General features: G+C 36.4%; 2 protein-coding genes and 130 non-coding genes across 132 annotated transcripts; all 132 read left to right on the top strand.

The window, feature by feature from the left end:
• The first annotated feature begins 9,215 nt into the window (after window positions 1-9,215).
• Window positions 9,216-9,289, top strand: TRNAT-CGU (transfer RNA threonine (anticodon CGU)). The gene has a single exon. It is a non-coding gene; the product is annotated as a tRNA-Thr (tRNA).
• A 1,522-nt stretch (window positions 9,290-10,811) lies between these two features.
• TRNAT-CGU (transfer RNA threonine (anticodon CGU)) lies at window positions 10,812-10,885 on the top strand. Its single transcript has one exon. It is a non-coding gene; the product is annotated as a tRNA-Thr (tRNA).
• Window positions 10,886-12,383: 1,498 nt separating this feature from the next.
• TRNAT-CGU (transfer RNA threonine (anticodon CGU)) lies at window positions 12,384-12,457 on the top strand. Its single transcript has one exon. It is a non-coding gene; the product is annotated as a tRNA-Thr (tRNA).
• A 2,320-nt stretch (window positions 12,458-14,777) lies between these two features.
• Window positions 14,778-14,851, top strand: TRNAM-CAU (transfer RNA methionine (anticodon CAU)). Its single transcript has one exon. It is a non-coding gene; the product is annotated as a tRNA-Met (tRNA).
• A 716-nt stretch (window positions 14,852-15,567) lies between these two features.
• Window positions 15,568-15,641, top strand: TRNAT-CGU (transfer RNA threonine (anticodon CGU)). The gene has a single exon. It is a non-coding gene; the product is annotated as a tRNA-Thr (tRNA).
• Window positions 15,642-21,454: 5,813 nt separating this feature from the next.
• TRNAT-CGU (transfer RNA threonine (anticodon CGU)) lies at window positions 21,455-21,528 on the top strand. The gene has a single exon. It is a non-coding gene; the product is annotated as a tRNA-Thr (tRNA).
• Window positions 21,529-28,625: 7,097 nt separating this feature from the next.
• Window positions 28,626-28,699, top strand: TRNAT-CGU (transfer RNA threonine (anticodon CGU)). The gene has a single exon. It is a non-coding gene; the product is annotated as a tRNA-Thr (tRNA).
• Window positions 28,700-31,815: 3,116 nt separating this feature from the next.
• On the top strand, window positions 31,816-31,889 carry TRNAT-CGU (transfer RNA threonine (anticodon CGU)). The gene has a single exon. It is a non-coding gene; the product is annotated as a tRNA-Thr (tRNA).
• Window positions 31,890-37,395: 5,506 nt separating this feature from the next.
• TRNAT-CGU (transfer RNA threonine (anticodon CGU)) lies at window positions 37,396-37,469 on the top strand. Its single transcript has one exon. It is a non-coding gene; the product is annotated as a tRNA-Thr (tRNA).
• A 9,371-nt stretch (window positions 37,470-46,840) lies between these two features.
• On the top strand, window positions 46,841-46,914 carry TRNAT-CGU (transfer RNA threonine (anticodon CGU)). The gene has a single exon. It is a non-coding gene; the product is annotated as a tRNA-Thr (tRNA).
• Window positions 46,915-48,433: 1,519 nt separating this feature from the next.
• On the top strand, window positions 48,434-48,507 carry TRNAT-CGU (transfer RNA threonine (anticodon CGU)). Its single transcript has one exon. It is a non-coding gene; the product is annotated as a tRNA-Thr (tRNA).
• A 1,408-nt stretch (window positions 48,508-49,915) lies between these two features.
• On the top strand, window positions 49,916-49,989 carry TRNAT-CGU (transfer RNA threonine (anticodon CGU)). Its single transcript has one exon. It is a non-coding gene; the product is annotated as a tRNA-Thr (tRNA).
• Window positions 49,990-50,715: 726 nt separating this feature from the next.
• Window positions 50,716-50,789, top strand: TRNAT-UGU (transfer RNA threonine (anticodon UGU)). Its single transcript has one exon. It is a non-coding gene; the product is annotated as a tRNA-Thr (tRNA).
• A 727-nt stretch (window positions 50,790-51,516) lies between these two features.
• TRNAT-UGU (transfer RNA threonine (anticodon UGU)) lies at window positions 51,517-51,590 on the top strand. The gene has a single exon. It is a non-coding gene; the product is annotated as a tRNA-Thr (tRNA).
• A 1,408-nt stretch (window positions 51,591-52,998) lies between these two features.
• Window positions 52,999-53,072, top strand: TRNAT-CGU (transfer RNA threonine (anticodon CGU)). The gene has a single exon. It is a non-coding gene; the product is annotated as a tRNA-Thr (tRNA).
• A 726-nt stretch (window positions 53,073-53,798) lies between these two features.
• On the top strand, window positions 53,799-53,872 carry TRNAT-UGU (transfer RNA threonine (anticodon UGU)). Its single transcript has one exon. It is a non-coding gene; the product is annotated as a tRNA-Thr (tRNA).
• A 727-nt stretch (window positions 53,873-54,599) lies between these two features.
• On the top strand, window positions 54,600-54,673 carry TRNAT-UGU (transfer RNA threonine (anticodon UGU)). The gene has a single exon. It is a non-coding gene; the product is annotated as a tRNA-Thr (tRNA).
• Window positions 54,674-56,081: 1,408 nt separating this feature from the next.
• TRNAT-CGU (transfer RNA threonine (anticodon CGU)) lies at window positions 56,082-56,155 on the top strand. The gene has a single exon. It is a non-coding gene; the product is annotated as a tRNA-Thr (tRNA).
• Window positions 56,156-56,881: 726 nt separating this feature from the next.
• On the top strand, window positions 56,882-56,955 carry TRNAT-UGU (transfer RNA threonine (anticodon UGU)). Its single transcript has one exon. It is a non-coding gene; the product is annotated as a tRNA-Thr (tRNA).
• A 727-nt stretch (window positions 56,956-57,682) lies between these two features.
• On the top strand, window positions 57,683-57,756 carry TRNAT-UGU (transfer RNA threonine (anticodon UGU)). The gene has a single exon. It is a non-coding gene; the product is annotated as a tRNA-Thr (tRNA).
• Window positions 57,757-58,501: 745 nt separating this feature from the next.
• TRNAT-CGU (transfer RNA threonine (anticodon CGU)) lies at window positions 58,502-58,575 on the top strand. Its single transcript has one exon. It is a non-coding gene; the product is annotated as a tRNA-Thr (tRNA).
• A 1,526-nt stretch (window positions 58,576-60,101) lies between these two features.
• TRNAT-CGU (transfer RNA threonine (anticodon CGU)) lies at window positions 60,102-60,175 on the top strand. Its single transcript has one exon. It is a non-coding gene; the product is annotated as a tRNA-Thr (tRNA).
• A 1,526-nt stretch (window positions 60,176-61,701) lies between these two features.
• TRNAT-CGU (transfer RNA threonine (anticodon CGU)) lies at window positions 61,702-61,775 on the top strand. The gene has a single exon. It is a non-coding gene; the product is annotated as a tRNA-Thr (tRNA).
• A 725-nt stretch (window positions 61,776-62,500) lies between these two features.
• Window positions 62,501-62,574, top strand: TRNAT-UGU (transfer RNA threonine (anticodon UGU)). The gene has a single exon. It is a non-coding gene; the product is annotated as a tRNA-Thr (tRNA).
• Window positions 62,575-63,301: 727 nt separating this feature from the next.
• On the top strand, window positions 63,302-63,375 carry TRNAS-UGA (transfer RNA serine (anticodon UGA)). Its single transcript has one exon. It is a non-coding gene; the product is annotated as a tRNA-Ser (tRNA).
• A 725-nt stretch (window positions 63,376-64,100) lies between these two features.
• Window positions 64,101-64,174, top strand: TRNAT-CGU (transfer RNA threonine (anticodon CGU)). The gene has a single exon. It is a non-coding gene; the product is annotated as a tRNA-Thr (tRNA).
• Window positions 64,175-65,700: 1,526 nt separating this feature from the next.
• TRNAT-CGU (transfer RNA threonine (anticodon CGU)) lies at window positions 65,701-65,774 on the top strand. Its single transcript has one exon. It is a non-coding gene; the product is annotated as a tRNA-Thr (tRNA).
• A 5,516-nt stretch (window positions 65,775-71,290) lies between these two features.
• Window positions 71,291-71,364, top strand: TRNAT-UGU (transfer RNA threonine (anticodon UGU)). Its single transcript has one exon. It is a non-coding gene; the product is annotated as a tRNA-Thr (tRNA).
• Window positions 71,365-74,501: 3,137 nt separating this feature from the next.
• On the top strand, window positions 74,502-74,575 carry TRNAT-UGU (transfer RNA threonine (anticodon UGU)). The gene has a single exon. It is a non-coding gene; the product is annotated as a tRNA-Thr (tRNA).
• Window positions 74,576-75,304: 729 nt separating this feature from the next.
• TRNAT-UGU (transfer RNA threonine (anticodon UGU)) lies at window positions 75,305-75,378 on the top strand. Its single transcript has one exon. It is a non-coding gene; the product is annotated as a tRNA-Thr (tRNA).
• A 13,251-nt stretch (window positions 75,379-88,629) lies between these two features.
• TRNAT-UGU (transfer RNA threonine (anticodon UGU)) lies at window positions 88,630-88,703 on the top strand. Its single transcript has one exon. It is a non-coding gene; the product is annotated as a tRNA-Thr (tRNA).
• Window positions 88,704-90,920: 2,217 nt separating this feature from the next.
• TRNAT-UGU (transfer RNA threonine (anticodon UGU)) lies at window positions 90,921-90,994 on the top strand. The gene has a single exon. It is a non-coding gene; the product is annotated as a tRNA-Thr (tRNA).
• Window positions 90,995-91,722: 728 nt separating this feature from the next.
• Window positions 91,723-91,796, top strand: TRNAT-UGU (transfer RNA threonine (anticodon UGU)). The gene has a single exon. It is a non-coding gene; the product is annotated as a tRNA-Thr (tRNA).
• A 728-nt stretch (window positions 91,797-92,524) lies between these two features.
• On the top strand, window positions 92,525-92,598 carry TRNAT-UGU (transfer RNA threonine (anticodon UGU)). The gene has a single exon. It is a non-coding gene; the product is annotated as a tRNA-Thr (tRNA).
• A 1,528-nt stretch (window positions 92,599-94,126) lies between these two features.
• TRNAT-UGU (transfer RNA threonine (anticodon UGU)) lies at window positions 94,127-94,200 on the top strand. Its single transcript has one exon. It is a non-coding gene; the product is annotated as a tRNA-Thr (tRNA).
• Window positions 94,201-96,824: 2,624 nt separating this feature from the next.
• TRNAT-UGU (transfer RNA threonine (anticodon UGU)) lies at window positions 96,825-96,898 on the top strand. The gene has a single exon. It is a non-coding gene; the product is annotated as a tRNA-Thr (tRNA).
• A 728-nt stretch (window positions 96,899-97,626) lies between these two features.
• TRNAT-UGU (transfer RNA threonine (anticodon UGU)) lies at window positions 97,627-97,700 on the top strand. Its single transcript has one exon. It is a non-coding gene; the product is annotated as a tRNA-Thr (tRNA).
• A 728-nt stretch (window positions 97,701-98,428) lies between these two features.
• On the top strand, window positions 98,429-98,502 carry TRNAT-UGU (transfer RNA threonine (anticodon UGU)). Its single transcript has one exon. It is a non-coding gene; the product is annotated as a tRNA-Thr (tRNA).
• Window positions 98,503-100,719: 2,217 nt separating this feature from the next.
• Window positions 100,720-100,793, top strand: TRNAT-UGU (transfer RNA threonine (anticodon UGU)). The gene has a single exon. It is a non-coding gene; the product is annotated as a tRNA-Thr (tRNA).
• A 2,331-nt stretch (window positions 100,794-103,124) lies between these two features.
• TRNAT-UGU (transfer RNA threonine (anticodon UGU)) lies at window positions 103,125-103,198 on the top strand. Its single transcript has one exon. It is a non-coding gene; the product is annotated as a tRNA-Thr (tRNA).
• A 3,867-nt stretch (window positions 103,199-107,065) lies between these two features.
• Window positions 107,066-107,139, top strand: TRNAT-UGU (transfer RNA threonine (anticodon UGU)). Its single transcript has one exon. It is a non-coding gene; the product is annotated as a tRNA-Thr (tRNA).
• Window positions 107,140-107,867: 728 nt separating this feature from the next.
• TRNAT-UGU (transfer RNA threonine (anticodon UGU)) lies at window positions 107,868-107,941 on the top strand. Its single transcript has one exon. It is a non-coding gene; the product is annotated as a tRNA-Thr (tRNA).
• A 2,623-nt stretch (window positions 107,942-110,564) lies between these two features.
• Window positions 110,565-110,638, top strand: TRNAT-UGU (transfer RNA threonine (anticodon UGU)). The gene has a single exon. It is a non-coding gene; the product is annotated as a tRNA-Thr (tRNA).
• Window positions 110,639-111,366: 728 nt separating this feature from the next.
• TRNAT-UGU (transfer RNA threonine (anticodon UGU)) lies at window positions 111,367-111,440 on the top strand. Its single transcript has one exon. It is a non-coding gene; the product is annotated as a tRNA-Thr (tRNA).
• Window positions 111,441-113,267: 1,827 nt separating this feature from the next.
• On the top strand, window positions 113,268-113,341 carry TRNAT-UGU (transfer RNA threonine (anticodon UGU)). The gene has a single exon. It is a non-coding gene; the product is annotated as a tRNA-Thr (tRNA).
• A 1,003-nt stretch (window positions 113,342-114,344) lies between these two features.
• On the top strand, window positions 114,345-116,841 carry LOC141067694 (uncharacterized). Its single transcript, XM_073558089.1, has 2 exons — window positions 114,345-114,439; window positions 114,933-116,841. The coding sequence occupies exon 2, from the start codon at window positions 114,945-114,947 to the stop codon at window positions 116,016-116,018; it is 1,074 nt and encodes a 357-aa protein (XP_073414190.1). The 5' UTR covers window positions 114,345-114,439; window positions 114,933-114,944; the 3' UTR covers window positions 116,019-116,841.
• A 5,282-nt stretch (window positions 116,842-122,123) lies between these two features.
• Window positions 122,124-122,197, top strand: TRNAT-UGU (transfer RNA threonine (anticodon UGU)). The gene has a single exon. It is a non-coding gene; the product is annotated as a tRNA-Thr (tRNA).
• A 1,024-nt stretch (window positions 122,198-123,221) lies between these two features.
• Window positions 123,222-123,295, top strand: TRNAT-UGU (transfer RNA threonine (anticodon UGU)). The gene has a single exon. It is a non-coding gene; the product is annotated as a tRNA-Thr (tRNA).
• A 1,825-nt stretch (window positions 123,296-125,120) lies between these two features.
• Window positions 125,121-125,194, top strand: TRNAT-UGU (transfer RNA threonine (anticodon UGU)). Its single transcript has one exon. It is a non-coding gene; the product is annotated as a tRNA-Thr (tRNA).
• An 11,300-nt stretch (window positions 125,195-136,494) lies between these two features.
• On the top strand, window positions 136,495-136,568 carry TRNAT-UGU (transfer RNA threonine (anticodon UGU)). Its single transcript has one exon. It is a non-coding gene; the product is annotated as a tRNA-Thr (tRNA).
• Window positions 136,569-138,393: 1,825 nt separating this feature from the next.
• On the top strand, window positions 138,394-138,467 carry TRNAT-UGU (transfer RNA threonine (anticodon UGU)). Its single transcript has one exon. It is a non-coding gene; the product is annotated as a tRNA-Thr (tRNA).
• Window positions 138,468-139,470: 1,003 nt separating this feature from the next.
• Window positions 139,471-142,796, top strand: LOC141067693 (uncharacterized). The gene is made up of 2 exons (XM_073558088.1): window positions 139,471-139,565; window positions 140,059-142,796. The coding sequence occupies exon 2, from the start codon at window positions 140,071-140,073 to the stop codon at window positions 141,142-141,144; it is 1,074 nt and encodes a 357-aa protein (XP_073414189.1). The 5' UTR covers window positions 139,471-139,565; window positions 140,059-140,070; the 3' UTR covers window positions 141,145-142,796.
• A 3,430-nt stretch (window positions 142,797-146,226) lies between these two features.
• TRNAT-UGU (transfer RNA threonine (anticodon UGU)) lies at window positions 146,227-146,300 on the top strand. The gene has a single exon. It is a non-coding gene; the product is annotated as a tRNA-Thr (tRNA).
• A 728-nt stretch (window positions 146,301-147,028) lies between these two features.
• TRNAT-UGU (transfer RNA threonine (anticodon UGU)) lies at window positions 147,029-147,102 on the top strand. The gene has a single exon. It is a non-coding gene; the product is annotated as a tRNA-Thr (tRNA).
• A 2,515-nt stretch (window positions 147,103-149,617) lies between these two features.
• TRNAT-UGU (transfer RNA threonine (anticodon UGU)) lies at window positions 149,618-149,691 on the top strand. The gene has a single exon. It is a non-coding gene; the product is annotated as a tRNA-Thr (tRNA).
• Window positions 149,692-150,419: 728 nt separating this feature from the next.
• On the top strand, window positions 150,420-150,493 carry TRNAT-UGU (transfer RNA threonine (anticodon UGU)). Its single transcript has one exon. It is a non-coding gene; the product is annotated as a tRNA-Thr (tRNA).
• A 728-nt stretch (window positions 150,494-151,221) lies between these two features.
• Window positions 151,222-151,295, top strand: TRNAT-UGU (transfer RNA threonine (anticodon UGU)). Its single transcript has one exon. It is a non-coding gene; the product is annotated as a tRNA-Thr (tRNA).
• Window positions 151,296-158,003: 6,708 nt separating this feature from the next.
• On the top strand, window positions 158,004-158,077 carry TRNAT-UGU (transfer RNA threonine (anticodon UGU)). The gene has a single exon. It is a non-coding gene; the product is annotated as a tRNA-Thr (tRNA).
• Window positions 158,078-158,805: 728 nt separating this feature from the next.
• On the top strand, window positions 158,806-158,879 carry TRNAT-UGU (transfer RNA threonine (anticodon UGU)). The gene has a single exon. It is a non-coding gene; the product is annotated as a tRNA-Thr (tRNA).
• Window positions 158,880-159,607: 728 nt separating this feature from the next.
• TRNAT-UGU (transfer RNA threonine (anticodon UGU)) lies at window positions 159,608-159,681 on the top strand. Its single transcript has one exon. It is a non-coding gene; the product is annotated as a tRNA-Thr (tRNA).
• Window positions 159,682-163,293: 3,612 nt separating this feature from the next.
• Window positions 163,294-163,367, top strand: TRNAT-UGU (transfer RNA threonine (anticodon UGU)). The gene has a single exon. It is a non-coding gene; the product is annotated as a tRNA-Thr (tRNA).
• Window positions 163,368-168,584: 5,217 nt separating this feature from the next.
• Window positions 168,585-168,658, top strand: TRNAT-UGU (transfer RNA threonine (anticodon UGU)). The gene has a single exon. It is a non-coding gene; the product is annotated as a tRNA-Thr (tRNA).
• A 2,557-nt stretch (window positions 168,659-171,215) lies between these two features.
• Window positions 171,216-171,289, top strand: TRNAT-UGU (transfer RNA threonine (anticodon UGU)). The gene has a single exon. It is a non-coding gene; the product is annotated as a tRNA-Thr (tRNA).
• A 727-nt stretch (window positions 171,290-172,016) lies between these two features.
• TRNAT-UGU (transfer RNA threonine (anticodon UGU)) lies at window positions 172,017-172,090 on the top strand. The gene has a single exon. It is a non-coding gene; the product is annotated as a tRNA-Thr (tRNA).
• Window positions 172,091-172,816: 726 nt separating this feature from the next.
• On the top strand, window positions 172,817-172,890 carry TRNAT-UGU (transfer RNA threonine (anticodon UGU)). Its single transcript has one exon. It is a non-coding gene; the product is annotated as a tRNA-Thr (tRNA).
• Window positions 172,891-175,218: 2,328 nt separating this feature from the next.
• Window positions 175,219-175,292, top strand: TRNAT-UGU (transfer RNA threonine (anticodon UGU)). Its single transcript has one exon. It is a non-coding gene; the product is annotated as a tRNA-Thr (tRNA).
• A 728-nt stretch (window positions 175,293-176,020) lies between these two features.
• TRNAT-UGU (transfer RNA threonine (anticodon UGU)) lies at window positions 176,021-176,094 on the top strand. Its single transcript has one exon. It is a non-coding gene; the product is annotated as a tRNA-Thr (tRNA).
• A 728-nt stretch (window positions 176,095-176,822) lies between these two features.
• TRNAT-UGU (transfer RNA threonine (anticodon UGU)) lies at window positions 176,823-176,896 on the top strand. The gene has a single exon. It is a non-coding gene; the product is annotated as a tRNA-Thr (tRNA).
• Window positions 176,897-180,030: 3,134 nt separating this feature from the next.
• TRNAT-UGU (transfer RNA threonine (anticodon UGU)) lies at window positions 180,031-180,104 on the top strand. The gene has a single exon. It is a non-coding gene; the product is annotated as a tRNA-Thr (tRNA).
• Window positions 180,105-180,832: 728 nt separating this feature from the next.
• TRNAT-UGU (transfer RNA threonine (anticodon UGU)) lies at window positions 180,833-180,906 on the top strand. Its single transcript has one exon. It is a non-coding gene; the product is annotated as a tRNA-Thr (tRNA).
• Window positions 180,907-182,436: 1,530 nt separating this feature from the next.
• On the top strand, window positions 182,437-182,510 carry TRNAT-UGU (transfer RNA threonine (anticodon UGU)). Its single transcript has one exon. It is a non-coding gene; the product is annotated as a tRNA-Thr (tRNA).
• A 2,445-nt stretch (window positions 182,511-184,955) lies between these two features.
• Window positions 184,956-185,029, top strand: TRNAT-UGU (transfer RNA threonine (anticodon UGU)). The gene has a single exon. It is a non-coding gene; the product is annotated as a tRNA-Thr (tRNA).
• Window positions 185,030-185,755: 726 nt separating this feature from the next.
• Window positions 185,756-185,829, top strand: TRNAT-UGU (transfer RNA threonine (anticodon UGU)). Its single transcript has one exon. It is a non-coding gene; the product is annotated as a tRNA-Thr (tRNA).
• Window positions 185,830-186,556: 727 nt separating this feature from the next.
• TRNAT-UGU (transfer RNA threonine (anticodon UGU)) lies at window positions 186,557-186,630 on the top strand. Its single transcript has one exon. It is a non-coding gene; the product is annotated as a tRNA-Thr (tRNA).
• A 726-nt stretch (window positions 186,631-187,356) lies between these two features.
• On the top strand, window positions 187,357-187,430 carry TRNAT-UGU (transfer RNA threonine (anticodon UGU)). The gene has a single exon. It is a non-coding gene; the product is annotated as a tRNA-Thr (tRNA).
• Window positions 187,431-188,959: 1,529 nt separating this feature from the next.
• On the top strand, window positions 188,960-189,033 carry TRNAT-UGU (transfer RNA threonine (anticodon UGU)). Its single transcript has one exon. It is a non-coding gene; the product is annotated as a tRNA-Thr (tRNA).
• Window positions 189,034-190,558: 1,525 nt separating this feature from the next.
• TRNAT-UGU (transfer RNA threonine (anticodon UGU)) lies at window positions 190,559-190,632 on the top strand. The gene has a single exon. It is a non-coding gene; the product is annotated as a tRNA-Thr (tRNA).
• Window positions 190,633-191,360: 728 nt separating this feature from the next.
• On the top strand, window positions 191,361-191,434 carry TRNAT-UGU (transfer RNA threonine (anticodon UGU)). The gene has a single exon. It is a non-coding gene; the product is annotated as a tRNA-Thr (tRNA).
• A 728-nt stretch (window positions 191,435-192,162) lies between these two features.
• TRNAT-UGU (transfer RNA threonine (anticodon UGU)) lies at window positions 192,163-192,236 on the top strand. Its single transcript has one exon. It is a non-coding gene; the product is annotated as a tRNA-Thr (tRNA).
• Window positions 192,237-192,964: 728 nt separating this feature from the next.
• Window positions 192,965-193,038, top strand: TRNAT-UGU (transfer RNA threonine (anticodon UGU)). The gene has a single exon. It is a non-coding gene; the product is annotated as a tRNA-Thr (tRNA).
• A 725-nt stretch (window positions 193,039-193,763) lies between these two features.
• On the top strand, window positions 193,764-193,837 carry TRNAT-UGU (transfer RNA threonine (anticodon UGU)). Its single transcript has one exon. It is a non-coding gene; the product is annotated as a tRNA-Thr (tRNA).
• Window positions 193,838-194,564: 727 nt separating this feature from the next.
• Window positions 194,565-194,638, top strand: TRNAT-UGU (transfer RNA threonine (anticodon UGU)). Its single transcript has one exon. It is a non-coding gene; the product is annotated as a tRNA-Thr (tRNA).
• Window positions 194,639-196,535: 1,897 nt separating this feature from the next.
• Window positions 196,536-196,609, top strand: TRNAT-UGU (transfer RNA threonine (anticodon UGU)). Its single transcript has one exon. It is a non-coding gene; the product is annotated as a tRNA-Thr (tRNA).
• Window positions 196,610-197,337: 728 nt separating this feature from the next.
• On the top strand, window positions 197,338-197,411 carry TRNAT-UGU (transfer RNA threonine (anticodon UGU)). The gene has a single exon. It is a non-coding gene; the product is annotated as a tRNA-Thr (tRNA).
• Window positions 197,412-198,139: 728 nt separating this feature from the next.
• Window positions 198,140-198,213, top strand: TRNAT-UGU (transfer RNA threonine (anticodon UGU)). Its single transcript has one exon. It is a non-coding gene; the product is annotated as a tRNA-Thr (tRNA).
• A 725-nt stretch (window positions 198,214-198,938) lies between these two features.
• TRNAT-UGU (transfer RNA threonine (anticodon UGU)) lies at window positions 198,939-199,012 on the top strand. Its single transcript has one exon. It is a non-coding gene; the product is annotated as a tRNA-Thr (tRNA).
• A 727-nt stretch (window positions 199,013-199,739) lies between these two features.
• Window positions 199,740-199,813, top strand: TRNAT-UGU (transfer RNA threonine (anticodon UGU)). Its single transcript has one exon. It is a non-coding gene; the product is annotated as a tRNA-Thr (tRNA).
• A 1,897-nt stretch (window positions 199,814-201,710) lies between these two features.
• On the top strand, window positions 201,711-201,784 carry TRNAT-UGU (transfer RNA threonine (anticodon UGU)). The gene has a single exon. It is a non-coding gene; the product is annotated as a tRNA-Thr (tRNA).
• Window positions 201,785-202,512: 728 nt separating this feature from the next.
• Window positions 202,513-202,586, top strand: TRNAT-UGU (transfer RNA threonine (anticodon UGU)). The gene has a single exon. It is a non-coding gene; the product is annotated as a tRNA-Thr (tRNA).
• Window positions 202,587-203,312: 726 nt separating this feature from the next.
• Window positions 203,313-203,386, top strand: TRNAT-UGU (transfer RNA threonine (anticodon UGU)). Its single transcript has one exon. It is a non-coding gene; the product is annotated as a tRNA-Thr (tRNA).
• A 727-nt stretch (window positions 203,387-204,113) lies between these two features.
• TRNAT-UGU (transfer RNA threonine (anticodon UGU)) lies at window positions 204,114-204,187 on the top strand. The gene has a single exon. It is a non-coding gene; the product is annotated as a tRNA-Thr (tRNA).
• A 1,527-nt stretch (window positions 204,188-205,714) lies between these two features.
• Window positions 205,715-205,788, top strand: TRNAT-UGU (transfer RNA threonine (anticodon UGU)). Its single transcript has one exon. It is a non-coding gene; the product is annotated as a tRNA-Thr (tRNA).
• A 1,714-nt stretch (window positions 205,789-207,502) lies between these two features.
• On the top strand, window positions 207,503-207,576 carry TRNAT-UGU (transfer RNA threonine (anticodon UGU)). Its single transcript has one exon. It is a non-coding gene; the product is annotated as a tRNA-Thr (tRNA).
• Window positions 207,577-208,304: 728 nt separating this feature from the next.
• Window positions 208,305-208,378, top strand: TRNAT-UGU (transfer RNA threonine (anticodon UGU)). Its single transcript has one exon. It is a non-coding gene; the product is annotated as a tRNA-Thr (tRNA).
• Window positions 208,379-209,903: 1,525 nt separating this feature from the next.
• TRNAT-UGU (transfer RNA threonine (anticodon UGU)) lies at window positions 209,904-209,977 on the top strand. The gene has a single exon. It is a non-coding gene; the product is annotated as a tRNA-Thr (tRNA).
• A 728-nt stretch (window positions 209,978-210,705) lies between these two features.
• Window positions 210,706-210,779, top strand: TRNAT-UGU (transfer RNA threonine (anticodon UGU)). The gene has a single exon. It is a non-coding gene; the product is annotated as a tRNA-Thr (tRNA).
• Window positions 210,780-211,507: 728 nt separating this feature from the next.
• TRNAT-UGU (transfer RNA threonine (anticodon UGU)) lies at window positions 211,508-211,581 on the top strand. Its single transcript has one exon. It is a non-coding gene; the product is annotated as a tRNA-Thr (tRNA).
• A 728-nt stretch (window positions 211,582-212,309) lies between these two features.
• TRNAT-UGU (transfer RNA threonine (anticodon UGU)) lies at window positions 212,310-212,383 on the top strand. The gene has a single exon. It is a non-coding gene; the product is annotated as a tRNA-Thr (tRNA).
• A 727-nt stretch (window positions 212,384-213,110) lies between these two features.
• Window positions 213,111-213,184, top strand: TRNAT-UGU (transfer RNA threonine (anticodon UGU)). The gene has a single exon. It is a non-coding gene; the product is annotated as a tRNA-Thr (tRNA).
• A 1,527-nt stretch (window positions 213,185-214,711) lies between these two features.
• Window positions 214,712-214,785, top strand: TRNAT-UGU (transfer RNA threonine (anticodon UGU)). Its single transcript has one exon. It is a non-coding gene; the product is annotated as a tRNA-Thr (tRNA).
• Window positions 214,786-215,511: 726 nt separating this feature from the next.
• Window positions 215,512-215,585, top strand: TRNAT-UGU (transfer RNA threonine (anticodon UGU)). The gene has a single exon. It is a non-coding gene; the product is annotated as a tRNA-Thr (tRNA).
• A 1,530-nt stretch (window positions 215,586-217,115) lies between these two features.
• On the top strand, window positions 217,116-217,189 carry TRNAT-UGU (transfer RNA threonine (anticodon UGU)). Its single transcript has one exon. It is a non-coding gene; the product is annotated as a tRNA-Thr (tRNA).
• Window positions 217,190-217,915: 726 nt separating this feature from the next.
• On the top strand, window positions 217,916-217,989 carry TRNAT-UGU (transfer RNA threonine (anticodon UGU)). The gene has a single exon. It is a non-coding gene; the product is annotated as a tRNA-Thr (tRNA).
• Window positions 217,990-219,519: 1,530 nt separating this feature from the next.
• Window positions 219,520-219,593, top strand: TRNAT-UGU (transfer RNA threonine (anticodon UGU)). Its single transcript has one exon. It is a non-coding gene; the product is annotated as a tRNA-Thr (tRNA).
• Window positions 219,594-220,319: 726 nt separating this feature from the next.
• TRNAT-UGU (transfer RNA threonine (anticodon UGU)) lies at window positions 220,320-220,393 on the top strand. The gene has a single exon. It is a non-coding gene; the product is annotated as a tRNA-Thr (tRNA).
• Window positions 220,394-221,121: 728 nt separating this feature from the next.
• Window positions 221,122-221,195, top strand: TRNAT-UGU (transfer RNA threonine (anticodon UGU)). The gene has a single exon. It is a non-coding gene; the product is annotated as a tRNA-Thr (tRNA).
• Window positions 221,196-221,921: 726 nt separating this feature from the next.
• TRNAT-UGU (transfer RNA threonine (anticodon UGU)) lies at window positions 221,922-221,995 on the top strand. Its single transcript has one exon. It is a non-coding gene; the product is annotated as a tRNA-Thr (tRNA).
• Window positions 221,996-224,323: 2,328 nt separating this feature from the next.
• Window positions 224,324-224,397, top strand: TRNAT-UGU (transfer RNA threonine (anticodon UGU)). The gene has a single exon. It is a non-coding gene; the product is annotated as a tRNA-Thr (tRNA).
• A 728-nt stretch (window positions 224,398-225,125) lies between these two features.
• Window positions 225,126-225,199, top strand: TRNAT-UGU (transfer RNA threonine (anticodon UGU)). The gene has a single exon. It is a non-coding gene; the product is annotated as a tRNA-Thr (tRNA).
• Window positions 225,200-225,927: 728 nt separating this feature from the next.
• On the top strand, window positions 225,928-226,001 carry TRNAT-UGU (transfer RNA threonine (anticodon UGU)). Its single transcript has one exon. It is a non-coding gene; the product is annotated as a tRNA-Thr (tRNA).
• A 728-nt stretch (window positions 226,002-226,729) lies between these two features.
• On the top strand, window positions 226,730-226,803 carry TRNAT-UGU (transfer RNA threonine (anticodon UGU)). Its single transcript has one exon. It is a non-coding gene; the product is annotated as a tRNA-Thr (tRNA).
• Window positions 226,804-228,329: 1,526 nt separating this feature from the next.
• TRNAT-UGU (transfer RNA threonine (anticodon UGU)) lies at window positions 228,330-228,403 on the top strand. Its single transcript has one exon. It is a non-coding gene; the product is annotated as a tRNA-Thr (tRNA).
• Window positions 228,404-229,931: 1,528 nt separating this feature from the next.
• On the top strand, window positions 229,932-230,005 carry TRNAT-UGU (transfer RNA threonine (anticodon UGU)). Its single transcript has one exon. It is a non-coding gene; the product is annotated as a tRNA-Thr (tRNA).
• A 728-nt stretch (window positions 230,006-230,733) lies between these two features.
• Window positions 230,734-230,807, top strand: TRNAT-UGU (transfer RNA threonine (anticodon UGU)). The gene has a single exon. It is a non-coding gene; the product is annotated as a tRNA-Thr (tRNA).
• Window positions 230,808-231,535: 728 nt separating this feature from the next.
• On the top strand, window positions 231,536-231,609 carry TRNAT-UGU (transfer RNA threonine (anticodon UGU)). The gene has a single exon. It is a non-coding gene; the product is annotated as a tRNA-Thr (tRNA).
• A 728-nt stretch (window positions 231,610-232,337) lies between these two features.
• TRNAT-UGU (transfer RNA threonine (anticodon UGU)) lies at window positions 232,338-232,411 on the top strand. Its single transcript has one exon. It is a non-coding gene; the product is annotated as a tRNA-Thr (tRNA).
• Window positions 232,412-233,947: 1,536 nt separating this feature from the next.
• TRNAT-UGU (transfer RNA threonine (anticodon UGU)) lies at window positions 233,948-234,021 on the top strand. Its single transcript has one exon. It is a non-coding gene; the product is annotated as a tRNA-Thr (tRNA).
• A 726-nt stretch (window positions 234,022-234,747) lies between these two features.
• Window positions 234,748-234,821, top strand: TRNAT-UGU (transfer RNA threonine (anticodon UGU)). The gene has a single exon. It is a non-coding gene; the product is annotated as a tRNA-Thr (tRNA).
• A 726-nt stretch (window positions 234,822-235,547) lies between these two features.
• TRNAT-UGU (transfer RNA threonine (anticodon UGU)) lies at window positions 235,548-235,621 on the top strand. Its single transcript has one exon. It is a non-coding gene; the product is annotated as a tRNA-Thr (tRNA).
• A 1,530-nt stretch (window positions 235,622-237,151) lies between these two features.
• On the top strand, window positions 237,152-237,225 carry TRNAT-UGU (transfer RNA threonine (anticodon UGU)). Its single transcript has one exon. It is a non-coding gene; the product is annotated as a tRNA-Thr (tRNA).
• Window positions 237,226-238,751: 1,526 nt separating this feature from the next.
• Window positions 238,752-238,825, top strand: TRNAT-UGU (transfer RNA threonine (anticodon UGU)). The gene has a single exon. It is a non-coding gene; the product is annotated as a tRNA-Thr (tRNA).
• A 2,328-nt stretch (window positions 238,826-241,153) lies between these two features.
• Window positions 241,154-241,227, top strand: TRNAT-UGU (transfer RNA threonine (anticodon UGU)). The gene has a single exon. It is a non-coding gene; the product is annotated as a tRNA-Thr (tRNA).
• A 1,621-nt stretch (window positions 241,228-242,848) lies between these two features.
• TRNAT-UGU (transfer RNA threonine (anticodon UGU)) lies at window positions 242,849-242,922 on the top strand. The gene has a single exon. It is a non-coding gene; the product is annotated as a tRNA-Thr (tRNA).
• A 726-nt stretch (window positions 242,923-243,648) lies between these two features.
• On the top strand, window positions 243,649-243,722 carry TRNAT-UGU (transfer RNA threonine (anticodon UGU)). The gene has a single exon. It is a non-coding gene; the product is annotated as a tRNA-Thr (tRNA).
• Window positions 243,723-246,850: 3,128 nt separating this feature from the next.
• TRNAT-UGU (transfer RNA threonine (anticodon UGU)) lies at window positions 246,851-246,924 on the top strand. The gene has a single exon. It is a non-coding gene; the product is annotated as a tRNA-Thr (tRNA).
• A 1,621-nt stretch (window positions 246,925-248,545) lies between these two features.
• TRNAT-UGU (transfer RNA threonine (anticodon UGU)) lies at window positions 248,546-248,619 on the top strand. Its single transcript has one exon. It is a non-coding gene; the product is annotated as a tRNA-Thr (tRNA).
• A 726-nt stretch (window positions 248,620-249,345) lies between these two features.
• On the top strand, window positions 249,346-249,419 carry TRNAT-UGU (transfer RNA threonine (anticodon UGU)). The gene has a single exon. It is a non-coding gene; the product is annotated as a tRNA-Thr (tRNA).
• A 726-nt stretch (window positions 249,420-250,145) lies between these two features.
• On the top strand, window positions 250,146-250,219 carry TRNAT-UGU (transfer RNA threonine (anticodon UGU)). The gene has a single exon. It is a non-coding gene; the product is annotated as a tRNA-Thr (tRNA).
• A 6,455-nt stretch (window positions 250,220-256,674) lies between these two features.
• TRNAT-UGU (transfer RNA threonine (anticodon UGU)) lies at window positions 256,675-256,748 on the top strand. The gene has a single exon. It is a non-coding gene; the product is annotated as a tRNA-Thr (tRNA).
• A 1,529-nt stretch (window positions 256,749-258,277) lies between these two features.
• TRNAT-UGU (transfer RNA threonine (anticodon UGU)) lies at window positions 258,278-258,351 on the top strand. Its single transcript has one exon. It is a non-coding gene; the product is annotated as a tRNA-Thr (tRNA).
• A 726-nt stretch (window positions 258,352-259,077) lies between these two features.
• TRNAT-UGU (transfer RNA threonine (anticodon UGU)) lies at window positions 259,078-259,151 on the top strand. Its single transcript has one exon. It is a non-coding gene; the product is annotated as a tRNA-Thr (tRNA).
• A 1,990-nt stretch (window positions 259,152-261,141) lies between these two features.
• TRNAT-UGU (transfer RNA threonine (anticodon UGU)) lies at window positions 261,142-261,215 on the top strand. The gene has a single exon. It is a non-coding gene; the product is annotated as a tRNA-Thr (tRNA).
• Window positions 261,216-274,969: the final 13,754 nt, after the last annotated feature.

The following is a 274,969-nucleotide window of genomic DNA, read 5'->3' as shown; positions in this document are numbered from 1 at the left end:
CTGCTACATCCATCTTGTAAACCCCTCCTAACCCCACACAAAGTACACACACGACTCTGCTACATCCACCTTGTAAAACACCTCCTGACCCCACACAAGTACACGCACGGCTCTGCTACATCCACCTTGTAAACCCCTCCTAACCCCACACAAAGTCCACAAACGGCACTGCTACATCCACCTTGTAAAACACCTCCTCCTGACCCCACACAAGTACACACACGGCTCTGCTACATCCACCTTGTAAACCCCTCCTGACCCCACACAAGTACACACACGGCTCTGCTACATCCACCTTGTAAAACACCTCCTGACCCACACAAGTACACACACGGCTCTGCTACATCCACCTTGTAAAACACCTCCTCCTGACCCCACACAAGTACACACACGGCTCTGCTACATCCACCTTGTAAACCCCTCCTGACCCCACACAAGTACGCACACGGCTCTGCTACATCCACCTTGTAAAACCCCTCCTCCTGACCCCACACAAGTAAACACACGGCTCTGCTACATCCACCTTGTAAACACCTCCTGACCCCACACAAGTACACACATGGCTCTGCTACATCCATGTTGTAAAACCCCTCCTGACCCCACACAAGTACACACACGGCTCTGCTACATCCACCTTGTAAAACACCTCCTGACCCCACACAAGTGCACGCACGGGTCTGCTACATCCACCTTGTTAACACCTACCGACCCCACACAAGTACACACATGGCTCTGCTACATCCAAATTGTAAAACCCCTCTTGACCCCACACAAGTACACACACGGCTATGCTACATCCACCTTGTAAAACACCTCCTGACCCCACACAAGTACACGAACGGGTCTGCTACATCCACCTTGTAAAACACCTCCTCCTGACCCCATACAAGTACACACACGGCTCTGCTACATCCACCTTGAAAACCCCTCCTGACCCCACACAAGTACACACGCGGCTCTGCTGCATCCACCTTGTAAAACACCTCCTCCTGACCCCACACAAGTACACACACGGCTCTGCTACATCCACCTTGAAAAACCCCTCCTGACCCCACACAAGTACACACACGGCTCTGATTCATCCACCTTGTAAAACACCTCCTGACCCCACACAAGTACACACACTGCTCTGCTACATCCACCATGTAAAACCACTTCTGACCCAACACAAGTACACACACGGCTCTGCTACATCCACCTTGTTAAACCCCTCCTGACCCCACACAAATACACACGGCACTGCTACATCCACCTTGTATGCAGTACCACGCTATGACCTACCCAGTCGCCACTTCTTCTCTCGCAAAGCCATCCCAGCCCTCCACCATCATGTGAAAGACCGCATTGTCCATGCACTCAAGCAGTCAGTGAGTGGAAAGGTGCACCTCACAACTGATGCATGGTCCAGTCGGCATGGCCAGGGCCATTACGTGTCCATCACTGCGCACTGGGTTAATGTGGTGGATGCAGGGTCCACAGGGGACAGCGGTGGTGGGACAGTGCTGCCTAGCCCACGGTATAGGAAACAGTTGGCTGTAGGCGTTCGACCCTCCTCCTCCTCCTCCTCCTCCAGAAGCGAAAGCTCGTCCACAGAGCGCAGTCGTACGAGCACTCCATCTGCAGCTGCCACTGTTGCACACGATGTGTCCCCCTATCGAGCAGCTAGTGGAAAGTGTCAGCAGGCTGTGCTGCAGATGATGTGTTTGGGCGACAGACACACCGCCGAGGTGCTGGCCGAGTACTTGAAGCGACAAACTGAGTCATGGCTGGGCAGTGTACATCTTGAGGCAGGCAAGGTAGTTAGTGATAACGGCCGTAATTTTGTGGCAGCCATAGCCCTTTCAAAACTCAGCCACATACCTTGCTTGGCTCACACCTTGAACCTGGTGGTGCAGTGCTTCCTCAAAAATTATCCGGAGTTAACAGCCCTGCTCCAGAAGGTGCGAAGACTGTGCGCGCACATCTGCCGGTCGCCTGTACACTCCGTTCGTATGCAGAAGCTGCAGCGATTGCTCCACCTTCCCAACCACCGCCTCATTATCGACATTGCAACATGTGGATGATCTAACCTTCATTAAAATGAACCACGCATGGGATTCCAAGGATTTTGTCCCACCTTCCCCTGATGACACATAGGGTGACAGAAAAATGGCTTGCTTTGGTCCACCTCTTCCTGGTACTTCACCTATTTCGCCTTTTGCATCAGCTGAATGTCCAACATCAACATATGCCACTTTCTAAAACTCCCTAACTGTGCTGCTTCCCCCCCCATGGCCGGGGTCACCACCTAGCGCACGACACCGTGCGAGTGCCGTTGCCCTGGACAGGTGGGTAGGCCGACTCTTGGGCGCGGGCACTGGCACAGGGTCCCTCATAGTGCAATCAAGTGTCTCTGACGGTGGTGGTGCACACCCGCCGTCAGACACACCGCTGTACTATGAGGGGCCCAGTGCCAGTACCGACGCCCACGAGTGGGCCCCCCTTGCTTGGGCAGGGCCCCAGCATTTGCAATCTTTACCTCTCCCTGCTCCTCCGCTGTGTAATCTGGGCCGTCAAATCCATACTGTGCCTGACACCGTCTGAGCCTGCCTCCTGAGACATATATTTTGAATGTGTACGCTATCCATACATGTTATCCGGGGATACGGTACCCTTTCTAACCTTTGTGCAATCACGTGCAATCCATACTGGGCCTAACACCGTCTGAGCCTGCCTCCTGAGACATATATTTTGAATGTGTACGCTATCCATACATGTTATCCGGGGATACGGTACCCTTTCTAACCTTTGTGCAATCACGTGCAATCCATACTGGGCCTAACACCGTCTGAGCCTGCCTCCTGAGACATATATTTTGAATGTGTACGCTATCCATACATGTTTTCCGGGGATACGGTACCCTTTCTAACCTTTGTGCAATCACGTGCAATCCATACTGTGCCTGACACCGTCTGAGCCTGCCTCCTGAGACATATATTTTGAATGTGTACGCTATCCATACATGTTATCCAGGGATACGGTACCCTTTCTAACCTTTGTGCAATCACGTGCAATCCATACTGGGCCTGACACCGTCTGAGCCTGCCTCCTGAGACATATATTTTGAATGTCTACGCTATCCATACATGTTATCCAGGGATACAGTACCCTTTCTAACCTTTGTGCAATCACGTGCAATCCATACTGGGCCTAACACCCTCTGAGCCTGCCTCCTGAGACATATATTTGAATGTGTATGCTATCCATACATGTTATCCGGGGATACGGTACCCTTTCTAACCTTTGTACAATCACGTGCAATCCATACTGGGCCTAACACCGTCTGAGCCTGCCTCCTGAGACATATATTTTGAATGTGTACGCTATCCATACATGTTATCCGGGGATACGGTACCCTTTCTAACCTTTGTGCAATCACGTGCAATCCATACTGTGCCTGACACCGTCTGAGTCTGCCTCCTGAGACATATATTTTGAATGTGTACGCTATCCATACATGTTATCCAGGGATACGGTACCCTTTCTAACCTTTGTGCAATCACGTGCAATCCATACTGGGCCTGACACCATCTGAGCCTGCCTCCTGAGACATATATTTTGAATGTGTACGCTATCCATACATGTTATCCAGGGATACGGTACCCTTTCTAACCTTTGTGCAATCACGTGCAATCCATACTGGGCGTGAGAATGGCTGGCGAGCTGTTAAGCAAGCTACAGCACCTGTCCAGACAAGTACAGGGATTCCCTAGCGAGGAGACTTATTTGATTGTTTTCAATGTTGGGACAGCAATTTTTGGGGAGCACTATACTCTGGAGAATGATAGATGGGGCCCACCATACACTGGAACATTCCAAAGGTGGACATCAGACACTGGAGCAGCATTTACAGGGCCCATTATACACTAGAGCATTAGAAATGGGGCCCATTATGTTTGGAGCATTATTTGGGCCCATAAGACAGTGGAGCTTCATCCATGGGGACCAACATATACTGTAGCATTATGTGGAGCTCATCATATACTGTTTCAAACATTATATGGGACCAATGATTCTGTATGGAGAAATAGATGGGCCTCGTCATGAGATGTAAAAAGTGAGGTATTTTTCATTGTACTATACCGCTATTTATCTGCCGTATCGGAGCATGATGAGTTGTGGTATGTGCTAAAGGGGCGCTCTTTCGCCCAGGGCACATGAAAACCTGCAGCCAGCCCTCCCCCCCACAACTTTAGCCAAATAACCCCCATTTTTCAGTGCGTAACTTGTATTATGAAGTTAATTAAGGTTGACAAGCTTAAGTAAGAAGAATTGATGCTTTTGGCATTCAAATGGGCACTGTAGGTGTGTTTCCTGTCCTCCTCTCACTGCCGACTTTTATTCCCCATTGACTTACATTGGGTTTCGTGTTTCGGGACGACCCCGACTTTTCCCTATAATCGGACGATCTTGCTCGACCCGACTTTTGGAAAAGTCGGGTTTCACGAAACGAAACGCGACCCTAAAAAACCAAAAGTCGCTCAACTCTACTGCTGACATTCGAAATCAAGATTTTCTGTTTACTAAACAGGCTCTTTGACCAACTTGGCTAAATCACGAAAAGATGTGATATATTGGAAAGACTGCTTAGAGAGTCACATGCGGAAAGTCGAGACATTTCAAAATAAAATCCATTGGTTAAGTTGTCAAGCTTGAAGCAATCTTACTTCCTTTTCAGCATTTAGATGAGATTCTTAATCTCACAATTGCACTTTTGGCAATGTGGGCGTTCAAACCCAGTGTACGCGGATGAGAGACTGAGTACTTTCTTGACCTACTCATAGTGTCTGGGAGGGTGAGCTGGACTTGAGAGCTGCATATGGTGGAAGTAGCGGTGGACAGGGCGGACTGAGAGAGGGTTGATGATGGTGATGGAGTTGGTGTTCTTTCTGATGGCCTAGAATCAGTCTTTCGTTGATATAACAGTGGGATTCCCTGACTGCTGTGGTCTTGCAACACCTCAACATTTGCTGCTGTGCTAACCGGTGGGCTTACAGTGGGGGAAACAATGTAGCGTTGCTGACTACCTTCGTTGTGATCAGTTGCACATGTGGCACTTGAGGTTTGGTGTTGTGTCCACGCTTGCAAGTGCATGCTGGTTAAATGTCTAAGCATGCAACTGGTATTCAAATTTTTCAGATTTTTCCCTCGGCTAAAGGTCTTTGCGCACTTCTTACAGATAACCTTGGCCTGATCATGAGGATTTTGTTCAAAAAAGTGCCACACTGCACTCTTCCTACTTTGGCAGACATTTTGCGGACTAGCACGCTGTGATCTTTTGACCCTCTGGACAAGCTGTCCAGCAACTCTTTTGATGTTTGGAACCTGTCTTTGGAGTGCTCCGGGCCTGCCAGATAACAGCTGTTGCGATGTCGATGTCTGCTGTGGATGCTCCTCATCTGAGCTATTGGAAGCAGCACCCTCTTCCCCCAATGGATGCCAATCTGGGTCAACAACTGGGTCATCCATCACCTCCTCTTCTATGTCATGTGCACCTTTCTCTGTGTCACCGTGTATGGTGGTATAGTGTGCGGGAAGGGGCACCTGAGTCTCATCAGGGTCAAAATCTGGCTCTGTACACTGCGAGGACAATGTAGTGCTCTGAGTGAATGTACCAGCAGAATCATCCATCAGCGGCTGTGCATCAGTGCACTCCATGTCAGATTCATCTTGGCCTGGGTAATTCACCATTTCACTTGATAATCCAGGCATGGTATGTGAAAACAGCTCCATGGAGTAATCAGTAGTATGGCCTGCGTCATCCTTCAATCTTGGTTGGGGTGAAGGACACAAGGAAAGGTGTGGTTCATGAACATGAGCCTCCAATGACGACTCAGTGCTTTTACTTTTTACAACTGAAGAAGAGGAGGCGATAGAGCTGGAGGCTGAGTCAGCAATGTAAGACAAAACTTTTTCCTGATGCTCTGCCTTTAAAAGCGGTTTGCCAACTCCTAGAAAGCTAAGCGTTCGAGGCCTTATGTAGCCAGACGATGACGCAGGGTCAGCACCTCCTGCATTCGGTCCGATTTTGCTCTTGCCACTACCATCAGATCCACCACCAACACCATCATTACCAGCTGCCAACCCCCGCCCAATTCCACGGCCTCTTCCACCAGCCTTCCTCATTTTTGGTAGAAATGTAGACAAAATCCAACAAACTATATAGTAATGTAAAACAAGGTACAAGGTGTCTATAGGACAGGGGAGATTTAGAATTTCTGCACACACTTGTGGACAGTGGACACTTTTGGATTGTGTGAGGCCCACTGATATCTGAGCGCTATGTGACAGGCTCGATGGCACAGCTGCCTGTGACCAAAGTGACGAGAGGATAATGGAGATTTTGAATCTCTGCGCACACTTTTGGACACTGGACACTTGTGGATTGTGTGAGGCCCACTGATATCTGAGCGCTATGTGACAGGCTCGATGGCACAGCTGCCTGTGACCAAAGTGACGAGAGGATAATGGAGATTTTGAATCTCTGTGCACACTTTTGGACACTGGACACTTGTGGATTGTGTGAGGCCCACTGATATCTGAGCGCTATGTGACAGGCTCGATGGCACAGCTGCCTGTGACCAAAGTGACGAGAGGATAATGGAGATTTTGAATCTCTGCGCACACTTTTGGACACTGGACACTTGTGGATTGTGTGAGACCCACTGATATCTGAGCGCTATGTGACACGCTCGATGGCACAGCTGCCTGTGACCAAAGTGACGAGAGGATAATGGAGATTTTGAATCTCTGCGCACACTTTTGGACACTGGACACTTGTGGATTGTGTGAGGCCCACTGATATCTGAGCGCTATGTGACACGCTCAATGGCACATCTGTGACCAAAGTGACGAGAGGATAATGGAGATTTTGAATCTCTGCGCACACTTTTGGACACTGGACACTTGTGGATTGTGTGAGGCCCACTGATATCTGAGCGCTATGTGACACGCTCGATGGCACAGCTGCCTGTGACCAAAGTGACGAGAGGATAATGGAGATTTTGAATCTCTGTGCACACTTTTGGACACTGGACACTTGTGGATTGTGTGAGGCCCACTGATATCTGAGCGCTATGTGACACGCTCGATGGCACAGCTGCCTGTGACCAAAGTGACGAGAGGATAATGGAGATTTTGAATCTCTGCGCACACTTTTGGACACTGGACACTTGTGGATTGTGTGAGGCCCACTGATATCTGAGCGCTGTGTGACATGCTCGATGGCACAGCTGCCTGTGACCAAAGTGACGAGAGGATAATGGAGATTTTGAATCTCTGCGCACACTTTTGGACACTGGACACTTGTGGATTGTGTGAGACCCACTGATATCTGAGCGCTATGTGACACGCTCGATGGCACAGCTGCCTGTGACCAAAGTGACGAGAGGATAATGGAGATTTTGAATCTCTGCGCACACTTTTGGACACTGGACACTTGTGGATTGTGTGAGGCCCACTGATATCTGAGCGCTATGTGACAAGCTCAATGGCACAGCTGTGACCAAAGTGACGAGAGGATAATGGAGATTTTGAATCTCTGCGCACACTTTTGGACAATGGACACTTGTGGATTGTGTGAGGCCCACTGATATCTGAGCGCTATGTGACACGCTCGATGGCACAGCTGCCTGTGACCAAAGTGACGAGAGGATAATGGAGATTTTGAATCTCTGTGCACACTTTTGGACACTGGACACTTGTGGATTCTGTGAGGCCCACTGATATCTGAGCGCTATGTGACACGCTCGATGGCACAGCTGCCTGTGACCAAAGTGACGAGAGGATAATGGAGATTTTGAATCTCTGCGCACACTTTTGGACACTGGACACTTGTGGATTGTGTGAGGCCCACTGATATCTGAGCGCTATGTGACATGCTCGATGGCACAGCTGCCTGTGACCAAAGTGACGAGAGGATAATGGAGATTTTGAATCTCTGCGCACACTTTTGGACACTGGACACTTGTGGATTGTGTGAGGCCCACTGATATCTGAGCGCTATGTGACACGCTCGATGGCACAGCTGCCTGTGACCAAAGTGACAAGAGGATAATGGAGATTTTGAATCTCTGCGCACACTTTTGGACACTGGACACTTGTGGATTGTGTGAGGCCCACTGATATCTGAGCGGTATGTGACAGGCTCGATGGCACAGCTGTGACAAAAGTGACTAGAGGATAAGGGAGATTGGATTGCTTTTAAAAAAGCAGTTTGCGGAGCAGTGGGTAAACAGCAATGCCAGCGTGTCAGGAAGCCTTAAAAGGCAGCCCAACAACCAACACCACTGATACACCACAATATAGCCTCCCCTTGCACTGCACACACAGTGACTTGTGTGTTGTGCAGGCCAAATCGCTAGCAGCAGAAGCAGTTTTTTTGTCTTCTTCCCTGCCTAACGCTCTCCCTACAAAATCAGCAGCAACCTCTCCCTATACTAAGATCGGCAGAAGTAAGATGGCGGTCGGCGTGCACGCCCTTTTATACCCCCTGTGACGCCCACCAAAGCAAGCCAATCACTTGCTTGCCCTTCTGAAAGATGGTGGTGACCCGTGCCTAGGTCATCACGTTGCCCACAGTGTCCGTGGATCCTGATTGGCTGAAAAAGAGCGCAAAACAAACTTTTGAAACGCGACTTTGGCGCGTAAGTCGCCGACCTCGTGGCCGACCTCATCCTAGGGTCGGGTTTCGTTTCATGAAACCCGACTTTGCCAAAAGTCGGCGACTTTTGAATTTTTCCGACCCGTTTCGCTCAACTCTAGTCAGCAGTGCTTTCCCTTCTTCATGTCAGTTTGGGGCTGTTAGCCGAAAAAGAGGACTTTCACTTTTGTTTGACATCAATCATGTCTTTCCCAAAGCCCTAATAAAGTGCAATTGAGAGAAAAAAACTTTCTGCTTTTGAAATGCTCTAAAAGGAATTAGATGAAATAAGTTTCTTTAGAGAATATAGGATGGCTTCAATCATTACAAATTAAAACCAGTGGAATTTAAGTAAAAAAAAATTTGCTTTTGAAATGCTCTAAAAGGAATTAGATGAAATAACTTTCTTTAGAGAATATAGGATGGGATCAAGCATTACAAATTAAAACCAGTGGAATTACTCATTAGATGCTACAAATTTTCATAGCAGTTTTCTGAAAAAGCAGAATAATAAATATTCACATATGGAACATGTGGTGCTGTGGCTTAGTTGGTTAAAGCGCCTGGCTCGTAAACAGGAGATCCTGAGTTCAACTCTCAGCAGTACCTTGTTTTCATCTTCTCAAGAATAAGCTTCCTATCTTAAAGCAGGTGTTTTACCTGTGTGCAAACTCAAATTTGCCATTGTTCCAGCCCTACTGATAGTGCAATTGTGAGATTAAGTATCTCATCTAAATGCTGAAAAGGAAGTAAGACTGCTTCAAGATTGACAACTTAACCAATGGATTTTATTTTGAAATGCCTCCACTTTCCGCATCTGACTCTCTAAGCAGTCTTTCCAATATATCACATCTTTTTGTGATTTAGCCAAGTTGGTCAAAGAGCCTGTTTAGTAAACAGAAAATCTTGATTTCGAATGTCAGCAGTGCTTTCCTTTCTTCATGTCAGTTTGGGGCTGTTAGCCGAAAAAGAGGACTTTCACTTTTGTTTGACATCAAACATGTCTTTCCCAAAGCCCTAATAAAGTGCAATTGAGAGAAAAAAACTTTCTGCTTTTGAAATGCTCTAAAAGGAATTAGATGAAATAAGTTTCTTTAGAGAATATAGGATGGCTTCAAGCATTCCAAATTAAAACCAGTGGAATTTGAGTGAAAAAAAAATTTTCTTTTGAAATGCTCTAAAAGGAATTAGATGAAATAACTTTCTTTAGAGAATATAGGATGGGCTCAAGCATTACAAATTAAAACCAGTGGAATTACACATTAGATGCTACAAATTTTCATAGCAGTTTTCTGAAAAAGCAGAATAATAAATATTGACATATGGATCATGTGGTGCTGTGGCTTAGTAGGTTAAAGCGCCTGGGTCGTAATCAGGAGATCTTGAGTTCAACTCTCAGCAGTACCTTGTTTTCATCTTCTCAAGAATAAGCTTCCTATCTTAAAGCAGGTGTTTTACCTGTGTGCAAACTCAAATTTGCCATTGTTCCAGCCCTACTGATAGTGCAATTGTGAGATTAAGTATCTCATCTAAATGCTGAAAAGGAAGTAAGACTGCTTCAAGATTGACAACTTAAACAATGGATTTTATTATGAAATGCCTCCACTTTCCGCATCTGACTCTCTAAGCAGTCTTTCCAATATATCACATCTTTTTGTGATTTAGCCAAGTTGGTCAAAGAGCCTGTTTAGTAAACAGAAAATCTTGATTTCGAATGTCAGCAGTGCTTTCCTTTCTTCATGTCAGTTTGGGGCTGTTAGCTGAAAAAGAGGACTTTCACTTTTGTTTGACATCAAACATGTCTTTCCCAAAGCCCTAATAAAGTGCAATTGAGAGAAAAAAAACTTTCTCCTTTTGAAATGCTCTAAAAGGAATTAGATGAAATAAGTTTCTTTAGAGAATATAGGATGGCTTCAATCATTACAAATTAAAACCAGTGGAATTTAAGTAAAAAAAAATTTGCTTTTGAAATGCTCTAAAAGGAATTAGATGAAATAACTTTCTTTAGAGAATATAGGATGGGCTCAAGCATTACAAATTAAAACCAGTGGAATTACACATTAGATGTTGCAAATTTTCTTAGCAGTTTTCTGAAAAAGCAGAATAATAAATATTCACATAGGGAGCATGTGGTGCTGTGGCTTAGTTGGTTAAAGCTCCTGTCTCGTAAACAGGAGATCCTGAGTTCAACTCTCAGCAGTACCTTGTTTTCATCTTCTCAAGAATAAGCTTCCTATCTTAAAGCAGGTGTTTTACCTGTGTGCAAACTCAAATTTGCCATTGTTCCAGCCCTACTGATAGTGCAATTGTGAGATTAAGTATCTCATCTAAATGCTGAAAAGGAAGTAATATTGCTTCAAACTTAACCAATGGATTTTATTTTGAAATGCCTCCACTTTCCGCATCTGACTCTCTAAGCAGTCTTTCCAATATATCACATCTTTTTGTGATTTAGCCAAGTTGGTCAAAGAGCCTGTTTAGTAAACAGAAAATCTTGATTTCGAATGTCATCAGTGCTTTCCTTTCTTCATGTCAGTTTGGGGCTGTTAGCCGAAAAAGAGGACTTTCACTTTTGTTTGACATCAAACATGTCTTTCCCAAAGCCCTAATAAAGTGCAATTGAGAGAAAAAACTTTCTGCTTTTGAAATGCTCTAAAAGGAATTAGATGAAATAAGTTTCTTTAGAGAATATAGGATGGCTTCAAGCATTCCAAATTAAAACCAGTGGAATTTGAGTGAAAAAAAAAATTTGCTTTTGAAATGCTCTAAAAGGAATTAGATGAAATAACTTTCTTTAGAGAATATAGGATGGGCTCAAGCATTACAAATTAAAACCAGTGGAATTACACATTAGATGCTACAAATTTTCATAGCAGTTTTCTGAAAAAGCAGAATAATAAATATTGACATATGCATCATGTGGTGCTTTGGCTTAGTAGGTTAAAGCGCCTGGCTCGTAATCAGGAGATCTTGAGTTCAACTCTCAGCAGTACCTTGTTTTCATCTTCTCAAGAATAAGCTTCCTATCTTAAAGCAGGTGTTTTACCTCTGTGCAATCACCAGCCCTACTGATAGTGCAATTGTGAGATTAAGAATCTCATCTAAATGCTGAAAAGGAATTAAGACTGCTTCAAGCTTGACAATTTAACCAATGGATTATATTTTGAAATGCCTCCACTTTCTGCATCTGACTCTCTAAGCAGTCTTTCCAATATATCACATCTTTTTGTGATGTAGACAAGTTGGTCAAAGAGCCTGTTTAGTAAACAGAAAATCTTGATTTCGAATGTCAGCAGTGCTTTCCTTTCTTCATGTCAGTTTGGGGCTGTTAGCCGAAAAAGAGGACTTTCACTTTTGTTTGATATCAAACATGTCTTTCCCAAAGCCCTAATAAAGTGCAATTGAGAGAAAAAAACTTTCTGCTTTTGAAATGCTCTAAAAGGAATTAGATGAAATAAGTTTCTTTAGAGAATATAGGATGGCTTCACGCATTCCAAATTAAAACCAGTGGAATTTGAGTGAAAAAAAAATTTGCTTTTGAAATGCTCTAAAAGGAATTAGATGAAATAACTTTCTTTAGAGAATATAGGATGGGCTCAAGCATTACAAATTAAAACCAGTGGAATTACACATTAGATGCTACAAATTTTCATAGCAGTTTTCTGAAAAAGCAGAATAGTAAATATTGACATATGGATCATGTGGTGCTGTGGCTTAGTTGGTTAAAGCGCCTGGCTCGTAATCAGGAGATCTTGAGTTCAACTCTCAGCAGTACCTTGTTTTCATCTTCTCAAGAATAAGCTTCCTATCTTAAAGCAGGTGTTTTACCTGTGTGCAAACTCAAATTTGCCATTGTTCCAGCCCTACTGATAGTGCAATTGTGAGATTAAGTATCTCATCTAAATGCTGAAAAGGAAGTAAGACTGCTTCAAGATTGACAACTTAACCAATGGATTTTATTTTGAAATGCCTCCACTTTCCGCATCTGACTCTCTAAGCAGTCTTTCCAATATATCACATATTTTTATGATTTAGCCAAGTTGGTCAAAGAGCCTGTTTAGTAAACAGAAAATCTTGATTTCGAATGTCAGCAGTGCTTTCCTTTCTTCATGTCAGTTTGGGGCTGTTAGCTGAAAAAGAGGACTTTCACTTTTGTTTGACATCAAACATGTCTTTCCCAAAGCCCTAATAAAGTGCAATTGAGAGAAAAAAAACTTTCTGCTTCTGAAATGCTCTAAAAGGAATTAGATGAAATAAGTTTCTTTAGAGAATATAGGATGACTTCAATCATTACAAATTAAAACCAGTGGAATTTAAGTAAAAAAAACATTTGCTTTTGAAATGCTCTAAAAGGAATTAGATGAAATAACTTTCTTTAGAGAATATAGGATGGGCTCAAGCATTACAAATTAAAACCAGTGGAATTACACATTAGATGCTACAAATTTTCATTGCAGTTTTCTGAAAAAGCAGAATAAGAAATATTCACATATGGATCATGTGGTGCTGTGGCTTAGTTGGTTAAAGCGCCTGGCTCGTAAACGGGAGATCTTGAGTTCAACTCTCAGCAGTACCTTTTTTTCATCTTCCCAAGAATAAGCTTCCTATCTTAAAGCAGGTGTTTTACCTGTGTGCAAACTCAAATTTGCCATTGTACCAGCCCTACTGATAGTGCAATTGTGAGATTAAGAATCTCATCTAAATGCTGAAAAGGAATTAAGACTGCTTCAAGCTTGACAATTTAACCAATGGATTTTATTTTGAAATGCCTCCACTTTCTGCATCTGACTCTCTAAGCAGTCTTTCCAATATATCACATCTTTTTGTGTTTTAGCCAAGCTGGTCAAAGAGCCTGTTTAGTAAACAGAAAATCTTGATTTCGAATGTCAGCAGTGCTTTCCATTCTTCATGTCAGTTTGGGGCTGTTAGCTGAAAAAGAGGACTTTCACTTTTGTTTGACATCAAACATGTCTTTCCCAAAGCCCTAATAAAGTGCAATTGAGAGAAAAAAAACTTTCTGCTTTTGAAATGCTCTAAAAGGAATTAGATGAAATAAGTTTCTTTAGAGAATATAGGATGGCTTCAATCATTACAAATTAAAACCAGTGGAATTTAAGTAAAAAAAAATTTGCTTTTGAAATGCTCTAAAAGGAATTAGATGAAATAACTTTCTTTAGAGAATATAGGATGGGCTCAAGCATTACAAATTAAAACCAGTGGAATTACACATTAGATGCTACAAATTTTCATAGCAGTTTTCTGAAAAAGCAGAATAATAAATAATCACAAATGGATCATGTGGTGCTGTGGCTTAGTTGGTTAAAGCACCTGGCTCATAAACAGGAGATCTAGAGTTCAACTCTCAGCAGTACCTTGTTTTCATCTTCTCAAGAATAAGCTTCCTATCTTAAAGCAGGTGTTTTACCTGTGTGCAAACTCAAATTTGCCATTGTACCAGCCCTACTGAAAGTGCAATTGTGAGATTAAGTATCTCATCTAAATGCTGAAAAGGAAGTAAGACTGCTTCAAGATTGACAACTTAAACAATGGATTTTATTTTGAAATGCCTCCACTTTCCGCATCTGACTCTCTAAGCAGTCTTTCCAATATATCACATCTTTTTGTGATTTAGCCAAGTTGGTCAAAGAGCCTGTTTAGTAAACAGAAAATCTTGATTTCGAATGTCAGCAGTGCTTTCCTTTCTTCATGTCAGTTTGGGGCTGTTAGCCGAAAAAGAGGACTTTCACTTTTGTTTGACATCAAACATGTCTTTCCCAAAGCCCTAATAAAGTGCAATTGAGAGAAAAAAACTTTCTGCTTTTGAAATGCTCTAAAAGGAATTAGATGAAATAAGTTTCTTTAGAGAATATAGGATGGCTTCAATCATTACAAATTAAAACCAGTGGAATTTAAGTAAAAAAAAAATTGCTTTTGAAATGCTCTAAAAGGAATTAGATGAAATAACTTTCTTTAGAGAATATAGGATGGGCTCAAGCATTACAAATTAAAACCAGTGGAATTACACATTAGATGTTGCAAATTTTCTTAGCAGTTTTCTGAAAAAGCAGAATAATAAATATTCACATATGGAGCATGTGGTGCTGTGGCTTAGTTGGTTAAAGCTCCTGTCTCATAAACAGGAGATCCTGAGTTCAACTCTCAGCAGTACCTTGTTTTCATCTTCTCAAGAATAAGCTTCCTATCTTAAAGCAGGTGTTTTACCTGTGTGCAAACTCAAATTTGCGATTGTTCCATCCCTACTGATAGTGCAATTGTGAGATTAAGTATCTCATCTAAATGCTGAAAAGGAAGTAATATTGCTTCAAACTTAACCAATGGATTTTATTTTGAAATGCCTCCACTTTCCGCATCTGACTCTCTAAGCAGTCTTTCCAATATATCACATCTTTTTGTGATTTAGCCAAGTTGGTCAAAGAGCCTGTTTAGTAAACAGAAAATCTTGATTTCGAATGTCAGCAGTGCTTTCCTTTCTTCATGTCAGTTTGGGGCTGTTAGCTGAAAAAGAGGACTTTCACTTTTGTTTGACATCAAACATGTCTTTCCCAAAGCCCTAATAAAGTGCAATTGAGAGAAAAAAAACTTTCTCCTTTTGAAATGCTCTAAAAGGAATTAGATGAAATAAGTTTCTTTAGAGAATATAGGATGGCTTCAATCATTACAAATTAAAACCAGTGGAATTTAAGTAAAAAAAAATTTGCTTTTGAAATGCTCTAAAAGGAATTAGATGAAATAACTTTCTTTAGAGAATATAGGATGGGCTCAAGCATTACAAATTAAAACCAGTGGAATTACACATTAGATGTTGCAAATTTTCTTAGCAGTTTTCTGAAAAAGCAGAATAATAAATATTCACATAGGGAGCATGTGGTGCTGTGGCTTAGTTGGTTAAAGCTCCTGTTTCGTAAACAGGAGATCCTGAGTTCAACTCTCAGCAGTACCTTGTTTTCATCTTCTCAAGAATAAGCTTCCTATCTTAAAGCATGTGTTTTACCTGTGTGCAAACTCAAATTTGCCATTGTTCCAGCCCTACTGATAGTGCAATTGTGAGATTAAGTATCTCATCTAAATGCTGAAAAGGAAGTAATATTGCTTCAAACTTAACCAATGGATTTTATTTTGAAATGCCTCCACTTTCCGCATCTGACTCTCTAAGCAGTCTTTCCAATATATCACATCTTTTTGTGATTTAGCCAAGTTGGTCAAAGAGCCTGTTTAGTAAACAGAAAATCTTGATTTCGAATGTCAGCAGTGCTTTCCTTTCTTCATGTCAGTTTGGGGCTGTTAGCCGAAAAAGAGGACTTTCACTTTTGTTTGACATCAAACATGTCTTTCCCAAAGCCCTAATAAAGTGCAATTGAGAGAAAAAACTTTCTGCTTTTGAAATGCTCTAAAAGGAATTAGATGAAATAAGTTTCTTTAGAGAATATAGGATGGCTTCAAGCATTCCAAATTAAAACCAGTGGAATTTGAGTGAAAAAAAAAATGTGCTTTTGAAATGCTCTAAAAGGAATTAGATGAAATAACTTTCTTTAGAGAATATAGGATGGCTTCAATCATTACAAATTAAAACCAGTGGAATTTAAGTAAAAAAAACATTTGCTTTTGAAATGCTCTAAAAGGAATTAGATGAAATAACTTTCTTTAGAGAATATAGGATGGGCTCAAGCATTACAAATTAAAACCAGTGGAATTACACATTAGATGCTACAAATTTTCATAGCAGTTTTCTGAAAAAGCAGAATAATAAATAATCACAAATGGATCATGTGGTGCTGTGGCTTAGTTGGTTAAAGCACCTGGCTCGTAAACAGGAGATCTAGAGTTCAACTCTCAGCAGTACCTTGTTTTCAGCTTCTCAAGAATAAGCTTCCTATCTTAAAGCAGGTGTTTTACCTGTGTGCAAACTCAAATTTGCCATTGTACCAGCCCTACTGATAGTGCAATTGTGAGATTAAGTATCTCATCTAAATGCTGAAAAGGAAGTAATATTGCTTCAAACTTAACCAATGGATTTTATTTTGAAATGCCTCCACTTTCCGCATCTGACTCTCTAAGCAGTCTTTCCAATATATCACATCTTTTTGTGATTTAGCCAAGTTGGTCAAAGAGCCTGTTTAGTAAACAGAAAATCTTGATTTCGAATGTCAGCAGTGCTTTCCTTTCTTCATGTCAGTTTGGGGCTGTTAGCCGAAAAAGAGGACTTTCACTTTTGTTTGACATCAAACATGTCTTTCCCAAAGCCCTAATAAAGTGCAATTGAGAGAAAAAACTTTCTGCTTTTGAAATGCTCTAAAAGGAATTAGATGAAATAAGTTTCTTTAGAGAATATAGGATGGCTTCAAGCATTCCAAATTAAAACCAGTGGAATTTGAGTGAAAAAAAAAATGTGCTTTTGAAATGCTCTAAAAGGAATTAGATGAAATAACTTTCTTTAGAGAATATAGGATGGCTTCAATCATTACAAATTAAAACCAGTGGAATTTAAGTAAAAAAAACATTTGCTTTTGAAATGCTCTAAAAGGAATTAGATGAAATAACTTTCTTTAGAGAATATAGGATGGGCTCAAGCATTACAAATTAAAACCAGTGGAATTACACATTAGATGCTACAAATTTTCATAGCAGTTTTCTGAAAAAGCAGAATAATAAATAATCACAAATGGATCATGTGGTGCTGTGGCTTAGTTGGTTAAAGCACCTGGCTCGTAAACAGGAGATCTAGAGTTCAACTCTCAGCAGTACCTTGTTTTCAGCTTCTCAAGAATAAGCTTCCTATCTTAAAGCAGGTGTTTTACCTGTGTGCAAACTCAAATTTGCCATTGTACCAGCCCTACTGATAGTGCAATTGTGAGATTAAGTATCTCATCTAAATGCTGAAAAGGAAGTAAGACTGCTTCAAGATTGACAACTTAAACAATGGATTTTATTTTGAAATGCCTCCACTTTCCGCATCTGACTCTCTAAGCAGTCTTTCCAATATATCACATCTTTTTGTGATTTAGCCAAGTTGGTCAAAGAGCCTGTTTAGTAAACAGAAAATCTTGATTTCGAATGTCAGCAGTGCTTTCCTTTCTTCATGTCAGTTTGGGGCTGTTAGCCGAAAAAGAGGACTTTCACTTTTGTTTGACATCAAACATGTCTTTCCCAAAGCCCTAATAAAGTGCAATTGAGAGAAAAAAACTTTCTGCTTTTGAAATGCTCTAAAAGGAATTAGATGAAATAAGTTTCTTTAGAGAATATAGGATGGCTTCAATCATTACAAATTAAAACCAGTGGAATTTAAGTAAAAAAAAAATTGCTTTTGAAATGCTCTAAAAGGAATTAGATGAAATAACTTTCTTTAGAGAATATAGGATGGGCTCAAGCATTACAAATTAAAACCAGTGGAATTACACATTAGATGTTGCAAATTTTCTTAGCAGTTTTCTGAAAAAGCAGAATAATAAATATTCACATATGGAGCATGTGGTGCTGTGGCTTAGTTGGTTAAAGCTCCTGTCTCATAAACAAGAGATCCTGAGTTCAACTCTCAGCAGTACCTTGTTTTCATCTTCTCAAGAATAAGCTTCCTATCTTAAAGCAGGTGTTTTACCTGTGTGCAAACTCAAATTTGCGATTGTTCCATCCCTACTGATAGTGCAATTGTGAGATTAAGTATCTCATCTAAATGCTGAAAAGGAAGTAATATTGCTTCAAACTTAACCAATGGATTTTATTTTGAAATGCCTCCACTTTCCGCATCTGACTCTCTAAGCAGTCTTTCCAATATATCACATCTTTTGTGATTTAGCCAAGTTGGTCAAAGAGCCTGTTTAGTAAACAGAAAATCTTGATTTCGAATGTCAGCAGTGCTTTCCTTTCTTCATGTCAGTTTGGGGCTGTTAGCTGAAAAAGAGGACTTTCACTTTTGTTTGACATCAAACATGTCTTTCCCAAAGCCCTAATAAAGTGCAATTGAGAGAAAAAACTTTCTGCTTTTGAAATGCTCTAAAAGGAATTAGATGAAATAAGTTTCTTTAGAGAATATAGGATGGCTTCAAGCATTCCAAATTAAAACCAGTGGAATTTGAGTGAAAAAAAAAATGTGCTTTTGAAATGCTCTAAAAGGAATTAGATGAAATAACTTTCTTTAGAGAATATAGGATGGCTTCAATCATTACAAATTAAAACCAGTGGAATTTAAGTAAAAAAAACATTTGCTTTTGAAATGCTCTAAAAGGAATTAGATGAAATAACTTTCTTTAGAGAATATAGGATGGGCTCAAGCATTACAAATTAAAACCAGTGGAATTACACATTAGATGCTACAAATTTTCATAGCAGTTTTCTGAAAAAACAGAATAATAAATATTCACATATGGATCATGTGGTGCTGTGGCTTAGTTGGTTAAAGCGTCTGGCTCGTAAACGGGAGATCTTGAGTTCAACTCTCAGCAGTACCTTTTTTTCATCTTCTCAAGAATAAGCTTCCTATCTTAAAGCAGGTGTTTTACCTGTGTGCAAACTCAAATTTGCCATTGTACCAGCCCTACTGATAGTGCAATTGTGAGATTAAGAATCTCATCTAAATGCTGAAAAGGAATTAAGACTGCTTCAAGCTTGACAATTTAACCAATGGATTTTATTTTGAAATGCCTCCACTTTCTGCATCTGACTCTCTAAGCAGTCTTTCCAATATATCACATCTTTTTGTGTTTTAGCCAAGTTGGTCAAAGAGCCTGTTTAGTAAACAGAAAATCTTGATTTCGAATGTCAGCAGTGCTTTCCTTTCTTCATGTCAGTTTGGGGCTGTTAGCCGAAAAAGAGGACTTTCACTTTTGTTTGACATCAAACATGTCTTTCCCAAAGCCCTAATAAAGTGCAATTGAGAGAAAAAAACTTTCTGCTTTTGAAATGCTCTAAAAGGAATTAGATGAAATAAGTTTCTTTAGAGAATATAGGATGGCTTCAATCATTACAAATTAAAACCAGTGGAATTTAAGTAAAAAAAAAATTGCTTTTGAAATGCTCTAAAAGGAATTAGATGAAATAACTTTCTTTAGAGAATATAGGATGGGCTCAAGCATTACAAATTAAAACCAGTGGAATTACACATTAGATGTTGCAAATTTTCTTAGCAGTTTTCTGAAAAAGCAGAATAATAAATATTCACATATGGAGCATGTGGTGCTGTGGCTTAGTTGGTTAAAGCTCCTGTCTCATAAACAGTAGATCCTGAGTTCAACTCTCAGCAGTACCTTGTTTTCATCTTCTCAAGAATAAGCTTCCTATCTTAAAGCAGGTGTTTTACCTGTGTGCAAACTCAAATTTGCGATTGTTCCAGCCCTACTGATAGTGCAATTGTGAGATTAAGTATCTCATCTAAATGCTGAAAAGGAAGTAATATTGCTTCAAACTTAACCAATGGATTTTATTTTGAAATGCCTCCACTTTCCGCATCTGACTCTCTAAGCAGTCTTTCCAATATATCACATCTTTTTGTGATTTAGCCAAGTTGGTCAAAGAGCCTGTTTAGTAAACAGAAAATCTTGATTTCGAATGTCAGCAGTGCTTTCCTTTCTTCATGTCAGTTTGGGGCTGTTAGCTGAAAAAGAGGACTTTCACTTTTGTTTGACATCAAACATGTCTTTCCCAAAGCCCTAATAAAGTGCAATTGAGAGAAAAAAAACTTTCTGCTTTTGAAATGCTCTAAAAGGAATTAGATGAAATAAGTTTCTTTAGAGAATATAGGATGGCTTCAATCATTACAAATTAAAACCAGTGGAATTTAAGTAAAAAATAATTTGCTTTTGAAATGCTCTAAAAGGAATTAGATGAAATAACTTTCTTTAGAGAATATAGGATGGGCTCAAGCATTACAAATTAAATCCAGTGGAATTACACATTAGATGCTACAAATTTTCATAGCAGTTTTCTGAAAAAGCAGAATAGTAAATATTGACATATGGATCATGTGGTGCTGTGGCTTAGTTGGTTAAAGCGCTTGGCTCGTAAACAGGAGATCTTGAGTTCAACTCTCAGCAGTACCTTGTTTTCATCTTCTCAAGAATAAGCTTCCTATCTTAAAGCGGGTGTTTTACCTGTGTGCAAACTCAAATTTGCCATTGTACCTGCCCTACTGATAGTGCAATTGTGAGATTAAGAATCTCATCTAAATGCTGAAAAGGAAGTAAGACTGCTTCAAGATTGACAACCTAACCAATGGATTTTATTTTGAAATGCCTCCACTTTCCGCAACTGACTCTCTAAGCAGTCTTTCCAATATATCACATCTTTTTGTGATTTAGCCAAGTTGGTCAAAGAGCCTGTTTAGTAAACAGAAAATCTTGATTTCGAATGTCAGCAGTGCTTTCCTTTCTTCATGTCAGTTTGGGGCTGTTAGCTGAAAAAGAGGACTTTCACTTTTGTTTGACATCAAACATGTCTTTCCCAAAGCCCTAATAAAGTGCAATTGAGAGAAAAAAAACTTTCTCCTTTTGAAATGCTCTAAAAGGAATTAGATGAAATAAGTTTCTTTAGAGAATATAGGATGGCTTCAATCATTACAAATTAAAACCAGTGGAATTTAAGTAAAAAAAAATTTGCTTTTGAAATGCTCTAAAAGGAATTAGATGAAATAACTTTCTTTAGAGAATATAGGATGGGCTCAAGCATTACAAATTAAAACCAGTGGAATTACACATTAGATGTTGCAAATTTTCTTAGCAGTTTTCTGAAAAAGCAGAATAATAAATATTCACATAGGGAGCATGTGGTGCTGTGGCTTAGTTGGTTAAAACTCCTGTCTCGTAAACAGGAGATCCTGAGTTCAACTCTCAGCAGTACCTTGTTTTCATCTTCTCAAGAATAAGCTTCCTATCTTAAAGCAGGTGTTTTACCTGTGTGCAAACTCAAATTTGCCATTGTTCCAGCCCTACTGATAGTGCAATTGTGAGATTAAGTATCTCATCTAAATGCTGAAAAGGAAGTAATATTGCTTCAAACTTAACCAATGGATTTTATTTTGAAATGCCTCCACTTTCCGCATCTGACTCTCTAAGCAGTCTTTCCAATATATCACATCTTTTTGTGATTTAGCCAAGTTGGTCAAAGAGCTTGTTTAGTAAACAGAAAATCTTGATTTCGAATGTCAGCAGTGCTTTCCTTTCTTCATGTCAGTTTGGGGCTGTTAGCCGAAAAAGAGGACTTTCACTTTTGTTTGACATCAAACATGTCTTTCCCAAAGCCCTAATAAAGTGCAATTGAGAGAAAAAAAACTTTCTGCTTTTGAAATGCTCTAAAAGGAATTAGATGAAATAAGTTTCTTTAGAGAATATAGGATGGCTTCAATCATTACAAATTAAAACCAGTGGAATTTAAGTAAAAAAAAATTTGCTTTTGAAATGCTCTAAAAGGAATTAGATGAAATAACTTTCTTTAGAGAATATAGGATGGGCTCAAGCATTACAAATTAAAACCAGTGGAATTACACATTAGATGCTACAAATTTTCATAGCAGTTTTCTGAAAAAGCAGAATAGTAAATATTGACATATGGATCATGTGGTGCTGTGGCTTAGTTGGTTAAAGCGCTTGGCTCGTAAACAGGAGATCTTGAGTTCAACTCTCAGCAGTACCTTGTTTTCATCTTCTCAAGAATAAGCTTCCTATCTTAAAGCGGGTGTTTTACCTGTGTGCAAACTCAAATTTGCCATTGTACCTGCCCTACTGATAGTGCAATTGTGAGATTAAGAATCTCATCTAAATGCTGAAAAGGAAGTAAGACTGCTTCAAGATTGACAACCTAACCAATGGATTTTATTTTGAAATGCCTCCACTTTCCGCATCTGACTCTCTAAGCAGTCTTTCCAATATATCACATCTTTTTGTGATTTAGCCAAGTTGGTCAAAGAGCCTGTTTAGTAAACAGAAAATCTTGATTTCGAATGTCAGCAGTGCTTTCCTTTCTTCATGTCAGTTTGGGGCTGTTAGCTGAAAAAGAGGACTTTCACTTTTGTTTGACATCAAACATGTCTTTCCCAAAGCCCTAATAAAGTGCAATTGAGAGAAAAAAAACTTTCTGCTTTTGAAATGCTCTAAAAGGAATTAGATGAAATAAGTTTCTTTAGAGAATATAGGATGGCTTCAATCATTACAAATTAAAACCAGTGGAATTTAAGTAAAAAAAAATTTGCTTTTGAAATGCTCTAAAAGGAATTAGATGAAATAACTTTCTTTAGAGAATATAGGATGGGCTCAAGCATTACAAATGAAAACCAGTGGAATTACACATTAGATGCTACAAATTTTCATAGCAGTTTTCTGAAAAAGCAGAATAGTAAATATTGACATATGGATCATGTGGTGCTGTGGCTTAGTTGGTTAAAGCGCTTGGCTCGTAAACAGGAGATCTTGAGTTCAACTCTCAGCAGTACCTTGTTTTCATCTTCTCAAGAATAAGCTTCCTATCTTAAAGCGGGTGTTTTACCTGTGTGCAAACTCAAATTTGCCATTGTACCTGCCCTACTGATAGTGCAATTGTGAGATTAAGAATCTCATCTAAATGCTGAAAAGGATTTAAGACTGCTTCAAGCTTGACAATTTAACCAATGGATTTTATTTTGAAATGCCTCCACTTTCCGCACCTTACTCTCTAAGCAGTCTTTCCAATATATCACATCTTTTTGTGATTTAGCCAAGTTGGTCAAAGAGCCTGTTTAGTAAACAGAAAATCTTGATTTCGAATGTCAGCAGTGCTTTCCTTTCTTCATGTCAGTTTGGGGCTGTTAGCTGAAAAAGAGGACTTTCACTTTTGTTTGACATCAAACATGTCTTTCCCAAAGCCCTAATAAAGTGCAATTGAGAGAAAAAAAACTTTCTGCTTTTGAAATGCTCTAAAAGGAATTAGATGAAATAAGTTTCTTTAGAGAATATAGGATGGCTTCAATCATTACAAATTAAAACCAGTGGAATTTAAGTAAAAAAAAATTTGCTTTTGAAATGCTCTAAAAGGAATTAGATGAAATAACTTTCGTTAGAGAATATAGGATGGGCTCAAGCATTACAAATTAAAACCAGTGGAATTACACATTAGATGCTACAAATTTTCATAGCAGTTTTCTGAAAAAGCAGAATAGTAAATATTGACATATGGATCATGTTGTGCTGTGGCTTAGTTGGTTAAAGCGCTTGGCTCGTAAACAGGAGATCTTGAGTTCAGCTCTCAGCAGTACCTTGTTTTCATCTTCTCAAGAATAAGCTTCCTATCTTAAAGCGGGTGTTTTACCTGTGTGCAAACTCAAATTTGCCATTGTACCTGCCCTACTGATAGTGCAATTGTGAGATTAAGAATCTCATCTAAATGCTGAAAAGGAATTAAGACTGCTTCAAGCTTGACAATTTAACCAATGGATTTTATTTTGAAATGCCTCCACTTTCCGCATCTGACTCTCTAAGCAGTCTTTCCAATATATCACATCTTTTTGTGATTTAGCCAAGTTGGTCAAAGAGCCTGTTTAGTAAACAGAAAATCTTGATTTCGAATGTCAGCAGTGCTTTCCTTTCTTCATGTCAGTTTGGGGCTGTTAGCCGAAAAAGAGGACTTTCACTTTTGTTTGACATCAAACATGTCTTTCCCAAAGCCCTAATAAAGTGCAATTGAGAGAAAAAAAACTTTCTGCTTTTGAAATGCTCTAAAAGGAATTAGATGAAATAAGTTTCTTTAGAGAATATAGGATGGCTTCAATCATTACAAATTAAAACCAGTGGAATTTAAGTAAAAAAAAATTTGCTTTTGAAATGCTCTAAAAGGAATTAGATGAAATAACTTTCGTTAGAGAATATAGGATGGGCTCAAGCATTACAAATTAAAACCAGTGGAATTACACATTAGATGCTACAAATTTTCATAGCAGTTTTCTGAAAAAGCAGAATAGTAAATATTGACATATGGATCATGTTGTGCTGTGGCTTAGTTGGTTAAAGCGCTTGGCTCGTAAACAGGAGATCTTGAGTTCAACTCTCAGCAGTACCTTGTTTTCATCTTCTCAAGAATAAGCTTCCTATCTTAAAGCGGGTGTTTTACCTGTGTGCAAACTCAAATTTGCCATTGTACCTGCCCTACTGATAGTGCAATTGTGAGATTAAGAATCTCATCTAAATGCTGAAAAGGAATTAAGACTGCTTCAAGCTTGACAATTTAACCAATGGATTTTATTTTGAAATGCCTCCACTTTCCGCATCTGACTCTCTAAGCAGTCTTTCCAATATATCACATCTTTTTGTGATTTAGCCAAGTTGGTCAAAGAGCCTGTTTAGTAAACAGAAAATCTTGATTTCGAATGTCAGCAGTGCTTTCCTTTCTTCATGTCAGTTTGGGGCTGTTAGCCGAAAAAGAGGACTTTCACTTTTGTTTGACATCAAACATGTCTTTCCCAAAGCCCTAATAAAGTGCAATTGAGAGAAAAAAACTTTCTGCTTTTGAAATGCTCTAAAAGGAATTAGATGAAATAAGTTTCTTTAGAGAATATAGGATGGCTTCAATCATTACAAATTAAAACCAGTGGAATTTAAGTAAAAAAAAATTTGCTTTTGAAATGCTCTAAAAGGAATTAGATGAAATAACTTTCTTTAGAGAATATAGGATGGGCTCAAGCATTACAAATTAAAACCAGTGGAATTACACATTAGATGCTACAAATTTTCATAGCAGTTTTCTGAAAAAGCAGAATAATAAATATTCACATATGGATCATGTGGTGCTGTGGCTTAGTTGGTTAAAGCACCTGGCTCGTAAACAGGAGATCTAGAGTTCAACTCTCAGCAGTACCTTGTTTTCATCTTCTCAAGAATAAGCTTCCTATCTTAAAGCAGGTGTTTTACCTGTGTGCAAACTCAAATTTGCCATTGTACCTGCCCTACTGATAGTGCAATTGTGAGATTAAGAATCTCATCTAAATGCTGAAAAGGAATTAAGACTGCTTCAAGCTTGACAATTTAACCAATGGATTTTATTTTGAAATGCCTCCACTTTCCGCATCTGACTCTCTAAGCAGTCTTTCCAATATATCACATCTTTTTGTGATTTAGCCAAGTTGGTCAAAGAGCCTGTTTAGTAAACAGAAAATCTTGATTTCGAATGTCAGCAGTGCTTTCCTTTCTTCATGTCAGTTTGGGGCTGTTAGCCGAAAAAGAGGACTTTCACTTTTGTTTGACATCAAACATGTCTTTCCCAAAGCCCTAATAAAGTGCAATTGAGAGAAAAAAACTTTCTGCTTTTGAAATGCTCTAAAAGGAATTAGATGAAATAAGTTTCTTTAGAGAATATAGGATGGCTTCAATCATTACAAATTAAAACCAGTGGAATTTAAGTAAAAAAAAATTTGCTTTTGAAATGCTCTAAAAGGAATTAGATGAAATAACTTTCTTTAGAGAATATAGGATGGGCTCAAGCATTACAAATTAAAACCAGTGGAATTACACATTAGATGCTACAAATTTTCATAGCAGTTTTCTGAAAAAGCAGAATAATAAATATTCACATATGGATCATGTGGTGCTGTGGCTTAGTTGGTTAAAGCACCTGGCTCGTAAACAGGAGATCTAGAGTTCAACTCTCAGCAGTACCTTGTTTTCATCTTCTCAAGAATAAGCTTCCTATCTTAAAGCAGGTGTTTTACCTGTGTGCAAACTCAAATTTGCCATTGTTCCAGCCCTACTGATAGTGCAATTGTGAGGTTAAGTATCTCATCTAAATGCTGAAAAGGAAGTAAGACTGCTTCAAGATTGACAACTTAACCAATGGATTTTATTTTGAAATGCCTCCACTTTCCGCATCTGACTCTCTAAGCAGTCTTTCCAATATATCACATCTTTTTGTGATTTAGCCAAGTTGGTCAAAGAGCCTGTTTAGTAAACAGAAAATCTTGATTTCGAATGTCAGCAGTGCTTTCCTTTCTTCATGTCAGTTGGGGCTGTTAGCCGAAAAAGAGGACTTTCACTTTTGTTTGACATCAAACATGTCTTTCCCAAAGCCCTAATAAAGTGCAATTGAGAGAAAAAAACTTTCTGCTTTTGAAATGCTCTAAAAGGAATTAGATGAAATAAGTTTCTTTAGAGAATATAGGATGGCTTCAAGCATTCCAAATTAAAACCAGTGGAATTTGAGTGAAAAAAAAAATTTGCTTTTGAAATGCTCTAAAAGGATTTAGATGAAATAACTTTCTTTAGAGAATATAGGATGGGCTCAAGCATTACAAATTAAAACCAGTGGAATTACACATTAGATGCTACAAATTTTCATAGCAGTTTTCTGAAAAAGCAGAATAGTAAATATTGACATATGGATCATGTGGTGCTGTGGCTTAGTTTGTTAAAGCGCTTGGCTCGTAAACAGGAGATCTTGAGTTCAACTCTCAGCAGTACCTTGTTTTCATCTTCTCAAGAATAAGCTTCCTATCTTAAAGCGGGTGTTTTACCTGTGTGCAAACTCAAATTTGCCATTGTACCTGCCCTACTGATAGTGCAATTGTGAGATTAAGAATCTCATCTAAATGCTGAAAAGGAATTAAGACTGCTTCAAGCTTGACAATTTAACCAATGGATTTTATTTTGAAATGCCTCCACTTTCCGCATCTGACTCTCTAAGCAGTCTTTCCAATATATCACATCTTTTTGTGATTTAGCCAAGTTGGTCAAAGAGCCTGTTTAGTAAACAGAAAATCTTGATTTCGAATGTCAGCAGTGCTTTCCTTTCTTCATGTCAGTTTGGGGCTGTTAGCCGAAAAAGAGGACTTTCACTTTTGTTTGACATCAAACATGTCTTTCCCAAAGCCCTAATAAAGTGCAATTGAGAGAAAAAAACTTTCTGCTTTTGAAATGCTCTAAAAGGAATTAGATGAAATAAGTTTCTTTAGAGAATATAGGATGGCTTCAATCATTACAAATTAAAACCAGTGGAATTTAAGTAAAAAAAAATTTGCTTTTGAAATGCTCTAAAAGGAATTAGATGAAATAACTTTCTTTAGAGAATATAGGATGGGCTCAAGCATTACAAATTAAAACCAGTGGAATTACACATTAGATGCTACAAATTTTCATAGCAGTTTTCTGAAAAAGCAGAATAATAAATATTCACATATGGATCATGTGGTGCTGTGGCTTAGTTGGTTAAAGCACCTGGCTCGTAAACAGGAGATCTAGAGTTCAACTCTCAGCAGTACCTTGTTTTCATCTTCTCAAGAATAAGCTTCCTATCTTAAAGCAGGTGTTTTACCTGTGTGCAAACTCAAATTTGCCATTGTTCCAGCCCTACTGATAGTGCAATTGTGAGATTAAGAATCTCATCTAAATGCTGAAAAGGAAGTAAGACTGCTTCAAGATTGACAACTTAACCAATGGATTTTATTTTGAAATGCCTCCACTTTCCGCATCTGACTCTCTAAGCAGTCTTTCCAATATATCACATCTTTTTGTGATTTAGCCAAGTTGGTCAAAGAGCCTGTTTAGTAAACAGAAAATCTTGATTTCGAATGTCAGCAGTGCTTTCCTTTCTTCATGTCAGTTGGGGCTGTTAGCCAAAAAAGAGGACTTTCACTTTTGTTTGACATCAAACATGTCTTTCCCAAAGCCCTAATAAAGTGCAATTGAGAGAAAAAAACTTTCTGCTTTTGAAATGCTCTAAAAGGAATTAGATGAAATAAGTTTCTTTAGAGAATATAGGATGGCTTCAAGCATTCCAAATTAAAACCAGTGGAATTTGAGTGAAAAAAAAAATTTGCTTTTGAAATGCTCTAAAAGGATTTAGATGAAATAACTTTCTTTAGAGAATATAGGATGGGCTCAAGCATTACAAATTAAAACCAGTGGAATTACACATTAGATGCTACAAATTTTCATAGCAGTTTTCTGAAAAAGCAGAATAGTAAATATTGACATATGGATCATGTGGTGCTGTGGCTTAGTTGGTTAAAGCGCCTGTGTCGTAATCAGGAGATCTTGAGTTCAACTCTCAGCAGTACCTTGTTTTCATCTTCTCAAGAATAAGCTTCCTATCTTAAAGGAGGTGTTTTACCTGTGTGCAAACTCAAATTTGCCATTGTTCCAGCCCTACTGATAGTGCAATTGTGAGATTAAGAATCTCATCTAAATGCTGAAAAGGAAGTAAGACTGCTTCAAGATTGACAATTTAACCAATGGATTTTATTTTGAAATGCCTCCACTTTCCGCATCTGACTCTCTAAGCAGTCTTTCCAATATATCACATCTTTTTGTGATTTAGCCAAGTTGGTCAAAGAGCCTGTTTAGTAAACAGAAAATCTTGATTTCGAATGTCAGCAGTGCTTTCCTTTCTTCATGTCAGTTTGGGGCTGTTAGCCGAAAAAGAGGACTTTCACTTTTGTTTGACATCAAACATGTCTTTCCCAAAGCCCTAATAAAGTGCAATTGAGAGAAAAAAACTTTCTGCTTTTGAAATGCTCTAAAAGGAATTAGATGAAATAAGTTTCTTTAGAGAATATAGGATGGCTTCAATCATTACAAATTAAAACCAGTGGAATTTAAGTAAAAAAAAATTTGCTTTTGAAATGCTCTAAAAGGAATTAGATGAAATAACTTTCTTTAGAGAATATAGGATGGGCTCAAGCATTACAAATTAAAACCAGTGGAATTACACATTAGATGCTACAAATTTTCATAGCAGTTTTCTGAAAAAGCAGAATAATAAATATTCACATATGGATCATGTGGTGCTGTGGCTTAGTTGGTTAAAGCACCTGGCTCGTAAACAGGAGATCTAGAGTTCAACTCTCAGCAGTACCTTGTTTTCATCTTCTCAAGAATAAGCTTCCTATCTTAAAGCAGGTGTTTTACCTGTGTGCAAACTCAAATTTGCCATTGTTCCAGCCCTACTGATAGTGCAATTGTGAGGTTAAGTATCTCATCTAAATGCTGAAAAGGAAGTAAGACTGCTTCAAGATTGACAACTTAACCAATGGATTTTATTTTGAAATGCCTCCACTTTCCGCATCTGACTCTCTAAGCAGTCTTTCCAATATATCACATCTTTTTGTGATTTAGCCAAGTTGGTCAAAGAGCCTGTTTAGTAAACAGAAAATCTTGATTTCGAATGTCAGCAGTGCTTTCCTTTCTTCATGTCAGTTGGGGCTGTTAGCCGAAAAAGAGGACTTTCACTTTTGTTTGACATCAAACATGTCTTTCCCAAAGCCCTAATAAAGTGCAATTGAGAGAAAAAAACTTTCTGCTTTTGAAATGCTCTAAAAGGAATTAGATGAAATAAGTTTCTTTAGAGAATATAGGATGGCTTCAAGCATTCCAAATTAAAACCAGTGGAATTTGAGTGAAAAAAAAAATTTGCTTTTGAAATGCTCTAAAAGGATTTAGATGAAATAACTTTCTTTAGAGAATATAGGATGGGCTCAAGCATTACAAATTAAAACCAGTGGAATTACACATTAGATGCTACAAATTTTCATAGCAGTTTTCTGAAAAAGCAGAATAGTAAATATTGACATATGGATCATGTGGTGCTGTGGCTTAGTTTGTTAAAGCGCTTGGCTCGTAAACAGGAGATCTTGAGTTCAACTCTCAGCAGTACCTTGTTTTCATCTTCTCAAGAATAAGCTTCCTATCTTAAAGCGGGTGTTTTACCTGTGTGCAAACTCAAATTTGCCATTGTACCTGCCCTACTGATAGTGCAATTGTGAGATTAAGAATCTCATCTAAATGCTGAAAAGGAATTAAGACTGCTTCAAGCTTGACAATTTAACCAATGGATTTTATTTTGAAATGCCTCCACTTTCCGCATCTGACTCTCTAAGCAGTCTTTCCAATATATCACATCTTTTTGTGATTTAGCCAAGTTGGTCAAAGAGCCTGTTTAGTAAACAGAAAATCTTGATTTCGAATGTCAGCAGTGCTTTCCTTTCTTCATGTCAGTTTGGGGCTGTTAGCCGAAAAAGAGGACTTTCACTTTTGTTTGACATCAAACATGTCTTTCCCAAAGCCCTAATAAAGTGCAATTGAGAGAAAAAAACTTTCTGCTTTTGAAATGCTCTAAAAGGAATTAGATGAAATAAGTTTCTTTAGAGAATATAGGATGGCTTCAATCATTACAAATTAAAACCAGTGGAATTTAAGTAAAAAAAAATTTGCTTTTGAAATGCTCTAAAAGGAATTAGATGAAATAACTTTCTTTAGAGAATATAGGATGGGCTCAAGCATTACAAATTAAAACCAGTGGAATTACACATTAGATGCTACAAATTTTCATAGCAGTTTTCTGAAAAAGCAGAATAATAAATATTCACATATGGATCATGTGGTGCTGTGGCTTAGTTGGTTAAAGCACCTGGCTCGTAAACAGGAGATCTAGAGTTCAACTCTCAGCAGTACCTTGTTTTCATCTTCTCAAGAATAAGCTTCCTATCTTAAAGCAGGTGTTTTACCTGTGTGCAAACTCAAATTTGCCATTGTTCCAGCCCTACTGATAGTGCAATTGTGAGATTAAGAATCTCATCTAAATGCTGAAAAGGAAGTAAGACTGCTTCAAGATTGACAACTTAACCAATGGATTTTATTTTGAAATGCCTCCACTTTCCGCATCTGACTCTCTAAGCAGTCTTTCCAATATATCACATCTTTTTGTGATTTAGCCAAGTTGGTCAAAGAGCCTGTTTAGTAAACAGAAAATCTTGATTTCGAATGTCAGCAGTGCTTTCCTTTCTTCATGTCAGTTGGGGCTGTTAGCCAAAAAAGAGGACTTTCACTTTTGTTTGACATCAAACATGTCTTTCCCAAAGCCCTAATAAAGTGCAATTGAGAGAAAAAAACTTTCTGCTTTTGAAATGCTCTAAAAGGAATTAGATGAAATAAGTTTCTTTAGAGAATATAGGATGGCTTCAAGCATTCCAAATTAAAACCAGTGGAATTTGAGTGAAAAAAAAAATTTGCTTTTGAAATGCTCTAAAAGGATTTAGATGAAATAACTTTCTTTAGAGAATATAGGATGGGCTCAAGCATTACAAATTAAAACCAGTGGAATTACACATTAGATGCTACAAATTTTCATAGCAGTTTTCTGAAAAAGCAGAATAGTAAATATTGACATATGGATCATGTGGTGCTGTGGCTTAGTTGGTTAAAGCGCCTGTGTCGTAATCAGGAGATCTTGAGTTCAACTCTCAGCAGTACCTTGTTTTCATCTTCTCAAGAATAAGCTTCCTATCTTAAAGGAGGTGTTTTACCTGTGTGCAAACTCAAATTTGCCATTGTTCCAGCCCTACTGATAGTGCAATTGTGAGATTAAGAATCTCATCTAAATGCTGAAAAGGAAGTAAGACTGCTTCAAGATTGACAACTTAACCAATGGATTTTATTTTGAAATGCCTCCACTTTCCGCATCTGACTCTCTAAGCAGTCTTTCCAATATATCACATCTTTTTGTGATTTAGCCAAGTTGGTCAAAGAGCCTGTTTAGTAAACAGAAAATCTTGATTTCGAATGTCAGCAGTGCTTTCCTTTCTTCATGTCAGTTTGGGGCTGTTAGCTGAAAAAGAGGACTTTCACTTTTGTTTGACATCAAACATGTCTTTCCCAAAGCCCTAATAAAGTGCAATTGATAGAAAAAAAACTTTCTGCTTTTGAAATGCTCTAAAAGGAATTAGATGAAATAAGTTTCTTTAGAGAATATAGGATGGCTTCAATCATTACAAATTAAAACCAGTGGAATTTAAGTAAAAAAAAATTTGCTTTTGAAATGCTCTAAAAGGAATTAGATGAAATAACTTTCTTTAGAGAATATAGGATGGGCTCAAGCATTACAAATTAAAACCAGTGGAATTACACATTAGATGCTACAAATTTTCATAGCAGTTTTCTGAAAAAGCAGAATAGTAAATATTGACATATGGATCATGTGGTTCTGTGGCTTAGTTGGTTAAAGCGCTTGGCTTGTAAACAGAATATCTTGAGTTCAACTCTCAGCAGTACCTTCTTTTCATCTTCTCAAGAATAAGCTTCCTATCTTAAAGCGCGTGTTTTACCTGTGTGCAAACTCCAATTTGCCATTGTACCTGCCCTACTGTTAGTGCAATTGTGAGATTAAGAATCTCATCTAAATGCTGAAAAGGAATTAAGACTGCTTCAAGCTTGACAATTTAACCAATGGATTTTATTTTGAAATGCCTCCACTTTCTGCACCTGACTCTCTAAGCAGTCTTTCCAATATATCACATCTTTTTGTGATGTAGACAAGTTGGTCAAAGAGCCTGTTTAGTAAACAGAAAATCTTGATTTCGAATGTCAGCAGTGCTTTCCTTTCTTCATGTCAGTTTGGGGCTGTTAGCTGAAAAAGAGGACTTTCACTTTTGTTTGACATCAAACATGTCTTTCCCAAAGCCCTAATAAAGTGCAATAGAGAGAAAAAAAACTTTCTGCTTTTGAAATGCTCTAAAAGGAATTAGATAAAATAAGTTTCTTTAGAGAATATAGGATGGCTTCAATCATTACAAATTAAAACCAGTGGAATTTAAGTAAAAAAAAATTGCTTTTGAAATGCTTTAAAAGGAATTAGATGAAATAACTTTCTTTAGAGAATATAGGATGGGCTCAAGCATTACAAATTAAAACCAGTGGAATTACACATTAGATGTTACAAATTTTCATAGCAGTTTTCTGAAAAAGCAGAATAATAAATATTCACATATGGATCATGTGGTCATGTGGCTTAGTTGGTTAAAGCGCCTGGCTCGTAAACAGGAGATCTTGAGTTCAACTCTCAGCAGTACCTTGTTTTCATCTTCTCAAGAATAAGCTTCCTATCTTAAAGCAGGTGTTTTACCTGTGTGCAAACTCAAATTTGCCATTGTTCCAGCCCTACTGATAGTGCAATTGTGAGATTAAGTATCTCATCTAAATGCTGAAAAGGAAGTAAGACTGCTTCAAGATTGACAACTTAACCAATGGATTTTATTTTGAAATGCCTCCACTTTCCGCATCTGACTCTCTAAGCAGTCTTTCCAATATATCACATCTTTTTGTGATTTAGCCAAGTTGGTCAAAGAGCCTGTTTAGTAAACAGAAAATCTTGATTTCGAATGTCAGCAGTGCTTTCCTTTCTTCATGTCAGTTTGGCGCTGTTAGCTGAAAAAGAGAACTTTCACTTTTGTTTGACATCAAACATGTCTTTCCCAAAACCCTAATAAAGTGCAATTGAGAGAAAAAAACTTTCTGCTTTTGAAATGCTCTAAAAGGAATTAGATGAAATAAGTTTCTTTAGAGAATATAGGATGGCTTCAATCATTACAAATTAAAACCAGTGGAATTTAAGTAAAAAAATTTTGCTTTTGAAATGCTCTAAAAGGAATTAGATGAAATAACTTTTTTTAGAGAATATAGGATGGGCTCAAGCATTACAAATTAAAACCAGTGGAATTACACATTAGATGCTACAAATTTTCATAGCAGTTTTCTGAAAAAGCAGAATAATAAATATTCACATATGGATCATGTGGTGCTGTGGCTTAGTTGGATAAAGCGCCTGGCTCGTAAACAGGAGATCTTGAGTTCAACTCTCAGCAGTACCTTGTTTTCATCTTCTCAAGAATAAGCTTCCTATCTTAAAGCAGGTGTTTTACCTGTGTGCAAACTCAAATTTGCCATTGTCCCAGCCCTACTGATAGTGCAATTGTGAGGTTAAGAATCTCATCTAAATGCTGAAAAGGAATTAAGACTGCTTCAAGCTTGACAATTTAACCAATGGATTTTATTTTGAAATGCCTCCACTTTCCGCATCTGACTCTCTAAGCAGTCTTTCCAATATATCACATCTTTTTGTGATTTAGCCAAGTTGGTCAAAGAGCCTGTTTAGTAAACAGAAAATCTTGATTTCGAATGTCAGCAGTGCTTTCCTTTCTTCATGTCAGTTTGGGGCTGTTAGCTGAAAAAGAGGACTTTCACTTTTGTTTGACATCAAACATGTCTTTCCCAAAGCCCTAATAAAGTGCAATTGAGAGAAAAAAAACTTTCTGCTTTTGAAATGCTCTAAAAGGAATTAGATGAAATAAGTTTCTTTAGAGAATATAGGATGGCTTCAATCATTACAAATTAAAACCAGTGGAATTTAAGTAAAAAAAAATTTGCTTTTGAAATGCTCTAAAAGGAATTAGATGAAATAACTTTCTTTAGAGAATATAGGATGGGCTCAAGCAATACAAATTAAAACCAGTGGAATTACACATTAGATGCTACAAATTTTCATAGCAGTTTTCTGAAAAAGCAGAATAATAAATATTCACATATGGATCATGTGGTGCTGTGGCTTAGTTGGTTAATGCGGCTGTCTTGTAAACAGGAGATCCTGAGTTCAACTCTCAGCAGTACCTTGTTTTCATCTTCTCAAGAATAAGCTTCCTATCTTAAAGCAGGTCTTTTACCTGTGTGCAAATTCAAATTTGCCATTGTTCCAGCCCTACTGATAGTGCAATTGTGAGATTAAGAATCTCATCTAAATGCTGAAAAGGAATTAAGACTGCTTCAAGCTTGACAATTTAACCAATGGATTTTATTTTGAAATGCCTCCACTTTCTGCATCTGACTCTCTAAGCAGTCTTTCCAATATATCACATCTTTTTGTGATTTAGCCAAGTTGGTCAAAGAGTCTGTTTAGTAAACAGAAAATCTTGATTTCGAATGTCAGCAGTTCTTTCCTTTCTTCATGTCAGTTTGGGGCTATTAGCCGAAAAAGAGGACTTTCACTTTTGTTTGACATCAAACATGTCTTTCCCAAAGCCCTAATAAAGTGCAATTTAAAGAAAAAAACTTTCTGCTTTTGAAATGCTCTAAAAGGAATTAGATGAAATAAGTTTCTTTAGAGAATATAGGATGGCTTCAATCATTACAAATTAAAACCAGTGGAATTTAAGTAAAAAAAAAATTGCTTTTGAAATGCTCTAAAAGGAATTAGATGAAATAACTTTCTTTAGAGAATATAGGATGGGCTCAAGCATTACAAATTAAAACCAGTGGAATTACACATTAGATGTTACAAATTTTCATAGCAGTTTTCTGAAAAAGCAGAATAATAAATATTCACATATGTAACATGTGGTGCTGTGGCTTAGTTGGTTAAAGCGCCTTGCTCGTAAACAGGAGATCCTGAGTTCAACTCTTAGCAGTACCTTGTTTTCATCTTCTCAAGCATAAGCTTCCTATCTTAAAGCAGGTGTTTTACCTGTGTGCAAACTCAAATTTGCCATTGTTCCAGCCCTACTCATAGTGCAATTGTGAGATTAAGTATCTCATCTAAATGCTGAAAAGGAAGTAAGATTGCTTCAAACTTGACAATTTAACCAATGGATTTTATTTTGAAATTCCTCCACTTTCTGCATCTGACTCTCTAAGCAGTCTTTCCAATATATCACATCTTTTTGTGATTTAGCCAAGTTGGTCAAAGAGCCTGTTTAGTAAACAGAAAATCTTGATTTCGAATGTCAGCAGTGCTTTCCTTTCTTCATGTCAGTTTGGGGCTGTTAGATGAAAAAGAGGACTTTCACTTTTGTTTGACATCAAACATGTCTTTCCCAAAGCCCTAATAAAGTGCAATAGAGAGAAAAAAAATTTTCTGCTTTTGAAATGCTCTAAAAGGAATTAGATGAAATAAGCTTCTTTAGAGAATATAGGATGGCTTCAATCATTACAAATTAAAACCAGTGGAATTTAAGTAAAAAAAAATTGCTTTTGAAATGCTTTAAAAGGAATTAGATGAAATAACTTTCTTTAGAGAATATAGGATGGGCTCAGGCATTACAAATTAAAACCAGTGGAATTACACATTAGATGTTACAAATTTTCATAGCAGTTTTCTGAAAAAGCAGAATAATAAATATTCACATATGGATCATGTGGTCATGTGGCTTAGTTGGTTAAAGCGCCTGGCTCGTAAACAGGAGATCTTGAGTTCAACTCTCAGCAGTACCTTGTTTTCATCTTCTCAAGAATAAGCTTCCTATCTTAAAGCAGGTGCTTTACCTGTGTGCAAACTCAAATTTGCCATTGTTCCAGCCCTACTGATAGTGCAATTGTGAGATTAAGTATCTCATCTAAATGCTGAAAAGGAAGTAAGACTGCTTCAAGATTGACAACTTAACCAATGGATTTTATTTTGAAATGCCTCCACTTTCCGCATCTGACTCTCTAAGCAGTCTTTCCAATATATCACATCTTTTTGTGATTTAGCCAAGTTGGTCAAAGAGCCTGTTTAGTAAACAGAAAATCTTGATTTCGAATGTCAGCAGTGCTTTCCTTTCTTCATGTCAGTTTGGCGCTGTTAGCTGAAAAAGAGAACTTTCACTTTTGTTTGACATCAAACATGTCTTTCCCAAAACCCTAATAAAGTGCAATTGAGAGAAAAAAACTTTCTGCTTTTGAAATGCTCTAAAAGGAATTAGATGAAATAAGTTTCTTTAGAGAATATAGGATGGCTTCAATCATTACAAATTAAAACCAGTGGAATTTAAGTAAAAAAATTTTGCTTTTGAAATGCTCTAAAAGGAATTAGATGAAATAACTTTTTTTTAGAGAATATAGGATGGGCTCAAGCATTACAAATTAAAACCAGTGGAATTACACATTAGATGCTACAAATTTTCATAGCAGTTTTCTGAAAAAGCAGAATAATAAATATTCACATATGGATCATGTGGTGCTGTGGCTTAGTTGGGTAAAGCGCCTGGCTCGTAAACAGGAGATCTTGAGTTCAATTCTCAGCAGTACCTTGTTTTCATCTTCTCAAGAATAAGCTTCCTATCTTAAAGCAGGTGTTTTACCTGTGTGCAAACTCAAATTTGCCATTGTTCCAGCCCTACTGATAGTGCGATTGTGAGATTAAGTATCTCATCTAAATGCTGAAAAGGAAGTAAGACTGCTTCAAGATTGACAACTTAACCAATGGATTTTATTTTGAAATGCCTCCACTTTCCGCATCTGACTCTCTAAGCAGTCTTTCCAGTATATCACATCTTTTTGTGATTTAGCCAAGTTGGTCAAAGAGCCTGTTTAGTAAACAGAAAATCTTGATTTCGAATGTCAGCAGTGCTTTCCTTTCTTCATGTCAGTTTGGGGCTATTAGCCGAAAAAGAGGACTTTCACTTTTGTTTGACATCAAACATGTCTTTCCCAAAGCCCTAATAAAGTGCAATTGAGAGAAAAAAACTTTCTGCTTTTGAAATGCTCTAAAAGGAATTAGATGAAATAAGTTTCTTTAGAGAATATAGGATGGGCTCAAGCATTACAAATTAAAACCAGTGGAATTACACATGAGATGCTACAAATTTTCATAGCAGTTTTCTGAAAAAGCAGAATAATAAATATTCACATATGGATCATGTGGTGCTGTGGCTTAGTTTGTTAAAGCGCCTGGCTCGTAAACAGGATATCTTGATTTCAACTCTCAGCAGTACCTTGTTTTCATCTTCTCAAGAATAAGCTTCCTATCTTAAAGCAGGTGTTTTACCTGTGTGCAAACTCAAATTTGCCATTGTCCCAGCCCTACTGATAGTGCAATTGTGAGATTAAGAATCTCATCTAATTGCTGAAAAGGAATTAAGACTGCTTCAAGCTTGACAATTTAACCAATGGATTTTATTTTGAAATGCCTCCACTTTCCGCATCTGACTCTCTAAGCAGTCTTTCCAATATATCACATCTTTTTGTGATTTAGCCAAGTTGGTCAAAGAGCCTGTTTAGTAAACAGAAAATCTTGATTTCGAATGTCAGCAGTGCTTTCCTTTCTTCATGTCAGTTTGGCGCTGTTAGCTGAAAAAGAGAACTTTCACTTTTGTTTGACATCAAACATGTCTTTCCCAAAACCCTAATAAAGTGCAATTGAGAGAAAAAAAACTTTCTGCTTTTGAAATGCTCTAAAAGGAATTAGATGAAATAAGTTTCTTTAGAGAATATAGGATGGCTTCAATCATTACAAATTAAAACCAGTGGAATTTAAGTAAAAAAATTTGCTTTTGAAATGCTCTAAAAGGAATTAGATGAAATAACTTTCTTTAGAGAATATAGGATGGGCTCAAGCATTACAAATTAAAACCAGTGGAATTACACATTAGATGCTACAAATTTTCATAGCAGTTTTCTGAAAAAGCAGAATAATAAATATTCACATACGGATCATGTGGTTCTGTGGCTTAGTTGGTTAAAGCGCCTGGCTTATAAACAGGAGATCTTGAGTTCAACTCTCAGCAGTACCTTGTTTTCATCTTCTCAAGAATAAGCTTCCTATCTTAAAGCAGGTGTTTTACCTGTGTGCAAACTCAAATTTGCCATTGTTCCAGCCCTACTGATAGTGCAATTGTGAGATTAAGAATCTCATCTAAATGCTGAAAAGGAAGTAAGATTGCTTCAAACTTGACAACTTGACCAATGGACTTTATTTTGAAATGCCTCCACTTTCTGCATCTGACTCTCTAAGCAGTCTTTCCAATATATCACATCTTTTTGTGATTTAGCCAAGTTGGTCAAAGAGCCTGTTTAGTAAATAGAAAATCTTGATTTCGAATGTCAGCAGTGCTTTCCTTTCTTCATGTCAGTTTGGGGCTGTTAGCTGAAAAAGAGGACTTTCACTTTTGTTTGACATCAAACATGTCTTTCCCAAAGCCCTAATAAAGTGCAATTGAGAGAAAAAAAACTTTCTGCTTTTGAAATGCTCTAAAAGGAATTAGATGAAATAAGTTTCTTTAGAGAATATAGGATGGCTTCAATCATTACAAATTAAAACCAGTGGAATTTAAGTAAAAAAAAATTTGCTTTTGAAATGCTCTAAAAGGAATTAGATGAAATAACTTTCTTTAGAGAATATAGGATGGGCTCAAGCATTACAAATTAAAACCAGTGGAATTACACATTAGATGCTACAAATTTTCATAGCAGTTTTCTGAAAAAGCAGAATAATAAATATTCACATATGGATCATGTGGTGCTGTGGCTTAGTTGGTTAAAGCGCCTGGCTTGTAAACAGGAGATCTTGAGTTCAACTCTCAGCAGTACCTTGTTTTCATCTTCTCAAGAATAAGCTTCCTATCTTAAAGCAGGTGTTTTACCTGTGTGCAAACTCAAATTTGCCATTGTCCCATCCCTACTGATAGTGCAATTGTGAGATTAAGAATCTCATCTAAATGCTGAAAAGGAATTAAGACTGCTTCAAGCTTGACAATTTAACCAATGGATTTTATTTTGAAATGCCTCCACTTTCCGCATCTGACTCTCTAAGCAGTCTTTCCAATATATCACATCTTTTTGTGATTTAGCCAAGTTGGTCAAAGAGCCTGTTTAGTAAACAGAAAATCTTGATTTCGAATGTCAGCAGTGCTTTCCTTTCTTCATGTCAGTTTGGCGCTGTTAGCTGAAAAAGAGAACTTTCACTTTTGTTTGACATCAAACATGTCTTTCCCAAAACCCTAATAAAGTGCAATTGAGAGAAAAAAACTTTCTGCTTTTGAAATGCTCTAAAAGGAATTAGATGAAATAAGTTTCTTTAGAGAATATAGGATGGCTTCAATCATTACAAATTAAAACCAGTGTAATTTAAGTTAAAAAATTTTGCTTTTGAAATGCTCTAAAAGGAATTAGATGAAATAACTTTTTTTAGAGAATATAGGATGGGCTCAAGCATTACAAATTAAAACCAGTGGAATTACACATTAGATGCTACAAATTTTCATAGCAGTTTTCTGAAAAAGCAGAATAATAAATATTCACATATGGAGCATGTGGTGCTGTGGCTTAGTTGGTTAAAGCGCCTGGCTTGTAAACAGGAGATCTTGAGTTCAACTCTCAGCAGTACCTTGTTTTCATCTTCTCAAGAATAAGCTTCCTATCTTAAAGCAGGTGTTTTACCTGTGTGCAAACTCAAATTTGCCATTTTTCCAGCCCTACTGATAGTGCAATTGTGAGATTAAGTATCTCATCTAAATGCTGAAAAGGAAGTAAGACTGCTTCAAGATTGACAACTTAACCAATGGATTTTATTTTGAAATGCCTCCACTTTCCGCATCTGACTCTCTAAGCAGTCTTTCCAATATATCACATCTTTTTGTGATTTAGCCAAGTTGGTCAAAGAGCCTGTTTAGTAAACAGAAAATCTTGATTTCGAATGTCAGCAGTGCTTTCCTTTCTTCATGTCAGTTTGGCGCTGTTAGCTGAAAAAGAGAACTTTCACTTTTGTTTGACATCAAACATGTCTTTCCCAAAACCCTAATAAAGTGCAATTGAGAGAAAAAAACTTTCTGCTTTTGAAATGCTCTAAAAGGAATTAGATGAAATAAGTTTCTTTAGAGAATATAGGATGGCTTCAATCATTACAAATTAAAACCAGTGGAATTTAAGTAAAAAAATTTTGCTTTGAAATGCTCTAAAAGGAATTAAATGAAATAACTTTTTTTAGAGAATATAGGATGGGCTCAAGCATTACAAATTAAAACCAGTGGAATTACACATTAGATGTTACAAATTTTCATAGCAGTTTTCTGAAAAAGCAGAATAATAAATATTCACATATGGATCATGTGGTGCTGTGGCTTAGTTGGTTAAAGCGCCTGGCTCGTAAACAGGAGATCTTGAGTCCAACTCTCAGCAGTACCTTGTTTTCATCTTCTCAAGAATAAGCTTCCTATCTTAAAGCAGGTGTTTTACTTGTGTGCAAACTCAAATTTGCCATTGTACCAGCCCTACTGATAGTGCAATTGTGAGATTAAGAATCTCATCTAAATGCTGAAAAGGAAGTAAGATTGCTTCAAACTTGACAACTTAACCAATGGACTTTATTTTGAAATGCCTCCACCATCTGCATCTGACTCTCTAAGCAGTCTTTCCAATATATCACATCTTTTTGTGATTTAGCCAAGTTGGTCAAAGAGCCTGTTTAGTAAATAGAAAATCTTGATTTCGAATGTCAGCAGTGCTTTCCTTTCTTCATGTCAGTTTGGGGCTGTTAGCTGAAAAAGAGGACTTTCACTTTTGTTTGACATCAAACATGTCTTTCCCAAAGCCCTAATAAAGTGCAATTGAGAGAAAAAAAACTTTCTGCTTTTGAAATGCTCTAAAAGGAATTAGATGAAATAAGTTTCTTTAGAGAATATAGGATGGCTTCAATCATTACAAATTAAAACCAGTGGAATTTAAGTAAAAAAAAATTTGCTTTTGAAATGCTCTAAAAGGAATTAGATGAAATAACTTTCTTTAGAGAATATAGGATGGGCTCAAGCATTACAAATTAAAACCAGTGGAATTACACATTAGATGCTACAAATTTTCATAGCAGTTTTCTGAAAAAGCAGAATAATAAATATTCACATATGGATCATGTGGTGCTGTGGCTTAGTTGGTTAAAGTGCCTGGCTTGTAAACAGGAGATCTTGAGTTCAACTCTCAGCAGTACCTTGTTTTCATCTTCTCAAGAATAAGCTTCCTATCTTAAAGCAGGTGTTTTACCTGTGTGCAAACTCAAATTTGCCATTGTCCCAGCCCTACTGATAGTGCAATTGTGAGATTAAGAATCTCATCTAAATGCTGAAAAGGAATTAAGACTGCTTCAAGCTTGACAATTTAACCAATGGATTTTATTTTGAAATGCCTCCACTTTCCGCATCTGACTCTCTAAGCAGTCTTTCCAATATATCACATCTTTTTGTGATTTAGCCAAGTTGGTCAAAGAGCCTGTTTAGTAAACAGAAAATCTTGATTTCGAATGTCAGCAGTGCTTTCCTTTCTTCATGTCAGTTTGGCGCTGTTAGCTGAAAAAGAGAACTTTCACTTTTGTTTGACATCAAACATGTCTTTCCCAAAACCCTAATAAAGTGCAATTGAGAGAAAAAAACTTTCTGCTTTTGAAATGCTCTAAAAGGAATTAGATGAAATAAGTTTCTTTAGAGAATATAGGATGGCTTCAATCATTACAAATTAAAACCAGTGGAATTTAAGTAAAAAAATTTTGCTTTTGAAATGCTCTAAAAGGAATTAGATGAAATAACTTTTTTTAGAGAATATAGGATGGGCTCAAGCATTACAAATTAAAACCAGTGGAATTACACATTAGATGCTACAAATTTTCATAGCAGTTTTCTGAAAAAGCAGAATAATAAATATTCACATATGGATCATGTGGTGCTGTGGCTTAGTTGGTTAAAGCGCCTGGCTTGTAAACAGGAGATCTTGAGTTCAACTCTCAGCAGTACCTTGTTTTCATCTTCTCAAGAATAAGCTTCCTATCTTAAAGCAGGTGTTTTACCTGTGTGCAAACTCAAATTTGCCATTGTCCCATCCCTACTGATAGTGCAATTGTGAGATTAAGAATCTCATCTAAATGCTGAAAAGGAATTAAGACTGCTTCAAGCTTGACAATTTAACCAATGGATTTTATTTTGAAATGCCTCCACTTTCCGCATCTGACTCTCTAAGCAGTCTTTCCAATATATCACATCTTTTTGTGATTTAGCCAAGTTGGTCAAAGAGCCTGTTTAGTAAACAGAAAATCTTGATTTCGAATGTCAGCAGTGCTTTCCTTTCTTCATGTCAGTTTGGCGCTGTTAGCTGAAAAAGAGAACTTTCACTTTTGTTTGACATCAAACATGTCTTTCCCAAAACCCTAATAAAGTGCAATTGAGAGAAAAAAACTTTCTGCTTTTGAAATGCTCTAAAAGGAATTAGATGAAATAAGTTTCTTTAGAGAATATAGGATGGCTTCAATCATTACAAATTAAAACCAGTGGAATTTAAGTAAAAAAATTTTGCTTTTGAAATGCTCTAAAAGGAATTAGATGAAATAACTTTTTTTAGAGAATATAGGATGGGCTCAAGCATTACAAATTAAAACCAGTGGAATTACACATTAGATGCTACAAATTTTCATAGCAGTTTTCTGAAAAAGCAGAATAATAAATATTCACATATGGATCATGTGGTGCTGTGGCTTAGTTGGTTAAAGCGCCTGGCTTGTAAACAGGAGATCTTGAGTTCAACTCTCAGCAGTACCTTGTTTTCATCTTCTCAAGAATAAGCTTCCTATCTTAAAGCAGGTGTTTTACCTGTGTGCAAACTCAAATTTGCCATTGTCCCATCCCTACTGATAGTGCAATTGTGAGATTAAGAATCTCATCTAAATGCTGAAAAGGAATTAAGACTGCTTCAAGCTTGACAATTTAACCAATGGATTTTATTTTGAAATGCCTCCACTTTCCGCATCTGACTCTCTAAGCAGTCTTTCCAATATATCACATCTTTTTGTGATTTAGCCAAGTTGGTCAAAGAGCCTGTTTAGTAAACAGAAAATCTTGATTTCGAATGTCAGCAGTGCTTTCCTTTCTTCATGTCAGTTTGGCGCTGTTAGCTGAAAAAGAGAACTTTCACTTTTGTTTGACATCAAACATGTCTTTCCCAAAACCCTAATAAAGTGCAATTGAGAGAAAAAAACTTTCTGCTTTTGAAATGCTCTAAAAGGAATTAGATGAAATAAGTTTCTTTAGAGAATATAGGATGGCTTCAATCATTACAAATTAAAACCAGTGTAATTTAAGTTAAAAAATTTTGCTTTTGAAATGCTCTAAAAGGAATTAGATGAAATAACTTTTTTTAGAGAATATAGGATGGGCTCAAGCATTACAAATTAAAACCAGTGGAATTACACATTAGATGCTACAAATTTTCATAGCAGTTTTCTGAAAAAGCAGAATAATAAATATTCACATATGGAGCATGTGGTGCTGTGGCTTAGTTGGTTAAAGCGCCTGGCTTGTAAACAGGAGATCTTGAGTTCAACTCTCAGCAGTACCTTGTTTTCATCTTCTCAAGAATAAGCTTCCTATCTTAAAGCAGGTGTTTTACCTGTGTGCAAACTCAAATTTGCCATTGTTCCAGCCCTACTGATAGTGCAATTGTGAGATTAAGTATCTCATCTAAATGCTGAAAAGGAAGTAAGACTGCTTCAAGATTGACAACTTAACCAATGGATTTTATTTTGAAATGCCTCCACTTTCCGCATCTGACTCTCTAAGCAGTCTTTCCAATATATCACATCTTTTTGTGATTTAGCCAAGTTGGTCAAAGAGCCTGTTTAGTAAACAGAAAATCTTGATTTCGAATGTCAGCAGTGCTTTCCTTTCTTCATGTCAGTTTGGCGCTGTTAGCTGAAAAAGAAAACTTTCACTTTTGTTTGACATCAAACATGTCTTTCCCAAAACCCTAATAAAGTGCAATTGAGAGAAAAAAACTTTCTGCTTTTGAAATGCTCTAAAAGGAATTAGATGAAATAAGTTTCTTTAGAGAATATAGGATGGCTTCAATCATTACAAATTAAAACCAGTGGAATTTAAGTAAAAAAATTTTGCTTTGAAATGCTCTAAAAGGAATTAAATGAAATAACTTTTTTTAGAGAATATAGGATGGGCTCAAGCATTACAAATTAAAACCAGTGGAATTACACATTAGATGCTACAAATTTTCATAGCAGTTTTCTGAAAAAGCAGAATAATAAATATTCACATATGGATCATGTGGTGCTGTGGCTTAGTTGGTTAAAGCGCCTGGCTCGTAAACAGGAGATCTTGAGTCCAACTCTCAGCAGTACCTTGTTTTCATCTTCTCAAGAATAAGCTTCCTATCTTAAAGCAGGTGTTTTACTTGTGTGCAAACTCAAATTTGCCATTGTACCATCCCTACTGATAGTGCAATTGTGAGATTAAGAATCTCATCTAAATGCTGAAAAGGAAGTAAGATTGCTTCAAACTTGACAACTTAACCAATGGACTTTATTTTGAAATGCCTCCACTTTCTGCATCTGACTCTCTAAGCAGTCTTTCCAATATATCACATCTTTTTGTGATTTAGCCAAGTTGGTCAAAGAGCCTGTTTAGTAAATAGAAAATCTTGATTTCGAATGTCAGCAGTGCTTTCCTTTCTTCATGTCAGTTTGGGGCTGTTAGCTGAAAAAGAGGACTTTCACTTTTGTTTGACATCAAACATGTCTTTCCCAAAGCCCTAATAAAGTGCAATTGAGAGAAAAAAAACTTTCTGCTTTTGAAATGCTCTAAAAGGAATTAGATAAAATAAGTTTCTTTAGAGAATATAGGATGGCTTCAATCATTACAAATTAAAACCAGTGGAATTTAAGTAAAAAAAATTTGCTTTTGAAATGCTCTAAAAGGAATTAGATGAAATAACTTTCTTTAGAGAATATAGGATGGGCTCAAGCATTACAAATTAAAACCAGTGGAATTACACATTAGATGCTACAAATTTTCATAGCAGTTTTCTGAAAAAGCAGAATAATAAATATTCACATATGGATCATGTGGTGCTGTGGCTTAGTTGGTTAAAGCGCCTGGCTTGTAAACAGGAGATCTTGAGTTCAACTCTCAGCAGTACCTTGTTTTCATCTTCTCAAGAATAAGCTTCCTATCTTAAAGCAGGTGTTTTACCTGTGTGCAAACTCAAATTTGCCATTGTTCCAGCCCTACTGATAGTGCAATTGTGAGGTTAAGTATCTCATCTAAATGCTGAAAAGGAAGTAAGACTGCTTCAAGATTGACAACTTAACCAATGGATTTTATTTTGAAATGCCTCCACTTTCCGCATCTGACTCTCTAAGCAGTCTTTCCAATATATCACATCTTTTTGTGATTTAGCCAAGTTGGTCAAAGAGCCTGTTTAGTAAACAGAAAATCTTGATTTCGAATGTCAGCAGTGCTTTCCTTTCTTCATGTCAGTTTGGCGCTGTTAGCTGAAAAAGAGAACTTTCACTTTTGTTTGACATCAAACATGTCTTTCCCAAAACCCTAATAAAGTGCAATTGAGAGAAAAAAACTTTCTGCTTTTGAAATGCTCTAAAAGGAATTAGATGAAATAAGTTTCTTTAGAGAATATAGGATGGCTTCAATCATTACAAATTAAAACCAGTGGAATTTAAGTAAAAAAATTTTGCTTTTGAAATGCTCTAAAAGGAATTAGATGAAATAACTTTCTTTAGAGAATATAGGATGGGCTCAAGCATTACAAATTAAAACCAGTGGAATTACACATTAGATGCTACAAATTTTCATAGCAGTTTTCTGAAAAAGCAGAATAATAAATATTCACATATGGATCATGTGGTGCTGTAGCTTAGTTGGTTAAAGCGCCTGGCTCGTAAACAGGAGATCTTGAGTTCAACTCTCAGCAGTACCTTGTTTTCATCTTCTCAAGAATAAGCTTCCTATCTTAAAGCAGGTGTTTTACCTGTGTGCAAACTCAAATTTGCCATTGTTCCAGCCCTACTGATAGTGCAATTGTGAGATTAAGAATCTCATCTAAATGCTGAAAAGGAATTAAGACTGCTTCAAGCTTGACAATTTAACCAATGGATTTTATTTTGAAATGCCTCCACTTTCCGCATCTGACTCTCTAAGCAGTCTTTCCAATATATCACATCTTTTTGTGATTTAGCCAAATTGGTCAAAGAGCCTGTTTAGTAAACAGAAAATCTTGATTTCGAATGTCAGCAGTGCTTTCCTTTCTTCATGTCAGTTTGGGGCTGTTAGCTGAAAAAGAGGACTTTCACTTTTGTTTGACATCAAACATGTCTTTCCCAAAGCCCTAATAAAGTGCAATTGAGAGAAAAAAAACTTTCTGCTTTTGAAATGCTCTAAAAGGAATTAGATAAAATAAGTTTCTTTAGAGAATATAGGATGGCTTCAATCATTACAAATTAAAACCAGTGGAATTTAAGTAAAAAAAATTTGCTTTTGAAATGCTCTAAAAGGAATTAGATGAAATAACTTTCTTTAGAGAATATAGGATGGGCTCAAGCATTACAAATTAAAACCAGTGGAATTACACATTAGATGCTACAAATTTTCATAGCAGTTTTCTGAAAAAGCAGAATAATAAATATTCACATATGGATCATGTGGTGCTGTGGCTTAGTTGGTTAAAGCGCCTGGCTTGTAAACAGGAGATCTTGAGTTCAACTCTCAGCAGTACCTTGTTTTCATCTTCTCAAGAATAAGCTTCCTATCTTAAAGCAGGTGTTTTACCTGTGTGCAAACTCAAATTTGCCATTGTTCCAGCCCTACTGATAGTGCAATTGTGAGGTTAAGTATCTCATCTAAATGCTGAAAAGGAAGTAAGACTGCTTCAAGATTGACAACTTAACCAATGGATTTTATTTTGAAATGCCTCCACTTTCCGCATCTGACTCTCTAAGCAGTCTTTCCAATATATCACATCTTTTTGTGATTTAGCCAAGTTGGTCAAAGAGCCTGTTTAGTAAACAGAAAATCTTGATTTCGAATGTCAGCAGTGCTTTCCTTTCTTCATGTCAGTTTGGCGCTGTTAGCTGAAAAAGAGAACTTTCACTTTTGTTTGACATCAAACATGTCTTTCCCAAAACCCTAATAAAGTGCAATTGAGAGAAAAAAACTTTCTGCTTTTGAAATGCTCTAAAAGGAATTAGATGAAATAAGTTTCTTTAGAGAATATAGGATGGCTTCAATCATTACAAATTAAAACCAGTGGAATTTAAGTAAAAAAATTTTGCTTTTGAAATGCTCTAAAAGGAATTAGATGAAATAACTTTCTTTAGAGAATATAGGATGGGCTCAAGCATTACAAATTAAAACCAGTGGAATTACACATTAGATGCTACAAATTTTCATAGCAGTTTTCTGAAAAAGCAGAATAATAAATATTCACATATGGATCATGTGGTGCTGTAGCTTAGTTGGTTAAAGCGCCTGGCTCGTAAACAGGAGATCTTGAGTTCAACTCTCAGCAGTACCTTGTTTTCATCTTCTCAAGAATAAGCTTCCTATCTTAAAGCAGGTGTTTTACCTGTGTGCAAACTCAAATTTGCCATTGTTCCAGCCCTACTGATAGTGCAATTGTGAGATTAAGAATCTCATCTAAATGCTGAAAAGGAATTAAGACTGCTTCAAGCTTGACAATTTAACCAATGGATTTTATTTTGAAATGCCTCCACTTTCCGCATCTGACTCTCTAAGCAGTCTTTCCAATATATCACATCTTTTTGTGATTTAGCCAAATTGGTCAAAGAGCCTGTTTAGTAAACAGAAAATCTTGATTTCGAATGTCAGCAGTGCTTTCCTTTCTTCATGTCAGTTTGGGGCTATTAGCCGAAAAAGAGGACTTTCACTTTTGTTTGACATCAAACATGTCTTTCCCAAAGCACTAATAAAGTGTAATTGAGAGAAAAAAACTTTTTGCTTTTGAAATGCTCTAAAAGGAATTAGATGAAATAACTTTCTTTAGAGAATATAGGATGGGCTCAAGCATTACAAATTAAAACCAGTGGAATTACACATTAGATGCTACAAATTTTCATAGCAGTTTTCTGAAAAAGCAGAATAATAAATATTCACATATGGATCATGTGGTGCTGTGGCTTAGTTGGTTAAAGCGCCTGGCTTGTAAACAGGAGATCTTGAGTTCAACTCTCAGCAGTACCTTGTTTTCATCTTCTCAAGAATAAGCTTCCTATCTTAAAGCAGGTGTTTTACCTGTGTGCAAACTCAAATTTGCCATTGTTCCAGCCCTACTGATAGTGCAATTGTGAGGTTAAGTATCTCATCTAAATGCTGAAAAGGAAGTAAGACTGCTTCAAGATTGACAACTTAACCAATGGATTTTATTTTGAAATGCCTCCACTTTCCGCATCTGACTCTCTAAGCAGTCTTTCCAATATATCACATCTTTTTGTGATTTAGCCAAGTTGGTCAAAGAGCCTGTTTAGTAAACAGAAAATCTTGATTTCGAATGTCAGCAGTGCTTTCCTTTCTTCATGTCAGTTTGGCGCTGTTAGCTGAAAAAGAGAACTTTCACTTTTGTTTGACATCAAACATGTCTTTCCCAAAACCCTAATAAAGTGCAATTGAGAGAAAAAAACTTTCTGCTTTTGAAATGCTCTAAAAGGAATTAGATGAAATAAGTTTCTTTAGAGAATATAGGATGGCTTCAATCATTACAAATTAAAACCAGTGGAATTTAAGTAAAAAAATTTTGCTTTTGAAATGCTCTAAAAGGAATTAGATGAAATAACTTTCTTTAGAGAATATAGGATGGGCTCAAGCATTACAAATTAAAACCAGTGGAATTACACATTAGATGCTACAAATTTTCATAGCAGTTTTCTGAAAAAGCAGAATAATAAATATTCACATATGGATCATGTGGTGCTGTAGCTTAGTTGGTTAAAGCGCCTGGCTCGTAAACAGGAGATCTTGAGTTCAACTCTCAGCAGTACCTTGTTTTCATCTTCTCAAGAATAAGCTTCCTATCTTAAAGCAGGTGTTTTACCTGTGTGCAAACTCAAATTTGCCATTGTTCCAGCCCTACTGATAGTGCAATTGTGAGATTAAGAATCTCATCTAAATGCTGAAAAGGAATTAAGACTGCTTCAAGCTTGACAATTTAACCAATGGATTTTATTTTGAAATTCCTCCACTTTCCGCATCTGACTCTCTAAGCAGTCTTTCCAATATATCACATCTTTTTGTGATTTAGCCAAATTGGTCAAAGAGCCTGTTTAGTAAACAGAAAATCTTGATTTCGAATGTCAGCAGTGCTTTCCTTTCTTCATGTCAGTTTGGGGCTATTAGCCGAAAAAGAGGACTTTCACTTTTGTTTGACATCAAACATGTCTTTCCCAAAGCACTAATAAAGTGTAATTGAGAGAAAAAAACTTTTTGCTTTTGAAATGCTCTAAAAGGAATTAGATGAAATAAGTTTCTTTAGAGAATATAGGATGGCTTCAAGCATTACAAATTAAAACCAGTGGAATTTGAGTAAAAAAAAAAATTTTGCTTTTGAAATGCTCTAAAAGGAATCAGATGAAATAACTTTCTTTAGAGAATATAGGATGGGCTCAAGCATTACAAATTAAAACCAGTGGAATTACACATTAGATGCTACAAATTTTCATAGCAGTTTTCGGAAAAAGAAGAATAATAAATATTCACCTACGGAACATGTGGTGCTGTGGCTTAGTTGGTTAAAGCGCCTGTCTTGTAAACAGGAGAACCTGAGTTCAACTCTCAGCAGTACCTTGTTTTCGTCTTCCCAAGAATAAGCTTCCTATCTTAAAGCAGGTGTGTTTTACCTGTGTGCAAACTCAAATTTGCCATTGTTCCAGCCCTACTGATAGTGCAATTGTGAGATTAAGAATCTCATCTAAATGCTGAAAAGGAAGTAAGATTGCTTCAAGCTTGACAACTTAACCAATGGATTTTATTTTGAAATGCCTCCACTTTCCGCACCTGACTCTCTAAGCAGTCTTTCCAATATATCACATCTTTTTGTGATGTAGACAAGTTGGTCAAAGAGCCTGTTTAGTAAACAGAAAATCTTGATTTCGAATGTCAGCAGTGCTTTCCTTTCTTCATGTCAGTTTGGGGCTGTTAGCCGAAAAAGAGGACTTTCACTTTTGTTTGACATCAAACATGTCTTTCCCAAAGCACTAATAAAGTGTAATTGAGAGAAAAAAACTTTCTGCTTTTGAAATGCTCTAAAAGGAATTAGATGAAATAAGTTTCTTTAGAGAATATAGGATGGCTTCAAGCATTACAAATTAAAACCAGTGGAATTTGAGTAAAAAAAAAATTTTGCTTTTGAAATGCTCTAAAAGGAATCAGATGAAATAACTTTCTTTAGAGAATATAGGATGGGCTCAAGCATTACAAATTAAAACCAGTGGAATTACACATTAGATGCTACAAATTTTCATAGCAGTTTTCAGAAAAAGCAGAATAATAAATATTCACCTATGGAACATGTGGTGCTGTGGCTTAGTTGGTTAAAGCGCCTGTCTTGTAAACAGGAGATCCTGAGTTCAACTCTCAGCAGTACCTTGTTTTCATCTTCTCAAGAATAAGCTTCCTATCTTAAAGCAGGTGTTTTACCTGTGTGCAAACTCAAATTTGCCATTGTCCCAGCCCTACTGATAGTGCAATTGTGAGATTAAGAATCTCATCTAAATGCTGAAAAGGAATTAAGACTGCTTCAAGCTTGACAATTTAACCAATGGATTTTATTTTGAAATGCCTCCACTTTCCGCATCTGACTCTCTAAGCAGTCTTTCCAATATATCACATCTTTTTGTGATTTAGCCAAATTGGTCAAAGAGCCTGTTTAGTAAACAGAAAATCTTGATTTCGAATGTCAGCAGTGCTTTCCTTTCTTCATGTCAGTTTGGGGCTATTAGCCGAAAAAGAGGACTTTCACTTTTGTTTGACATCAAACATGTCTTTCCCAAAGCACTAATAAAGTGTAATTGAGAGAAAAAAACTTTTTGCTTTTGAAATGCTCTAAAAGGAATTAGATGAAATAACTTTCTTTAGAGAATATAGGATGGGCTCAAGCATTACAAATTAAAACCAGTGGAATTACACATTAGATGCTACAAATTTTCATAGCAGTTTTCTGAAAAAGCAGAATAATAAATATTCACATATGGATCATGTGGTGCTGTGGCTTAGTTGGTTAAAGCGCCTGGCTTGTAAACAGGAGATCTTGAGTTCAACTCTCAGCAGTACCTTGTTTTCATCTTCTCAAGAATAAGCTTCCTATCTTAAAGCAGGTGTTTTACCTGTGTGCAAACTCAAATTTGCCATTGTTCCAGCCCTACTGATAGTGCAATTGTGAGGTTAAGTATCTCATCTAAATGCTGAAAAGGAAGTAAGACTGCTTCAAGATTGACAACTTAACCAATGGATTTTATTTTGAAATGCCTCCACTTTCCGCATCTGACTCTCTAAGCAGTCTTTCCAATATATCACATCTTTTTGTGATTTAGCCAAGTTGGTCAAAGAGCCTGTTTAGTAAACAGAAAATCTTGATTTCGAATGTCAGCAGTGCTTTCCTTTCTTCATGTCAGTTTGGCGCTGTTAGCTGAAAAAGAGAACTTTCACTTTTGTTTGACATCAAACATGTCTTTCCCAAAACCCTAATAAAGTGCAATTGAGAGAAAAAAACTTTCTGCTTTTGAAATGCTCTAAAAGGAATTAGATGAAATAAGTTTCTTTAGAGAATATAGGATGGCTTCAATCATTACAAATTAAAACCAGTGGAATTTAAGTAAAAAAATTTTGCTTTTGAAATGCTCTAAAAGGAATTAGATGAAATAACTTTCTTTAGAGAATATAGGATGGGCTCAAGCATTACAAATTAAAACCAGTGGAATTACACATTAGATGCTACAAATTTTCATAGCAGTTTTCTGAAAAAGCAGAATAATAAATATTCACATATGGATCATGTGGTGCTGTAGCTTAGTTGGTTAAAGCGCCTGGCTCGTAAACAGGAGATCTTGAGTTCAACTCTCAGCAGTACCTTGTTTTCATCTTCTCAAGAATAAGCTTCCTATCTTAAAGCAGGTGTTTTACCTGTGTGCAAACTCAAATTTGCCATTGTTCCAGCCCTACTGATAGTGCAATTGTGAGATTAAGAATCTCATCTAAATGCTGAAAAGGAATTAAGACTGCTTCAAGCTTGACAATTTAACCAATGGATTTTATTTTGAAATTCCTCCACTTTCCGCATCTGACTCTCTAAGCAGTCTTTCCAATATATCACATCTTTTTGTGATTTAGCCAAATTGGTCAAAGAGCCTGTTTAGTAAACAGAAAATCTTGATTTCGAATGTCAGCAGTGCTTTCCTTTCTTCATGTCAGTTTGGGGCTATTAGCCGAAAAAGAGGACTTTCACTTTTGTTTGACATCAAACATGTCTTTCCCAAAGCACTAATAAAGTGTAATTGAGAGAAAAAAACTTTTTGCTTTTGAAATGCTCTAAAAGGAATTAGATGAAATAAGTTTCTTTAGAGAATATAGGATGGCTTCAAGCATTACAAATTAAAACCAGTGGAATTTGAGTAAAAAAAAAAATTTTGCTTTTGAAATGCTCTAAAAGGAATCAGATGAAATAACTTTCTTTAGAGAATATAGGATGGGCTCAAGCATTACAAATTAAAACCAGTGGAATTACACATTAGATGCTACAAATTTTCATAGCAGTTTTCGGAAAAAGAAGAATAATAAATATTCACCTACGGAACATGTGGTGCTGTGGCTTAGTTGGTTAAAGCGCCTGTCTTGTAAACAGGAGAACCTGAGTTCAACTCTCAGCAGTACCTTGTTTTCGTCTTCCCAAGAATAAGCTTCCTATCTTAAAGCAGGTGTGTTTTACCTGTGTGCAAACTCAAATTTGCCATTGTTCCAGCCCTACTGATAGTGCAATTGTGAGATTAAGAATCTCATCTAAATGCTGAAAAGGAAGTAAGATTGCTTCAAGCTTGACAACTTAACCAATGGATTTTATTTTGAAATGCCTCCACTTTCCGCACCTGACTCTCTAAGCAGTCTTTCCAATATATCACATCTTTTTGTGATGTAGACAAGTTGGTCAAAGAGCCTGTTTAGTAAACAGAAAATCTTGATTTCAAATGTCAGCAGTGCTTTCCTTTCTTCATGTCAGTTTGGGGCTGTTAGCCGAAAAAGAGGACTTTCACTTTTGTTTGACATCAAACATGTCTTTCCCAAAGCACTAATAAAGTGTAATTGAGAGAAAAAAACTTTCTGCTTTTGAAATGCTCTAAAAGGAATTAGATGAAATAAGTTTCTTTAGAGAATATAGGATGGCTTCAAGCATTACAAATTAAAACCAGTGGAATTTGAGTAAAAAAAAAATTTTGCTTTTGAAATGCTCTAAAAGGAATCAGATGAAATAACTTTCTTTAGAGAATATAGGATGGGCTCAAGCATTACAAATTAAAACCAGTGGAATTACACATTAGATGCTACAAATTTTCATAGCAGTTTTCAGAAAAAGCAGAATAATAAATATTCACCTACGGAACATGTGGTGCTGTGGCTTAGTTGGTTAAAGCGCCTGTCTTGTAAACAGGAGATCCTGAGTTCAACTCTCAGCAGTACCTTGTTTTCATCTTCTCAAGAATAAGCTTCCTATCTTAAAGCAGGTGTTTTACCTGTGTGCAAACTCAAATTTGCCATTGTCCCATCCCTACTGATAGTGCAATTGTGAGATTAAGAATCTCATCTAAATGCTGAAAAGGAATTAAGACTGCTTCAAGCTTGACAATTTAACCAATGGATTTTATTTTGAAATGCCTCCACTTTCCGCATCTGACTCTCTAAGCAGTCTTTCCAATATATCACATCTTTTTGTGATTTAGCCAAATTGGTCAAAGAGCCTGTTTAGTAAACAGAAAATCTTGATTTCGAATGTCAGCAGTGCTTTCCTTTCTTCATGTCAGTTTGGGGCTATTAGCCGAAAAAGAGGACTTTCACTTTTGTTTGACATCAAACATGTCTTTCCCAAAGCACTAATAAAGTGTAATTGAGAGAAAAAAACTTTTTGCTTTTGAAATGCTCTAAAAGGAATTAGATGAAATAACTTTCTTTAGAGAATATAGGATGGGCTCAAGCATTACAAATTAAAACCAGTGGAATTACACATTAGATGCTACAAATTTTCATAGCAGTTTTCTGAAAAAGCAGAATAATAAATATTCACATATGGATCATGTGGTGCTGTGGCTTAGTTGGTTAAAGCGCCTGGCTTGTAAACAGGAGATCTTGAGTTCAACTCTCAGCAGTACCTTGTTTTCATCTTCTCAAGAATAAGCTTCCTATCTTAAAGCAGGTGTTTTACCTGTGTGCAAACTCAAATTTGCCATTGTTCCAGCCCTACTGATAGTGCAATTGTGAGGTTAAGTATCTCATCTAAATGCTGAAAAGGAAGTAAGACTGCTTCAAGATTGACAACTTAACCAATGGATTTTATTTTGAAATGCCTCCACTTTCCGCATCTGACTCTCTAAGCAGTCTTTCCAATATATCACATCTTTTTGTGATTTAGCCAAGTTGGTCAAAGAGCCTGTTTAGTAAACAGAAAATCTTGATTTCGAATGTCAGCAGTGCTTTCCTTTCTTCATGTCAGTTTGGCGCTGTTAGCTGAAAAAGAGAACTTTCACTTTTGTTTGACATCAAACATGTCTTTCCCAAAACCCTAATAAAGTGCAATTGAGAGAAAAAAACTTTCTGCTTTTGAAATGCTCTAAAAGGAATTAGATGAAATAAGTTTCTTTAGAGAATATAGGATGGCTTCAATCATTACAAATTAAAACCAGTGGAATTTAAGTAAAAAAATTTTGCTTTTGAAATGCTCTAAAAGGAATTAGATGAAATAACTTTCTTTAGAGAATATAGGATGGGCTCAAGCATTACAAATTAAAACCAGTGGAATTACACATTAGATGCTACAAATTTTCATAGCAGTTTTCTGAAAAAGCAGAATAATAAATATTCACATATGGATCATGTGGTGCTGTAGCTTAGTTGGTTAAAGCGCCTGGCTCGTAAACAGGAGATCTTGAGTTCAACTCTCAGCAGTACCTTGTTTTCATCTTCTCAAGAATAAGCTTCCTATCTTAAAGCAGGTGTTTTACCTGTGTGCAAACTCAAATTTGCCATTGTTCCAGCCCTACTGATAGTGCAATTGTGAGATTAAGAATCTCATCTAAATGCTGAAAAGGAATTAAGACTGCTTCAAGCTTGACAATTTAACCAATGGATTTTATTTTGAAATTCCTCCACTTTCCGCATCTGACTCTCTAAGCAGTCTTTCCAATATATCACATCTTTTTGTGATTTAGCCAAATTGGTCAAAGAGCCTGTTTAGTAAACAGAAAATCTTGATTTCGAATGTCAGCAGTGCTTTCCTTTCTTCATGTCAGTTTGGGGCTATTAGCCGAAAAAGAGGACTTTCACTTTTGTTTGACATCAAACATGTCTTTCCCAAAGCACTAATAAAGTGTAATTGAGAGAAAAAAACTTTTTGCTTTTGAAATGCTCTAAAAGGAATTAGATGAAATAAGTTTCTTTAGAGAATATAGGATGGCTTCAAGCATTACAAATTAAAACCAGTGGAATTTGAGTAAAAAAAAAAATTTTGCTTTTGAAATGCTCTAAAAGGAATCAGATGAAATAACTTTCTTTAGAGAATATAGGATGGGCTCAAGCATTACAAATTAAAACCAGTGGAATTACACATTAGATGCTACAAATTTTCATAGCAGTTTTCGGAAAAAGAAGAATAATAAATATTCACCTACGGAACATGTGGTGCTGTGGCTTAGTTGGTTAAAGCGCCTGTCTTGTAAACAGGAGAACCTGAGTTCAACTCTCAGCAGTACCTTGTTTTCGTCTTCCCAAGAATAAGCTTCCTATCTTAAAGCAGGTGTGTTTTACCTGTGTGCAAACTCAAATTTGCCATTGTTCCAGCCCTACTGATAGTGCAATTGTGAGATTAAGAATCTCATCTAAATGCTGAAAAGGAAGTAAGATTGCTTCAAGCTTGACAACTTAACCAATGGATTTTATTTTGAAATGCCTCCACTTTCCGCACCTGACTCTCTAAGCAGTCTTTCCAATATATCACATCTTTTTGTGATGTAGACAAGTTGGTCAAAGAGCCTGTTTAGTAAACAGAAAATCTTGATTTCAAATGTCAGCAGTGCTTTCCTTTCTTCATGTCAGTTTGGGGCTGTTAGCCGAAAAAGAGGACTTTCACTTTTGTTTGACATCAAACATGTCTTTCCCAAAGCACTAATAAAGTGTAATTGAGAGAAAAAAACTTTCTGCTTTTGAAATGCTCTAAAAGGAATTAGATGAAATAAGTTTCTTTAGAGAATATAGGATGGCTTCAAGCATTACAAATTAAAACCAGTGGAATTTGAGTAAAAAAAAAATTTTGCTTTTGAAATGCTCTAAAAGGAATCAGATGAAATAACTTTCTTTAGAGAATATAGGATGGGCTCAAGCATTACAAATTAAAACCAGTGGAATTACACATTAGATGCTACAAATTTTCATAGCAGTTTTCAGAAAAAGCAGAATAATAAATATTCACCTACGGAACATGTGGTGCTGTGGCTTAGTTGGTTAAAGCGCCTGTCTTGTAAACAGGAGATCCTGAGTTCAACTCTCAGCAGTACCTTGTTTTCATCTTCTCAAGAATAAGCTTCCTATCTTAAAGCTGGTGTGTTTTACCTGTGTGCAAACTCAAATTTTCCATTGTTCCAGCCCTACTGATAGTGCAATTGTGAGATTAAGAATCTCATCTAAATGCTGACAAGGAATTAAGGCTGCTGACAAGGAATTAAGGCTGCTTCAAGCTTGACAATTTAACCAATGGATTTGATTTTGAAATGCCTCCACTTTCCGCATCTGACTCTCTAAGCAGTCTTTCCAATATATCACATCTTTTTGTGATTTAGCCAAGTTGGTCAAAGAGCCTGTTTAGTAAACAGAAAATCTTGATTTCGAATGTCAGCAGTGCTTTCCTTTCTTCATGTCAGTTTGGGGCTATTAGCCGAAAAAGAGGACTTTCACTTTTGTTTGACATCAAACATGTCTTTCCCAAAGCCCTAATAAAGTGCAATTGAGAGATAAAAACTTTCTGCTTTTGAAATGCTCTAAAACTAATTAGATGAAATAAGTTTCTTTAGAGAATATAGGATGGCTTCAATCATTACAAATTAAAACCAGTGGAATTTAAGTAAAAAAAAATTTGCTTTTGAAATGCTCTAAAAGGAATTAGATGAAATAACTTTCTTTAGAGAATATAGGATGGGCTCAAGCATTACAAATTAAAACCAGTGGAATTACACATTAGATGCTACAAATTTTCATAGCAGTTTTCTGAAAAAGCAGAATAATAAATATTCACATATGGATCATGTGGTCCTGTGGCTTAGTTGGTTAAAGCGCCTGTCTCGTAAACAGGAGATCCTGAGTTCAAATCTCAGCAGTACCTTGTTTTCATCTTCTCAAGCATAAGCTTCCTATCTTAAAGCAGGTGTTTTACCTGTGTGCAAACTCAAATTTGCCATTGTTCCAGCCCTACTGATAGTGCAATTGTGAGATTAAGTATCTCATCTAAATGCTGAAAAGGAAGTAATATTGCTTCAAACTTGACAACTTAACCAATGGATTTTATTTTGAAATGCCTCCACTTTCCGCACCTGACTCTCTAAGCAGTCTTTCCAATATATCACATCTTCTTGTGATGTAGACAAGTTGGTCAAAGAGCCTGTTTAGTAAACAGAAAATCTTGATTTCAAATGTCAGCAGTGCTTTCCTTTCTTCATGTCAGTTTGGGGCTGTTAGCCGAAAAAGAGGACTTTCACTTTTGTTTGACATCAAACATGTCTTTCCCAAAGCACTAATAAAGTGTAATTGAGAGAAAAAAAACTTTCTGCTTTTGAAATGCTCTAAAAGGAATTAGATGAAATAAGTTTCTTTAGAGAATATAGGATGGCTTCAAGCATTACAAAATAAAACCAGTGGAATTTGAGTAAAAAAAAAAATTTTGCTTTTGAAATGCTCTAAAAGGAATCAGATGAAATAACTTTCTTTAGAGAATATAGGATGGGCTCAAGCATTACAAATTAAAACCAGTGGAATTACACATTAGATGCTACAAATTTTCATAGCAGTTTTCGGAAAAAGCAGAATAATAAATATTCACCTACGGAACATGTGGTGCTGTGACTTAGTTGGTTAAAGTGCCTGTCTTGTAAACAGGAGATCCTGAGTTCAACTCTCAGCAGTACCTTGTTTTCATCTTCTCAAGAATAAGCTTCCTATCTTAAAGCAGGTGTGTTTCACCTGTGTGCAAACTCAAATTTGCCATTGTACCAGCCCTACTGATAGTGCAATTGTGAGATTAAGAATCTCATCTAAATGCTGACAAGGAATTAAGACTGCTTCAAGCTTGACAATTTAACCATTGGATTTTATTTTGAAATGCCTCCACTTTCCGCATCTGACTCTCTAAGCAGTCTTTCCAATATATCACATCTTTTTGTGATTTAGCCAAGTTGGTCAAAGAGCCTGTTTAGTAAACAGAAAATCTTGATTTCGAATGTCAGCAGTGCTTTCCTTTCTTCATGTCAGTTTGGGGCTATTAGCCGAAAAAGAGGACTTTCACTTTTGTTTGACATCAAACATGTCTTTCCCAAAGCCCTAATAAAGTGCAATTGAGAGATAAAAACTTTCTGCTTTTGAAATGCTCTAAAAGGAATTAGATGAAATAAGTTTCTTTAGAGAATATAGGATGGCTTCAATCATTACAAATTAAAACCAGTGGAATTTAAGTAAAAAAAAATTTGCTTTTGAAATGCTCTAAAAGGAATTAGATGAAATAACTTTCTTTAGAGAATATAGGATGGGCTCAAGCATTACAAATTAAAACCAGTGGAATTACACATTAGATGCTACAAATTTTCATAGCAGTTTTCTGAAAAAGCAGAATAATAAATATTCACATATGGATCATGTGGTCCTGTGGCTTAGTTGGTTAAAGCGCCTGTCTCGTAAACAGGAGATCCTGAGTTCAACTCTCAGCAGTACCTTGTTTTCATCTTCTCAAGCAGAAGCTTCCTATCTTAAAGCAGGTGTTTTACCTGTGTGCAAACTCAAATTTGCCATTGTTCCAGCCCTACTGATAGTGCAATTGTGAGATTAAGTATCTCATCTAAATGCTGAGAAGGAAGTAATATTGCTTCAAACTTGACAACTTAACCAATGGATTTTATTTTGAAATGCCTCCACTTTCCGCATCTGACTCTCTAAGCAGTCTTTCCAATATATCACATCTTTTTGTGATGTAGCCAAGTTGGTCAAAGAGCCTGTTTAGTAAACAGAAAATCTTGATTTTGAATGTCAGCAGTGCTTTTCTTTCTTCATGTCAGTTTGGGGCTGTTAGCCGAAAAAGAGGACTTTCACTTTTGTTTGACATCAAACATGTCTTTCCCAAAGCACTAATAAAGTGTAATTGAGAGAAAAAAAACTTTCTGCTTTTGAAATGCTCTAAAAGGAATTAGATGAAATAAGTTTCTTTAGAGAATATAGGATGGCTTCAAGCATTACAAATTAAAACCAGTGGAATTTGAGTAAAAAAAAAAATTTTGCTTTTGAAATGCTCTAAAAGGAATCAGATGAAATAACTTTCTTTAGAGAATATAGGATGGGCTCAAGCATTACAAATTAAAACCAGTGGAATTACACATTAGATGCTACAAATTTTCATAGCAGTTTTCGGAAAAAGCAGAATAATAAATATTCACCTACGGAACATGTGGTGCTGTGACTTAGTTGGTTAAAGTGCCTGTCTTGTAAACAGGAGATCCTGAGTTCAACTCTCAGCAGTACCTTGTTTTCATCTTCTCAAGAATAAGCTTCCTATCTTAAAGCAGGTGTGTTTCACCTGTGTGCAAACTCAAATTTGCCATTGTACCAGCCCTACTGATAGTGCAATTGTGAGATTAAGAATCTCATCTAAATGCTGACAAGGAATTAAGACTGCTTCAAGCTTGACAATTTAACCATTGGATTTTATTTTGAAATGCCTCCACTTTCCGCATCTGACTCTCTAAGCAGTCTTTCCAATATATCACATCTTTTTGTGATTTAGCCAAGTTGGTCAAAGAGCCTGTTTAGTAAACAGAAAATCTTGATTTCGAATGTCAGCAGTGCTTTCCTTTCTTCATGTCAGTTTGGGGCTATTAGCCGAAAAAGAGGACTTTCACTTTTGTTTGACATCAAACATGTCTTTCCCAAAGCCCTAATAAAGTGCAATTGAGAGATAAAAACTTTCTGCTTTTGAAATGCTCTAAAAGGAATTAGATGAAATAAGTTTCTTTAGAGAATATAGGATGGCTTCAATCATTACAAATTAAAACCAGTGGAATTTAAGTAAAAAAAAATTTGCTTTTGAAATGCTCTAAAAGGAATTAGATGAAATAACTTTCTTTAGAGAATATAGGATGGGCTCAAGCATTACAAATTAAAACCAGTGGAATTACACATTAGATGCTACAAATTTTCATAGCAGTTTTCTGAAAAAGCAGAATAATAAATATTCACATATGGATCATGTGGTCCTGTGGCTTAGTTGGTTAAAGCGCCTGTCTCGTAAACAGGAGATCCTGAGTTCAACTCTCAGCAGTACCTTGTTTTCATCTTCTCAAGCAGAAGCTTCCTATCTTAAAGCAGGTGTTTTACCTGTGTGCAAACTCAAATTTGCCATTGTTCCAGCCCTACTGATAGTGCAATTGTGAGATTAAGTATCTCATCTAAATGCTGAAAAGGAAGTAATATTGCTTCAAACTTGACAACTTAACCAATGGATTTTATTTTGAAATGCCTCCACTTTCCGCATCTGACTCTCTAAGCAGTCTTTCCAATATATCACATCTTTTTGTGATGTAGCCAAGTTGGTCAAAGAGCCTGTTTAGTAAACAGAAAATCTTGATTTTGAATGTCAGCAGTGCTTTTCTTTCTTCATGTCAGTTTGGGGCTGTTAGCCGAAAAAGAGGACTTTCACTTTTGTTTGACATCAAACATGTCTTTCCCAAAGCCCTAATAAAGTGCAATTGAGAGAAAAAAACTTTCTGCTTTTGAAATGCTCTAAAAGGAATTAGATGAAATAAGTTTCTATAGAGAATATAGGATGGCTTCAAGCATTCCAAATTAAAACCAGTGGAATTTGAGTGAAAAAAAAAATTTGCTTTTGAAATGCTCTAAAAGGAATTAGATGAAATAACTTTCTTTAGAGAATATAGGATGGGCTCAAGCATTACAAATTAAAACCAGTGGAATTACACATTAGATGCTACAAATTTTCATAGCAGTTTTCGGAAAAAGAAGAATAATAAATATTCACCTACGGAACATGTGGTGCTGTGGCTTAGTTGGTTAAAGCGCCTGTCTTGTAAACAGGAGAACCTGAGTTCAACTCTCAGCAGTACCTTGTTTTCGTCTTCTCAAGAATAAGCTTCCTATCTTAAAGCAGGTGTGTTTTACCTGTGTGCAAACTCAAATTTGCCATTGTTCCAGCCCTACTGATAGTGCAATTGTGAGATTAAGAATCTCATCTAAATGCTGAAAAGGAAGTAAGATTGCTTCAAGCTTGACAACTTAACCAATGGATTTTATTTTGAAATGCCTCCACTTTCCACACCTGACTCTCTAAGCAGTCTTTCCAATATATCACATCTTTTTGTGATGTAGACAAGTTGGTCAAAGAGCCTGTTTAGTAAACAGAAAATCTTGATTTCAAATGTCAGCAGTGCTTTCCTTTCTTCATGTCAGTTTGGGGCTGTTAGCCGAAAAAGAGGACTTTCACTTTTGTTTGACATCAAACATGTCTTTCCCAAAGCACTAATAAAGTGTAATTGAGAGAAAAAAACTTTCTGCTTTTGAAATGCTCTAAAAGGAATTAGATGAAATAAGTTTCTTTAGAGAATATAGGATGGCTTCAAGCATTACAAATTAAAACCAGTGGAATTTGAGTAAAAAAAAAATTTTGCTTTTGAAATGCTCTAAAAGGAATCAGATGAAATAACTTTCTTTAGAGAATATAGGATGGGCTCAAGCATTACAAATTAAAACCAGTGGAATTACACATTAGATGCTACAAATTTTCATAGCAGTTTTCAGAAAAAGCAGAATAATAAATATTCACCTACGGAACATGTGGTGCTGTGGCTTAGTTGGTTAAAGCGCATGTCTTGAAAACAGGAGATCCTGAGTTCAACTCTCAGCAGTACCTTGTTTTCATCTTCTCAAGAATAAGCTTCCTATCTTAAAGCTGGTGTGTTTTACCTGTGTGCAAACTCAAATTTTCCATTGTTCCAGCCCTACTGATAGTGCAATTGTGAGATTAAGAATCTCATCTAAATGCTGACAAGGAATTAAGGCTGCTTCAAGCTTGACAATTTAATCAATGGATTTTATTTTGAAATGCCTCCACTTTCCGCATCTGACTCTCTAAGCAGTCTTTCCAATATATCACATCTTTTTGTGATTTAGCCAAGTTGGTCAAAGAGCCTGTTTAGTAAACAGAAAATCTTGATTTCGAATGTCAGCAGTGCTTTCCTTTCTTCATGTCAGTTTGGGGCTATTAGCCGAAAAAGAGGACTTTCACTTTTGTTTGACATCAAACATGTCTTTCCCAAAGCCCTAATAAAGTGCAATTGAGAGATAAAAACTTTCTGCTTTTGAAATGCTCTAAAAGGAATTAGATGAAATAAGTTTCTTTAGAGAATATAGGATGGCTTCAATCATTACAAATTAAAACCAGTGGAATTTAAGTAAAAAAAAATTTGCTTTTGAAATGCTCTAAAAGGAATTAGATGAAATAACTTTCTTTAGAGAATATAGGATGGGCTCAAGCATTACAAATTAAAACCAGTGGAATTACACATTAGATGCTACAAATTTTCATAGCAGTTTTCTGAAAAAGCAGAATAATAAATATTCACATATGGATCATGTGGTCCTGTGGCTTAGTTGGTTAAAGCGCCTGTCTCGTAAACAGGAGATCCTGAGTTCAACTCTCAGCAGTACCTTGTTTTCATCTTCTCAAGCATAAGCTTCCTATCTTAAAGCGGTTGTTTTACCTGTGTGCAAACTCAAATTTGCCATTGTTCCAGCCCTACTGATAGTGCAATTGTGAGATTAAGTATCTCATCTAAATGCTGAAAAGGAAGTAATATTCCTTCAAACTTGACAACTTAACCAATGGATTTTATTTTGAAATGCCTCCACTTTCCGCACCTGACTCTCTAAGCAGTCTTTACAATATATCACATCTTCTTGTGATGTAGACAAGTTGGTCAAAGAGCCTGTTTAGTAAACAGAAAATCTTGATTTCAAATGTCAGCAGTGCTTTCCTTTCTTCATGTCAGTTTGGGGCTGTTAGCCGAAAAAGAGGACTTTCACTTTTGTTTGACATCAAACATGTCTTTCCCAAAGCACTAATAAAGTGTAATTGAGAGAAAAAAAACTTTCTGCTTTTGAAATGCTCTAAAAGGAATTAGATGAAATAAGTTTCTTTAGAGAATATAGGATGGCTTCAAGCATTACAAATTAAAACCAGTGGAATTTGAGTAAAAAAAAAAATTTTGCTTTTGAAATGCTCTAAAAGGAATCAGATGAAATAACTTTCTTTAGAGAATATAGGATGGGCTCAAGCATTACAAATTAAAACCAGTGGAATTACACATTAGATGCTACAAATTTTCATAGCAGTTTTCGGAAAAAGCAGAATAATAAATATTCACCTACGGAACATGTGGTGCTGTGACTTAGTTGGTTAAAGTGCCTGTCTTGTAAACAGGAGATCCTGAGTTCAACTCTCAGCAGTACCTTGTTTTCATCTTCTCAAGAATAAGCTTCCTATCTTAAAGCAGGTGTGTTTCACCTGTGTGCAAACTCAAATTTGCCATTGTACCAGCCCTACTGATAGTGCAATTGTGAGATTAAGAATCTCATCTAAATGCTGACAAGGAATTAAGACTGCTTCAAGCTTGACAATTTAACCATTGGATTTTATTTTGAAATGCCTCCACTTTCCGCATCTGACTCTCTAAGCAGTCTTTCCAATATATCACATCTTTTTGTGATTTAGCCAAGTTGGTCAAAGAGCCTGTTTAGTAAACAGAAAATCTTGATTTCGAATGTCAGCAGTGCTTTCCTTTCTTCATGTCAGTTTGGGGCTATTAGCCGAAAAAGAGGACTTTCACTTTTGTTTGACATCAAACATGTCTTTCCCAAAGCCCTAATAAAGTGCAATTGAGAGATAAAAACTTTCTGCTTTTGAAATGCTCTAAAAGGAATTAGATGAAATAAGTTTCTTTAGAGAATATAGGATGGCTTCAATCATTACAAATTAAAACCAGTGGAATTTAAGTAAAAAAAAATTTGCTTTTGAAATGCTCTAAAAGGAATTAGATAAAATAACTTTCTTTAGAGAATATAGGATGGGCTCAAGCATTACAAATTAAAACCAGTGGAATTACACATTAGATGCTACAAATTTTCATAGCAGTTTTCTGAAAAAGCAGGATAATAAATATTCACATATGGATCATGTGGTCCTGTGGCTTAGTTGGTTAAAGCGCCTGTCTCGTAAACAGGAGATCCTGAGTTCAACTCTGAGCAGTACCTTGTTTTCATCTTCTCAAGCAGAAGCTTCCTATCTTAAAGCAGGTGTTTTACCTGTGTGCACACTCAAAGTTGCCATTGTTCCAGCCCTACTGATAGTGCAATTGTGAGATTAAGTATCTCATCTAAATGCTGAAAAGGAAGTAATATTGCTTCAAACTTGACAACTTAACCAATGGATTTTATTTTGAAATGCCTCCACTTTCCGCATCTGACTCTCTAAGCAGTCTTTCCAATATATCACATCTTTTTGTGATGTAGCCAAGTTGGTCAAAGAGCCTGTTTAGTAAACAGAAAATCTTGATTTTGAATGTCAGCAGTGCTTTTCTTTCTTCATGTCAGTTTGGGGCTGTTAGCCGAAAAAGAGGACTTTCACTTTTGTTTGACATCAAACATGTCTTTCCCAAAGCCCTAATAAAGTGCAATTGAGAGAAAAAAACTTTCTGCTTTTGAAATGCTCTAAAAGGAATTAGATGAAATAAGTTTCTTTAGAGAATATAGGATGGCTTCAAGCATTCCAAATTAAAACCAGTGGAATTTGAGTGAAAAAAAAAATTTGCTTTTGAAATGCTCTAAAAGGAATTAGATGAAATAACTTTCTTTAGAGAATATAGGATGGGCTCAAGCATTACAAATTAAAACCAGTGGAATTACACATTAGATGCTACAAATTTTCATAGCAGTTTTCGGAAAAAGCAGAATAATAAATATTCACCTACGGAACATGTGGTGCTGTGGCTTAGTTGGTTAAAGCGCCTGTCATGTAAACAGGAGATCCTGAGTTCAACTCTCAGCAGTACCTTGTTTTCATCTTCTCAAGAATAAGCTTCCTATCTTAAAGCAGGTGTGTTTTACCTGTGTGCAAACTCAAATTTGCCATTGTTCCAGCCCTACTGATAGTGCAATTGTCAGATTAAGAATCTCATCTAAATGCTGAAAAGGAAGTAAGATTGCTTCAAGCTTGACAACTTAACCAATGGATTTTATTTTGAAATGCCTCCACTTTCCGCACCTGACTCTCTAAGCAGTCTTTCCAATGTATCACATCTTTTTGTGATGTAGACAAGTTGGTCAAAGAGCCTGTTTAGTAAACAGAAAATCTTGATTTCAAATGTCAGCAGTGCTTTCCTTTCTTCATGTCAGTTTGGGGCTGTTAGCCGAAAAAGAGGACTTTCACTTTTGTTTGACATCAAACATGTCTTTCCCAAAGCACTAATAAAGTGTAATTGAGAGAAAAAAACTTTCTGCTTTTGAAATGCTCTAAAAGGAATTAGATGAAATAAGTTTCTTTAGAGAATATAGGATGGCTTCAAGCATTACAAATTAAAACCAGTGGAATTTGAGTAAAAAAAAAAATTTTGCTTTTAAAATGCTCTAAAAGGAATCAGATGAAATAACTTTCTTTAGAGAATATAGGATGGGCTCAAGCATTACAAATTAAAACCAGTGGAATTACACATTAGATGCTACAAATTTTCATAGCAGTTTTCGGAAAAAGCAGAATAATAAATATTCACCTACGGAACATGTGGTTCTGTGGCTTAGTTGGTTAAACAGGAGATCCTGAGTTCAACTCTCAGCAGTACCTTGTTTTCGTCTTCTCAAGAATAAGCTTCCTATCTTAAAGCAGGTGTGTTTTACCTGAGTGCAAACTCAAATTTGCCATTGTTCCAGCCCTACTGATAGTGCACTTGTGAGATTAAGAATCTCATCTAAATGCTGAAAAGGAAGTAAGATTGCTTCAAGCTTGACAACTTAACCAATGGATTTTATTTTGAAATACCTCCCCTTTCCGCACCTGACTCTCTAAGCAGTCTTTCCAATATATCACATCTTTTTGTGATATAGACAAGTTGGTCAAAGAGCCTGTTTAGTAAACAGAAAATCTTGATTTCAAATGTCAGCAGTGCTTTCCTTTCTTCATGTCAGTTTGGGGCTGTTAGCCGAAAAAGAGGACTTTCACTTTTGTTTGACATCAAACATGTCTTTCCCAAAGCCCTAATAAAGTGCAATTGAGAGAAAAAAACTTTCTGCTTTTGAAATGCTCTAAAAGGAATTAGATGAAATAAGTTTCTTTAGAGAATATAGGATGGCTTCAAGCATTCCAAATTAAAACCAGTGGAATTTGAGTGAAAAAAAAAATTTGCTTTTGAAATGCTCTAAAAGGAATTAGATGAAATAACTTTCTTTAGAGAATATAGGATGGGCTCAAGCATTACAAATTAAAACCAGTGGAATTACACATTAGATGCTACAAATTTTCATAGCAGTTTTCTGAAAAAGCAGAATAATAAATATTGACATATGGATTATGTGGTGCTGTGGCTTAGTTGGTTAAAGCGCCTGTCTTGTAAACACAAAATCCTGAGTTCAACTCTCAGCAGTACTTTGCTTTCATCTTCTCAAGAATAAGCTTCCTATCTTAAAGCATGTCTTTTACCTGTGTGCAAACTCAAGTTTGCCATTGTTCCAGCCCTACTGATAGTGCAATTGTGAGATTAAGAATCTCATCTAAATGCTAAAAAGGAAGTAAGAATGCTTCAAGCTTGACAACTTAACCAATGGATTTTATTTTGAAATGCCTCCACTTTCCGCACCTGACTCTCTAAGCAGTCTTTCCAATATATCACATCTTTTTGTGATATAGACAAGTTGGTCAAAGAGCCTGTTTAGTAAACAGATAATCTTGATTTCAAATGTCAGCAGTGCTTTCCTTTCTTCATGTCAGTTTGGGGCTGTTAGCCGAAAAAGAGGACTTTCACTTTTTTTTAACATCAAACATGTCTTTCCCAAAGCACTAATAAAGTGTAATTGAGAGAAAAAAACTTTCTGCTTTTGAAATGCTCTAAAAGGAATTAGATGAAATAAGTTTCTTTAGAGAATATAGGATGGCTTCAAGCATTACAAATTAAAACCAGTGGAATTTGAGTAAAAAAAAAATTTTGCTTTTGAAATGCTCTAAAAGGAATCAGATGAAATAACTTTCTTTAGAGAATATAGGATGGGCTCAAGCATTACAAATTAAAACCAGTGGGATTACACATTAGATGCTACAAATTTTCATAGCAGTTTTCAGAAAAAGCAGAATAATAAATATTCATCTACGGAACATGTGGTGCTGTGGCTTAGTTGGTTAAAGTGCCTGTCTTGTAAACAGGAGATCCTGAGTTCAACTCTCAGCAGTACTTTGTTTTCATCTTCTCAAGAATAAGCTTCCTATCTAAAAGCATGTCTTTTACCTGTGTGCAAACTCAAGTTTGCCATTGTTCCAGCCCTACTGATAGTGCAATTGTGAGATTAAGAATCTCATCTAAATGCTAAAAAGGAAGTAAGAATGCTTCAAGCTTGACAACTTAACCAATGGATTTTATTTTGAAATGCCTCCACTTTCCGCACCTGACTCTCTAAGCAGTTTTTCCAATATATCACATCTTTTTGTGATATAGACAAGTTGGTCAAAGAGCCTGTTTAGTAAACAGATAATCTTGATTTCAAATGTAAGCAGTGCTTTCCTTTCTTCATGTCAGTTTGGGGCTGTTAGCCGAAAAAGAGGACTTTCACTTTTTTTTGACATCAAACATGTCTTTCCCAAGGCACTAATAAAGTGTAATTGAGAGAAAAAAACTTTCTGCTTTTGAAATGCTCTAAAAGGAATTAGATGAAATAAGTTTCTTTAGAGAATATAGGATGGCTTCAAGCATTACAAATTAAAACCAGTGGAATTTGAGTAAAAAAAAAATTTTGCTTTTGAAATGCTCTAAAAGGAATCAGATGAAATAACTTTCTTTAGAGAATATAGAATGGGCTCAAGCATTACAAATTAAAACCAGTGGAATTACACATTAGATGCTACAAATTTTCATAGCAGTTTTCAGAAAAAGCAGAATAATAAATATTCATCTACGGAACATGTGGTGCTGTGGCTTAGTTGGTTAAAGTCCCTGTCTTGTAAACAGGAGATCCTGAGTTCAACTCTCAGCAGTACCTTGTTTTCATCTTCTCAAGAATAAGCTTCCTATCTTAAAGCAGGTGTGTTTTACCTGTGTGCAAACTCAAATTTGCCATTGTTCCAGCCCTACTGATAGTGCAATTGTGAGATTAAGAATCTCATCTAAATGCTGAAAAGGAAGTAAGATTGCTTCAAGCTTGACAACTTAACCAATGGATTTTATTTTGAAATGCCTCCACTTTCCGCACCTGACTCTCTAAGCAGTCTTTCCAATATATCACATCTTTTTGTGATGTAGACAAGTTGGTCAAAGAGCCTGTTTAGTAAACAGAAAATCTTGATTTCAAATGTCAGCAGTGCTTTCCTTTCTTCATGTCAGTTTGGGGCTGTTAGCCGAAAAAGAGGACTTTCACTTTTGTTTGACATCAAACATGTCTTTCCCAAAGCACTAATAAAGTGTAATTGAGAGAAAAAAAACTTTCTGCTTTTGAAATGCTCTAAAAGGAATTAGATGAAATAAGTTTCTTTAGAGAATATAGGATGGCTTCAAGCATTACAAATTAAAACCAGTGGAATTTGAGTAAAAAAAAAAATTTTGCTTTAGAAATGCTCTAAAAGGAATCAGATGAAATAACTTTCTTTAGAGAATATAGGATGGGCTCAAGTATTACAAATTAAAACCAGTGGAATTACACATTAGATGCTACAAATTTTCATAGCAGTTTTTGGAAAAAGCAGAATAATAAATATTCACTTACGGAGCATGTGGTGCTGTGGCTTAGTTGGTTAAAGCGCCTGCCTTGTAAACAGGAGATCCTGCGTTCAACTCTCAGCAGTACCTTGTTTTCGTCTTCTCAAGAATAAGCTTCCTATCTTAAAGCAGGTGTGTTTTACCTGTGTGCAAACTCAAATTTGCCATTGTTCCAGCCCTACTCATAGTGCAATTGTGAGATTAAGAATCTCATCTAAATGCTGAAAAGGAAGTAAGATTGCTTCAAGCTTGACAACTTAACCAATGGATTTTATTTTGAAATGCCTCCACTTTCCGCACCTGACTCTCTAAGCAGTCTTTCCAATATATCACATCTTTTTGTGATGTAGACAAGTTGGTCAAAGAGCCTGTTTAGTAAACAGAAAATCTTGATTTCAAATGTCAGCAGTGCTTTCCTTTCTTCATGTCAGTTTGGGGCTGTTAGCCGAAAAAGAGGACTTTCACTTTTGTTTGACATCAAACATGTCTTTCCCAAAGCACTAATAAAGTGTAATTGAGAGAAAAAAACTTTCTGCTTTTGAAATGCTCTAAAAGGAATTAGATGAAATAAGTTTCTTTAGAGAATATAGGATGGCTTCAAGCATTACAAATTAAAACCAGTGGAATTTGAGTAAAAAAAAAAAATTTTGCTTTTGAAATGCTCTAAAAGGAATCAGATGAAATAACTTTCTTTAGAGAATATAGGATGGGCTCAAGCATTACAAATTAAAACCAGTGGAATTACACATTAGATGCTACAAATTTTCATAGCAGTTTTCAGAAAAAGCAGAATAATAAATATTCACCTACGGAACATGTGGTGCTGTGGCTTAGTTGGTTAAAGCGCCTGTCTTGTAAACAGGAGATCCTGAGTTCAACTCTCAGCAGTACCTTGTTTTCATCTTCTCAAGAATAAGCTTCCTATCTTAAAGCAGGTGTGTTTTACCTGTGTGCAAACTCAAATTTGCCATTGTTCCAGCGATACTGATAGTGCAATTGTGAGATTAAGAATCTCATCTAAATCCTGAAAAGGAAGTAAGATTGCTTCAAGCTTGACAACTTAACCAATGGATTTTATTTTGAAATTCCTCCACTTTCCGCACCTGACTCTCTAAGCAGTCTTTCCAATATATCACATCTTTTTGTGATGTAGACAAGTTGGTCAAAGAGCCTGTTTAGTAAACAGAAAATCTTGATTTCAAATGTCAGCAGTGCTTTCCTTTCTTCATGTCAGTTTGGGGCTGTTAGCCGAAAAAGAGGACTTTCACTTTTGTTTGACATCAAACATGTCTTTCCCAAAGCACTAATAAAGTGTAATTGAGAGAAAAAAACTTTCTGCTTTTGAAATGCTCTAAAAGGAATTAGATGAAATAAGTTTCTTTAGAGAATATAGGATGGCTTCAAGCATTACAAATTAAAACCAGTGGAATTTGAGTAAAAAAAAAAAATTTTGCTTTTGAAATGCTCTAAAAGGAATCAGATGAAATAACTTTCTTTAGAGAATATAGGATGGGCTCAAGCATTACAAATTAAAACCAGTGGAATTACACATTAGATGCTACAAATTTTCATAGCAGTTTTCAGAAAAAGCAGAATAATAAATATTCACCTACGGAACATGTGGTGCTGTGGCTTAGTTGGTTAAAGCGCCTGTCTTGTAACCAGGAGATCCTGAGTTCAACTCGCAGCAGTACCTTGTTTTCATCTTCTCAAGAATAAGCTTCCTATCTTAAAGCAGGTGTGTTTTACCTGTGTGCAAACTCAAATTTGCCATTGTTCCAGCCATACTGATAGTGCAATTGTGAGATTAAGAATCTCATCTAAATGCTGAAAAGGAAGTAAGATTGCTTCAAGCTTGACAACTTAACCAATGGATTTTATTTTGAAATGCCTCCACTTTCCGCACCTGACTCTCTAAGCAGTCTTTCCAATATATCACATCTTTTTGTGATGTAGACAAGTTGGTCAAAGAGCCTGTTTAGTAAACAGAAAATCTTGATTTCAAATGTCAGCAGTGCTTTCCTTTCTTCATGTCAGTTTGGGGCTGTTAGCCGAAAAAGAGGACTTTCACTTTTGTTTGACATCAAACATGTCTTTCCCAAAGCACTGATAAAGTGTAATTGAGAGAAAAAAACTTTCTGCTTTTGAAATGCTCTAAAAGGAATTAGATAAAATAAGTTTCTTTAGAGAATATAGGATGGCTTCAAGCATTACAAATTAAAACCAGTGGAATTTGAGTAAAAAAAAAAATTTTGCTTTTGAAATGCTCTAAAAGGAATCAGATGAAATAACTTTCTTTAGAGAATATAGGATGGGCTCAAGCATTACAAATTAAAACCAGTGGAATTACACATTAGATGCTACAAATTTTCAAAGCAGTTTTCAGAAAAAGCAGAATAATAAATATTCACCTACGGAACATGTGGTTCTGTGGCTTAGTTGGTTAAAGCGCCTGTCTTGTAAACAGGAGATCCTGAGTTCAACTCTCAGCAGTACCTTGTTTTCATCTTCTCAAGAATAAGATTCCTATCTTAAAGCAGGTGTGTTTTACCTGTGTGCAAACTCAAATTTGCCATTGTTCCAGCCCTACTGATAGTGCAATTGTGAGATTAAGAATCTCATCTAAATGCTGAAAAGGAAGTAAGATTGCTTCAAGCTTGACAACTTAACCAATGGATTTTATTTTGAAATGCCTCCACTTTCCGCACCTGACTCTCTAAGCAGTCTTTCCAATATATCACATCTTTTTGTGATGTAGACAAGTTGGTCAAAGAGCCTGTTTAGTAAACAGAAAATCTTGATTTCAAATGTCAGCAGTGCTTTCCTTTCTTCATGTCAGTTTGGGGCTGTTAGCCGAAAAAGAGGACTTTCACTTTTGTTTGACATCAAACATGTCTTTCCCAAAGCACTAATAAAGTGTAATTGAGAGAAAAAAACTTTCTGCTTTTGAAATGCTCTAAAAGGAATTAGATGAAATAAGTTTCTTTAGAGAATATAGGATGGCTTCAAGCATTACAAATTAAAACCAGTGGAATTTGAGTAAAAAAAAAAAATTTTGCTTTTGAAATGCTCTAAAAGGAATCAGATGAAATAACTTTCTTTAGAGAATATAGGATGGGCTCAAGCATTACAAATTAAAACCAGTGGAATTACACATTAGATGCTACAAATTTTCATAGCAGTTTTCAGAAAAAGCAGAATAATAAATATTCACCTACGGAACATGTGGTGCTGTGGCTTAGTTGGTTAACGCGCCTGTCTTGTAAACAGGAGATTCTGAGTTCAACTCGCAGCAGTACCTTGTTTTCATCTTCTCAAGAATAAGCTTCCTACCTTAAAGCAGGTGTGTTTTACCTGTGTGCAAACTCAAATTTGCCATTGTTCCAGCGATACTGATAGTGCAATTGTGAGATTAAGAATCTCATATAAATGCCGAAAAGGAAGTAAGATTGCTTCAAGCTTGACAACTTAACCAATGGATTTTATTTTGAAATGCCTCCACTTTCCGCACCTGACTCTCTAAGCAGTCTTTCCAATATATCACATCTTTTTGTGATGTAGACAAGTTGGTCAAAGAGCCTGTTTAGTAAACAGAAAATCTTGATTTCAAATGTCAGCAGTGCTTTCCTTTCTTCATGTCAGTTTGGGGCTGTTAGCCGAAAAAGAGGACTTTCACTTTTGTTTGACATCAAACATGTCTTTCCCAAAGCACTAATAAAGTGTAATTGAGAGAAAAAAACTTTCTGCTTTTGAAATGCTCTAAAAGGAATTAGATGAAATAAGTTTCTTTAGAGAATATAGGATGGCTTCAAGCATTACAAATTAAAACCAGTGGAATTTGAGTAAAAAAAAAAAATTTTGCTTTTGAAATGCTCTAAAAGGAATCAGATGAAATAACTTTCTTTAGAGAATATAGGATGGGCTCAAGCATTACAAATTAAAACCAGTGGAATTACACATTAGATGCTACAAATTTTCATAGCAGTTTTCAGAAAAAGCAGAATAATAAATATTCACCTATGGAACATGTGGTGCTGTGGCTTAGTTGGTTAAAGCGCCTGTCTTGTAAACAGGAGATCCTGAGTTCAACTCTCAGCAGTACCTTGTTTTCATCTTCTCAAGAATAAGCTTCCTATCTTAAAGCAGGTGTGTTTTACCTGTGTGCAAACTCAAATTTGCCATTGTTCCAGCGATACTGATAGTGCAATTGTGAGATTAAGAATCTCATCTAAATGCTGAAAAGGAAGTAAGATTGCTTCAAGCTTGACAACTTAACCAATGGATTTTATTTTGAAATGCCTCCACTTTCCGCACCTGACTCTCTAAGCAGTCTTTCCAATATATCACATCTTTTTGTGATGTAGACAAGTTGGTCAAAGAGCCTGTTTAGTAAACAGAAAATCTTGATTTCAAATGTCAGCAGTGCTTTCCTTTCTTCATGTCAGTTTGGGGCTGTTAGCCGAAAAAGAGGACTTTCACTTTTGTTTGACATCAAACATGTCTTTCCCAAAGCACTAATAAAGTGTAATTGAGAGAAAAAAACTTTCTGCTTTTGAAATGCTCTAAAAGGAATTAGATGAAATAAGTTTCTTTAGAGAATATAGGATGGCTTTAAGCATTACAAATTAAAACCAGTGGAATTTGAGTAAAAAAAAAAAATTTTGCTTTTGAAATGCTCTAAAAGGAATCAGATGAAATAACTTTCTTTAGAGAATATAGGATGGGCTCAAGCATTACAAATTAAAACCAGTGGAATTACACATTAGATGCTACAAATTTTCATAGCAGTTTTCAGAAAAAGCAGAATAATAAATATTCACCTACGGAACATGTGGTGCTGTGGCTTAGTTGGTTAAAGCGCCTGTCTTGTAAACAGGAGATCCTGAGTTCAACTCTCAGCAGTACCTTGTTTTCATCTTCTCAAGAATAAGCTTCCTACCTTAAAGCAGGTGTGTTTTACCTGTGTGTTCACAATCTGAAAATTATAATCCTTAAGGGTTCTCAAATCAAACTCATATATAAATCCCTAAAACAATACTTTATTGTTTAAAAACCACAGATGTGGTACACACCAGAAAAATGTGACAGTAATTGAAAAATGATGAAAAATAGGTGTTCAAAAATTAACCCACACTAGGGTAACCCCTACGAGTCCCTATTGGTTACCTATGCTGTACCCTGCCTGGCTGCGGAGGTTGGCACCCTAAGGGGGGGACGTTGTGGCGCCCCCGCTCACGATGGCTATCCCTGGGGGCCCTGACAAACCCTACAGCCACTAGTGGTCCTTTCTACCCAATATAAGGGAACCCCTCGTTCTAGACAGAGATCAGACCTGCTCTATAGAGGACCCTGTGTCCCAAGAAAAGAGGTTAAAAACAAAATAGAACACACATGGCATGGAGTGGCATATTGAAGTCCCACAAAAAGATACAGACAAACTTCAAGGCAGCCCAGTGGGGTATCTCAGTTCAGATCATGCCTAATTCTTATATACAAAATAAGTAGAGGCATCTGTTACTTAGTTGAAAGCCATAGCTCAAAAATCGATGTAGAAATAGCTGAAAGATGCCATCAATAGTCTCCCACTAATGAAAATATATGGGAAACGCAGAGCTGCAACAGCGGTACTTATCTGCGTTTTTCGCCACCTGCCATCAATTTATGAATGCCTCAACGCGTTTCGCCTTCCAGGGCTCATCAGGAGGCCCGATGCTACGATATTTCGTGTCCAATATAGGTGCAAATAGCTTACCGATATTCCACAGTTCTCCACTCTTATAATCTGCCGCGCAGAGCCTAAGCTCCGCCCACTCCAATCCCATTGCCTCTTGCAACACCACCCATTTTCTGCTGCCCCAATCGGTTACCAGATCTCTGATGCACCGTCATACCAACCAATCACGTGTCCTCACACACAGGGTTCCCCATAGCTCCCCTGTCATCCTGGCTCAGATTGGTTTCTGTACCTAGCCTGCATGCAGCGTCACTGCTGACTCACCAATCCCATATCTTTAGACGGAGAGTCTCTCAGCAATCACCGATCACTGCGTCCAAGGCATATTGTCATCTCTGCACTTTAACCCCATATGTGCAGCAAACGTTCCACAGACCAGGCGTATATACCCACATCGCTACATTTAAGAGCTCATGTCTGACGATCTCATTTAATGTGTTATATTGATCATGATAATTAGCGTTCTGCTTGATATATATATATGTATACAAAACCGCATCATCGCCCACAGCAGTGTGAACAGGCGTCTATAGCTACCCATCTCAATATATGTAAACAGCATATGATGTATATACCTTTTAATATGAACAGGCGTCAATATACAACTACCCCATCAAGTTCCAAGTATCTAATCTCCCAAAATAATCACTGTGAGGCAAAAATATACAGATATCTATCTTCAGATAGTCCATGCAATCTAAAGATGATCCACAATTAAATAATATGTAACTGCCCCGTCAAAGTAATATAAAGAGGCAGCAAGGGTTCAGATTCAAAAATGCTCCTGAATCCTATAGGGATATATGTCTGCGGCAGTAAAGAGGGACTTTCTATATATACAATATTCCACGCCAATACACGGAGATTCCACTACAACAGGGAACCAATAGAACAAAATCAAGGAGGCTGGTATCCTCTAGAAAAGGAACATATAATTCAATTGTGGCTCATAAGAAACAGGCATATGACAATTGCTCATTCAGCCCTCTCGGTTCGAGTGACTCCATCCTGAATATCCATTCACACTCCCTCCTAAGCATCACCTTATCCACATTTCCTCCTCTTGGGTTTACATGGACTACCTCTACAGCACAGAATTTTATGTCACCAAGATCACCATTATGATACATCCACATGTGCTTTGCGAGCGGGGTTTCTCTTTTATGTCTGATGTCTCCAAGATGTTCTCCTACTCTTCTTCTGAATTCTCTCCTGGTCTTTCCTATATAATTTTTAGGGCATGAGCATGTAGCCATATAGATGACCCCTGTGGTTTTGCAGTTTGAGAAGCCACGATGAAAAAATATCCTACCAGTGCTCGCACTGCAGAAGGACTTCCCCGGTCTCATATAATTACAAAAACTGCAGTCCCCACATTTAAAAAAAAACCACATGGTCGCCTATCCAACCAGGTACCACCAGCCAATGGTCTCCTATATTGGCTGTGGACCAACATGTCCCTAATAGATCTACCCTTTCTAAAGGTTATGTTGGGACGCTCGCCAATTATATTCTTCAAATCTGGATCCAACCTGAGAACATCCCAATGCTTAGATAGGACCTTTCTGACCTCCTGATGGTTAACGTCAAATGTCCCAATTACTCTTATTAATTCTGTCGAGTCTTTAATCTCACGTTTCTGCAGCAATTTAGCCCTATCTGCTTTTCTTGCAAAATCATATGCAGTGTCTAGAACATGTTGCGGATATCCCTTGTTCTTAAACCGACAGAACATATCCCCAGCTTGCCTCTGGAACAGGTCATTCCTGGAGCAATTCCTCCTCAACCGTAGGAATTGTCCCTTCGGAATACCTCTCTTAAGAGGGACTGGATGGTGGCTCTGCCAATGTAGTAAGCTGTTCGTACTCGTAGGTTTCCGAAATATACTAGTAGAGATGCCTCCCATCCTATCTTTCTGGATTTTAATGTCCAGGAACGGTATTTCCGTTTTCTGAATTTCTGAGGTAAATCTCAAGTTAACACTATTTTGATTCAACTCTCTCACAAATTCTTCAAATTGATCTTTATCCCCTGTCCATACCATGAAGACATCATCTATGAACCTATACCACAGGGCAATCAAGCAGTGCCACCACTTCTCCTCTCCTCCAAAAACGATAGTCTCCTCCCACCAGCCCAGAAACAAATTTGCATACGAAGGGGCACAAGGGCACCCCATCGCGGTGCCCCTGAGCTGGTGGTAGAATTTGCCATCAAAGCAGAATGCATTATGGGTCAATATAAACTGCAAAAGGGAGATCAGAAAACTATTGTGCCCTCTACACGCTATGGACCTCTGACCAAGAAAATGTCCCACGCCTTTAATGCCTACATCATGTGGTATGTTACTGTAGAGTGCTTCTATGTCAATGGAGGCCAACCAAGCATTCCCTTCCAGATGAACGCCCTCCAATTTTAGCAGTAAGTCTGAAGTATCCCTCAAATATGACGGCAAACAAACCACAAAGGGACGTAATATCTGGTCAATATACAGGCCACTATTCTGTGTCAACGAATCCACACCTGATACAATCGGCCTCCCCTTCAGGGGATTCAGGCCCTTATGTATCTTTGGTAATGCATAAAACGTGGCCATCAAAGGGAACTTAGGAAGAATAAAGTCAAATTCAGTCTTAGAGACCACACCCTCTGCTAAGGCCCCATTAAGGATCAGCCGCAGTTCCTCTCTATAAGAGGCCATGGGGTTCTCTTTTAGCACCTCATATGTTGAATTGTCCTGCAGTATAGCATAGCACATTTCACGATATTCAATGTGGTTCAGAATTACCATATTACCCCCTTTATCGGAGGGTTTAACCACTATTTGATCATTTTTCTTTAAAGCCTCAAGTGCTAATCGCTCACTGGCCAACAAATTATCCTTATTTTCCCACTCCGGTCCTACTAATTTCTTCAGGTCCCTCTCCACCAAGCTGGCAAATATATCGATATTTCCCATATCACCTGCAGGCGGCATCCTTTCACTTTTATTTCTCAAGGTAGTAAAGGGGCCCTTCCCAGCAGTGGGAACTCTATCATTTTCATTCAAAAGTCCAATGAGCGCCTCATATCCTTCAATATCCTCCTCATTGAGGCCCTGTTGTTTACAGGCCTCTCGACTATTGTGTCTGAAAAACTTTTTCCACTTGAGTTTTCTACAAAACAAATTCAAATCTTTAACCCATTCGAAGCAGTTGAACCTATTCACTGGCACAAAGTTTAGGCCTCTAGAGAGGACACTCAGCTCATCCGTAGTAAGAACGTGCGAGGACAGGTTCACAATCTGACCTTTTATTGGTTGAACCGAGTTCTTAATTGGTAACCCGTTCTCGCACCCTGTTCCAAAAAAGAGGCAGAGGAGACAGTAGGAGTATACGACTGAGCAGAACCAGAACCAGATATCAAATTGGGGCCTGAGAAGGGAGTTAACACTCGTGTACCTCCCCTGTGTGGCCCTCTTCCCTTTCTCATGGATCTGCCTCTCCCACCTTGCCATCTCTGTTTCGACAGCGTATCTCTATACTGATGTGTACCCCCTAATGTCCTCTCCGTCCTCTCTGTATCGGAGGTATCGATATCAGATGACGAGGCCTCAGACTGTCTTTCTTTCTGGTAGTTGAACACCTGATTATCACTAAAGTCCCTCAAATCCCTCTGGAACTGAAGATGCTTTCGTTCTTTTAATAGAGCCTGATATCTCTCAACAGAGGTTTGCAATAGCCCCTCCCTTCTATTAAAGTCGGGATCCCCTTTAAACTTCAGGACTCTTTCAATCAATTTATTCAAATCCCCAGTAACCCTCTCAAGTAACTTTTTTCCTTCTGCCAACAGAATTTGCATAAATCTAAGGGATGACTCGATGGATTCCTTCATCCACACACTCATAAACTCAGGTGAGGAAATTCTAGGGGAAGGATTGATGTTTATCCTCAAGCCTCTTGGAATTATCCGATTTTTTATATAATTCTCAAGTGTCCTGAGTTCCCACCAGGATTTCAGAAATTCTTTGTAACCTCCATATAACTCATTGAATAGATTCTTGAGAGCCAAAGGGCCAGTATTGCTCTCAGATGACCCTGCTATGCTAAATGCCTGATTCGCATCTTCCATCCACAGATCTAAATTAATAGGACCTGCAAGGAAACCAGCCATCCCAGATTCGAATATTGCTGTTGCAGCTCTGCGTTTCCCATATATTTTCATTAGTGGGAGACTATTGATGGCATCTTTCAGCTATTTCTACATCGATTTTTGAGCTATGGCTTTCAACTAAGTAACAGATGCCTCTACTTATTTTGTATATAAGAATTAGGCATGATCTGAACTGAGATACCCCACTGGGCTGCCTTGAAGTTTGTCTGTATCTTTTTGTGGGACTTCAATATGCCACTCCATGCCATGTGTGTTCTATTTTGTTTTTAACCTCTTTTCTTGGGACACAGGGTCCTCTATAGAGCAGGTCTGATCTCTGTCTAGAACGAGGGGTTCCCTTATATTGGGTAGAAAGGACCACTAGTGGCTGTAGGGTTTGTCAGGGCCCCCAGGGATAGCCATCGTGAGCGGGGGCGCCACAACGTCCCCCCCTTAGGGTGCCAACCTCCGCAGCCAGGCAGGGTACAGCATAGGTAACCAATAGGGACTCGTAGGGGTTACCCTAGTGTGGGTTAATTTTTGAACACCTATTTTTCATCATTTTTCAATTACTGTCACATTTTTCTGGTGTGTACCACATCTGTGGTTTTTAAACAATAAAGTATTGTTTTAGGGATTTATATATGAGTTTGATTTGAGAACCCTTAAGGATTATAATTTTCAGATTGTGAATATTCGAATCTGGGATGGCTGGTTTCCTTGCAGGTCCTATTAATTTAGATCTGTGGATGGAAGATGCGAATCAGGCATTTAGCATAGCAGGGTCATCTGAGAGCAATACTGGCCCTTTGGCTCTCAAGAATCTATTCAATGAGTTATATGGAGGTTACAAAGAATTTCTGAAATCCTGGTGGGAACTCAGGACACTTGAGAATTATATAAAAAATCGGATAATTCCAAGAGGCTTGAGGATAAACATCAATCCTTCCCCTAGAATTTCCTCACCTGAGTTTATGAGTGTGTGGATGAAGGAATCCATCGAGTCATCCCTTAGATTTATGCAAATTCTGTTGGCAGAAGAAAAAAAGTTACTTGAGAGGGTTACTGGGGATTTGAATAAATTGATTGAAAGAGTCCTGAAGTTTAAAGGGGATCCCGACTTTAATAGAAGGGAGGGGCTATTGCAAACCTCTGTTGAGAGATATCAGGCTCTATTAAAAGAACGAAAGCATCTTCAGTTCCAGAGGGATTTGAGGGACTTTAGTGATAATCAGGTGTTCAACTACCAGAAAGAAAGACAGTCTGAGGCCTCGTCATCTGATATCGATACCTCCGATACAGAGAGGACGGAGAGGACATTAGGGGGTACACATCAGTATAGAGATACGCTGTCGAAACAGAGATGGCAAGGTGGGAGAGGCAGATCCATGAGAAAGGGAAGAGGGCCACACAGGGGAGGTACACGAGTGTTAACTCCCTTCTCAGGCCCCAATTTGATATCTGGTTCTGGTTCTGCTCAGTCGTATACTCCTACTGTCTCCTCTGCCTCTTTTTTGGAACAGGGTGCGAGAACGGGTTACCAATTAAGAACTCGGTTCAACCAATAAAAGGTCAGATTGTGAACCTGTCCTCGCACGTTCTTACTACGGATGAGCTGAGTGTCCTCTCTAGAGGCCTAAACTTTGTGCCAGTGAATAGGTTCAACTGCTTCGAATGGGTTAAAGATTTGAATTTGTTTTGTAGAAAACTCAAGTGGAAAAAGTTTTTCAGACACAATAGTCGAGAGGCCTGTAAACAACAGGGCCTCAATGAGGAGGATATTGAAGGATATGAGGCGCTCATTGGACTTTTGAATGAAAATGATAGAGTTCCCACTGCTGGGAAGGGCCCCTTTACTACCTTGAGAAATAAAAGTGAAAGGATGCCGCCTGCAGGTGATATGGGAAATATCGATATATTTGCCAGCTTGGTGGAGAGGGACCTGAAGAAATTAGTAGGACCGGAGTGGGAAAATAAGGATAATTTGTTGGCCAGTGAGCGATTAGCACTTGAGGCTTTAAAGAAAAATGATCAAATAGTGGTTAAACCCTCCGATAAAGGGGGTAATATGGTAATTCTGAACCACATTGAATATCGTGAAATGTGCTATGCTATACTGCAGGACAATTCAACATATGAGGTGCTAAAAGAGAACCCCATGGCCTCTTATAGAGAGGAACTGCGGCTGATCCTTAATGGGGCCTTAGCAGAGGGTGTGGTCTCTAAGACTGAATTTGACTTTATTCTTCCTAAGTTCCCTTTGATGGCCACGTTTTATGCATTACCAAAGATACATAAGGGCCTGAATCCCCTGAAGGGGAGGCCGATTGTATCAGGTGTGGATTCGTTGACACAGAATAGTGGCCTGTATATTGACCAGATATTACGTCCCTTTGTGGTTTGTTTGCCGTCATATTTGAGGGATACTTCAGACTTACTGCTAAAATTGGAGGGCGTTCATCTGGAAGGGAATGCTTGGTTGGCCTCCATTGACATAGAAGCACTCTACAGTAACATACCACATGATGTAGGCATTAAAGGCGTGGGACATTTTCTTGGTCAGAGGTCCATAGCGTGTAGAGGGCACAATAGTTTTCTGATCTCCCTTTTGCAGTTTATATTGACCCATAATGCATTCTGCTTTGATGGCAAATTCTACCACCAGCTCAGGGGCACCGCGATGGGGTGCCCTTGTGCCCCTTCGTATGCAAATTTGTTTCTGGGCTGGTGGGAGGAGACTATCGTTTTTGGAGGAGAGGAGAAGTGGTGGCACTGCTTGATTGCCCTGTGGTATAGGTTCATAGATGATGTCTTCATGGTATGGACAGGGGATAAAGATCAATTTGAAGAATTTGTGAGAGAGTTGAATCAAAATAGTGTTAACTTGAGATTTACCTCAGAAATTCAGAAAACGGAAATACCGTTCCTGGACATTAAAATCCAGAAAGATAGGATGGGAGGCATCTCTACTAGTATATTTCGGAAACCTACGAGTACGAACAGCTTACTACATTGGCAGAGCCACCATCCAGTCCCTCTTAAGAGAGGTATTCCGAAGGGACAATTCCTACGGTTGAGGAGGAATTGCTCCAGGAATGACCTGTTCCAGAGGCAAGCTGGGGATATGTTCTGTCGGTTTAAGAACAAGGGATATCCGCAACATGTTCTAGACACTGCATATGATTTTGCAAGAAAAGCAGATAGGGCTAAATTGCTGCAGAAACGTGAGATTAAAGACTCGACAGAATTAATAAGAGTAATTGGGACATTTGACGTTAACCATCAGGAGGTCAGAAAGGTCCTATCTAAGCATTGGGATGTTCTCAGGTTGGATCCAGATTTGAAGAATATAATTGGCGAGCGTCCCAACATAACCTTTAGAAAGGGTAGATCTATTAGGGACATGTTGGTCCACAGCCAATATAGGAGACCATTGGCTGGTGGTACCTGGTTGGATAGGCGACCATGTGGTTTTTTTAAATGTGGGGACTGCAGTTTTTGTAATTATATGAGACCGGGGAAGTCCTTCTGCAGTGCGAGCACTGGTAGGATATTTTTTCATCGTGGCTTCTCAAACTGCAAAACCACAGGGGTCATCTATATGGCTACATGCTCATGCCCTAAAAATTATATAGGAAAGACCAGGAGAGAATTCAGAAGAAGAGTAGGAGAACATCTTGGAGACATCAGACATAAAAGAGAAACCCCGCTCGCAAAGCACATGTGGATGTATCATAATGGTGATCTTGGTGACATAAAATTCTGTGCTGTAGAGGTAGTCCATGTAAACCCAAGAGGAGGAAATGTGGATAAGGTGATGCTTAGGAGGGAGTGTGAATGGATATTCAGGATGGAGTCACTCGAACCGAGAGGGCTGAATGAGCAATTGTCATATGCCTGTTTCTTATGAGCCACAATTGAATTATACACTCACTGGCCACTTTATTAGGTACACCTGTCCAACTGTGTGTTAAGACTTAATTTCTAATCAGCCAATCACATGGCGGCAACTCAGTGCATTTAGGCATGTAGACATGGTCAAGACAATCTACTGCAGTTCAAACCGAGCATCAGTATGGGGAAGAAAGGTGATTTGAGTGCCTTTGAACGTGGCATGATTGTTGGTGCCAGAAGGGCTGGTCTGAGAATTTCAGAAACTGCTGATCTACTGGGATTTTCACGCACAACCATCTCTAGGGTTTACAGAGAATGGTCCGAAAAAGAAAAAAAATCCAGTGAGCGGCAGTTCTGTGGCCGGAAATGCCATGTTGATGCCAGAGGTCAGAGGAGAATGGGCAGACTGGTTCGAGCTGATAGAAAGGCAACAGTGACTCAAATTGCCACCCGTTACAACCAAGGTAGGCAGAAGAGCATCTCTGAACGCACAGTGCGTCGAACTTTGAGGCAGATGGGCTACAGCAGCAGAAGACCACACTGGGTACCACTCCTCTCAGCTAAGAACAGGAAACTGAGGCTACAATTTGCACAAGCTCATCGAAATTGGACAGTAGAAGATTGGAAAAACGTTGCCTGGTCTGATGAGTCTCGATTTCTGCTGCGACATTCGGATGGTAGGGTCAGAATTTGGCGTAAACAACATGAAAGCATGGATCCATCCTGCCTTGTATCAACGGTTCAGGCTGGTGGTGGTGGTGTCATGGTGTGGGGAATTTTTTCTGGGCACTCTTTGGGCCCCTTGGTACCAATTGAGCATCGTTGCAACGCCACAGCCTACCTGAGTATTGTTGCTGACCATGTCCATCCCTTTATGACCACAATGTACCCAACATCTGATGGCTACTTTCAGCAGGATAATGCGCCATGTCATAAAGCTCGAATCATCTCAGATTGGTTTCTTGAACATGACAATGAGTTTACTGTACTCAAATGGCCTCCTCAGTCACCAGATCTCAATCCAATAGAGCATCTTTGGGATGTGGTGGAACGGGAGATTCGCATCAGGGATGTGCAGCCGACAAATCTGCGCCAACTGTGTGATGCCATCATGTCAATATGGTCCAAAATCTCTGAGGAATGCTTCCAGCACCTTGTTGAATCTCTGCCATGAAGAATTGAGGCAGTTCTGAAGGCAAAAGGGGGTCCAACCCCTTACTAGCATGGTGTACCTAATAAAGTGGCCAGTGAGTGTATGTTCCTTTTCTAGAGGATACCAGCCTCCTTGATTTTGTTCTATTGGTTCCCTGTTGTAGTGGAATCTCCGTGTATTGGCGTGGAATATTGTATATATAGAAAGTCCCTCTTTACTGCCGCAGACATATATCCCTATAGGATTCAGGAGCATTTTTGAATCTGAACCCTTGCTGCCTCTTTATATTACTTTGACGGGGCAGTTACATATTATTTAATTGTGGATCATCTTTAGATTGCATGGACTATCTGAAGATAGATATCTGTATATTTTTGCCTCACAGTGATTATTTTGGGAGATTAGATACTTGGAACTTGATGGGGTAGTTGTATATTGACGCCTGTTCATATTAAAAGGTATATACATCATATGCTGTTTACATATATTGAGATGGGTAGCTATAGACGCCTGTTCACACTGCTGTGGGCGATGATGCGGTTTTGTATACATATATATATATCAAGCAGAACGCTAATTATCATGATCAATATAACACATTAAATGAGATCGTCAGACATGAGCTCTTAAATGTAGCGATGTGGGTATATACGCCTGGTCTGTGGAACGTTTGCTGCACATATGGGGTTAAAGTGCAGAGATGACAATATGCCTTGGACGCAGTGATCGGTGATTGCTGAGAGACTCTCCGTCTAAAGATATGGGATTGGTGAGTCAGCAGTGACGCTGCATGCAGGCTAGGTACAGAAACCAATCTGAGCCAGGATGACAGGGGAGCTATGGGGAACCCTGTGTGTGAGGACACGTGATTGGTTGGTATGACGGTGCATCAGAGATCTGGTAACCGATTGGGGCAGCAGAAAATGGGTGGTGTTGCAAGAGGCAATGGGATTGGAGTGGGCGGAGCTTAGGCTCTGCGCGGCAGATTATAAGAGTGGAGAACTGTGGAATATCGGTAAGCTATTTGCACCTATATTGGACACGAAATATCGTAGCATCGGGCCTCCTGATGAGCCCTGGAAGGCGAAACGCGTTGAGGCATTCATAAATTGATGGCAGGTGGCGAAAAACGCAGATAAGTACCGCTGTTGCAGCTCTGCGTTTCCCATATATTTTCATTAGTGGGAGACTATTGATGGCATCTTTCAGCTATTTCTACATCGATTTTTGAGCTATGGCTTTCAACTAAGTAACAGATGCCTCTACTTATTTTGTATATAAGAATTAGGCATGATCTGAACTGAGATACCCCACTGGGCTGCCTTGAAGTTTGTCTGTATCTTTTTGTGGGACTTCAATATGCCACTCCATGCCATGTGTGTTCTATTTTGTTTTTAACCTCTTTTCTTGGGACACAGGGTCCTCTATAGAGCAGGTCTGATCTCTGTCTAGAACGAGGGGTTCCCTTATATTGGGTAGAAAGGACCACTAGTGGCTGTAGGGTTTGTCAGGGCCCCCAGGGATAGCCATCGTGAGCGGGGGCGCCACAACGTCCCCCCCTTAGGGTGCCAACCTCCGCAGCCAGGCAGGGTACAGCATAGGTAACCAATAGGGACTCGTAGGGGTTACCCTAGTGTGGGTTAATTTTTGAACACCTATTTTTCATCATTTTTCAATTACTGTCACATTTTTCTGGTGTGTACCACATCTGTGGTTTTTAAACAATAAAGTATTGTTTTAGGGATTTATATATGAGTTTGTGTTTTACCTGTGTGCAAACTCAAATTTGCCATTGTTCCAGCGATACTGATAGTGCAATTGTGAGATTAAGTATCTCATATAAATGCTGAAAAGGAAGTAAGGTTGCTTCAAGCTTGACAACTTAACCAATGGATTTTATTTTGAAATGCCTCCACTTTCCGCACCTGACTCTCTAAGCAGTCTTTCCAATATATCACATCTTTTTGTGATGTAGACAAGTTGGTCAAAGAGCCTGTTTAGTAAACAGAAAATCTTGATTTCAAATGTCAGCAGTGCTTTCCTTTCTTCATGTCAGTTTGGGGCTGTTAGCCGAAAAAGAGGACTTTCACTTTTGTTTGACATCAAACATGTCTTTCCCAAAGCACTAATAAAGTGTAATTGAGAGAAAAAAACTTTCTGCTTTTGAAATGCTCTAAAAGGAATTAGATGAAATAAGTTTCTTTAGAGAATATAGGATGGCTTCAAGCATTACAAATTAAAACCAGTGGAATTTGAGTAAAAAAAAAAAATTTTGCTTTTGAAATGCTCTAAAAGGAATCAGATGAAATAACTTTCTTTAGAGAATATAGGATGGGCTCAAGCATTACAAATTAAAACCAGTGGAATTACACATTAGATGCTACAAATTTTCATAGCAGTTTTCAGAAAAAGCAGAATAATAAATATTCACCTACGGAACATGTGGTGCTGTGGCTTAGTTGGTTAAAGCGACTGTCTTGTAAACAGGAGATCCTGAGTTCAACTCTCAGCAGTACCTTGTTTTCATCTTCTCAAGAATAAGCTTCCTATCTTAAAGCAGTTGTGTTTTACCTGTGTGCAAACTCAAATTTGCCATTGTTCCAGCCCTACTGATAGTGCAATTGTGAGATTAAGAATCTCATCTAAATGCTGAAAAGGAAGTAAGATTGCTTCAAGCTTGACAACTTAACCAATGGATTTTATTTTGAAATGCCTCCACTTTCCGCACCTGACTCTCTAAGCAGTCTTTCCAATATATCACATCTTTATGTGATGTAGACAAGTTGGTCAAAGAGCCTGTTTAGTAAACAGAAAATCTTGATTTCAAATGTCAGCAGTGCTTTCCTTTCTTCATGTCAGTTTGGGGCTGTTAGCCGAAAAAGAGGACTTTCACTTTTGTTTGACATCAAACATGTCTTTCCCAAAGCACTAATAAAGTGTAATTGAGAGAAAAAAACTTTCTGCTTTTGAAATGCTCTAAAAGGAATTAGATGAAATAAGTTTCTTTAGAGAATATAGGATGGCTTCAAGCATTACAAATTAAAACCAGTGGAATTTGAGTAAAAAAAAAAATTTTGCTTTTGAAATGCTCTAAAAGGAATCAGATGAAATAACTTTCTTTAGAGAATATAGGATGGGCTCAACCATTACAAATTAAAACTAGTGGAATTACACATTAGATGCTACAAATTTTCATAGCAGTTTTCGGAAAAAGCAGAATAATAAATATTCACCTATGGAACATGTGGTGCTGTGGCTTAGTTGGTTAAAGCGCCTGTCTTGTAAACAGGAGATCCTGAGTTCAACTCTCAGCAGTACCTTGTTTTCGTCTTCTCAAGAATAAGCTTCCTATCTTAAAGCATCTTTTTTTTACCTGTGTGCAAACTCAAATTTGCCATTGTTCCAGCCCTACTGATAGTGCAATTGTGAGATTAAGAATCTCATCTAAATGCTGAAATGGAAGTAAGATTGCTTCAAGCTTGACAACTTAACCAATGCATTTTATTTTGAAATGCCTCCACTTTCCGCACCTGACTCTCTAAGCAGTCTTTCCAATATATCACATCTTTTTGTGATGTAGACAAGTTGGTCAAAGAGCCTGTTTAGTAAACAGAAAATCTTGATTTCAAATGTCAGCAGTGCTTTCCTTTCTTCATGTCAGTTTGGGGCTGTTAGCCGAAAAAGAGGACTTTCACTTTTGTTTGACATCAAACATGTCTTTCCCAAAGCACTAATAAAGTGTAATTGAGAGAAAAAAACTTTCTGCTTTTGAAATGCTCTAAAAGGAATTAGATGAAATAAGTTTCTTTAGAGAATATAGGATGGCTTCAAGCATTACAAATTAAAACCAGTGGAATTTGAGTAAAAAAAAAATTTTGCTTTTGAAATGCTCTAAAAGGAATCAGATGAAATAACTTTCTTTAGAGAATATAGGATGGGCTCAACCATTACAAATTAAAACTAGTGGAATTACACATTAGATGCTACAAATTTTCATAGCAGTTTTCGGAAAAAGCAGAATAATAAATATTCACCTACGGAAAATGTGGTGCTGTGGCTTAGTTGGTTAAAGTCCCTGTCTTGTAAACAGGAGATCCTGAGTTCAACTCTCAGCAGTACCTTGTTTTCATCTTCTCAAGAATAAGCTTCCTATCTTAAAGCAGGTGTGTTTTACCTGTGTGCAAACTCAAATTTGCCATTGTTCCAGCCGTACTCATAGTGCAATTGTGAGATTAAGAATCTCATCTAAATGCTGAAAAGGAAGTAAGATTGCTTCAAGCTTGACAACTTAACCAATGGATTTTATTTTGAAATGCCTCCACTTTCCGCACCTGACTCTCTAAGCAGTCTTTCCAATATATCACATCTTTTTGTGATGTAGACAAGTTGGTCAAAGAGCCTGTTTAGTAAACAGAAAATCTTGATTTCGAATGTCAGCAGTGCTTTCCTTTCTTCATGTCAGTTTGGGGCTGTTAGCCGAAAAAGAGGACTTTCACTTTTGTTTGACATCAAACATGTCTTTCCCAAAGCACTAATAAAGTGTAATTGAGAGAAAAAAACTTTCTGCTTTTGAAATGCTCTAAAAGGAATTAGATGAAATAAGTTTCTTTAGAGAATATAGGATGGCTTCAAGCATTACAAATTAAAACCAGTGGAATTTGAGTAAAAAAAAAAATTTTGCTTTTGAAATGCTCTAAAAGGAATCAGATGAAATAACTTTCTTTAGAGAATATAGGATGGGCTCAAGCATTACAAATTAAAACCAGTGGAATTACACATTAGATGCTACAAATTTTCATAGCAGTTTTTGGAAAAAGCAGAATAATAAATATTCACCAACTGAACATGTGGTGCTGTGGCTTAGTTGTTTAAAGCACCTGTCTTGTAAACAGGAGATCCTGAGTTCAACTCTCAGCAGTACCTTGTTTTCATGTTCTCAAGAATAAGCTTCCTATCTTAAAGCAGGTGTGTTTTACCTGTGTGCAAACTCAAATTTGCCATTGTTCCAGCCCTACTGATAGTGCAATTGTGAGATTAAGAATCTCATCTAAATGCTGAAAAGGAAGTAAGATTGCTTCAAGCTTGACAACTTAACCAATGGATTTTATTTTGAAATACCTCCACTTTCCACACCTGACTCTCTAAGCAGTCTTTCCAATATATCACATCTTTTTGTGATGTAGACAAGTTGGTCAAAGAGCCTGTTTAGTAAACAGAATATCTTGATTTCGAATGTCAGCAGTGCTTTCATTTCTTCATATCAGTTTGGGGCTGTTAGCCGAAAAAGAGGACTTTCACTTTTGTTTGACATCAAACATGTCTTTCCCAAAGCACTAATAAAGTGTAATTGAGAGAAAAAAACTTTCTGCTTTTGAAATGCTCTAAAAGGAATCAGATGAAATAACTTTCTTTAGATAATATAGGATGGGCTCAAGCATTACAAATTAAAACCAGTGGAATTACACATTAGACGTTACAAATTTTCATAGCAGTTTTCGGAAAAAGCAGAATAATAAATATTCACCTATGGAACATGTGGTGCTGTGGCTTAGTTGGTTAAAGCGCCTGTCTTGTAAACAGGAGATCCTGAGTTCAACTCTCAGCAGTACCTTGTTTTCATCTTCTCAAGAATAAGCTTCCTATCTTAAAGCAGGTGTGTTTTACCTGTGTGCAAACTCAAATTTGCCATTGTTCCAGCCCTACTGATAGTGCAATTGTGAGATTAAGAATCTCATCTAAATGCTGAAAAGGAAGTAAGATTGCTTCAAGCTTGACAACTTAACCAATGGATTTTATTTTGAAATGCCTCCACTTTCCGCACCTGACTCTCTAAGCAGTCTTTCCAATATATCACATCTTTATGTGATGTAGACAAGTTGGTCAAAGAGCCTGTTTAGTAAACAGAAAATCTTGATTTCGAATGTCAGCAGTGCTTTCCTTTCTTCATGTCAGTTTGGGGCTGTTAGCCGAAAAAGAGGACTTTCACTTTTGTTTGACATCAAACATGTCTTTCCCAAAGCACTAATAAAGTGTAATTGAGAGAAAAAAACTTTCTGCTTTTGAAATGCTCTAAAAGGAATTAGATGAAATAAGTTTCTTTAGAGAATATAGGATGGCTTCAAGCATTACAAATTAAAACCAGTGGAATTTGAGTAAAAAAAAAAATTTTGCTTTTGAAATGCTCTAAAAGGAATCAGATGACATAACTTTCTTTAGAGAATATAGGATGGGCTCAAGCATTACAAATTAAAACCAGTGGAATTACACATTAGATGCTACAAATTTTCATAGCAGTTTTCGGAAAAAGCAGAATAATAAATATTCACCTATGGAACATGTGGTGCTGTGGCTTAGTTGGTTAAAGCGCCTGTCTTGTAAACAGGAGATCCTGAGTTCAACTCTCAGCAGTACCTTGTTTTCATCTTCTCAAGAATAAGCTTCCTATCTTAAAGCAGGTGTGTTTTACCTGTGTGCAAACTCAAATTTGCCATTGTTCCAGCCCTACTGATAGTGCAATTGTGAGATTAAGAATCTCATCTAAATGCTGAAAAGGAAGTAAGATTGCTTCAAGCTTGACAACTTAACCAATGGATTTTATTTTGAAATGCCTCCACTTTCCGCACCTGACTCTCTAAGCAGTCTTTCCAATATATCACATCTTTTTGTGATGTAGACAAGTTGGTCAAAGAGCCTGTTTAGTAAACAGAAAATCTTGATTTCGAATGTCAGCAGTGCTTTCCTTTCTTCATGTCAGTTTGGGGCTGTTAGCCGAAAAAGAGGACTTTCACTTTTGTTTGACATCAAACATGTCTTTCCCAAAGCACTAATAAAGTGTAATTGAGAGAAAAAAACTTTATGCTTTTGAAATGCTCTAAAAGGAATTAGATTAAATAAGTTTCTTTAGAGAATATAGGATGGCTTCAAGCATTACAAATTAAAACCAGTGGAATTTGAGTAAAAAAAAAAATTTTGCTTTTGAAATGCTCTAAAAGGAATCAGATGACATAACTTTCTTTAGAGAATATAGGATGGGCTCAAGCATTACAAATTAAAACCAGTGGAATTACACATTAGATGCTACAAATTTTCATAGCAGTTTTCGGAAAAAGCAGAATAATAAATATTCACCTATGGAACATGTGGTGCTGTGGCTTAGTTGGTTAAAGCGCCTGTCTTGTAAACAGGAGATCCTGAGTTCAACTCTCAGCAGTACCTTGTTTTCATCTTCTCAAGAATAAGCTTCCTATCTTAAAGCAGGTGTGTTTTACCTGTGTGCAAACTCAAATTTGCCATTGTTCCAGCCCTACTGATAGTGCAATTGTGAGATTAAGAATCTCATCTAAATGCTGAAAAGGAAGTAAGATTGCTTCAAGCTTGACAACTTAACCAATGGATTTTATTTTGAAATGCCTCCACTTTCCGCACCTGACTCTCTAAGCAGTCTTTCCAATATATCACATCTTTTTGTGATGTAGACAAGTTGGTCAAAGAGCCTGTTTAGTAAACAGAAAATCTTGATTTCGAATGTCAGCAGTGCTTTCCTTTCTTCATGTCAGTTTGGGGCTGTTAGCCGAAAAAGAGGACTTTCACTTTTGTTTGACATCAAACATGTCTTTCCCAAAGCACTAATAAAGTGTAATTGAGAGAAAAAAACTTTCTGCTTTTGAAATGCTCTAAAAGGAATTAGATTAAATAAGTTTCTTTAGAGAATATAGGATGGCTTCAAGCATTACAAATTAAAACCAGTGGAATTTGAGTAAAAAAAAAAATTTTGCTTTTGAAATACTCTAAAAGGAATCAGATGACATAACTTTCTTTAGAGAATATAGGATGGGCTCAAGCATTACAAATTAAAACCAGTGGAATTACACATTAGATGCTACAAATTTTCATAGCAGTTTTCGGAAAAAGCAGAATAATAAATATTCACCTATGGAACATGTGGTGCTGTGGCTTAGTTGGTTAAAGCGCCTGTCTTGTAAACTGGAGATCCTGAGTTCAACTCTCAGCAGTACCTTGTTTTTGTCTTCTCAAGAATAAGCTTCCTATCTTAAAGCAGGTGTTTTACCTGTGTGCAAACTCAAATTTGCCATTGTTCCAGCCCTACTGATAGTGCAATTGTGAGATTAAGAATCTCATCTAAATGCTGAAAAGGAAGTAAGATTGCTTCAAGCTTGACAACTTAACCAATGGATTTTATTTTGAAATGCCTCCACTTTCCGCACCTGACTCTCTAAGCAGTCTTTCCAATATATCACATCTTTTTGTGATGTAGACAAGTTGGTCAAAGAGCCTGTTTAGTAAACAGAAAATCTTGATTTCGAATGTCAGCAGTGCTTTCCTTTCTTCATGTCAGTTTGGGGCTGTTAGCCGAAAAAGAGGACTTTCACTTTTGTTTGACATCAAACATGTCTTTCCCAAAGCACTAATAAAGTGTAATTGAGAGAAAAAAACTTTCTGCTTTTGAAATGCTCTAAAAGGAATTAGATTAAATAAGTTTCTTTAGAGAATATAGGATGGCTTCAAGCATTACAAATTAAAACCAGTGGAATTTGAGTAAAAAAAAAAATTTTGCTTTTGAAATGCTCTAAAAGGAATCAGATGACATAACTTTCTTTAGAGAATATAGGATGGGCTCAAGCATTACAAATTAAAACCAGTGGAATTACACATTAGATGCTACAAATTTTCATAGCAGTTTTCGGAAAAAGCAGAATAATAAATATTCACCTATGGAACATGTGGTGCTGTGGCTTAGTTGGTTAAAGCGCCTGTCTTGTAAACAGGAGATCCTGAGTTCAACTCTCAGCAGTACCTTGTTTTCATCTTCTCAAGAATAAGCTTCCTATCTTAAAGCAGGTGTGTTTTACCTGTGTGCAAACTCAAATTTGCCATTGTTCCAGCCCTACTGATAGTGCAATTGTGAGATTAAGAATCTCATCTAAATGCTGAAAAGGAAGTAAGATTGCTTCAAGCTTGACAACTTAACCAATGGATTTTATTTTGAAATGCCTCCACTTTCTGCACCTGACTCTCTAAGCAGTCTTTCCAATATATCACATCTTTTTGTGATGTAGACAAGTTGGTCAAAGAGCCTGTTTAGTAAACAGAAAATCTTGATTTCGAATGTCAGCAGTGCTTTCCTTTCTTCATGTCAGTTTGGGGCTGTTAGCCGAAAAAGAGGACTTTCACTTTTGTTTGACATCAAACATGTCTTTCCCAAAGCACTAATAAAGTGTAATTGAGAGAAAAAAACTTTCTGCTTTTGAAATGCTCTAAAAGGAATTAGATTAAATAAGTTTCTTTAGAGAATATAGGATGGCTTCAAGCATTACAAATTAAAACCAGTGGAATTTGAGTAAAAAAAAAAATTTTGCTTTTGAAATGCTCTAAAAGGAATCAGATGACATAACTTTCTTTAGAGAATATAGGATGGGCTCAAGCATTACAAATTAAAACCAGTGGAATTACACATTAGATGCTACAAATTTTCATAGCAGTTTTCAGAAAAAGCAGAATAATAAATATTCACCTATGGAACATGTGGTGCTGTGGCTTAGTTGGTTAAAGCGCCTGTTTTGTAAACTGGAGATCCTGAGTTCAACTCTCAGCAGTACATTGTTTTTGTCTTCTCAAGAATAAGCTTCCTATCTTAAAGCAGGTGTTTTACCTGTGTGCAAACTCAAATTTGCCATTGTTCCAGCCCTACTGATAGTGCAATTGTGAGATTAAGAATCTCATCTAATTGCTGAAAAGGAAGTAAGATTGCTTCAAGCTTGACAACTTAACCAACTTAACCAATATGCTACATCTTCTCAAGAATAAGCTTCCTATCTTAAAGCAGGTGTGTTTTACCTGTGTGCAAACTCAAATTTGCCATTGTTCCAGCCCTACTGAGAGTGCAATTGTGAGATTAAGAATCTCATCTAAATGCTGAAAAGGAAGTAAGATTGCTTCAAGCTTGACAACCAATCGATTTTATTTTGAAATGCCTCCACTTTCCGCACCTGACTCTCTAAGCAGTCTTTCCAATATATCACATCTTTTTGTGATGTAGACAAGTTGGTCAAAGAGCCTGTTTAGTAAACAGAAAATCTTGATTTCGAATGTCAGCAGTGCTTTCCTTTCTTCATGTCAGTTTGGGGCTGTTAGCCGAAAAAGAGGACTTTCACTTTTGTTTGACATCAAACATGTCTTTCCCAAAGCACTAATAAAGTGTAATTGAGAGAAAAAAAACTTTCTGCTTTTGAAATGCTCTAAAAGGAATTAGATGAAATAAGTTTCTTTAGAGAATATAGGATGGCTTCAAGCATTACAAATTAAAACCAGTGGAATTTGAGTAAAAAAAAAAATTTTGCTTATGAAATGCTCTAAAAGGAATTAGATTAAATAAGTTTCTTTAGAGAATATAGGATGGCTTCAATCATTACAAATTAAAACCAGTGGAATTTGAGTAAAAAAAAAAATTTTGCTTTTGAAATGCTCTAAAATGAATCAGATGAAATAACTTTCTTTAGAGAATATAGGATGGGCTCAAGCATTACAAATTAAAACCAGTGGAAATACACATTAGATGCTACAAATTTTCATAGCAGTTTTTGGAAAAAGCAGAATAATAAATATTCACCAACGGAACATGTGGTGCTGTGGCTTAGTTGGTTAAAGCGCCTGTCTTGTAAACAGGAGATCCTGAGTTCAACTCAGCAGTACCTTGTTTTCATCTTCTCAAGAATAAGCTTCCTATCTTAAAGCAGCTGTGTTTTACCTGTGTGCAAACTCAAATTTGCCATTGTTCCAGCCCTACTGATAGTGCAATTGTGAGATTAAGAATCTCATCTAAATGCTGAAAAGGAAGTAAGATTGCTTCAAGCTTGACAACTTAACCAATGGATTTTATTTTGAAATGCCTCCACTTTCCGCACCTGACTCTCTAAGCAGTCTTTCCAATATATCACATCTTTTTGTGATGTAGACAAGTTGGTCAAAGAGCCTGTTTAGTAAACAGAAAATCTTGATTTCAAATGTCAGCAGTGCTTTCCTTTCTTCATGTCAGTTTGGGGCTGTTAGCCGAAAAAGAGGACTTTCACTTTTGTTTGACATCAAACATGTCTTTCCCAAAGCACTAATAAAGTGTAATTGAGAGAAAAAAACTTTCTGCTTTTGAAATGCTCTAAAAGGAATTAGATGAAATAAGTTTCTTTAGAGAATATAGGATGGCTTCAAGCATTACAAATTAAAACCAGTGGAATTTGAGTAAAAAAAAAAAATTTTGCTTTTGAAATGCTCTAAAAGGAATCAGATGAAATAACTTTCTTTAGAGAATATAGGATGGGCTCAAGCATTACAAATTAAAACCAGTGGAATTACACATTAGATGCTACAAATTTTCATAGCAGTTTTCAGAAAAAGCAGAATAATAAATATTCACCTACGGAACATGTGGTGCTGTGGCTTAGTTGGTTAAAGCGCCTGTCTTGTAAACAGGAGATCCTGAGTTCAACTCTCAGCAGTACCTTGTTTTCATCTTCTCAAGAATAAGCTTCCTATCTTAAAGCAGGTGTGTTTTACCTGTGTGCAAACTCAAATTTGCCATTGTTCCAGCGATACTGATAGTGCAATTGTGAGATTAAGAATCTCATCTAAATGCTGAAAAGGAAGTAAGATTGCTTCAAGCTTGACAACTTAACCAATGGATTTTATTTTAAAATGCCTCCACTTTCCGCACCTGACTCTCTAAGCAGTCTTTCCAATATATCACATCTTTTTGTGATGTAGACAAGTTGGTCAAAGAGCCTGTTTAGTAAACAGAAAATCTTGATTTCAAATGTCAGCAGTGCTTTCCTTTCTTCATGTCAGTTTGGGGCTGTTAGCCGAAAAAGAGGACTTTCACTTTTGTTTGACATCAAACATGTCTTTCCCAAAGCACTAATAAAGTGTAATTGAGAGAAAAAAACTTTCTGCTTTTGAAATGCTCTAAAAGGAATTAGATAAAATAAGTTTCTTTAGAGAATATAGGATGGCTTCAAGCATTACAAATTAAAACCAGTGGAATTTGAGTAAAAAAAAAAATTTTGCTTTTGAAATGCTCTAAAAGGAATCAGATGAAATAACTTTCTTTAGAGAATATAGGATGGGCTCAAGCATTACAAATTAAAACCAGTGGAATTACACATTAGATGCTACAAATTTTCATAGCAGTTTTCGGAAAAAGCAGAATTATAAATATTCACCTACGGAACATGTGGTGCTGTGGCTTAGTTGGTTAAAGCGCCTGTCTTGTAAACAGGAGATCCTGAGTTCAACTCTCAGCAGTACCTTCTTTTCATCTTCTCAAGAATAAGCTTCCTATCTTAAAGCAGGTGTGTTTTACCTGTGTGCAAACTCAAATTTGCCATTGTTCCAGCCTTACTGATAGTGCAATTGTGAGATTAAGAATCTCATCTAAATGCTGAAAAGGAAGTAAGATTGCTTCAAGCTTGACAACTTAACCAATGGATTTTATTTTGAAATGCCTCCACTTTCCGCACCTGACTCTCTAAGCAGTCTTTCCAATATATCACATCTTTTTGTGATGTAGACAAGTTGGTCAAAGAGCCTGTTTAGTAAACAGAAAATCTTGATTTCAAATGTCAGCAGTGCTTTCCTTTCTTCATGTCAGTTTGGGGCTGTTAGCCGAAAAAGAGGACTTTCACTTTTGTTTGACATCAAACATGTCTTTCCCAAAGCACTAATAAAGTGTAATTGAGAGAAAAAAACTTTCTGCTTTTGAAATGCTCTAAAAGGAATTAGATAAAATAAGTTTCTTTAGAGAATATAGGATGGCTTCAAGCATTACAAATTAAAACCAGTGGAATTTGAGTAAAAAAAAAAATTTTGCTTTTGAAATGCTCTAAAAGGAATCAGATGAAATAACTTTCTTTAGAGAATATAGGATGGGCTCAAGCATTACAAATTAAAACCAGTGGAATTACACATTAGATGCTACAAATTTTCATAGCAGTTTTCGGAAAAAGCAGAATTATAAATATTCGCCTACGGAACATGTGGTGCTGTGGCTTAGTTGGTTAAAGCGCCTGTCTTGTAAACAGGAGATCCTGAGTTCAACTCTCAGCAGTACCTTCTTTTCATCTTCTCAAGAATAAGCTTCCTATCTTAAAGCAGGTGTGTTTTACCTGTGTGCAAACTCAAATTTGCCATTGTTCCAGCCCTACTGATAGTGCAATTGTGAGATTAAGAATCTCATCTAAATGCTGAAAAGGAAGTAAGATTGCTTCAAGCTTGACAACTTAACCAATGGATTTTATTTTGAAATGCCTCCACTTTCCGCACCTGACTCTCTAAGCAGTCTTTCCAATATATCACATCTTTTTGTGATGTAGACAAGTTGGTCAAAGAGCCTGTTTAGTAAACAGAAAATCTTGATTTCAAATGTCAGCAGTGCTTTCCTTTCTTCATGTCAGTTTGGGGCTGTTAGCCGAAAAAGAGGACTTTCACTTTTTTTTGACATCAAACATGTCTTTCCCAAAGCACTAATAAAGTGTAATTGAGAGAAAAAAACTTTCTGCTTTTGAAATGCTCTAAAAGGAATTAGATGAAATAAGTTTCTTTAGAGAATATAGGATGGCTTCAAGCATTACAAATTAAAACCAGTGGAATTTGAGTAAAAAAAAAATTTTGCTTTTGAAATGCTCTAAAAGGAATCAGATGAAATAACTTTCTTTAGAGAATATAGGATGGGCTCAACCATTACAAATTAAAACTAGTGGAATTACACATTAGATGCTACAAATTTTCATAGCAGTTTTCGGAAAAAGCAGAATAATAAATATTCACCTACGGAACATGTGGTGCTGTGGCTTAGTTGGTTAAAGTCCCTGTCTTGTAAACAGGAGATCCTGAGTTCAACTCTCAGCAGTACCTTGTTTTCATCTTCTCAAGAATAAGCTTCCTATCTTAAAGCAGGTGTGTTTTACCTGTGTGCAAACTCAAATTTGCCATTGTTCCAGCCCTACTCATAGTGCAATTGTGAGATTAAGAATCTCATCTAAATGCTGAAAAGGAAGTAAGATTGCTTCAAGCTTGACAACTTAACCAATGGATTTTATTTTGAAATGCCTCCACTTTCCGCACCTGACTCTCTAAGCAGTCTTTCCAATATATCACATCTTTTTGTGATGTAGACAAGTTGGTCAAAGAGCCTGTTTAGTAAACAGAAAATCTTGATTTCGAATGTCAGCAGTGCTTTCCTTTCTTCATGTCAGTTTGGGGCTGTTAGCCGAAAAAGAGGACTTTCACTTTTGTTTGACATCAAACATGTCTTTCCCAAAGCACTAATAAAGTGTAATTGAGAGAAAAAAACTTTCTGCTTTTGAAATGCTCTAAAAGGAATTAGATGAAATAAGTTTCTTTAGAGAATATAGGATGGCTTCAAGCATTACAAATTAAAACCAGTGGAATTTGAGTAAAAAAAAAAATTTTGCTTTTGAAATGCTCTAAAAGGAATCAGATGAAATAACTTTCTTTAGAGAATATAGGATGGGCTCAAGCATTACAAATTAAAACCAGTGGAATTACACATTAGATGCTACAAATTTTCATAGCAGTTTTTGGAAAAAGCAGAATAATAAATATTCACCAACTGAACATGTGGTGCTGTGGCTTAGTTGTTTAAAGCGCCTGTCTTGTAAACAGGAGATCCTGAGTTCAACTCTCAGCAGTACCTTGTTTTCATGTTCTCAAGAATAAGCTTCCTATCTTAAAGCAGGTGTGTTTTACCTGTGTGCAAACTCAAACTTGCCATTGTTCCAGCCCTACTGATAGTGCAATTGTGAGATTAAGAATCTCATCTAAATGCTGAAAAGGAAGTAAGATTGCTTCAAGCTTGACAACTTAACCAATGGATTTTATTTTGAAATACCTCCACTTTCCACACCTGACTCTCTAAGCAGTCTTTCCAATATATCACATCTTTTTGTGATGTAGACAAGTTGGTCAAAGAGCCTGTTTAGTAAACAGAATATCTTGATTTCGAATGTCAGCAGTGCTTTCCTTTCTTCATGTCAGTTTGGGGCTGTTAGCCGAAAAAGAGGACTTTCACTTTTGTTTGACATCAAACATGTCTTTCCCAAAGCACTAATAAAGTGTAATTGAGAGAAAAAAACTTTCTGCTTTTGAAATGCTCTAAAAGGAATCAGATGAAATAACTTTCTTTAGATAATATAGGATGGGCTCAAGCATTACAAATTAAAACCAGTGGAATTACACATTAGACGCTACAAATTTTCATAGCAGTTTTCGGAAAAAGCAGAATAATAAATATTCACCTATGGAACATGTGGTGCTGTGGCTTAGTTGGTTAAAGCGCCTGTCTTGTAAACAGGAGATCCTGAGTTCAACTCTCAGCAGTACCTTGTTTTCATCTTCTCAAGAATAAGCTTCCTATCTTAAAGCAGGTGTGTTTTACCTGTGTGCAAACTCAAATTTGCCATTGTTCCAGCCCTACTGATAGTGCAATTGTGAGATTAAGAATCTCATCTAAATGCTGAAATGGAAGTAAGATTGCTTCAAGCTTGACAACTTAACCAATGCATTTTATTTTGAAATGCCTCCACTTTCCGCACCTGACTCTCTAAGCAGTCTTTCCAATATATCACATCTTTTTGTGATGTAGACAAGTTGGTCAAAGAGCCTGTTTAGTAAACAGAAAATCTTGATTTCAAATGTCAGCAGTGCTTTCCTTTCTTCATGTCAGTTTGGGGCTGTTAGCCGAAAAAGAGGACTTTCACTTTTGTTTGACATCAAACATGTCTTTCCCAAAGCACTAATAAAGTGTAATTGAGAGAAAAAAACTTTCTGCTTTTGAAATGCTCTAAAAGGAATTAGATGAAATAAGTTTCTTTAGAGAATATAGGATGGCTTCAAGCATTACAAATTAAAACCAGTGGAATTTGAGTAAAAAAAAAATTTTGCTTTTGAAATGCTCTAAAAGGAATCAGATGAAATAACTTTCTTTAGAGAATATAGGATGGGCTCAACCATTACAAATTAAAACTAGTGGAATTACACATTAGATGCTACAAATTTTCATAGCAGTTTTCGGAAAAAGCAGAATAATAAATATTCACCTACGGAACATGTGGTGCTGTGGCTTAGTTGGTTAAAGTCCCTGTCTTGTAAACAGGAGATCCTGAGTTCAACTCTCAGCAGTACCTTGTTTTCATCTTCTCAAGAATAAGCTTCCTATCTTAAAGCAGGTGTGTTTTACCTGTGTGCAAACTCAAATTTGCCATTGTTCCAGCCGTACTCATAGTGCAATTGTGAGATTAAGAATCTCATCTAAATGCTGAAAAGGAAGTAAGATTGCTTCAAGCTTGACAACTTAACCAATGGATTTTATTTTGAAATGCCTCCACTTTCCGCACCTGACTCTCTAAGCAGTCTTTCCAATATATCACATCTTTTTGTGATGTAGACAAGTTGGTCAAAGAGCCTGTTTAGTAAACAGAAAATCTTGATTTCGAATGTCAGCAGTGCTTTCCTTTCTTCATGTCAGTTTGGGGCTGTTAGCCGAAAAAGAGGACTTTCACTTTTGTTTGACATCAAACATGTCTTTCCCAAAGCACTAATAAAGTGTAATTGAGAGAAAAAAACTTTCTGCTTTTGAAATGCTCTAAAAGGAATTAGATGAAATAAGTTTCTTTAGAGAATATAGGATGGCTTCAAGCATTACAAATTAAAACCAGTGGAATTTGAGTAAAAAAAAAAATTTTGCTTTTGAAATGCTCTAAAAGGAATCAGATGAAATAACTTTCTTTAGAGAATATAGGATGGGCTCAAGCATTACAAATTAAAACCAGTGGAATTACACATTAGATGCTACAAATTTTCATAGCAGTTTTTGGAAAAAGCAGAATAATAAATATTCACCAACTGAACATGTGGTGCTGTGGCTTAGTTGTTTAAAGCACCTGTCTTGTAAACAGGAGATCCTGAGTTCAACTCTCAGCAGTACCTTGTTTTCATGTTCTCAAGAATAAGCTTCCTATCTTAAAGCAGGTGTGTTTTACCTGTGTGCAAACTCAAATTTGCCATTGTTCCAGCCCTACTGATAGTGCAATTGTGAGATTAAGAATCTCATCTAAATGCTGAAAAGGAAGTAAGATTGCTTCAAGCTTGACAACTTAACCAATGGATTTTATTTTGAAATACCTCCACTTTCCACACCTGACTCTCTAAGCAGTCTTTCCAATATATCACATCTTTTTGTGATGTAGACAAGTTGGTCAAAGAGCCTGTTTAGTAAACAGAATATCTTGATTTCGAATGTCAGCAGTGCTTTCCTTTCTTCATGTCAGTTTGGGGCTGTTAGCCGAAAAAGAGGACTTTCACTTTTGTTTGACATCAAACATGTCTTTCCCAAAGCACTAATAAAGTGTAATTGAGAGAAAAAAACTTTCTGCTTTTGAAATGCTCTAAAAGGAATTAGATGAAATAAGTTTCTTTAGAGAATATAGGATGGCTTCAAGCATTACAAATTAAAACCAGTGGAATTTGAGTAAAAAAAAAAATTTTGCTTTTGAAATGCTCTAAAAGGAATCAGATGACATAACTTTCTTTAGAGAATATAGGATGGGCTCAAGCATTACAAATTAAAACCAGTGGAATTACACATTAGATGCTACAAATTTTCATAGCAGTTTTCGGAAAAAGCAGAATAATAAATATTCACCTATGGAACATGTGGTGCTGTGGCTTAGTTGGTTAAAGCGCCTGTCTTGTAAACAGGAGATCCTGAGTTCAACTCTCAGCAGTACCTTGTTTTCATCTTCTCAAGAATAAGCTTCCTATCTTAAAGCAGGTGTGTTTTACCTGTGTGCAAACTCAAATTTGCCATTGTTCCAGCCCTACTGATAGTGCAATTGTGAGATTAAGAATCTCATCTAAATGCTGAAAAGGAAGTAAGATTGCTTCAAGCTTGACAACTTAACCAATGGATTTTATTTTGAAATGCCTCCACTTTCCGCACCTGACTCTCTAAGCAGTCTTTCCAATATATCACATCTTTTTGTGATGTAGACAAGTTGGTCAAAGAGCCTGTTTAGTAAACAGAAAATCTTGATTTCGAATGTCAGCAGTGCTTTCCTTTCTTCATGTCAGTTTGGGGCTGTTAGCCGAAAAAGAGGACTTTCACTTTTGTTTGACATCAAACATGTCTTTCCCAAAGCACTAATAAAGTGTAATTGAGAGAAAAAAACTTTATGCTTTTGAAATGCTCTAAAAGGAATTAGATTAAATAAGTTTCTTTAGAGAATATAGGATGGCTTCAAGCATTACAAATTAAAACCAGTGGAATTTGAGTAAAAAAAAAAATTTTGCTTTTGAAATGCTCTAAAAGGAATCATAGAATCATAGAATCATAGAATCGTAGAGTTGGAAGGGACCTCCTGGGCCATCTGGTCCAACCCCCTGCTCAAAGCAGGATTCGCTAAATCATCCCAGTCAGATGTCTGTCCTGCCTCTGTTTGAAGACTTCCATTGAAGGAGAACTCACCACTTCTCGTGGCAGCCTGTTCCACTCATTGATCACTCTAACTGTCAAAAAGTTTTTTCTAATATCTAATCTGTGTCTCTTCCCATTCAGTTTCATCCCATTGCTTCTAGTCTTTCCTTGTGCAAATGAGAATAAAGTTGATCCTTCTACAATGTGACAGCCCTTTAGATATTTGTAGACAGCTATTAAGTCTCCTCTCAGTCTTCTCTTTTGCAAACTAAACATTCCCAAATCCTGCAACCTTTCCTCATAAGACAGGGTTTGCAGACCGGTCACCATTCTGGTCGCTCTTTTCTGAACTTGCTCCAGTTTGTTGATGTCTTTTTTAAAATGTGGTGCCCAAAACTGGACACAATATTCCAGATGAGGTCTGACCAAAGAGGAGTAGAGGGAAATAATGACTTCACGTGATCTAGACTGTATGCTTCTGTTAATACATCCTAGAATTGCATTTGCCTTTTTTGCTGCTGCATCACACTGTTGACTCATATTCAGTCTGTGATCTATTAGTATACCCAAGTCTTTTTCACATGTGCTGTCACTTAGCCCTATTCCTCCCATTCTATATATGCTTTTTTCATTTTTATTGCCCAGATGTAGTACTTTGCATTTCTCCCTGTTAAAAACCATTCTGTTAGTTGCTGCCCACTTCTCCAGTTTATTTAAATCTTTTTGAATCCTCTCTCTCTCTTCTCTAGTATTAGCTATCCCTCCTAGCTTTGTGTCATCAGCAAATTTAATCAGTTTACCCTCAATTCCTTCATCTAAATCGTTGATAAAGATGTTGAACAATACAGGGCCCAGGACAGAGCCCTGTGGTACCCCACTTGAGACATTCTTCCAACTGGATGTGCAGCCATTTACGACCACTCTTTGGGTCCGATCACTAAGCCAGTTATGAATCCACCTAACAGTTGCCTTGTCCATTCCATACTTAGTCATTTTTTCAATAAGGATTGTATGAGAGACTTTGTCAAATGCTTTGCTGAAGTCAAGATATACTATATCTACAGCATTTCCTTGATCCACCCAATCAGTGATACCGTCATAGAAGGAAATTAAGTTAGTCTGACATGACTTATTAGTTACAAACCCATGCTGACTCTGTTTAATCACTTCATTCTTATCCAGGTATTGACATACATGTTGTTTAATAATTTGTTCAAAGATCTTTCCTGGTATAGAAGTTAGACTCACCGGCCTATAGTTGCCTGGGTCCACCTTCTTCCCCTTTTTGAAGATAGGAACAACATTTGCTCTTCTCCAGTCTTCTGGCACTTCTCCTGTTCTCCAAGAATTTTCAAAGATTATGGAGAGGGGTTCAAAAATTTCTTCTGCTATCTCCTTCAGTACTCTGGGGTGTAATTCATCTGGACCTGGAGACTTGAATTCATTTAGGTTAGCTAAGTGTTTCCTCACTATCTTTCTGTTTATAGATATCCTGGATTCTTCTATTCCCTTAATAGGACAGTGAATAACAGTTGATGTTGCATTTCCTTTCTGAGAGAAAACAGATGCAAAATAGGAATTTAAAAGTTCAGCCTTCTCAACATCCTGTCTTACCATTTCATCATTTTCATCCTGTAAAAATCCTATAGCATCTTTGACTTTTCTTTTACTTTTGACATATCCCCAAAATCCTTTATTATTGCTTTTGACATCTCTTGCAAGCCTCAGTTCATTTTCAGCTTTAGATAATCTGATTTGTGCCCTGCAGGTTCTGCAGACAGCATTATATTCTTCTTTAGATATGCCTCCCTCTTTCCATTTTATAAACATTTTTTTCTTCCTTTTTAGCATGTGCTTAAGTTCTGTGTTCATCCATCCTGGTTTCCTTAAATGCTTCCTATTCTTCCCTCTTTTCGGAATTGTTAACAACTGTGCTTTGAGAATTTCATTTTTCAAGATTTCCCATCCTTCCTGGACATTTTTGTCTTTAAGGATATCCAGCCATTGGATCCCTCCAATTCTCTTTCGGAATCCCTTAAAATCTGCCTTTCTGAAATCTAACCTTGACGTCTGAGTCTTCACAGGTCTTCCACCTCTAGTTATCCAAAATTCTAAAATAGCATGGTCGCTACCTCCTAGGGTCCCAGCCACTTTTACCTCCTCAACCATTTCCTCCCTGTTTATAAGGATTAGATCCAAGGTAGCAGTTCCCCTTGTTTTCTCCCCTACCTTTTGGAAGATAAAGTTGTCAGCAAGAGAGGATAAGAATTTCCTTGACCTGTTAGTTTTGCCTGAGAGAGATTCCCAACAAATGTCTGGATAGTTGAAATCTCCCATGACAACTATGTCATATTTTTTGGAGAACTTGGCCATCTGATGCATAAAGAGTTCATCTATATCTTCGGCTTGCACAGGCGGCCTGTAGTAAATGCCTACAATGGTGTCCTTTCCATTGTTCTGTCCTTGTATTCTTACCCAAACAGTTTCCACAGAACTCCCAGTCTCTGAAGCTTCAATCTCTGTGCAGAGATACGCGTTTCGAACATACAATGCGACACCCCCTCCTCGTTTATCAAGTCTGTTTCTTGCAAATAAGTTGTATCCTTCTAGTCTTGTATTCCAATCATGTGTATTGTCCCACCAAGTTTCAGTGATTCCAATGACATCATATTTCTTTTCCTGTGTTAGTAGTTCCAATTCTCCTTGTTTGTTGCCCATGCTTTGTGCATTAGTATAGAAACATTTTAGTTTGTGATTGGTTTCTCTTTCTCCAATATTTTTATTAATTAGATTCTTTCGTCTTTGTTCTTCCTTTCCACTTCTAATAGCAGAGTTCTCAATAGCATTTGTCAGGTGTATGGCTTTTTCTGGTCTTTTGCTTCCCTTCCCATGTTGTTCTAGTTTAAAGCTCTCCTTACAAGTGTAGCAAGGCGACTTCCAAATACATGCTTTCCAGTCTTCGTAAGGTGCACCCCATCTCTAGCAAGTAGTCCATCGTATAAGTAGTTCACTCCGTGATCCAGAAATCCAAATCGTTGCTGATGACATAACTTTCTTTAGAGAATATAGGATGGGCTCAAGCATTACAAATTAAAACCAGTGGAATTACACATTAGATGCTACAAATTTTCATAGCAGTTTTCGGAAAAAGCAGAATAATAAATATTCACCTATGGAACATGTGGTGCTGTGGCTTAGTTGGTTAAAGCGCCTGTCTTGTAAACAGGAGATCCTGAGTTCAACTCTCAGCAGTACCTTGTTTTCATCTTCTCAAGAATAAGCTTCCTATCTTAAAGCAGGTGTGTTTTACCTGTGTGCAAACTCAAATTTGCCATTGTTCCAGCCCTACTGATAGTGCAATTGTGAGATTAAGAATCTCATCTAAATGCTGAAAAGGAAGTAAGATTGCTTCAAGCTTGACAACTTAACCAATGGATTTTATTTTGAAATGCCTCCACTTTCCGCACCTGACTCTCTAAGCAGTCTTTCCAATATATCACATCTTTTTGTGATGTAGACAAGTTGGTCAAAGAGCCTGTTTAGTAAACAGAAAATCTTGATTTCGAATGTCAGCAGTGCTTTCCTTTCTTCATGTCAGTTTGGGGCTGTTAGCCGAAAAAGAGGACTTTCACTTTTGTTTGACATCAAACATGTCTTTCCCAAAGCACTAATAAAGTGTAATTGAGAGAAAAAAACTTTATGCTTTTGAAATGCTCTAAAAGGAATTAGATTAAATAAGTTTCTTTAGAGAATATAGGATGGCTTCAAGCATTACAAATTAAAACCAGTGGAATTTGAGTAAAAAAAAAAATTTTGCTTTTGAAATGCTCTAAAAGGAATCAGATGACATAACTTTCTTTAGAGAATATAGGATGGGCTCAAGCATTACAAATTAAAACCAGTGGAATTACACATTAGATGCTACAAATTTTCATAGCAGTTTTCGGAAAAAGCAGAATAATAAATATTCACCTATGGAACATGTGGTGCTGTGGCTTAGTTGGTTAAAGCGCCTGTCTTGTAAACAGGAGATCCTGAGTTCAACTCTCAGCAGTACCTTGTTTTCATCTTCTCAAGAATAAGCTTCCTATCTTAAAGCAGGTGTGTTTTACCTGTGTGCAAACTCAAATTTGCCATTGTTCCAGCCCTACTGATAGTGCAATTGTGAGATTAAGAATCTCATCTAAATGCTGAAAAGGAAGTAAGATTGCTTCAAGCTTGACAACTTAACCAATGGATTTTATTTTGAAATGCCTCCACTTTCCGCACCTGACTCTCTAAGCAGTCTTTCCAATATATCACATCTTTTTGTGATGTAGACAAGTTGGTCAAAGAGCCTGTTTAGTAAACAGAAAATCTTGATTTCGAATGTCAGCAGTGCTTTCCTTTCTTCATGTCAGTTTGGGGCTGTTAGCCGAAAAAGAGGACTTTCACTTTTGTTTGACATCAAACATGTCTTTCCCAAAGCACTAATAAAGTGTAATTGAGAGAAAAAAACTTTCTGCTTTTGAAATGCTCTAAAAGGAATTAGATTAAATAAGTTTCTTTAGAGAATAAAGGATGGCTTCAAGCATTACAAATTAAAACCAGTGGAATTTGAGTAAAAAAAAAAATTTTGCTTTTGAAATACTCTAAAAGGAATCAGATGACATAACTTTCTTTAGAGAATATAGGATGGGCTCAAGCATTACAAATTAAAACCAGTGGAATTACACATTAGATGCTACAAATTTTCATAGCAGTTTTCGGAAAAAGCAGAATAATAAATATTCACCTATGGAACATGTGGTGCTGTGGCTTAGTTGGTTAAAACGCCTGTCTTGTAAACTGGAGATCCTGAGTTCAACTCTCAGCAGTACCTTGTTTTTGTCTTCTCAAGAATAAGCTTCCTATCTTAAAGCAGGTGTTTTACCTGTGTGCAAACTCAAATTTGCCATTGTTCCAGCCCTACTGATAGTGCAATTGTGAGATTAAGAATCTCATCTAAATGCTGAAAAGGAAGTAAGATTGCTTCAAGCTTGACAACTTAACCAACTTAACCAAGATGCTACATCTTCTCAAGAATAAGCTTCCTATCTTAAAGCAGGTGTGTTTTACCTGTGTGCAAACTCAAATTTGCCATTGTTCCAGCCCTACTGAGAGTGCAATTGTGAGATTAAGAATCTCATCTAAATGCTGAAAAGGAAGTAAGATTGCTTCAAGCTTGACAACCAATGGATTTTATTTTGAAATGCCTCCACTTTCCGCACCTGACTCTCTAAGCAGTCTTTCCAATATATCACATCTTTTTGTGATGTAGACAAGTTGGTCAAAGAGCCTGTTTAGTAAACAGAAAATCTTGATTTCGAATGTCAGCAGTGCTTTCCTTTCTTCATGTCAGTTTGGGGCTGTTAGCCGAAAAAGAGGACTTTCACTTTTGTTTGACATCAAACATGTCTTTCCCAAAGCACTAATAAAGTGTAATTGAGAGAAAAAAAACTTTCTGCTTTTGAAATGCTCTAAAAGGAATTAGATGAAATAAGTTTCTTTAGAGAATATAGGATGGCTTCAAGCATTACAAATTAAAACCAGTGGAATTTGAGTAAAAAAAAAAATTTTGCTTATGAAATGCTCTAAAAGGAATTAGATTAAATAAGTTTCTTTAGAGAATATAGGATGGCTTCAATCATTACAAATTAAAACCAGTGGAATTTGAGTAAAAAAAAAAATTTTGCTTTTGAAATGCTCTAAAATGAATCAGATGAAATAACTTTCTTTAGAGAATATAGGATGGGCTCAAGCATTACAAATTAAAACCAGTGGAAATACACATTAGATGCTACAAATTTTCATAGCAGTTTTTGGAAAAAGCAGAATAATAAATATTCACCAACGGAACATGTGGTGCTGTGGCTTAGTTGGTTAAAGCGCCTGTCTTGTAAACAGGAGATCCTGAGTTCAACTCAGCAGTACCTTGTTTTCATCTTCTCAAGAATAAGCTTCCTATCTTAAAGCAGCTGTGTTTTACCTGTGTGCAAACTCAAATTTGCCATTGTTCCAGCCCTACTGATAGTGCAATTGTGAGATTAAGAATCTCATCTAAATGCTGAAAAGGAAGTAAGATTGCTTCAAGCTTGACAACTTAACCAATGGATTTTATTTTGAAATCCCTCCACTTTCCGCACCTGACTCTCTAAGCAGTCTTTCCAATATATCACATCTTTTTGTGATGTAGACAAGTTGGTCAAAGAGCCTGTTTAGTAAACAGAAAATCTTGATTTCGAATGTCAGCAGTGCTTTCCTTTCTTCATGTCAGTTTGGGGCTGTTAGCCGAAAAAGAGGACTTTCACTTTTGTTTGACATCAAACATGTCTTTCCCAAAGCACTAATAAAGTGTAATTGAGAGAAAAAAACTTTCTGCTTTTGAAATGCTCTAAAAGGAATTAGATTAAATAAGTTTCTTTAGAGAATATAGGATGGCTTCAAGCATTACAAATTAAAACCAGTGGAATTTGAGTAAAAAGAAAAATTTTGCTTTTGAAATGCTCTAAAAGGAATCAGATGACATAACTTTCTTTAGAGAATATAGGATGGGCTCAAGCATTACAAATTAAAACCAGTGGAATTACACATTAGATGCTACAAATTTTCATAGCAGTTTTCGGAAAAAGCAGAATTATAAATATTCACCTATGGAACATGTGGTGCTGTGGCTTAGTTGGTTAAAGCGCCTGTCTTGTAAACAGGAGATCCTGAGTTCAACTCTCAGCAGTACCTTGTTTTCATCTTCTCAAGAATAAGCTTCCTATCCTAAAGCAGGTGTGTTTTACCTGTGTGCAAACTCAAATTTGCCATTGTTCCAGCCCTACTGATAGTGCAATTGTGAGATTAAGAATCTCATCTAAATGCTGAAAAGGAAGTAAGATTGCTTCAAGCTTGACAACTTAACCAATGGATTTTATTTTGAAATCCCTCCACTTTCCGCAACTGACTCTCTAAGCAGTCTTTCCAATATATCACATCTTTTTGTGATGTAGACAAGTTGGTCAAAGAGCCTGTTTAGTAAACAGAAAATCTTGATTTCGAATGTCAGCAGTGCTTTCCTTTCTTCATGTCAGTTTGGGGCTGTTAGCCGAAAAAGAGGACTTTCACTTTTGTTTGACATCAAACATGTCTTTCCCAAAGCACTAATAAAGTGTAATTGAGAGAAAAAAACTTTCTGCTTTTGAAATGCTCTAAAAGGAATTAGATTAAATAAGTTTCTTTAGAGAATATAGGATGGCTTCAAGCATTACAAATTAAAACCAGTGGAATTTGAGTAAAAAAAAAAATTTTGCTTTTGAAATGCTCTAAAAGGAATCAGATGACATAACTTTCTTTAGAGAATATAGGATGGGCTCAAGCATTACAAATTAAAACCAGTGGAATTACACATTAGATGCTACAAATTTTCATAGCAGTTTTCGGAAAAAGCAGAATAATAAATATTCACCTATGGAACATGTGGTGCTGTGGCTTAGTTGGTTAAAGCGCCTGTCTTGTAAACAGGAGATCCTGAGTTCAACTCTCAGCAGTACCTTGTTTTCATCTTCTCAAGAATAAGCTTCCTATCTTAAAGCAGGTGTGTTTTACCTGTGTGCAAACTCAAATTTGCCATTGTTCCAGCCCTACTGATAGTGCAATTGTGAGATTAAGAATCTCATCTAAATGCTGAAAAGGAAGTAAGATTGCTTCAAGCTTGACAACTTAACCAATGGATTTTATTTTGAAATGCCTCCACTTTCCGCACCTGACTCTCTAAGCAGTCTTTCCAATATATCACATCTTTTTGTGATGTAGACAAGTTGGTCAAAGAGCCTGTTTAGTAAACAGAAAATCTTGATTTCGAATGTCAGCAGTGCTTTCCTTTCTTCATGTCAGTTTGGGGCTGTTAGCCGAAAAAGAGGACTTTCACTTTTGTTTGACATCAAACATGTCTTTCCCAAAGCACTAATAAAGTGTAATTGAGAGAAAAAAACTTTCTGCTTTTGAAATGCTCTAAAAGGAATTAGATGAAATAAGTTTCTTTAGAGAATATAGGATGGCTTCAAGCATTACAAATTAAAACCAGTGGAATTTGAGTAAAAAAAAAAATTTTGCTTTTGAAATGCTCTAAAAGGAATCAGATGAAATAACTTTCTTTAGAGAATATAGGATGGGCTCAAGCATTACAAATTAAAACCAGTGGAATTACACATTAGATGCTACAAATTTTCATAGCAGTTTTTGGAAAAAGCAGAATAATAAATATTCACCAACGGAACATGTGGTGCTGTGGCTTAGTTGGTTAAAGCGCCTGTCTTGTAAACAGGAGATCCTGAGTTCAACTCACCAGTACCTTGTTTACATCTTCTCAATAATAAGCTTCCTATCTTAAAGCAGGTGTGTTTTACCTGTGTGCAAACTCAAATTTGCCATTGTTCCAGCCCTACTGATAGTGTAATTGTGAGATTAAGAATCTCATCTAAATGCTGAAAAGGAAGTAAGATTGCTTCAAGCTTGACAACCAATGGATTTTATTTTGAAATGCCTCCACTTTCCGCACCTGACTCTCTAAGCAGTCTTTCCAATATATCACATCTTTTTGTGATGTAGACAAGTTGGTCAAAGAGCCTGTTTAGTAAACAGAAAATCTTGATTTCAAATGTCAGCAGTGCTTTCCTTTCTTCATGTCAGTTTGGGGCTGTTAGCCGAAAAAGAGGACTTTCACTTTTGTTTGACATCAAACATGTCTTTCCCAAAGCACTAATAAAGTGTAATTGAGAGAAAAAAACTTTCTGCTTTTGAAATGCTCTAAAAGGAATTAGATGAAATAAGTTTCTTTAGAGAATATAGGATGGCTTCAAGCATTACAAATTAAAACCAGTGGAATTTGAGTAAAAAAAAAAATTTTGCTTTTGAAATGCTCTAAAAGGAATCAGATGAAATAACTTTCTTTAGAGAATATAGGATGGGCTCAAGCATTACAAATTAAAACCAGTGGAATTTGAGTAAAAAAAAAAATTTTGCTTTTGAAATGCTCTAAAAGGAATCAGATGAAATAACTTTCTTTAGAGAATATAGGATGGGCTCAAGCTTTACAAATTAAAACCAGTGGAATTACACATTAGATGCTACAAATTTTCATAGCAGTTTTCGGAAAAAGCAGAATAATAAATATTCACCTATGGAACATGTGGTGCTGTGGCTTAGTTGGTTAAAGCGCCTGTCTTGTAAACTGGAGATCCTGAGTTCAACTCTCAGCAGTACCTTGTTTTCATCTTCTCAAGAATAAGCTTCCTATCTTAAAGCAGGTGTGTTTTACCTGTGTGCAAACTCAAATTTTTCGGAAAAAGCAGAATAATAAATATTCACCTATGGAACATATGGTGCTGTGGCTTAGTTGGTTAAAGCGCCTGTCTTGTAAACAGGAGATCCTGAGTTCAACTCTCAGCAGTACCTTGTTTTCGTCTTCTCAAGAATAAGCTTCCTATCTTAAAGCAGGTATGTTTTACCTGTGTGCAAACTCAAATTTGCCATTGTTCCAGCCCTACTGATAGTGCAATTGTGAGATTAAGAATCTCATCTAAATGCTGAAAAGGAAGTAAGATTGCTTCAAGCTTGACAACTTAACCAATGGATTTTATTTTGAAATGCCTCCACTTTCCGCACCTGACTCTCCAAGCAGTCTTTCCAATATATCACATCTTTTTGTGATGTAGACAAGTTGGTCAAAGAGCCTGTTTAGTAAACAGAAAATCTTGATTTCGAATGTCAGCAGTGCTTTCCTTTCTTCATGTCAGTTTGGGGCTGTTAGCCGAAAAAGAGGACTTTCACTTTTGTTTGACATCAAACATGTCTTTCCCAAAGCACTAATAAAGTGTAATTGAGAGAAAAAAACTTTCTGCTTTTGAAATGCTCTAAAAGGAATTAGATGAAATAAGTTTCTTTAGAGAATATAGGATGGCTTCAAGCATTACAAATTAAAACCAGTGGAAAACGTTGGTGGAGCAAGAAGCAGGAAACCTGAGCTCCCGGACAAATACACCAAAAGGGGCTCTAATATCACCAGAGCCTTCTTTTTATACCATCCCCGCATTACAACCCAAACCAGGACCCCACTGGATCGCATAGACCCTGGGTGGCAAGTCACGTTCGGGATAAAGAAGGGATTCATCTAACTGAGGCCCTGCAGGCGGGAGATTGCCGGAGTGGCGGAAGGATATACTGCTAACAGCACCATCGCCTCGGGCAGAGGACTTCACCCCTGACCTAAGGCTGTCAGATAAGAGAGACCCCGGAGCTAACCCTCCCCTGCAAATAAGGTACCATTGCGAAACCCCCTGACCAGGACACATAAAATCGCTACTATTCTCATAGCTGGGGGACGGCTACAGAGAGTGTGTATCACGCCGCAGCATTGAAAATAGTCCCGTCAGGTTTGCAGAAGACACGCGGCCTGGGACCTAGAATAGACGTGCAGCGGCACGCTTCAGCCTCCTCCCCTCTCTGCAATCAGTGAGAGAGATCTGAGGGATTCAAGCGTCTCCGGGAGCTGAGGTAACACTGAAATAACAGAAGCAAGGTGACGGAGTGTCTTAAGCAGAGGGGTCTGATTCAGGGGACAGAGGACCAGGAGAGCATGGTCATTCTCCCTAACTCCATAGCAATAAAGGAGATAATCAATTAATCAAGTGGGGGCCTGAGACTGTCTGACCCGAGGGGTGCGAGGAGAGAAGGGAGTAATATAAGGAGCCTTAGATCTGTATTAAGCGCTCCCCCCCCACCAGTGCTGTCCCTACATCTTTCATCCCCCCCTTATTTGCTTTCTAATTAACCCATGTTATACCTAGCTGAATGGATATAAGAGAGGATTCTCTGGAAAACCAGCAGAAAGTGGTTATAGACTGCCATCTAGTGACCAGAGCCAGAACGACATCTCTTTCCATTGTTTATCACTTATAAGATTGGGCATAAAATGGAACATTAGCTAAATTCATAGCCAGCGAGAGGAATTCTAATCTTCAAACTGCTCTATTCTTCTCTGCTTTAGATAACTGCAAAAATGGGGAGATCCAGCGTAAAAACGCAAAAGAGCATGCCCAAACCTACAAAGTCCACTACGCAAACAGACATGGATGACTTTCTTAAAAAACAAACGGTTCCGTCAGATTCTCTTAAACCATCCAAGCTTCGTGATTTGACCTCATTAGGAGATTCAGATTCTGAACCGGAGAGTGACTCTGACACGGGCAGCACAGCGAGAGAGGCCTTAGTCACTCGTTCGTTCATCAAACGTATATTGTCTAAAGCTCTTGAGCCAATAGGACAAGAACTTGCAGAGATAAAACACGACCTAAAACTTCAAGGCCACAGACTTGAGACATTGGAAAATTCGCAAGTTGCCATGACGCAAAGTTCGAACGCTGTACTAGACTCTTTAAAAGTCCATGAACTCCAACTACATACAATTCACACGGTGCTAGAAGATCATGAGAACAGAGAACGTCGTAACAACATAAGAGTTAAAGGCCTTTCTGAAACGGTGGCCTTTGAGGCGTTATGGAAAGCAACACAAGAGATATTCAAAGAACTACTTAATGAATCAGATCCGCAGGAAATCGAACTGGTGAGAGTACACAGAGCATTGCGTCCGAGGCCTTCTCAAGGGGAAACTCCACGAGATGTGATCTGTCGCTTCCTCGATTATCGAGCAAAAGACTTAGTTCTTCGCAGAGCGCGGGAGGTGCAGGAGATCTCGTATGAAGGCTCACAAATTAAACTTTTCCAGGATTTATCGGCTAGCACTCTCAGGAAGCGGAGGATCTTGAAACCGTTCACTGAAGCATTGATAAAAAAAGGCGTCCGTTTTAGATGGTTGTTCCCGTTTGGAGTACATATCACAAATGGAGACAAAGGTATCTCAGCAAGAACATCACAAGACATCAAAGAGGCATGTGAGTCCTTGGGGATTGAGCTGGAGGCCTACCCGGACCTGGAGTCCTTCCATTCGGCGACCCTATTGCACCCGCTGCCAGATGACCCGGCGTGGCAGATAGCCCTGACGCCAAAATCACAAAGGCTGAAAAGGAAGCTGACAAAGACCTCGCTTCCTAAGGACTCCAGAGACAATACTTGATCTTTGGGTTAGACCCAGATTTTGCAGTTAAGTTTTCTTGGTGTCTACCCCAGTTGGGGTATTGAATGTGGTTGAAGCAAATCTGATGGGGTTGGCGTGCTTTTCCAAATATGGGTAAGCACTGCTGCCACATCTATCCAATAATTCGTTGTAAGGTTTCAACCTAGATTTAGTTACAGCCCAAACTGGGCATTCTCCTAGAATGGAGCATTTCATATTTCATATTTAGTTTATAAGGTTGATTGGAATTTTCCTCAAGCTGGCATTCTATGAAACAATGTCAGTAGGTAACTATGGTACGTTGGCATATTGGTCAATGATATTGTGCAACTTAATAACATGGATAATGTTAATATTGTGTTCTCCCCCTCTTTACCTTTTTGTTTTCTCTACCCTTTTCTTTCTTTCGTCTGGTCTACTTGTCCTAGACCCCCTCCCCACTCCTATAGGCACAAGGATTCGTCTCCGTCGTGAGCTGCAAGGATGCTGCTGTGTACAGAAACATGATGGATTCGGATAAGGTACACACATTCATCTCTTTTAACGCACATGGGCTGAACTCTCCAAACACTAGACGCCACACATTACAACTATTCAAAAAACAGCAGGCAGCAGTATTGCTTATTCAGGAAACGCACTTCAAACCGGATAAATTGCCCTCCTTTGAAAGCTCGATTTATGATAAATGGTTTCATGCGACAACCACCCAGTCCGGTTCCAGAGGAGTGTCAATAGCAGTGGCAAGGGGAGTGCCCTTCCAGCTAAGAGAAACTATGGCGGACCCTCAGGGTCGTTACATCTTTGTCAAAGGTCTACTAAACGGTGCCCTTGTAACCTTGTGCAGTTTATATGCACCAAATAAAAAACTATTGAGATGGGTACTCTCAACACTGAAAAAAATTGATGGCTTTAGAGAGGGTGCATTGATAGTGGGTGGGGACTTGAATGTTGCATTAGAGCCTTTGCTAGACACGACTAAACAGAAAAGTTCGCTCTCACCTAAAGATCTTTACAGAATAAAGTCACAATTGGGATCTCTACAATTGATTGACACATGGAGATATCTAAACCCCTCTGACCGAGACTACACCTTCTACTCCCACCCTCATAAATCTTACCACCGTTTAGACTATATTTTTATATCCAGTAAAATGCTTGCCAATATACAACAGGCGAAAATAATCCCGAATATTTATTCCGATCACTCTTCGGTTTTGTTAAAATTCTCATTATCTAAAGCCTTTCCCCGACATAGAGTATGGCGGCTCAATGAGTCAGTACTTGGAAGTACCGAGGTACAGACACGTATAAACAAAGTGCTTTCCCAATATTTTGAGCAAAATGCTTCACCAGAAATTTCCTCACAGATACTATGGGAAGCACATAAGTCAGTTGTCAGAGGGGAGTTGATATCTATCACTTCCTTTCTAAATAAACTGCAACAAAAAGAAATCCAGGATCTTTATGATAGTATATCACAGCTGGAGCTTACACATAAACATAAAATAGATCAACATAGCTTAGAGAAGCTGCAACAAAAAAGACAGCAACTTAAAGACATATTAAACTCGAGATCTGCTAAGCTCTATGCAACATGGAAAAACAGAATGTACGTCCATGGAGACAAAGCATCCAAATTAATGTTATCGCAACTAAGGAAGCGGCAGTCACGTACGCTGATTAACTCAATCAAGAATGAACAAGGGTTCAGCTCGCAAACTCCTGAGCACATGGAGCGGGCATTCCTTGACTACTATAAGAAATTATATAATCTTCGTCCGGAAGATAACGCCGATTCCGCACTTAAAAGAAGCATGGACACTAGGTCCTTCCTAAGCACTTTAGATCTGCCTGTCTTGTCTGATTCCCAAAAACAATATCTTACTAGACCTTTTTCACTGGGGGAGTTGCAGTCCGCCCTGTCAAAGTGCCCGAAGGGGAAAGCGCCCGGTCCAGATGGATTCTCAGCACTTTACTATAAATCCTTCTCTGGCCTCCTACTCCCACATTTATTGAACGTTTGCAACGCAGTTTTACAAGGCCACCCATTGCCAAACCAAATGCTTACAGCCAGAATATCCCTAATACACAAAGAGGGGAAGGATCCTGAACAATGTAGTAGCTATAGGCCAATCTCTCTCCTTAATGTGGACCTAAAAATCCTAGCAGGGCTGATGGCAAAAAGAATGGCCAAGTCATTGCCAAATTTGATTTCCTTAAATCAGACCGGGTTTGTGGGTGGAAGGGAGGGAAGGGATAATGTCCATAAAGTATTACACCTTCTTCAATACGCAAAAAATCGTAAACTCCCATTGATGCTTCTTGGAACAGATGCAGAGAAGGCCTTTGACAGGGTGGACTGGGTATACCTACGGGAAGTGCTGATCAAGTTTGAGATACCCGAAGCGTTTATAGCAGCCGTAATGGCAATGTACGATAAGCCCAAGGCACATATTAGGATTAACGATTTTACAACAGATGCATTTACTATAAAGAACGGAACAAGACAGGGCTGTCCCCTATCCCCGTTGTTATTTGTGCTAGCAATGGAACCTCTCTTAAAGGCCATACAAATACATGAGGGAATAGAGGGTATTCGTATCAATAAGACACACTATAAAATAGCGGCATTTGCGGACGATCTCTTAGTCTTGATGACTAATCCTTTGCTGGGACTCCCAACATTGATGGATCTCATAGATCAATATAGCAAAATTTCCAATTTTAAAGTAAATATGTCTAAGTCGGAAGCGCTAGACATACATATATCCCCGAATACCTTAGCTAAACTAAAAAGTACATACCCATTCACCTGGCCAAAACAATATATCAAATATTTAGGTGTAAAGATAGGAAGATCGGATAGAGACCTTTTTCAACAGAATATTCCCCCCCTAATTGCCTCAGTAGAAACCATTATGAAATCATGGAGGGACTCGTATGTGTCGTGGATGGGAAGGAAAAATTTACTGAAGAGCCTAATCTTACCCAAGTTCATATATATTTTCCAAATGCTCCCTATAACCATCCCCAAATCGTATCTCCTTAAAATTAATACATTATTCCGCAGAATGTTTGGAAAAAGCAAAAGCCCCGATTAGCATACAGGACATTAACATTAAACAAATCGAGGGGTGGGATGGGTGCACCAGACATAATGAGGTACTACCAAGCGACAATGCTTACCAGAGTGGTAGACCTGTTGCGGTCTCCTAACAATAAGCAGTGGATTGAGGTGGAGGAAGCCCTAGCACCTTATCCCCTGAGATCCATCCTTTTGGCATATCCTTGTAAAAACATAAACAAAAATTTACCTAATATACACACCAAAGCTACCATAAATTTATGGAAGGGATTGGTGAAAACTCTAGTTCCCCCTTTGTCCCCCTTACTCAAGTTGGCAGATATAATGCCACACGCATCTTATTCCCGAGACAATGATGTAATCAAACCCGGTTCCCTGGCAAATGTAGCGGTTGATGACCTCTTAGCGGACGGGGCACTCCCCTCCTTTCAGGAACTGAAGAAGCAACCAGGGCTTTCCAACTTGACCTTTATACAATTCGGCTCTATAAGAGACTCCTTGGCACAGTATCTTTTAGGAGCAGACGTTACCCGCCCACTGACTGCATTTGAGACTCTCTGTGCAACAAAGGATAAACCCAAAAAGATAATGTCGTCTATTTACCAGATTTTAAATATAACTGACTGTTGTCTCAAAAGAGCCTATATAACACATTGGGAAAAGGATTTGGGATTCAAGTTTACCCCAAATCAAATATCACACATTTATAATTCATCTCATGGCCCATCACAATGTGTTAGAGCACAAGAGAATTCCTTTAAAATAGTCGCCAGATGGTATATTACACCACAGCAGAACACTTATTGGCGGACGGGGTCTTCTGCTAGATGCTGGAGATGCTGTGACTCGGAGGGAACATACTTACATATGTGGTGGTCCTGTCCACCCCTGCTGCAGTTCTGGCGACTAGTAGAGGATTATATCGGGGAAATTGTGGGCAAAAAGCTTACATTGACACCGGAGATAGTGCTCTTAAATTTTCTGTCACCGACTGGACATAAAAATACTGCTCTGTTGACTCAACACATTCTTTCAGCAGCGAAACTTTTGATACCTATGAACTGGAAGTCAACTACCACTCCATCTATATCCCAATTGCAAGAGAAGGTAGATATGCTATATCAAGTAGCCAAACTGGCTGCCTTGGTGAATGGCTCACTTTCAGCTTTTGAAAGAGTATGGCACCCATGGACCCGATTCAGATCCATTAGTAGAAGTTGATAAGGCTATAGTGGCCTCCTTGCTTGGCTTTATCAGAGTGGACGAAACCCTTGTTGCCTAGTGTTCCCCTCCCCTCCCCTTATTTCCCTTATATTCCACCCCTATATCCCAACTTCTTCCTCTAATTACTTGACCTCCTGTCTCTTTACTCCCTATACTGTTTTTTTTTTTCTCTTTTCTATTTTTTGTTCTTCTTCATCTTTGTTTGAAATCATGGCATATGTGATGTAGCAGGGGCGTGTGGATGGGAAGAACCCAGATTTGAACCCAGATAATCCTGCTGCTGGAAGCTCCTTTAAGGCTGTTGTTGTCCTTAAACCTCTATATATCAATAGTTTTTGCCATGAATTGATATTTCAAACCATCTGTTTAACTCCCGAAAAGCGGAATTTGTAGGTTATATAATAATTTTGTAAGCTACTCTGTTGATTGCTTTCTTTCGGATGTAACTTGCAGATTTCAATAAATAAAACATTAAAACAAACAAATTAAAACCAGTGGAATTTGAGTAAAAAAAAAATTTTTGCTTTTGAAATGCTCTAAAAGGAATCAGATGAAATAACTTTCTTTAGAGAATATAGGATGGGCTCAAGCATTACAAATTAAAACCAGTGGAATTACACATTAGATGCTACAAATTTTCATAGCAGTTTTTGGAAAAAGCAGAATAATAAATATTCACCAACGGAACATGTGGTGCTGTGGCTTAGTTGGTTAAAGCACCTGTCTTGTAAACAGGAGATCCTGAGTTCAACTCAGCAGTACCTTGTTTTCATCTTCTCAAGAATAAGCTTCCTATCTTAAAGCAGGTGTGTTTTACCTGTGTGCAAACTCAAATTTGCCATTGTTCCAGCCCTACTGATAGTGCAATTATGAGATTAAGAATCTCATCTAAATGCTGAAAAGGAAGTAAGATTGCTTCAAGCTTGACAACTTAACCAATGGATTTTATTTTGAAATGCCTCCACTTTCCGCACCTGACTCTCTAAGCAGTCTTTCCAATATATCACATCTTTTTGTGATGTAGACAAGTTGGTCAAAGAGCCTGTTTAGTAAACAGAAAATCTTGATTTCGAATGTCAGCAGTGCTTTCCTTTCTTCATGTCAGTTTGGGGCTGTTAGCCGAAAAAGAGGACTTTCACTTTTGTTTGACATCAAACATGTCTTTCCCAAAGCACTAATAAAGTGTAATTGAGAGAAAAAAACTTTCTCCTTTTGAAATGCTCTAAAAGGAATTAGATGAAATAAGTTTCTTTAGAGAATATAGGATGGCTTCAAGCATTACAAATTAAAACCAGTGGAATTTGAGTAAAAAAAAAAATTTTGCTTATGAAATGCTCTAAAAGGAATCAGATGAAATAACTTTCTTTAGAGAATATAGGATGGGCTCAAGCATTACAAATTAAAACCAGTGGAATTTGAGTAAAAAAAAAAATTTTGCTTTTGAAATGCTCTAAAAGGAATCAGATGAAATAACTTTCTTTAGAGAATATAGGATGGGCTCAAGCTTTACAAATTAAAACCAGTGGAATTACACATTAGATGCTACAAATTTTCATAGCAGTTTTCGGAAAAAGCAGAATAATAAATATTCACCTATGGAACATGTGGTGCTGTGGCTTAGTTGGTTAAAGCGCCTGTCTTGTAAACTGGAGATCCTGAGTTCAACTCTCAGCAGTACCTTGTTTTCATCTTCTCAAGAATAAGCTTCCTATCTTAAAGCAGGTGTGTTTTACCTGTGTGCAAACTCAAATTTTTCGGAAAAAGCAGAATAATAAATATTCACCTATGGAACATGTGGTGCTGTGGCTTAGTTGGTTAAAGCGCCTGTCTTGTAAACAGGAGTTCCTGAGTTCAACTCTCAGCAGTACCTTGTTTTTGTCTTCTCAAGAATAAGCTTCCTATCTTAAAGCAGTTGTTTTACCTGTGTGCAAACTCAAATTTGCCATTGTTCCAGCCCTACTGAGAGTGCAATTGTGAGATTAAGAATCTCATCTAAATGCTGAAAAGGAAGTAAGATTGCTTCAAGCTTGACAACCAATGGATTTTATTTTGAAATGCCTCCACTTTCCGCACCTGACTCTCTAAGCAGTCTTTCCAATATATCACATCTTTTTGTGATGTAGACAAGTTGGTCAAAGAGCCTGTTTAGTAAACAGAAAATCTTGATTTCGAATGTCAGCAGTGCTTTCCTTTCTTCATGTCAGTTTGGGGCTGTTAGCCGAAAAAGAGGACTTTCACTTTTGTTTGACATCAAACATGTCTTTCCCAAAGCACTAATAAAGTGTAATTGAGAGAAAAAAACTTTCTGCTTTTGAAATGCTCTAAAAGGAATTAGATTAAATAAGTTTCTTTAGAGAATATAGGATGGCTTCAATCATTACAAATTAAAACCAGTGGAATTTGAGTAAAAAAAAAAATTTTGCTTTTGAAATGCTCTAAAAGGAATCAGATGAAATAACTTTCTTTAGAGAATATAGGATGGGCTCAAGCATTACAAATTAAAACCAGTGGAATTTGAGTAAAAAAAAAATTTTGCTTTTGAAATGCTCTAAAAGGAATCAGATGAAATAACTTTCTTTAGAGAATATAGGATGGGCTCAAGCTTTACAAATTAAAACCAGTGGAATTACACATTAGATGCTACAAATTTTCATAGCAGTTTTCGGAAAAAGCAGAATAATAAATATTCACCTATGGAACATGTGGTGCTGTGGCTTAGTTGGTTAAAGCGCCTGTCTTGTAAACTGGAGATCCTGAGTTCAACTCTCAGCAGTACCTTGTTTTCATCTTCTCAAGAATAAGCTTCCTATCTTAAAGCAGGTGTGTTTTACCTGTGTGCAAACTCAAATTTTTCGGAAAAAGCAGAATAATAAATATTCACCTATGGAACATGTGGTGCTGTGGCTTAGTTGGTTAAAGCGCCTGTCTTGTAAACAGGAGTTCCTGAGTTCAACTCTCAGCAGTACCTTGTTTTTGTCTTCTCAAGAATAAGCTTCCTATCTTAAAGCAGTTGTTTTACCTGTGTGCAAACTCAAATTTGCCATTGTTCCAGCCCTACTGAGAGTGCAATTGTGAGATTAAGAATCTCATCTAAATGCTGAAAAGGAAGTAAGATTGCTTCAAGCTTGACAACCAATGGATTTTATTTTGAAATGCCTCCACTTTCCGCACCTGACTCTCTAAGCAGTCTTTCCAATATATCACATCTTTTTGTGATGTAGACAAGTTGGTCAAAGAGCCTGTTTAGTAAACAGAAAATCTTGATTTCGAATGTCAGCAGTGCTTTCCTTTCTTCATGTCAGTTTGGGGCTGTTAGCCGAAAAAGAGGACTTTCACTTTTGTTTGACATCAAACATGTCTTTCCCAAAGCACTAATAAAGTGTAATTGAGAGAAAAAAACTTTCTGCTTTTGAAATGCTCTAAAAGGAATTAGATTAAATAAGTTTCTTTAGAGAATATAGGATGGCTTCAATCATTACAAATTAAAACCAGTGGAATTTGAGTAAAAAAAAAAATTTTGCTTTTGAAATGCTCTAAAAGGAATCAGATGAAATAACTTTCTTTAGAGAATATAGGATGGGCTCAAGCATTACAAATTAAAACCAGTGGAAATACACATTAGATGCTACAAATTTTCATAGCAGTTTTTGGAAAAAGCAGAATAATAAATATTCACCAACGGAACATGTGGTGCTGTGGCTTAGTTGGTTAAAGCGCCTGTCTTGTAAACAGGAGATCCTGAGTTCAACTCAGCAGTACCTTGTTTTCATCTTCTCAAGAATAAGCTTCCTATCTTAAAGCACCTGTGTTTTACCTGTGTGCAAACTCAAATTTGCCATTGTTCCAGCCCTACTGATAGTGCAATTGTGAGATTAAGAATCTCATCTAAATGCTGAAAAGGAAGTAAGATTGCTTCAAGCTTGACAACTTAACCAATGGATTTTATTTTGAAATGCCTCCACTTTCCGCACCTGACTCTCTAAGCAGTCTTTCCAATATATCACATCTTTTTGTGATGTAGACAAGTTGGTCAAAGAGCCTGTTTAGTAAACAGAAAATCTTGATTTCGAATGTCAGCAGTGCTTTCCTTTCTTCATGTCAGTTTGGGGCTGTTAGCCGAAAAAGACGACTTTCACTTTTGTTTGACATCAAACATGTCTTTCCCAAAGCACTAATAAAGTGTAATTGAGAGAAAAAAACTTTCTGCTTTTGAAATGCTCTAAAAGGAATTAGATGAAATAAGTTTCTTTAGAGAATATAGGATGGCTTCAAGCATTACAAATTAAAACCAGTGGAATTTGAGTAAAAAAAAAAATTTTGCTTTTGAAATGCTCTAAAAGGAATCAGATGAAATAACTTTCTTTAGAGAATATAGGATGGGCTCAAGCATTACAAATTAAAACCAGTGGAATTTGAGTAAAAAAAAAAATTTTGCTTTTGAAATGCTCTAAAAGGAATCAGATGAAATAACTTTCTTTAGAGAATATAGGATGGGCTCAAGCTTTACAAATTAAAACCAGTGGAATTACACATTAGATGCTACAAATTTTCATAGCAGTTTTCGGAAAAAGCAGAATAATAAATATTCACCTATGGAACATGTGGTGCTGTGGCTTAGTTGGTTAAAGCGCCTGTCTTGTAAACTGGAGATCCTGAGTTCAACTCTCAGCAGTACCTTGTTTTCATCTTCTCAAGAATAAGCTTCCTATCTTAAAGCAGGTGTGTTTTACCTGTGTGCAAACTCAAATTTTTCGGAAAAAGCAGAATAATAAATATTCACCTATGGAACATATGGTGCTGTGGCTTAGTTGGTTAAAGCGCCTGTCTTGTAAACAGGAGATCCTGAGTTCAACTCTCAGCAGTACCTTGTTTTCGTCTTCTCAAGAATAAGCTTCCTATCTTAAAGCAGGTATGTTTTACCTGTGTGCAAACTCAAATTTGCCATTGTTCCAGCCCTACTGATAGTGCAATTGTGAGATTAAGAATCTCATCTAAATGCTGAAAAGGAAGTAAGATTGCTTCAAGCTTGACAACTTAACCAATGGATTTTATTTTGAAATGCCTCCACTTTCCGCACCTGACTCTCCAAGCAGTCTTTCCAATATATCACATCTTTTTGTGATGTAGACAAGTTGGTCAAAGAGCCTGTTTAGTAAACAGAAAATCTTGATTTCTAATGTCAGCAGTGCTTTCCTTTCTTCATGTCAGTTTGGGGCTGTTAGCCGAAAAAGAGGACTTTCACTTTTGTTTGACATCAAACATGTCTTTCCCAAAGCACTAATAAAGTGTAATTGAGAGAAAAAAACTTTCTGCTTTTGAAATGCTCTAAAAGGAATTAGATGAAATAAGTTTCTTTAGAGAATATAGGATGGCTTCAAGCATTACAAATTAAAACCAGTGGAAAACGTTGGTGGAGCAAGAAGCAGGAAACCTGAGCTCCCGGACAAATACACCAAAAGGGGCTCTAATATCACCAGAGCCTTCTTTTTATACCATCCCCGCATTACAACCCAAACCAGGACCCCACTGGATCGCATAGACCCTGGGTGGCAAGTCACGTTCGGGATAAAGAAGGGATTCATCTAACTGAGGCCCTGCAGGCGGGAGATTGCCGGAGTGGCGGAAGGATATACTGCTAACAGCACCATCGCCTCGGGCAGAGGACTTCACCCCTGACCTAAGGCTGTCAGATAAGAGAGACCCCGGAGCTAACCCTCCCCTGCAAATAAGGTACCATTGCGAAACCCCCTGACCAGGACACATAAAATCGCTACTATTCTCATAGCTGGGGGACGGCTACAGAGAGTGTGTATCACGCCGCAGCATTGAAAATAGTCCCGTCAGGTTTGCAGAAGACACGCGGCCTGGGACCTAGAATAGACGTGTAGCGGCACGCTTCAGCCTCCTCCCCTCTCTGCAATCAGTGAGAGAGATCTGAGGGATTCAAGCGTCTCCGGGAGCTGAGGTAACACTGAAATAACAGAAGCAAGGTGACGGAGTGTCTTAAGCAGAGGGGTCTGATTCAGGGGACAGAGGACCAGGAGAGCATGGTCATTCTCCCTAACTCCGTAGCAATAAAGGAGATAATCAATTAATCAAGTGGGGGCCTGAGACTGTCTGACCCGAGGGGTGCGAGGAGAGAAGGGAGTAATATAAGGAGCCTTAGATCTGTATTAAGCGCTCCCCCCCCACCAGTGCTGTCCCTACATCTTTCATCCCCCCCTTATTTGCTTTCTAATTAACCCATGTTATACCTAGCTGAATGGATATAAGAGAGGATTCTCTGGAAAACCAGCAGAAAGTGGTTATAGACTGCCATCTAGTGACCAGAGCCAGAACGACATCTCTTTCCATTGTTTATCACTTATAAGATTGGGCATAAAATGGAACATTAGCTAAATTCATAGCCAGCGAGAGGAATTCTAATCTTCAAACTGCTCTATTCTTCTCTGCTTTAGATAACTGCAAAAATGGGGAGATCCAGCGTAAAAACGCAAAAGAGCATGCCCAAACCTACAAAGTCCACTACGCAAACAGACATGGATGACTTTCTTAAAAAACAAACGGTTCCGTCAGATTCTCTTAAACCATCCAAGCTTCGTGATTTGACCTCATTAGGAGATTCAGATTCTGAACCGGAGAGTGACTCTGACACGGGCAGCACAGCGAGAGAGGCCTTAGTCACTCGTTCGTTCATCAAACGTATATTGTCTAAAGCTCTTGAGCCAATAGGACAAGAACTTGCAGAGATAAAACACGACCTAAAACTTCAAGGCCACAGACTTGAGACATTGGAAAATTCGCAAGTTGCCATGACGCAAAGTTCGAACGCTGTACTAGACTCTTTAAAAGTCCATGAACTCCAACTACATACAATTCACACGGTGCTAGAAGATCATGAGAACAGAGAACGTCGTAACAACATAAGAGTTAAAGGCCTTTCTGAAACGGTGGCCTTTGAGGCGTTATGGAAAGCAACACAAGAGATATTCAAAGAACTACTTAATGAATCAGATCCGCAGGGAAATCGAACTGGTGAGAGTACACAGAGCATTGCGTCCGAGGCCTTCTCAAGGGGAAACTCCACGAGATGTGATCTGTCGCTTCCTCGATTATCGAGCAAAAGACTTAGTTCTTCGCAGAGCGCGGGAGGCGCAGGAGATCTCGTATGAAGGCTCACAAATTAAACTTTTCCAGGATTTATCGGCTAGCACTCTCAGGAAGCGGAGGATCTTGAAACCGTTCACTGAAGCATTGATAAAAAAAGGCGTCCGTTTTAGATGGTTGTTCCCGTTTGGAGTACATATCACAAATGGAGACAAAGGTATCTCAGCAAGAACATCACAAGACATCAAAGAGGCATGTGAGTCCTTGGGGATTGAGCTGGAGGCCTACCCGGACCTGGAGTCCTTCCATTCGGCGACCCTATTGCACCCGCTGCCAGATGACCCGGCGTGGCAGATAGCCCTGACGCCAAAATCACAAAGGCTGAAAAGGAAGCTGACAAAGACCTCGCTTCCTAAGGACTCCAGAGACAATACTTGATCTTTGGGTTAGACCCAGATTTTGCAGTTAAGTTTTCTTGGTGTCTACCCCAGTTGGGGTATTGAATGTGGTTGAAGCAAATCTGATGGGGTTGGCGTGCTTTTCCAAATATGGGTAAGCACTGCTGCCACATCTATCCAATAATTCGTTGTAAGGTTTCAACCTAGATTTAGTTACAGCCCAAACTGGGCATTCTCCTAGAATGGAGCATTTCATATTTCATATTTAGTTTATAAGGTTGATTGGAATTTTCCTCAAGCTGGCATTCTATGAAACAATGTCAGTAGGTAACTATGGTACGTTGGCATATTGGTCAATGATATTGTGCAACTTAATAACATGGATAATGTTAATATTGTGTTCTCCCCCTCTTTACCTTTTTGTTTTCTCTACCCTTTTCTTTCTTTCGTCTGGTCTACTTGTCCTAGACCCCCTCCCCACTCCTATAGGCACAAGGATTCGTCTCCGTCGTGAGCTGCAAGGATGCTGCTGTGTACAGAAACATGATGGATTCGGATAAGGTACACACATTCATCTCTTTTAACGCACATGGGCTGAACTCTCCAAACACTAGACGCCACACATTACAACTATTCAAAAAACAGCAGGCAGCAGTATTGCTTATTCAGGAAACGCACTTCAAACCGGATAAATTGCCCTCCTTTGAAAGCTCGATTTATGATAAATGGTTTCATGCGACAACCACCCAGTCCGGTTCCAGAGGAGTGTCAATAGCAGTGGCAAGGGGAGTGCCCTTCCAGCTAAGAGAAACTATGGCGGACCCTCAGGGTCGTTACATCTTTGTCAAAGGTCTACTAAACGGTGCCCTTGTAACATTGTGCAGTTTATACGCACCAAATAAAAAACTATTGAGATGGGTACTCTCAACACTGAAAAAAATTGATGGCTTTAGAGAGGGTGCATTGATAGTGGGTGGGGACTTGAATGTTGCATTAGAGCCTTTGCTAGACACGACTAAACAGAAAAGTTCGCTCTCACCTAAAGATCTTTACAGAATAAAGTCACAATTGGGATCTCTACAATTGATTGACACATGGAGATATCTAAACCCCTCTGACCGAGACTACACCTTCTACTCCCACCCTCATAAATCTTACCACCGTTTAGACTATATTTTTATATCCAGTAAAATGCTTGCCAATATACAACAGGCGAAAATAATCCCGAATATTTATTCCGATCACTCTTCGGTTTTGTTAAAATTCTCATTATCTAAAGCCTTTCCCCGACATAGAGTATGGCGGCTCAATGAGTCAGTACTTGGAAGTACCGAGGTACAGACACGTATAAACAAAGTGCTTTCCCAATATTTTGAGCAAAATGCTTCACCAGAAATTTCCTCACAGATACTATGGGAAGCACATAAGTCAGTTGTCAGAGGGGAGTTGATATCTATCACTTCCTTTCTAAATAAACTGCAACAAAAAGAAATCCAGGATCTTTATGATAGTATATCACAGCTGGAGCTTACACATAAACATAAAATAGATCAACATAGCTTAGAGAAGCTGCAACAAAAAAGACAGCAACTTAAAGACATATTAAACTCGAGATCTGCTAAGCTCTATGCAACATGGAAAAACAGAATGTACGTCCATGGAGACAAAGCATCCAAATTAATGTTATCGCAACTAAGGAAGCGGCAGTCACGTACGCTGATTAACTCAATCAAGAATGAACAAGGGTTCAGCTCGCAAACTCCTGAGCACATGGAGCGGGCATTCCTTGACTACTATAAGAAATTATATAATCTTCGTCCGGAAGATAACGCCGATTCCGCACTTAAAAGAAGCATGGACACTAGGTCCTTCCTAAGCACTTTAGATCTGCCTGTCTTGTCTGATTCCCAAAAACAATATCTTACTAGACCTTTTTCACTGGGGGAGTTGCAGTCCGCCCTGTCAAAGTGCCCGAAGGGGAAAGCGCCCGGTCCAGATGGATTCTCAGCACTTTACTATAAATCCTTCTCTGGCCTCCTACTCCCACATTTATTGAACGTTTGCAACGCAGTTTTACAAGGCCACCCATTGCCAAACCAAATGCTTACAGCCAGAATATCCCTAATACACAAAGAGGGGAAGGATCCTGAACAATGTAGTAGCTATAGGCCAATCTCTCTCCTTAATGTGGACCTAAAAATCCTAGCAGGGCTGATGGCAAAAAGAATGGCCAAGTCATTGCCAAATTTGATTTCCTTAAATCAGACCGGGTTTGTGGGTGGAAGGGAGGGAAGGGATAATGTCCATAAAGTATTACACCTTCTTCAATACGCAAAAAATCGTAAACTCCCATTGATGCTTCTTGGAACAGATGCAGAGAAGGCCTTTGACAGGGTGGACTGGGTATACCTACGGGAAGTGCTGATCAAGTTTGAGATACCCGAAGCGTTTATAGCAGCCGTAATGGCAATGTACGATAAGCCCAAGGCACATATTAGGATTAACGATTTTACAACAGATGCATTTACTATAAAGAACGGAACAAGACAGGGCTGTCCCCTATCCCCGTTGTTATTTGTGCTAGCAATGGAACCTCTCTTAAAGGCCATACAAATACATGAGGGAATAGAGGGTATTCGTATCAATAAGACACACTATAAAATAGCGGCATTTGCGGACGATCTCTTAGTCTTGATGACTAATCCTTTGCTGGGACTCCCAACATTGATGGATCTCATAGATCAATATAGCAAAATTTCCAATTTTAAAGTAAATATGTCTAAGTCGGAAGCGCTAGACATACATATATCCCCGAATACCTTAGCTAAACTAAAAAGTACATACCCATTCACCTGGCCAAAACAATATATCAAATATTTAGGTGTAAAGATAGGAAGATCGGATAGAGACCTTTTTCAACAGAATATTCCCCCCCTAATTGCCTCAGTAGAAACCATTATGAAATCATGGAGGGACTCGTATGTGTCGTGGATGGGAAGGAAAAATTTACTGAAGAGCCTAATCTTACCCAAGTTCATATATATTTTCCAAATGCTCCCTATAACCATCCCCAAATCGTATCTCCTTAAAATTAATACATTATTCCGCAGATATGTTTGGAAAAAGCAAAAGCCCCGATTAGCATACAGGACATTAACATTAAACAAATCGAGGGGTGGGATGGGTGCACCAGACATAATGAGGTACTACCAAGCGACAATGCTTACCAGAGTGGTAGACCTGTTGCGGTCTCCTAACAATAAGCAGTGGATTGAGGTGGAGGAAGCCCTAGCACCTTATCCCCTGAGATCCATCCTTTTGGCATATCCTTGTAAAAACATAAACAAAAATTTACCTAATATACACACCAAAGCTACCATAAATTTATGGAAGGGATTGGTGAAAACTCTAGTTCCCCCTTTGTCCCCCTTACTCAAGTTGGCAGATATAATGCCACACGCATCTTATTCCCGAGACAATGATGTAATCAAACCCGGTTCCCTGGCAAATGTAGCGGTTGATGACCTCTTAGCGGACGGGGCACTCCCCTCCTTTCAGGAACTGAAGAAGCAACCAGGGCTTTCCAACTTGACCTTTATACAATTCGGCTCTATAAGAGACTCCTTGGCACAGTATCTTTTAGGAGCAGACGTTACCCGCCCACTGACTGCATTTGAGACTCTCTGTGCAACAAAGGATAAACCCAAAAAGATAATGTCGTCTATTTACCAGATTTTAAATATAACTGACTGTTGTCTCAAAAGAGCCTATATAACACATTGGGAAAAGGATTTGGGATTCAAGTTTACCCCAAATCAAATATCACACATTTATAATTCATCTCATGGCCCATCACAATGTGTTAGAGCACAAGAGAATTCCTTTAAAATAGTCGCCAGATGGTATATTACACCACAGCAGAACACTTATTGGCGGACGGGGTCTTCTGCTAGATGCTGGAGATGCTGTGACTCGGAGGGAACATACTTACATATGTGGTGGTCCTGTCCACCCCTGCTGCAGTTCTGGCGACTAGTAGAGGATTATATCGGGGAAATTGTGGGCAAAAAGCTTACATTGACACCGGAGATAGTGCTCTTAAATTTTCTGTCACCGACTGGACATAAAAATACTGCTCTGTTGACTCAACACATTCTTTCAGCAGCGAAACTTTTGATACCTATGAACTGGAAGTCAACTACCACTCCATCTATATCCCAATTGCAAGAGAAGGTAGATATGCTATATCAAGTAGCCAAACTGGCTGCCTTGGTGAATGGCTCACTTTCAGCTTTTGAAAGAGTATGGCACCCATGGACCCGATTCAGATCCATTAGTAGAAGTTGATAAGGCTATAGTGGCCTCCTTGCTTGGCTTTATCAGAGTGGACGAAACCCTTGTTGCCTAGTGTTCCCCTCCCCTCCCCTTATTTCCCTTATATTCCACCCCTATATCCCAACTTCTTCCTCTAATTACTTGACCTCCTGTCTCTTTACTCCCTATACTGTTTTTTTTTTTCTCTTTTCTCTTTTTTGTTCTTCTTCATCTTTGTTTGAAATCATGGCATATGTGATGTAGCAGGGGCGTGTGGATGGGAAGAACCCAGATTTGAACCCAGATAATCCTGCTGCTGGAAGCTCCTTTAAGGCTGTTGTTGTCCTTAAACCTCTATATATCAATAGTTTTTGCCATGAATTGATATTTCAAACCATCTGTTTAACTCCCGAAAAGCGGAATTTGTAGGTTATATAATAATTTTGTAAGCTACTCTGTTGATTGCTTTCTTTCGGATGTAACTTGCAGATTTCAATAAATAAAACATTAAAACAAACAAATTAAAACCAGTGGAATTTGAGTAAAAAAAAAATTTTTGCTTTTGAAATGCTTTAAAAGGAATCAGATGAAATAACTTTCTTTAGAGAATATAGGATGGGCTCAAGCATTACAAATTAAAACCAGTGGAATTACACATTAGATGCTACAAATTTTCATAGCAGTTTTTGGAAAAAGCAGAATAATAAATATTCACCAACGGAACATGTGGTGCTGTGGCTTAGTTGGTTAAAGCACCTGTCTTGTAAACAGGAGATCCTGAGTTCAACTCAGCAGTACCTTGTTTTCATCTTCTCAAGAATAAGCTTCCTATCTTAAAGCAGGTGTGTTTTACCTGTGTGCAAACTCAAATTTGCCATTGTTCCAGCCCTACTGATAGTGCAATTATGAGATTAAGAATCTCATCTAAATGCTGAAAAGGAAGTAAGATTGCTTCAAGCTTGACAACTTAACCAATGGATTTTATTTTGAAATGCCTCCACTTTCCGCACCTGACTCTCTAAGCAGTCTTTCCAATATATCACATCTTTTTGTGATGTAGACAAGTTGGTCAAAGAGCCTGTTTAGTAAACAGAAAATCTTGATTTCGAATGTCAGCAGTGCTTTCCTTTCTTCATGTCAGTTTGGGGCTGTTAGCCGAAAAAGAGGACTTTCACTTTTGTTTGACATCAAACATGTCTTTCACAAAGCACTAATAAAGTGTAATTGAGAGAAAAAAAACTTTCTGCTTTTGAAATGCTCTAAAAGGAATTAGATGAAATAAGTTTCTTTAGAGAATATAGGATGGCTTCAAGCATTACAAATTAAAACCAGTGGAATTTGAGTAAAAAAAAAAATTTTGCTTTTGAAATGCTCTAAAAGGAATCAGATGAAATAACTTTCTTTAGAGAATATAGGATGGGCTCAAGCATTACAAATTAAAACCAGTGGAATTACACATTAGATGCTACAAATTTTCATAGCAGTTTTCGGAAAAAGCAGAATAATAAATATTCACCTATGGAACATGTGGTGCTGTGGCTTAGTTGGTTAAAGCGCCTGTCTTGTAAACAGGAGATCCAGAGTTCAACTCTCAGCAGTACATTGTTTTTGTCTTCTCAAGAATAAGCTTCCTATCTTAAAGCAGGTGTGTTTTACCTGTGTGCAAACTCAAATTTGCCATTGTTCCAGCCCTACTGATAGTGCAATTGTGAGATTAAGAATCTCATCTAAATGCTGAAAAGGAAGTAAGATTGCTTCAAGCTTGACAACTTAACCAATGGATTTTATTTTGAAATGCCTCCACTTTCCGCACCTGACTCTCTAAGCAGTCTTTCCAATATATCACATCTTTTTGTGATGTAGACAAGTTGGTCAAAGAGCCTGTTTAGTAAACAGAAAATCTTGATTTCGAATGTCAGCAGTGCTTTCCTTTCTTCATGTCAGTTTGGGGCTGTTAGCCGAAAAAGAGGACTTTCACTTTTGCTTGACATCAAACATGTCTTTCCCAAAGCACTAATAAAGTGTAATTGAGAGAAAAAAACTTTCTCCTTTTGAAATGCTCTAAAAGGAATTAGATGAAATAAGTTTCTTTAGAGAATATAGGATGGCTTCAAGCATTACAAATTAAAACCAGTGGAATTTGAGTAAAAAAAAAAATTTTGCTTATGAAATGCTCTAAAAGGAATTAGATTAAATAAGTTTCTTTAGAGAATATAGGATGGCTTCAATCATTACAAATTAAAACCAGTGGAATTTGAGTAAAAAAAAAAATTTTGCTTTTGAAATGCTCTAAAAGGAATCAGATGAAATAACTTTCTTTAGAGAATATAGGATGGGCTCAAGCATTACAAATTAAAACCAGTGGAAATACACATTAGATGCTACAAATTTTCATAGCAGTTTTTGGAAAAAGCAGAATAATAAATATTCACCAACAGAACTTGTGGTGCTGTGGCTTAGTTGGTTAAAGCGCCTGTCTTGTAAACAGGAGATCCTGAGTTCAACTCAGCAGTACCTTGTTTTCATCTTCTCAAGAATAAGCTTCCTATCTTAAAGCAGCTGTGTTTTACCTGTGTGCAAACTCAAATTTGCCATTGTTCCAGCCCTACTGATAGTGCAATTGTGAGATTAAGAATCTCATCTAAATGCTGAAAAGGAAGTAAGATTGCTTCAAGCTTGACAACTTAACCAATGGATTTTATTTTGAAATCCCTCCACTTTCCGCACCTGACTCTCTAAGCAGTCTTTCCAATATATCACATCTTTTTGTGATGTAGACAAGTTGGTCAAAGAGCCTGTTTAGTAAACAGAAAATCTTGATTTCGAATGTCAGCAGTGCTTTCCTTTCTTCATGTCAGTTTGGGGCTGTTAGCCGAAAAAGAGGACTTTCACTTTTGTTTGACATCAAACATGTCTTTCCCAAAGCACTAATAAAGTGTAATTGAGAGAAAAAAACTTTCTGCTTTTGAAATGCTCTAAAAGGAATTAGATGAAATAAGTTTCTTTAGAGAATATAGGATGGCTTCAAGCATTACAAATTAAAACCAGTGGAATTTGAGTAAAAAAAAAAATGTTGCTTTTGAAATGCTCTAAAAGGAATCAGATGAAATAACTTTCTTTAGAGAATATAGGATGGGCTCAAGCATTACAAATTAAAACCAGTGGAATTACACATTAGATGCTACAAATTTTCATAGCAGTTTTTGGAAAAAGCAGAATAATAAATATTCACCAACGGAACATGTGGTGCTGTGGCTTAGTTGGTTAAAGCGCCTGTCTTGTAAACAGGAGATCCTGAGTTCAACTCACCAGTACCTTGTTTACATCTTCTCAAGAATAAGCTTCCTATCTTAAAGCAGGTGTGTTTTACCTGTGTGCAAACTCAAATTTGCCATTGTTCCAGCCCTACTGATAGTGTAATTGTGAGATTAAGAATCTCATCTAAATGCTGAAAAGGAAGTAAGATTGCTTCAAGCTTGACAACTTAACCAATGGATTTTATTTTGAAATGCCTCCACTTTCCGCACCTGACTCTCTAAGCAGTCTTTCCAATATATCACATCTTTTTGTGATGTAGACAAGTTGGTCAAAGAGCCTGTTTAGTAAACAGAATATCTTGATTTCGAATGTCAGCAGTGCTTTCCTTTCTTCATATCAGTTTGGGCTGTTAGCCGAAAAAGAGGACTTTCACTTTTGTTTGACATCAAACATGTCTTTCCCAAAGCACTAATAAAGTGTAATTGAGAGAAAAAAACTTTCTCCTTTTGAAATGCTCTAAAAGGAATTAGATGAAATAAGTTTCTTTAGAGAATATAGGATGGCTTCAAGCATTACAAATTAAAACCAGTGGAATTTGAGTAAAAAAAAAAATTTTGCTTATGAAATGCTCTAAAAGGAATCAGATGAAATAACTTTCTTTAGAGAATATAGGATGGGCTCAAGCATTCCAAATTAAAACCAGTGGAATTTGAGTAAAAAAAAAAATTTTGCTTTTGAAATGCTCTAAAAGGAATCAGATGAAATAACTTTCTTTAGAGAATATAGAATGGGCTCAAGCTTTACAAATTAAAACCAGTGGAATTACACATTAGATGCTACAAATTTTCATAGCAGTTTTCGGAAAAAGCAGAATAATAAATATTCACCTATGGAACATGTGGTGCTGTGGCTTAGTTGGTTAAAGCGCCTGTCTTGTAAACTGGAGATCCTGAGTTCAACTCTCAGCAGTACCTTGTTTTCATCTTCTCAAGAATAAGCTTCCTATCTTAAAGCAGGTGTGTTTTACCTGTGTGCAAACTCAAATTTTTCGGAAAAAGCAGAATAATAAATATTCACCTATGGAACATGTGGTGCTGTGGCTTAGTTGGTTAAAGCGCCTGTCTTGTAAACAGGAGTTCCTGAGTTCAACTCTCAGCAGTACCTTGTTTTTGTCTTCTCAAGAATAAGCTTCCTATCTTAAAGCAGTTGTTTTACCTGTGTGCAAACTCAAATTTGCCATTGTTCCAGCCCTACTGAGAGTGCAATTGTGAGATTAAGAATCTCATCTAAATGCTGAAAAGGAAGTAAGATTGCTTCAAGCTTGACAACCAATGGATTTTATTTTGAAATGCCTCCACTTTCCGCACCTGACTCTCTAAGCAGTCTTTCCAATATATCACATCTTTTTGTGATGTAGACAAGTTGGTCAAAGAGCCTGTTTAGTAAACAGAAAATCTTGATTTCGAATGTCAGCAGTGCTTTCCTTTCTTCATGTCAGTTTGGGGCTGTTAGCCGAAAAAGAGGACTTTCACTTTTGTTTGACATCAAACATGTCTTTCCCAAAGCACTAATAAAGTGTAATTGAGAGAAAAAAACTTTCTGCTTTTGAAATGCTCTAAAAGGAATTAGATTAAATAAGTTTCTTTAGAGAATATAGGATGGCTTCAATCATTACAAATTAAAACCAGTGGAATTTGAGTAAAAAAAAAAATTTTGCTTTTGAAATGCTCTAAAAGGAATCAGATGAAATAACTTTCTTTAGAGAATATAGGATGGGCTCAAGCATTACAAATTAAAACCAGTGGAAATACACATTAGATGCTACAAATTTTCATAGCAGTTTTTGGAAAAAGCAGAATAATAAATATTCACCAACGGAACATGTGGTGCTGTGGCTTAGTTGGTTAAAGCGCCTGTCTTGTAAACAGGAGATCCTGAGTTCAACTCAGCAGTACCTTGTTTTCATCTTCTCAAGAATAAGCTTCCTATCTTAAAGCAGCTGTGTTTTACCTGTGTGCAAACTCAAATTTGCCATTGTTCCAGCCCTACTGATAGTGCAATTGTGAGATTAAGAATCTCATCTAAATGCTGAAAAGGAAGTAAGATTGCTTCAAGCTTGACAACTTAACCAATGGATTTTATTTTGAAATGCCTCCACTTTCCGCACCTGACTCTCTAAGCAGTCTTTCCAATATATCACATCTTTTTGTGATGTAGACAAGTTGGTCAAAGAGCCTGTTTAGTAAACAGAAAATCTTGATTTCGAATGTCAGCAGTGCTTTCCTTTCTTCATGTCAGTTTGGGGCTGTTAGCCGAAAAAGAGGACTTTCACTTTTGTTTGACATCAAACATGTCTTTCCCAAAGCACTAATAAAGTGTAATTGAGAGAAAAAAACTTTCTGCTTTTGAAATGCTCTAAAAGGAATTAGATGAAATAAGTTTCTTTAGAGAATATAGGATGGCTTCAAGCATTACAAATTAAAACCAGTGGAATTTGAGTAAAAAAAAAAATTTTGCTTTTGAAATGCTCTAAAAGGAATCAGATGAAATAACTTTCTTTAGAGAATATAGGATGGGCTCAAGCATTACAAATTAAAACCAGTGGAATTTGAGTAAAAAAAAAAATTTTGCTTTTGAAATGCTCTAAAAGGAATCAGATGAAATAACTTTCTTTAGAGAATATAGGATGGGCTCAAGCTTTACAAATTAAAACCAGTGGAATTACACATTAGATGCTACAAATTTTCATAGCAGTTTTCGGAAAAAGCAGAATAATAAATATTCACCTATGGAACATGTGGTGCTGTGGCTTAGTTGGTTAAAGTGCCTGTCTTGTAAACTGGAGATCCTGAGTTCAACTCTCAGCAGTACCTTGTTTTCATCTTCTCAAGAATAAGCTTCCTATCTTAAAGCAGGTGTGTTTTACCTGTGTGCAAACTCAAATTTTTCGGAAAAAGCAGAATAATAAATATTCACCTATGGAACATATGGTGCTGTGGCTTAGTTGGTTAAAGCGCCTGTCTTGTAAACAGGAGATCCTGAGTTCAACTCTCAGCAGTACCTTGTTTTCGTCTTCTCAAGAATAAGCTTCCTATCTTAAAGCAGGTATGTTTTACCTGTGTGCAAACTCAAATTTGCCATTGTTCCAGCCCTACTGATAGTGCAATTGTGAGATTAAGAATCTCATCTAAATGCTGAAAAGGAAGTAAGATTGCTTCAAGCTTGACAACTTAACCAATGGATTTTATTTTGAAATGCCTCCACTTTCCGCACCTGACTCTCCAAGCAGTCTTTCCAATATATCACATCTTTTTGTGATGTAGACAAGTTCGTCAAAGAGCCTGTTTAGTAAACAGAAAATCTTGATTTCGAATGTCAGCAGTGCTTTCCTTTCTTCATGTCAGTTTGGGGCTGTTAGCCGAAAAAGAGGACTTTCACTTTTGTTTGACATCAAACATGTCTTTCCCAAAGCACTAATAAAGTGTAATTGAGAGAAAAAAACTTTCTGCTTTTGAAATGCTCTACAAGGAATTAGATGAAATAAGTTTCTTTAGAGAATATAGGATGGCTTCAAGCATTACAAATTAAAACCAGTGGAAAACGTTGGTGGAGCAAGAAGCAGGAAACCTGAGCTCCCGGACAAATACACCAAAAGGGGCTCTAATATCACCAGAGCCTTCTTTTTATACCATCCCCGCATTACAACCCAAACCAGGACCCCACTGGATCGCATAGACCCTGGGTGGCAAGTCACGTTCGGGATAAAGAAGGGATTCATCTAACTGAGGCCCTGCAGGCGGGAGATTGCCGGAGTGGCGGAAGGATATACTGCTAACAGCACCATCGCCTCGGGCAGAGGACTTCACCCCTGACCTAAGGCTGTCAGATAAGAGAGACCCCGGAGCTAACCCTCCCCTGCAAATAAGGTACCATTGCGAAACCCCCTGACCAGGACACATAAAATCGCTACTATTCTCATAGCTGGGGGACGGCTACAGAGAGTGTGTATCACGCCGCAGCATTGAAAATAGTCCCGTCAGGTTTGCAGAAGACACGCGGCCTGGGACCTAGAATAGACGTGCAGCGGCACGCTTCAGCCTCCTCCCCTCTCTGCAATCAGTGAGAGAGATCTGAGGGATTCAAGCGTCTCCGGGAGCTGAGGTAACACTGAAATAACAGAAGCAAGGTGACGGAGTGTCTTAAGCAGAGGGGTCTGATTCAGGGGACAGAGGACCAGGAGAGCATGGTCATTCTCCCTAACTCCGTAGCAATAAAGGAGATAATCAATTAATCAAGTGGGGGCCTGAGACTGTCTGACCCGAGGGGTGCGAGGAGAGAAGGGAGTAATATAAGGAGCCTTAGATCTGTATTAAGCGCTCCCCCCCCACCAGTGCTGTCCCTACATCTTTCATCCCCCCCTTATTTGCTTTCTAATTAACCCATGTTATACCTAGCTGAATGGATATAAGAGAGGATTCTCTGGAAAACCAGCAGAAAGTGGTTATAGACTGCCATCTAGTGACCAGAGCCAGAACGACATCTCTTTCCATTGTTTATCACTTATAAGATTGGGCATAAAATGGAACATTAGCTAAATTCATAGCCAGCGAGAGGAATTCTAATCTTCAAACTGCTCTATTCTTCTCTGCTTTAGATAACTGCAAAAATGGGGAGATCCAGCGTAAAAACGCAAAAGAGCATGCCCAAACCTACAAAGTCCACTACGCAAACAGACATGGATGACTTTCTTAAAAAACAAACGGTTCCGTCAGATTCTCTTAAACCATCCAAGCTTCGTGATTTGACCTCATTAGGAGATTCAGATTCTGAACCGGAGAGTGACTCTGACACGGGCAGCACAGCGAGAGAGGCCTTAGTCACTCGTTCGTTCATCAAACGTATATTGTCTAAAGCTCTTGAGCCAATAGGACAAGAACTTGCAGAGATAAAACACGACCTAAAACTTCAAGGCCACAGACTTGAGACATTGGAAAATTCGCAAGTTGCCATGACGCAAAGTTCGAACGCTGTACTAGACTCTTTAAAAGTCCATGAACTCCAACTACATACAATTCACACGGTGCTAGAAGATCATGAGAACAGAGAACGTCGTAACAACATAAGAGTTAAAGGCCTTTCTGAAACGGTGGCCTTTGAGGCGTTATGGAAAGCAACACAAGAGATATTCAAAGAACTACTTAATGAATCAGATCCGCAGGAAATCGAACTGGTGAGAGTACACAGAGCATTGCGTCCGAGGCCTTCTCAAGGGGAAACTCCACGAGATGTGATCTGTCGCTTCCTCGATTATCGAGCAAAAGACTTAGTTCTTCGCAGAGCGCGGGAGGCGCAGGAGATCTCGTATGAAGGCTCACAAATTAAACTTTTCCAGGATTTATCGGCTAGCACTCTCAGGAAGCGGAGGATCTTGAAACCGTTCACTGAAGCATTGATAAAAAAAGGCGTCCGTTTTAGATGGTTGTTCCCGTTTGGAGTACATATCACAAATGGAGACAAAGGTATCTCAGCAAGAACATCACAAGACATCAAAGAGGCATGTGAGTCCTTGGGGATTGAGCTGGAGGCCTACCCGGACCTGGAGTCCTTCCATTCGGCGACCCTATTGCACCCGCTGCCAGATGACCCGGCGTGGCAGATAGCCCTGACGCCAAAATCACAAAGGCTGAAAAGGAAGCTGACAAAGACCTCGCTTCCTAAGGACTCCAGAGACAATACTTGATCTTTGGGTTAGACCCAGATTTTGCAGTTAAGTTTTCTTGGTGTCTACCCCAGTTGGGGTATTGAATGTGGTTGAAGCAAATCTGATGGGGTTGGCGTGCTTTTCCAAATATGGGTAAGCACTGCTGCCACATCTATCCAATAATTCGTTGTAAGGTTTCAACCTAGATTTAGTTACAGCCCAAACTGGGCATTCTCCTAGAATGGAGCATTTCATATTTCATATTTAGTTTATAAGGTTGATTGGAATTTTCCTCAAGCTGGCATTCTATGAAACAATGTCAGTAGGTAACTATGGTACGTTGGCATATTGGTCAATGATATTGTGCAACTTAATAACATGGATAATGTTAATATTGTGTTCTCCCCCTCTTTACCTTTTTGTTTTCTCTACCCTTTTCTTTCTTTCGTCTGGTCTACTTGTCCTAGACCCCCTCCCCACTCCTATAGGCACAAGGATTCGTCTCCGTCGTGAGCTGCAAGGATGCTGCTGTGTACAGAAACATGATGGATTCGGATAAGGTACACACATTCATCTCTTTTAACGCACATGGGCTGAACTCTCCAAACACTAGACGCCACACATTACAACTATTCAAAAAACAGCAGGCAGCAGTATTGCTTATTCAGGAAACGCACTTCAAACCGGATAAATTGCCCTCCTTTGAAAGCTCGATTTATGATAAATGGTTTCATGCGACAACCACCCAGTCCGGTTCCAGAGGAGTGTCAATAGCAGTGGCAAGGGGAGTGCCCTTCCAGCTAAGAGAAACTATGGCGGACCCTCAGGGTCGTTACATCTTTGTCAAAGGTCTACTAAACGGTGCCCTTGTAACATTGTGCAGTTTATACGCACCAAATAAAAAACTATTGAGATGGGTACTCTCAACACTGAAAAAAATTGATGGCTTTAGAGAGGGTGCATTGATAGTGGGTGGGGACTTGAATGTTGCATTAGAGCCTTTGCTAGACACGACTAAACAGAAAAGTTCGCTCTCACCTAAAGATCTTTACAGAATAAAGTCACAATTGGGATCTCTACAATTGATTGACACATGGAGATATCTAAACCCCTCTGACCGAGACTACACCTTCTACTCCCACCCTCATAAATCTTACCACCGTTTAGACTATATTTTTATATCCAGTAAAATGCTTGCCAATATACAACAGGCGAAAATAATCCCGAATATTTATTCCGATCACTCTTCGGTTTTGTTAAAATTCTCATTATCTAAAGCCTTTCCCCGACATAGAGTATGGCGGCTCAATGAGTCAGTACTTGGAAGTACCGAGGTACAGACACGTATAAACAAAGTGCTTTCCCAATATTTTGAGCAAAATGCTTCACCAGAAATTTCCTCACAGATACTATGGGAAGCACATAAGTCAGTTGTCAGAGGGGAGTTGATATCTATCACTTCCTTTCTAAATAAACTGCAACAAAAAGAAATCCTTGATCTTTATGATAGTATATCACAGCTGGAGCTTACACATAAACATAAAATAGATCAACATAGCTTAGAGAAGCTGCAACAAAAAAGACAGCAACTTAAAGACATATTAAACTCGAGATCTGCTAAGCTCTATGCAACATGGAAAAACAGAATGTACGTCCATGGAGACAAAGCATCCAAATTAATGTTATCGCAACTAAGGAAGCAGCAGTCACGTACGCTGATTAACTCAATCAAGAATGAACAAGGGTTCAGCTCGCAAACTCCTGAGCACATGGAGCGGGCATTCCTTGACTACTATAAGAAATTATATAATCTTCGTCCGGAAGATAACGCCGATTCCGCACTCTCTAAGCAGTCTTTCCAATATATCACATCTTTTTGTGATGTAGACAAGTTGGTCAAAGAGCCTGTTTAGTAAACAGAAAATCTTGATTTCGAATGTCAGCAGTGCTTTCCTTTCTTCATGTCAGTTTGGGGCTGTTAGCCGAAAAAGAGGACTTTCACTTTTGTTTGACATCAAACATGTCTTTCCCAAAGCACTAATAAAGTGTAATTGAGAGAAAAAAAACTTTCTGCTTTTGAAATGCTCTAAAAGGAATTAGATGAAATAAGTTTCTTTAGAGAATATAGGATGGCTTCAAGCATTACAAATTAAAACCAGTGGAATTTGAGTAAAAAAAAAAATTTTGCTTTTGAAATGCTCTAAAAGGAATCAGATGAAATAACTTTCTTTAGAGAATATAGGATGGGCTCAAGCATTACAAATTAAAACCAGTGGAATTACACATTAGATGCTACAAATTTTCATAGCAGTTTTCGGAAAAAGCAGAATAATAAATATTCACCTATGGAACATGTGGTGCTGTGGCTTAGTTGGTTAAAGCGCCTGTCTTGTAAACAGGAGATCCAGAGTTCAACTCTCAGCAGTACATTGTTTTTGTCTTCTCAAGAATAAGCTTCCTATCTTAAAGCAGGTGTGTTTTACCTGTGTGCAAACTCAAATTTGCCATTGTTCCAGCCCTACTGATAGTGCAATTGTGAGATTAAGAATCTCATCTAAATGCTGAAAAGGAAGTAAGATTGCTTCAAGCTTGACAACTTAACCAATGGATTTTATTTTGAAATGCCTCCACTTTCCGCACCTGACTCTCTAAGCAGTCTTTCCAATATATCACATCTTTTTGTGATGTAGACAAGTTGGTCAAAGAGCCTGTTTAGTAAACAGAAAATCTTGATTTCGAATGTCAGCAGTGCTTTCCTTTCTTCATGTCAGTTTGGGGCTGTTAGCCGAAAAAGAGGACTTTCACTTTTGTTTGACATCAAACATGTCTTTCCCAAAGCACTAATAAAGTGTAATTGAGAGAAAAAAAACTTTCTGCTTTTGAAATGCTCTAAAAGGAATTAGATGAAATAAGTTTCTTTAGAGAATATAGGATGGCTTCAAGCATTACAAATTAAAACCAGTGGAATTTGAGTAAAAAAAAAAATTTTGCTTTTGAAATGCTCTAAAAGGAATCAGATGAAATAACTTTCTTTAGAGAATATAGGATGGGCTCAAGCATTACAAATTAAAACCAGTGGAATTACACATTAGATGCTACAAATTTTCATAGCAGTTTTCGGAAAAAGCAGAATAATAAATATTCACCTATGGAACATGTGGTGCTGTGGCTTAGTTGGTTAAAGCGCCTGTCTTGTAAACAGGAGATCCAGAGTTCAACTCTCAGCAGTACATTGTTTTTGTCTTCTCAAGAATAAGCTTCCTATCTTAAAGCAGGTTTTTTACCTGTGTGCAAACTCAAATTTGCCATTGTTCCAGCCCTACTGATAGTGCAATTGTGAGATTAAGAATCTCATCTAAATGCTGAAAAGGAAGTAAGATTGCTTCAAGCTTGACAACTTAACCAACTTAACCAAGATGCTACATCTTCTCAAGAATAAGATTCCTATCTTAAAGCAGGTGTGTTTTACCTGTGTGCAAACTCAAATTTGCCATTGTTCCAGCCCTACTGATAGTGCAATTGTGAGATTAAGAATCTCATCTAAATGCTGAAAAGGAAGTAAGATTGCTTCAAGCTTGACAACTTAACCAATGGATTTTATTTTGAAATGCCTCCACTTTCCGCACCTGACTCTCTAAGAAGTCTTTCCAATATATCACATCTTTTTGTGATGTAGACAAGTTGGTCAAAGAGCCTGTTTAGTAAACAGAAAATCTTGATTTCGAATGTCAGCAGTGCTTTCCTTTCTTCATGTCAGTTTGGGGCTGTTAGCCGAAAAAGAGGACTTTCACTTTTGTTTGACATCAAACATGTCTTTCCCAAAGCACTAATAAAGTGTAATTGAGAGAAAAAAAACTTTCTGCTTTTGAAATGCTCTAAAAGGAATTAGATGAAATAAGTTTCTTTAGAGAATATAGGATGGCTTCAAGCATTACAAATTAAAACCAGTGGAATTTGAGTAAAAAAAAAAATTTTGCTTTTGAAATGCTCTAAAAGGAATCAGATGAAATAACTTTCTTTAGAGAATATAGGATGGGCTCAAGCATTACAAATTAAAACCAGTGGAATTACACATTAGATGCTACAAATTTTCATAGCAGTTTTCGGAAAAAGCAGAATAATAAATATTCACCTATGGAACATGTGGTGCTGTGGCTTAGTTGGTTAAAGCGCCTGTCTTGTAAACAGGATATCCAGAGTTTAACTCTCAGCAGTACATTGTTTTTGTCTTCTCAAGAATAAGCTTCCTATCTTAAAGCAGGTTTTTTACCTGTGTGCAAACTCAAATTTGCCATTGTTCCAGCCCTACTGATAGTGCAATTGTGAGATTAAGAATCTCATCTAAATGCTGAAAAGGAAGTAAGATTGCTTCAAGCTTGACAACTTAACCAAGATGCTACATCTTCTCAAGAATAAGCTTCCTATCTTAAAGCAGGTGTGTTTTACCTGTGTGCAAACTCAAATTTGCCATTGTTCCAGCCCTACTGATAGTGCAATTGTGAGATTAAGAATCTCATCTAAATGCTGAAAAGGAAGTAAGATTGCTTCAAGCTTGACAACTTAACCAATGCATTTTATTTTGAAATGCCTCCACTTTCCGCACCTGACTCTCTAAGCAGTCTTTCCAATATATCACATCTTTTTGTGATGTAGACAAGTTGGTCAAAGAGCCTGTTTAGTAAACAGAAAATCTTGATTTCGAATGTCAGCAGTGCTTTCCTTTCTTCATGTCAGTTTGGGGCTGTTAGCCGAAAAAGAGGACTTTCACTTTTGTTTGACATCAAACACGTCTTTCCCAAAGCACTAATAAAGTGTAATTGAGAGAAAAAAACTTTCTGCTTTTGAAATGCTCTAAAAGGAATTAGATGAAATAAGTTTCTTTAGAGAATATAGGATGGCTTCAAGCATTACAAATTAAAACCAGTGGAATTTGAGTAAAAAAAAAAATTTTGCTTTTGAAATGCTCTAAAAGGAATCAGATGAAATAACTTTCTTTAGAGAATATAGGATGGGCTCAAGCATTACAAATTAAAACCAGTGGAATTACACATTAGATGCTACAAATTTTCATAGCAGTTTTCGGAAAAAGCAGAATAATAAATATTCACCTATGGAACATGTGGTGCTGTGGCTTAGTTGGTTAAAGCGCCTGTCTTGTAAACAGGAGATCCTGAGTTCAACTCTCAGCAGTACCTTGTTTTCATCTTCTCAAGAATAAGCTTCCTATCTTAAAGCAGGTGTGTTTTACCTGTGTGCAAACTCAAATTTGCCATTGTTCCATCCCTACTGATAGTGCAATTGTGAGATTAAGAATCTCATCTAAATGCTGAAAAGGAAGTAAGATTGCTTCAAGCTTGACAACTTAACCAATGGATTATATTTTGAAATGCCTCCACTTTCCGCACCTGACTCTCTAAGCAGTCTTTCCAATATATCACATCTTTTTGTGATGTAGACAAGTTGGTCAAAGAGCCTGTTTAGTAAACAGAAAATCTTGATTTCGAATGTCAGCAGTGCTTTCCTTTCTTCATGTCAGTTTGGGGTTGTTAGCCGAAAAAGAGGACTTTCACTTTTGTTTGACATCAAACATGTCTTTCCCAAAGCACTAATAAAGTGTAATTGAGAGAAAAAAACTTTCTGCTTTTGAAATGCTCTAAAAGGAATTAGATGAAATAAGTTTCTTTAGAGAATATAGGATGGCTTCAAGCATTACAAATTAAAACCAGTGGAATTTGAGTAAAAAAAAAAATTTTGCTTTTGAAATGCTCTAAAAGGAATCAGATGAAATAACTTTCTTTAGAGAATATAGGATGGGCTCAAGCATTACAAATTAAAACCAGTGGAATTACACATTAGATGCTACAAATTTTCATTGCAGTTTTTGGAAAAAGCAGAATAATAAATATTCACCAACGGAACATGTGGTGCTGTGGCTTAGTTGGTTAAAGCGCCTGTCTTGTAAACAGGAGATCCTGAGTTCAACTCTCAGCAGTACCTTGTTTTCATCATCTCAAGAATAAGCTTCCTATCTTAAAGCAGGTGTGTTTTACCTGTGTGCAAACTTAAATTTGCCATTGTTCCAGCCCTACTGTTAGTGCAATTGTGAGATTAAGAATCTCATCTAAATGCTGAAAAGGAAGTAAGATTGCTTCAAGCTTGACAACTTAACCAATGGATTTTATTTTGAAATGCCTCCACTTTCCGCACCTGACTCTCCAAGCAGTCTTTCCAATATATCACATCTTTTTGTGATGTAGACAAGTTGGTCAAAGAGCCTGTTTAGTAAACAGAAAATCTTGATTTCGAATGTCAGCAGTGCTTTCCTTTCTTCATGTCAGTTTGGGGCTGTTAGCCGAAAAAGAGGACTTTCACTTTTGTTTGACATCAAACATGTCTTTCCCAAAGCACTAATAAAGTGTAATTGAGAGAAAAAAACTTTCTGCTTTTGAAATGCTCTAAAAGGAATTAGATGAAATAAGTTTCTTTAGAGAATATAGGATGGCTTCAAGCATTACAAATTTAAACCAGTGGAATTTGAGTAAAAAAAAAAATTTTGCTTTTGAAATGCTCTAAAAGGAATCAGATGAAATAACTTTCTTTAGAGAATATAGGATGGGCTCAAGCATTACAAATTAAAACCAGTGGAATTACACATTAGATGCTACAAATTTTCATAGCAGTTTTCGGAAAAAGCAGAATAATAAATATTCACCTATGGAACATGTAGTGCTGTGGCTTAGTTGGTTAAAGCGCCTGTCTTGTAAACAGGAGATATTGAGTTCAACTCTCAGCAGTACCTTGTTTTCATCTTCTCAAGAATAAGCTTCCTATCTTAAAGCAGGTGTGTTTTACCTGTGTGCAAACTTAAATTTGCCATTGTTCCAGCCCTACTGATAGTGCAATTGTGAGATTAAGAATCTCATCTAAATGCTGAAAAGGAAGTAAGATTGCTTCAAGCTTGACAACTTAACCAATGGATTTTATTTTGAAATGCCTCCACTTTCCGCACCTGACTCTCTAAGCAGTCTTTCCAATATATCACATCTTTTTGTGATGTAGACAAGTTGGTCAAAGAGCCTGTTTAGTAAACAGAAAATCTTGATTTCGAATGTCAGCAGTGCTTTCCTTTCTTCATGTCAGTTTGGGGCTGTTAGCCGAAAAAGAGGACTTTCACTTTTGTTTGACATCAAACATGTCTTTCCCAAAGCACTAATAAAGTGTAATTGAGAGAAAAAAACTTTCTGCTTTTGAAATGCTCTAAAAGGAATTAGATGAAATAAGTTTCTTTAGAGAATATAGGATGGCTTCAAGCATTACAAATTAAAACCAGTGGAATTTGAGTAAAAAAAAAAATTTTGCTTTTGAAATGCTCTAAAAGGAATCAGATGAAATAACTTTCTTTAGAGAATATAGGATGGGCTCAAGCATTACAAATTAAAACCAGTGGAATTACACATTAGATGCTACAAATTTTCATAGCAGTTTCCGGAAAAAGCAGAATAATAAATATTCACCTATGGAACATGTGGTGCTGTGGCTTAGTTGGTTAAAGCGCCTGTCTTGTAAACAGGAGATCCAGAGTTCAACTCTCAGCAGTACATTGTTTTTGTCTTCTCAAGAATAAGCTTCCTATCTTAAAGCAGGTGTTTTACCTGTGTGCAAACTCAAATTTGCCATTGTTCCAGCCCTACTGATAGTGCAATTGTGAGATTAAGAATCTCATCTAAATGCTGAAAAGGAAGTAAGATTGCTTCAAGCTTGACAACTTAACCAACTTAACCAAGATGCTACATCTTCTAAAGAATAAGCTTCCTATCTTAAAGCAGGTGTGTTTTAACTGTGTGCAAACTCAAATTTGCCATTGTTCCAGCCCTACTGATAGTGCAATTGTGAGATTAAGAATCTCATCTAAATGCTGAAAAGGAAGTAAGATTGCTTCAAGCTTGACAACTTAACCAATGGATTTTATTTTGAAATGCCTCCACTTTCCGCACCTGACTCTCTAAGCAGTCTTTCCAATATATCACATCTTTTTGTGATGTAGACAAGTTGGTCAAAGAGCCTGTTTAGTAAACAGAAAATCTTGATTTCGAATGTCAGCAGTGCTTTCCTTTCTTCATGTCAGTTTGGGGCTGTTAGCCGAAAAAGAGGACTTTCACTTTTGTTTGACATCAAACATGTCTTTCCCAAAGCACTAATAAAGTGTAATTGAGAGAAAAAAACTTTCTGCTTTTGAAATGCTCTAAAAGGAATTAGATGAAATAAGTTTCTTTAGAGAATATAGGATGGCTTCAAGCATTACAAATTAAAACCAGTGGAATTTGAGTAAAAAAAAAAATTTTGCTTTTGAAATGCTCTAAAAGGAATCAGATGAAATAACTTTCTTTAGAGAATATAGGATGGGCTCAAGCATTACAAATTAAAACCAGTGGAATTACACATTAGATGCTACAAATTTTCATAGCAGTTTTCGGAAAAAGCAGAATAATAAATATTCACCTATGGAACATGTGGTGCTGTGGCTTAGTTGGTTAAAGCGCCTGTCTTGTAAACAGGAGATCCTGAGTTCAACTCTCAGCAGTACCTTGTTTTCATCTTCTCAAGAATAAGCTTCCTATCTTAAAGCAGGTGTGTTTTACCTGTGTGCAAACTCAAATTTGCCATTGTTCCATCCCTACTGATAGTGCAATTGTGAGATTAAGAATCTCATCTAAATGCTGAAAAGGAAGTAAGATTGCTTCAAGCTTGACAACTTAACCAATGGATTATATTTTGAAATGCCTCCACTTTCCGCACCTGACTCTCTAAGCAGTCTTTCCAATATATCACATCTTTTTGTGATGTAGACAAGTTGGTCAAAGAGCCTGTTTAGTAAACAGAAAATCTTGATTTCGAATGTCAGCAGTGCTTTCCTTTCTTCATGTCAGTTTGGGGTTGTTAGCCGAAAAAGAGGACTTTCACTTTTGTTTGACATCAAACATGTCTTTCCCAAAGCACTAATAAAGTGTAATTGAGAGAAAAAAACTTTCTGCTTTTGAAATGCTCTAAAAGGAATTAGATGAAATAAGTTTCTTTAGAGAATATAGGATGGCTTCAAGCATTACAAATTAAAACCAGTGGAATTTGAGTAAAAAAAAAAATTTTGCTTTTGAAATGCTCTAAAAGGAATCAGATGAAATAACTTTCTTTAGAGAATATAGGATGGGCTCAAGCATTACAAATTAAAACCAGTGGAATTACACATTAGATGCTACAAATTTTCATAGCAGTTTTCGGAAAAAGCAGAATAATAAATATTCACCTATGGAACATGTGGTGCTGTGGCTTAGTTGGTTAAAGCGCCTGTCTTGTAAACAGGAGATCCTGAGTTCAACTCTCAGCAGTACCTTGTTTTCATCTTCTCAAGAATAAGCTTCCTATCTTAAAGCAGGTGTGTTTTACCTGTGTGCAAACTCAAATTTGCAATTGTTCCAGCCCTACTGTTAGTGCAATTGTGAGATTAAGAATCTCATCTAAATGCTGAAAAGGAAGTAAGATTGCTTCAAGCTTGACAACTTAACCAATGGATTTTATTTTGAAATGCCTCCACTTTCCGCACCTGACTCTCCAAGCAGTCTTTCCAATATATCACATCTTTTTGTGATGTAGACAAGTTGGTCAAAGAGCCTGTTTAGTAAACAGAAAATCTTGATTTCGAATGTCAGCAGTGCTTTCCTTTCTTCATGTCAGTTTGGGGCTGTTAGCCGAAAAAGAGGACTTTCACTTTTGTTTGACATCAAACATGTCTTTCCCAAAGCACTAATAAAGTGTAATTGAGAGAAAAAAACTTTCTGCTTTTGAAATGCTCTAAAAGGAATTAGATGAAATAAGTTTCTTTAGAGAATATAGGATGGCTTCAAGCATTACAAATTTAAACCAGTGGAATTTGAGTAAAAAAAAAAATTTTGCTTTTGAAATGCTCTAAAAGGAATCAGATGAAATAACTTTCTTTAGAGAATATAGGATGGGCTCAAGCATTACAAATTAAAACCAGTGGAATTACACATTAGATGCTACAAATTTTCATTGCAGTTTTTGGAAAAAGCAGAATAATAAATATTCACCAACGGAACATGTGGTGCTGTGGCTTAGTTGGTTAAAGCGCCTGTCTTGTAAACAGGAGATCCTGAGTTCAACTCTCAGCAGTACCTTGTTTTCATCATCTCAAGAATAAGCTTCCTATCTTAAAGCAGGTGTGTTTTACCTGTGTGCAAACTTAAATTTGCCATTGTTCCAGCCCTACTGTTAGTGCAATTGTGAGATTAAGAATCTCATCTAAATGCTGAAAAGGAAGTAAGATTGCTTCAAGCTTGACAACTTAACCAATGGATTTTATTTTGAAATGCCTCCACTTTCCGCACCTGACTCTCCAAGCAGTCTTTCCAATATATCACATCTTTTTGTGATGTAGACAAGTTGGTCAAAGAGCCTGTTTAGTAAACAGAAAATCTTGATTTCGAATGTCAGCAGTGCTTTCCTTTCTTCATGTCAGTTTGGGGCTGTTAGCCGAAAAAGAGGACTTTCACTTTTGTTTGACATCAAACATGTCTTTCCCAAAGCACTAATAAAGTGTAATTGAGAGAAAAAAACTTTCTGCTTTTGAAATGCTCTAAAAGGAATTAGATGAAATAAGTTTCTTTAGAGAATATAGGATGGCTTCAAGCATTACAAATTTAAACCAGTGGAATTTGAGTAAAAAAAAAAATTTTGCTTTTGAAATGCTCTAAAAGGAATCAGATGAAATAACTTTCTTTAGAGAATATAGGATGGGCTCAAGCATTACAAATTAAAACCAGTGGAATTACACATTAGATGCTACAAATTTTCATAGCAGTTTTCGGAAAAAGCAGAATAATAAATATTCACCTACGGAACATGTAGTGCTGTGGCTTAGTTGGTTAAAGCGCCTGTCTTGTAAACAGGAGATATTGAGTTCAACTCTCAGCAGTACCTTGTTTTCATCTTCTCAAGAATAAGCTTCCTATCTTAAAGCAGGTGTGTTTTACCTGTGTGCAAACTTAAATTTGCCATTGTTCCAGCCCTACTGATAGTGCAATTGTGAGATTAAGAATCTCATCTAAATGCTGAAAAGGAAGTAAGATTGCTTCAAGCTTGACAACTTAACCAATGGATTTTATTTTGAAATGCCTCCACTTTCCGCACCTGACTCTCTAAGCAGTCTTTCCAATATATCACATCTTTTTGTGATGTAGACAAGTTGGTCAAAGAGCCTGTTTAGTAAACAGAAAATCTTGATTTCGAATGTCAGCAGTGCTTTCCTTTCTTCATGTCAGTTTGGGGCTGTTAGCCGAAAAAGAGGACTTTCACTTTTGTTTGACATCAAACATGTCTTTCCCAAAGCACTAATAAAGTGTAATTGAGAGAAAAAAACTTTCTGCTTTTGAAATGCTCTAAAAGGAATTAGATGAAATAAGTTTCTTTAGAGAATATAGGATGGCTTCAAGCATTACAAATTAAAACCAGTGGAATTTGAGTAAAAAAAAAAATTTTGCTTTTGAAATGCTCTAAAAGGAATCAGATGAAATAACTTTCTTTAGAGAATATAGGATGGGCTCAAGCATTACAAATTAAAACCAGTGGAATTACACATTAGATGCTACAAATTTTCATAGCAGTTTCCGGAAAAAGCAGAATAATAAATATTCACCTATGGAACATGTGGTGCTGTGGCTTAGTTGGTTAAAGCGCCTGTCTTGTAAACAGGAGATCCAGAGTTCAACTCTCAGCAGTACATTGTTTTTGTCTTCTCAAGAATAAGCTTCCTATCTTAAAGCAGGTGTTTTACCTGTGTGCAAACTCAAATTTGCCATTGTTCCAGCCCTACTGATAGTGCAATTGTGAGATTAAGAATCTCATCTAAATGCTGAAAAGGAAGTAAGATTGCTTCAAGCTTGACAACTTAACCAACTTAACCAAGATGCTACATCTTCTCAAGAATAAGCTTCCTATCTTAAAGCAGGTGTGTTTTAACTGTGTGCAAACTCAAATTTGCCATTGTTCCAGCCCTACTGATAGTGCAATTGTGAGATTAAGAATCTCATCTAAATGCTGAAAAGGAAGTAAGATTGCTTCAAGCTTGACAACTTAACCAATGGATTTTATTTTGAAATGTCTCCACTTTCCGCACCTGACTCTCTAAGCAGTCTTTCCAATATATCACATCTTTTTGTGATGTAGACAAGTTGGTCAAAGAGCCTGTTTAGTAAACAGAAAATCTTGATTTCGAATGTCAGCAGTGCTTTCCTTTCTTCATGTCAGTTTGGGGCTGTTAGCCGAAAAAGAGGACTTTCACTTTTGTTTGACATCAAACATGTCTTTCCCAAAGCACTAATAAAGTGTAATTGAGAGAAAAAAACTTTCTGCTTTTGAAATGCTCTAAAAGGAATTAGATGAAATAAGTTTCTTTAGAGAATATAGGATGGCTTCAAGCATTACAAATTAAAACCAGTGGAATTTGAGTAAAAAAAAAAATTTTGCTTTTGAAATGCTCTAAAAGGAATCAGATGAAATAACTTTCTTTAGAGAATATAGGATGGGCTCAAGCATTACAAATTAAAACCAGTGGAATTACACATTAGATGCTACAAATTTTCATAGCAGTTTTCGGAAAAAGCAGAATAATAAATATTCACCTATGGAACATGTAGTGCTGTGGCTTAGTTGGTTAAAGCGCCTGTCTTGTAAACAGGAGATCCTGAGTTCAACTCTCAGCAGTACCTTGTTTTCATCTTCTCAAGAATAAGCTTCCTATCTTAAAGCAGGTGTGTTTTACCTGTGTGCAAACTCAAATTTGCCATTGTTCCAGCCCTACTGATAGTGCAATTGTGAGATTAAGAATCTCATCTAAATGCTGAAAAGGAAGTAAGATTGCTTCAAGCTTGACAACTTAACCAATGGATTTTATTTTGAAATGCCTCCACTTTCCGCACCTGACTCTCTAAGCAGTCTTTCCAATATATCACATCTTTTTGTGATGTAGACAAGTTGGTCAAAGAGCCTGTTTAGTAAACAGAAAATCTTGATTTCGAATGTCAGCAGTGCTTTCCTTTCTTCATGTCAGTTTGGGGCTGTTAGCCGAAAAAGAGGACTTTCACTTTTGTTTGACATCAAACATGTCTTTCCCAAAGCACTAATAAAGTGTAATTGAGAGAAAAAAACTTTCTGCTTTTGAAATGCTCTAAAAGGAATTAGATGAAATAAGTTTCTTTAGAGAATATAGGATGGCTTCAAGCATTACAAATTAAAACCAGTGGAATTTGAGTAAAAAAAAAAATTTTGCTTTTGAAATGCTCTAAAAGGAATCAGATGAAATAACTTTCTTTAGAGAATATAGGATGGGCTCAAGCATTACAAATTAAAACCAGTGGAATTACACATTAGATGCTACAAATTTTCATAGCAGTTTCCGGAAAAAGCAGAATAATAAATATTCACCTATGGAACATGTGGTGCTGTGGCTTAGTTGGTTAAAGCGCCTGTCTTGTAAACAGGAGATCCAGAGTTCAACTCTCAGCAGTACATTGTTTTTGTCTTCTCAAGAATAAGCTTCCTATCTTAAAGCAGGTGTTTTACCTGTGTGCAAACTCAAATTTGCCATTGTTCCAGCCCTACTGATAGTGCAATTGTGAGATTAAGAATCTCATCTAAATGCTGAAAAGGAAGTAAGATTGCTTCAAGCTTGACAACTTAACCAACTTAACCAAGATGCTACATCTTCTCAAGAATAAGCTTCCTATCTTAAAGCAGGTGTGTTTTAACTGTGTGCAAACTCAAATTTGCCATTGTTCCAGCCCTACTGATAGTGCAATTGTGAGATTAAGAATCTCATCTAAATGCTGAAAAGGAAGTAAGATTGCTTCAAGCTTGACAACTTAACCAATGGATTTTATTTTGAAATGTCTCCACTTTCCGCACCTGACTCTCTAAGCAGTCTTTCCAATATATCACATCTTTTTGTGATGTAGACAAGTTGGTCAAAGAGCCTGTTTAGTAAACAGAAAATCTTGATTTCGAATGTCAGCAGTGCTTTCCTTTCTTCATGTCAGTTTGGGGCTGTTAGCCGAAAAAGAGGACTTTCACTTTTGTTTGACATCAAACATGTCTTTCCCAAAGCACTAATAAAGTGTAATTGAGAGAAAAAAACTTTCTGCTTTTGAAATGCTCTAAAAGGAATTAGATGAAATAAGTTTCTTTAGAGAATATAGGATGGCTTCAAGCATTACAAATTAAAACCAGTGGAATTTGAGTAAAAAAAAAAATTTTGCTTTTGAAATGCTCTAAAAGGAATCAGATGAAATAACTTTCTTTAGAGAATATAGGATGGGCTCAAGCATTACAAATTAAAACCAGTGGAATTACACATTAGATGCTACAAATTTTCATAGCAGTTTTCGGAAAAAGCAGAATAATAAATATTCACCTATGGAACATGTAGTGCTGTGGCTTAGTTGGTTAAAGCGCCTGTCTTGTAAACAGGAGATCCTGAGTTCAACTCTCAGCAGTACCTTGTTTTCATCTTCTCAAGAATAAGCTTCCTATCTTAAAGCAGGTGTGTTTTACCTGTGTGCAAACTCAAATTTGCCATTGTTCCAGCCCTACTGATAGTGCAATTGTGAGATTAAGAATCTCATCTAAATGCTGAAAAGGAAGTAAGATTGCTTCAAGCTTGACAACTTAACCAATGGATTTTATTTTGAAATGCCTCCACTTTCCGCACCTGACTCTCTAAGCAGTCTTTCCAATATATCACATCTTTTTGTGATGTAGACAAGTTGGTCAAAGAGCCTGTTTAGTAAACAGAAAATCTTGATTTCGAATGTCAGCAGTGCTTTCCTTTCTTCATGTCAGTTTGGGGCTGTTAGCCGAAAAAGAGGACTTTCACTTTTGTTTGACATCAAACATGTCTTTCCCAAAGCACTAATAAAGTGTAATTGAGAGAAAAAAACTTTCTGCTTTTGAAATGCTCTAAAAGGAATTAGATGAAATAAGTTTCTTTAGAGAATATAGGATGGCTTCAAGCATTACAAATTAAAACCAGTGGAATTTGAGTAAAAAAAAAAATTTTGCTTTTGAAATGCTCTAAAAGGAATCAGATGAAATAACTTTCTTTAGAGAATATAGGATGGGCTCAAGCATTACAAATTAAAACCAGTGGAATTACACATTAGATGCTACAAATTTTCATAGCAGTTTTCGGAAAAAGCAGAATAATAAATATTCACCTATGGAACATGTAGTGCTGTGGCTTAGTTGGTTAAAGCGCCTGTCTTGTAAACAGGAGATCCTGAGTTCAACTCTCAGCAGTACCTTGTTTTCATCTTCTCAAGAATAAGCTTCCTATCTTAAAGCAGGTGTGTTTTACCTGTGTGCAAACTCAAATTTGCCATTGTTCCAGCCCTACTGATAGTGCAATTGTGAGATTAAGAATCTCATCTAAATGCTGAAAAGGAAGTAAGATTGCTTCAAGCTTGACAACTTAACCAATGGATTTTATTTTGAAATGCCTCCACTTTCCGCACCTGACTCTCTAAGCAGTCTTTCCAATATATCACATCTTTTTGTGATGTAGACAAGTTGGTCAAAGAGCCTGTTTAGTAAACAGAAAATCTTGATTTCGAATGTCAGCAGTGCTTTCCTTTCTTCATGTCAGTTTGGGGCTGTTAGCCGAAAAAGAGGACTTTCACTTTTGTTTGACATCAAACATGTCTTTCCCAAAACACTAATAAAGTGTAATTGAGAGAAAAAAACTTTCTGCTTTTGAAATGCTCTAAAAGGAATTAGATGAAATAAGTTTCTTTAGAGAATATAGGATGGCTTCAAGCATTACAAATTAAAACCAGTGGAATTTGAGTAAAAAAAAAAATTTTGCTTTTGAAATGCTCTAAAAGGAATCAGATGAAATAACTTTCTTTAGAGAATATAGGATGGGCTCAAGCATTACAAATTAAAACCAGTGGAATTACACATTAGATGCTACAAATTTTCATAGCAGTTTTCAGAAAAAGCAGAATAATAAATATTCACCTATGGAACATGTAGTGCTGTGGCTTAGTTGGTTAAAGCGCCTGTCTTGTAAACAGGAGATCCTGAGTTCAACTCTCAGCAGTACCTTGTTTTCATCTTCTCAAGAATAAGCTTCCTATCTTAAAGCAGGTGTGTTTTACCTGTGTGCAAACTCAAATTTGCCATTGTTCCAGCCCTACTGTTCGTGCAATTGTGAGATTAAGAATCTCATCTAAATGCTGAAAAGGAAGTAAGATTGCTTCAAGCTTGACAACTTAACCAATGGATTTTATTTTGAAATGCCTCCACTTTCCGCACCTGACTCTCCAAGCAGTCTTTCCAATATATCACATCTTTTTGTGATGTAGACAAGTTGGTCAAAGAGCCTGTTTAGTAAACAGAAAATCTTGATTTCGAATGTCAGCAGTGCTTTCCTTTCTTCATGTCAGTTTGGGGCTGTTAGCCGAAAAAGAGGACTTTCACTTTTGTTTGACATCAAACATGTCTTTCCCAAAGCACTAATAAAGTGTAATTGAGAGAAAAAAACTTTCTGCTTTTGAAATGCTCTAAAAGGAATTAGATGAAATAAGTTTCTTTAGAGAATATAGGATGGCTTCAAGCATTACAAATTAAAACCAGTGGAATTTGAGTAAAAAAAAAAATTTTGCTTTTGAAATGCTCTAAAAGGAATCAGATGAAATAACTTTCTTTAGAGAATATAGGATGGGCTCAAGCATTACAAATTAAAACCAGTGGAATTACACATTAGATGCTACAAATTTTCATAGCAGTTTTTGGAAAAAGCAGAATAATAAATATTCACCAACGGAACAAGTGGTGCTGTGGCTTAGTTGGTTAAAGCGCCTGTCTTGTAAACAGGAGATCCTGAGTTCAACTCTCAGCAGTACCTTGTTTTCATCTTCTCAAGAATAAGCTTCCTATCTTAAAGCAGGTGTGTTTTACCTGTGTGCAAACTCAAATTTGCCATTGTTCCATCCCTACTGATAGTGCAATTGTGAGATTAAGAATCTCATCTAAATGCTGAAAAGGAAGTGAGATTGCTTCAAGCTTGACAACTTAACCAATGGATTTTATTTTGAAATGCCTCCACTTTCCGCACCTGACTCTCTAAGCAGTCTTTCCAATATATCACATCTTTTTGTGATGTAGACAAGTTGGTCAAAGAGCCTGTTTAGTAAACAGAAAATCTTGATTTCGAATGTCAGCAGTGCTTTCCTTTCTTCATGTCAGTTTGGGGCTGTTAGCCGAAAAAGAGGACTTTCACTTTTGTTTGACATCAAACATGTCTTTCCCAAAGCACTAATAAAGTGTAATTGAGAGAAAAAAACTTTCTGCTTTTGAAATGCTCTAAAAGGAATTAGATGAAATAAGTTTCTTTAGAGAATATAGGATGGCTTCAAGCATTACAAATTAAAACCAGTGGAATTTGAGTAAAAAAAAAAATTTTGCTTTTGAAATGCTCTAAAAGGAATCAGATGAAATAACTTTCTTTAGAGAATATAGGATGGGCTCAAGCATTACAAATTAAAACCAGTGGAATTACACATTAGATGCTACAAATTTTCATAGCAGTTTTTGGAAAAAGCAGAATAATAAATATTCACCAACGGAACATGTGGTGCTGTGGCTTAGTTGGTTAAAGCGCCTGTCTTGTAAACAGGAGATCCTGAGTTCAACTCTCAGCAGTACCTTGTTTTCATCTTCTCAAGAATAAGCTACCTATCTTAAAGCAGGTGTGTTTTACCTGTGTGCAAACTCAAATTTGCCATTGTTCCAGCCCTACTGATAGTGCAATTGTGAGATTAAGAATCTCATCTAAATGCTGAAAAGGAAGTAAGATTGCTTCAAGCTTGACAACTTAACCAATGGATTTTATTTTGAAATGCCTCCACTTTCCGCACCTGACTCTCTAAGCAGTCTTTCCAATATATCACATCTTTTTGTGATGTAGACAAGTTGGTCAAAGAGCCTGTTTAGTAAACAGAAAATCTTGATTTCGAATGTCAGCAGTGCTTTCCTTTCTTCATGTCAGTTTGGGGCTGTTAGCCGAAAAAGAGGACTTTCACTTTTGTTTGACATCAAACATGTCTTTCCCAAAGCACTAATAAAGTGTAATTGAGAGAAAAAAACTTTCTGCTTTTGAAATGCTCTAAAAGGAATTAGATGAAATAAGTTTCTTTAGAGAATATAGGATGGCTTCAAGCATTACAAATTAAAACCAGTGGAATTTGAGTAAAAAAAAAAATTTTGCTTTTGAAATGCTCTAAAAGGAATCAGATGAAATAACTTTCTTTAGAGAATATAGGATGGGCTCAAGCATTACAAATTAAAACCAGTGGAATTACACATTAGATGCTACAAATTTTCATAGCAGTTTTTGGAAAAAGCAGAATAATAAATATTCACCAACGGAACATGTGGTGCTGTGGCTTAGTTGGTTAAAGCGCCTGTCTTGTAAACAGGAGATCCTGAGTTCAACTCTCAGCAGTACCTTGTTTTCATCTTCTCAAGAATAAGCTACCTATCTTAAAGCAGGTGTGTTTTACCTGTGTGCAAACTCAAATTTGCCATTGTTCCAGCCCTACTGATAGTGCAATTGTGAGATTAAGAATCTCATCTAAATGCTGAAAAGGAAGTAAGATTGCTTCAAGCTTGACAACTTAACCAATGGATTTTATTTTGAAATGCCTCCACTTTCCGCACCTGACTCTCTAAGCAGTCTTTCCAATATATCACATCTTTTTGTGATGTAGACAAGTTGGTCAAAGAGCCTGTTTAGTAAACAGAAAATCTTGATTTCGAATGTCAGCAGTGCTTTCCTTTCTTCATATCAGTTTGGGGCTGTTAGCCGAAAAAGAGGACTTTCACTTTTGTTTGACATCAAACATGTCTTTCCCAAAGCACTAAAAAAGTGTAATTGAGAGGAAAAACTTTCTCCTTTTGAAATGCTCTAAAAGGAATTAGATGAAATAAGTTTCTTTAGAGAATATAGGATGGCTTCAAGCATTACAAATTAAAACCAGTGGAATTTGAGTAAAAAAAAAAATTTTGCTTTTGAAATGCTCTAAAAGGAATCAGATGAAATAACTTTCTTTAGAGAATATAGGATGGGCTCAAGCATTACAAATTAAAACCAGTGGAATTTGAGTAAAAAAAAAAATTTTGCTTTTGAAATGCTCTAAAGGGAATCAGATGAAATAACTTTCTTTAGAGAATATAGGATGGGCTCAAGCATTACAAATTAAAACCAGTGGAATTACACATTAGATGCTACAAATTTTCATAGCAGTTTTCGGAAAAAGCAGAATAATAAATATTCACCTACGGAACATGTGGTGCTGTGGCTTAGTTGGTTAAAGAGCCTGTCTTGTAAACAGGAGATCCTGAGTTCAACTCTCAGCAGTACCTTGTTTTCATCTTCTCAAGAATAAGCTTCCTATCTTAAAGCAGGTGTGTTTTACCTGTGTGCAAACTCAAATTTGCCATTGTTCCAGCCCTACTGATAGTGCAATTGTGAGATTAAGAATCTCATCTAAATGCTGAAAAGGAAGTAAGATTGCTTCAAGCTTGACAACTTAACCAATGGATTTTATTTTGAAATGCCTCCACTTTCCGCACCTGACTCTCTAAGCAGTCTTTCCAATATATCACATCTTTTTGTGATGTAGACAAGTTGGTCAAAGAGCCTGTTTAGTAAACAGAAAATCTTGATTTCGAATGTCAGCAGTGCTTTCCTTTCTTCATGTCAGTTTGGGGCTGTTAGCCGAAAAAGAGGACTTTCACTTTTGTTTGACATCAAACATGTCTTTCCCAAAGCACTAATAAAGTGTAATTGAGAGAAAAAAACTTTCTGCTTTTGAAATGCTCTAAAAGGAATTAGATGAAATAAGTTTCTTTAGAGAATATAGGATGGCTTCAAGCATTACAAATTAAAACCAGTGGAATTTGAGTAAAAAAAAAAATTTTGCTTTTGAAATGCTCTAAAAGGAATCAGATGAAATAACTTTCTTTAGAGAATATAGGATGGGCTCAAGCATTACAAATTAAAACCAGTGGAATTACACATTAGATGCTACAAATTTTCATAGCAGTTTCCGGAAAAAGCAGAATAATAAATATTCACCTATGGAACATGTGGTGCTGTGGCTTAGTTGGTTAAAGCGCCTGTCTTGTAAACAGGAGATCCAGAGTTCAACTCTCAGCAGTACATTGTTTTTGTCTTCTCAAGAATAAGCTTCCTATCTTAAAGCAGGTGTTTTACCTGTGTGCAAACTCAAATTTGCCATTGTTCCAGCCCTACTGATAGTGCAATTGTGAGATTAAGAATCTCATCTAAATGCTGAAAAGGAAGTAAGATTGCTTCAAGCTTGACAACTTAACCAACTTAACCAAGATGCTACATCTTCTCAAGAATAAGCTTCCTATCTTAAAGCAGGTGTGTTTTACCTGTGTGCAAACTCAAATTTGCCATTGTTCCAGCCCTACTGATAGTGCAATTGTGAGATTAAGAATCTCATCTAAATGCTGAAAAGGAAGTAAGATTGCTTCAAGCTTGACAACTTAACCAATGGATTTTATTTTGAAATGCCTCCACTTTCCGCACCTGACTCTCTAAGCAGTCTTTCCAATATATCACATCTTTTTGTGATGTAGACAAGTTGGTCAAAGAGCCTGTTTAGTAAACAGAAAATCTTGATTTCGAATGTCAGCAGTGCTTTCCTTTCTTCATGTCAGTTTGGGGCTGTTAGCCGAAAAAGAGGACTTTCACTTTTGTTTGACATCAAACATGTCTTTCCCAAAGCACTAATAAAGTGTAATTGAGAGAAAAAAACTTTCTGCTTTTGAAATGCTCTAAAAGGAATTAGATGAAATAAGTTTCTTTAGAGAATATAGGATGGCTTCAAGCATTACAAATTAAAACCAGTGGAATTTGAGTAAAAAAAAAAATTTTGCTTTTGAAATGCTCTAAAAGGAATCAGATGAAATAACTTTCTTTAGAGAATATAGGATGGGCTCAAGCATTACAAATTAAAACCAGTGGAATTACACATTAGATGCTACAAATTTTCATAGCAGTTTCCGGAAAAAGCAGAATAATAAATATTCACCTATGGAACATGTGGTGCTGTGGCTTAGTTGGTTAAAGCGCCTGTCTTGTAAACAGGAGATCCAGAGTTCAACTCTCAGCAGTACATTGTTTTTGTCTTCTCAAGAATAAGCTTCCTATCTTAAAGCAGGTGTTTTACCTGTGTGCAAACTCAAATTTGCCATTGTTCCAGCCCTACTGATAGTGCAATTGTGAGATTAAGAATCTCATCTAAATGCTGAAAAGGAAGTAAGATTGCTTCAAGCTTGACAACTTAACCAACTTAACCAAGATGCTACATCTTCTCAAGAATAAGCTTCCTATCTTAAAGCAGGTGTGTTTTAACTGTGTGCAAACTCAAATTTGCCATTGTTCCAGCCCTACTGATAGTGCAATTGTGAGATTAAGAATCTCATCTAAATGCTGAAAAGGAAGTAAGATTGCTTCAAGCTTGACAACTTAACCAATGGATTTTATTTTGAAATGCCTCCACTTTCCGCACCTGACTCTCTAAGCAGTCTTTCCAATATATCACATCTTTTTGTGATGTAGACAAGTTGGTCAAAGAGCCTGTTTAGTAAACAGAAAATCTTGATTTCGAATGTCAGCAGTGCTTTCCTTTCTTCATGTCAGTTTGGGGCTGTTAGCCGAAAAAGAGGACTTTCACTTTTGTTTGACATCAAACATGTCTTTCCCAAAGCACTAAAAAAGTGTAATTGAGAGGAAAAACTTTCTCCTTTTGAAATGCTCTAAAAGGAATTAGATGAAATAAGTTTCTTTAGAGAATATAGGATGGCTTCAAGCATTACAAATTAAAACCAGTGGAATTTGAGTAAAAAAAAAAATTTTGCTTTTGAAATGCTCTAAAAGGAATCAGATGAAATAACTTTCTTTAGAGAATATAGGATGGGCTCAAGCATTACAAATTAAAACCAGTGGAATTACACATTAGATGCTACAAATTTTCATAGCAGTTTTTGGAAAAAGCAGAATAATAAATATTCACCAACGGAACATGTGGTGCTGTGGCTTAGTTGGTTAAAGCGCCTGTCTTGTAAACAGGAGATCCTGAGTTCAACTCTCAGCAGTACCTTGTTTTCATCTTCTCAAGAATAAGCTACCTATCTTAAAGCAGGTGTGTTTTACCTGTGTGCAAACTCAAATTTGCCATTGTTCCAGCCCTACTGATAGTGCAATTGTGAGATTAAGAATCTCATCTAAATGCTGAAAAGGAAGTAAGATTGCTTCAAGCTTGACAACTTAACCAATGGATTTTATTTTGAAATGCCTCCACTTTCCGCACCTGACTCTCTAAGCAGTCTTTCCAATATATCACATCTTTTTGTGATGTAGACAAGTTGGTCAAAGAGCCTGTTTAGTAAACAGAAAATCTTGATTTCGAATGTCAGCAGTGCTTTCCTTTCTTCATGTCAGTTTGGGGCTGTTAGCCGAAAAAGAGGACTTTCACTTTTGTTTGACATCAAACATGTCTTTCCCAAAGCACTAATAAAGTGTAATTGAGAGAAAAAAACTTTCTGCTTTTGAAATGCTCTAAAAGGAATTAGATGAAATAAGTTTCTTTAGAGAATATAGGATGGCTTCAAGCATTACAAATTAAAACCAGTGGAATTTGAGTAAAAAAAAAAATTTTGCTTTGGAAATGCTCTAAAAGGAATCAGATGAAATAACTTTCTTTAGAGAATATAGGATGGGCTCAAGCATTACAAATTAAAACCAGTGGAATTACACATTAGATGCTACAAATTTTCATAGCAGTTTCCGGAAAAAGCAGAATAATAAATATTCACCTATGGAACATGTGGTGCTGTGGCTTAGTTGGTTAAAGCGCCTGTCTTGTAAACAGGAGATCCAGAGTTCAACTCTCAGCAGTACATTGTTTTTGTCTTCTCAAGAATAAGCTTCCTATCTTAAAGCAGGTGTTTTACCTGTGTGCAAACTCAAATTTGCCATTGTTCCAGCCCTACTGATAGTGCAATTGTGAGATTAAGAATCTCATCTAAATGCTGAAAAGGAAGTAAGATTGCTTCAAGCTTGACAACTTAACCAACTTAACCAAGATGCTACATCTTCTCAAGAATAAGCTTCCTATCTTAAAGCAGGTGTGTTTTACCTGTGTGCAAACTCAAATTTGCCATTGTTCCAGCCCTACTGATAGTGCAATTGTGAGATTAAGAATCTCATCTAAATGCTGAAAAGGAAGTAAGATTGCTTCAAGCTTGACAACTTAACCAATGGATTTTATTTTGAAATGCCTCCACTTTCCGCACCTGACTCTCTAAGCAGTCTTTCCAATATATCACATCTTTTTGTGATGTAGACAAGTTGGTCAAAGAGCCTGTTTAGTAAACAGAAAATCTTGATTTCGAATGTCAGCAGTGCTTTCCTTTCTTCATGTCAGTTTGGGGCTGTTAGCCGAAAAAGAGGACTTTCACTTTTGTTTGACATCAAACATGTCTTTCCCAAAGCACTAATAAAGTGTAATTGAGAGAAAAAAACTTTCTGCTTTTGAAATGCTCTAAAAGGAATTAGATGAAATAAGTTTCTTTAGAGAATATAGGATGGCTTCAAGCATTACAAATTAAAACCAGTGGAATTTGAGTAAAAAAAAAAATTTTGCTTTTGAAATGCTCTAAAAGGAATCAGATGAAATAACTTTCTTTAGAGAATATAGGATGGGCTCAAGCATTACAAATTAAAACCAGTGGAATTACACATTAGATGCTACAAATTTTCATAGCAGTTTTCGGAAAAAGCAGAATAATAAATATTCACCTATGGAACATGTAGTGCTGTGGCTTAGTTGGTTAAAGCGCCTGTCTTGTAAACAGGAGATCCTGAGTTCAACTCTCAGCAGTACCTTGTTTTCATCTTCTCAAGAATAAGCTTCCTATCTTAAAGCAGGTGTGTTTTACCTGTGTGCAAACTCAAATTTGCCATTGTTCCAGCCCTACTGATAGTGCAATTGTGAGATTAAGAATCTCATCTAAATGCTGAAAAGGAAGTAAGATTGCTTCAAGCTTGACAACTTAACCAATGGATTTTATTTTGAAATGCCTCCACTTTCCGCACCTGACTCTCTAAGCAGTCTTTCCAATATATCACATCTTTTTGTGATGTAGACAAGTTGGTCAAAGAGCCTGTTTAGTAAACAGAAAATCTTGATTTCGAATGTCAGCAGTGCTTTCCTTTCTTCATATCAGTTTGGGGCTGTTAGCCGAAAAAGAGGACTTTCACTTTTGTTTGACATCAAACATGTCTTTCCCAAAGCACTAAAAAAGTGTAATTGAGAGGAAAAACTTTCTCCTTTTGAAATGCTCTAAAAGGAATTAGATGAAATAAGTTTCTTTAGAGAATATAGGATGGCTTCAAGCATTACAAATTAAAACCAGTGGAATTTGAGTAAAAAAAAAAATTTTGCTTTTGAAATGCTCTAAAAGGAATCAGATGAAATAACTTTCTTTAGAGAATATAGGATGGGCTCAAGCATTACAAATTAAAACCAGTGGAATTTGAGTAAAAAAAAAAATTTTGCTTTTGAAATGCTCTAAAGGGAATCAGATGAAATAACTTTCTTTAGAGAATATAGGATGGGCTCAAGCATTACAAATTAAAACCAGTGGAATTACACATTAGATGCTACAAATTTTCATAGCAGTTTTCGGAAAAAGCAGAATAATAAATATTCACCTACGGAACATGTGGTGCTGTGGCTTAGTTGGTTAAAGAGCCTGTCTTGTAAACAGGAGATCCTGAGTTCAACTCTCAGCAGTACCTTGTTTTCATCTTCTCAAGAATAAGCTTCCTATCTTAAAGCAGGTGTGTTTTACCTGTGTGCAAACTCAAATTTGCCATTGTTCCAGCCCTACTGATAGTGCAATTGTGAGATTAAGAATCTCATCTAAATGCTGAAAAGGAAGTAAGATTGCTTCAAGCTTGACAACTTAACCAATGGATTTTATTTTGAAATGCCTCCACTTTCCGCACCTGACTCTCTAAGCAGTCTTTCCAATATATCACATCTTTTTGTGATGTAGACAAGTTGGTCAAAGAGCCTGTTTAGTAAACAGAAAATCTTGATTTCGAATGTCAGCAGTGCTTTCCTTTCTTCATGTCAGTTTGGGGCTGTTAGCCGAAAAAGAGGACTTTCACTTTTGTTTGACATCAAACATGTCTTTCCCAAAGCACTAATAAAGTGTAATTGAGAGAAAAAAACTTTCTGCTTTTGAAATGCTCTAAAAGGAATTAGATGAAATAAGTTTCTTTAGAGAATATAGGATGGCTTCAAGCATTACAAATTAAAACCAGTGGAATTTGAGTAAAAAAAAAAATTTTGCTTTTGAAATGCTCTAAAAGGAATCAGATGAAATAACTTTCTTTAGAGAATATAGGATGGGCTCAAGCATTACAAATTAAAACCAGTGGAATTACACATTAGATGCTACAAATTTTCATAGCAGTTTCCGGAAAAAGCAGAATAATAAATATTCACCTATGGAACATGTGGTGCTGTGGCTTAGTTGGTTAAAGCGCCTGTCTTGTAAACAGGAGATCCAGAGTTCAACTCTCAGCAGTACATTGTTTTTGTCTTCTCAAGAATAAGCTTCCTATCTTAAAGCAGGTGTTTTACCTGTGTGCAAACTCAAATTTGCCATTGTTCCAGCCCTACTGATAGTGCAATTGTGAGATTAAGAATCTCATCTAAATGCTGAAAAGGAAGTAAGATTGCTTCAAGCTTGACAACTTAACCAACTTAACCAAGATGCTACATCTTCTCAAGAATAAGCTTCCTATCTTAAAGCAGGTGTGTTTTAACTGTGTGCAAACTCAAATTTGCCATTGTTCCAGCCCTACTGATAGTGCAATTGTGAGATTAAGAATCTCATCTAAATGCTGAAAAGGAAGTAAGATTGCTTCAAGCTTGACAACTTAACCAATGGATTTTATTTTGAAATGCCTCCACTTTCCGCACCTGACTCTCTAAGCAGTCTTTCCAATATATCACATCTTTTTGTGATGTAGACAAGTTGGTCAAAGAGCCTGTTTAGTAAACAGAAAATCTTGATTTCGAATGTCAGCAGTGCTTTCCTTTCTTCATGTCAGTTTGGGGCTGTTAGCCGAAAAAGAGGACTTTCACTTTTGTTTGACATCAAACATGTCTTTCCCAAAGCACTAATAAAGTGTAATTGAGAGAAAAAAACTTTCTGCTTTTGAAATGCTCTAAAAGGAATTAGATGAAATAAGTTTCTTTAGAGAATATAGGATGGCTTCAAGCATTACAAATTAAAACCAGTGGAATTTGAGTAAAAAAAAAAATTTTGCTTTTGAAATGCTCTAAAAGGAATCAGATGAAATAACTTTCTTTAGAGAATATAGGATGGGCTCAAGCATTACAAATTAAAACCAGTGGAATTACACATTAGATGCTACAAATTTTCATAGCAGTTTTCGGAAAAAGCAGAATAATAAATATTCACCTATGGAACATGTAGTGCTGTGGCTTAGTTGGTTAAAGCGCCTGTCTTGTAAACAGGAGATCCTGAGTTCAACTCTCAGCAGTACCTTGTTTTCATCTTCTCAAGAATAAGCTTCCTATCTTAAAGCAGGTGTGTTTTACCTGTGTGCAAACTCAAATTTGCCATTGTTCCAGCCCTACTGTTCGTGCAATTGTGAGATTAAGAATCTCATCTAAATGCTGAAAAGGAAGTAAGATTGCTTCAAGCTTGACAACTTAACCAATGGATTTTATTTTGAAATGCCTCCACTTTCCGCACCTGACTCTCTAAGCAGTCTTTCCAATATATCACATCTTTTTGTGATGTAGACAAGTTGGTCAAAGAGCCTGTTTAGTAAACAGAAAATCTTGATTTCGAATGTCAGCAGTGCTTTCCTTTCTTCATGTCAGTTTGGGGCTGTTAGCCGAAAAAGAGGACTTTCACTTTTGTTTGACATCAAACATGTCTTTCCCAAAGCACTAATAAAGTGTAATTGAGAGAAAAAAACTTTCTGCTTTTGAAATGCTCTAAAAGGAATTAGATGAAATAAGTTTCTTTAGAGAATATAGGATGGCTTCAAGCATTACAAATTAAAACCAGTGGAATTTGAGTAAAAAAAAAAATTTTGCTTTTGAAATGCTCTAAAAGGAATCAGATGAAATAACTTTCTTTAGAGAATATAGGATGGGCTCAAGCATTACAAATTAAAACCAGTGGAATTACACATTAGATGCTACAAATTTTCATAGCAGTTTTTGGAAAAAGCAGAATAATAAATATTCACCAACGGAACATGTGGTGCTGTGGCTTAGTTGGTTAAAGCGCCTGTCTTGTAAACAGGAGATCCTGAGTTCAACTCTCAGCAGTACCTTGTTTTCATCTTCTCAAGAATAAGCTTCCTATCTTAAAGCAGGTGTGTTTTACCTGTGTGCAAACTCAAATTTGCCATTGTTCCATCCCTACTGATAGTGCAATTGTGAGATTAAGAATCTCATCTAAATGCTGAAAAGGAAGTAAGATTGCTTCAAGCTTGACAACTTAACCAATGGATTTTATTTTGAAATGCCTCCACTTTCCGCACCTGACTCTCTAAGCAGTCTTTCCAATATATCACATCTTTTTGTGATGTAGACAAGTTGGTCAAAGAGCCTGTTTAGTAAACAGAATATCTTGATTTCGAATGTCAGCAGTGCTTTCCTTTCTTCATATCAGTTTGGGGCTGTTAGCCGAAAAAGAGGACTTTCACTTTTGTTTGACATCAAACATGTCTTTCCCAAAGCACTAATAAAGTGTAATTGAGAGAAAAAACTTTCTCCTTTTGAAATGCTCTAAAAGGAATTAGATGAAATAAGTTTCTTTAGAGAATATAGGATGGCTTCAAGCATTACAAATTAAAACCAGTGGAATTTGAGTAAAAAAAAAAATTTTGCTTTTGAAATGCTCTAAAAGGAATCAGATGAAATAACTTTCTTTAGAGAATATAGGATGGGCTCAAGCATTACAAATTAAAACCAGTGGAATTTGAGTAAAAAAAAAAATTTTGCTTTTGAAATGCTCTAAAGGGAATCAGATGAAATAACTTTCTTTAGAGAATATAGGATGGGCTCAAGCATTACAAATTAAAACCAGTGGAATTACACATTAGATGCTACAAATTTTCATAGCAGTTTTCGGAAAAAGCAGAATAATAAATATTCACCTACGGACCATGTGGTGCTGTGGCTTAGTTGGTTAAAGATCCTGTCTTGTAAACAGGAGATCCTGAGTTCAACTCTCAGCAGTACCTTGTTTTCATCTTCTCAAGAATAAGCTTCCTATCTTAAAGCAGGTGTGTTTTACCTGTGTGCAAACTCAAATTTGCCATTGTTCCAGCCCTACTGATAGTGCAATTGTGAGATTAAGAATCTCATCTAAATGCTGAAAAGGAAGTAAGATTGCTTCAAGCTTGACAACTTAACCAATGGATTTTATTTTGAAATGCCTCCACTTTCCGCACCTGACTCTCTAAGCAGTCTTTCCAATATATCACATCTTTTTGTGATGTAGACAAGTTGGTCAAAGAGCCTGTTTAGTAAACAGAATATCTTGATTTCGAATGTCAGCAGTGCTTTCCTTTCTTCATATCAGTTTGGGGCTGTTAGCCGAAAAAGAGGACTTTCACTTTTGTTTGACATCAAACATGTCTTTCCCAAAGCACTAATAAAGTGTAATTGAGAGAAAAAACTTTCTCCTTTTGAAATGCTCTAAAAGGAATTAGATGAAATAAGTTTCTTTAGAGAATATAGGATGGCTTCAAGCATTACAAATTAAAACCAGTGGAATTTGAGTAAAAAAAAAATTTTGCTTTTGAAATGCTCTAAAAGGAATCAGATGAAATAACTTTCTTTAGAGAATATAGGATGGGCTCAAGCATTACAAATTAAAACCAGTGGAATTTGAGTAAAAAAAAAAATTTTGCTTTTGAAATGCTCTAAAGGGAATCAGATGAAATAACTTTCTTTAGAGAATATAGGATGGGCTCAAGCATTACAAATTAAAACCAGTGGAATTACACATTAGATGCTACAAATTTTCATAGCAGTTTTCGGAAAAAGCAGAATAATAAATATTCACCTACGGACCATGTGGTGCTGTGGCTTAGTTGGTTAAAGATCCTGTCTTGTAAACAGGAGATCCTGAGTTCAACTCTCAGCAGTACCTTGTTTTCATCTTCTCAAGAATAAGCTTCCTATCTTAAAGCAGGTGTGTTTTACCTGTGTGCAAACTCAAATTTGCCATTGTTCCAGCCCTACTGATAGTGCAATTGTGAGATTAAGAATCTCATCTAAATGCTGAAAAGGAAGTAAGATTGCTTCAAGCTTGACAACTTAACCAATGGATTTTATTTTGAAATGCCTCCACTTTCCGCACCTGACTCTCTAAGCAGTCTTTCCAATATATCACATCTTTTTGTGATGTAGACAAGTTGGTCAAAGAGCCTGTTTAGTAAACAGAAAATCTTGATTTCGAATGTCAGCAGTGCTTTCCTTTCTTCATGTCAGTTTGGGGCTGTTAGCCGAAAAAGAGGACTTTCACTTTTGTTTGACATCAAACATGTCTTTCCCAAAGCACTAATAAAGTGTAATTGAGAGAAAAAAACTTTCTGCTTTTGAAATGCTCTAAAAGGAATTAGATGAAATAAGTTTCTTTAGAGAATATAGGATGGCTTCAAGCATTACAAATTAAAACCAGTGGAATTTGAGTAAAAAAAAAAATTTTGCTTTTGAAATGCTCTAAAAGGAATCAGATGAAATAACTTTCTTTAGAGAATATAGGATGGGCTCAAGCATTACAAATTAAAACCAGTGGAATTACACATTAGATGCTACAAATTTTCATAGCAGTTTTTGGAAAAAGCAGAATAATAAATATTCACCAACGGAACATGTGGTGCTGTGGCTTAGTTGGTTAAAGCGCCTGTCTTGTAAACAGGAGATCCTGAGTTCAACTCTCAGCAGTACCTTGTTTTCATCTTCTCAAGAATAAGCTTCCTATCTTAAAGCAGGTGTGTTTTACCTGTGTGCAAACTCAAATTTGCCATTGTTCCATCCCTACTGATAGTGCAATTGTGAGATTAAGAATCTCATCTAAATGCTGAAAAGGAAGTAAGATTGCTTCAAGCTTGACAACTTAACCAATGGATTTTATTTTGAAATGCCTCCACTTTCCGCACCTGACTCTCTAAGCAGTCTTTCCAATATATCACATCTTTTTGTGATGTAGACAAGTTGGTCAAAGAGCCTGTTTAGTAAACAGAATATCTTGATTTCGAATGTCAGCAGTGCTTTCCTTTCTTCATATCAGTTTGGGGCTGTTAGCCGAAAAAGAGGACTTTCACTTTTGTTTGACATCAAACATGTCTTTCCCAAAGCACTAATAAAGTGTAATTGAGAGAAAAAACTTTCTCCTTTTGAAATGCTCTAAAAGGAATTAGATGAAATAAGTTTCTTTAGAGAATATAGGATGGCTTCAAGCATTACAAATTAAAACCAGTGGAATTTGAGTAAAAAAAAAAATTTTGCTTTTGAAATGCTCTAAAAGGAATCAGATGAAATAACTTTCTTTAGAGAATATAGGATGGGCTCAAGCATTACAAATTAAAACCAGTGGAATTACACATTAGATGCTACAAATTTTCATAGCAGTTTTCGGAAAAAGCAGAATAATAAATATTCACCTACGGAACATGTGGTGCTGTGGCTTAGTTGGTTAAAGCGCCTGTCTTGTAAACAGGAGATCCTGAGTTCAACTCTCAGCAGTACCTTGTTTTCATCTTCTCAAGAATAAGCTTCCTATCTTAAAGCACGTGTTTTACCTGTGTGCAAACTCAAATTTGCCATTGTTCCAGCCCTACTGATAGTGCAATTGTGAGATTAAGAATCTCATCTAAATGCTGAAAAGGAAGTAAGATTGCTTCAAGCTTGACAACTTAACCAATGGATTTTATTTTGAAATGCCTCCACTTTCCGCACCTGACTCTCTAAGCAGTCTTTCCAATATATCACATCTTTTTGTGATGTAGACAAGTTGGTCAAAGAGCCTGTTTAGTAAACAGAAAATCTTGATTTCGAATGTCTGCAGTGCTTTCCTTTCTTCATGTCAGTTTGGGGCTGTTAGCCGAAAAAGAGGACTTTCACTTTTGTTTGACATCAAACATGTCTTTCCCAAAGCACTAATAAAGTGTAATTGAGAGAAAAAAACTTTCTGCTTTTGAAATGCTCTAAAAGGAATTAGATGAAATAAGTTTCTTTAGAGAATATAGGATGGCTTCAAGCATTACAAATTAAAACCAGTGGAATTTGAGTAAAAAAAAAAATTTTGCTTTTGAAATGCTCTAAAAGGAATCAGATGAAATAACTTTCTTTAGAGAATATAGGATGGGCTCAAGCATTACAAATTAAAACCAGTGGAATTACACATTAGATGCTACAAATTTTCATAGCAGTTTTCGGAAAAAGCAGAATAATAAATATTCATCTATGGAACATGTGGTGCTGTGGCTTAGTTGGTTAAAGCGCCTGTCTTGTAAACAGGAGATCCTGAGTTCAACTCTCAGCAGTACCTTGTTTTCATCTTCTCAAGAATAAGCTTCCTATCTTAAAGCAGGTGTGTTTTACCTGTGTGCAAACTCAAATTTGCCATTGTTCCAGCCCTACTGTTCGTGCAATTGTGAGATTAAGAATCTCATCTAAATGCTGAAAAGGAAGTAAGATTGCTTCAAGCTTGACAACTTAACCAATGGATTTTATTTTGAAATGCCACCACTTTCCGCACCTGACTCTCCAAGCAGTCTTTCCAATATATCACATCTTTTTGTGATGTAGACAAGTTGGTCAAAGAGCCTGTTTAGTAAACAGAAAATCTTGATTTCGAATGTCAGCAGTGCTTTCCTTTCTTCATGTCAGTTTGGGGCTGTTAGCCGAAAAAGAGGACTTTCACTTTTGTTTGACATCAAACATGTCTTTCCCAAAGCACTAATAAAGTGTAATTGAGAGAAAAAAACTTTCTGCTTTTGAAATGCTCTAAAAGGAATTAGATGAAATAAGTTTCTTTAGAGAATATAGGATGGCTTCAAGCATTACAAATTAAAACCAGTGGAATTTGAGTAAAAAAAAAAATTTTGCTTTTGAAATGCTCTAAAAGGAATCAGATGAAATAACTTTCTTTATAGAATATAGGATGGGCTCAAGCATTACAAATTAAAACCAGTGGAATTACACATTAGATGCTACAAATTTTCATAGCAGTTTTTGGAAAAAGCAGAATAATAAATATTCACCAACGGAACATGTGGTTCTGTGGCTTAGTTGGTTAAAGCGCCTGTCTTGTAAACAGGAGATCCTGAGTTCAACTCTCAGCAGTACCTTGTTTTCATCTTCTCAAGAATAAGCTTCCTATCTTAAAGCACGTGTTTTACCTGTGTGCAAACTCAAATTTGCCATTGTTCCAGCCCTACTGATAGTGCAATTGTGAGATTAAGAATCTCATCTAAATGCTGAAAAGGAAGTAAGATTGCTTCAAGCTTGACAACTTAACCAATGGATTCTATTTTGAAATGCCTCCACTTTCCGCACCTGACTCTCTAAGCAGTCTTTCCAATATATCACATCTTTTTGTGATGTAGACAAGTTGGTCAAAGAGCCTGTTTAGTAAACAGAAAATCTTGATTTCGAATGTCTGCAGTGCTTTCCCTTCTTCATGTCAGTTTGGGGCTGTTAGCCGAAAAAGAGGACTTTCACTTTTGTTTGACATCAAACATGTCTTTCCCAAAGCACTAATAAAGTGTAATTGAGAGAAAAAAACTTTCTGCTTTTGAAATGCTCTAAAAGGAATTAGATGAAATAAGTTTCTTTAGAGAATATAGGATGGCTTCAAGCATTACAAATTAAAACCAGTGGAATTTGAGTAAAAAAAAAAATTTTGCTTTTGAAATGCTCTAAAAGGAATCAGATGAAATAACTTTCTTTAGAGAATATAGGATGGGCTCAAGCATTACAAATTAAAACCAGTGGAATTACACATTAGATGCTACAAATTTTCATAGCAGTTTTTGGAAAAAGCAGAATAATAAATATTCACCAACGGAACATGTGGTTCTGTGGCTTAGTTGGTTAAAGCGCCTGTCTTGTAAACAGGAGATCCTGAGTTCAACTCTCAGCAGTACCTTTTTTTCATCTTCTCAAGAATAAGCTTCCTATCTTAAAGCACGTGTTTTACCTGTGTGCAAACTCAAATTTGCCATTGTTCCAGCCCTACTGATAGTGCAATTGTGAGATTAAGAATCTCATCTAAATGCTGAAAAGGAAGTAAGATTGCTTCAAGCTTGACAACTTAACCAATGGATTCTATTTTGAAATGCCTCCACTTTCCGCACCTGACTCTCTAAGCAGTCTTTCCAATATATCACATCTTTTTGTGATGTAGACAAGTTGGTCAAAGAGCCTGTTTAGTAAACAGAAAATCTTGATTTCGAATGTCTGCAGTGCTTTCCCTTCTTCATGTCAGTTTGGGGCTGTTAGCCGAAAAAGAGGACTTTCACTTTTGTTTGACATCAAACATGTCTTTCCCAAAGCACTAATAAAGTGTAATTGAGAGAAAAAAACTTTCTGCTTTTGAAATGCTCTAAAAGGAATTAGATGAAATAAGTTTCTTTAGAGAATATAGGATGGCTTCAAGCATTACAAATTAAAACCAGTGGAATTTGAGTAAAAAAAAAAATTTTGCTTTTGAAATGCTCTAAAAGGAATCAGATGAAATAACTTTCTTTAGAGAATATAGGATGGGCTCAAGCATTACAAATTAAAACCAGTGGAATTACACATTAGATGCTACAAATTTTCATAGCAGTTTTCGGAAAAAGCAGAATAATAAATATTCATCTATGGAACATGTGGTGCTGTGGCTTAGTTGGTTAAAGCGCCTGTCTTGTAAACAGGAGATCCTGAGTTCAACTCTCAGCAGTACCTTGTTTTCATCTTCTCAAGAATAAGCTTCCTATCTTAAAGCAGGTGTGTTTTACCTGTGTGCAAACTCAAATTTGCCATTGTTCCAGCCCTACTGTTCGTGCAATTGTGAGATTAAGAATCTCATCTAAATGCTGAAAAGGAAGTAAGATTGCTTCAAGCTTGACAACTTAACCAATGGATTTTATTTTGAAATGCCTCCACTTTCCGCACCTGACTCTCCAAGCAGTCTTTCCAATATATCACATCTTTTTGTGATGTAGACAAGTTGGTCAAAGAGCCTGTTTAGTAAACAGAAAATCTTGATTTCGAATGTCAGCAGTGCTTTCCTTTCTTCATGTCAGTTTGGGGCTGTTAGCCGAAAAAGAGGACTTTCACTTTTGTTTGACATCAAACATGTCTTTCCCAAAGCACTAATAAAGTGTAATTGAGAGAAAAAAACTTTCTGCATTTGAAATGCTCTAAAAGGAATTAGATGAAATAAGTTTCTTTAGAGAATATAGGATGGCTTCAAGCATTACAAATTAAAACCAGTGGAATTTGAGTAAAAAAAAAAATTTTGCTTTTGAAATGCTCTAAAAGGAATCAGATGAAATAACTTTCTTTAGAGAATATAGGATGGGCTCAAGCATTACAAATTAAAACCAGTGGAATTACACATTAGATGCTACAAATTTTCATAGCAGTTTTCGGAAAAAGCAGAATAATAAATATTCATCTATGGAACATGTGGTGCTGTGGCTTAGTTGGTTAAAGCGCCTGTCTTGTAAACAGGAGATCCTGAGTTCAACTCTCAGCAGTACCTTGTTTTCATCTTCTCAAGAATAAGCTTCCTATCTTAAAGCAGGTGTGTTTTACCTGTGTGCAAACTCAAATTTGCCATTGTTCCAGCCCTACTGTTCGTGCAATTGTGAGATTAAGAATCTCATCTAAATGCTGAAAAGGAAGTAAGATTGCTTCAAGCTTGACAACTTAACCAATGGATTTTATTTTGAAATGCCTCCACTTTCCGCACCTGACTCTCCAAGCAGTCTTTCCAATATATCACATCTTTTTGTGATGTAGACAAGTTGGTCAAAGAGCCTGTTTAGTAAACAGAAAATCTTGATTTCGAATGTCAGCAGTGCTTTCCTTTCTTCATGTCAGTTTGGGGCTGTTAGCCGAAAAAGAGGACTTTCACTTTTGTTTGACATCAAACATGTCTTTCCCAAAGCACTAATAAAGTGTAATTGAGAGAAAAAAACTTTCTGCTTTTGAAATGCTCTAAAAGGAATTAGATGAAATAAGTTTCTTTAGAGAATATAGGATGGCTTCAAGCATTACAAATTAAAACCAGTGGAATTTGAGTAAAAAAAAAAATTTTGCTTTTGAAATGCTCTAAAAGGAATCAGATGAAATAACTTTCTTTAGAGAATATAGGATGGGCTCAAGCATTACAAATTAAAACCAGTGGAATTACACATTAGATGCTACAAATTTTCATAGCAGTTTTTGGAAAAAGCAGAATAATAAATATTCACCAACGGAACATGTGGTGCTGTGGCTTAGTTGGTTAAAGCGCCTGTCTTGTAAACAGGAGATCCTGAGTTCAACTCTCAGCAGTACCTTGTTTTCATCTTCTCAAGAATAAGCTTCCTATCTTAAAGCAGGTGTGTTTTACCTGTGTGCAAACTCAAATTTGCCATTGTTCCATCCCTACTGATAGTGCAATTGTGAGATTAAGAATCTCATCTAAATGCTGAAAAGGAAGTAAGATTGCTTCAAGCTTGACAACTTAACCAATGGATTTTATTTTGAAATGCCTCCACTTTCCGCACCTGACTCTCTAAGCAGTCTTTCCAATATATCACATCTTTTTGTGATGTAGACAAGTTGGTCAAAGAGCCTGTTTAGTAAACAGAAAATCTTGATTTCGAATGTCAGCAGTGCTTTCCTTTCTTCATGTCAGTTTGGGGCTGTTAGCCGAAAAAGAGGACTTTCACTTTTGTTTGACATCAAACATGTCTTTCCCAAAGCACTAATAAAGTGTAATTGAGAGAAAAAAACTTTCTGCTTTTGAAATGCTCTAAAAGGAATTAGATGAAATAAGTTTCTTTAGAGAATATAGGATGGCTTCAAGCATTACAAATTAAAACCAGTGGAATTTGAGTAAAAAAAAAAATTTTGCTTTTGAAATGCTCTAAAAGGAATCAGATGAAATAACTTTCTTTAGAGAATATAGGATGGGCTCAAGCATTACAAATTAAAACCAGTGGAATTACACATTAGATGCTACAAATTTTCATAGCAGTTTTTGGAAAAAGCAGAATAATAAATATTCACCAACGGAACATGTGGTTCTGTGGCTTAGTTGGTTAAAGCGCCTGTCTTGTAAACAGGAGATCCTGAGTTCAACTCTCAGCAGTACCTTGTTTTCATCTTCGCAAGAATAAGCTTCCTATCTTAAAGCAGGTGTGTTTTACCTGTGTGCAAACTCAAATTTGCCATTGTTCCAGCCCTACTGTTCGTGCAATTGTGAGATTAAGAATCTCATCTAAATGCTGAAAAGGAAGTAAGATTGCTTCAAGCTTGACAACTTAACCAATGGATTTTATTTTGAAATGCCTCCACTTTCCGCACCTGACTCTCTAAGCAGTCTTTCCAATATATCACATCTTTTTGTGATGTAGACAAGTTGGTCAAAGAGCCTGTTTAGTAAACAGAAAATCTTGATTTCGAATGTCTGCAGTGCTTTCCTTTCTTCATGTCAGTTTGGGGCTGTTAGCCGAAAAAGAGGACTTTCACTTTTGTTTGACATCAAACATGTCTTTCCCAAAGCACTAATAAAGTGTAATTGAGAGAAAAAAACTTTCTGCTTTTGAAATGCTCTAAAAGGAATTAGATGAAATAAGTTTCTTTAGAGAATATAGGATGGCTTCAAGCATTACAAATTAAAACCAGTGGAATTTGAGTAAAAAAAAAAATTTTGCTTTTGAAATGCTCTAAAAGGAATCAGATGAAATAACTTTCTTTAGAGAATATAGGATGGGCTCAAGCATTACAAATTAAAACCAGTGGAATTACACATTAGATGCTACAAATTTTCATAGCAGTTTTCGGAAAAAGCAGAATAATAAATATTCATCTATGGAACATGTGGTGCTGTGGATTAGTTGGTTAAAGCGCCTGTCTTGTAAACAGGAGATCCTGAGTTCAACTCTCAGCAGTACCTTGTTTTCATCTTCTCAAGAATAAGCTTCCTATCTTAAAGCAGGTGTGTTTTACCTGTGTGCAAACTCAAATTTGCCATTGTTCCAGCCCTACTGTTCGTGCAATTGTGAGATTAAGAATCTCATCTAAATGCTGAAAAGGAAGTAAGATTGCTTCAAGCTTGACAACTTAACCAATGGATTTTATTTTGAAATGCCACCACTTTCCGCACCTGACTCTCCAAGCAGTCTTTCCAATATATCACATCTTTTTGTGATGTAGACAAGTTGGTCAAAGAGCCTGTTTAGTAAACAGAAAATCTTGATTTCGAATGTCAGCAGTGCTTTCCTTTCTTCATGTCAGTTTGGGGCTGTTAGCCGAAAAAGAGGACTTTCACTTTTGTTTGACATCAAACATGTCTTTCCCAAAGCACTAATAAAGTGTAATTGAGAGAAAAAAACTTTCTGCTTTTGAAATGCTCTAAAAGGAATTAGATGAAATAAGTTTCTTTAGAGAATATAGGATGGCTTCAAGCATTACAAATTAAAACCAGTGGAATTTGAGTAAAAAAAAAAATTTTGCTTTTGAAATGCTCTAAAAGGAATCAGATGAAATAACTTTCTTTAGAGAATATAGGATGGGCTCAAGCATTACAAATTAAAACCAGTGGAATTACACATTAGATGCTACAAATTTTCATAGCAGTTTTTGGAAAAAGCAGAATAATAAATATTCACCAACGGAACATGTGGTTCTGTGGCTTAGTTGGTTAAAGCGCCTGTCTTGTAAACAGGAGATCCTGAGTTCAACTCTCAGCAGTACCTTGTTTTCATCTTCTCAAGAATAAGCTTCCTATCTTAAAGCAGGTGTGTTTTACCTGTGTGCAAACTCAAATTTGCCATTGTTCCAGCCCTACTGATAGTGCAATTGTGAGATTAAGAATCTCATCTAAATGCTGAAAAGGAAGTAAGATTGCTTCAAGCTTGACAACTTAACCAATGGATTTTATTTTGAAATGCCTCCACTTTCCGCACCTGACTCTCTAAGCAGTCTTTCCAATATATCACATCTTTTTGTGATGTAGACAAGTTGGTCAAAGAGCCTGTTTAGTAAACAGAAAATCTTGATTTCGAATGTCTGCAGTGCTTTCCCTTCTTCATGTCAGTTTGGGGCTGTTAGCCGAAAAAGAGGACTTTCACTTTTGTTTGACATCAAACATGTCTTTCCCAAAGCACTAATAAAGTGTAATTGAGAGAAAAAAACTTTCTGCTTTTGAAATGCTCTAAAAGGAATTAGATGAAATAAGTTTCTTTAGAGAATATAGGATGGCTTCAAGCATTACAAATTAAAACCAGTGGAATTTGAGTAAAAAAAAAAATTTTGCTTTTGAAATGCTCTAAAAGGAATCAGATGAAATAACTTTCTTTAGAGAATATAGGATGGGCTCAAGCATTACAAATTAAAACCAGTGGAATTACACATTAGATGCTACAAATTTTCATAGCAGTTTTCGGAAAAAGCAGAATAATAAATATTCATCTATGGAACATGTGGTGCTGTGGCTTAGTTGGTTAAAGCGCCTGTCTTGTAAACAGGAGATCCTGAGTTCAACTCTCAGCAGTACCTTGTTTTCATCTTCTCAAGAATAAGCTTCCTATCTTAAAGCAGGTGTGTTTTACCTGTGTGCAAACTCAAATTTGCCATTGTTCCAGCCCTACTGTTCGTGCAATTGTGAGATTAAGAATCTCATCTAAATGCTGAAAAGGAAGTAAGATTGCTTCAAGCTTGACAACTTAACCAATGGATTTTATTTTGAAATGCCTCCACTTTCCGCACCTGACTCTCCAAGCAGTCTTTCCAATATATCACATCTTTTTGTGATGTAGACAAGTTGGTCAAAGAGCCTGTTTAGTAAACAGAAAATCTTGATTTCGAATGTCAGCAGTGCTTTCCTTTCTTCATGTCAGTTTGGGGCTGTTAGCCGAAAAAGAGGACTTTCACTTTTGTTTGACATCAAACATGTCTTTCCCAAAGCACTAATAAAGTGTAATTGAGAGAAAAAAACTTTCTGCATTTGAAATGCTCTAAAAGGAATTAGATGAAATAAGTTTCTTTAGAGAATATAGGATGGCTTCAAGCATTACAAATTAAAACCAGTGGAATTTGAGTAAAAAAAAAAATTTTGCTTTTGAAATGCTCTAAAAGGAATCAGATGAAATAACTTTCTTTAGAGAATATAGGATGGGCTCAAGCATTACAAATTAAAACCAGTGGAATTACACATTAGATGCTACAAATTTTCATAGCAGTTTTCGGAAAAAGCAGAATAATAAATATTCATCTATGGAACATGTGGTGCTGTGGCTTAGTTGGTTAAAGCGCCTGTCTTGTAAACAGGAGATCCTGAGTTCAACTCTCAGCAGTACCTTGTTTTCATCTTCTCAAGAATAAGCTTCCTATCTTAAAGCAGGTGTGTTTTACCTGTGTGCAAACTCAAATTTGCCATTGTTCCAGCCCTACTGTTCGTGCAATTGTGAGATTAAGAATCTCATCTAAATGCTGAAAAGGAAGTAAGATTGCTTCAAGCTTGACAACTTAACCAATGGATTTTATTTTGAAATGCCTCCACTTTCCGCACCTGACTCTCCAAGCAGTCTTTCCAATATATCACATCTTTTTGTGATGTAGACAAGTTGGTCAAAGAGCCTGTTTAGTAAACAGAAAATCTTGATTTCGAATGTCAGCAGTGCTTTCCTTTCTTCATGTCAGTTTGGGGCTGTTAGCCGAAAAAGAGGACTTTCACTTTTGTTTGACATCAAACATGTCTTTCCCAAAGCACTAATAAAGTGTAATTGAGAGAAAAAAACTTTCTGCTTTTGAAATGCTCTAAAAGGAATTAGATGAAATAAGTTTCTTTAGAGAATATAGGATGGCTTCAAGCATTACAAATTAAAACCAGTGGAATTTGAGTAAAAAAAAAAATTTTGCTTTTGAAATGCTCTAAAAGGAATCAGATGAAATAACTTTCTTTAGAGAATATAGGATGGGCTCAAGCATTACAAATTAAAACCAGTGGAATTACACATTAGATGCTACAAATTTTCATAGCAGTTTTTGGAAAAAGCAGAATAATAAATATTCACCAACGGAACATGTGGTTCTGTGGCTTAGTTGGTTAAAGCGCCTGTCTTGTAAACAGGAGATCCTGAGTTCAACTCTCAGCAGTACCTTGTTTTCATCTTCGCAAGAATAAGCTTCCTATCTTAAAGCAGGTGTGTTTTACCTGTGTGCAAACTCAAATTTGCCATTGTTCCAGCCCTACTGATAGTGCAATTGTGAGATTAAGAATCTCATCTAAATGCTGAAAAGGAAGTAAGATTGCTTCAAGCTTGACAACTTAACCAATGGATTTTATTTTGAAATGCCTCCACTTTCCGCACCTGACTCTCTAAGCAGTCTTTCCAATATATCACATCTTTTTGTGATGTAGACAAGTTGGTCAAAGAGCCTGTTTAGTAAACAGAAAATCTTGATTTCGAATGTCAGCAGTGCTTTCCTTTCTTCATGTCAGTTTGGGGCTGTTAGCCGAAAAAGAGGACTTTCACTTTTGTTTGACATCAAACATGTCTTTCCCAAAGCACTAATAAAGTGTAATTGAGAGAAAAAAACTTTCTGCTTTTGAAATGCTCTAAAAGGAATTAGATGAAATAAGTTTCTTTAGAGAATATAGGATGGCTTCAAGCATTACAAATTAAAACCAGTGGAATTTGAGTAAAAAAAAAAATTTTGCTTTTGAAATGCTCTAAAAGGAATCAGATGAAATAACTTTCTTTAGAGAATATAGGATGGGCTCAAGCATTACAAATTAAAACCAGTGGAATTACACATTAGATGCTACAAATTTTCATAGCAGTTTTTGGAAAAAGCAGAATAATAAATATTCACCAACGGAACATGTGGTGCTGTGGCTTAGTTGGTTAAAGCGCCTGTCTTGTAAACAGGAGATCCTGAGTTCAACTCTCAGCAGTACCTTGTTTTCATCTTCTCAAGAATAAGCTTCCTATCTTAAAGCAGGTGTGTTTTACCTGTGTGCAAACTCAAATTTGCCATTGTTCCATCCCTACTGATAGTGCAATTGTGAGATTAAGAATCTCATCTAAATGCTGAAAAGGAAGTAAGATTGCTTCAAGCTTGACAACTTAACCAATGGATTTTATTTTGAAATGCCTCCACTTTCCGCACCTGACTCTCTAAGCAGTCTTTCCAATATATCACATCTTTTTGTGATGTAGACAAGTTGGTCAAAGAGCCTGTTTAGTAAACAGAAAATCTTGATTTCGAATGTCAGCAGTGCTTTCCTTTCTTCATGTCAGTTTGGGGCTGTTAGCCGAAAAAGAGGACTTTCACTTTTGTTTGACATCAAACATGTCTTTCCCAAAGCACTAATAAAGTGTAATTGAGAGAAAAAAACTTTCTGCTTTTGAAATGCTCTAAAAGGAATTAGATGAAATAAGTTTCTTTAGAGATATAGGATGGCTTCAAGCATTACAAATTAAAACCAGTGGAATTTGAGTAAAAAAAAAAATTTTGCTTTTGAAATGCTCTAAAAGGAATCAGATGAAATAACTTTCTTTAGAGAATATAGGATGGGCTCAAGCATTACAAATTAAAACCAGTGGAATTACACATTAGATGCTACAAATTTTCATAGCAGTTTTTGGAAAAAGCAGAATAATAAATATTCACCAACGGAACATGTGGTTCTGTGGCTTAGTTGGTTAAAGCGCCTGTCTTGTAAACAGGAGATCCTGAGTTCAACTCTCAGCAGTACCTTGTTTTCATCTTCGCAAGAATAAGCTTCCTATCTTAAAGCAGGTGTGTTTTACCTGTGTGCAAACTCAAATTTGCCATTGTTCCAGCCCTACTGATAGTGCAATTGTGAGATTAAGAATCTCATCTAAATGCTGAAAAGGAAGTAAGATTGCTTCAAGCTTGACAACTTAACCAATGGATTTTATTTTGAAATGCCTCCACTTTCCGCACCTGACTCTCTAAGCAGTCTTTCCAATATATCACATCTTTTTGTGATGTAGACAAGTTGGTCAAAGAGCCTGTTTAGTAAACAGAAAATCTTGATTTCGAATGTCAGCAGTGCTTTCCTTTCTTCATGTCAGTTTGGGGCTGTTAGCCGAAAAAGAGGACTTTCACTTTTGTTTGACATCAAACATGTCTTTCCCAAAGCACTAATAAAGTGTAATTGAGAGAAAAAAACTTTCTGCTTTTGAAATGCTCTAAAAGGAATTAGATGAAATAAGTTTCTTTAGAGAATATAGGATGGCTTCAAGCATTACAAATTAAAACCAGTGGAATTTGAGTAAAAAAAAAAATTTTGCTTTTGAAATGCTCTAAAAGGAATCAGATGAAATAACTTTCTTTAGAGAATATAGGATGGGCTCAAGCATTACAAATTAAAACCAGTGGAATTTGAGTAAAAAAAAAAATTTTGCTTTTGAAATGCTCTAAAGGGAATCAGATGAAATAACTTTCTTTAGAGAATATAGGATGGGCTCAAGCATTACAAATTAAAACCAGTGGAATTACACATTAGATGCTACAAATTTTCATAGCAGTTTTCGGAAAAAGCAGAATAATAAATATTCACCTACGGAACATGTGGTGCTGTGGCTTAGTTGGTTAAAGAGCCTGTCTTGTAAACAGGAGATCCTGAGTTCAACTCTCAGCAGTACCTTGTTTTCATCTTCTCAAGAATAAGCTTCCTATCTTAAAGCAGGTGTGTTTTACCTGTGTGCAAACTCAAATTTGCCATTGTTCCAGCCCTACTGATAGTGCAATTGTGAGATTAAGAATCTCATCTAAATGCTGAAAAGGAAGTAAGATTGCTTCAAGCTTGACAACTTAACCAATGGATTTTATTTTGAAATGCCTCCACTTTCCGCACCTGACTCTCTAAGCAGTCTTTCCAATATATCACATCTTTTTGTGATGTAGACAAGTTGGTCAAAGAGCCTGTTTAGTAAACAGAAAATCTTGATTTCGAATGTCAGCAGTGCTTTCCTTTCTTCATGTCAGTTTGGGGCTGTTAGCCGAAAAAGAGGACTTTCACTTTTGTTTGACATCAAACATGTCTTTCCCAAAGCACTAATAAAGTGTAATTGAGAGAAAAAAACTTTCTGCTTTTGAAATGCTCTAAAAGGAATTAGATGAAATAAGTTTCTTTAGAGAATATAGGATGGCTTCAAGCATTACAAATTAAAACCAGTGGAATTTGAGTAAAAAAAAAATTTTTGCTTTTGAAATGCTCTAACAGGAATCAGATGAAATAACTTTCTTTAGAGAATATAGGATGGGCTCAAGCATTACAAATTAAAACCAGTGGAATTACACATTAGATGCTACAAATTTTCATAGCAGTTTTCGGAAAAAGCAGAATAATAAATATTCACCTATGGAACATGTGGTGCTGTGGCTTAGTTGGTTAAAGCGCCTGTCTTGTAAACAGGAGATCCTGAGTTCAACTCTCAGCAGTACCTTGTTTTCATCTTCTCAAGAATAAGCTTCCTATCTTAAAGCACGTGTTTTACCTGTGTGCAAACTCAAATTTGCCATTGTTCCAGCCCTACTGATAGTGCAATTGTGAGATTAAGAATCTCATCTAAATGCTGAAAAGGAAGTAAGATTGCTTCAAGCTTGACAACTTAACCAATGGATTTTATTTTGAAATGCCTCCACTTTCCGCACCTGACTCTCTAAGCAGTCTTTCCAATATATCACATCTTTTTGTGATGTAGACAAGTTGGTCAAAGAGCCTGTTTAGTAAACAGAAAATCTTGATTTCGAATGTCAGCAGTGCTTTCCTTTCTTCATGTCAGTTTGGGGCTGTTAGCCGAAAAAGAGGACTTTCACTTTTGTTTGACATCAAACATGTCTTTCCCAAAGCACTAATAAAGTGTAATTGAGAGAAAAAAACTTTCTGCTTTTGAAATGCTCTAAAAGGAATTAGATGAAATAAGTTTCTTTAGAGAATATAGGATGGCTTCAAGCATTACAAATTAAAACCAGTGGAATTTGAGTAAAAAAAAAAATTTTGCTTTTGAAATGCTCTAAAAGGAATCAGATGAAATAACTTTCTTTAGAGAATATAGGATGGGCTCAAGCATTACAAATTAAAACCAGTGGAATTACACATTAGATGCTACAAATTTTCATAGCAGTTTTCGGAAAAAGCAGAATAATAAATATTCACCTATGGAACATGTGGTGCTGTGGCTTAGTTGGTTAAAGCGCCTGTCTTGTAAACAGGAGATCCTGAGTTCAACTCTCAGCAGTACCTTGTTTTCATCTTCTCAAGAATAAGCTTCCTATCTTAAAGCAGGTGTGTTTTACCTGTGTGCAAACTCAAATTTGCCATTGTTCCAGCCCTACTGATAGTGCAATTGTGAGATTAAGAATCTCATCTAAATGCTGAAAAGGAAGTAAGATTGCTTCAAGCTTGACAACTTAACCAATGGATTTTATTTTGAAATGCCTCCACTTTCCGCACCTGACTCTCTAAGCAGTCTTTCAATATATCACATCTTTTTGTGATGTAGACAAGTTGGTCAAAGAGCCTGTTTAGTAAACAGAAAATCTTGATTTCGAATGTCAGCAGTGCTTTCCTTTCTTCATGTCAGTTTGGGGCTGTTAGCCGAAAAAGAGGACTTTCACTTTTGTTTGACATCAAACATGTCTTTCCCAAAGCACTAATAAAGTGTAATTGAGAGAAAAAAACTTTCTGCTTTTGAAATGCTCTAAAAGGAATTAGATGAAATAAGTTTCTTTAGAGAATATAGGATGGCTTCAAGCATTACAAATTAAAACCAGTGGAATTTGAGTAAAAAAAAATTTTTTGCTTTTGAAATGCTCTAAAAGGAATCAGATGAAATAACTTTCTTTATAGAATATAGGATGGGCTCAAGCATTACAAATTAAAACCAGTGGAATTACACATTAGATGCTACAAATTTTCATAGCAGTTTTCGGAAAAAGCAGAATAATAAATATTCACCTACGGCACATGTGGTGCTGTGGCTTAGTTGGTTAAAGCGCCTGTCTTGTAAACAGGAGATCCTGAGTTCAACTCTCAGCAGTACCTTGTTTTCATCTTCTCAAGAATAAGCTTCCTATCTTAAAGCAGGTGTTTTACCTGTGTGCAAACTCAAATTTGCCATTGTTCCAGCCCTACTGTTCGTGCAATTGTGAGATTAAGAATCTCATCTAAATGCTGAAAAGGAAGTAAGATTGCTTCAAGCTTGACAACTTAACCAATGGATTTTATTTTGAAATGCCTCCACTTTCCGCACCTGACTCTCTAAGCAGTCTTTCCAATATATCACATCTTTTTGTGATGTAGACAAGTTGGTCAAAGAGCCTGTTTAGTAAACAGAAAATCTTGATTTCGAATGTCAGCAGTGCTTTCCTTTCTTCATGTCAGTTTGGGGCTGTTAGCCGAAAAAGAGGACTTTCACTTTTGTTTGACATCAAACATGTCTTTCCCAAAGCACTAATAAAGTGTAATTGAGAGAAAAAAACTTTCTGCTTTTGAAATGCTCTAAAAGGAATTAGATGAAATAAGTTTCTTTAGAGAATATAGGATGGCTTCAAGCATTACAAATTAAAACCAGTGGAATTTGAGTAAAAAAAAAAATTTTGCTTTTGAAATGCTCTAAAAGGAATCAGATGAAATAACTTTCTTTAGAGAATATAGGATGGGCTCAAGCATTACAAATTAAAACCAGTGGAATTACACATTAGATGCTACAAATTTTCATAGCAGTTTTTGGAAAAAGCAGAATAATAAATATTCACCAACGGAACATGTGGTGCTGTGGCTTAGTTGGTTAAAGCGCCTGTCTTGTAAACAGGAGATCCTGAGTTCAACTCTCAGCAGTACCTTGTTTTCATCTTCTCAAGAATAAGCTTCCTATCTTAAAGCAGGTGTGTTTTACCTGTGTGCAAACTCAAATTTGCCATTGTTCCATCCCTACTGATAGTGCAATTGTGAGATTAAGAATCTCATCTAAATGCTGAAAAGGAAGTAAGATTGCTTCAAGCTTGACAACTTAACCAATGGATTTTATTTTGAAATGCCTCCACTTTCCGCACCTGACTCTCTAAGCAGTCTTTCCAATATATCACATCTTTTTGTGATGTAGACAAGTTGGTCAAAGAGCCTGTTTAGTAAACAGAAAATCTTGATTTCGAATGTCAGCAGTGCTTTCCTTTCTTCATGTCAGTTTGGGGCTGTTAGCCGAAAAAGAGGACTTTCACTTTTGTTTGACATCAAACATGTCTTTCCCAAAGCACTAATAAAGTGTAATTGAGAGAAAAAAACTTTCTGCTTTTGAAATGCTCTAAAAGGAATTAGATGAAATAAGTTTCTTTAGAGATATAGGATGGCTTCAAGCATTACAAATTAAAACCAGTGGAATTTGAGTAAAAAAAAAAATTTTGCTTTTGAAATGCTCTAAAAGGAATCAGATGAAATAACTTTCTTTAGAGAATATAGGATGGGCTCAAGCATTACAAATTAAAACCAGTGGAATTACACATTAGATGCTACAAATTTTCATAGCAGTTTTTGGAAAAAGCAGAATAATAAATATTCACCAACGGAACATGTGGTTCTGTGGCTTAGTTGGTTAAAGCGCCTGTCTTGTAAACAGGAGATCCTGAGTTCAACTCTCAGCAGTACCTTGTTTTCATCTTCGCAAGAATAAGCTTCCTATCTTAAAGCAGGTGTGTTTTACCTGTGTGCAAACTCAAATTTGCCATTGTTCCAGCCCTACTGATAGTGCAATTGTGAGATTAAGAATCTCATCTAAATGCTGAAAAGGAAGTAAGATTTCTTCAAGCTTGACAACTTAACCAATGGATTTTATTTTGAAATGCCTCCACTTTCCGCACCTGACTCTCTAAGCAGTCTTTCCAATATATCACATCTTTTTGTGATGTAGACAAGTTGGTCAAAGAGCCTGTTTAGTAAACAGAAAATCTTGATTTCGAATGTCAGCAGTGCTTTCCTTTCTTCATGTCAGTTTGGGGCTGTTAGCCGAAAAAGAGGACTTTCACTTTTGTTTGACATCAAACATGTCTTTCCCAAAGCACTAATAAAGTGTAATTGAGAGAAAAAAACTTTCTGCTTTTGAAATGCTCTAAAAGGAATTAGATGAAATAAGTTTCTTTAGAGAATATAGGATGGCTTCAAGCATTACAAATTAAAACCAGTGGAATTTGAGTAAAAAAAAAAATTTTGCTTTTGAAATGCTCTAAAAGGAATCAGATGAAATAACTTTCTTTAGAGAATATAGGATGGGCTCAAGCATTACAAATTAAAACCAGTGGAATTACACATTAGATGCTACAAATTTTCATAGCAGTTTTCGGAAAAAGCAGAATAATAAATATTCATCTATGGAACATGTGGTGCTGTGGCTTAGTTGGTTAAAGCGCCTGTCTTGTAAACAGGAGATCCTGAGTTCAACTCTCAGCAGTACCTTGTTTTCATCTTCTCAAGAATAAGCTTCCTATCTTAAAGCAGGTGTGTTTTACCTGTGTGCAAACTCAAATTTGCCATTGTTCCAGCCCTACTGATAGTGCAATTGTGAGATTAAGAATCTCATCTACATGCTGAAAAGGAAGATTGCTTCAAGCTTGACAACTTAACCAATGGATTTTATTTTGAAATGCCTCCACTTTCCGCACCTGACTCTCTAAGCAGTCTTTCCAATATATCACATCTTTTTGTGATGTAGACAAGTTGGTCAAAGAGCCTGTTTAGTAAACAGAATATCTTGATTTCGAATGTCAGCAGTGCTTTCCTTTCTTCATATCAGTTTGGGGCTGTTAGCCGAAAAAGAGGACTTTCACTTTTGTTTGACATCAAACATGTCTTTCCCAAAGCACTAAAAAAGTGTAATTGAGAGGAAAAACTTTCTCCTTTTGAAATGCTCTAAAAGGAATTAGATGAAATAAGTTTCTTTAGAGAATATAGGATGGCTTCAAGCATTACAAATTAAAACCAGTGGAATTTGAGTAAAAAAAAAAATTTTGCTTTTGAAATGCTCTAAAAGGAATCAGATGAAATAACTTTCTTTAGAGAATATAGGATGGGCTCAAGCATTACAAATTAAAACCAGTGGAATTACACATTAGATGCTACAAATTTTCATAGCAGTTTTCGGAAAAAGCAGAATAATAAATATTCACCTACGGAACATGTGGTGCTGTGGCTTAGTTGGTTAAAGAGCCTGTCTTGTAAACAGGAGATCCTGAGTTCAACTCTCAGCAGTGCCTTGTTTTCATCTTCTCAAGAATAAGATTCCTATCTTAAAGCAGGTGTGTTTTACCTGTGTGCAAACTCAAATTTGCCATTGTTCCAGCCCTACTGATAGTGCAATTGTGAGATTAAGAATCTCATCTAAATGCTGAAAAGGAAGTAACATTGCTTCAAGCTTGACAACTTAACCAATGGATTTTATTTTGAAATGCCTCCACTTTCCGCACCTGACTCTCTAAGCAGTCTTTCCAATATATCACATCTTTTTGTGATGTAGACAACTTGGTCAAAGAGCCTGTTTAGTAAACAGAAAATCTTGATTTCGAATGTCAGCAGTGCTTTCCTTTCTTCATGTCAGTTTGGGGCTGTTAGCCGAAAAAGAGGACTTTCACTTTTGTTTGACATCAAACATGTCTTTCCCAAAGCACTAATAAAGTGTAATTGAGAGAAAAAAACTTTCTGCTTTTGAAATGCTCTAAAAGGAATTAGATGAAATAAGTTTCTTTAGAGAATATAGGATGGCTTCAAGCATTACAAATTAAAACCAGTGGAATTTGAGTAAAAAAAAAAATTTTGCTTTTGAAATGCTCTAAAAGGAATCAGATGAAATAACTTTCTTTAGAGAATATAGGATGGGCTCAAGCATTACAAATTAAAACCAGTGGAATTACACATTAGATGCTACAAATTTTCATAGCAGTTTTCGGAAAAAGCAGAATAATAAATATTCATCTATGGAACATGTGGTGCTGTGGCTTAGTTGGTTAAAGCGCCTGTCTTGTAAACAGGAGATCCTGAGTTCAACTCTCAGCAGTACCTTGTTTTCATCTTCTCAAGAATAAGCTTCCTATCTTAAAGCAGGTGTGTTTTACCTGTGTGCAAACTCAAATTTGCCATTGTTCCAGCCCTACTGATAGTGCAATTGTGAGATTAAGAATCTCATCTAAATGCTGAAAAGGAAGTAAGATTTCTTCAAGCTTGACAACTTAACCAATGGATTTTATTTTGAAATGCCTCCACTTTCCGCACCTGACTCTCTAAGCAGTCTTTCCAATATATCACATCTTTTTGTGATGTAGACAAGTTGGTCAAAGAGCCTGTTTAGTAAACAGAAAATCTTGATTTCGAATGTCAGCAGTGCTTTCCTTTCTTCATGTCAGTTTGGGGCTGTTAGCCGAAAAAGAGGACTTTCACTTTTGTTTGACATCAAACATGTCTTTCCCAAAGCACTAATAAAGTGTAATTGAGAGAAAAAAACTTTCTGCTTTTGAAATGCTCTAAAAGGAATTAGATGAAATAAGTTTCTTTAGAGAATATAGGATGGCTTCAAGCATTACAAATTAAAACCAGTGGAATTTGAGTAAAAAAAAAAATTTTGCTTTTGAAATGCTCTAAAAGGAATCAGATGAAATAACTTTCTTTAGAGAATATAGGATGGGCTCAAGCATTACAAATTAAAACCAGTGGAATTACACATTAGATGCTACAAATTTTCATAGCAGTTTTCGGAAAAAGCAGAATAATAAATATTCATCTATGGAACATGTGGTGCTGTGGCTTAGTTGGTTAAAGCGCCTGTCTTGTAAACAGGAGATCCTGAGTTCAACTCTCAGCAGTACCTTGTTTTCATCTTCTCAAGAATAAGCTTCCTATCTTAAAGCAGGTGTGTTTTACCTGTGTGCAAACTCAAATTTGCCATTGTTCCAGCCCTACTGAAAGTGCAATTGTGAGATTAAGAATCTCATCTAAATGCTGAAAAGGAAGTAAGATTTCTTCAAGCTTGACAACTTAACCAATGGATTTTATTTTGAAATGCCTCCACTTTCCGCACCTGACTCTCTAAGCAGTCTTTCCAATATATCACATCTTTTTGTGATGTAGACAAGTTGGTCAAAGAGCCTGTTTAGTAAACAGAAAATCTTGATTTCGAATGTCAGCAGTGCTTTCCTTTCTTCATGTCAGTTTGGGGCTGTTAGCCGAAAAAGAGGACTTTCACTTTTGTTTGACATCAAACATGTCTTTCCCAAAGCACTAATAAAGTGTAATTGAGAGAAAAAAACTTTCTGCTTTTGAAATGCTCTAAAAGGAATTAGATGAAATAAGTTTCTTTAGAGAATATAGGATGGCTTCAAGCATTACAAATTAAAACCAGTGGAATTTGAGTAAAAAAAAAAATTTTGCTTTTGAAATGCTCTAAAAGGAATCAGATGAAATAACTTTCTTTAGAGAATATAGGATGGGCTCAAGCATTACAAATTAAAACCAGTGGAATTACACATTAGATGCTACAAATTTTCATAGCAGTTTTCGGAAAAAGCAGAATAATAAATATTCATCTATGGAACATGTGGTGCTGTGGCTTAGTTGGTTAAAGCGCCTGTCTTGTAAACAGGAGATCCTGAGTTCAACTCTCAGCAGTACCTTGTTTTCATCTTCTCAAGAATAAGCTTCCTATCTTAAAGCAGGTGTGTTTTACCTGTGTGCAAACTCAAATTTGCCATTGTTCCAGCCCTACTGATAGTGCAATTGTGAGATTAAGAATCTCATCTAAATGCTGAAAAGGAAGTAAGATTGCTTCAAGCTTGACAACTTGACCAATGGATTTTATTTTGAAATGCCTCCACTTTCCGCACCTGACTCTCTAAGCAGTCTTTCCAATATATCACATCTTTTTGTGATGTAGACAAGTTGGTCAAAGAGCCTGTTTAGTAAACAGAAAATCTTGATTTCGAATGTCAGCAGTGCTTTCCTTTCTTCATGTCAGTTTGGGGCTGTTAGCCGAAAAAGAGGACTTTCACTTTTGTTTGACATCAAACATGTCTTTCCCAAAGCACTAATAAAGTGTAATTGAGAGAAAAAAACTTTCTGCTTTTGAAATGCTCTAAAAGGAATTAGATGAAATAAGTTTCTTTAGAGAATATAGGATGGCTTCAAGCATTACAAATTAAAACCAGTGGAATTTGAGTAAAAAAAAAATTTTTGCTTTTGAAATGCTCTAACAGGAATCAGATGAAATAACTTTCTTTAGAGAATATAGGATGGGCTCAAGCATTACAAATTAAAACCAGTGGAATTACACATTAGATGCTACAAATTTTCATAGCAGTTTTCGGAAAAAGCAGAATAATAAATATTCACCTATGGAACATGTGGTGCTGTGGCTTAGTTGGTTAAAGCGCCTGTCTTGTAAACAGGAGATCCTGAGTTCAACTCTCAGCAGTACCTTGTTTTCATCTTCTCAAGAATAAGCTTCCTATCTTAAAGCACGTGTTTTACCTGTGTGCAAACTCAAATTTGCCATTGTTCCAGCCCTACTGATAGTGCAATTGTGAGATTAAGAATCTCATCTAAATGCTGAAAAGGAAGTAAGATTGCTTCAAGCTTGACAACTTAACCAATGGATTTTATTTTGAAATGCCTCCACTTTCCGCACCTGACTCTCTAAGCAGTCTTTCCAATATATCACATCTTTTTGTGATGTAGACAAGTTGGTCAAAGAGCCTGTTTAGTAAACAGAAAATCTTGATTTCGAATGTCAGCAGTGCTTTCCTTTCTTCATGTCAGTTTGGGGCTGTTAGCCGAAAAAGAGGACTTTCACTTTTGTTTGACATCAAACATGTCTTTCCCAAAGCACTAATAAAGTGTAATTGAGAGAAAAAAACTTTCTGCTTTTGAAATGCTCTAAAAGGAATTAGATGAAATAAGTTTCTTTAGAGAATATAGGATGGCTTCAAGCATTACAAATTAAAACCAGTGGAATTTGAGTAAAAAAAAAAATTTTGCTTTTGAAATGCTCTAAAAGGAATCAGATGAAATAACTTTCTTTAGAGAATATAGGATGGGCTCAAGCATTACAAATTAAAACCAGTGGAATTACACATTAGATGCTACAAATTTTCATAGCAGTTTTCGGAAAAGCAGAATAATAAATATTCACCTATGGAACATGTGGTGCTGTGGCTTAGTTGGTTAAAGCGCCTGTCTTGTAAACAGGAGATCCTGAGTTCAACTCTCAGCAGTACCTTGTTTTCATCTTCTCAAGAATAAGCTTCCTATCTTAAAGCAGGTGTGTTTTACCTGTGTGCAAACTCAAATTTGCCATTGTTCCAGCCCTACTGATAGTGCAATTGTGAGATTAAGAATCTCATCTAAATGCTGAAAAGGAAGTAAGATTGCTTCAAGCTTGACAACTTAACCAATGGATTTTATTTTGAAATGCCTCCACTTTCCGCACCTGACTCTCTAAGCAGTCTTTCAATATATCACATCTTTTTGTGATGTAGACAAGTTGGTCAAAGAGCCTGTTTAGTAAACAGAAAATCTTGATTTCGAATGTCAGCAGTGCTTTCCTTTCTTCATGTCAGTTTGGGGCTGTTAGCCGAAAAAGAGGACTTTCACTTTTGTTTGACATCAAACATGTCTTTCCCAAAGCACTAATAAAGTGTAATTGAGAGAAAAAAACTTTCTGCTTTTGAAATGCTCTAAAAGGAATTAGATGAAATAAGTTTCTTTAGAGAATATAGGATGGCTTCAAGCATTACAAATTAAAACCAGTGGAATTTGAGTAAAAAAAAATTTTTTGCTTTTGAAATGCTCTAAAAGGAATCAGATGAAATAACTTTCTTTATAGAATATAGGATGGGCTCAAGCATTACAAATTAAAACCAGTGGAATTACACATTAGATGCTACAAATTTTCATAGCAGTTTTCGGAAAAAGCAGAATAATAAATATTCACCTACGGCACATGTGGTGCTGTGGCTTAGTTGGTTAAAGCGCCTGTCTTGTAAACAGGAGATCCTGAGTTCAACTCTCAGCAGTACCTTGTTTTCATCTTCTCAAGAATAAGCTTCCTATCTTAAAGCAGGTGTTTTACCTGTGTGCAAACTCAAATTTGCCATTGTTCCAGCCCTACTGATAGTGCAATTGTGAGATTAAGAATCTCATCTAAATGCTGAAAAGGAAGTAAGATTGCTTCAAGCTTGACAACTTAACCAATGGATTTTATTTTGAAATGCCTCCACTTTCCGCACCTGACTCTCTAAGCAGTCTTTCCAATATATCACATCTTTTTGTGATGTAGACAAGTTGGTCAAAGAGCCTGTTTAGTAAACAGAATATCTTGATTTCGAATGTCAGCAGTGCTTTCCTTTCTTCATATCAGTTTGGGGCTGTTAGCCGAAAAAGAGGACTTTCACTTTTGTTTGACATCAAACATGTCTTTCCCAAAGCACTAATAAAGTGTAATTGAGAGAAAAAACTTTCTCCTTTTGAAATGCTCTAAAAGGAATTAGATGAAATAAGTTTCTTTAGAGAATATAGGATGGCTTCAAGCATTACAAATTAAAACCAGTGGAATTTGAGTAAAAAAAAAAATTTTGCTTTTGAAATGCTCTAAAAGGAATCAGATGAAATAACTTTCTTTAGAGAATATAGGATGGGCTCAAGCATTACAAATTAAAACCAGTGGAATTACACATTAGATGCTACAAATTTTCATAGCAGTTTTCGGAAAAAGCAGAATAATAAATATTCACCTACGGAACATGTGGTGCTTTGGCTTAGTTGGTTAAAGAGCCTGTCTTGTAAACAGGAGATCCTGAGTTCAACTCTCAGCAGTGCCTTGTTTTCATCTTCTCAAGAATAAGATTCCTATCTTAAAGCAGGTGTGTTTTACCTGTGTGCAAACTCAAATTTGCCATTGTTCCAGCCCTACTGATAGTGCAATTGTGAGATTAAGAATCTCATCTAAATGCTGAAAAGGAAGTAAGATTGCTTCAAGCTTGACAACTTAACCAACTTAACCAAGATGCTACATCTTCTCAAGAATAAGCTTCCTATCTTAAAGCAGGTGTGTTTTACCTGTGTGCAAACTCAAATTTGCCATTGTTCCAGCCCTACTGATAGTGCAATTGTGAGATTAAGAATCTCATCTAAATGCTGAAAAGGAAGTAAGATTGCTTCAAGCTTGACAACTTAACCAACTTAACCAAGATGCTACATCTTCTCAAGAATAAGCTTCCTATCTTAAAGCAGGTGTGTTTTACCTGTGTGCAAACTCAAATTTGCCATTGTTCCAGCCCTACTGATAGTGCAATTGTGAGATTAAGAATCTCATCTAAATGCTGAAAAGGAAGTAAGATTGCTTCAAGCTTGACAACTTAACCAATGCATTTTATTTTGAAATGCCTCCACTTTCCGCACCTGACTCTCTAAGCAGTCTTTCCAATATATCACATCTTTTTGTGATGTAGACAAGTTGGTCAAAGAGCCTGTTTAGTAAACAGAAAATCTTGATTTCGAATGTCAGCAGTGCTTTCCTTTCTTCATGTCAGTTTGGGGCTGTTAGCCGAAAAAGAGGACTTTCACTTTTGTTTGACATCAAACATGTCTTTCCCAAAGCACTAATAAAGTGTAATTGAGAGAAAAAAACTTTCTGCTTTTGAAATGCTCTAAAAGGAATTAGATGAAATAAGTTTCTTTAGAGAATATAGGATGGCTTCAAGCATTACAAATTAAAACCAGTGGAATTTGAGTAAAAAAAAAAATTTTGCTTTTGAAATGCTCTAAAAGGAATCAGATGAAATAACTTTCTTTAGAGAATATAGGATGGGCTCAAGCATTACAAATTAAAACCAGTGGAATTACACATTAGATGCTACAAATTTTCATAGCAGTTTTCGGAAAAAGCAGAATAATAAATATTCATCTATGGAACATGTGGTGCTGTGGCTTAGTTGGTTAAAGCGCCTGTCTTGTAAACAGGAGATCCTGAGTTCAACTCTCAGCAGTACCTTGTTTTCATCTTCTCAAGAATAAGCTTCCTATCTTAAAGCAGGTGTGTTTTACCTGTGTGCAAACTCAAATTTGCCATTGTTCCAGCCCTACTGAAAGTGCAATTGTGAGATTAAGAATCTCATCTAAATGCTGAAAAGGAAGTAAGATTTCTTCAAGCTTGACAACTTAACCAATGGATTTTATTTTGAAATGCCTCCACTTTCCGCACCTGACTCTCTAAGCAGTCTTTCCAATATATCACATCTTTTTGTGATGTAGACAAGTTGGTCAAAGAGCCTGTTTAGTAAACAGAAAATCTTGATTTCGAATGTCAGCAGTGCTTTCCTTTCTTCATGTCAGTTTGGGGCTGTTAGCCGAAAAAGAGGACTTTCACTTTTGTTTGACATCAAACATGTCTTTCCCAAAGCACTAATAAAGTGTAATTGAGAGAAAAAAACTTTCTGCTTTTGAAATGCTCTAAAAGGAATTAGATGAAATAAGTTTCTTTAGAGAATATAGGATGGCTTCAAGCATTACAAATTAAAACCAGTGGAATTTGAGTAAAAAAAAAAATTTTGCTTTTGAAATGCTCTAAAAGGAATCAGATGAAATAACTTTCTTTAGAGAATATAGGATGGGCTCAAGCATTACAAATTAAAACCAGTGGAATTACACATTAGATGCTACAAATTTTCATAGCAGTTTTCGGAAAAAGCAGAATAATAAATATTCATCTATGGAACATGTGGTGCTGTGGCTTAGTTGGTTAAAGCGCCTGTCTTGTAAACAGGAGATCCTGAGTTCAACTCTCAGCAGTACCTTGTTTTCATCTTCTCAAGAATAAGCTTCCTATCTTAAAGCAGGTGTGTTTTACCTGTGTGCAAACTCAAATTTGCCATTGTTCCAGCCCTACTGATAGTGCAATTGTGAGATTAAGAATCTCATCTAAATGCTGAAAAGGAAGTAAGATTGCTTCAAGCTTGACAACTTGACCAATGGATTTTATTTTGAAATGCCTCCACTTTCCGCACCTGACTCTCTAAGCAGTCTTTCCAATATATCACATCTTTTTGTGATGTAGACAAGTTGGTCAAAGAGCCTGTTTAGTAAACAGAAAATCTTGATTTCGAATGTCAGCAGTGCTTTCCTTTCTTCATGTCAGTTTGGGGCTGTTAGCCGAAAAAGAGGACTTTCACTTTTGTTTGACATCAAACATGTCTTTCCCAAAGCACTAATAAAGTGTAATTGAGAGAAAAAAACTTTCTGCTTTTGAAATGCTCTAAAAGGAATTAGATGAAATAAGTTTCTTTAGAGAATATAGGATGGCTTCAAGCATTACAAATTAAAACCAGTGGAATTTGAGTAAAAAAAAAATTTTTGCTTTTGAAATGCTCTAACAGGAATCAGATGAAATAACTTTCTTTAGAGAATATAGGATGGGCTCAAGCATTACAAATTAAAACCAGTGGAATTACACATTAGATGCTACAAATTTTCATAGCAGTTTTCGGAAAAAGCAGAATAATAAATATTCACCTATGGAACATGTGGTGCTGTGGCTTAGTTGGTTAAAGCGCCTGTCTTGTAAACAGGAGATCCTGAGTTCAACTCTCAGCAGTACCTTGTTTTCATCTTCTCAAGAATAAGCTTCCTATCTTAAAGCACGTGTTTTACCTGTGTGCAAACTCAAATTTGCCATTGTTCCAGCCCTACTGATAGTGCAATTGTGAGATTAAGAATCTCATCTAAATGCTGAAAAGGAAGTAAGATTGCTTCAAGCTTGACAACTTAACCAATGGATTTTATTTTGAAATGCCTCCACTTTCCGCACCTGACTCTCTAAGCAGTCTTTCCAATATATCACATCTTTTTGTGATGTAGACAAGTTGGTCAAAGAGCCTGTTTAGTAAACAGAAAATCTTGATTTCGAATGTCAGCAGTGCTTTCCTTTCTTCATGTCAGTTTGGGGCTGTTAGCCGAAAAAGAGGACTTTCACTTTTGTTTGACATCAAACATGTCTTTCCCAAAGCACTAATAAAGTGTAATTGAGAGAAAAAAACTTTCTGCTTTTGAAATGCTCTAAAAGGAATTAGATGAAATAAGTTTCTTTAGAGAATATAGGATGGCTTCAAGCATTACAAATTAAAACCAGTGGAATTTGAGTAAAAAAAAAAATTTTGCTTTTGAAATGCTCTAAAAGGAATCAGATGAAATAACTTTCTTTAGAGAATATAGGATGGGCTCAAGCATTACAAATTAAAACCAGTGGAATTACACATTAGATGCTACAAATTTTCATAGCAGTTTTCGGAAAAGCAGAATAATAAATATTCACCTATGGAACATGTGGTGCTGTGGCTTAGTTGGTTAAAGCGCCTGTCTTGTAAACAGGAGATCCTGAGTTCAACTCTCAGCAGTACCTTGTTTTCATCTTCTCAAGAATAAGCTTCCTATCTTAAAGCAGGTGTGTTTTACCTGTGTGCAAACTCAAATTTGCCATTGTTCCAGCCCTACTGATAGTGCAATTGTGAGATTAAGAATCTCATCTAAATGCTGAAAAGGAAGTAAGATTGCTTCAAGCTTGACAACTTAACCAATGGATTTTATTTTGAAATGCCTCCACTTTCCGCACCTGACTCTCTAAGCAGTCTTTCAATATATCACATCTTTTTGTGATGTAGACAAGTTGGTCAAAGAGCCTGTTTAGTAAACAGAAAATCTTGATTTCGAATGTCAGCAGTGCTTTCCTTTCTTCATGTCAGTTTGGGGCTGTTAGCCGAAAAAGAGGACTTTCACTTTTGTTTGACATCAAACATGTCTTTCCCAAAGCACTAATAAAGTGTAATTGAGAGAAAAAAACTTTCTGCTTTTGAAATGCTCTAAAAGGAATTAGATGAAATAAGTTTCTTTAGAGAATATAGGATGGCTTCAAGCATTACAAATTAAAACCAGTGGAATTTGAGTAAAAAAAAATTTTTTGCTTTTGAAATGCTCTAAAAGGAATCAGATGAAATAACTTTCTTTATAGAATATAGGATGGGCTCAAGCATTACAAATTAAAACCAGTGGAATTACACATTAGATGCTACAAATTTTCATAGCAGTTTTCGGAAAAAGCAGAATAATAAATATTCACCTACGGCACATGTGGTGCTGTGGCTTAGTTGGTTAAAGCGCCTGTCTTGTAAACAGGAGATCCTGAGTTCAACTCTCAGCAGTACCTTGTTTTCATCTTCTCAAGAATAAGCTTCCTATCTTAAAGCAGGTGTTTTACCTGTGTGCAAACTCAAATTTGCCATTGTTCCAGCCCTACTGATAGTGCAATTGTGAGATTAAGAATCTCATCTAAATGCTGAAAAGGAAGTAAGATTGCTTCAAGCTTGACAACTTAACCAATGGATTTTATTTTGAAATGCCTCCACTTTCCGCACCTGACTCTCTAAGCAGTCTTTCCAATATATCACATCTTTTTGTGATGTAGACAAGTTGGTCAAAGAGCCTGTTTAGTAAACAGAATATCTTGATTTCGAATGTCAGCAGTGCTTTCCTTTCTTCATATCAGTTTGGGGCTGTTAGCCGAAAAAGAGGACTTTCACTTTTGTTTGACATCAAACATGTCTTTCCCAAAGCACTAATAAAGTGTAATTGAGAGAAAAAACTTTCTCCTTTTGAAATGCTCTAAAAGGAATTAGATGAAATAAGTTTCTTTAGAGAATATAGGATGGCTTCAAGCATTACAAATTAAAACCAGTGGAATTTGAGTAAAAAAAAAAATTTTGCTTTTGAAATGCTCTAAAAGGAATCAGATGAAATAACTTTCTTTAGAGAATATAGGATGGGCTCAAGCATTACAAATTAAAACCAGTGGAATTACACATTAGATGCTACAAATTTTCATAGCAGTTTTCGGAAAAAGCAGAATAATAAATATTCACCTACGGAACATGTGGTGCTTTGGCTTAGTTGGTTAAAGAGCCTGTCTTGTAAACAGGAGATCCTGAGTTCAACTCTCAGCAGTGCCTTGTTTTCATCTTCTCAAGAATAAGATTCCTATCTTAAAGCAGGTGTGTTTTACCTGTGTGCAAACTCAAATTTGCCATTGTTCCAGCCCTACTGATAGTGCAATTGTGAGATTAAGAATCTCATCTAAATGCTGAAAAGGAAGTAAGATTGCTTCAAGCTTGACAACTTAACCAACTTAACCAAGATGCTACATCTTCTCAAGAATAAGCTTCCTATCTTAAAGCAGGTGTGTTTTACCTGTGTGCAAACTCAAATTTGCCATTGTTCCAGCCCTACTGATAGTGCAATTGTGAGATTAAGAATCTCATCTAAATGCTGAAAAGGAAGTAAGATTGCTTCAAGCTTGACAACTTAACCAACTTAACCAAGATGCTACATCTTCTCAAGAATAAGCTTCCTATCTTAAAGCAGGTGTGTTTTACCTGTGTGCAAACTCAAATTTGCCATTGTTCCAGCCCTACTGATAGTGCAATTGTGAGATTAAGAATCTCATCTAAATGCTGAAAAGGAAGTAAGATTGCTTCAAGCTTGACAACTTAACCAATGCATTTTATTTTGAAATGCCTCCACTTTCCGCACCTGACTCTCTAAGCAGTCTTTCCAATATATCACATCTTTTTGTGATGTAGACAAGTTGGTCAAAGAGCCTGTTTAGTAAACAGAAAATCTTGATTTCGAATGTCAGCAGTGCTTTCCTTTCTTCATGTCAGTTTGGGGCTGTTAGCCGAAAAAGAGGACTTTCACTTTTGTTTGACATCAAACATGTCTTTCCCAAAGCACTAATAAAGTGTAATTGAGAGAAAAAAACTTTCTGCTTTTGAAATGCTCTAAAAGGAATTAGATGAAATAAGTTTCTTTAGAGAATATAGGATGGCTTCAAGCATTACAAATTAAAACCAGTGGAATTTGAGTAAAAAAAAAAATTTTGCTTTTGAAATGCTCTAAAAGGAATCAGATGAAATAACTTTCTTTAGAGAATATAGGATGGGCTCAAGCATTACAAATTAAAACCAGTGGAATTACACATTAGATGCTACAAATTTTCATAGCAGTTTTCGGAAAAAGCAGAATAATAAATATTCATCTATGGAACATGTGGTGCTGTGGCTTAGTTGGTTAAAGCGCCTGTCTTGTAAACAGGAGATCCTGAGTTCAACTCTCAGCAGTACCTTGTTTTCATCTTCTCAAGAATAAGCTTCCTATCTTAAAGCAGGTGTGTTTTACCTGTGTGCAAACTCAAATTTGCCATTGTTCCAGCCCTACTGATAGTGCAATTGTGAGATTAAGAATCTCATCTAAATGCTGAAAAGGAAGTAAGATTGCTTCAAGCTTGACAACTTGACCAATGGATTTTATTTTGAAATGCCTCCACTTTCCGCACCTGACTCTCTAAGCAGTCTTTCCAATATATCACATCTTTTTGTGATGTAGACAAGTTGGTCAAAGAGCCTGTTTAGTAAACAGAAAATCTTGATTTCGAATGTCAGCAGTGCTTTCCTTTCTTCATGTCAGTTTGGGGCTGTTAGCCGAAAAAGAGGACTTTCACTTTTGTTTGACATCAAACATGTCTTTCCCAAAGCACTAATAAAGTGTAATTGAGAGAAAAAAACTTTCTGCTTTTGAAATGCTCTAAAAGGAATTAGATGAAATAAGTTTCTTTAGAGAATATAGGATGGCTTCAAGCATTACAAATTAAAACCAGTGGAATTTGAGTAAAAAAAAAATTTTTGCTTTTGAAATGCTCTAACAGGAATCAGATGAAATAACTTTCTTTAGAGAATATAGGATGGGCTCAAGCATTACAAATTAAAACCAGTGGAATTACACATTAGATGCTACAAATTTTCATAGCAGTTTTCGGAAAAAGCAGAATAATAAATATTCACCTATGGAACATGTGGTGCTGTGGCTTAGTTGGTTAAAGCGCCTGTCTTGTAAACAGGAGATCCTGAGTTCAACTCTCAGCAGTACCTTGTTTTCATCTTCTCAAGAATAAGCTTCCTATCTTAAAGCACGTGTTTTACCTGTGTGCAAACTCAAATTTGCCATTGTTCCAGCCCTACTGATAGTGCAATTGTGAGATTAAGAATCTCATCTAAATGCTGAAAAGGAAGTAAGATTGCTTCAAGCTTGACAACTTAACCAATGGATTTTATTTTGAAATGCCTCCACTTTCCGCACCTGACTCTCTAAGCAGTCTTTCCAATATATCACATCTTTTTGTGATGTAGACAAGTTGGTCAAAGAGCCTGTTTAGTAAACAGAAAATCTTGATTTCGAATGTCAGCAGTGCTTTCCTTTCTTCATGTCAGTTTGGGGCTGTTAGCCGAAAAAGAGGACTTTCACTTTTGTTTGACATCAAACATGTCTTTCCCAAAGCACTAATAAAGTGTAATTGAGAGAAAAAAACTTTCTGCTTTTGAAATGCTCTAAAAGGAATTAGATGAAATAAGTTTCTTTAGAGAATATAGGATGGCTTCAAGCATTACAAATTAAAACCAGTGGAATTTGAGTAAAAAAAAAAATTTTGCTTTTGAAATGCTCTAAAAGGAATCAGATGAAATAACTTTCTTTAGAGAATATAGGATGGGCTCAAGCATTACAAATTAAAACCAGTGGAATTACACATTAGATGCTACAAATTTTCATAGCAGTTTTCGGAAAAAGCAGAATAATAAATATTCACCTATGGAACATGTGGTGCTGTGGCTTAGTTGGTTAAAGCGCCTGTCTTGTAAACAGGAGATCCTGAGTTCAACTCTCAGCAGTACCTTGTTTTCATCTTCTCAAGAATAAGCTTCCTATCTTAAAGCAGGTGTGTTTTACCTGTGTGCAAACTCAAATTTGCCATTGTTCCAGCCCTACTGATAGTGCAATTGTGAGATTAAGAATCTCATCTAAATGCTGAAAAGGAAGTAAGATTGCTTCAAGCTTGACAACTTAACCAATGGATTTTATTTTGAAATGCCTCCACTTTCCGCACCTGACTCTCTAAGCAGTCTTTCAATATATCACATCTTTTTGTGATGTAGACAAGTTGGTCAAAGAGCCTGTTTAGTAAACAGAAAATCTTGATTTCGAATGTCAGCAGTGCTTTCCTTTCTTCATGTCAGTTTGGGGCTGTTAGCCGAAAAAGAGGACTTTCACTTTTGTTTGACATCAAACATGTCTTTCCCAAAGCACTAATAAAGTGTAATTGAGAGAAAAAAACTTTCTGCTTTTGAAATGCTCTAAAAGGAATTAGATGAAATAAGTTTCTTTAGAGAATATAGGATGGCTTCAAGCATTACAAATTAAAACCAGTGGAATTTGAGTAAAAAAAAATTTTTTGCTTTTGAAATGCTCTAAAAGGAATCAGATGAAATAACTTTCTTTATAGAATATAGGATGGGCTCAAGCATTACAAATTAAAACCAGTGGAATTACACATTAGATGCTACAAATTTTCATAGCAGTTTTCGGAAAAAGCAGAATAATAAATATTCACCTACGGCACATGTGGTGCTGTGGCTTAGTTGGTTAAAGCGCCTGTCTTGTAAACAGGAGATCCTGAGTTCAACTCTCAGCAGTACCTTGTTTTCATCTTCTCAAGAATAAGCTTCCTATCTTAAAGCAGGTGTTTTACCTGTGTGCAAACTCAAATTTGCCATTGTTCCAGCCCTACTGATAGTGCAATTGTGAGATTAAGAATCTCATCTAAATGCTGAAAAGGAAGTAAGATTGCTTCAAGCTTGACAACTTAACCAATGGATTTTATTTTGAAATGCCTCCACTTTCCGCACCTGACTCTCTAAGCAGTCTTTCCAATATATCACATCTTTTTGTGATGTAGACAAGTTGGTCAAAGAGCCTGTTTAGTAAACAGAATATCTTGATTTCGAATGTCAGCAGTGCTTTCCTTTCTTCATATCAGTTTGGGGCTGTTAGCCGAAAAAGAGGACTTTCACTTTTGTTTGACATCAAACATGTCTTTCCCAAAGCACTAATAAAGTGTAATTGAGAGAAAAAACTTTCTCCTTTTGAAATGCTCTAAAAGGAATTAGATGAAATAAGTTTCTTTAGAGAATATAGGATGGCTTCAAGCATTACAAATTAAAACCAGTGGAATTTGAGTAAAAAAAAAAATTTTGCTTTTGAAATGCTCTAAAAGGAATCAGATGAAATAACTTTCTTTAGAGAATATAGGATGGGCTCAAGCATTACAAATTAAAACCAGTGGAATTACACATTAGATGCTACAAATTTTCATAGCAGTTTTCGGAAAAAGCAGAATAATAAATATTCACCTACGGAACATGTGGTGCTTTGGCTTAGTTGGTTAAAGAGCCTGTCTTGTAAACAGGAGATCCTGAGTTCAACTCTCAGCAGTGCCTTGTTTTCATCTTCTCAAGAATAAGATTCCTATCTTAAAGCAGGTGTGTTTTACCTGTGTGCAAACTCAAGTTTGCCATTGTTCCAGCCCTACTGATAGTGCAATTGTGAGATTAAGAATCTCATCTAAATGCTGAAAAGGAAGTAAGATTGCTTCAAGCTTGACAACTTAACCAATGGATTTTATTTTGAAATGCCTCCACTTTCCGCACCTGACTCTCTAAGCAGTCTTTCCAATATATCACATCTTTTTGTGATGTAGACAACTTGGTCAAAGAGCCTGTTTAGTAAACAGAAAATCTTGATTTCGAATGTCAGCAGTGCTTTCCTTTCTTCATGTCAGTTTGGGGCTGTTAGCCGAAAAAGAGGACTTTCACTTTTGTTTGACATCAAACATGTCTTTCCCAAAGCACTAATAAAGTGTAATTGAGAGAAAAAAACTTTCTGCTTTTGAAATGCTCTAAAAGGAATTAGATGAAATAAGTTTCTTTAGAGAATATAGGATGGCTTCAAGCATTACAAATTAAAACCAGTGGAATTTGAGTAAAAAAAAAAATTTTGCTTTTGAAATGCTCTAAAAGGAATCAGATGAAATAACTTTCTTTAGAGAATATAGGATGGGCTCAAGCATTACAAATTAAAACCAGTGGAATTACACATTAGATGCTACAAATTTTCATAGCAGTTTTCGGAAAAAGCAGAATAATAAATATTCACCTACGGAACATGTGGTGCTGTGGCTTAGTTGGTTAAAGCGCCTGTCTTGTAAACAGGAGATCCTGAGTTCAACTCTCAGCAGTACCTTGTTTTCATCTTCTCAAGAATAAGCTTCCTATCTTAAAGCAGGTGTGTTTTACCTGTGTGCAAACTCAAATTTGCCATTGTTCCAGCCCTACTGATAGTGCAATTGTGAGATTAAGAATCTCATCTAAATGCTGAAAAGGAAGTAAGATTGCTTCAAGCTTGACAACTTAACCAACTTAACCAAGATGCTACATCTTCTCAAGAATAAGCTTCCTATCTTAAAGCAGGTGTGTTTTACCTGTGTGCAAACTCAAATTTGCCATTGTTCCAGCCCTACTGATAGTGCAATTGTGAGATTAAGAATCTCATCTAAATGCTGAAAAGGAAGTAAGATTGCTTCAAGCTTGACAACTTAACCAATGGATTTTATTTTGAAATGCCTCCACTTTCCGCACCTGACTCTCTAAGCAGTCTTTCCAATATATCACATCTTTTTGTGATGTAGACAAGTTGGTCAAAGAGCCTGTTTAGTAAACAGAATATCTTGATTTCGAATGTCAGCAGTGCTTTCCTTTCTTCATATCAGTTTGGGGCTGTTAACCGAAAAAGAGGACTTTCACTTTTGTTTGACATCAAACATGTCTTTCCCAAAGCACTAAAAAAGTGTAATTGAGAGGAAAAACTTTCTCCTTTTGAAATGCTCTAAAAGGAATTAGATGAAATAAGTTTCTTTAGAGAATATAGGATGGCTTCAAGCATTACAAATTAAAACCAGTGGAATTTGAGTAAAAAAAAAAATTTTGCTTTTGAAATGCTCTAAAAGGAATCAGATGAAATAACTTTCTTTAGAGAATATAGGATGGGCTCAAGCATTACAAATTAAAACCAGTGGAATTACACATTAGATGCTACAAATTTTCATAGCAGTTTTCGGAAAAAGCAGAATAATAAATATTCACCTACGGAACATGTGGTGCTGTGGCTTAGTTGGTTAAAGAGCCTGTCTTGTAAACAGGAGATCCTGAGTTCAACTCTCAGCAGTGCCTTGTTTTCATCTTCTCAAGAATAAGATTCCTATCTTAAAGCAGGTGTGTTTTACCTGTGTGCAAACTCAAATTTGCCATTGTTCCAGCCCTACTGATAGTGCAATTGTGAGATTAAGAATCTCATCTAAATGCTGAAAAGGAAGTAACATTGCTTCAAGCTTGACAACTTAACCAATGGATTTTATTTTGAAATGCCTCCACTTTCCGCACCTGACTCTCTAAGCAGTCTTTCCAATATATCACATCTTTTTGTGATGTAGACAACTTGGTCAAAGAGCCTGTTTAGTAAACAGAAAATCTTGATTTCGAATGTCAGCAGTGCTTTCCTTTCTTCATGTCAGTTTGGGGCTGTTAGCCGAAAAAGAGGACTTTCACTTTTGTTTGACATCAAACATGTCTTTCCCAAAGCACTAATAAAGTGTAATTGAGAGAAAAAAACTTTCTGCTTTTGAAATGCTCTAAAAGGAATTAGATGAAATAAGTTTCTTTAGAGAATATAGGATGGCTTCAAGCATTACAAATTAAAACCAGTGGAATTTGAGTAAAAAAAAAAATTTTGCTTTTGAAATGCTCTAAAAGGAATCAGATGAAATAACTTTCTTTAGAGAATATAGGATGGGCTCAAGCATTACAAATTAAAACCAGTGGAATTACACATTAGATGCTACAAATTTTCATAGCAGTTTTCGGAAAAAGCAGAATAATAAATATTCATCTATGGAACATGTGGTGCTGTGGCTTAGTTGGTTAAAGCGCCTGTCTTGTAAACAGGAGATCCTGAGTTCAACTCTCAGCAGTACCTTGTTTTCATCTTCTCAAGAATAAGCTTCCTATCTTAAAGCAGGTGTGTTTTACCTGTGTGCAAACTCAAATTTGCCATTGTTCCAGCCCTACTGATAGTGCAATTGTGAGATTAAGAATCTCATCTAAATGCTGAAAAGGAAGTAAGATTTCTTCAAGCTTGACAACTTAACCAATGGATTTTATTTTGAAATGCCTCCACTTTCCGCACCTGACTCTCTAAGCAGTCTTTCCAATATATCACATCTTTTTGTGATGTAGACAAGTTGGTCAAAGAGCCTGTTTAGTAAACAGAAAATCTTGATTTCGAATGTCAGCAGTGCTTTCCTTTCTTCATGTCAGTTTGGGGCTGTTAGCCGAAAAAGAGGACTTTCACTTTTGTTTGACATCAAACATGTCTTTCCCAAAGCACTAATAAAGTGTAATTGAGAGAAAAAAACTTTCTGCTTTTGAAATGCTCTAAAAGGAATTAGATGAAATAAGTTTCTTTAGAGAATATAGGATGGCTTCAAGCATTACAAATTAAAACCAGTGGAATTTGAGTAAAAAAAAAAATTTTGCTTTTGAAATGCTCTAAAAGGAATCAGATGAAATAACTTTCTTTAGAGAATATAGGATGGGCTCAAGCATTACAAATTAAAACCAGTGGAATTACACATTAGATGCTACAAATTTTCATAGCAGTTTTCGGAAAAAGCAGAATAATAAATATTCATCTATGGAACATGTGGTGCTGTGGCTTAGTTGGTTAAAGCGCCTGTCTTGTAAACAGGAGATCCTGAGTTCAACTCTCAGCAGTACCTTGTTTTCATCTTCTCAAGAATAAGCTTCCTATCTTAAAGCAGGTGTGTTTTACCTGTGTGCAAACTCAAATTTGCCATTGTTCCAGCCCTACTGATAGTGCAATTGTGAGATTAAGAATCTCATCTACATGCTGAAAAGGAAGATTGCTTCAAGCTTGACAACTTAACCAATGGATTTTATTTTGAAATGCCTCCACTTTCCGCACCTGACTCTCTAAGCAGTCTTTCCAATATATCACATCTTTTTGTGATGTAGACAAGTTGGTCAAAGAGCCTGTTTAGTAAACAGAATATCTTGATTTCGAATGTCAGCAGTGCTTTCCTTTCTTCATATCAGTTTGGGGCTGTTAGCCGAAAAAGAGGACTTTCACTTTTGTTTGACATCAAACATGTCTTTCCCAAAGCACTAAAAAAGTGTAATTGAGAGGAAAAACTTTCTCCTTTTGAAATGCTCTAAAAGGAATTAGATGAAATAAGTTTCTTTAGAGAATATAGGATGGCTTCAAGCATTACAAATTAAAACCAGTGGAATTTGAGTAAAAAAAAAAATTTTGCTTTTGAAATGCTCTAAAAGGAATCAGATGAAATAACTTTCTTTAGAGAATATAGGATGGGCTCAAGCATTACAAATTAAAACCAGTGGAATTACACATTAGATGCTACAAATTTTCATAGCAGTTTTCGGAAAAAGCAGAATAATAAATATTCACCTACGGAACATGTGGTGCTGTGGCTTAGTTGGTTAAAGAGCCTGTCTTGTAAACAGGAGATCCTGAGTTCAACTCTCAGCAGTGCCTTGTTTTCATCTTCTCAAGAATAAGATTCCTATCTTAAAGCAGGTGTGTTTTACCTGTGTGCAAACTCAAATTTGCCATTGTTCCAGCCCTACTGATAGTGCAATTGTGAGATTAAGAATCTCATCTAAATGCTGAAAAGGAAGTAACATTGCTTCAAGCTTGACAACTTAACCAATGGATTTTATTTTGAAATGCCTCCACTTTCCGCACCTGACTCTCTAAGCAGTCTTTCCAATATATCACATCTTTTTGTGATGTAGACAACTTGGTCAAAGAGCCTGTTTAGTAAACAGAAAATCTTGATTTCGAATGTCAGCAGTGCTTTCCTTTCTTCATGTCAGTTTGGGGCTGTTAGCCGAAAAAGAGGACTTTCACTTTTGTTTGACATCAAACATGTCTTTCCCAAAGCACTAATAAAGTGTAATTGAGAGAAAAAAACTTTCTGCTTTTGAAATGCTCTAAAAGGAATTAGATGAAATAAGTTTCTTTAGAGAATATAGGATGGCTTCAAGCATTACAAATTAAAACCAGTGGAATTTGAGTAAAAAAAAAAATTTTGCTTTTGAAATGCTCTAAAAGGAATCAGATGAAATAACTTTCTTTAGAGAATATAGGATGGGCTCAAGCATTACAAATTAAAACCAGTGGAATTACACATTAGATGCTACAAATTTTCATAGCAGTTTTCGGAAAAAGCAGAATAATAAATATTCATCTATGGAACATGTGGTGCTGTGGCTTAGTTGGTTAAAGCGCCTGTCTTGTAAACAGGAGATCCTGAGTTCAACTCTCAGCAGTACCTTGTTTTCATCTTCTCAAGAATAAGCTTCCTATCTTAAAGCAGGTGTGTTTTACCTGTGTGCAAACTCAAATTTGCCATTGTTCCAGCCCTACTGATAGTGCAATTGTGAGATTAAGAATCTCATCTAAATGCTGAAAAGGAAGTAAGATTTCTTCAAGCTTGACAACTTAACCAATGGATTTTATTTTGAAATGCCTCCACTTTCCGCACCTGACTCTCTAAGCAGTCTTTCCAATATATCACATCTTTTTGTGATGTAGACAAGTTGGTCAAAGAGCCTGTTTAGTAAACAGAAAATCTTGATTTCGAATGTCAGCAGTGCTTTCCTTTCTTCATGTCAGTTTGGGGCTGTTAGCCGAAAAAGAGGACTTTCACTTTTGTTTGACATCAAACATGTCTTTCCCAAAGCACTAATAAAGTGTAATTGAGAGAAAAAAACTTTCTGCTTTTGAAATGCTCTAAAAGGAATTAGATGAAATAAGTTTCTTTAGAGAATATAGGATGGCTTCAAGCATTACAAATTAAAACCAGTGGAATTTGAGTAAAAAAAAAAATTTTGCTTTTGAAATGCTCTAAAAGGAATCAGATGAAATAACTTTCTTTAGAGAATATAGGATGGGCTCAAGCATTACAAATTAAAACCAGTGGAATTACACATTAGATGCTACAAATTTTCATAGCAGTTTTCGGAAAAAGCAGAATAATAAATATTCATCTATGGAACATGTGGTGCTGTGGCTTAGTTGGTTAAAGCGCCTGTCTTGTAAACAGGAGATCCTGAGTTCAACTCTCAGCAGTACCTTGTTTTCATCTTCTCAAGAATAAGCTTCCTATCTTAAAGCAGGTGTGTTTTACCTGTGTGCAAACTCAAATTTGCCATTGTTCCAGCCCTACTGAAAGTGCAATTGTGAGATTAAGAATCTCATCTAAATGCTGAAAAGGAAGTAAGATTTCTTCAAGCTTGACAACTTAACCAATGGATTTTATTTTGAAATGCCTCCACTTTCCGCACCTGACTCTCTAAGCAGTCTTTCCAATATATCACATCTTTTTGTGATGTAGACAAGTTGGTCAAAGAGCCTGTTTAGTAAACAGAAAATCTTGATTTCGAATGTCAGCAGTGCTTTCCTTTCTTCATGTCAGTTTGGGGCTGTTAGCCGAAAAAGAGGACTTTCACTTTTGTTTGACATCAAACATGTCTTTCCCAAAGCACTAATAAAGTGTAATTGAGAGAAAAAAACTTTCTGCTTTTGAAATGCTCTAAAAGGAATTAGATGAAATAAGTTTCTTTAGAGAATATAGGATGGCTTCAAGCATTACAAATTAAAACCAGTGGAATTTGAGTAAAAAAAAAAATTTTGCTTTTGAAATGCTCTAAAAGGAATCAGATGAAATAACTTTCTTTAGAGAATATAGGATGGGCTCAAGCATTACAAATTAAAACCAGTGGAATTACACATTAGATGCTACAAATTTTCATAGCAGTTTTCGGAAAAAGCAGAATAATAAATATTCATCTATGGAACATGTGGTGCTGTGGCTTAGTTGGTTAAAGCGCCTGTCTTGTAAACAGGAGATCCTGAGTTCAACTCTCAGCAGTACCTTGTTTTCATCTTCTCAAGAATAAGCTTCCTATCTTAAAGCAGGTGTGTTTTACCTGTGTGCAAACTCAAATTTGCCATTGTTCCAGCCCTACTGATAGTGCAATTGTGAGATTAAGAATCTCATCTAAATGCTGAAAAGGAAGTAAGATTGCTTCAAGCTTGACAACTTGACCAATGGATTTTATTTTGAAATGCCTCCACTTTCCGCACCTGACTCTCTAAGCAGTCTTTCCAATATATCACATCTTTTTGTGATGTAGACAAGTTGGTCAAAGAGCCTGTTTAGTAAACAGAAAATCTTGATTTCGAATGTCAGCAGTGCTTTCCTTTCTTCATGTCAGTTTGGGGCTGTTAGCCGAAAAAGAGGACTTTCACTTTTGTTTGACATCAAACATGTCTTTCCCAAAGCACTAATAAAGTGTAATTGAGAGAAAAAAACTTTCTGCTTTTGAAATGCTCTAAAAGGAATTAGATGAAATAAGTTTCTTTAGAGAATATAGGATGGCTTCAAGCATTACAAATTAAAACCAGTGGAATTTGAGTAAAAAAAAAATTTTTGCTTTTGAAATGCTCTAACAGGAATCAGATGAAATAACTTTCTTTAGAGAATATAGGATGGGCTCAAGCATTACAAATTAAAACCAGTGGAATTACACATTAGATGCTACAAATTTTCATAGCAGTTTTCGGAAAAAGCAGAATAATAAATATTCACCTATGGAACATGTGGTGCTGTGGCTTAGTTGGTTAAAGCGCCTGTCTTGTAAACAGGAGATCCTGAGTTCAACTCTCAGCAGTACCTTGTTTTCATCTTCTCAAGAATAAGCTTCCTATCTTAAAGCAGGTGTGTTTTACCTGTGTGCAAACTCAAATTTGCCATTGTTCCAGCCCTACTGATAGTGCAATTGTGAGATTAAGAATCTCATCTAAATGCTGAAAAGGAAGTAAGATTGCTTCAAGCTTGACAACTTAACCAATGGATTTTATTTTGAAATGCCTCCACTTTCCGCACCTGACTCTCTAAGCAGTCTTTCAATATATCACATCTTTTTGTGATGTAGACAAGTTGGTCAAAGAGCCTGTTTAGTAAACAGAAAATCTTGATTTCGAATGTCAGCAGTGCTTTCCTTTCTTCATGTCAGTTTGGGGCTGTTAGCCGAAAAAGAGGACTTTCACTTTTGTTTGACATCAAACATGTCTTTCCCAAAGCACTAATAAAGTGTAATTGAGAGAAAAAAACTTTCTGCTTTTGAAATGCTCTAAAAGGAATTAGATGAAATAAGTTTCTTTAGAGAATATAGGATGGCTTCAAGCATTACAAATTAAAACCAGTGGAATTTGAGTAAAAAAAAATTTTTTGCTTTTGAAATGCTCTAAAAGGAATCAGATGAAATAACTTTCTTTATAGAATATAGGATGGGCTCAAGCATTACAAATTAAAACCAGTGGAATTACACATTAGATGCTACAAATTTTCATAGCAGTTTTCGGAAAAAGCAGAATAATAAATATTCACCTACGGCACATGTGGTGCTGTGGCTTAGTTGGTTAAAGCGCCTGTCTTGTAAACAGGAGATCCTGAGTTCAACTCTCAGCAGTACCTTGTTTTCATCTTCTCAAGAATAAGCTTCCTATCTTAAAGCAGGTGTTTTACCTGTGTGCAAACTCAAATTTGCCATTGTTCCAGCCCTACTGATAGTGCAATTGTGAGATTAAGAATCTCATCTAAATGCTGAAAAGGAAGTAAGATTGCTTCAAGCTTGACAACTTAACCAATGGATTTTATTTTGAAATGCCTCCACTTTCCGCACCTGACTCTCTAAGCAGTCTTTCCAATATATCACATCTTTTTGTGATGTAGACAAGTTGGTCAAAGAGCCTGTTTAGTAAACAGAATATCTTGATTTCGAATGTCAGCAGTGCTTTCCTTTCTTCATATCAGTTTGGGGCTGTTAGCCGAAAAAGAGGACTTTCACTTTTGTTTGACATCAAACATGTCTTTCCCAAAGCACTAATAAAGTGTAATTGAGAGAAAAAACTTTCTCCTTTTGAAATGCTCTAAAAGGAATTAGATGAAATAAGTTTCTTTAGAGAATATAGGATGGCTTCAAGCATTACAAATTAAAACCAGTGGAATTTGAGTAAAAAAAAAAATTTTGCTTTTGAAATGCTCTAAAAGGAATCAGATGAAATAACTTTCTTTAGAGAATATAGGATGGGCTCAAGCATTACAAATTAAAACCAGTGGAATTACACATTAGATGCTACAAATTTTCATAGCAGTTTTCGGAAAAAGCAGAATAATAAATATTCACCTACGGAACATGTGGTGCTTTGGCTTAGTTGGTTAAAGAGCCTGTCTTGTAAACAGGAGATCCTGAGTTCAACTCTCAGCAGTGCCTTGTTTTCATCTTCTCAAGAATAAGATTCCTATCTTAAAGCAGGTGTGTTTTACCTGTGTGCAAACTCAAGTTTGCCATTGTTCCAGCCCTACTGATAGTGCAATTGTGAGATTAAGAATCTCATCTAAATGCTGAAAAGGAAGTAACATTGCTTCAAGCTTGACAACTTAACCAATGGATTTTATTTTGAAATGCCTCCACTTTCCGCACCTGACTCTCTAAGCAGTCTTTCCAATATATCACATCTTTTTGTGATGTAGACAACTTGGTCAAAGAGCCTGTTTAGTAAACAGAAAATCTTGATTTCGAATGTCAGCAGTGCTTTCCTTTCTTCATGTCAGTTTGGGGCTGTTAGCCGAAAAAGAGGACTTTCACTTTTGTTTGACATCAAACATGTCTTTCCCAAAGCACTAATAAAGTGTAATTGAGAGAAAAAAACTTTCTGCTTTTGAAATGCTCTAAAAGGAATTAGATGAAATAAGTTTCTTTAGAGAATATAGGATGGCTTCAAGCATTACAAATTAAAACCAGTGGAATTTGAGTAAAAAAAAAAATTTTGCTTTTGAAATGCTCTAAAAGGAATCAGATGAAATAACTTTCTTTAGAGAATATAGGATGGGCTCAAGCATTACAAATTAAAACCAGTGGAATTACACATTAGATGCTACAAATTTTCATAGCAGTTTTCGGAAAAAGCAGAATAATAAATATTCACCTACGGAACATGTGGTGCTGTGGCTTAGTTGGTTAAAGCGCCTGTCTTGTAAACAGGAGATCCTGAGTTCAACTCTCAGCAGTACCTTGTTTTCATCTTCTCAAGAATAAGCTTCCTATCTTAAAGCACGTGTTTTACCTGTGTGCAAACTCAAATTTGCCATTGTTCCAGCCCTACTGATAGTGCAATTATGAGATTAAGAATCTCATCTAAATGCTGAAAAGGAAGTAAGATTGCTTCAAGCTTGACAACTTAACCAATGGATTTTATTTTGAAATGCCTCCACTTTCCGCACCTGACTCTCTAAGCAGTCTTTCCAATATATCACATCTTTTTGTGATGTAGACAAGTTGGTCAAAGAGCCTGTTTAGTAAACAGAAAATCTTGATTTCGAATGTCAGCAGTGCTTTCCTTTCTTCATGTCAGTTTGGGGCTGTTAGCCGAAAAAGAGGACTTTCACTTTTGTTTGACATCAAACATGTCTTTCCCAAAGCACTAATAAAGTGTAATTGAGAGAAAAAAACTTTCTGCTTTTGAAATGCTCTAAAAGGAATTAGATGAAATAAGTTTCTTTAGAGAATATAGGATGGCTTCAAGCATTACAAATTAAAACCAGTGGAATTTGAGTAAAAAAAAAAATTTTGCTTTTGAAATGCTCTAAAAGGAATCAGATGAAATAACTTTCTTTAGAGAATATAGGATGGGCTCAAGCATTACAAATTAAAACCAGTGGAATTACACATTAGATGCTACAAATTTTCATAGCAGTTTTCGGAAAAAGCAGAATAATAAATATTCATCTATGGAACATGTGGTGCTGTGGCTTAGTTGGTTAAAGCGCCTGTCTTGTAAACAGGAGATCCTGAGTTCAACTCTCAGCAGTACCTTGTTTTCATCTTCTCAAGAATAAGCTTCCTATCTTAAAGCAGGTGTGTTTTACCTGTGTGCAAACTCAAATTTGCCATTGTTCCAGCCCTACTGATAGTGCAATTGTGAGATTAAGAATCTCATCTAAATGCTGAAAAGGAAGTAAGATTGCTTCAAGCTTGACAACTTAACCAATGGATTTTATTTTGAAATGCCTCCACTTTCCGCACCTGACTCTCTAAGCAGTCTTTCCAATATATCACATCTTTTTGTGATGTAGACAAGTTGGTCAAAGAGCCTGTTTAGTAAACAGAAAATCTTGATTTCGAATGTCAGCAGTGCTTTCCTTTCTTCATGTCAGTTTGGGGCTGTTAGCCGAAAAAGAGGACTTTCACTTTTGTTTGACATCAAACATGTCTTTCCCAAAGCACTAATAAAGTGTAATTGAGAGAAAAAAACTTTCTGCTTTTGAAATGCTCTAAAAGGAATTAGATGAAATAAGTTTCTTTAGAGAATATAGGATGGCTTCAAGCATTACAAATTAAAACCAGTGGAATTTGAGTAAAAAAAAAAATTTTGCTTTTGAAATGCTCTAAAAGGAATCAGATGAAATAACTTTCTTTAGAGAATATAGGATGGGCTCAAGCATTACAAATTAAAACCAGTGGAATTACACATTAGATGCTACAAATTTTCATAGCAGTTTTCGGAAAAAGCAGAATAATAAATATTCACCTACGGAACATGTGGTGCTTTGGCTTAGTTGGTTAAAGAGCCTGTCTTGTAAACAGGAGATCCTGAGTTCAACTCTCAGCAGTGCCTTGTTTTCATCTTCTCAAGAATAAGATTCCTATCTTAAAGCAGGTGTGTTTTACCTGTGTGCAAACTCAAGTTTGCCATTGTTCCAGCCCTACTGATAGTGCAATTGTGAGATTAAGAATCTCATCTAAATGCTGAAAAGGAAGTAACATTGCTTCAAGCTTGACAACTTAACCAATGGATTTTATTTTGAAATGCCTCCACTTTCCGCACCTGACTCTCTAAGCAGTCTTTCCAATATATCACATCTTTTTGTGATGTAGACAAGTTGGTCAAAGAGCCTGTTTAGTAAACAGAAAATCTTGATTTCGAATGTCAGCAGTGCTTTCCTTTCTTCATGTCAGTTTGGGGCTGTTAGCCGAAAAAGAGGACTTTCACTTTTGTTTGACATCAAACATGTCTTTCCCAAAGCACTAATAAAGTGTAATTGAGAGAAAAAAACTTTCTGCTTTTGAAATGCTCTAAAAGGAATTAGATGAAATAAGTTTCTTTAGAGAATATAGGATGGCTTCAAGCATTACAAATTAAAACCAGTGGAATTTGAGTAAAAAAAAAAATTTTGCTTTTGAAATGCTCTAAAAGGAATCAGATGAAATAACTTTCTTTAGAGAATATAGGATGGGCTCAAGCATTACAAATTAAAACCAGTGGAATTACACATTAGATGCTACAAATTTTCATAGCAGTTTTCGGAAAAAGCAGAATAATAAATATTCACCTACGGAACATGTGGTGCTGTGGCTTAGTTGGTTAAAGCGCCTGTCTTGTAAACAGGAGATCCTGAGTTCAACTCTCAGCAGTACCTTGTTTTCATCTTCTCAAGAATAAGCTTCCTATCTTAAAGCAGGTGTTTTACCTGTGTGCAAACTCAAATTTGCCATTGTTCCAGCCCTACTGATAGTGCAATTGTGAGATTAAGAATCTCATCTAAATGCTGAAAAGGAAGTAAGATTGCTTCAAGCTTGACAACTTAACCAATGGATTTTATTTTGAAATGCCTCCACTTTCCGCACCTGACTCTCTAAGCAGTCTTTCCAATATATCACATCTTTTTGTGATGTAGACAAGTTGGTCAAAGAGCCTGTTTAGTAAACAGAAAATCTTGATTTCGAATGTCAGCAGTGCTTTCCTTTCTTCATGTCAGTTTGGGGCTGTTAGCCGAAAAAGAGGACTTTCACTTTTGTTTGACATCAAACATGTCTTTCCCAAAGCACTAATAAAGTGTAATTGAGAGAAAAAAACTTTCTGCTTTTGAAATGCTCTAAAAGGAATTAGATGAAATAAGTTTCTTTAGAGAATATAGGATGGCTTCAAGCATTACAAATTAAAACCAGTGGAATTTGAGTAAAAAAAAAAATTTTGCTTTTGAAATGCTCTAAAAGGAATCAGATGAAATAACTTTCTTTAGAGAATATAGGATGGGCTCAAGCATTACAAATTAAAACCAGTGGAATTACACATTAGATGCTACAAATTTTCATAGCAGTTTTCGGAAAAAGCAGAATAATAAATATTCACCTATGGAACATGTGGTGCTGTGGCTTAGTTGGTTAAAGCGCCTGTCTTGTAAACAGGAGATCCTGAGTTCAACTCTCAGCAGTACCTTGTTTTCATCTTCTCAAGAATAAGCTTCCTATCTTAAAGCAGGTGTGTTTTACCTGTGTGCAAACTCAAATTTGCCATTGTTCCAGCCCTACTGATAGTGCAATTGTGAGATTAAGAATCTCATCTAAATGCTGAAAAGGAAGTAAGATTGCTTCAAGCTTGACAACTTAACCAATGCATTTTATTTTGAAATGCCTCCACTTTCCGCACCTGACTCTCTAAGCAGTCTTTCCAATATATCACATCTTTTTGTGATGTAGACAAGTTGGTCAAAGAGCCTGTTTAGTAAACAGAAAATCTTGATTTCGAATGTCAGCAGTGCTTTCCTTTCTTCATGTCAGTTTGGGGCTGTTAGCCGAAAAAGAGGACTTTCACTTTTGTTTGACATCAAACATGTCTTTCCCAAAGCACTAATAAAGTGTAATTGAGAGAAAAAAACTTTCTGCTTTTGAAATGCTCTAAAAGGAATTAGATGAAATAAGTTTCTTTAGAGAATATAGGATGGCTTCAAGCATTACAAATTAAAACCAGTGGAATTTGAGTAAAAAAAAAAATTTTGCTTTTGAAATGCTCTAAAAGGAATCAGATGAAATAACTTTCTTTAGAGAATATAGGATGGGCTCAAGCATTACAAATTAAAACCAGTGGAATTACACATTAGATGCTACAAATTTTCATAGCAGTTTTCGGAAAAAGCAGAATAATAAATATTCACCTACGGAACATGTGGTGCTTTGGCTTAGTTGGTTAAAGAGCCTGTCTTGTAAACAGGAGATCCTGAGTTCAACTCTCAGCAGTGCCTTGTTTTCATCTTCTCAAGAATAAGATTCCTATCTTAAAGCAGGTGTGTTTTACCTGTGTGCAAACTCAAGTTTGCCATTGTTCCAGCCCTACTGATAGTGCAATTGTGAGATTAAGAATCTCATCTAAATGCTGAAAAGGAAGTAACATTGCTTCAAGCTTGACAACTTAACCAATGGATTTTATTTTGAAATGCCTCCACTTTCCGCACCTGACTCTCTAAGCAGTCTTTCCAATATATCACATCTTTTTGTGATGTAGACAACTTGGTCAAAGAGCCTGTTTAGTAAACAGAAAATCTTGATTTCGAATGTCAGCAGTGCTTTCCTTTCTTCATGTCAGTTTGGGGCTGTTAGCCGAAAAAGAGGACTTTCACTTTTGTTTGACATCAAACATGTCTTTCCCAAAGCACTAATAAAGTGTAATTGAGAGAAAAAAACTTTCTGCTTTTGAAATGCTCTAAAAGGAATTAGATGAAATAAGTTTCTTTAGAGAATATAGGATGGCTTCAAGCATTACAAATTAAAACCAGTGGAATTTGAGTAAAAAAAAAAATTTTGCTTTTGAAATGCTCTAAAAGGAATCAGATGAAATAACTTTCTTTAGAGAATATAGGATGGGCTCAAGCATTACAAATTAAAACCAGTGGAATTACACATTAGATGCTACAAATTTTCATAGCAGTTTTCGGAAAAAGCAGAATAATAAATATTCACCTACGGAACATGTGGTGCTGTGGCTTAGTTGGTTAAAGCGCCTGTCTTGTAAACAGGAGATCCTGAGTTCAACTCTCAGCAGTACCTTGTTTTCATCTTCTCAAGAATAAGCTTCCTATCTTAAAGCACGTGTTTTACCTGTGTGCAAACTCAAATTTGCCATTGTTCCAGCCCTACTGATAGTGCAATTATGAGATTAAGAATCTCATCTAAATGCTGAAAAGGAAGTAAGATTGCTTCAAGCTTGACAACTTAACCAATGGATTTTATTTTGAAATGCCTCCACTTTCCGCACCTGACTCTCTAAGCAGTCTTTCCAATATATCACATCTTTTTGTGATGTAGACAAGTTGGTCAAAGAGCCTGTTTAGTAAACAGAAAATCTTGATTTCGAATGTCAGCAGTGCTTTCCTTTCTTCATGTCAGTTTGGGGCTGTTAGCCGAAAAAGAGGACTTTCACTTTTGTTTGACATCAAACATGTCTTTCCCAAAGCACTAATAAAGTGTAATTGAGAGAAAAAAACTTTCTGCTTTTGAAATGCTCTAAAAGGAATTAGATGAAATAAGTTTCTTTAGAGAATATAGGATGGCTTCAAGCATTACAAATTAAAACCAGTGGAATTTGAGTAAAAAAAAAAATTTTGCTTTTGAAATGCTCTAAAAGGAATCAGATGAAATAACTTTCTTTAGAGAATATAGGATGGGCTCAAGCATTACAAATTAAAACCAGTGGAATTACACATTAGATGCTACAAATTTTCATAGCAGTTTTCGGAAAAAGCAGAATAATAAATATTCATCTATGGAACATGTGGTGCTGTGGCTTAGTTGGTTAAAGCGCCTGTCTTGTAAACAGGAGATCCTGAGTTCAACTCTCAGCAGTACCTTGTTTTCATCTTCTCAAGAATAAGCTTCCTATCTTAAAGCAGGTGTGTTTTACCTGTGTGCAAACTCAAATTTGCCATTGTTCCAGCCCTACTGATAGTGCAATTGTGAGATTAAGAATCTCATCTAAATGCTGAAAAGGAAGTAAGATTGCTTCAAGCTTGACAACTTAACCAATGCATTTTATTTTGAAATGCCTCCACTTTCCGCACCTGACTCTCTAAGCAGTCTTTCCAATATATCACATCTTTTTGTGATGTAGACAAGTTGGTCAAAGAGCCTGTTTAGTAAACAGAAAATCTTGATTTCGAATGTCAGCAGTGCTTTCCTTTCTTCATGTCAGTTTGGGGCTGTTAGCCGAAAAAGAGGACTTTCACTTTTGTTTGACATCAAACATGTCTTTCCCAAAGCACTAATAAAGTGTAATTGAGAGAAAAAAACTTTCTGCTTTTGAAATGCTCTAAAAGGAATTAGATGAAATAAGTTTCTTTAGAGAATATAGGATGGCTTCAAGCATTACAAATTAAAACCAGTGGAATTTGAGTAAAAAAAAAAATTTTGCTTTTGAAATGCTCTAAAAGGAATCAGATGAAATAACTTTCTTTAGAGAATATAGGATGGGCTCAAGCATTACAAATTAAAACCAGTGGAATTACACATTAGATGCTACAAATTTTCATAGCAGTTTTCGGAAAAAGCAGAATAATAAATATTCACCTACGGAACATGTGGTGCTGTGGCTTAGTTGGTTAAAGCGCCTGTCTTGTAAACAGGAGATCCTGAGTTCAACTCTCAGCAGTACCTTGTTTTCATCTTCTCAAGAATAAGCTTCCTATCTTAAAGCACGTGTTTTACCTGTGTGCAAACTCAAATTTGCCATTGTTCCAGCCCTACTGATAGTGCAATTGTGAGATTAAGAATCTCATCTAAATGCTGAAAAGGAAGTAAGATTGCTTCAAGCTTGACAACTTAACCAATGGATTTTATTTTGAAATGCCTCCACTTTCCGCACCTGACTCTCTAAGCAGTCTTTCCAATATATCACATCTTTTTGTGATGTAGACAACTTGGTCAAAGAGCCTGTTTAGTAAACAGAAAATCTTGATTTCGAATGTCAGCAGTGCTTTCCTTTCTTCATGTCAGTTTGGGGCTGTTAGCCGAAAAAGAGGACTTTCACTTTTGTTTGACATCAAACATGTCTTTCCCAAAGCACTAATAAAGTGTAATTGAGAGAAAAAAACTTTCTGCTTTTGAAATGCTCTAAAAGGAATTAGATGAAATAAGTTTCTTTAGAGAATATAGGATGGCTTCAAGCATTACAAATTAAAACCAGTGGAATTTGAGTAAAAAAAAAAATTTTGCTTTTGAAATGCTCTAAAAGGAATCAGATGAAATAACTTTCTTTAGAGAATATAGGATGGGCTCAAGCATTACAAATTAAAACCAGTGGAATTACACATTAGATGCTACAAATTTTCATAGCAGTTTTCGGAAAAAGCAGAATAATAAATATTCACCTACCGAACATGTGGTGCTGTGGCTTAGTTGGTTAAAGCGCCTGTCTTGTAAACAGGAGATCCTGAGTTCAACTCTCAGCAGTACCTTGTTTTCATCTTCTCAAGAATAAGCTTCCTATCTTAAAGCACGTGTTTTACCTGTGTGCAAACTCAAATTTGCCATTGTTCCAGCCCTACTGATAGTGCAATTATGAGATTAAGAATCTCATCTAAATGCTGAAAAGGAAGTAAGATTGCTTCAAGCTTGACAACTTAACCAATGGATTTTATTTTGAAATGCCTCCACTTTCCGCACCTGACTCTCTAAGCAGTCTTTCCAATATATCACATCTTTTTGTGATGTAGACAAGTTGGTCAAAGAGCCTGTTTAGTAAACAGAAAATCTTGATTTCGAATGTCAGCAGTGCTTTCCTTTCTTCATGTCAGTTTGGGGCTGTTAGCCGAAAAAGAGGACTTTCACTTTTGTTTGACATCAAACATGTCTTTCCCAAAGCACTAATAAAGTGTAATTGAGAGAAAAAAACTTTCTGCTTTTGAAATGCTCTAAAAGGAATTAGATGAAATAAGTTTCTTTAGAGAATATAGGATGGCTTCAAGCATTACAAATTAAAACCAGTGGAATTTGAGTAAAAAAAAAAATTTTGCTTTTGAAATGCTCTAAAAGGAATCAGATGAAATAACTTTCTTTAGAGAATATAGGATGGGCTCAAGCATTACAAATTAAAACCAGTGGAATTACACATTAGATGCTACAAATTTTCATAGCAGTTTTCGGAAAAAGCAGAATAATAAATATTCATCTATGGAACATGTGGTCCTGTGGCTTAGTTGGTTAAAGCGCCTGTCTTGTAAACAGGAGATCCTGAGTTCAACTCTCAGCAGTACCTTGTTTTCATCTTCTCAAGAATAAGCTTCCTATCTTAAAGCAGGTGTGTTTTACCTGTGTGCAAACTCAAATTTGCCATTGTTCCAGCCCTACTGATAGTGCAATTGTGAGATTAAGAATCTCATCTAAATACTGAAAAGGAAGTAAGATTGCTTCAAGCTTGACAACTTAACCAATGGATTTTATTTTGAAATGCCTCCACTTTCCGCACCTGACTCTCTAAGCAGTCTTTCCAATATATCACATCTTTTTGTGATGTAGACAAGTTGGTCAAAGAGCCTGTTTAGTAAACAGAAAATCTTGATTTCGAATGTCAGCAGTGCTTTCCTTTCTTCATGTCAGTTTGGGGCTGTTAGCCGAAAAAGAGGACTTTCACTTTTGTTTGACATCAAACATGTCTTTCCCAAAGCACTAATAAAGTGTAATTGAGAGAAAAAAACTTTCTGCTTTTGAAATGCTCTAAAAGGAATTAGATGAAATAAGTTTCTTTAGAGAATATAGGATGGCTTCAAGCATTACAAATTAAAACCAGTGGAATTTGAGTAAAAAAAAATTTTTTGCTTTTGAAATGCTCTAAAAGGAATCAGATGAAATAACTTTCTTTAGAGAATATAGGATGGGCTCAAGCATTACAAATTAAAACCAGTGGAATTACACATTAGATGCTACAAATTTTCATAGCAGTTTTCAGAAAAAGCAGAATAATAAATATTCACCTACCGAACATGTGGTGCTGTGGCTTAGTTGGTTAAAGTGCCTGTCTTGTAAACAGGAGATCCTGAGTTCAACTCTCAGCAGTACCTTGTTTTCATCTTCTCAAGAATAAGCTTCCTATCTTAAAGCACGTGTTTTACCTGTGTGCAAACTCAAATTTGCCATTGTTCCAGCCCTACTGATAGTGCAATTATGAGATTAAGAATCTCATCTAAATGCTGAAAAGGAAGTAAGATTGCTTCAAGCTTGACAACTTAACCAATGGATTTTATTTTGAAATGCCTCCACTTTCCGCACCTGACTCTCTAAGCAGTCTTTCCAATATATCACATCTTTTTGTGATGTAGACAAGTTGGTCAAAGAGCCTGTTTAGTAAACAGAAAATCTTGATTTCGAATGTCAGCAGTGCTTTCCTTTCTTCATGTCAGTTTGGGGCTGTTAGCCGAAAAAGAGGACTTTCACTTTTGTTTGACATCAAACATGTCTTTCCCAAAGCACTAATAAAGTGTAATTGAGAGAAAAAAACTTTCTGCTTTTGAAATGCTCTAAAAGGAATTAGATGAAATAAGTTTCTTTAGAGAATATAGGATGGCTTCAAGCATTACAAATTAAAACCAGTGGAATTTGAGTAAAAAAAAAAATTTTGCTTTTGAAATGCTCTAAAAGGAATCAGATGAAATAACTTTCTTTAGAGAATATAGGATGGGCTCAAGCATTACAAATTAAAACCAGTGGAATTACACATTAGATGCTACAAATTTTCATAGCAGTTTTCGGAAAAAGCAGAATAATAAATATTCATCTATGGAACATGTGGTGCTGTGGCTTAGTTGGTTAAAGCGCCTGTCTTGTAAACAGGAGATCCTGAGTTCAACTCTCAGCAGTACCTTGTTTTCATCTTCTCAAGAATAAGCTTCCTATCTTAAAGCAGGTGTGTTTTACCTGTGTGCAAACTCAAATTTGCCATTGTTCCAGCCCTACTGATAGTGCAATTGTGAGATTAAGAATCTCATCTAAATGCTGAAAAGGAAGTAAGATTGCTTCAAGCTTGACAACTTAACCAATGGATTTTATTTTGAAATGCCTCCACTTTCCGCACCTGACTCTCTAAGCAGTCTTTCCAATATATCACATCTTTTTGTGATGTAGACAAGTTGGTCAAAGAGCCTGTTTAGTAAACAGAAAATCTTGATTTCGAATGTCAGCAGTGCTTTCCTTTCTTCATGTCAGTTTGGGGCTGTTAGCCGAAAAAGAGGACTTTCACTTTTGTTTGACATCAAACATGTCTTTCCCAAAGCACTAATAAAGTGTAATTGAGAGAAAAAAACTTTCTGCTTTTGAAATGCTCTAAAAGGAATTAGATGAAATAAGTTTCTTTAGAGAATATAGGATGGCTTCAAGCATTACAAATTAAAACCAGTGGAATTTGAGTAAAAAAAAAAATTTTGCTTTTGAAATGCTCTAAAAGGAATCAGATGAAATAACTTTCTTTAGAGAATATAGGATGGGCTCAAGCATTACAAATTAAAACCAGTGGAATTACACATTAGATGCTACAAATTTTCATAGCAGTTTTCGGAAAAAGCAGAATAATAAATATTCACCTATGGAACATATGGTGCTGTGGCTTAGTTGGTTAAAGCGCCTGTCTTGTAAACAGGAGATCCTGAGTTCAACTCTCAGCAGTACCTTGTTTTCATCTTCTCAAGAATAAGCTTCCTATCTTAAAGCAGGTGTGTTTTACCTGTGTGCAAACTCAAATTTGCCATTGTTCCAGCCCTACTGATAGTGCAATTGTGAGATTAAGAATCTCATCTAAATGCTGAAAAGGAAGTAAGATTGCTTCAAGCTTGACAACTTAACCAATGGATTTTATTTTGAAATGCCTCCACTTTCCGCACCTGACTCTCTAAGCAGTCTTTCCAATATATCACATCTTTTTGTGATGTAGACAAGTTGGTCAAAGAGCCTGTTTAGTAAACAGAAAATCTTGATTTCGAATGTCAGCAGTGCTTTCCTTTCTTCATGTCAGTTTGGGGCTGTTAGCCGAAAAAGAGGACTTTCACTTTTGTTTGACATCAAACATGTCTTTCCCAAAGCACTAATAAAGTGTAATTGAGAGAAAAAAACTTTCTGCTTTTGAAATGCTCTAAAAGGAATTAGATGAAATAAGTTTCTTTAGAGAATATAGGATGGCTTCAAGCATTACAAATTAAAACCAGTGGAATTTGAGTAAAAAAAAAAATTTTGCTTTTGAAATGCTCTAAAAGGAATCAGATGAAATAACTTTCTTTAGAGAATATAGGATGGGCTCAAGCATTACAAATTAAAACCAGTGGAATTACACATTAGATGCTACAAATTTTCATAGCAGTTTTCGGAAAAAGCAGAATAATAAATATTCATCTATGGAACATGTGGTGCTGTGGCTTAGTTGGTTAAAGCGCCTGTCTTGTAAACAGGAGATCCTGAGTTCAACTCTCAGCAGTACCTTGTTTTCATCTTCTCAAGAATAAGCTTCCTATCTTAAAGCAGGTGTGTTTTACCTGTGTGCAAACTCAAATTTGCCATTGTTCCAGCCCTACTGATAGTGCAATTGTGAGATTAAGAATCTCATCTAAATGCTGAAAAGGAAGTAAGATTGCTTCAAGCTTGACAACTTAACCAATGGATTTTATTTTGAAATGCCTCCACTTTCCGCACCTGACTCTCTAAGCAGTCTTTCCAATATATCACATCTTTTTGTGATGTAGACAAGTTGGTCAAAGAGCCTGTTTAGTAAACAGAAAATCTTGATTTCGAATGTCAGCAGTGCTTTCCTTTCTTCATGTCAGTTTGGGGCTGTTAGCCGAAAAAGAGGACTTTCACTTTTGTTTGACATCAAACATGTCTTTCCCAAAGCACTAATAAAGTGTAATTGAGAGAAAAAAACTTTCTGCTTTTGAAATGCTCTAAAAGGAATTAGATGAAATAAGTTTCTTTAGAGAATATAGGATGGCTTCAAGCATTACAAATTAAAACCAGTGGAATTTGAGTAAAAAAAAAAATTTTGCTTTTGAAATGCTCTAAAAGGAATCAGATGAAATAACTTTCTTTAGAGAATATAGGATGGGCTCAAGCATTACAAATTAAAACCAGTGGAATTACACATTAGATGCTACAAATTTTCATAGCAGTTTTCGGAAAAAGCAGAATAATAAATATTCACCTACGGAACATGTGGTGCTGTGGCTTAGTTGGTTAAAGCGCCTGTCTTGTAAACAGGAGATCCTGAGTTCAACTCTCAGCAGTACCTTGTTTTCATCTTCTCAAGAATAAGCTTCCTATCTTAAAGCACGTGTTTTACCTGTGTGCAAACTCAAATTTGCCATTGTTCCAGCCCTACTGATAGTGCAATTGTGAGATTAAGAATCTCATCTAAATGCTGAAAAGGAAGTAAGATTGCTTCAAGCTTGACAACTTAACCAATGGATTTTATTTTGAAATGCCTCCACTTTCCGCACCTGACTCTCTAAGCAGTCTTTCCAATATATCACATCTTTTTGTGATGTAGACAACTTGGTCAAAGAGCCTGTTTAGTAAACAGAAAATCTTGATTTCGAATGTCAGCAGTGCTTTCCTTTCTTCATGTCAGTTTGGGGCTGTTAGCCGAAAAAGAGGACTTTCACTTTTGTTTGACATCAAACATGTCTTTCCCAAAGCACTAATAAAGTGTAATTGAGAGAAAAAAACTTTCTGCTTTTGAAATGCTCTAAAAGGAATTAGATGAAATAAGTTTCTTTAGAGAATATAGGATGGCTTCAAGCATTACAAATTAAAACCAGTGGAATTTGAGTAAAAAAAAAAATTTTGCTTTTGAAATGCTCTAAAAGGAATCAGATGAAATAACTTTCTTTAGAGAATATAGGATGGGCTCAAGCATTACAAATTAAAACCAGTGGAATTACACATTAGATGCTACAAATTTTCATAGCAGTTTTCGGAAAAAGCAGAATAATAAATATTCACCTACCGAACATGTGGTGCTGTGGCTTAGTTGGTTAAAGCGCCTGTCTTGTAAACAGGAGATCCTGAGTTCAACTCTAAGCAGTACCTTGTTTTCATCTTCTCAAGAATAAGCTTCCTATCTTAAAGCACGTGTTTTACCTGTGTGCAAACTCAAATTTGCCATTGTTCCAGCCCTACTGATAGTGCAATTATGAGATTAAGAATCTCATCTAAATGCTGAAAAGGAAGTAAGATTGCTTCAAGCTTGACAACTTAACCAATGGATTTTATTTTGAAATGCCTCCACTTTCCGCACCTGACTCTCTAAGCAGTCTTTCCAATATATCACATCTTTTTGTGATGTAGACAAGTTGGTCAAAGAGCCTGTTTAGTAAACAGAAAATCTTGATTTCGAATGTCAGCAGTGCTTTCCTTTCTTCATGTCAGTTTGGGGCTGTTAGCCGAAAAAGAGGACTTTCACTTTTGTTTGACATCAAACATGTCTTTCCCAAAGCACTAATAAAGTGTAATTGAGAGAAAAAAACTTTCTGCTTTTGAAATGCTCTAAAAGGAATTAGATGAAATAAGTTTCTTTAGAGAATATAGGATGGCTTCAAGCATTACAAATTAAAACCAGTGGAATTTGAGTAAAAAAAAAAAATTTGCTTTTGAAATGCTCTAAAAGGAATCAGATGAAATAACTTTCTTTAGAGAATATAGGATGGGCTCAAGCATTACAAATTAAAACCAGTGGAATTACACATTAGATGCTACAAATTTTCATAGCAGTTTTCGGAAAAAGCAGAATAATAAATATTCATCTATGGAACATGTGGTGCTGTGGCTTAGTTGGTTAAAGCGCCTGTCTTGTAAACAGGAGATCCTGAGTTCAACTCTCAGCAGTACCTTGTTTTCATCTTCTCAAGAATAAGCTTCCTATCTTAAAGCAGGTGTGTTTTACCTGTGTGCAAACTCAAATTTGCCATTGTTCCAGCCCTACTGATAGTGCAATTGTGAGATTAAGAATCTCATCTAAATGCTGAAAAGGAAGTAAGATTGCTTCAAGCTTGACAACTTAACCAATGGATTTTATTTTGAAATGCCTCCACTTTCCGCACCTGACTCTCTAAGCAGTCTTTCCAATATATCACATCTTTTTGTGATGTAGACAAGTTGGTCAAAGAGCCTGTTTAGTAAACAGAAAATCTTGATTTCGAATGTCAGCAGTGCTTTCCTTTCTTCATGTCAGTTTGGGGCTGTTAGCCGAAAAAGAGGACTTTCACTTTTGTTTGACATCAAACATGTCTTTCCCAAAGCACTAATAAAGTGTAATTGAGAGAAAAAAACTTTCTGCTTTTGAAATGCTCTAAAAGGAATTAGATGAAATAAGTTTCTTTAGAGAATATAGGATGGCTTCAAGCATTACAAATTAAAACCAGTGGAATTTGAGTAAAAAAAAATTTTTTGCTTTTGAAATGCTCTAAAAGGAATCAGATGAAATAACTTTCTTTAGAGAATATAGGATGGGCTCAAGCATTACAAATTAAAACCAGTGGAATTACACATTAGATGCTACAAATTTTCATAGCAGTTTTCGGAAAAAGCAGAATAATAAATATTCACCTACCGAACATGTGGTGCTGTGGCTTAGTTGGTTAAAGTGCCTGTCTTGTAAACAGGAGATCCTGAGTTCAACTCTCAGCAGTACCTTGTTTTCATCTTCTCAAGAATAAGCTTCCTATCTTAAAGCACGTGTTTTACCTGTGTGCAAACTCAAATTTGCCATTGTTCCAGCCCTACTGATAGTGCAATTATGAGATTAAGAATCTCATCTAAATGCTGAAAAGGAAGTAAGATTGCTTCAAGCTTGACAACTTAACCAATGGATTTTATTTTGAAATGCCTCCACTTTCCGCACCTGACTCTCTAAGCAGTCTTTCCAATATATCACATCTTTTTGTGATGTAGACAAGTTGGTCAAAGAGCCTGTTTAGTAAACAGAAAATCTTGATTTCGAATGTCAGCAGTGCTTTCCTTTCTTCATGTCAGTTTGGGGCTGTTAGCCGAAAAAGAGGACTTTCACTTTTGTTTGACATCAAACATGTCTTTCCCAAAGCACTAATAAAGTGTAATTGAGAGAAAAAAACTTTCTGCTTTTGAAATGCTCTAAAAGGAATTAGATGAAATAAGTTTCTTTAGAGAATATAGGATGGCTTCAAGCATTACAAATTAAAACCAGTGGAATTTGAGTAAAAAAAAAAATTTTGCTTTTGAAATGCTCTAAAAGGAATCAGATGAAATAACTTTCTTTAGAGAATATAGGATGGGCTCAAGCATTACAAATTAAAACCAGTGGAATTACACATTAGATGCTACAAATTTTCATAGCAGTTTTCGGAAAAAGCAGAATAATAAATATTCATCTATGGAACATGTGGTGCTGTGGCTTAGTTGGTTAAAGCGCCTGTCTTGTAAACAGGAGATCCTGAGTTCAACTCTCAGCAGTACCTTGTTTTCATCTTCTCAAGAATAAGCTTCCTATCTTAAAGCAGGTGTGTTTTACCTGTGTGCAAACTCAAATTTGCCATTGTTCCAGCCCTACTGATAGTGCAATTGTGAGATTAAGAATCTCATCTAAATGCTGAAAAGGAAGTAAGATTGCTTCAAGCTTGACAACTTAACCAATGGATTTTATTTTGAAATGCCTCCACTTTCCGCACCTGACTCTCTAAGCAGTCTTTCCAATATATCACATCTTTTTGTGATGTAGACAAGTTGGTCAAAGAGCCTGTTTAGTAAACAGAAAATCTTGATTTCGAATGTCAGCAGTGCTTTCCTTTCTTCATGTCAGTTTGGGGCTGTTAGCCGAAAAAGAGGACTTTCACTTTTGTTTGACATCAAACATGTCTTTCCCAAAGCACTAATAAAGTGTAATTGAGAGAAAAAAACTTTCTGCTTTTGAAATGCTCTAAAAGGAATTAGATGAAATAAGTTTCTTTAGAGAATATAGGATGGCTTCAAGCATTACAAATTAAAACCAGTGGAATTTGAGTAAAAAAAAAAATTTTGCTTTTGAAATGCTCTAAAAGGAATCAGATGAAATAACTTTCTTTAGAGAATATAGGATGGGCTCAAGCATTACAAATTAAAACCAGTGGAATTACACATTAGATGCTACAAATTTTCATAGCAGTTTTCGGAAAAAGCAGAATAATAAATATTCACCTATGGAACATATGGTGCTGTGGCTTAGTTGGTTAAAGCGCCTGTCTTGTAAACAGGAGATCCTGAGTTCAACTCTCAGCAGTACCTTGTTTTCATCTTCTCAAGAATAAGCTTCCTATCTTAAAGCAGGTGTGTTTTACCTGTGTGCAAACTCAAATTTGCCATTGTTCCAGCCCTACTGATAGTGCAATTGTGAGATTAAGAATCTCATCTAAATGCTGAAAAGGAAGTAAGATTGCTTCAAGCTTGACAACTTAACCAATGGATTTTATTTTGAAATGCCTCCACTTTCCGCACCTGACTCTCTAAGCAGTCTTTCCAATATATCACATCTTTTTGTGATGTAGACAAGTTGGTCAAAGAGCCTGTTTAGTAAACAGAAAATCTTGATTTCGAATGTCAGCAGTGCTTTCCTTTCTTCATGTCAGTTTGGGGCTGTTAGCCGAAAAAGAGGACTTTCACTTTTGTTTGACATCAAACATGTCTTTCCCAAAGCACTAATAAAGTGTAATTGAGAGAAAAAAACTTTCTGCTTTTGAAATGCTCTAAAAGGAATTAGATGAAATAAGTTTCTTTAGAGAATATAGGATGGCTTCAAGCATTACAAATTAAAACCAGTGGAATTTGAGTAAAAAAAAAAATTTTGCTTTTGAAATGCTCTAAAAGGAATCAGATGAAATAACTTTCTTTAGAGAATATAGGATGGGCTCAAGCATTACAAATTAAAACCAGTGGAATTACACATTAGATGCTACAAATTTTCATAGCAGTTTTCGGAAAAAGCAGAATAATAAATATTCATCTATGGAACATGTGGTGCTGTGGCTTAGTTGGTTAAAGCGCCTGTCTTGTAAACAGGAGATCCTGAGTTCAACTCTCAGCAGTACCTTGTTTTCATCTTCTCAAGAATAAGCTTCCTATCTTAAAGCAGGTGTGTTTTACCTGTGTGCAAACTCAAATTTGCCATTGTTCCAGCCCTACTGATAGTGCAATTGTGAGATTAAGAATCTCATCTAAATGCTGAAAAGGAAGTAAGATTGCTTCAAGCTTGACAACTTAACCAATGGATTTTATTTTGAAATGCCTCCACTTTCCGCACCTGACTCTCTAAGCAGTCTTTCCAATATATCACATCTTTTTGTGATGTAGACAAGTTGGTCAAAGAGCCTGTTTAGTAAACAGAAAATCTTGATTTCGAATGTCAGCAGTGCTTTCCTTTCTTCATGTCAGTTTGGGGCTGTTAGCCGAAAAAGAGGACTTTCACTTTTGTTTGACATCAAACATGTCTTTCCCAAAGCACTAATAAAGTGTAATTGAGAGAAAAAAACTTTCTGCTTTTGAAATGCTCTAAAAGGAATTAGATGAAATAAGTTTCTTTAGAGAATATAGGATGGCTTCAAGCATTACAAATTAAAACCAGTGGAATTTGAGTAAAAAAAAAAATTTTGCTTTTGAAATGCTCTAAAAGGAATCAGATGAAATAACTTTCTTTAGAGAATATAGGATGGGCTCAAGCATTACAAATTAAAACCAGTGGAATTACACATTAGATGCTACAAATTTTCATAGCAGTTTTCGGAAAAAGCAGAATAATAAATATTCACCTATGGAACATATGGTGCTGTGGCTTAGTTGGTTAAAGCGCCTGTCTTGTAAACAGGAGATCCTGAGTTCAACTCTCAGCAGTACCTTGTTTTCATCTTCTCAAGAATAAGCTTCCTATCTTAAAGCAGGTGTGTTTTACCTGTGTGCAAACTCAAATTTGCCATTGTTCCAGCCCTACTGATAGTGCAATTGTGAGATTAAGAATCTCATCTAAATGCTGAAAAGGAAGTAAGATTGCTTCAAGCTTGACAACTTAACCAATGGATTTTATTTTGAAATGCCTCCACTTTCCGCACCTGACTCTCTAAGCAGTCTTTCCAATATATCACATCTTTTTGTGATGTAGACAAGTTGGTCAAAGAGCCTGTTTAGTAAACAGAAAATCTTGATTTCGAATGTCAGCAGTGCTTTCCTTTCTTCATGTCAGTTTGGGGCTGTTAGCCGAAAAAGAGGACTTTCACTTTTGTTTGACATCAAACATGTCTTTCCCAAAGCACTAATAAAGTGTAATTGAGAGAAAAAAACTTTCTGCTTTTGAAATGCTCTAAAAGGAATTAGATGAAATAAGTTTCTTTAGAGAATATAGGATGGCTTCAAGCATTACAAATTAAAACCAGTGGAATTTGAGTAAAAAAAAAAATTTTGCTTTTGAAATGCTCTAAAAGGAATCAGATGAAATAACTTTCTTTAGAGAATATAGGATGGGCTCAAGCATTACAAATTAAAACCAGTGGAATTACACATTAGATGCTACAAATTTTCATAGCAGTTTTCGGAAAAAGCAGAATAATAAATATTCACCTATGGAACATGTGGTGCTGTGGCTTAGTTGGTTAAAGCGCCTGTCTTGTAAACAGGAGTTCAACTCTCTGAGTTCAACTCTCAGCAGTACCTTGTTTTCATCTTCTCAAGAATAAGCTTCCTATCTTAAAGCAGGTGTGTTTTACCTGTGTGCAAACTCAAATTTGCCATTGTTCCAGCCCTACTGATAGTGCAATTGTGAGATTAAGAATCTCATCTAAATGCTGAAAAGGAAGTAAGATTGCTTCAAGCTTGACAACTTAACCAATGGATTTTATTTTGAAATGCCTCCACTTTCCGCACCTGACTCTCTAAGCAGTCTTTCCAATATATCACATCTTTTTGTGATGTAGACAAGTTGGTCAAAGAGCCTGTTTAGTAAACAGAAAATCTTGATTTCGAATGTCAGCAGTGCTTTCCTTTCTTCATGTCAGTTTGGGGCTGTTAGCCGAAAAAGAGGACTTTCACTTTTGTTTGACATCAAACATGTCTTTCCCAAAGCACTAATAAAGTGTAATTGAGAGAAAAAAACTTTCTGCTTTTGAAATGCTCTAAAAGGAATTAGATGAAATAAGTTTCTTTAGAGAATATAGGATGGCTTCAAGCATTACAAATTAAAACCAGTGGAATTTGAGTAAAAAAAAAATTTTTGCTTTTGAAATGCTCTAAAAGGAATCAGATGAAATAACTTTCTTTAGAGAATATAGGATGGGCTCAAGCATTACAAATTAAAACCAGTGGAATTACACATTAGATGCTACAAATTTTCATAGCAGTTTTCGGAAAAAGCAGAATAATAAATATTCACCTACGGCACATGTGGTGCTGTGGCTTAGTTGGTTAAAGCGCCTGTCTTGTAAACAGGAGATCCTGAGTTCAACTCTCAGCAGTACCTTGTTTTCATCTTCTCAAGAATAAGCTTCCTATCTTAAAGCAGGTGTTTTACCTGTGTGCAAACTCAAATTTGCCATTGTTCCAGCCCTACTGATAGTGCAATTGTGAGATTAAGAATCTCATCTAAATGCTGAAAAGGAAGTAAGATTGCTTCAAGCTTGACAACTTAACCAATGGATTTTATTTTGAAATGCCTCCACTTTCCGCACCTGACTCTCTAAGCAGTCTTTCCAATATATCACATCTTTTTGTGATGTAGACAAGTTGGTCAAAGAGCCTGTTTAGTAAACAGAAAATCTTGATTTCGAATGTCAGCAGTGCTTTCCTTTCTTCATGTCAGTTTGGGGCTGTTAGCCGAAAAAGAGGACTTTCACTTTTGTTTGACATCAAACATGTCTTTCCCAAAGCACTAATAAAGTGTAATTGAGAGAAAAAAACTTTCTGCTTTTGAAATGCTCTAAAAGGAATTAGATGAAATAAGTTTCTTTAGAGAATATAGGATGGCTTCAAGCATTACAAATTAAAACCAGTGGAATTTGAGTAAAAAAAAAATTTTTGCTTTTGAAATGCTCTAAAAGGAATCAGATGAAATAACTTTCTTTAGAGAATATAGGATGGGCTCAAGCATTACAAATTAAAACCAGTGGAATTACACATTAGATGCTACAAATTTTCATAGCAGTTTTCGGAAAAAGCAGAATAATAAATATTCACCTACGGCACATGTGGTGCTGTGGCTTAGTTGGTTAAAGCGCCTGTCTTGTAAACAGGAGATCCTGAGTTCAACTCTCAGCAGTACCTTGTTTTCATCTTCTCAAGAATAAGCTTCCTATCTTAAAGCAGGTGTTTTACCTGTGTGCAAACTCAAATTTGCCATTGTTCCAGCCCTACTGATAGTGCAATTGTGAGATTAAGAATCTCATCTAAATGCTGAAAAGGAAGTAAGATTGCTTCAAGCTTGACAACTTAACCAATGGATTTTATTTTGAAATGCCTCCACTTTCCGCACCTGACTCTCTAAGCAGTCTTTCCAATATATCACATCTTTTTGTGATGTAGACAAGTTGGTCAAAGAGCCTGTTTAGTAAACAGAAAATCTTGATTTCGAATGTCAGCAGTGCTTTCCTTTCTTCATGTCAGTTTGGGGCTGTTAGCCGAAAAAGAGGACTTTCACTTTTGTTTGACATCAAACATGTCTTTCCCAAAGCACTAATAAAGTGTAATTGAGAGAAAAAAACTTTCTGCTTTTGAAATGCTCTAAAAGGAATTAGATGAAATAAGTTTCTTTAGAGAATATAGGATGGCTTCAAGCATTACAAATTAAAACCAGTGGAATTTGAGTAAAAAAAAAAATTTTGCTTTTGAAATGCTCTAAAAGGAATCAGATGAAATAACTTTCTTTAGAGAATATAGGATGGGCTCAAGCATTACAAATTAAAACCAGTGGAATTACACATTAGATGCTACAAATTTTCATAGCAGTTTTCGGAAAAAGCAGAATAATAAATATTCACCTATGGAACATGTGGTGCTGTGGCTTAGTTGGTTAAAGCGCCTGTCTTGTAAACAGGAGATCCTGAGTTCAACTCTCAGCAGTACCTTGTTTTCATCTTCTCAAGAATAAGCTTCCTATCTTAAAGCAGGTGTGTTTTACCTGTGTGCAAACTCAAATTTGCCATTGTTCCAGCCCTACTGATAGTGCAATTGTGAGATTAAGAATCTCATCTAAATGCTGAAAAGGAAGTAAGATTGCTTCAAGCTTGACAACTTAACCAATGGATTTTATTTTGAAATGCCTCCACTTTCCGCACCTGACTCTCTAAGCAGTCTTTCCAATATATCACATCTTTTTGTGATGTAGACAAGTTGGTCAAAGAGCCTGTTTAGTAAACAGAAAATCTTGATTTCGAATGTCAGCAGTGCTTTCCTTTCTTCATGTCAGTTTGGGGCTGTTAGCCGAAAAAGAGGACTTTCACTTTTGTTTGACATCAAACATGTCTTTCCCAAAGCACTAATAAAGTGTAATTGAGAGAAAAAAACTTTCTGCTTTTGAAATGCTCTAAAAGGAATTAGATGAAATAAGTTTCTTTAGAGAATATAGGATGGCTTCAAGCATTACAAATTAAAACCAGTGGAATTTGAGTAAAAAAAAAAATTTTGCTTTTGAAATGCTCTAAAAGGAATCAGATGAAATAACTTTCTTTAGAGAATATAGGATGGGCTCAAGCATTACAAATTAAAACCAGTGGAATTACACATTAGATGCTACAAATTTTCATAGCAGTTTTCGGAAAAAGCAGAATAATAAATATTCACCTATGGAACATGTGGTCCTGTGGCTTAGTTGGTTAAAGCGCCTGTCTTGTAAACAGGAGATCCTGAGTTCAACTCTCAGCAGTATCTTGTTTTCATCTTCTCAAGAATAAGCTTCCTATCTTAAAGCAGGTGTGTTTTACCTGTGTGCAAACTCAAATTTGCCATTGTTCCAGCCCTACTGATAGTGCAATTGTGAGATTAAGAATCTCATCTAAATGCTGAAAAGGAAGTAAGATTGCTTCAAGCTTGACAACTTAACCAATGGATTTTATTTTGAAATGCCTCCACTTTCCGCACCTGACTCTCTAAGCAGTCTTTCCAATATATCACATCTTTTTGTGATGTAGACAAGTTGGTCAAAGAGCCTGTTTAGTAAACAGAAAATCTTGATTTCGAATGTCAGCAGTGCTTTCCTTTCTTCATGTCAGTTTGGGGCTGTTAGCCGAAAAAGAGGACTTTCACTTTTGTTTGACATCAAACATGTCTTTCCCAAAGCACTAATAAAGTGTAATTGAGAGAAAAAAACTTTCTGCTTTTGAAATGCTCTAAAAGGAATTAGATGAAATAAGTTTCTTTAGAGAATATAGGATGGCTTCAAGCATTACAAATTAAAACCAGTGGAATTTGAGTAAAAAAAAAATTTTTGCTTTTGAAATGCTCTAAAAGGAATCAGATGAAATAACTTTCTTTAGAGAATATAGGATGGGCTCAAGCATTACAAATTAAAACCAGTGGAATTACACATTAGATGCTACAAATTTTCATAGCAGTTTTCGGAAAAAGCAGAATAATAAATATTCACCTACGGCACATGTGGTGCTGTGGCTTAGTTGGTTAAAGCGCCTGTCTTGTAAACAGGAGATCCTGAGTTCAACTCTCAGCAGTACCTTGTTTTCATCTTCTCAAGAATAAGCTTCCTATCTTAAAGCAGGTGTTTTACCTGTGTGCAAACTCAAATTTGCCATTGTTCCAGCCCTACTGATAGTGCAATTGTGAGATTAAGAATCTCATCTAAATGCTGAAAAGGAAGTAAGATTGCTTCAAGCTTGACAACTTAACCAATGGATTTTATTTTGAAATGCCTCCACTTTCCGCACCTGACTCTCTAAGCAGTCTTTCCAATATATCACATCTTTTTGTGATGTAGACAAGTTGGTCAAAGAGCCTGTTTAGTAAACAGAAAATCTTGATTTCGAATGTCAGCAGTGCTTTCCTTTCTTCATGTCAGTTTGGGGCTGTTAGCCGAAAAAGAGGACTTTCACTTTTGTTTGACATCAAACATGTCTTTCCCAAAGCACTAATAAAGTGTAATTGAGAGAAAAAAACTTTCTGCTTTTGAAATGCTCTAAAAGGAATTAGATGAAATAAGTTTCTTTAGAGAATATAGGATGGCTTCAAGCATTACAAATTAAAACCAGTGGAATTTGAGTAAAAAAAAAATTTTTGCTTTTGAAATGCTCTAAAAGGAATCAGATGAAATAACTTTCTTTAGAGAATATAGGATGGGCTCAAGCATTACAAATTAAAACCAGTGGAATTACACATTAGATGCTACAAATTTTCATAGCAGTTTTCGGAAAAAGCAGAATAATAAATATTCACCTACGGCACATGTGGTGCTGTGGCTTAGTTGGTTAAAGTGCCTGTCTTGTAAACAGGAGATCCTGAGTTCAACTCTCAGCAGTACCTTGTTTTCATCTTCTCAAGAATAAGCTTCCTATCTTAAAGCAGGTGTTTTACCTGTGTGCAAACTCAAATTTGCCATTGTTCCAGCCCTACTGATAGTGCAATTGTGAGATTAAGAATCTCATCTAAATGCTGAAAAGGAAGTAAGATTGCTTCAAGCTTGACAACTTAACCAATGGACTTTATTTTGAAATGCCTCCACTTTCCGCACCTGACTCTCTAAGCAGTCTTTCCAATATATCACATCTTTTTGTGATGTAGACAAGTTGGTCAAAGAGCCTGTTTAGTAAACAGAAAATCTTGATTTCGAATGTCAGCAGTGCTTTCCTTTCTTCATGTCAGTTTGGGGCTGTTAGCCGAAAAAGAGGACTTTCACTTTTGTTTGACATCAAACATGTCTTTCCCAAAGCACTAATAAAGTGTAATTGAGAGAAAAAAACTTTCTGCTTTTGAAATGCTCTAAAAGGAATTAGATGAAATAAGTTTCTTTAGAGAATATAGGATGGCTTCAAGCATTACAAATTAAAACCAGTGGAATTTGAGTAAAAAAAAAATTTTTGCTTTTGAAATGCTCTAAAAGGAATCAGATGAAATAACTTTCTTTAGAGAATATAGGATGGGCTCAAGCATTACAAATTAAAACCAGTGGAATTACACATTAGATGCTACAAATTTTCATAGCAGTTTTCGGAAAAAGCAGAATAATAAATATTCACCTACGGCACATGTGGTGCTGTGGCTTAGTTGGTTAAAGCGCCTGTCTTGTAAACAGGAGATCCTGAGTTCAACTCTCAGCAGTACCTTGTTTTCATCTTCTCAAGAATAAGCTTCCTATCTTAAAGCAGGTGTTTTACCTGTGTGCAAACTCAAATTTGCCATTGTTCCAGCCCTACTGATAGTGCAATTGTGAGATTAAGAATCTCATCTAAATGCTGAAAAGGAAGTAAGATTGCTTCAAGCTTGACAACTTAACCAATGGATTTTATTTTGAAATGCCTCCACTTTCCGCACCTGACTCTCTAAGCAGTCTTTCCAATATATCACATCTTTTTGTGATGTAGACAAGTTGGTCAAAGAGCCTGTTTAGTAAACAGAAAATCTTGATTTCGAATGTCAGCAGTGCTTTCCTTTCTTCATGTCAGTTTGGGGCTGTTAGCCGAAAAAGAGGACTTTCACTTTTGTTTGACATCAAACATGTCTTTCCCAAAGCACTAATAAAGTGTAATTGAGAGAAAAAAACTTTCTGCTTTTGAAATGCTCTAAAAGGAATTAGATGAAATAAGTTTCTTTAGAGAATATAGGATGGCTTCAAGCATTACAAATTAAAACCAGTGGAATTTGAGTAAAAAAAAAATTTTTGCTTTTGAAATGCTCTAAAAGGAATCAGATGAAATAACTTTCTTTAGAGAATATAGGATGGGCTCAAGCATTACAAATTAAAACCAGTGGAATTACACATTAGATGCTACAAATTTTCATAGCAGTTTTCGGAAAAAGCAGAATAATAAATATTCACCTATGGAACATGTGGTGCTGTGGCTTAGTTGGTTAAAGCACCTGTCTTGTAAACAGGAAATCCTGAGTTCAACTCTCAGCAGTACCTTGTTTTCATCTTCGCAAGAATAAGCTTCCTATCTTAAAGCAGGTGTGTTTTACCTGTGTGCAAACTCAAATTTGCCATTGTTCCAGCCCTACTGATAGTGCAATTGTGAGATTAAGAATCTCATCTAAATGCTGAAAAGGAAGTAAGATTGCTTCAAGCTTGACAACTTAACCAATGGATTTTATTTTGAAATGCCTCCACTTTCCGCACCTGACTCTCTAAGCAGTCTTTCCAATATATCACATCTTTTTGTGATGTAGACAAGTTGGTCAAAGAGCCTGTTTAGTAAACAGAAAATCTTGATTTCGAATGTCAGCAGTGCTTTCCTTTCTTCATGTCAGTTTGGGGCTGTTAGCCGAAAAAGAGGACTTTCACTTTTGTTTGACATCAAACATGTCTTTCCCAAAGCACTAATAAAGTGTAATTGAGAGAAAAAAACTTTCTGCTTTTGAAATGCTCTAAAAGGAATTAGATGAAATAAGTTTCTTTAGAGAATATAGGATGGCTTCAAGCATTACAAATTAAAACCAGTGGAATTTGAGTAAAAAAAAAAATTTTGCTTTTGAAATGCTCTAAAAGGAATCAGATGAAATAACTTTCTTTAGAGAATATAGGATGGGCTCAAGCATTACAAATTAAAACCAGTGGAATTACACATTAGATGCTACAAATTTTCATAGCAGTTTTCGGAAAAAGCAGAATAATAAATATTCACCTATGGAACATGTGGTGCTGTGGCTTAGTTGGTTAAAGCGCCTGTCTTGTAAACAGGAGATCCTGAGTTCAACTCGCAGCAGTACCTTGTTTTTGTCTTCTCAAGAATAAGCTTCCTATCTTAAAGCAGTTGTTTTACCTGTGTACAAACTCAAATTTGCCATTGTTCCAACCCTACTGAGAGTGCAATTGTGAGATTAAAAATCTCATCTAAATGCTGAAAAGGAAGTAAGATTGCTTCAAGCTTGACATCTTAACCAATGGATTTTATTTTGAAATGCCTCCACTTTCCGCACCTGACTCTCTAAGCAGTCTTTCCAATATATCACATCTTTTTGTGATGTAGACAAGTTGGTCAAAGAGCCTGTTTAGTAAACAGAAAATCTTGATTTCGAATGTCAGCAGTGCTTTCCTTTCTTCATGTCAGTTTGGGGCTGTTAGCCGAAAAAGAGGACTTTCACTTTTGTTTGACATCAAACATGTCTTTCCCAAAGCACTAATAAAGTGTAATTGAGAGAAAAAAACTTTCTGCTTTTGAAATGCTCTAAAAGGAATTAGATGAAATAAGTTTCTTTAGAGAATATAGGATGGCTTCAAGCATTACAAATTAAAACCAGTGGAATTTGAGTAAAAAAAAATTTTTTGCTTTTGAAATGCTATAAAAGGAATCAGATGAAATAACTTTCTTTAGAGAATATAGGATGGGCTCAAGCATTACAAATTAAAACCAGTGGAATTACACATTAGATGCTACAAATTTTCATAGCAGTTTTCGGAAAAAGCAGAATAATAAATATTCACCTACAGAACATGTGGTGCTGTGGCTTAGTTGGTTAAAGCGCCTGTCTTGTAAACAGGAGATCCTGAGTTCAACTCTCAGCAGTACCTTGTTTTCATCTTCTCAAGAATAAGCTTCCTATCTTAAAGCAGGTGTTTTACCTGTGTGCAAACTCAAATTTGCCATTGTTCCAGCCCTACTGAGAGTGCAATTGTGAGATTAAGAATCTCATCTAAATGCTGAAAAGGAAGTAAGATTCCTTCAAGCTTGACAACTTAACCAATGGATTTTATTTTGAAATGCCTCCACTTTCCGCACCTGACTCTCTAAGCAGTCTTTCCAATATATCACATCTTTTTGTGATGTAGACAAGTTGGTCAAAGAGCCTGTTTAGTAAACAGAAAATCTTGATTTCGAATGTCAGCAGTGCTTTCCTTTCTTCATGTCAGTTTGGGGCTGTTAGCCGAAAAAGAGGACTTTCACTTTTGTTTGACATCAAACATGTCTTTCCCAAAGCACTAATAAAGTGTAATTGAGAGAAAAAAACTTTCTGCTTTTGAAATGCTCTAAAAGGAATTAGATGAAATAAGTTTCTTTAGAGAATATAGGATGGCTTCAAGCATTACAAATTAAAACCAGTGGAATTTGAGTAAAAAAAAAAATTTTGCTTTTGAAATGCTCTAAAAGGAATCAGATGAAATAACTTTCTTTAGAGAATATAGGATGGGCTCAAGAATTACAAATTAAAACCAGTGGAACCAGGTTAAAGCGCCTGTCTTGTAAACAGGAGATCCTGAGTTCAACTCTCAGCAGTACCTTGTTTTCGTCTTCTCAAGAATAAGCTTCCTATCTTAAAGCAGGTGTGTTTTACCTGTGTGCAAACTCAAATTTGCCATTGTTCCAGCCCTACTGATAGTGCAATTGTGAGATTAAGAATCTCATCTAAATGCTGAAAAGGAAGTAAGATTGCTTCAAGCTTGACAACTTAACCAACTTAACCAAGATGCTACATCTTCTCAAGAATAAGCTTCCTATCTTAAAGCAGGTGTGTTTTACCTGTGTGCAAACTCAAATTTGCCATTGTTCCAGCCCTACTGATAGTGCAATTGTGAGATTAAGAATCTCATCTAAATGCTGAAAAGGAAGTAAGATTGCTTCAAGCTTGACAACTTAACCAATGGATTTTATTTTGAAATGCCTCCACTTTCCGCACCTGACTCTCTAAGCAGTCTTTCCAATATATCACATCTTTTTGTGATGTAGACAAGTTGGTCAAAGAGCCTGTTTAGTAAACAGAAAATCTTGATTTCGAATGTCAGCAGTGCTTTCCTTTCTTCATGTCAGTTTGGGGCTGTTAGCCGAAAAAGAGGACTTTCACTTTTGTTTGACATCAAACATGTCTTTCCCAAAGCACTAATAAAGTGTAATTGAGAGAAAAAAACTTTCTGCTTTTGAAATGCTCTAAAAGGAATTAGATGAAATAAGTTTCTTTAGAGAATATAGGATGGCTTCAAGCATTACAAATTAAAACCAGTGGAATTTGAGTAAAAAAAAAAATTTTGCTTTTGAAATGCTCTAAAAGGAATCAGATGAAATAACTTTCTTTAGAGAATATAGGATGGGCTCAAGCATTACAAATTAAAACCAGTGGAATTACACATTAGATGCTACAAATTTTCATAGCAGTTTTCAGAAAAAGCAGAATAATAAATATTCACCTACGGAACATGTGGTGCTGTGGCTTAGTTGGTTAAAGCGCCTGTCTTGTAAACAGGAGATCCTGAGTTCAACTCTCAGCAGTACCTTGTTTTCATCTTCTCAAGAATAAGCTTCCTATCTTAAAGCAGGTGTTTTACCTGTGTGCAAACTCAAATTTGCCATTGTTCCAGCCCTACTGATAGTGCAATTGTGAGATTAAGAATCTCATCTAAATGCTGAAAAGGAAGTAAGATTGCTTCAAGCTTGACAACTTAACCAATGGATTTTATTTTGAAATTCCTCCACTTTCCGCACCTGACTCTCTAAGCAGTCTTTCCAATATATCACATCTTTTTGTGATGTAGACAAGTTGGTCAAAGAGCCTGTTTAGTAAACAGAAAATCTTGATTTCGAATGTCAGCAGTGCTTTCCTTTCTTCATGTCAGTTTGGGGCTGTTAGCCGAAAAAGAGGACTTTCACTTTTGTTTGACATCAAACATGTCTTTCCCAAAGCACTAATAAAGTGTAATTGAGAGAAAAAAACTTTCTGCTTTTGAAATGCTCTAAAAGGAATTAGATGAAATAAGTTTCTTTAGAGAATATAGGATGGCTTCAAGCATTACAAATTAAAACCAGTGGAATTTGAGTAAAAAAAAAATTTTTGCTTTTGAAATGCTCTAAAAGGAATCAGATGAAATAACTTTCTTTAGAGAATATAGGATGGGCTCAAGCATTACAAATTAAAACCAGTGGAATTACACATTAGATGCTACAAATTTTCATAGCAGTTTTCGGAAAAAGCAGAATAATAAATATTCACCTACGGCACATGTGGTGCTGTGGCTTAGTTGGTTAAAGCGCCTGTCTTGTAAACAGGAGATCCTGAGTTCAACTCTCAGCAGTACCTTGTTTTCATCTTCTCAAGAATAAGCTTCCTATCTTAAAGCATGTGTTTTACCTGTGTGCAAACTCAAATTTGCCATTGTTCCAGCCCTACTGATAGTGCAATTGTGAGATTAAGAATCTCATCTAAATGCTGAAAAGGAAGTAAGATTGCTTCAAGCTTGACAACTTAACCAATGGATTTTATTTTGAAATGCCTCCACTTTCCGCACCTGACTCTCTAAGCAGTCTTTCCAATATATCACATCTTTTTGTGATGTAGACAAGTTGGTCAAAGAGCCTGTTTAGTAAACAGAAAATCTTGATTTCGAATGTCAGCAGTGCTTTCCTTTCTTCATGTCAGTTTGGGGCTGTTAGCCGAAAAAGAGGACTTTCACTTTTGTTTGACATCAAACATGTCTTTCCCAAAGCACTAATAAAGTGTAATTGAGAGAAAAAAACTTTCTGCTTTTGAAATGCTCTAAAAGGAATTAGATGAAATAAGTTTCTTTAGAGAATATAGGATGGCTTCAAGCATTACAAATTAAAACCAGTGGAATTTGAGTAAAAAAAAAATTTTTGCTTTTGAAATGCTCTAAAAGGAATCAGATGAAATAACTTTCTTTAGAGAATATAGGATGGGCTCAAGCATTACAAATTAAAACCAGTGGAATTACACATTAGATGCTACAAATTTTCATAGCAGTTTTCGGAAAAAGCAGAATAATAAATATTCACCTATGGAACATGTGGTGCTGTGGCTTAGTTGGTTAAAGCACCTGTCTTGTAAACAGGAAATCCTGAGTTCAACTCTCAGCAGTACCTTGTTTTCATCTTCGCAAGAATAAGCTTCCTATCTTAAAGCAGGTGTGTTTTACCTGTGTGCAAACTCAAATTTGCCATTGTTCCAGCCCTACTGATAGTGCAATTGTGAGATTAAGAATCTCATCTAAATGCTGAAAAGGAAGTAAGATTGCTTCAAGCTTGACAACTTAACCAATGGATTTTATTTTGAAATGCCTCCACTTTCCGCACCTGACTCTCTAAGCAGTCTTTCCAATATATCACATCTTTTTGTGATGTAGACAAGTTGGTCAAAGAGCCTGTTTAGTAAACAGAAAATCTTGATTTCGAATGTCAGCAGTGCTTTCCTTTCTTCATGTCAGTTTGGGGCTGTTAGCCGAAAAAGAGGACTTTCACTTTTGTTTGACATCAAACATGTCTTTCCCAAAGCACTAATAAAGTGTAATTGAGAGAAAAAAACTTTCTGCTTTTGAAATGCTCTAAAAGGAATTAGATGAAATAAGTTTCTTTAGAGAATATAGGATGGCTTCAAGCATTACAAATTAAAACCAGTGGAATTTGAGTAAAAAAAAAAATTTTGCTTTTGAAATGCTCTAAAAGGAATCAGATGAAATAACTTTCTTTAGAGAATATAGGATGGGCTCAAGCATTACAAATTAAAACCAGTGGAATTACACATTAGATGCTACAAATTTTCATAGCAGTTTTCGGAAAAAGCAGAATAATAAATATTCACCTATGGAACATGTGGTGCTGTGGCTTAGTTGGTTAAAGCGCCTGTCTTGTAAACAGGAGATCCTGAGTTCAACTCGCAGCAGTACCTTGTTTTTGTCTTCTCAAGAATAAGCTTCCTATCTTAAAGCAGTTGTTTTACCTGTGTACAAACTCAAATTTGCCATTGTTCCAACCCTACTGAGAGTGCAATTGTGAGATTAAAAATCTCATCTAAATGCTGAAAAGGAAGTAAGATTGCTTCAAGCTTGACATCTTAACCAATGGATTTTATTTTGAAATGCCTCCACTTTCCGCACCTGACTCTCTAAGCAGTCTTTCCAATATATCACATCTTTTTGTGATGTAGACAAGTTGGTCAAAGAGCCTGTTTAGTAAACAGAAAATCTTGATTTCGAATGTCAGCAGTGCTTTCCTTTCTTCATGTCAGTTTGGGGCTGTTAGCCGAAAAAGAGGACTTTCACTTTTGTTTGACATCAAACATGTCTTTCCCAAAGCACTAATAAAGTGTAATTGAGAGAAAAAAACTTTCTGCTTTTGAAATGCTCTAAAAGGAATTAGATGAAATAAGTTTCTTTAGAGAATATAGGATGGCTTCAAGCATTACAAATTAAAACCAGTGGAATTTGAGTAAAAAAAAAAATTTTGCTTTTGAAATGCTCTAAAAGGAATCAGATGAAATAACTTTCTTTAGAGAATATAGGATGGGCTCAAGCATTACAAATTAAAACCAGTGGAATTACACATTAGATGCTACAAATTTTCATAGCAGTTTTCGGAAAAAGCAGAATAATAAATATTCACCTATGGAACATGTGGTGCTGTGGCTTAGTTGGTTAAAGCGCCTGTCTTGTAAACAGGAGATCCTGAGTTCAACTCGCAGCAGTACCTTGTTTTTGTCTTCTCAAGAATAAGCTTCCTATCTTAAAGCAGTTGTTTTACCTGTGTACAAACTCAAATTTGCCATTGTTCCAACCCTACTGAGAGTGCAATTGTGAGATTAAAAATCTCATCTAAATGCTGAAAAGGAAGTAAGATTGCTTCAAGCTTGACATCTTAACCAATGGATTTTATTTTGAAATGCCTCCACTTTCCGCACCTGACTCTCTAAGCAGTCTTTCCAATATATCACATCTTTTTGTGATGTAGACAAGTTGGTCAAAGAGCCTGTTTAGTAAACAGAAAATCTTGATTTCGAATGTCAGCAGTGCTTTCCTTTCTTCATGTCAGTTTGGGGCTGTTAGCCGAAAAAGAGGACTTTCACTTTTGTTTGACATCAAACATGTCTTTCCCAAAGCACTAATAAAGTGTAATTGAGAGAAAAAAACTTTCTGCTTTTGAAATGCTCTAAAAGGAATTAGATGAAATAAGTTTCTTTAGAGAATATAGGATGGCTTCAAGCATTACAAATTAAAACCAGTGGAATTTGAGTAAAAAAAAATTTTTTGCTTTTGAAATGCTATAAAAGGAATCAGATGAAATAACTTTCTTTAGAGAATATAGGATGGGCTCAAGCATTACAAATTAAAACCAGTGGAATTACACATTAGATGCTACAAATTTTCATAGCAGTTTTCGGAAAAAGCAGAATAATAAATATTCACCTACAGAACATGTGGTGCTGTGGCTTAGTTGGTTAAAGCGCCTGTCTTGTAAACAGGAGATCCTGAGTTCAACTCTCAGCAGTACCTTGTTTTCATCTTCTCAAGAATAAGCTTCCTATCTTAAAGCAGGTGTTTTACCTGTGTGCAAACTCAAATTTGCCATTGTTCCAGCCCTACTGAGAGTGCAATTGTGAGATTAAGAATCTCATCTAAATGCTGAAAAGGAAGTAAGATTCCTTCAAGCTTGACAACTTAACCAATGGATTTTATTTTGAAATGCCTCCACTTTCCGCACCTGACTCTCTAAGCAGTCTTTCCAATATATCACATCTTTTTGTGATGTAGACAAGTTGGTCAAAGAGCCTGTTTAGTAAACAGAAAATCTTGATTTCGAATGTCAGCAGTGCTTTCCTTTCTTCATGTCAGTTTGGGGCTGTTAGCCGAAAAAGAGGACTTTCACTTTTGTTTGACATCAAACATGTCTTTCCCAAAGCACTAATAAAGTGTAATTGAGAGAAAAAAACTTTCTGCTTTTGAAATGCTCTAAAAGGAATTAGATGAAATAAGTTTCTTTAGAGAATATAGGATGGCTTCAAGCATTACAAATTAAAACCAGTGGAATTTGAGTAAAAAAAAAAATTTTGCTTTTGAAATGCTCTAAAAGGAATCAGATGAAATAACTTTCTTTAGAGAATATAGGATGGGCTCAAGAATTACAAATTAAAACCAGTGGAACCAGGTTAAAGCGCCTGTCTTGTAAACAGGAGATCCTGAGTTCAACTCTCAGCAGTACCTTGTTTTCGTCTTCTCAAGAATAAGCTTCCTATCTTAAAGCAGGTGTGTTTTACCTGTGTGCAAACTCAAATTTGCCATTGTTCCAGCCCTACTGATAGTGCAATTGTGAGATTAAGAATCTCATCTAAATGCTGAAAAGGAAGTAAGATTGCTTCAAGCTTGACAACTTAACCAACTTAACCAAGATGCTACATCTTCTCAAGAATAAGCTTCCTATCTTAAAGCAGGTGTGTTTTACCTGTGTGCAAACTCAAATTTGCCATTGTTCCAGCCCTACTGATAGTGCAATTGTGAGATTAAGAATCTCATCTAAATGCTGAAAAGGAAGTAAGATTGCTTCAAGCTTGACAACTTAACCAATGGATTTTATTTTGAAATGCCTCCACTTTCCGCACCTGACTCTCTAAGCAGTCTTTCCAATATATCACATCTTTTTGTGATGTAGACAAGTTGGTCAAAGAGCCTGTTTAGTAAACAGAAAATCTTGATTTCGAATGTCAGCAGTGCTTTCCTTTCTTCATGTCAGTTTGGGGCTGTTAGCCGAAAAAGAGGACTTTCACTTTTGTTTGACATCAAACATGTCTTTCCCAAAGCACTAATAAAGTGTAATTGAGAGAAAAAAACTTTCTGCTTTTGAAATGCTCTAAAAGGAATTAGATGAAATAAGTTTCTTTAGAGAATATAGGATGGCTTCAAGCATTACAAATTAAAACCAGTGGAATTTGAGTAAAAAAAAAAATTTTGCTTTTGAAATGCTCTAAAAGGAATCAGATGAAATAACTTTCTTTAGAGAATATAGGATGGGCTCAAGCATTACAAATTAAAACCAGTGGAATTACACATTAGATGCTACAAATTTTCATAGCAGTTTTCAGAAAAAGCAGAATAATAAATATTCACCTACGGAACATGTGGTGCTGTGGCTTAGTTGGTTAAAGCGCCTGTCTTGTAAACAGGAGATCCTGAGTTCAACTCTCAGCAGTACCTTGTTTTCATCTTCTCAAGAATAAGCTTCCTATCTTAAAGCAGGTGTTTTACCTGTGTGCAAACTCAAATTTGCCATTGTTCCAGCCCTACTGATAGTGCAATTGTGAGATTAAGAATCTCATCTAAATGCTGAAAAGGAAGTAAGATTGCTTCAAGCTTGACAACTTAACCAATGGATTTTATTTTGAAATGCCTCCACTTTCCGCACCTGACTCTCTAAGCAGTCTTTCCAATATATCACATCTTTTTGTGATGTAGACAAGTTGGTCAAAGAGCCTGTTTAGTAAACAGAAAATCTTGATTTCGAATGTCAGCAGTGCTTTCCTTTCTTCATGTCAGTTTGGGGCTGTTAGCCGAAAAAGAGGACTTTCACTTTTGTTTGACATCAAACATGTCTTTCCCAAAGCACTAATAAAGTGTAATTGAGAGAAAAAAACTTTCTGCTTTTGAAATGCTCTAAAAGGAATTAGATGAAATAAGTTTCTTTAGAGAATATAGGATGGCTTCAAGCATTACAAATTAAAACCAGTGGAATTTGAGTAAAAAAAAAATTTTTGCTTTTGAAATGCTCTAAAAGGAATCAGATGAAATAACTTTCTTTAGAGAATATAGGATGGGCTCAAGCATTACAAATTAAAACCAGTGGAATTACACATTAGATGCTACAAATTTTCATAGCAGTTTTCGGAAAAAGCAGAATAATAAATATTCACCTACGGCACATGTGGTGCTGTGGCTTAGTTGGTTAAAGCGCCTGTCTTGTAAACAGGAGATCCTGAGTTCAACTCTCAGCAGTACCTTGTTTTCATCTTCTCAAGAATAAGCTTCCTATCTTAAAGCATGTGTTTTACCTGTGTGCAAACTCAAATTTGCCATTGTTCCAGCCCTACTGATAGTGCAATTGTGAGATTAAGAATCTCATCTAAATGCTGAAAAGGAAGTAAGATTGCTTCAAGCTTGACAACTTAACCAATGGATTTTATTTTGAAATGCCTCCACTTTCCGCACCTGACTCTCTAAGCAGTCTTTCCAATATATCACATCTTTTTGTGATGTAGACAAGTTGGTCAAAGAGCCTGTTTAGTAAACAGAAAATCTTGATTTCGAATGTCAGCAGTGCTTTCCTTTCTTCATGTCAGTTTGGGGCTGTTAGCCGAAAAAGAGGACTTTCACTTTTGTTTGACATCAAACATGTCTTTCCCAAAGCACTAATAAAGTGTAATTGAGAGAAAAAAACTTTCTGCTTTTGAAATGCTCTAAAAGGAATTAGATGAAATAAGTTTCTTTAGAGAATATAGGATGGCTTCAAGCATTACAAATTAAAACCAGTGGAATTTGAGTAAAAAAAAAATTTTTGCTTTTGAAATGCTCTAAAAGGAATCAGATGAAATAACTTTCTTTAGAGAATATAGGATGGGCTCAAGCATTACAAATTAAAACCAGTGGAATTACACATTAGATGCTACAAATTTTCATAGCAGTTTTCGGAAAAAGCAGAATAATAAATATTCACCTACGGCACATGTGGTGCTGTGGCTTAGTTGGTTAAAGCGCCTGTCTTGTAAACAGGAGATCCTGAGTTCAACTCTCAGCAGTACCTTGTTTTCATCTTCTCAAGAATAAGCTTCCTATCTTAAAGCAGGTGTTTTACCTGTGTGCAAACTCAAATTTGCCATTGTTCCAGCCCTACTGATAGTGCAATTGTGAGATTAAGAATCTCATCTAAATGCTGAAAAGGAAGTAAGATTGCTTCAAGCTTGACAACTTAACCAATGGATTTTATTTTGAAATGCCTCCACTTTCCGCACCTGACTCTCTAAGCAGTCTTTCCAATATATCACATCTTTTTGTGATGTAGACAAGTTGGTCAAAGAGCCTGTTTAGTAAACAGAAAATCTTGATTTCGAATGTCAGCAGTGCTTTCCTTTCTTCATGTCAGTTTGGGGCTGTTAGCCGAAAAAGAGGACTTTCACTTTTGTTTGACATCAAACATGTCTTTCCCAAAGCACTAATAAAGTGTAATTGAGAGAAAAAAACTTTCTGCTTTTGAAATGCTCTAAAAGGAATTAGATGAAATAAGTTTCTTTAGAGAATATAGGATGGCTTCAAGCATTACAAATTAAAACCAGTGGAATTTGAGTAAAAAAAAAATTTTTGCTTTTGAAATGCTCTAAAAGGAATCAGATGAAATAACTTTCTTTAGAGAATATAGGATGGGCTCAAGCATTACAAATTAAAACCAGTGGAATTACACATTAGATGCTACAAATTTTCATAGCAGTTTTCGGAAAAAGCAGAATAATAAATATTCACCTATGGAACATGTGGTGCTGTGGCTTAGTTGGTTAAAGCACCTGTCTTGTAAACAGGAAATCCTGAGTTCAACTCTCAGCAGTACCTTGTTTTCATCTTCGCAAGAATAAGCTTCCTATCTTAAAGCAGGTGTGTTTTACCTGTGTGCAAACTCAAATTTGCCATTGTTCCAGCCCTACTGATAGTGCAATTGTGAGATTAAGAATCTCATCTAAATGCTGAAAAGGAAGTAAGATTGCTTCAAGCTTGACAACTTAACCAACTTAACCAAGATGCTACATCTTCTCAAGAATAAGCTTCCTATCTTAAAGCAGGTGTGTTTTACCTGTGTGCAAACTCAAATTTGCCATTGTTCCAGCCCTACTGATAGTGCAATTGTGAGATTAAGAATCTCATCTAAATGCTGAAAAGGAAGTAAGATTGCTTCAAGCTTGACAACTTAACCAATGGATTTTATTTTGAAATGCCTCCACTTTCCGCACCTGACTCTCTAAGCAGTCTTTCCAATATATCACATCTTTTTGTGATGTAGACAAGTTGGTCAAAGAGCCTGTTTAGTAAACAGAAAATCTTGATTTCGAATGTCAGCAGTGCTTTCCTTTCTTCATGTCAGTTTGGGCTGTTAGCCGAAAAAGAGGACTTTCACTTTTGTTTGACATCAAACATGTCTTTCCCAAAGCACTAATAAAGTGTAATTGAGAGAAAAAAACTTTCTGCTTTTGAAATGCTCTAAAAGGAATTAGATGAAATAAGTTTCTTTAGAGAATATAGGATGGCTTCAAGCATTACAAATTAAAACCAGTGGAATTTGAGTAAAAAAAAAAATTTTGCTTTTGAAATGCTCTAAAAGGAATCAGATGAAATAACTTTCTTTAGAGAATATAGGATGGGCTCAAGCATTACAAATTAAAACCAGTGGAATTACACATTAGATGCTACAAATTTTCATAGCAGTTTTCGGAAAAAGCAGAATAATAAATATTCACCTATGGAACATGTGGTGCTGTGGCTTAGTTGGTTAAAGCGCATGTCTTGTAAACAGGAGATCCTGAGTTCAACTCGCAGCAGTACCTTGTTTTTGTCTTCTCAAGAATAAGCTTCCTATCTTAAAGCAGTTGTTTTACCTGTGTGCAAACTCAAATTTGCCATTGTTCCAACCCTACTGAGAGTGCAATTGTGAGATTAAAAATCTCATCTAAATGCTGAAAAGGAAGTAAGATTGCTTCAAGCTTGACAACTTAACCAATGGATTTTATTTTGAAATGCCTCCACTTTCCGCACCTGACTCTCTAAGCAGTCTTTCCAATATATCACATCTTTTTGTGATGTAGACAAGTTGGTCAAAGAGCCTGTTTAGTAAACAGAAAATCTTGATTTCGAATGTCAGCAGTGCTTTCCTTTCTTCATGTCAGTTTGGGGCTGTTAGCCGAAAAAGAGGACTTTCACTTTTGTTTGACATCAAACATGTCTTTCCCAAAGCACTAATAAAGTGTAATTGAGAGAAAAAAACTTTCTGCTTTTGAAATGCTCTAAAAGGAATTAGATGAAATAAGTTTCTTTAGAGAATATAGGATGGCTTCAAGCATTACAAATTAAAACAAGTGGAATTTGAGTAAAAAAAAAATTTTGCTTTTGAAATGCTCTAAAAGGAATCAGATGAAATAACTTTCTTTAGAGAATATAGGATGGGCTCAAGAATTACAAATTAAAACCAGTGGAACCAGGTTAAAGCGCCTGTCTTGTAAACAGGAGATCCTGAGTTCAACTCTCAGCAGTACCTTGTTTTCGTCTTCTCAAGAATAAGCTTCCTATCTTAAAGCAGGTGTGTTTTACCTGTGTGCAAACTCAAATTTGCCATTGTTCCAGCCCTACTGATAGTGCAATTGTGAGATTAAGAATCTCATCTAAATGCTGAAAAGGAAGTAAGATTGCTTCAAGCTTGACAACTTAACCAACTTAACCAAGATGCTACATCTTCTCAAGAATAAGCTTCCTATCTTAAAGCAGGTGTGTTTTACCTGTGTGCAAACTCAAATTTGCCATTGTTCCAGCCCTACTGATAGTGCAATTGTGAGATTAAGAATCTCATCTAAATGCTGAAAAGGAAGTAAGATTGCTTCAAGCTTGACAACTTAACCAACTTAACCAAGATGCTACATCTTCTCAAGAATAAGCTTCCTATCTTAAAGCAGGTGTGTTTTACCTGTGTGCAAACTCAAATTTGCCATTGTTCCAGCCCTACTGATAGTGCAATTGTGAGATTAAGAATCTCATCTAAATGCTGAAAAGGAAGTAAGATTGCTTCAAGCTTGACAACTTAACCAACTTAACCAAGATGCTACAACTTCTCAAGAATAAGCTTCCTATCTTAAAGCAGGTGTGTTTTACCTGTGTGCAAACTCAAATTTGCCATTGTTCCAGCCCTACTGATAGTGCAATTGTGAGATTAAGAATCTCATCTAAATGCTGAAAAGGAAGTAAGATTGCTTCAAGCTTGACAACTTAACCAATGGATTTTATTTTGAAATGCCTCCACTTTCCGCACCTGACTCTCTAAGCAGTCTTTCCAATATATCACATCTTTTTGTGATGTAGACAAGTTGGTCAAAGAGCCTGTTTAGTAAACAGAAAATCTTGATTTCGAATGTCAGCAGTGCTTTCCTTTCTTCATGTCAGTTTGGGGCTGTTAGCCGAAAAAGAGGACTTTCACTTTTGTTTGACATCAAACATGTCTTTCCCAAAGCACTAATAAAGTGTAATTGAGAGAAAAAAACTTTCTGCTTTTGAAATGCTCTAAAAGGAATTAGATGAAATAAGTTTCTTTAGAGAATATAGGATGGCTTCAAGCATTACAAATTAAAACCAGTGGAATTTGAGTAAAAAAAAAAATTTTGCTTTTGAAATGCTCTAAAAGGAATCAGATGAAATAACTTTCTTTAGAGAATATAGGATGGGCTCAAGCATTACAAATTAAAACCAGTGGAATTACACATTAGATGCTACAAATTTTCATAGCAGTTTTCGGAAAAAGCAGAATAATAAATATTCACCTATGGAACATGTGGTGCTGTGGCTTAGTTGGTTAAAGCGCATGTCTTGTAAACAGGAGATCCTGAGTTCAACTCGCAGCAGTACCTTGTTTTTGTCTTCTCAAGAATAAGCTTCCTATCTTAAAGCAGTTGTTTTACCTGTGTGCAAACTCAAATTTGCCATTGTTCCAACCCTACTGAGAGTGCAATTGTGAGATTAAAAATCTCATCTAAATGCTGAAAAGGAAGTAAGATTGCTTCAAGCTTGACAACTTAACCAATGGATTTTATTTTGAAATGCCTCCACTTTCCGCACCTGACTCTCTAAGCAGTCTTTCCAATATATCACATCTTTTTGTGATGTAGACAAGTTGGTCAAAGAGCCTGTTTAGTAAACAGAAAATCTTGATTTCGAATGTCAGCAGTGCTTTCCTTTCTTCATGTCAGTTTGGGGCTGTTAGCCGAAAAAGAGGACTTTCACTTTTGTTTGACATCAAACATGTCTTTCCCAAAGCACTAATAAAGTGTAATTGAGAGAAAAAAACTTTCTGCTTTTGAAATGCTCTAAAAGGAATTAGATGAAATAAGTTTCTTTAGAGAATATAGGATGGCTTCAAGCATTACAAATTAAAACAAGTGGAATTTGAGTAAAAAAAAAATTTTGCTTTTGAAATGCTCTAAAAGGAATCAGATGAAATAACTTTCTTTAGAGAATATAGGATGGGCTCAAGAATTACAAATTAAAACCAGTGGAACCAGGTTAAAGCGCCTGTCTTGTAAACAGGAGATCCTGAGTTCAACTCTCAGCAGTACCTTGTTTTCGTCTTCTCAAGAATAAGCTTCCTATCTTAAAGCAGGTGTGTTTTACCTGTGTGCAAACTCAAATTTGCCATTGTTCCAGCCCTACTGATAGTGCAATTGTGAGATTAAGAATCTCATCTAAATGCTGAAAAGGAAGTAAGATTGCTTCAAGCTTGACAACTTAACCAACTTAACCAAGATGCTACATCTTCTCAAGAATAAGCTTCCTATCTTAAAGCAGGTGTGTTTTACCTGTGTGCAAACTCAAATTTGCCATTGTTCCAGCCCTACTGATAGTGCAATTGTGAGATTAAGAATCTCATCTAAATGCTGAAAAGGAAGTAAGATTGCTTCAAGCTTGACAACTTAACCAACTTAACCAAGATGCTACAACTTCTCAAGAATAAGCTTCCTATCTTAAAGCAGGTGTGTTTTACCTGTGTGCAAACTCAAATTTGCCATTGTTCCAGCCCTACTGATAGTGCAATTGTGAGATTAAGAATCTCATCTAAATGCTGAAAAGGAAGTAAGATTGCTTCAAGCTTGACAACTTAACCAATGGATTTTATTTTGAAATGCCTCCACTTTCCGCACCTGACTCTCTAAGCAGTCTTTCCAATATATCACATCTTTTTGTGATGTAGACAAGTTGGTCAAAGAGCCTGTTTAGTAAACAGAAAATCTTGATTTCGAATGTCAGCAGTGCTTTCCTTTCTTCATGTCAGTTTGGGGCTGTTAGCCGAAAAAGAGGACTTTCACTTTTGTTTGACATCAAACATGTCTTTCCCAAAGCACTAATAAAGTGTAATTGAGAGAAAAAAACTTTCTGCTTTTGAAATGCTCTAAAAGGAATTAGATGAAATAAGTTTCTTTAGAGAATATAGGATGGCTTCAAGCATTACAAATTAAAACCAGTGGAATTTGAGTAAAAAAAAAAATTTTGCTTTTGAAATGCTCTAAAAGGAATCAGATGAAATAACTTTCTTTAGAGAATATAGGATGGGCTCAAGCATTACAAATTAAAACCAGTGGAATTACACATTAGATGCTACAAATTTTCATAGCAGTTTTCGGAAAAAGCAGAATAATAAATATTCACCTATGGAACATGTGGTGCTGTGGCTTAGTTGGTTAAAGCGCATGTCTTGTAAACAGGAGATCCTGAGTTCAACTCGCAGCAGTACCTTGTTTTTGTCTTCTCAAGAATAAGCTTCCTATCTTAAAGCAGTTGTTTTACCTGTGTGCAAACTCAAATTTGCCATTGTTCCAACCCTACTGAGAGTGCAATTGTGAGATTAAAAATCTCATCTAAATGCTGAAAAGGAAGTAAGATTGCTTCAAGCTTGACAACTTAACCAATGGATTTTATTTTGAAATGCCTCCACTTTCCGCACCTGACTCTCTAAGCAGTCTTTCCAATATATCACATCTTTTTGTGATGTAGACAAGTTGGTCAAAGAGCCTGTTTAGTAAACAGAAAATCTTGATTTCGAATGTCAGCAGTGCTTTCCTTTCTTCATGTCAGTTTGGGGCTGTTAGCCGAAAAAGAGGACTTTCACTTTTGTTTGACATCAAACATGTCTTTCCCAAAGCACTAATAAAGTGTAATTGAGAGAAAAAAACTTTCTGCTTTTGAAATGCTCTAAAAGGAATTAGATGAAATAAGTTTCTTTAGAGAATATAGGATGGCTTCAAGCATTACAAATTAAAACCAGTGGAATTTGAGTAAAAAAAAAATTTTTGCTTTTGAAATGCTCTAAAAGGAATCAGATGAAATAACTTTCTTTAGAGAATATAGGATGGGCTCAAGCATTACAAATTAAAACCAGTGGAATTACACATTAGATGCTACAAATTTTCATAGCAGTTTTCGGAAAAAGCAGAATAATAAATATTCACCTACGGCACATGTGGTGCTGTGGCTTAGTTGGTTAAAGCGCCTGTCTTGTAAACAGGAGATCCTGAGTTCAACTCTCAGCAGTACCTTGTTTTCATCTTCTCAAGAATAAGCTTCCTATCTTAAAGCAGGTGTGTTTTACCTGTGTGCAAACTCAAATTTGCCATTGTTCCAGCCCTACTGATAGTGCAATTGTGAGATTAAGAATCTCATCTAAATGCTGAAAAGGAAGTAAGATTGCTTCAAGCTTGACAACTTAACCAATGGATTTTATTTTGAAATGCCTCCACTTTCCGCACCTGACTCTCTAAGCAGTCTTTCCAATATATCACATCTTTTTGTGATGTAGACAAGTTGGTCAAAGAGCCTGTTTAGTAAACAGAAAATCTTGATTTCGAATGTCAGCAGTGCTTTCCTTTCTTCATGTCAGTTTGGGGCTGTTAGCCGAAAAAGAGGACTTTCACTTTTGTTTGACATCAAACATGTCTTTCCCAAAGCACTAATAAAGTGTAATTGAGAGAAAAAAACTTTCTGCTTTTGAAATGCTCTAAAAGGAATTAGATGAAATAAGTTTCTTTAGAGAATATAGGATGGCTTCAAGCATTACAAATTAAAACCAGTGGAATTTGAGTAAAAAAAAAAATTTTGCTTTTGAAATGCTCTAAAAGGAATCAGATGAAATAACTTTCTTTAGAGAATATAGGATGGGCTCAAGCATTACAAATTAAAACCAGTGGAATTACACATTAGATGCTACAAATTTTCATAGCAGTTTTCGGAAAAAGCAGAATAATAAATATTCACCTATGGAACATGTGGTGCTGTGGCTTAGTTGGTTAAAGCGCCTGTCTTGTAAACAGGAGATCCTGAGTTCAACTCGCAGCAGTACCTTGTTTTTGTCTTCTCAAGAATAAGCTTCCTATCTTAAAGCAGTTGTTTTACCTGTGTGCAAACTCAAATTTGCCATTGTTCCAGCCCTACTGAGAGTGCAATTGTGAGATTAAAAATCTCATCTAAATGCTGAAAAGGAAGTAAGATTGCTTCAAGCTTGACAACTTAACCAATGGATTTTATTTTGAAATGCCTCCACTTTCCGCACCTGACTCTCTAAGCAGTCTTTCCAATATATCACATCTTTTTGTGATGTAGACAAGTTGGTCAAAGAGCCTGTTTAGTAAACAGAAAATCTTGATTTCGAATGTCAGCAGTGCTTTCCTTTCTTCATGTCAGTTTGGGGCTGTTAGCCGAAAAAGAGGACTTTCACTTTTGTTTGACATCAAACATGTCTTTCCCAAAGCACTAATAAAGTGTAATTGAGAGAAAAAAACTTTCTGCTTTTGAAATGCTCTAAAAGGAATTAGATGAAATAAGTTTCTTTAGAGAATATAGGATGGCTTCAAGCATTACAAATTAAAACCAGTGGAATTTGAGTAAAAAAAAAAATTTTTGCTTTTGAAATGCTCTAAAAGGAATCAGATGAAATAACTTTCTTTAGAGAATATAGGATGGGCTCAAGCATTACAAATTAAAACCAGTGGAATTACACATTAGATGCTACAAATTTTCATAGCAGTTTTCGGAAAAAGCAGAATAATAAATATTCACCTACAGCACATGTGGTGCTGTGGCTTAGTTGGTTAAAGCGCCTGTCTTGTAAACAGGAGATCCTGAGTTCAACTCTCAGCAGTACCTTGTTTTCATCTTCTCAAGAATAAGCTTCCTATCTTAAAGCAGGTGTTTTACCTGTGTGCAAACTCAAATTTGCCATTGTTCCAGCCCTACTGATAGTGCAATTGTGAGATTAAGAATCTCATCTAAATGCTGAAAAGGAAGTAAGATTGCTTCAAGCTTGACAACTTAACCAATGGATTTTATTTTGAAATGCCTCCACTTTCCGCACCTGACTCTCTAAGCAGTCTTTCCAATATATCACATCTTTTTGTGATGTAGACAAGTTGGTCAAAGAGCCTGTTTAGTAAACAGAAAATCTTGATTTCGAATGTCAGCAGTGCTTTCCTTTCTTCATGTCAGTTTGGGGCTGTTAGCCGAAAAAGAGGACTTTCACTTTTGTTTGACATCAAACATGTCTTTCCCAAAGCACTAATAAAGTGTAATTGAGAGAAAAAAAACTTTCTGCTTTTGAAATGCTCTAAAAGGAATTAGATGAAATAAGTTTCTTTAGAGAATATAGGATGGCTTCAAGCATTACAAATTAAAACCAGTGGAATGTGAGTAAAAAAAAAAATTTTGCTTTTGAAATGCTCTAAAAGGAATCAGAAGAAATAACTTTCTTTAGAGAATATAGGATGGGCTCAAGCTTTACAAATTAAAACCAGTGGAATTACACATTAGATGCTACAAATTTCATAGCAGTTTTCGGAAAAAGCAGAATAATAAATATTCACCTATGGAACATGTGGTGCTGTGGCTTAGTTGGTTAAAGCGCCTGTCTTGTAAACAGGAGATCCTGAGTTCAACTCTCAGCAGTACCTTGTTTTTGTTTTCTCAAGAATAAGCTTCCTATCTTAAAGCAGTTGTTTTACCTGTGTGCAAACTCAAATTTGCCATTTTTCCAGCCCTACTGAGAGTGCATTTGTGAGATTAAGAATCTCATCTAAATGCTGAAAAGGAAGTAAGATTGCTTCAAGCTTGACAACTTAACCAATGGATTTTATTTTGAAATGCCTCCACTTTCCGCACCTGACTCTCTAAGCAGTCTTTCCAATATATCACATCTTTTTGTGATGTAGACAAGTTGGTCAAAGAGCCTGTTTAGTAAACAGAAAATCTTGATTTCGAATGTCAGCAGTGCTTTCCTTTCTTCATGTCAGTTTAGGGCTGTTAGCCAAAAAAGAGGACTTTCACTTTTGTTTGACATCAAACATGTCTTTCCCAAAGCACTAATAAAGTGTAATTGAGAGAAAAAAACTTTCTGCTTTTGAAATGCTCTAAAAGGAATTAGATGAAATAAGTTTCTTTAGAGAATATAGGATGGCTTCAAGCATTACAAATTAAAACAAGTGGAATTTGAGTAAAAAAAAAATTTTGCTTTTGAAATGCTCTAAAAGGAATCAGATGAAATAACTTTCTTTAGAGAATATAGGATGGGCTCAAGAATTACAAATTAAAACCAGTGGAACCAGGTTAAAGCGCCTGTCTTGTAAACAGGAGATCCTGAGTTCAACTCTCAGCAGTACCTTGTTTTCGTCTTCTCAAGAATAAGCTTCCTATCTTAAAGCAGGTGTGTTTTACCTGTGTGCAAACTCAAATTTGCCATTGTTCCAGCCCTACTGATAGTGCAATTGTGAGATTAAGAATCTCATCTAAATGCTGAAAAGGAAGTAAGATTGCTTCAAGCTTGACAACTTAACCAACTTAACCAAGATGCTACATCTTCTCAAGAATAAGCTTCCTATCTTAAAGCAGGTGTGTTTTACCTGTGTGCAAACTCAAATTTGCCATTGTTCCAGCCCTACTGATAGTGCAATTGTGAGATTAAGAATCTCATCTAAATGCTGAAAAGGAAGTAAGATTGCTTCAAGCTTGACAACTTAACCAACTTAACCAAGATGCTACATCTTCTCAAGAATAAGCTTCCTATCTTAAAGCAGGTGTGTTTTACCTGTGTGCAAACTCAAATTTGCCATTGTTCCAGCCCTACTGATAGTGCAATTGTGAGATTAAGAATCTCATCTAAATGCTGAAAAGGAAGTAAGATTGCTTCAAGCTTGACAACTTAACCAACTTAACCAAGATGCTACATCTTCTCAAGAATAAGCTTCCTATCTTAAAGCAGGTGTGTTTTACCTGTGTGCAAACTCAAATTTGCCATTGTTCCAGCCCTACTGATAGTGCAATTGTGAGATTAAGAATCTCATCTAAATGCTGAAAAGGAAGTAAGATTGCTTCAAGCTTGACAACTTAACCAATGGATTTTATTTTGAAATGCCTCCACTTTCCGCACCTGACTCTCTAAGCAGTCTTTCCAATATATCACATCTTTTTGTGATGTAGACAAGTTGGTCAAAGAGCCTGTTTAGTAAACAGAAAATCTTGATTTCGAATGTCAGCAGTGCTTTCCTTTCTTCATGTCAGTTTGGGGCTGTTAGCCGAAAAAGAGGACTTTCACTTTTGTTTGACATCAAACATGTCTTTCCCAAAGCACTAATAAAGTGTAATTGAGAGAAAAAAACTTTCTGCTTTTGAAATGCTCTAAAAGGAATTAGATGAAATAAGTTTCTTTAGAGAATATAGGATGGCTTCAAGCATTACAAATTAAAACCAGTGGAATTTGAGTAAAAAAAAATTTTTTGCTTTTGAAATGCTCTAAAAGGAATCAGATGAAATAACTTTCTTTAGAGAATATAGGATGGGCTCAAGCATTACAAATTAAAACCAGTGGAATTACACATTAGATGCTACAAATTTTCATAGCAGTTTTCGGAAAAAGCAGAATAATAAATATTCACCTACAGAACATGTGGTGCTGTGGCTTAGTTGGTTAAAGCGCCTGTCTTGTAAACAGGAGATCCTGAGTTCAACTCTCAGCAGTACCTTGTTTTCATCTTCTCAAGAATAAGCTTCCTATCTTAAAGCAGGTGTGTTTTACCTGTGTGCAAACTCAAATTTGCCATTGTTCCAGCCCTACTGATAGTGCAATTGTGAGATTAAGAATCTCATCTAAATGCTGAAAAGGAAGTAAGATTGCTTCAAGCTTGACAACTTAACCAATGGATTTTATTTTGAAATGCCTCCACTTTCCGCACCTGACTCTCTAAGCAGTCTTTCCAATATATCACATCTTTTTGTGATGTAGACAAGTTGGTCAAAGAGCCTGTTTAGTAAACAGAAAATCTTGATTTCGAATGTCAGCAGTGCTTTCCTTTCTTCATGTCAGTTTGGGGCTGTTAGCCGAAAAAGAGGACTTTCACTTTTGTTTGACATCAAACATGTCTTTCCCAAAGCACTAATAAAGTGTAATTGAGAGAAAAAAACTTTCTGCTTTTGAAATGCTCTAAAAGGAATTAGATGAAATAAGTTTCTTTAGAGAATATAGGATGGCTTCAAGCATTACAAATTAAAACCAGTGGAATTTGAGTAAAAAAAAAAATTTTTGCTTTTGAAATGCTCTAAAAGGAATCAGATGAAATAACTTTCTTTAGAGAATATAGGATGGGCTCAAGCATTACAAATTAAAACCAGTGGAATTACACTTTAGATGCTACAAATTTTCATAGCAGTTTTCGGAAAAAGCAGAATAATAAATATTCACCTACGGAACATGTGGTGCTGTGGCTTAGTTGGTTAAAGAGCCTGTCTTGTAAACAGGATATCATGAGTTCAACTTGTTTTCATCTTCTCAAGAATAAGATTCCTATCTTAAAGCAGGTGTGTTTTACCTGTGTGCAAACTCAAATTTGCCATTGTTCCAGCCCTACTGATAGTGCAATTGTGAGATTAAGAATCTCATCTAAATGCTGAAAAGGAAGTAAGATTGCTTCAAGCTTGACAACTTAACCAATGGATTTTATTTTGAAATGCCTCCACTTTCCGCACCTGACTCTCTAAGCAGTCTTTCCAATATATCACATCTTTTTGTGATGTAGACAAGTTGGTCAAAGAGCCTGTTTAGTAAACAGAATATCTTGATTTCGAATGTCAGCAGTGCTTTCCTTTCTTCATGTCAGTTTGGGGCTGTTAGCCGAAAAAGAGGACTTTCACTTTTGTTTGACATCAAACATGTCTTTCCCAAAGCACTAATAAAGTGTAATTGAGAGAAAAAAACATTTTTTGCTTTTGAAATGCTCTATAAGGAATTAGATGAAATAAGTTTCTTTAGAGAATATAGGATGGCTTCAAGCATTACAAATTAAAACCAGTGGAATTTGAGTAAAAAAAAAATTTTACTTTTGAAATGCTCTAAAAGGAATCAGATGAAATAACTTTCTTTAGAGAATATAGGATGGGCTCAAGCATTACAAATTAAAACCAGTGGAATTACACATTAGATGCTACAAATTTTCATAGCAGTTTTCAGAAAAAGCAGAATAATAAATATTCACACATGAAAATTGGGGTGCTGTGGTTTAGTTGGTTAAAGTGCCTGTCTTGTAAACAGGAGATCCTGAGTTCAACTCTCAGCAGTACCTTGTTTTCATCTTCTCAAGAATAAGCTTACTATCTTAAAGCAGGTGTGTTTTACCTGTGTGCAAACTCAAATTTGCCATTGTTCCAGCCCTACTGATAGTGCAATTGTGAGATTAAGAATCTCATCTAAATGCTGAAAAGGAAGTAAGATTGCTTCAAGCTTGACAACTTAACCAATGGATTTTATTTTGAAATGCCTCCACTTTCCGCACCTGACTCTCTAAGCAGTCTTTCCAATATATCACATCTTTTTGTGATGTAGACAAGTTGGTCAAAGAGCCTGTTTAGTAAACAGAAAATCTTGATTTCGAATGTCAGCAGTGCTTTCCTTTCTTCATGTCAGTTTGGGGCTGTTAGCCGAAAAAGAGGACTTTCACTTTTGTTTGACATCAAACATGTCTTTCCCAAAGCACTAATAAAGTGTAATTGAGAGAAAAAAACTTTCTGCTTTTGAAATGCTCTAAAAGGAATTAGATGAAATAAGTTTCTTTAGAGAATATAGGATGGCTTCAAGCATTACAAATTAAAACCAGTGGAATTTGAGTAAAAAAAAAAATTTTTGCTTTTGAAATGCTCTAAAAGGAATCAGATGAAATAACTTTCTTTAGAGAATATAGGATGGGCTCAAGCATTACAAATTAAAACCAGTGGAATTACACTTTAGATGCTACAAATTTTCATAGCAGTTTTCGGAAAAAGCAGAATAATAAATATTCACCTACGGAACATGTGGTGCTGTGGCTTAGTTGGTTAAAGAGCCTGTCTTGTAAACAGGATATCATGAGTTCAACTTGTTTTCATCTTCTCAAGAATAAGATTCCTATCTTAAAGCAGGTGTGTTTTACCTGTGTGCAAACTCAAATTTGCCATTGTTCCAGCCCTACTGATAGTGCAATTGTGAGATTAAGAATCTCATCTAAATGCTGAAAAGGAAGTAAGATTGCTTCAAGCTTGACAACTTAACCAATGGATTTTATTTTGAAATGCCTCCACTTTCCGCACCTGACTCTCTAAGCAGTCTTTCCAATATATCACATCTTTTTGTGATGTAGACAAGTTGGTCAAAGAGCCTGTTTAGTAAACAGAATATCTTGATTTCGAATGTCAGCAGTGCTTTCCTTTCTTCATGTCAGTTTGGGGCTGTTAGCCGAAAAAGAGGACTTTCACTTTTGTTTGACATCAAACATGTCTTTCCCAAAGCACTAATAAAGTGTAATTGAGAGAAAAAAACATTTTTTGCTTTTGAAATGCTCTATAAGGAATTAGATGAAATAAGTTTCTTTAGAGAATATAGGATGGCTTCAAGCATTACAAATTAAAACCAGTGGAATTTGAGTAAAAAAAAAATTTTACTTTTGAAATGCTCTAAAAGGAATCAGATGAAATAACTTTCTTTAGAGAATATAGGATGGGCTCAAGCATTACAAATTAAAACCAGTGGAATTACACATTAGATGCTACAAATTTTCATAGCAGTTTTCAGAAAAAGCAGAATAATAAATATTCACACATGAAAATTGGGGTGCTGTGGTTTAGTTGGTTAAAGTGCCTGTCTTGTAAACAGGAGATCCTGAGTTCAACTCTCAGCAGTACCTTGTTTTCATCTTCTCAAGAATAAGCTTACTATCTTAAAGCAGGTGTGTTTTACCTGTGTGCAAACTCAAATTTGCCATTGTTCCAGCCCTACTGATAGTGCAATTGTGAGATTAAGAATCTCATCTAAATGCTGAAAAGGAAGTAAGATTGCTTCAAGCTTGACAACTTAACCAATGGATTTTATTTTGAAATGCCTCCACTTTCCGCACCTGACTCTCTAAGCAGTCTTTCCAATATATCACATCTTTTTGTGATGTAGACAAGTTGGTCAAAGAGCCTGTTTAGTAAACAGAAAATCTTGATTTCGAATGTCAGCAGTGCTTTCCTTTCTTCATGTCAGTTTGGGGCTGTTAGCCGAAAAAGAGGACTTTCACTTTTGTTTGACATCAAACATGTCTTTCCCAAAGCACTAATAAAGTGTAATTGAGAGAAAAAAACTTTCTGCTTTTGAAATGCTCTAAAAGGAATTAGATGAAATAAGTTTCTTTAGAGAATATAGGATGGCTTCAAGCATTACAAATTAAAACCAGTGGAATTTGAGTAAAAAAAAAAATTTTGCTTTTGAAATGCTCTAAAAGGAATCAGATGAAATAACTTTCTTTAGAGAATATAGGATGGGCTCAAGCATTACAAATTAAAACCAGTGGAATTACACATTAGATGCTACAAATTTTCATAGCAGTTTTCGGAAAAAGCAGTATAATAAATATTCACACATGAAAATTGGGGTGCTGTGGCTTAGTTGGTTAAAGTGCCTGTCTTGTAAACAGGAGATCCTGAGTTCAACTCTCAGCAGTACCTTGTTTTCATCTTCTCAAGAATAAGCTTACTATCTTAAAGCAGGTCTTTTACCTGTGTGCAAATACAAATTTGCCATTGTTCCAGCCCTACTGATAGTGCAATTGTGATATTAAGAATCTCATCTAAATGCTGAAAAGGAAGTAAGATTGCTTCAAGCTTGACAACTTAACCAATGGATTTTATTTTGAAATGCCTCCACTTTCCGCACCTGACTCTCTAAGCAGTCTTTCCAATATATCACATCTTTTTGTGATGTAGACAAGTTGGTCAAAGAGCCTGTTTAGTAAACAGAAAATCTTGATTTCGAATGTCAGCAGTGCTTTCCTATCTTCATGTCAGTTTGGGGCTGTTAGCCGAAAAAGAGGACTTTCACTTTTGTTTGACATCAAACATGTCTTTCCCAAAGCACTAATAAAGTGTAATTGAGAGAAAAAAACTTTCTGCTTTTGAAATGCTCTAAAAGGAATTAGATGAAATAAGTTTCTTTAGAGAATATAGGATGGCTTCAAGCATTACAAATTAAAACCAGTGGAATTTGAGTAAAAAAAAAAATTTTGCTTTTGAAATGCTCTAAAAGGAATCAGATGAAATAACTTTCTTTAGAGAATATAGGATGGGCTCAAGCATTACAAATTAAAACCAGTGGAATTACACATTAGATGATACAAATTTTCATAGCAGTTTTCGGAAAAAGCAGAATAATAAATATTCACCTATGGAACATGTGGTGCTGTGGCTTAGTTGGTTAAAGCGCCTTTCTTGTAAACAGGAGATCCTGAGTTCAACTCTCAGCAGTACCTTGTTTTTGTCTTCTCAAGACTAAGCTTCCTATCTTAAAGCAGTTGTTTTACCTGTGTGCAAACTCAAATTTGCCATTGTTCCAGCCCTACTGATAGTGCAATTGTGAGATTAAGAATCTCATCTAAATGCTGAAAAGGAAGTAAGATTGCTTCAAGCTTGACAACTTAACCAATGGATTTTATTTTGAAATGCCTCCACTTTCCGCACCTGACTCTCTAAGCAGTCTTTCCAATATATCACATCTTTTTGTGATGTAGACAAGTTGGTCAAAGAGCCTGTTTAGTAAACAGAAAATCTTGATTTCGAATGTCAGCAGTGCTTTCCTTTCTTCATGTCAGTTTGGGGCTGTTAGCCGAAAAAGAGGACTTTAACTTTTGTTTGACATCAAACATGTCTTTCCCAAAGCACTAATAAAGTGTAATTGAGAGAAAAAAAACTTTCTGCTTTTGAAATGCTCTAAAAGGAATTAGATGAAATAAGTTTCTTTAGAGAATATAGGATGGCTTCAAGCATTACAAATTAAAACCAGTGGAATTTGAGTAAAAAAAAAAATTTTGCTTTTGAAATGCTCTAAAAGGAATCAGATGAAATAACTTTCTTTAGAGAATATAGGATGGGCTCAAGCATTACAAATTAAAACCAGTGGAATTACACATTAGATGCTACAAATTTTCATAGCAGTTTTCAGAAAAAGCAGAATAATAAATATTCACACATGAAAATTGGGGTGCTGTGGTTTAGTTGGTTAAAGTGCCTGTCTTGTAAACAGGAGATCCTGAGTTCAACTCTCAGCAGTACCTTGTTTTCATCTTCTCAAGAATAAGCTTACTATCTTAAAGCAGGTCTTTTACCTGTGTGCAAACTCAAATTTGCCATTGTTCCAGCCCTACTGATAGTGCAATTGTGAGATTAAGAATCTCATCTAAATGCTGAAAAGGAAGTAAGATTGCTTCAAGCTTGACAACTTAACCAATGGATTTTATTTTGAAGTGCCTCCACTTTCCGCACCTGACTCTCTAAGCAGTCTTTCCAATATATCACATCTTTTTGTGATGTAGACAAGTTGGTCAAAGAGCCTGTTTAGTAAACAGAAAATCTTGATTTCGAATGTCAGCAGTGCTTTCCTTTCTTCATGTCAGTTTGGGGCTGTTAGCCGAAAAAGAGGACTTTCACTTTTGTTTGACATCAAACATGTCTTTCCCAAAGCACTAATAAAGTGTAATTGAGAGAAAAAAACTTTCTGCTTTTGAAATGCTCTAAAAGGAATTAGATGAAATAAGTTTCTTTAGAGAATATAGGATGGCTTCAAGCATTACAAATTAAAACCAGTGGAATTTGAGTAAAAAAAAAAATTTTGCTTTTGAAATGCTCTAAAAGGAATCAGATGAAATAACTTTCTTTAGAGAATATAGGATGGGCTCAAGCATTACAAATTAAAACCAGTGGAATTACACATTAGATGCTACAAATTTTCATAGCAGTTTTCGGAAAAAGCAGAATAATAAATATTCACACATAAAAATTGGGGTGCTGTGGCTTAGTTGGTTAAAGTGCCTGTCTTGTAAACAGGAGTTCAACTCTCAGCAGTACCTTGTTTTCATCTTCTCAAGAATAAGCTTCCTATCTTAAAGCAGGTCTTTTACCTGTGTGCAAATTCAAATTTGCCATTGTTCCAGCCCTACTGATAGTGCAATTGTGACTCTCTAAGCAGTCTTTCCAATATATCACATCTTTTTGTGATGTAGACAAGTTGGTCAAAGAGCCTGTTTAGTAAACAGAAAATCTTGATTTCGAATGTCAGCAGTGCTTTCCTTTCTTCATGTCAGTTTGGGGCTGTTAGCCGAAAAAGAAGACTTTCACTTCTGTTTGTCATCAAACATGTCTTTCCCAAAGCACTAATAAAGTGTAATTGAGAGAAAAAAACTTTCTGCTTTTGAAATGCTCTAAAAGGAATTAGATGAAATAAGTTTCTTTAGAGAATATAGGATGGCTTCAAGCATTACAAATTAAAACCAGTGGAATTTGAGTAAAAAAAAAATTTTGCTTTTGAAATGCTCTAAAAGGAATCAGATGAAATAACTTTCTTTAGAGAATATAGGATGGGCTCAAGCATTACAAATTAAAACCAGTGGAATTACACATTAGATGCTACAAATTTTCATAGCAGTTTTTGGAAAAAGCAGAATAATAAATATTCACACATGAAAATTGGGGTGCTGTGGCTTAGTTGGTTAAAGTGCCTGTCTTGTAAACAGGATATCCTGAGTTCAACTCTCAGCAGTACCTTGTTTTCATCTTCTCAAGAATAAGCTTACTATCTTAAAGCAGGTCTTTTACCTGTGTGCAAATTCAAATTTGCCATTGTTCCAGCTCTACTGATAGTGCAATTGTGAGATTAAGAATCTCATCTAAATGCTGAAAAGGAAGTAAGATTGCTTCAAGCTTGACAACTTAACGAATGGATTTTATTTTGAAATGCCTCCACTTTCCGCACCTGACTCTCTAAGCAGTCTTTCCAATATATCACATCTTTTTGTGATGTAGACAAGTTGGTCAAAGAGCCTGTTTAGTAAACAGAAAATCTTGATTTCGAATGTCAGCAGTGCTTTCCTATCTTCATGTCAGTTTGGGGCTGTTAGCCGAAAAAGAGGACTTTCACTTTTGTTTGACATCAAACATGTCTTTCCCAAAGCACTAATAAAGTGTAATTGAGAGAAAAAAACTTTCTGCTTTTGAAATGCTCTAAAAGGAATTAGATGAAATAAGTTTCTTTAGAGAATATAGGATGGCTTCAAGCATTACAAATTAAAACCAGTGGAATTTGAGTAAAAAAAAAAATTTTGCTTTTGAAATGCTCTAAAAGGAATCAGATGAAATAACTTTCTTTAGAGAATATAGGATGGGCTCAAGCATTACAAATTAAAACCAGTGGAATTACACATTAGATGCTACAAATTTTCATAGCAGTTTTCGGAAAAAGCAGAATAATAAATATTCACCTATGGAACATGTGGTGCTGTGGCTTAGTTGGTTAAAGCGCCTGTCTTGTAAACAAGAGATCCTGAGTTCAACTCTCAGCAGTACCTTGTTTTTGTCTTCTCAAGACTAAGCTTCCTATCTTAAAGCAGGTGTTTTACCTGTGTGCAAACTCAAATTTGCCATTGTTCCAGCCCTACTGATAGTGCAATTGTGAGATTAAGAATCTCATCTAAATGCTGAAAAGGAAGTAAGATTGCTTCAAGCTTGACAACTTAACCAATGGATTTTATTTTGAAATGCCTCCACTTTCCGCACCTGACTCTCTAAGCAGTCTTTCCAATATATCACATCTTTTTGTGATGTAGACAAGTTGGTCAAAGAGCCTGTTTAGTAAACAGAAAATCTTGATTTCGAATGTCAGCAGTGCTTTCCTTTCTTCATGTCAGTTTGGGGCTGTTAGCCGAAAAAGAGGACTTTCACTTTTGTTTGACATCAAACATGTCTTTCCCAAAGCACTAATAAAGTGTAATTGAGAGAAAAAAACTTTCTGCTTTTGAAATACTCTAAAAGGAATTAGATGAAATAAGTTTCTTTAGAGAATATAGGATGGCTTCAAGCATTACAAATTAAAACCAGTGGAATTTGAGTAAAAAAAAAAATTTTGCTTTTGAAATGCTCTAAAAGGAATCAGATGAAATAACTTTCTTTAGAGAATATAGGATGGGCTCAAGCATTACAAATTAAAACCAGTGGAATTACACATTAGATGCTACAAATTTTCATAGCAGTTTTCGGAAAAAGCAGAATAATAAATATTCACACATGAAAATTGGGGTGCTGTGGCTTAGTTGGTTAAAGTGCCTGTCTTGTAAACAGGAGATCCTGAGTTCAACTCTCAGCAGTACCTTGTTTTCATCTTCTCAAGAATAAGCTTCCTATCTTAAAGCAGGTCTTTTACCTGTGTGCAAATTCAAATTTGCCATTGTTCCAGCCCTACTGATAGTGCAATTGTGACTCTCTAAGCAGTCTTTCCAATATATCACATCTTTTTGTGATGTAGACAAGTTGGTCAAAGAGCCTGTTTAGTAAACAGAAAATCTTGATTTCGAATGTCAGCAGTGCTTTCCTTTCTTCATGTCAGTTTGGGGCTGTTAGCCGAAAAAGAAGACTTTCACTTCTGTTTGACATCAAACATGTCTTTCCCAAAGCACTAATAAAGAGTAATTGAGAGAAAAAAACTTTCTGCTTTTGAAATGCTCTAAAAGGAATTAGATGAAATAAGTTTCTTTAGAGAATATAGGATGGCTTCAAGCATTACAAATTAAAACCAGTGGAATTTGAGTAAAAAAAAAATTTTGCTTTTGAAATGCTCTAAAAGGAATCAGATGAAATAACTTTCTTTAGAGAATATAGGATGGGCTCAAGCATTACAAATTAAAACCAGTGGAATTACACATTAGATGCTACAAATTTTCATAGCAGTTTTTGGAAAAAGCAGAATAATAAATATTCACACATGAAAATTGGGGTGCTGTGGCTTAGTTGGTTAAAGTGCCTGTCTTGTAAACAGGAGATCCTGAGTTTAACTCTCAGCAGTACCTTGTTTTCATCTTCTCAAGAATAAGCTTACTATCTTAAAGCAGGTCTTTTACCTGTGTGCAAATTCAAATTTGCCATTGTTCCAGCCCTACTGATAGTGCAATTGTGAGATTAAGAATCTCATCTAAATGCTGAAAAGGAAGTAAGATTGCTTCAAGCTTGACAACTTAACCAATGGATTTTATTTTGAAATGCCTCCACTTTCCGCACCTGACTCTCTAAGCAGTCTTTCCAATATATCACATCTTTTTGTGATGTAGACAAGTTGGTCAAAGAGCCTGTTTAGTAAACAGAAAATCTTGATTTCGAATGTCAGCAGTGCTTTCCTTTCTTCATGTCAGTTTGGGGCTGTTAGCCGAAAAAGAGGACTTTCACTTTTGTTTGACATCAAACATGTCTTTCCCAAAGCACTAATAAAGTGTAATTGAGAGAAAAAAACTTTCTGCTTTTGAAATGCTCTAAAAGGAATTAGATGAAATAAGTTTCTTTAGAGAATATAGGATGGCTTCAAGCATTACAAATTAAAACCAGTGGAATTTGAGTAAAAAAAAAAATTTTGCTTTTGAAATGCTCTAAAAGGAATCAGATGAAATAACTTTCTTTAGAGAATATAGGATGGCTTCAAGCATTACAAATTAAAACCAGTGGAATTTGAGTAAAAAAAAAATGTTGCTTTTGAAATTCTCTAAAATGAATCAGATGAAATAACTTTCTTTAGAGAATATAGGATGGGCTCAAGCATTACAAATTAAAACCAGTGGAATTACACATTAGATGCTACAAATTTTCATAGCAGTTTTCGGAAAAAGCAGAATAATTAATATTCACCTGCGGAACATGTGGTGCTGTGGCTTAGTTGGTTAAAGAGCCTGTCTTGTCAACATGAGATCCTGAGTTCAACTCTCAGCAGTACCTTGTTTTCATCTTCTCAAGAATAAGCTTCCTATCTTAAAGCAGGTGTGTTTTACCTGTGTGCAAACTCAAATTTGCCATTGTTCCAGCCCTACTGATAGTGCAATTGTGAGATTAAGAATCTCATCTAAATGCTGAAAAGGAAGTAAGATTGCTTCAAGCTTGACAACTTAACCAATGGATTTTATTTTGAAATGCCTCCACTTTCCGCACCTGACTCTCTAAGCAGTCTTTCCAATATATCACATCTTTTTGTGATGTAGACAAGTTGGTCAAAGAGCTTGTTTAGTAAACAGAAAATCTTGATTTCGAATGTCAGCAGTGCTTTCCTTTCTTCATGTCAGTTTGGGGCTGTTAGCCGAAAAAGAGGACTTTCACTTTTGTTTGACATCAAACATGTCTTTCCCAAAGCACTAATAAAGTGTAATTGAGAGAAAAAAAACTTTCTGCTTTTGAAATGCTCTAAAAGGAATTAGATGAAATAAGTTTCTTTAGAGAATATAGGATGGCTTCAAGCATTACAAATTAAAACCAGTGGAATTTGAGTAAAAAAAAAAAATTTGCTTTTGAAATGCTCTAAAAGGAATCAGATGAAATAACTTTCTTTAGAGAATATAGGATGGACTCAAGCATTACAAATTAAAACCAGTGGAATTACACATTAGATGCTACAAATTTTCATAGCAGTTTTCAGAAAAAGCAGAATAATAAATATTCACACATGAAAATTGGGGTGCTGTGGTTTAGTTGGTTAAAGTGCCTGTCTTGTAAACAGGAGATCCTGAGTTCAACTCTCAGCAGTACCTTGTTTTCATCTTCTCAAGAATAAGCTTACTATCTTAAAGCAGGTCTTTTACCTGTGTGCAAACTCAAATTTGCCATTGTTCCAGCCCTACTGATAGTGCAATTGTGAGATTAAGAATCTCATCTAAATGCTGAAAAGGAAGTAACATTGCTTCAAGCTTGACAACTTAACCAATGGATTTTATTTTGAAATGCCTCCACTTTCCGCACCTGACTCTCTAAGCAGTCTTTCCAATATATAACATCTTTTTGTGATGTAGACAAGTTGGTCAAAGAGCTTGTTTAGTAAACAGAAAATCTTGATTTCGAATGTCAGCAGTGCTTTCCTTTCTTCATGTCAGTTTGGGGCTGTTAGCCGAAAAAGAGGACTTTCACTTTTGTTTGACATCAAACATGTCTTTCCCAAAGCACTAATAAAGTGTAATTGAGAGAAAAAAAACTTTCTGCTTTTGAAATGCTCTAAAAGGAATTAGATGAAATAAGTTTCTTTAGAGAATATAGGATGGCTTCAAGCATTACAAATTAAAACCAGTGGAATTTGAGTAAAAAAAAAAATTTTGCTTTTGAAATGCTCTAAAAGGAATCAGATGAAATAACTTTCTTTAGAGAATATAGGATGGGCTCAAGCATTACAAATTAAAACCAGTGGAATTACACATTAGATGCTACAAATTTTCATAGCAGTTTTCGGAAAAAGCAGAATAATAAATATTCACCAACAGAACATGTGGTTCTGTGGCTTAGTTGGTTAAAGTGCCTGTCTTGTAAACAGGAGATCCTGAGTTCAACTCTCAGCAGTACCTTGTTTTCATCTTCTCAAGAATAAGCTTACTATCTTAAAGCAGGTCTTTTACCTGTGTGCAAATTCAAATTTGCCATTGTTCCAGCCCTACTGATAGTGCAATTGTGAGATTAAGAATCTCATCTAAATGCTGAAAAGGAAGTAAGATTGCTTCAAGCTTGACAACTTAACCAATGGATTTTATTTTGAAATTCCTCCACTTTTCGCACCTGACTCTCTAAGCAGTCTTTCCAATATATCACATCTTTTTGTGATGTGGACAAGTTGGTCAAAGAGCCTGTTTAGTAAACAGAAAATCTTGATTTCGAATGTCAGCAGTGCTTTCCTTTCTTCATGTCAGTTTGGGGCTGTTAGCCGAAAAAGAAGACTTTCACTTCTGTTTGACATCAAACATGTCTTTCCCAAAGCACTAATAAAGTGTATTTGAGAGAAAAAAACTTTCTGCTTTTGAAATGCTCTAAAAGGAATTAGATGAAATAAGTTTCTTTAGAGAATATAGGATGGCTTCAAGCATTACAAATTAAAACCAGTGGAATTTGAGTAAAAAAAAAATTTTGCTTTTGAAATGCTCTAAAAGGAATCAGATAAAATAACTTTCTTTAGAGAATATAGGATGGGCTCAAGCATTACAAATTAAAACCAGTGGAATTACACATTAGATGCTACAAATTTTCATAGCAGTTTTCAGAAAAAGCAGAATAATAAATATTCACCTATGGAACATGTGGTGCTGTGGCTTAGTTGGTTAAAGCGCCTGTCTTGTAAACTGGAGATCCTGAGTTCAACTCTCAGCAGTACCTTGTTTTTGTCTTCTCAAGAATAAGCTTCCTATCTTAAAGCATGTGTTTTACCTGTGTGCAAACTCAAATTTGCCATTGTTCCAGCCCTACTGATAGTGCAATTGTGAGATTAAGAATCTCATCTAATTGCTGAAAAGGAAGTAAGATTGCTTCAAGCTTGACAACTTAACCAACTTAACCAAGATGCTACATCTTCTCAAGAATAAGCTTCCTATCTTAAAGCAGGTGTGTTTTACCTGTGTGCAAACTCAAATTTGCCATTGTTCCAGCCCTACTGATAGTGCAATTGTGAGATTAAGAATCTCATCTAAATGCTGAAAAGGAAGTAAGATTGCTTCAAGCTTGACAACTTAACCAACTTAACCAAGATGCTACATCTTCTCAAGAATAAGCTTCCTATCTTAAAGCAGGTGTGTTTTACCTGTGTGCAAACTCAAATTTGCCATTGTTCCAGCCCTACTGATAGTGCAATTGTGAGATTAAGAATCTCATCTAAATGCTGAAAAGGAAGTAAGATTGCTTCAAGCTTGACAACTTAACCAATGGATTTTATTTTGAAATGCCTCCACTTTCCGCACCTGACTCTCTAAGCAGTCTTTCCAATATATCACATCTTTTTGTGATGTAGACAAGTTGGTCAAAGAGCCTGTTTAGTAAACAGAAAATCTTGATTTCGAATGTCAGCAGTGCTTTCCTTTCTTCATGTCAGTTTGGGGCTGTTAGCCGAAAAAGAGGACTTTCACTTTTGTTTGACATCAAACATGTCTTTCCCAAAGCACTAATAAAGTGTAATTGAGAGAAAAAAACTTTCTGCTTTTGAAATACTCTAAAAGGAATTAGATGAAATAAGTTTCTTTAGAGAATATAGGATGGCTTCAAGCATTACAAATTAAAACCAGTGGAATTTGAGTAAAAAAAAAAATTTTGCTTTTGAAATGCTCTAAAAGGAATCAGATGAAATAACTTTCTTTAGAGAATATAGGATGGGCTCAAGCATTACAAATTAAAACCAGTGGAATTACACATTAGATGCTACAAATTTTCATAGCAGTTTTCAGAAAAAGCAGAA

Source organism: Dendrobates tinctorius, unplaced genomic scaffold (assembly GCF_039654945.1).
Source record: "Dendrobates tinctorius isolate UK_male_01 unplaced genomic scaffold, ASM3965494v1 ptg000254l, whole genome shotgun sequence".
Classification (NCBI taxonomy): Eukaryota; Metazoa; Chordata; class Amphibia; order Anura; family Dendrobatidae; genus Dendrobates; species Dendrobates tinctorius.
Note: the sequence above shows the minus strand (reverse complement) of the source record. Positions and strands in the feature narration are given on the sequence as shown.

What these genes read in the sequence shown, in the direction of transcription:
- LOC141067694 (XM_073558089.1), top strand. Translation starts at nt 114,945, where the DNA reads ATGGGGAGATCCAGCGTAAAAACGCAAAAGAGCATGCCCAAACCTACA.
- LOC141067693 (XM_073558088.1), top strand. Translation starts at nt 140,071, where the DNA reads ATGGGGAGATCCAGCGTAAAAACGCAAAAGAGCATGCCCAAACCTACA.